We start from the raw sequence: 278,815 nt of genomic DNA on the forward strand, positions 1-278,815 counted from the left end.
TGTTATTTTCTCCTACCAACAGGGAAACTACGTGAGGACTCTATATGGGCTCTTGGATACCCCATAAGGGGAAAAGGGCAGATTTGGTTTACAACACAGTGAGCCAGTACACAGACACATTTATCAGTGAATTCTTACATTTGGTATCATGCAGCAAAGGCCGTTTGAATAGATAGGAAGAAACTGTGATGAAGTGTTTTGTGGGGACAAATCACAAAAGTCACAAAAGTGATTGTGCTGATTTTGGTAATGGGCTGCATGTGCATGATATCTGCTGGAGAGGCAAACCCCCCCCCAACCTATACTGTACATAAATTCCTGCAACAAAAGGTACTTCCTTCTTTATGGCAAGGATTTGTGCTTCCCCACTCACCGTGCTTTCTTTCACTAGTCCATTAATTCAATTCATGTATCCTTGAATCTAAACATATGTACTGAATCCTTGTGCGTATATTTCATATATTGGACTGATTTTTTTTAAAAAAAATTATATGTATATTCCATATATTAGACTTAACTTTTTTAAAAAATAAACGATGGGCAGGGCGAAATTTAAATAGGTATCCTTGCAATATATCTCTGAAAGCCGCAAGAGGGCTGCGTGCCTCCAAAGTCAGCCCCCTCCTCCCCATCCACCATCTTCGGCTTCTCTCCTAGAAGGGCCCCCCCCCTGCCCTTACTGCCTGCGCCTTTAAGAGGGAGGAGCCCCGGGGGGTCACGCGGCTAAGAGGGGAAGGCTAGGAGGAGAAGGTGGCGGAGGGCTAAAGCCCGGAAAACACCGCTCTCCTTCCTTCTTCGCCCTCCCTCCCTGCCTGCCACCCCCGCCCTTTCCTTTGTCATAATGCGCAGGGTCACGTGAGGCCGAAGGTGGCGCACTGTGAAGCATGCGCAGACCAGTAACTCGGGAGGGGGGAGGGACCGCTTGTGCCTTGCGCTGCTGTTGTGCGTGGAGCGGCCGTTCCCTCCCTCCGCAGCCCCTGCGGTCGCTGGCCGGGAAACCCCATCGAGCGGAGGAGCGGTAGCGGCGTTGTGAGGCGAAGGAGTTGGAGGCCGAGGCCGAAGACGACGACGACGAGGGAGGAGAAGGAGAAAGAAAAGGAGCGGAGGGAGACCGAGGAAGAGGAAGAAGGAAGGAAGGAGAGAAAAGGAGAAGAGAGGTGTTTTAGGAAGCCGCCGCCACCGCCATGATGGCGGCCTAGCCGGCCCAGCGCAACGCCTGACGGGAGCCGCCGTTGCTGCCGTCGCGGAGGACCATGGCGGAACGAGGCGGCCTTTGAGGAGAAAGAAGCCGCCGCCTCACACGGGAGGACGCCCTTCGCGGCCCTTTTTCTCCCTCGAGGCATCCTTCCCTCCCCGCCCGCCGCCGCCGTAGTCTCGGCACCTGCCCATCCCCCACCCGCGTAGCGCCCCCCGCCCTTCCCTCCCCTCCACCGCCATGTCCTGCGTGCACTACAAGTTCTCCTCGAAGCTCAAGTATGACACGGTCACCTTCGATGGACTCCACATCTCGCTCTGCGACCTCAAGCGCCAGATCATGGGCCGCGAGAAGCTCAAGGCCGGCGACTGCGACCTCCAGATCACTAACGCTCAGACCAAAGAAGGTAGGAAGGACGACGACGACGGGCGGCTCTCGTGCTCTGTTTTCTCGTGTCGTCGTCGTTTGGCTTTCTTCTCTTCCGCTTCTCTCGTGGGGACACGACCAGCATCCCTCACACACAGCGCGCGCACACCCACCCACCCGCGATCCAGCCCCCCCCCCCGGCACGCGAAGAGCTTACCCACATGATGCGTACACACATACACAACAACATGGGTTTAAAAGGCACGTTTACACACACAGGGAGCAGAAATAATCCCGGGGGCTGGGAATTGTGGCCTTGTGAGGGGTGGAGATGTGCTTTAGATGTATGGATGGTGATGTATGCAGCCAGTCTAAATCGGGGCAGGAGTGACAAACATCCTTGACTCAGGAAGCCCTTCCCTTATGAGGGTTACTAGGCCACATTTTCTCCAAAGGGCATGGATCTTTATCTTCACATGCTTTTGCTTTGCTTTCTGCAGAGTCAGGCCACTGGGCCTGTTTAGCTCAGTATCATTGACACCTTTGGTCTTCAACTGGTGGGTTGGGACCCACTACTGGGTCATGGTCTGATCTAAGATGTTAAGTGTCAAGTGGGTTTCCCAATGCATATTTGAATTACAGGTGGGACTCAGGCCTGACAGTATTGAAGACTGCTGCCAGAGGCTCCCTATGATGTCAGGCTGGGGAAATTCCCAGCCTTACCAAAGATGCCAAAGCTTGAACCTGGGGTTTTCCACTTTGCAGGTTTTAAAATTGCTTAAGGGTTGTTATAAAATTTTAGGATGCACACACATGTCAGACACACACTCCACAGAAAACCAACCCTTCACCCTTCAAAATTTAGAAAATATTTCCTGAGAAAATAGCACACAGAACAATCCCAGAAGCTATATTGGCTCTCCTAATATTAGAAGAGAAACCTTTCCCAATAGTTATTTCAGTTCCAAATCCTTCAAATCCCATTTTAAGGGGGTGTTTTGTGTATGAATAGGAAGTGACCTGGATTCAAGAACTAAAGTATTTACCATCTCAAAAGAATGGTCAGACTGCCCAGGTACAGTCATACCTGGAGTTGCGATCACTGCGGGTTGTGTGTTTTTGGGTTACGGACGTGCTGAACCCGGAAGTACTGGGACGAGTTACTTCCGGGTTTCGGCGCATGTGCAGAAGCGCTAAGTCGCCTCCCGCACGGATCACGTTCACAACCGAGGTTCCACTGTAATGCAATTAGTTAAAAGGTTATTAGGTATCCTGGCAGGCAGGAGAGGAGCCTCACTCTCAGTTTTTTGTTATAGACTGCCTCCTTGTTCATGATGTTTTTAGGGTGGTCTTTGGCTAAGGGGTTGGGCAATGTGTAAAGTCTTTAAAGGGGCTTGCACATCTTTGTTCTGGATCTCTCACCTCCTTACAAGGAGGTAGTGGCTTTGTTATAACAGAAAAATAAAGATCTGCCTTGCTTTCACTGGATCCTGCCTCCATCCATCTCTGACCCATTATGGACTTAGGGAACTCGGAGTCCCTTGGTGAGTTGGGCAGCAAAAACTAACCCCCAATTCTACAACAGGCTAAATACAAAGGGAAAAATACGAAGCAAATGCTCCACTGTTGAGCTAGACATTGGAAAAGTGAGGGCCCACAGTTAAGCTGTGGGCAGTATTGGGAATTTGAACCTGGAACTCCTTAGTCTTTGTCCAGGACTCTTAGCCATCCCCAGCCTGATGTTTTAGAGAACAGCTCCCATCAGCCCTAACAAGCATAGGGTCAGAAACTATGGGAGTTGTGGTCCTAAAAATCTGGAGGGCTCACACCACTTTGTACACCTTTTCCGTTACTTACCTTCCTTTCATAGATTGGTGTATGTATGGGTAGCCAGTGGTCAAGCTGTTGCCCTGTATGTGGTGAGATGAATTACTAAGGTGGTAGCATCTTTAGTCTTGTGATCTTCTAGGTCTCACCACCCCAGACCCAAGGGTATATGGCCGGTAAAGAATGCAACTACTCATGTAAGCAATTTAAAGTTACATTATATAGCACTTTTGTGCCTGCAACACTATGTTACTTCAGTAGTCCTTACAGCAGCTTGAAGCACATGCTTCCCCAACACTACCTAGTGTGCTAAAGGTAACAGTTGAATTGGGGAAACAGTTTAAAACTTGTTTCATCAGTGTTACTTAGTTTCCCATTCCAATACCAGACTGGTACACAAAATCTTTACACTGCTTCCCTGAATATGTAATAAATACCTAGAAAAATATTCTAGTTTTTATATGATAAATAAGTAGAGAGCTTGGCTTGTATCTGGTCATAGTTGAATCCATCAGAAGTTGTTGAATCCATTAACAAGGCCCCTCAGGTTTTTTTTGTTTTGACTGCAAGTGAGGCTAAGGTGGCCTGATTAGCTGGTGTCTGTCTGTAGCAGCAGTCAGCAGCAGATGTGTCAGAGGAAGTGCGTGGTAAACAGTTGTTGGCATGAGCCATTCCAAGCCACTCACTCCCAGTTTCCGGCAGCTCCAAGATTCCACATACTGTTTAAGCAGTTACATCATGGCTAATAGCCACTGGTGGCCTACTTACCTCTGAATTAGTTAAAATCTTATTATCCTTGTTGCCTGATGGTGTGGCATATGGTGTTATGTCAAAACATACATACTGAATTTGTGTATGAATAGAGCTGCTTGAGTAGATTTACGATCTCCTGATTTCACCATTGGTACAGTATAGGGACACTCTGTAAGAGCCTAGGATGAGGAGGGGTGCTTTATAACAGTTATGTCAGGAATAGGGAACTTGTGTTCTCCAGGTATTGTTGGCCTCCCAGCTCCCATGAGTTCCAGCCAGCATAGTCAGGGGTGACTGGAAATCTAGTCCTCCCACATCTGGAGGAAACAGGTTCCTTATCTTTGGCTTATGACAGCCTAGGGTGAATACACTGGATACGATTCGTTTCCTGATTGGTGGTAGGCCTGGTGGACAGTGACTTTGATAATGTCAACACTCATCTCAGTAACCTCCTTGGCATGCTAAAAAGTGGACCAAGACTGTCTTTATGTGAATCTTTAGGAAAGTACAAGTCATGTTGGCCCTGCTGAGGATATGTGCATTTTAAACATTGTGCTTGTTACCACAAATCACAGCAAACAAAGCAGACTTCAGACTGCCACAATAGCCTCTCATATGTACAAGACTTTATGGAAGAGAGAATGTTTGTCCTGCATGTATGTGCATTGTGTGTCTAAAGCAAGTCCCCAAGGTTGTCATGTGCAGGCAAAAAGCTCCAAACTAACTGCTCACTGAAAATGGCATTCACCCCACTGAGAGAGTTCACAGTAAATGTAGATTAGATGTGTCAGGACTGAATTAGGCAATTGGATTAATGTTTATTAGGCAGCAAGGTTATAGTAGTTCATCTAGTAAGGCACTCCAGACAGGTATCCTGGGGGAAATAGGCTGTGTCACATTTACCCTCATGCTCCTTGTCCCCCCCCTCCCCGCAAAGTATGTGTACCATTACACAAGTTTTGTGTTAATTCCTGGAAAATGTGCATAATTCCAGCAGAGACTGTAGAAAGACTGTTTGGGACAATAAGTTGAAAAGTGAACAATGGCAAGTTCTTGATGTGAACACAAGCCATTTATTTCCTCAAGAGAACTGTACAGTGAATTCCTTAATTAATTTTCATGTCAGCTAGTTAAATTTTTATGACAATAGCTGTTTCAGTTGCTGAACTATCTGGAGTTTTAAACAAACAACCACCAGGTCCCTGGGAAATTCAGTCGTGTATTATGCTTGCCATTTTTATGCTCTTGTCCAGGGAAAATCAGAGACATCTTCACCAAACGCACTGTTAGCTTATTGTGCCCATGCATATATGATGTGTGTTAAAACATCCACATTGGCACAATGATATTAGCAGCTCCAGACTGGTGGGGGGTAGTTAGTTGTAAGCACCCATCCTAACTATGGAGCCATTTTATAACTGGGTGCTTTTTAAAGAAATAGGGGTAAGATTTCAATGTATGGGGTTGGGTGGCTTAAATCTTTTGGGTGGAATCCAACTAACTCCCTCTCTGATTAAACCCATTGGAATTGCTGGACCTAAGATAGCTGTGTTCATTCATTTCAGTGAATCTACTCCAACTATAACTGTTATTAGACAAACCTTTTATAATAGGGGGGAGAGCCATGTAATCCAAATACTAAACTTGTGGTTTGTACATTCACACATCCTGTTCTTTGCAACCTTTCACAAGGACAAGCTAACATTTTGGTTATGTGATTTTGGCAAAAAAAGGTAGAACATTTTTCAGTATTCCCAAAAGGGTGAGTCCAATGAATTTGCCACCTCAGATCATTGTTCTATAGTAACTGCCATACCTGCTTTCTTGGGAACACTTCACAAACTAGACTACAAATTCATAGACTTAGGTTGCAGTCATATATACCCTTACCTGATAAAGTCAGTAGTGTTTACTTTTGAGTATACATGTATAGGGTTGCAGACAGAGTGTGCATTCCCAATGCAGTGTGAAGTTCCAGACCACTCTGTACATAAGTTATCTTTTGCTTTAAATACCTCCCTATGAAATCCTTGTTCTGGAGTGCACTCTTAATTGGCAGGGTCCATTTAGCATTTTAAAACTTTCCCAAAGATGCTAAATACGGTCCTGTGCTTTTAGCCAGTGTCCTAATAAATTACATTTTCATTAGTATACATTCTACAGATCTTGGGTATATTAAGGAAAGTGGTCCAAGTTCCACCAAATGCTACTTCAGTAATTGTGGGATAAGTATTAATGATCCCAAATGGTTATCATTGCTGAAAAGGCCCAGGGTTTTGTGGCCTATTTTGAGAAAATTCCACATTGGATTTCTTTTCTTTTATTCTGAACCAAGCATACATGTTTTTTCTCTCCTTTCCTAGAATATACTGATGATAATGCCCTGATTCCCAAGAACTCATCTGTTATTGTCAGAAGAATTCCTATTGGTGGAGTAAAATGTACAAGCAAAACTTATGTCATGTAAGTGTCTGGTTTTTTGTTCCAAGTACTAAAATAAACATATGGGTTCTAACTAACATGTAGAAGCTTAGTGATGCAAGAAACATAGTTTAATTTATTTCTGCTACATGAAAAACATGCATGCAAATTCATTTTGTCATATTTGACCATGCCAGCAGCATATGTAAGTTGCACATTTCTATTTCCGTCTATGGCAGTTACATTCCTATTTATTCTCCTGATGAAGTTACACTTTCTAACAGAAGTTACAGGGAGAGCAGTTTTCTACTTGCTAGTTTGTGGGGGATTTCCATCAGAATCCTCTCCCCCACCCACGCAGTCTTGAGTTCCATGTGAATGGATTAGGCGCATCCAGTTTCTAGTTGGTAATAAGTTATGTGTTTTGATATGTTTTGTGAGAGTGGGACAATAAAGTCAAAAAGGCTATTTTGCTTACTGAATAATACTTTAAAATTATACTGTGCCCTTTCTGGTAGTCCTTTGAAAATGAAGAATCGGAGTTGGAATGGACCCCTGAGGGTCATGCATGAAGTCCAACCCCTACAATTTGGCATCATAGCTATCCAACTTTAAAAACCTCCAATAGGAAGTCTAACACCTTCCAAGGGAGTCTGTTCCACTGTTAAACAGCTCTTACCATCAGAATTTTCCCCCCTAATATTTAGTGGGAATCTCCTTTTTTGTCATTTGAATCCATTGGTTAGGATCCTCCACTCTGGAGCAGCAGAAAACAAACTTCCTCCATCTTCCTTGTGGCAACTCTTCAACTATTTGAAAATGGCTATCCTGTCACCTGTTTCTTCTCCAGGCTAAACATCCCTAACTCCTTCAACAGTTGTTCATAAGGTCTGGTTTCCAGACCCTTGATCAACTAGGTCTCCCTCCTCTGCACATGTTTCAGCTGACCAACTTAAATGGTGGTGCCCAAGAATTAGCCCTACATCTATTCTTGTTTAATTTTTTACATTCTTTTACTTAGAGGCACTTGAAGTAGATTATTCCTCTCCAGTGAATAGACTTGTGTTCCTGCAGTTTGGGAATTTGGAAAATAAACTTGACTGAAATCCTGAGTGTGGGGCTGATTCTTGAAGTTCAGGTTGGCAATAGGGCCAATTCTGAACATCTCCTGGAGATAGAATATTTTATGTTTGGATTGACTTTGGGATGATAGAGGTTAAATTGTAAAAGGAGTGGCTTTTTCACATTATGATTCATTATAAAATTAATTATGATCAGACAATGTTGAGCTTAATAATGAAAACAAATTTCTATGGTATGTAGAGACAGGATGAGGAGAGAAACTCTTGGGACTGGTTTTCCATTATAGGAGTTTGGGCTTGTCTACGGATTGCTTAATGAGATCTGCATTCTACATGTGGGTAGGAGTTCCTGGACACAGGACTCATTCATATTGCCTTTTGGGGAGGAATTGGGTGGAAGCAAGCAAGAGCAGTGGATGCTGGGCAGGGCAAGATTCTGGTGGATTGTGCTTCTGAAGATCATGTTTTGAATATTTTAAGCAGATACTATTCTAGTCCTCTTGTGCATTTGTCATAGCATGGGGGAGTTCATGATATCACCTTTCAGCCATCAATAGCATAACATGTGAATGGTGTGTTTGTGTGTGGGGGGGAGAATAAGAAAGAGGGAATCATAGAATTGTAGAGTTGGAAGGATGATCTAGTCCAACCCCCTGTGATGCAAGAATATGCAACTGCCCCATACAAGGATCAAACCTGCAATCTTGGAGTTATCAGCACCACACTTTAACCAACTGAGCTGGTCTTAGGTTTGATACTTGGTAACTGGATGGCACCCTTCCACATAGCTGACATAGGTATGATGGGTTAGCACTAAAGCATAATGTACTCTGGAGTGAACATTGACTTGTTCCTTTAAAGTCAAGTGAATACAGAGCACATTTGCCCATGTTTGTAAGAGTTGCTTATGGTAAAGGTGTTGTACATTTGTAGGGTAAAATGTATCGCAAACATATCCTCAGGAACTCTTGAGAGTAATTTTTGCTGCCTGCTGAGGCCAGGTCTGGTATCTACTCCATCCCACCTGCCATGCCAACACTAAAATGTCTTGCTGCACCAATCAGGCACTTAATGCCTGTCTTCATGTATTCTTCCCACCACAATGCTCGCTTAAGCGGCCTGCTTCCTCCTCCTACAGAAAAATACTATTCCTGGTGCAAGAACCAGTTTTCTGCTTAGAGTTCCATTCCTTGGTATCTGTCCACCCACCCCTCACACACACACCATGGAACATGCTAGTTGAGTGTGCAGTACTATCCCCTCACCCCATGTGTAGTTTTAACTTAATGTGTGCCTGTGGCCTTCGCTTTGTACCACCAGAGACCATGGTTAGGATTAGTTCTTTCCCCAGTAATAAACATGACATACATCAACCTCAAAAATGAGACAACAAAATAGCAGGATTCAGAGAAATTTTTGAAATACAAAATTGCTTTTATCTTGGGTTACTTGCTGCTTACATTTAAACTGTTTTCAGTGACAAATATGTAAGGCATGTGGTATAAGGCCCTATTCAGACATTGGCTTTGGACTTGCATGCACTCACTCCTTAACAATTGTGAGGAGATCAGTAACTTTTAAGCAATGTGTGGTTCTCTGTAACATCCAGGCTGTGGTTACTTAAACAACTTTTAATGAGAAGAAGCTAGCAGTTTCAAATCCTGCCTTGTTATCACAAACCTTAGTTTAAACACAGTTCGCCAAAGTTAAGATTTAATGGGCAGTTGTGCTTTGTATAAAAGCAGGTGCTTCTGCTCACCCACAGCCATTAAAGAAGGGAAGGGGCTCACCATAGCTTATGCACATAGCAGAAAACCATGGTTTCCCATTACATCTGAATCAAGCTTAAGTGTGTTCGTTATATGATGGCTGTTGATGCAGTTGATTAATACTGTTCTATAAACAGCTCTCTGGGCCAGGTTAGCTTCCTTGTTCACAGTTTGAGGATTTGGCCTTTTGTATAACTTTGTGCAGCTTCTGTTTTTCATGAAATGGGTAAAAGTTGTTAGTCTAATAATAATAATAAATTTATTTATACCCCGCCCATCTGTCTGGGTTTACCCAGCCACTCTGAGCAGCTTCCAACAAAATATTAAAATACAGTGGTCTGTTAAGCATTAAAAGCTTCCCTAAACAGGCATACGGTTTGTATCTAAGTGGCAGTTTCCTCTGTCATTGCTGTTTTTCTGACATTCTCTATTTTCTCTTCTTAGAAGTCGAACTGATCCAGTGAGTGGAACTTCAAAAGCAGTATGTAAAAACACAATATCACACTTTTTTCCTTCTACACACTTAATGTTTTTAAAGTAATGTAGCAATAAAATACTTTTCTAAATATTAATTTACATTGATTTCTCACAGAGAACCATTTATATTGTGAATACAATGTATTTTGAATCAGTATAGCAAAATTAAGCAATGCAGATCATTTTAATGTGAATATTGACACTTGTGCAAAGTGACGCACTGTATTGCATATTGAATGCAAGATTATTTCCTGTATGACTATGTGTTGTACAGATACTGTATGATCATTTATAGATCATGTAAGATAAGGGTTTCACTGCTAAACGTGATTACCTTGTTCAACATCTGTGTGTCTCTAGTTAGTAGCTATATGTTTGTATAGGTTGTTGTGTGCCTTTTTGTTTTCTTGAAATAAAAACATTTGGAGTGTATCTTTTTTTTGCCACTATTGCATTGTATCACCTAGGCTTTGTTCTAAGTATTTCCCTTTATGGTTTTTGAAAACGTCAAAAACCACATTAGTGTTAAACTTGTTTTGTTTTTTCCTTTTAACTTGGGGTTCAGGCACATGTTAAAACATCAAGAGCAGTTTTATGCAGCTATAAATGTGCCCTGTCATACACAGTCTTTGCACACGACTTCCAGTAGCAATAAGAATTTTTTTAAAACCATCTAGAACTGGTATCCTGCACTTGCTTCTGTTTTTTTGTGAGCAAGCACATAATTTAAATTTGTCACAGTAGTCAACATACAGGAAACCTATTTTGGCATAATAACCCAGCTGCAAGTCCTGCACCTTTTTAAGAAACCTTCCCAGTTGAGGATAACTTGCCTTACTTCTTTCCTCTTCACCAGACAAATTCCCTAATGTTATTTTATATTAGATAAACTCTTAAATTGAATACTCTAGTAAATCCTTCTGTAGCATACCATTGTTTGTGTATGATAACATTGGCAGCATTTTTGTTTGATTCTGGTGTATTAATTTTAGCCGGTACTAACACATATTCTGTTCAGTATGGTTTTGCTTAATTTAAGATACTGCAAACCTAGTTCTAATTATTTTTCAGCTTGGCATATCTTAAGTGTACTTGTTTAAGTGTAGCTGGCTTTCTTTTTAGAAGAACAAAACCCAAAAAGTTATTTTGTGGATTTACTGGTCTTGGTGACCAGTGAGAATATTGATGAAATCATGGTTAACTAGAAATGTTTGGTCTTTGTGTAGCCTTTCAAAATGTTAAACCATAGGCTGCATTTGACAACTCGTCATACATGTTTTAAAACTGCTTCCCATTTATAGTGACCCAATGACTGCTGTAATACATAATATAGTGGATTTGTGTAAGCTACACTTACCTAATTCTTTTTTCATGAGCAGTCCTTTTCTTTGCTAGTATGTATATAAACACGACTATATGTTCGTAAATAAAGTTCAACATTCATTTAGAATATTGTGTTCCCTGGCATGTCTATTATACATCTGGGTAGTTCTTGTAGTTTGATCAAATGTTTTTTAAATGTGTTTTTTTAAAGCAGGCTTGCAAACAGGTCCACAGAATTTACTAGCCTACAAACTTATCCACATTGTAACTTATTTGCGTTCTAAAGTGGGGGTGATGGGTATATATATTTTTAAGCTTCCCTGTCATAAGTACCTGGAGGTGACTACTACTTCCTGGCCTAGAGGGTGGCTGTTTAAAGCTAAGGCGGAACACTTAGTTCCTTTACATAATTCATCTGCTATGCTGTCTTGCCCAGATGTCAACTGAGAATTCAAAAGAAAATTCTTTTTGGAAATAGGTCTTTCCAATTCTGTGTTGAAGTGTTCAGTGCTCTGGGAAACTTGGTCTAGATGGTGGGGAGGAGACTTAAGTGCTTCCATGTGATATATGACAAAGCGAAAAACTGTAGGCTGAAGATGAGGCTTGGCACTGGGCTGAGAGTAGTATAGAGTGCAGGTTTCTGTAGTCTAAAAAAGTCAACATGTTCTTAATTATCAAGAATTCCTCAAAGTAGTACTTCTTTGATTGTTGTCTTAGTATCCAAAAAGTATAGCATCTTTTTGGGTGGGCTTTCTGCATCTAATATAGACTGCTAATGTTCTTGACAAGGCCTCCACAAGTCAGGTTTCCTAAGAAGGCAAGGTGTCCCACACACAGATTCCCTCTCCTGTGTTGCAAATAACTTGGGATCTAGGAAGTTGTGAACTCAATCATGTACAGGGCTGGATCTAACATGATCCTTAGTGCCATGGCTCTGGGGTTTTCTTAGCTCTTTGTGGTGCTCTGAGTTCATTGTAGGGCATGGGTTTGACTGGGTGTGAAATGTGAATCAGCTGTTTGTGGCCATGCAAAGGAATGGAAATCAGGAGACTGACAGAAATCTCAACTGGAATTGATGACTTTTAAGAGCAAAGAGTTTAGCATTAAAGGAATAAGAGCAGCCAGACGACTTCCAAATACTAGGAGACCCAAAATTCACTTGCTTGTGGTATTTTCGAGTCCAGGATGCAGTGTGTTCCCTTGTCCCTATTCTCTTAACCAATGCTTTGCTTGTAATCTGTTCAGTGCTTTCCACGGGAAATATTACCTCTGTGCCCATGTTCCATAACTTGCTTCATATGGCTGCAGCTGCTTAGAGTAAATAACACTTGATGAGCTGTTAAGCTCTTCAGTTTACCTGCTCAGCCTGTTACCACACACAAAAATAACTGCCATGATACAGGTTATAAACTCATTTTCTTGAAAAGGCTGCCTTTAGAAAGCTGTGTTTGAGTATACTGCTTTAATTAAATTGCTGCATAGTTCAAGCTACAAAAAATGTTAGTAGTCAGATAGCTCTGATTGTGATTGGTGGGACGTTATGGAGGTGAGGTCATTGCAAATAACTCTGCGTTGGCTGAGGCTGGCCACCCAGCTTTAGGAATGGTGACCAGGATCCACTCTTAATGATGTCCCAAGTGTAGTGCTGGTGGGGTTGAATGGCAGCTATTCACTTGAGCAGGAGAAAGTAAAGGGGTACCCTCATAACTTTGGGCAAAGTGTGAAACCTATTGACTCGAGCATGTTCTCCCATCCTGCCAAACAGAGTCCTACAGAACTCCATAGAGGCAAGCTTAATTCTTTTTCAGGGTTAGCTTCTATCTGCCTAACCCCATGTTTCACTGTCCCCCATTTAGGCAGACATTATTGTAACGCTAGTCACAAACACCTGAAAAGTTGGGAGTTAGAAGGGAAATGTGTGTTTTATTATCTTAACATAAATCCATTTTTCTTCTTCAGCAACTTTTTGCATTACACTTGAAGACCATAAAACAATGCTAGTGTTTTACGATGTTATATTTCTGATTGCTTTCACTTCAGAGCTACCTGTAGGCACTACTTAAAATGTGTCTTAAAACTTAACGTTGAATGTTGTATCCTAGAATTAGCCTCTCAAAAATGTGGCTTTATTTACTTGGCGCCAGGCATGTAAGCGCTTGAGACCCAATCCTGGTACCTTCAAGCAAGATACCACCATGAGAAACAATACATGTTTTCATTGACATTGTTTTCTAAAGTAGTAGCTAGAGTTCTATTCCTTATGTCACAAGAAGGGCTATCTTATCTCTACTGTATTTCTGGTATTGAATGCTGCCGTATTCCAAAGTTAGTTCAAATGCAGCCTTTGCCAACCTGTTGGACTCTGGATGTTTTGGGCCACAACTCCCATCAGCCCTTGCATGCACAAGTCTTTAGGATGCTGAGGCTGATGCACACCAAAGCATCTGGAGTGCACCAGGTTAGTGAAGGCTACTGCTCTACAGTAAATGAAAGAAAGTTGATCTACACAATCTGGTTTAACACTCATGGCACCTCCAACAAAATAAAATCTTTTGCTTTAGGGGGCTTCAGTTCATTTTCTGAGCAGCATCCCAAGACTTGTCACAGCACCAAAGTCTGATTTCTTGCTATATTATGCCATTTCTCTTAAATGGACAATAGCTGTAGTTGAGCCCAGTGCTAGAAATCAAGTTCCTGAACTGATCCCTGGACTTCAAAAAATATTTGCCATTACTGATTTAGATATTACAAACGAAATTCTTTAAATGTTACCTCTTTATTTCAATAGTTTCCATGAAAATGTAATTTGAGAATCACATAAATATTTTAAGCACTTAATTCCAACACTTTCCCTGCCACAGAGCATTTAATTAGTACCCTGTTGCTATCGACATTGGCTTTTTTGAGTTAAGCATTAACAAGTTTCCAGAGGCTTGAAATCTGCCAATTTTTATTTTTTTTAATATAGGAAAATATTTGGCTATTTTGTGTGACTGCTTTGTGGAACCTACTGCAGCATGCTATTACATGTAGAATGACGATTTTTAACTATTGAAAAAGCAATTTATTTTTATTGTGAAAAAATGTAGGCTTGTTTATGTTGATCTCTGAACATAAGCCTGATGAGTTGATTCCACTGAGTGAGTGCAGCATTAGTTGCTCTCCTGTGAAACTGAATATTATGTATACCTGACTGCACAAACTGTACAGACAATGATATGTTTTGGCCAAAGGCTTCATTACTTTGAAAAAATGCCTCTCTGTAGGACTAGATCTTAATAACACAGTAGAGGCTAAATATTTTGCTTCATTTTGATTGTGGAACTTGAATGTGTGTTTAATTTTTTATGAACAGATTGATGACTCTTCTGCATCTATTTCTCTGGCCCAGCTTACAAAGGTATATATACATATATTCTTGTCAAATATAGCCAAATAAATTGTTGCTTGCTTGGTATTTTGAATGTTTTTATGCTGTGATCCTTATCTGGTTAATTTCTGTTACTGGTGCAAAGCATTTTTAGTAAAAAGTACCGAGCCTAAACATTGAAAATGTGTGTATATTTATTGATAACTATCCTGTAAAGAGTAGTTCCCAGTATGGGAAGATAGAAGGGGAGTCCCTTATCAGCCTCAACATAATGTTGCCGTTTTACTCATCTTCAAGACACAAAGAAGAAGCACCTCCGAAGCTGTTTTATCGTTTCTTTCATACGTTCCATTAATTTTGCATTGGAAAAATAGCACAAAGAAGAATTTTAATACTTTGGCTATTTATGGACTCCTAGGATTTCTCGGTGTGACAGCCAAAATAGAAGTATTTCCCTATCACATGGACACTTTACATGATAATTTTGGGATTCTGCATTCAAAGCCAGTGATAGTGCAATAATTTGCATAAAATTTGATAAAAGTTGTACACTTGTAGTGTATGCAGTGGGCAGCAGCTATGCAACTAATTTGTTTGAACACAGACTGCGTAAATGTAACTGTTTATAGGAATATACCAATGTGTATGTGTGGCATATTAGCAAATGTGACCTTCTGAAACTGTTGTATCTGCCTTGTTTTGCTATGAAACTGCTTGCATTTTCTGCTCAATAATGTGTAACTTTGTCTGGGAAAGCACTAGTGATAACGCTCATCAAGTAAATTAGCTGCTCTTTAAAATTCCTATTAAGCAGTGTTACCTAATACATTTGTGTTCCCTTTGTGAATAAAGACTGAAGTTATGTGTTTCCAAGAAAAACTTTATCTAGTAAAGTTGGGAAACTCTGAAGTGCATTTGCAAATACAAAATTTAAGTCAAGCAAGGTAGCTTTAGTTTGGTTTCCATTAGTGCTGTCCTTAAATTTGTCCTCAGTTCTGTAAGCTCATGTCAAGTTCTATTTTTATTGAGGTATGAAAAAATGTCCAAGAGGTATACAAGTTACGGAGAACTTAAGTATTTCTGAGTATTTTGTAATATAAAGTAGTTGAAAACTGTTACTTGCTTTAAAACCTCTTCAATGCACAGAGTCTTTGCATAGAGGAAATGTGTTTAACAGTTTTCTGTTTTATTCCTATTATGTATTAAATGCCATATTTGAATTTTGGTCTATTCCTACTAATGTTTTGTGCTATTGGATGTGTTCTGTAAAACTGTTTGGGTTCAAACAAATTAGCTCAGTATTTGTAAAATAGTCTTCTGTAAATGTGAACAATTTAATAGTTGTTAATCTGGAATGTTAAGAAAAAATATGTATTTTAATCAACTGTTTAATAAAATGTTGAAACTAGCTGGTTGCTTTTGTGGATGAATGTATAAAGTATGTGTGGCTGATCTGAATGTTAAGTGATTGAATATCTGAACAGTTAGTAAACCAGTCCCTTAGACCCTGCTTGTATCTGTTTATAGAGTGTAATGAACCATCCTAACAAGTACCAAGTTTCTGGAAACATTAGCTCAATAAGGGAGCCTCACATTTAGGGCTTGCACCTTAAGGGTAGTGTCATCTTGAAAGTTGTGTTTCCAAAACATTTTGTGCTGTCTTTAATTCCAGTTGGGAAAAATTATTTTGTCTGAATTTTTTTGTGCGTTGGTGCGATGCAGTTTTTTGGATACATTCAGTTGCACTCAGGCATTTTCCTTTTAAAGACATCTGAAAGGGAATAACAAGCCCATTTCCCAAGTTTTTAAAGGTGGTCTAGCTGGGCTTCTGAACCCTCAGTTTTCAGGATGACATTGTCCTTTTAAATATTTTAAGCATAAATAATGCATAGCATTATATAGCAAATTGAGGCAGTAGTGAACAGCATCACTTTACAAAAGGAAACAGCTCAATGCCTTTTATCTTGTAAGTATTACAGAAGGCATCTTTCAGAACATTTAACTCCAGACCATTTAAATTTATCACGGCAAACTGGAGCAGTTACACAAGCCATTACATAAGATACAAACTGCACCTAAGGTTTAGTTAGAATGCCCCAGCAGAGTTTTTTATCTTTTCATTTTAGGTTAGCAAGTACACAAACATCATGTAACGGCATAAGGACTCCCTGGAACATCTTCAAGACAATCTGATATTAAAGATCTGTTTTGGAGGCAACTTTCAGTTAGCTTTGTGCTGCTCTTTACAGGATTGGATGAGTGGTGTTTGTCTTTGACTGGATGGACTTAAATGTGTTTCTAATGTGTGTGTCAAATGATTACCTATTGAACAGACCGCCAATCTGGCTGAAGCCAATGCTTCCGAAGAAGATAAAATTAAAGCTATGATGTCACAGTCTGGCCACGAATATGATCCAATCAAGTAAGTCTTCAGCATGCCACAAACCAATTTTTTTAAAAAAAGCTAACTTTGGAAAAATTTACAGATTTACTATCTTCTTAATTAAAGCAAAACAGCAAAGAAACACACTTCTCTTCTTACACCTTTTTAGTTACATGAAGAAACCCCTGGGTCCGCCTCCGCCAACATACACTTGCTTTCGTTGTGGAAAAGCTGGCCATTACATAAAGAACTGCCCGACCAATGGGGTAAGGGACTGTGGAATGGAAGTTTTGATTAGTGTTAACTTGTTTATCTTTATTTTCATAGACCTCCATTAAACCTGTAGCAAGAAAATTAAAGTTTTATTCCTTGGTTTATTGTATATGGGGGAGTGTAATATCCTGTTAAGTCCTTCTTTCTCTCCACTTTCAGATTGTGTCTGTCTCTTCAATGATCCATTTGGTAGTGCCACCTTGTATTTGTATCACTGACTCCAGTAATGCAAGATCAGTGGGGTTGAGGGAGGGCTACCTGTCATGGATTATTATTGCGGGGCACTGCTCACTATGAAAAGTAGTTTCTTAATGCTAGCTTACAGTAAACACTCTAAGAGCAGTAGACAATTTTGTTCAATTCTTTCATGCTTCAAATGGGATGTGACTGACTTAAATAGCATCCTTGGTGAAGCTGCAAAGTTCATGTCATGTGCCTGAACAATGTTGTTTCAACACAAGCCAAGAAGCTTAGTTAAATTTGGGCAGGGGTTCTGTTTGGAGAAGCTGTTGAATCTTTCTCTTATAGCTTAGAGAGATCTTTTCTGTTTTTTACCCCTTCGATAGGACAAAAACTTCGAGTCTGTTCCCAGGATTAAAAAGAGCACAGGAATTCCCCGAAGTTTCATGATGGAGGTGCAGGACCCTAATACCAAGGGTGCCATGCTCACAAACACAGGGAAATATGCCATCCCAACTATTGATGCGTAAGTATACAGGTCTTTAGAACAGAAATGTTGTCTCTAACGTTCAATATTCTTAGCTAGAGCTTTGCAACTAGGGAATCTTATTTATTGTAAGCAGCATATTTGTAAAAAAAAATTAAAAGAAATGTCATAATAAGAAATAATTGTGAATGTTTGTGACAGTTCATTTATGGGATCAGACAATGTCTTCAGCATCAGACAAAAACATTGCTTTTCAAAAACACCTCCAGAAACACCTGGTTTTACCATTTTGCTGCTGCAGTAGAGGGAAAGCCTCCTGTTTATTGATTTCTCCTGGAACTATTCTCTTTGATAATTCTGGTTTGATTCTGTCCTCCAGTGTTTTGGTTTGAAATTGTAAACTGCTTGAGTTCATTGAATATAAGGCAGGATGTTGTTAGAATATAGTATTTATTTGACTAGGCCCGTGACTTGGGTCAAATCCACACCATAAACAGAACATTACTTCTATCCACAAACTGTAGCCTGTTAAGAGTGCTGGGAATTGTAGTGTTGAGTTCTTTGGGCAGAGAGGTGGGGCACAAGTGGAATAAATAATAATAAATATTAAACACATATATTTAATGCTTAACATCATGTATTGTCTCACCTTTTTAAGACCAAGATGTGTGTCTGTGTTTTCAGTGCTGCTTATGCTATAGGAAAGAAAGAGAAGCCCCCTTTCCTGCCAGAGGAGCCATCGTCTTCCTCAGAAGAAGATGACCCTATTCCAGATGAGCTTTTGTGTCTGATTTGCAAAGATATAATGACTGATGCTGTGGTCATTCCCTGCTGTGGAAACAGCTACTGTGATGAATGTGAGTTCCATGAACTGGCTTGTGTGTGTGAATGTGATGGGAGAAGAGCAAGGCTGATTGGGTTTTCCCACCTCTAGCGTTACCTGAGAAGGAGAATAGAAAGGTTGCTTTTACTTTAAAGTGACTTGCACCTGGACTGCTTCATTACTTTTTTTAAGAGGCAAGAACTGGACTGGGGTTTTTAAACCAAAATTTTTACTCTTCCTTTGACCCACAGAATTCTACTTTTTCCTTAAGTTCATTGGTGTTTTGGGTATATGATACACTCTAAGATATCAAAAGCCCATTCCACAGTAACTCAAAAGTGGCTTTTTTAGTGTAGTTGCACCTGTCCTATGGAACAACATCCCTCTTGAGATAAGACAAGAGCTGGCTATCTGCACTCTTTTGAAACAGGTGAAGACATTTTTGGTCCACAAGGCTCTGCCATGGGTGCTTATTTGGTGTGGTTTTCAATTTCATCCACTATTATTTTCTGTAGATTATAGCTGTTTTGTACATCTTGATGTACAAAAGAAGGCAATTAATAATAATATTCATAATAAAAATGCTGAAACTGTTGTCTTGCTTAAATTCTGACCTGGAATACTTTATAAAGCAAGGACATTCCTTTTCAGGCATTGGAGTTTCCCTCTGCACCTCCATGCCTCTAGAAGGAGCAGCTGCTTTTCAGGAGGCATATGGGAATGCAGTGGGTGTACAGCTTTGGGACATGCTACTAGATTTCTGTACTGATCTACTATTTTGTGGCCTTTGCAGTGTCCTTTTAGTTACAGTACATCCACATTTAGAAGTCTTCTGGAATTCGTTGTTGTTTGCAGTCTTAGTAGCTGTGCTAGTACATGTGTACCATTGAGCAGAGTGTGAAGATTTTTATAACAGTTACACGTTTCACATGGCATTGAAAAATCATTCACAGGTATCAGAACATCGCTGCTAGAATCGGAGGAACATACCTGCCCAAATTGTCATCAGACAGATGTTTCTCCTGATGCGTTAATTGCCAACAAATTTTTACGCCAGGTAACTTGAGATCTATCTGTATTCAGTTCTGCATGCCTGAGTGTACATCTCTTTTCCCCCTATACTTACTGATCCACTATGTTGGCCCGGATGAGAAGGGATGGGAGTTAAGCTGGTTTGGTCCCTCTGTGACCTGCCACCCAAGAAATTGACCCACATGCTGTGTCCCTTCCTGCGGTAAAGGTATCCACAGCAAGATCTGATTTTCTATGACCTCACCAGCCCTGATACCAAGTAGCACAGATGTTTGGATGCAATCTTAGGGAAGCTTTGATATGCTTATTCGTTTCTCTTGACTGGTGATTTTTCTTCTCTAGGCTGTAAATAACTTCAAAAACGAAACTGGCTACACAAAAAGACTCCGCAAACAGGCCCAGCCACCTAGACCGGTAGTTCAGCGGAATGTGCCTTCATTACAAAGGCCAACAGGTTCCAGGCAGCAGGATCCCCTCATAATTCCAGCCACTTCTGCTCCTCTTCATACACCTGCATCCCTCACCTTGTCATCAGCTCCTGGCCAATCAGTATCTTCAACAGCCACGTTGTCAGTCAGCCATTCTGCCACCACATCTGCTAGTGAGGTCTCTGCACCAATGTCCCTGGCAATTCATGCTGACAAGCCAGAAGGACCTTTCCGGTAGGTCGATTTGTAGAAAGAGGCCACTAGATTGACAGCTTGGCTTCGCTTTTAAACTGTCCTGGGCTCTGGTGGTGTTGTGTCTAACCATTTGTATGCCTATCTCCCTGGAAGGATTGACTGCCAGTTCTTGAGTGTGTTTGTATGTCTTAGTAACTTTTCTAAGGCTGGCAGTGAGTTTTCAAGTTACATGGGGTTCTTAGAAATCAAATCCAAAGTAAGGTATTTCAAGCCCAATGCTTGCTTTTGGCCTGTTAAAATTGAGTGTTCTTATGGGAGGGAAATAATGCTTATATGTTTTAATGAGTTACTACATTGTTTTGAATTTCATGCAATCTCCAGGGATTGATTGATATTGCTATGCTTGTATCACATTTTGCCTTTTAAGATTTTAGGTTTGAAATCTTAAAAGACAAAGTGAGCTAGGTGAAGCTGTGAGAATATCCTAGTGAATTTCAAGAATTTCTCCTTTCGGTGCTGCAAGCATCCAAGAAAGCAATAATCACTCTTCATCTGTATTATTTGATTAAATTTCAAACTACAATGTTCTCATCGGCCGTCAGCTCAATTCAGATAGTCCTCAAGAGCCATGCCATGCTATAAATTGCCAATTTGGATATCACAGCAATCTGATTAACTTTAAACAGGAAATGGAGAATGGGAGGTAGGGCAGGAGAGACCTGGTGAATCCATAGCATGTCAATTCTCCTGAAACCATGGCTTGGAAGGTTCTCCGGAGCCTATCCACACCACATGAGGCAGATTAACATCTCATTGAAAAACTTAGTCATAGCACAGTTCCTTTCTGATATTTCTGATATAAACCTCATCTGTTTAACCGCAAAACACTTTCTTCATAGAGAGGTTCTCCCAACCATTTAATTATGTGTGTTGATTTGTTTTGCCTGCCCTTCCCCTCCTTTTTAAAGTATTGTGAATATGACTACCTCCAGGGTCTGCAGAATGACTTTGTAGCACCCAGTCTCTTGTTTTCAGTCTCTTGCCTAGTAGTTCCTAACCTTGAATTTGCCTCTTTCACTGCAGTGAGGGCGATGGTATTGGACCAGCTGCTGCTATAGTTACTGCCTCAGAACACTCAAAGCCACCTTCCACACTGTCAATTAATACTGTGATGGAGGAGAAGGTAAGCTTTGTTTTGGAACTAAACTTGTTTGCACATTTTAGCAGCATCACAGTCTAATTCTGTTCCTCTTCCTTTCTGCAGGGCTATCAGGTTCCTGTGCTTGGGCAGCCAGCTTTGCCAGGACAGCTGGGCTGTCATGGGCATTCAATACCTACCATGGGTAAGTGGTACAACTTTGCTCTTGGCTATTTTTTTGCAATAGGCCTGCCATCTACATTTAATAAGCAACTTCTTCCCCTTTTCAACATAGGTCAACCGATGAGAACTAATCCTGTTCGCTCTGCAGGCAATAGGTCAGGCTGGGAGCCGTAAGTATACCTCCAAAACATATTTTTTGTATCTTAGGTAGTAAGTTTAGAACATGATAAGCATATTAAACAGCTTGATATGCATAGAGAGGCTTTTTTAAAAGTTGCTGGTTAAAGGATCTAGTTTGGTATCAAGCAACACTCTAACCTCACTCCATTTTTTAAAGTGTCAAACTGTTATCGGGATCCGGGGACACCTTTAAAGTCCTAGATTAGAAATAAATATGATTGATTTCAAAATAACTCCAGTTTATTATAAAAAATAATATTTATCGATACTGCATTCCAGAAAAATAGAGCTGTATCCAATGAAGACATTGCATGATTGAAACAACTTCTGCTTGTGCAGTGGACCTTCTCCTCCTGCTGCAGCCAACCCCCCGAATCTACTCTGGGGGTTCCCCAATACCCCATGGCAGGTTTGGGAAAAGGTGTTGGGGGCGCTTGTGAGGAGGAGAGAGAGGGAAATTCCGTTTCACAAGTGGAAGTTATTCAACTCAACACAGTTGAATACAAACTCTTATCTAGTCCAAAAGCTATTGGGGATACATTGAACCCCACAATGTCTACTCAAACTGCTCATTGAGCTATCGGTAAGCCCTAGAGGAAAAAACAGAAGAGATGCATAAATGAAATACTGAACTTTTAACAGAAGAGAAGATGAACTAGAACCCAAGCAAGGCCTAGTAGGTTTTTTCTTACAAATGATAAATCAGTGTTGAAAGCCAGCTTAGAGGAGAATTAACTGCTTAAGATAAGATTCATTCCTGTGATTTAGTGGACCCCTGCAATACTTTGTTCTGGGGCTTTGTACACACAGGAATGTGCAGAAAAAATGGACAGAAGATGTACTCCAGTGCGCTGAACACTAAAGTTATTTTACCTACCCTGTTTTAATAAGTTGCTGGGGATAGAATAGGCCCCAGTTAGCGAGTATTTTCACTTTCCCATTCATTTCAACAGGGTAAATCAGGCTCTGACAACTTATTAAATTAACAATTTTAAAAATAATTGAAAGGAGGCAGGGAGCAAAATGAGATGTTACAGGACAACTGACTCCATAATTGCTGAGGAATATGTGGAGTAGGTTTGCAAAACATTTTACAGCATATTTGCAGCAGTTGCTGGTACCAACATCAACATCATTAGCTGCCATTGGGCTAAAATAGGTAGTTTTTAGCACAGGGTGACGGCCGGGGTTTCAAATTGCCAGGCAGCAGAATTTAGATTGCTTGAAGGCACCCTCAAGTTTTTGAATTGCAAGCCATAGGCAGAGGGTAGAGAAATCCAAACCCTGACAGGTCTGTATTAGACATACTGTGCTAGGTATCCTTTTTTAACATTACAAAATGCCAGTGTACAAAAGAAATGCAGTTGTGATGGGGATGCTGGATGGCAGGCATTTAAAACAGCAGCAGTAGCAGATTAACTAATGTTCATGAAAGGCTTGGAGGAGGTAAACTGTGGTAAGTGTTGTGTGTGACAGGGAGGGCTCTTGGGAGGATCTGTTGAACCGGAAGTGCTGAGGGGGAGCAAAAGAACAGTTTAGACTGGGTAGGCTGTAAGACTGAGGATGGGCAGTTACTGCAGAGGGGTGCTATCCATTTCACGTTTCTCTCTTGAGAACAAGGGGCAAGTGTAACACTCAGTGACAACGTGTTTTTGGGTTTCTTTAGAAGTTCAAACCGAGGACGCCCGCATAGTGACCGTACACAAAGGACTCAGGCCCCAACACTGCCAGCATCAACACCAGTCTTTGTGTCCGTGCCTCCTCCTCCCCTGTATCCTCCTCCTCCCCATGCACTTCCTCTTCCACCGGGGGTACCTCCACCACAGTTTCCTCCTCAGTTTCCACCTGGTCAGCCTCCACCTGCTGGGTACACTGTCCCCCCTCCGGGATACCCCCCAGCTCCAGCAAACATATCAACACCTTGGGTACCAACACCAGTACCAACGGCTCATTCAAATGCCATCCCAACGACACAAGCACCTCCTCTCTCTAGGGAGGAGTTTTACAGAGAACAGCGGAGACTTAAAGAGGAGTAAGTATTTGGCTCTGAATGAAGTTCCGTTATATTTCATTCTTCTGTTTCCGTAGAATATCAGACTGCAAAACTATGCTAAAAATGCGTCTGCCGTAAGCAAAAATGACATATAACGTGAGATTTCAAATGTTGGTTTTCACCAATAAAAATAATCCTTCAGATCTCAAACCCAGAAAACTGTAATTCTAACAAAATGCCATGAAGCATCTCTTGGAAACCTGCGTTGCTTTTTGCTTTGTTGTAGCATGTTCACATCTCAGTTGCATGCAGAGTCCTTTTTTGAGTGGTGTGGTTCTCTTAATGCCGCCTTTAACATTGCCCAATGACCTGACATCACGATCTCTCACTTTTGACAGGGAAAAGAAAAAGTCAAAGCTTGATGAGTTTACAAATGATTTTGCTAAGGAACTGATGGAATATAAAAAAATCCAGAAGGAACGCAGGCGCTCTTATTCCCGGTAATTGTTTTTATTGTGCCTGTATAGATGAGCCGGAACAAAATCCCCCGTTCTTTTCACCTTGCAGATCCCCTATTCAGTCCCTGGCATCATATCTAGTTTTTGGGTCTTATATAGTACAGAGATGGGGAAAGATGCTACAACTCAGTGCCAATGGTACTGGGCAAGGTGGGCTAACAGTCAGACATAGCATGGCTTATTGCAGGTACAGGGAACCTCTGGCCCTTCAGATAATGCTGAAGTACATCTCCCATCAGCCCCTCAGCAAGCATAACCAGTGGCCAGGGATGATGGGTGTTGTAGTTCAGCAATATCTGGAGGGCCAACGGGTCCCCAAACCTGGCTTACTATGTTCATAGGCATTTTTCCTATGAAGACTAATGCATGATACAGATTTGCATCTGTTGCCCTACATTTCAACCTTGATGCTAACTGCAGGCAATGTTATACAACTTCTTTCCCCCAATATTCAGAGGAACAACATGCTCTGAATTTGCTAAGGCTTTGAAAGAAATATTGTTTTGGATTTTTAAGGGTTAAATAGTTCCTGGGCTATTTTGAGAATGCACACAAAATGTCCAGTAGTAGCTTTCTGTGAAAGTAAACTCTGAAATAAAGGCTAATGATTGTCTGCAGACCAAATAATTTCTGGATACTCTGTTAGCTAGTCACATAGTGCATGAAAATGTTTCCCAAAGAGGAGCTGTCACCATCAGCTGGTGAATTGCTTCTTAAATATTGGGTGTACAAAAGCAATTTGTGATAACTTATTTGGTGCAGAGTGAGGAGCTATTCTTCATTGACAATAGTGATAATAATAAAGCTGTAAAAGTCCCACTGAGCTTGAATGAGTTGTTAGGGGTGCCCAGAAGAGCTCTGTGCATTGTCTCCTTCTAGGTATCTGCAGTGACTGCTTCATAACAGATTCTGTGACAAAAAAGGGAATGCTCTTCACTGTGGTTGTTCCACATAATTTGTACAAAAGTGAAGAGGCTACAGTTACACATCTTTCCTTCCCCCTCCCCCTTTGCTTTGTTTCTTAAGGTCCAAATCGCCATACAGTGCATCTTCATACTCAAGAAGTTCCTATACGTACTCCAAGTCCCGATCTGGCTCATCCCGTTCTCGATCCTATTCTCGGTCATTCAGCCGTTCCCATTCCCGCTCCTACTCACGATCTCCTCCATACCCACGGAGGGGCAGGGGGAAGAGTCGGAACTACCGTTCCAGGTCAAGATCCCACGGATATCACCGCTCAAGATCCAGGTCACCCCCCTACAGAAGGTATCATTCTCGATCGAGGTCTCCAGTTTACAGAAGCCAGTCCCCAAACAAGCGCCCTGTTCAGCAGGCAGAAGGGGAAAGGGAATACTTCGGCCGATACCGAGAAATTCCACCTTACGACATGAAAGCATACTATGGCAGATCCGTGGATATGAGAGACCCATTTGAGAAAGAGAGATTCCGGGAGTGGGAGACCTACCGGGAGTGGTACGAGAAATACTACAAGGGCTACACAGCTGGAGCCCAGCCCAGGCCTTTGCTTAACAGGGAGAACTTCTCCCCAGAGCGCTTTGGTCCTCCTGGCCCTAGGCGAGAGAATTCCCCATACGTTCGGGGCCGTAGAGACGATTACCCGGGAGGGCTGGGCCATCGGAATCGGAATGTAGGTACTGGCTACTCTGAGAAGCTTCCAAGTAGAGAGGGCCATGGCATGAAAGAGGTGGCCAAACTGAAAGACAAGGAGGTTGAGATCCCACCAGGAGAGGGGAAGGGAAACAAACACAAGAAGCACCGCAAGAGAAGGAAGGGGGATGAGGGTGAAGGCTTCCCCAATGCTGACCTGTTGGAAGGCTCGCGGAAGCCACGGGATCCTGCCCCTGGGGAAGAGGGCAGCAAGCCTGACTCACTCTTCATGCTCCCAAGCAGGGATGATGCTACTCCTGTCCGAGATGAGCCAATGGAAGCAGATTCCGTTGCCTTCAAACCCACTTCTGACAAGGAAAGGAAAGAGAAGCCAAAGGCAAAAGCAGAGAAGACAAAGCGAAAAGCAGAAGGCCCTGCCACTACCAAGAAAGAGGTGCAAGTGAAGCCAGCTAAAGCACCCCAAGAGAAAGTGGAGGCAGATCGTGAAAAATCCCCCCGGGCAGAACCTCCTGTGAAAAAAGCCAAGGAGGAGTTGCCAAAGGCTGATCCTATTAAGTCAGTGTCCTCTCAGAAAGATGAGAAGGCACTTGGTACGCCACGCAAGGTTCATCCCCGAAGCTCAAAAGAGCATGCAGAAACTAGATCAGCCAAGGAGGAGAAGGCCAAGAAAGATCCCCCCAAGGAAGTCAAGCAAGAGAAGCAATCGAGTAAGGAGGAGAAGTCAAAGAAACCTGTGGACAAGAACAAGCCTGTGGATGCAAAGCCAGAGAAAAGGAAAAGGAAAGCCGAGGAAAAAGGAGACAAAGATCACGAAACGCCGTCGTTAAAAATGTCCAAACCTGACATTGTAGAGTCGAAACCATTGCCAAAGGGGAAAACTGAGCCAGAGGGTGAAAAAGCAGAGAGGACCCCTGAAAAGGACAAAGCTGTTTTGCCAGTTGCTCCAGCAAAAAAGATTAAGCTGAACCGAGAAACTGGCAAGAAGATTGCCAGTGTTGAAAATGTCCCCCCAGTGAAGGAGGCTCCAGCCGAGAAGTCTGAGCCACCCCCCAGCAGCAAAGGGAAACAAGAGAAGGCGAAAGGAAAGCTGAGGAGGAAAGCCGCAGCTGCCGATGGATCTGGTCTGATGCTGGTTGATTATACCAGGTACCTCCTGATTAAAACTTAAAAATTAATTTCACTTCCTGTCCATGTCATGTTGAGTACTGCCTCCTTTCTTAGGCTTTGATTTGGCCTCTCTTAAACCCAGGTGGGAGTAGAAGATACAGTGGTGCCCCGCAAGACGGAAAACCCGCTAGACGAAAGGGTTTTCCGTTTTTCAATGCGCTTTGCAGGACGAATTTCCCTATGGGCTTGCTTCGCAAGACGAAAATGTCTTGCGAGTCTTGAGATTTTTTTTCGCTCCCCCCCCCTTTTTCTAAGCCGCTAAGCCTTTAATAGCCTTTTAGCAGCTAAGCCGCTAAGCCTTTAATAGCCGCTAATAGCGCTAATCCGCTAATAGGGTTGCTTCGCAAGACGAAAAAACCGCTAGATGAAGATACTCGCGGAACGGATTCATTTCGTCTTGCGAGGCACCACTGTAAGTAGCTGACGTTGGCTGGTCTGGATCTGGATCTTTCGTCTTATGGACAAGCCGGATCAATCCCTCTGATATAGATCAGTTGCCCTCCAGTCCCAAGCAGTCCAGATTGAGTCATGGCCTTTTAATTTCCCTTCTAGCATGAGGTTTTTTATGAAGCAATTTGCCCACCTTTCCTTGATGTCTGGGCTGTGTCGGTTATTTTGTGCCTGTGGCTAGGTAAAGTGCACTTGCCATTGGCCATTGGAAATCTCACTTCAGCATTTTCCATCGAAGGGAAGGAATCATTGCCTGATGTGGCTTACTAGTGTTAATTTATCAATGCTACTCTGTGATCTGTGGGTGAGGGGGCCTTTCAGAGTTCTTCATTTGCCCTAGAGGCCCATTCTCCCCCTCCCCCCTGTCATGCCCACCTGTCACAATATCATTTGATGTCAGGTGTGCAAAGTGCCCTCATGACAGGTGGGGAAAATAGCCTAATTGGCTGTGTCAGGCAATGATTATTTTCCCTTGATGGAAAATGCTAAAATAAGACCTGCAAGGGGTCACCCAGGCTTGATGGGAAGGCTACATCTGGATTTGGATCCACTCAGGAGCTCCTGATTGAAGTTCCCAAGCAGACCTGATGTCTGCTGAAAGCAGTACAGTTTTATATTCCATGCCAAATGCAAACAGCAAAGAAACAATTGGGAGCCTCTGCAAGAACCACTTGCATTCGGCACTGTTTCATTTTGGCACTGAGTGCCCACTATGCTACTTTTGGCCAGGTTAGATCCACTCCAGTGGATCTGATCTGGCAGCACGGCTTGCATTCCTTGCTGCATTTTAATGACATTGAATGCATGGCACGCTTGCAAAAGAACAAACCCACCTGCCAAGCGTGGACTGCAGAAGGTTTGCCATAGCTGAATCCAGCCCACTGTGTCAACGAGGTTCCCTGCACCTTTTGTTGTCAAACAGAAATCTCTTGAGTCACAACAGCCCCTCTCTCTAAAGTGTAGGCTGAGAAGAATTAAGGCTTGGTTACTAAGTTTACTTTTCTGTAGTGGGAAAACGCACATGTGGCCTGGATAGGGGGGATGGGACTCTGGACCCCAATGTTCCTGAGGGAAAAAATAAACCCCAGGCCAGTTCCTTGATGCAAGGGCTGTTTTCTATGTGAAAATAAAATAGTAAAGTGGGGCTTTTGGCCCTGTAAAAAAAAAAAGAATATCCCCACAATCTAAACTTGGAATTAAATTATGCTGCTTTGATGTCTTCCTTAATTGGCTGTCTTTGGTTTTTCCTTCCTTAGCACCAGTTCTGCTGGAGGAAGCCCTGTGAGAAAGTCAGAAGATAAGCTGGACATGAAGCGAACTGTCATCAAGACCATGGAAGAGTACAACAATGACATAACAGCCCCTGCCGAAGATGTCATCATCATGATCCAAGTTCCTCAGTCCAAGTGGGATAAAGACGATTTTGACTCTGAGGAGGAAGAAGAGGAGGAGGACGTTAAATCTGTGCAAGTTCCCTCTGCAGCTGGGAAGCCCTCGAGTGTCGTCAAGAATGTCAGCACAAAGCCATCCAACTCCCTCAAATACAGTGAAAAGGATCCTGAAAGTTCACAGCCTGAGTCCAAAAACTCCAAAACAGTGTTATTGTCCAATGAGAAAGGGAAACTCAAAGAGAGGGATCACACTGCATTTGACAAAGACTCTTCTGAGAAAAGGAAGAGTGGCACTCAACAGGAGAAGGAGCGCTCCGAACGTAGTGCTGAACAAGGCAATGCAAAGAACTGCTCTTCTAACTCTTCCAAAGAGGCCAGGTCTTCAGATAAACATGAAGCTGCCCATGGGTCCTCTGGGAAGGATTTCACTCCTACCTGGGACAAAAAGTCTGACTATGACAGCAGCAGTAGCAGAGACTATTCTGGTTCTAAGCGAAGAGAGGAAAGGAGCGACCTGGCACGGAAAAAGGTCTCTCCTCCTCGCAGCCGTGATTCTGCCACCTCTGGACAAAAAAACAAGGCCAGGGATGAGCGAACGGAGCAGCCCAAAAAGGAGGCTGGGGACTCAAAGCGAGGCAGTTACAGCCCTCCGAAGGACCGGAGGCCAAATGACCACAAAGCTCCTTACGACTCCAGACGTTCTGCAGAACAACACAAGTCCCAGGAGAGAAGTTCAGGCAAGGAGAGAGAGAAACGCCCGTCCTCTGAGACTACCTGGAGCAACAAGGAGAGGGTGGCAGGTGGGAACAAGTCCTTGCACCGGCGCTGCTCACCAGAGGCAAGAGAGCCAGGGACAACGGTGCCGAATGACAAGGGCACCACCAAGCCGAAGCCACTGCCCAGCCACTCTGCCCGTCTCTCGTCTGACCCAACGAGGGAGACGGACGAGGCAGCTTTCGTCCCAGACTACAATGAGAGTGACAGCGACAGCAACGTCTCTACAAAGCAAGAGGACTCCCCTGGAAGAGCCACCCGGGAGGGGAAGGATAAGGCCCCCGAGAACAGTAAGCCCAAGGAAGGAGCGGTGGGGACAGCAGTCTTGGCCCCCCCAGGTGGCGGGAGCCAGAGCCAGAGCAGCCCCAGCATCAGCCGCAGCCAGAGCCCTTCTGAGAGCCAAGGCCGGAGCCGCAGCAGCAGTGCCAGCTCGGCCGACAGCCAGGACAGCAAGAAGAAGCGGAAGAAGAAGGACAAGAAGAAGCACAAGAAGCACAAAAAGCATAAGAAGCACAAGAAGCACGGCGGGACAGAGTCGGAGGCAGAGCGGAGCCAAAAACACAAACACAAGAAGAAGAAGTCGAAGAAGAACAAGGAGAAGGAGAAAGGAGACGACCAAAAAGCTAAGGCGGCCCCCCTCTAGGGCGGAGGGCGGGGCAGGGGGTGGACCGACCTACAGAGGGACTGAGTCGCCTGTGTGAAATTTTGTTATAATGTAAACAAATGAGAGCCTTGTAAATAATGCCATGACGGGCCCTGTGCTGCACTTACACAATTGCTGCTTGATTTGATTTTTACATCAGAGCTTTATAAAGTGAACATTTTGTACAGACTTGTGAGTTGTGACCATGTGATATGGGGGAGGGAGGTGGGTTTTTTATTTAATTTTATTTTTATTTGGGGGGGCTCTTTTAACCACCATTAAAATAGTTTGGGTGGTGTTTACTGTACTGTGAAAAAATTCACACTTAATTTTTTTTTTTTTAATTGCCTGTCAGGAAAAAGAAAAGGGCTGATATCGGTTCTAAAATATCAGCCAGAGGACTTGTGGAATGCATTACAGCCCTGTTCTGTTACTTTTGGATTACAATAAAAAAAGAATTCATTAAACTTTATAATCAATGTGTTAGATTTCCAGCACCAGCTTTAATCAGGCAAGGAAGGGAAGGTGACCCTCACCTCCCCAATGAGCTCTACCCTTCATGAGAAATTGTCTGTCTCCGACAGAACTTATTGGTTTAACACAGAGAATGTTAAACTGGAGGGTGGGTGGCTAGGAAGCTCTGTGAGCATTAATCTTTGAAAGCAGTCAAGTTCGCTCTTCCATGTAGAGAACTTGGACTAGTAAATGCATCATCCTAGGAGGCTGTGTGCTTAAAGCAGCACTCCTCAAGCCTGGGGGTGGGCTCCCTTTGGGGACCTGAACACGATGTGTGACCCCTTGCCATTGGACCCATATTGGTCCACGTTTTGATGCATAGTGAGGATGATGGTTGGGCTAAACTGGTTTAAATGGAAGCTTGGCTTTCCAACCCGGCTGATTCAAGGTTACATGACAGCCAGCAATAATTGCCTCAGGCAGGATTCCAGACTCACAGGGCCCTTTAGCTTGGTGAGTAACAACCCAAACCCTATGCTCTGCTAAGCAGCCAGAGCAGGTGGCTGGGGCTTGTTCTGTGCAGCTAGCCAGCATTGGCTCCTGCCAGCAATTTGGGAGATTCAGTTCAGCCTTTCATTGTCGGCACTGTCAGTTGTCAATTCTGTCAGACTTAAGATTTTTGGAGGGGAAATAGTTTTTTTGAAATTGGCATGTTTTATTGCCTCAAAAGGTTAAACACCAAGTAAGGGGTTCCTGTTTTTAATAAGAAAAATATATATCCTGCAGCATTAAATTGCAATGCTAGATTTCTAATGCCTCAAAATTTCAGGTAAAATCATGGAATGGTGCTGTCAGTTGAACATGCATTTTTCTCTGACGCTTTGGAGAGTGGGTGCTGCATTGCTCCTGCTCTCCTCAGTGGGCCAAAGAAAGTCCTAATATTCCTCCACTGTGTTAGAGCAAACAGACAAAAAGGTACAACCCTAACTTGGCTGTTTCACACTAATACTTGGCTGTGATTCCCTCCGTTTTCCTAGCACTACACATGGTTGCAAAGTGGTCACAGGGAGTTTCCACAAGAGGTAAACAAAAGAGGAGCTTCCTGGATCAGGCCAGTGGCCCATGCAGTCCAGCACCCTATTCTCACAGTGGCTAACCAGTTGCCTCTGTGGGAAGCCCACAAGCAAGACCTGAGTGCAGCACCTTTCCCCCAATTTCATTTTCTAGCACCTGCCATTACTGCCTCTAATAGTGGAGGTAGCACAGACCCCTTGTGACTTGTAGCCATTGATAGACTTCTTCTCTGTGAATATGTCTATATCACCTTTAAAGCCACTGAGGTTGGTGGCCATCACTAGTTCTTACAGGAGCAAATTGACATAGGTAGACACTGTTCTGTGAAAGGCTGTTCAAATATGGACTCCAGCACTCCTCCCGCAGGTGATCAAGACATAATTCACAGAGGAGAATAAGGCTATCAATGGCTACAAGGGGTGTGTGCTACCTCCACTATTGGAGGCAGTAATGATCACAGAACAGAGGTGAAACACTTCCCTTTTTTTGATACGTACGCTGTGATCCTGTTACTGCAGCCTCAGCTATCATTAACATTTCTGAAAGACTTTTCACATGTACCGCTGCCAAGTCAGGACTCCCTCATCCAACTTACAGGTGTGACTTTGGTACCGAAACACAAGGCTACCTTTCATCTCTGGAATTTCATCTCAGTTTCAGCACAGCTTTCCAACCTGCCAAGTTCATTTTCATCCTTGATTTTGTCTTTGGTGGTTCCCCTCGCAACTTTGTGTCATTTGCAGATTTGATGAGCTCCCGTATGCCTTTGCCACCACAAATTTATAAATACATTTACCAGCTCTGGACCTAGGCCAGAGCCTTGTGGCATTCCAGATGAGACAGCTCTCCAGGTGGATGTAAGCCATTAATGGGTACTCTGGTGCTGTTGTTCAACCAGCTGCAGATCCTCCTAACAATAGCAACATCCTGCCCATATTTTAACCATAGGTCAAAAATATTATCATGAGAGAATTTATCATATGCTCTTTTGCAACCAAGTTATACTGTCTACCACATTTCCATGAACTACTATGTTGGTAGCTAAGATAAAATTGATTTGGCATGTCTTGTCCTTCAGAGACCCTCACTGGTTTAGTAATAAAACTTCATTTCCCATGTTTTAGGGGCAGGTATACTTTTTTTCTCCCATATCAGTTTTGTTCTAACAGGTTATATTGGGACCTGGGTGTATGAAATTCAGGGTTCCACTCACCCTTAACATTTCAACACCGCCATGAGTAATTCATCCAAGGCTGTTGGAGAAGCCCAAAACATCAATAACGCTTCAGAACATACTGTGAGGTATCTGTTAAAGTTGGTTGCTTAAGGATATTCACTTAAATGTGGCTTCTTAAAAGTGGCATCCAATTATGCTGAGGACTACAGCCCTCTTAAACAACAATTCTCCAGTTCAGTGTTTTGGATTTGGTTCCTCCCTATCTGAGATGCTCAGCATGTTAACAGTTTTTCATTTAGCTGAGCCTTTTAATTTCCCCATTAAGGGATCTCGGCTCTGCATGCTGCCTTGATTAAGGAGAGGGAAATTGCCATTTATAGACTACCATTTATGTTGACTTTTAAAAGGGTATTTTGCGCAGTACTGGAGAACTGCATCTCTCTCAAACTGACGGTCCTTAGAATCATGGAACAATGCCTCCTCTGACCACTTCAAGGGCCACCACATTCTCAATATGGCAAGAAGAGATCCATTGGAAGCAAGAATTGGACTTCCCTGCAGGCAGAGTGTTGGGTGGGCTGGAGAGGAGCTGGCTTATTCAGACAGGCTCCCCCATATACAGGAAGGCAGGGAAGAGGCTACTTAGTAGGTGTGAGTTTACAGGTTCATCTCTTCCCCTTGCCCCAACTTTCTAATTACACAAGGTACTTGGCTATTCCTCTGTAGTTAATGATGGGAAATGGGCCTCCTTTGGGAAACCCAAACTGCTTAGGCAGTAAAAATGTATAGCACTTGATAGCTGTGGTTGCAAGCATCTCTGCTGTGACAGAGCTACACATGGACAATTGTTAACTTTACAGCTCATAAGCTCATCTGTATTATTGCAATGGGCCTATAAACACACAAAACTTCTCAAATACTCAAAATACAATGAATTTCCAGATTTCTATGCAAAAATAATTACTGCTCCAGATGTTTTAGACTACAGCTCAGTCCTGCCCTGGGCCATCTCACAACACCACAATATCCATTGTAACCAAGGAACTAAACATCAGAAAAACAGCAGCACAGAAGTCAGGACACCAGACACTGAAAGAAAGAGTCGGCCTGGGTGAACAGCGGTCAGCCTTGCCCAGCCAGGCACCCTCCAGATGGGACAGGGTTGGCTGTATATTGCCTCCTGTGAATACCACTGAGGAAGCTCCCTCACACTGAGTCAGACCGTTGGTTCATCCAGCTCATTACTGTCTGCACAGACTGGCAGCAGCTCTCTTAATGTTTCAGAGAGGGGACTTTCCCACCCGCACCTGGAGATGCCAAGGAATTGACCTGGGACCTTCTGCACATAAAGCAGGTTCTCATCATTGAGCTGAGATCCTAGTGGTTTTGAACAAAGGCCTGATTTAAACAGGAACACAGCACTGGCCCATCTAGCTCATTACTGTACACACTGACTAGTGGTGTCTGTCCAGGTTTTCAGGCAGGGACATTCCCTGCCCTATCTGCAGATGCCACCAGCGGGATCCAACCTGGGGCTGTCTGTGTGTAAAGTGGATGCTCTGCCACTCTGGCCTCCGGTTTTTCTGCAGCCAAACTCAACTTTCTTCGGATTTCCTTGTGCTCCACCACTCAAGGGCATTCACTGTGTAGCAACCAAGCTGGCAGTTTTCCAGTGCCGCCCGCCCGCCCGCCCTTCTTCTGGCCTGCTCATTTCCAGAGAGACAGAGCAGATCATCTTGGCTGGTTGCAGTGCCAGGTTCCTCTCTGTTCTTGTGGATGCTGCGTGCCACTTCCCAGGCTCCGGGGAGCCGGTGGCACCTCGCCCAGATGGCATCTCTCTCTGTCTCGAGGTAGCGGGAGCGCTGAGGAAGCTGCCCGCCACTGGCATCCTCCGCAAGGGACAAAGCTCGGGCAAGGAAAAGAGGGAGGGAAGGCACTTCATGTGCCAAGGTGCCATCTGGAGCGTCTCCTTGGCCTACATGAATGCCTCCGTGCCTGGCACCAGCCGTGGATCCCTTTGTGCTGCAGAGAGCCAGTGGGGGGTGCAGCCCGAGACTTCTCCGGCATCATTCGTTGGCCTGTCTCTCCTTGTGCCAGCAGAGCAGGTAGGAAGCCAGCCCACCCCTTTTCTCCCCCTTAATTGGGGGCACAGGCCACCCTCAGCCATTGTGCACCAACTCTGGCTCTCCCCCCCCCAAAAAAATTTAAAAATTCATTTAATCCCCAAAACAACCCTGTGAGGTAGGTTGGGCTAAGAGGGAAGGACTGGCCCAAGGATGCCCAATGAGTTTCATGGCTGAGTGGGGATATGAACCCTGGTCTCCCAGATCCTAGACCGGGGTCCCCAAATTAAGTCTGGCCCGCAGGACTCATTTATCCGGCCCACAGTGACCCCCACTGTCCGCTGCCACCACCCTCTCTTACTGGCTCTGTGCTGTGCAGCTGCCCGCTTCCGGGTTGGAGGAGCAACAGAAATAGCTTGTGCGCATGTGCAAGCATTATTTCTGGTGCAAATCTGGGTCGGAGGAGGCCCGTGCACATGTGCCCAAGCTATTTCCGGTGCTCCTCCATCCCAGAAGGGCGCCAGAAATAGCATGTGCACACGTGTATGGGCACGCGCTCCCCCGTCCTCTGGCCCGCCGTGCGATCAGTGCTGGAGACACCGGCCTGAGGGGATTTGAACCCTGGTCTCTCCCAGGCCCTAGTCCAACACTAACCCAGGCATCCTCAAACTTGGCCCGCCAGCTGTTTTGGGACTACAATTCCCATCATCCCTGAGCACTGGTCCTGTTCGCTAGGGTTGATGGGAGTTGTAGTTCCAAAACACCTGGAGGGCTGAGTTTCGGGGTGCCTGCTCTAACCGATACACCATTTTGGTGGTCAACTCTGGGCTGTCACAAGGATTTGTTACCCTTACCTGTTGGGTGGCCGCCCTAGGTGGCAAGAAAATTACCCAACACTGTGGTCTCTGACCCCAAGAGGATTCGGTGCCTTGACTGGGAATGCAGGTCTTGCACCAAGAATCACCTCCTGGCTAACCCTCCCTCTGCTGCTTTTGGGCCTCTGGTTTCTGCCTGCAATGCAGCTCCTATTGATTCTTCCCTTAGGCTATTCTGGCTATTCTCCAGCCAATCTGCTCAGCTGCTCTTGGACCCAGTTCAGTCTTGCCAGTCTGAGATTGCTCATCTCCTGTCTTGACTTGATTTGGCCCTAGGCTACAGTGCCGATCTGGGAAAGATTCCAGGACCCAATGCCGCAAGTCCATCCCAATTCAGGCTTCTGGCTCCCATTCCCACCAGCCCACTGTTTCAGAGCCATGTGTGTTCTATGATTCTGCATAGTAGTCTGGGATGGAGAGTAACATGCTTGGATCCTGATAAATTCAGCATTTAATTTCCCCCCCAGCGAGTTGCTAGTGCATATGACTGCCAAGCAGGTCCAGATGAAAATGCAGAAACTGATGAAATCTATCCAATTTGGTTTCTCTCATTTTTCCAGTCTCAAATTCAGTTCTGCATATCAGTGTGTGGTATATATATATATATATGTCATTTTGAAAATTCATCAGCTTTTTAGTGTGAATTTCTCCTAATATGCATGATAGTCTATGAAACTGCCTAATATAATGGCTTTTGTGTGTTAATTTCACTAATACAGTCATAACTTGATTGCCGAACACCCTGGAACTCGGACATTTTGGCTCCCAAACACCGCAAACCTGGAAGTGATTGTTCCGGTTTGCGAACATTCTTTTGGAACCCGAATGTCCGACAGGGCTTCCTGCAGCCAATCAGAAGCCGCGATTTGGTTTTCAAAGGTTTTGGAAGTCAAACGGATGTCTGGGATGGATTCCGTTCGACTTCCAAGGTACGACTGTATATGCATATTTATGCACACATAACCCCAGTATACACATTTATGAGTACCTTACTGGGCTGGAGAACTGCATTGCAAAATTCAGAGAAGTACAAATTTCAAAAGGTGGTTGTGTTTTGGATGACAAGCTGTTTTGGGAAGTGTAAATTGGGTAGGTTTGCCTTTAAGTGCAAATTGAAGTTAATAGCTCCCCTATCCCTAATTGCCCATCCCAAGCAGCAATACTCTTGCTTCACTTCATTATCAAGATCTTTCTTTCTTTCTTTCTTTCTTTCTTTCTTTCTTTCTTTCTTTCTAATGTTTGGGATGTTGCAATACTACTAGCTCCCTATTTCTTAAAGTTGCACAGTTCCATCTTCTGGGGGGAGTGGGAATAGATCAGGATTTAGCCTCAGTCAGTGTTTGGGGGCTCAGGCAGGGGGTGGAACCAGGTTTCTCCCAACCATCTCTTTGTTCTCGTCTTTAAGAAACGCTCTCAAGCACTGTGGATCTCCACAGCCGTCTCTAATATGCATGGCTTTAAGATTTTAAGTCATCGCTGTTGTTTTTGTAACTGGGGACTGAGGTGGTAGCGCTGTTCAGCCTTGTTGGAGATGGTTGTGAGTTGCCTCTTGTAATTAGTCATTAGGACGAGCTGCCTGTGCACCTTGAGATGCAGGACAGGGAAGCCTGGTGGTGGTTATGAGTTAGGCTTCCCCCGGTAGCCTTTGTGACAGATTCCAGCTTGAGAGAGCCACAACCCTGCAGACGGACGGCAGAGGCGTCAGATTTGCGATTAACAAAGGAGGTTATTCAAATGGAGTTGGCACTGGTCCAGGTTGCGGTTTATGAGAAATCGAAGGCGCGGGTATTAAATATTCATAGGCAGGTTCTTTGGCATTTAGCTGGCTTTCTTCTTCTTTTTCCTCGCAAACCCCCCCTCCCCTGCTCGCCTGCCCACCCCCCTCAGGAACAATTGCTTAATTGCAAAGGTTAAATGAAAGCTTCTGCAATGAATTCATTCACTGAGACGTTAAAACCCAGGCACATTTTTTGGGTTTTTTTGGGGGGTGGGGTGTTGCCATGTGACTAGTGACCTTGATCACATGACAGCCCAGACTGGTGCTAAAGGCAGCATGTGACCCTAAGAAGCTATGTGAGCTTTAAAAAAAAAAAAAAATACAAAAATATCGGGAATTCTGTCCTTCCTCCCTTCACCTGCTGTTGCAATAGTTCATTTCCTCCCCAGTTCTGAGTCCCTGGAAAGACCACCTGGGCATAGTAAATGCTGCCTGCCCAGCCCCCTCCCTCCGCCATGAGACTCCTGCCCCCCCTCCCTCTCCCTGCGTGTTACACCGCCCTGTTTGGTAAGTTAACAGATACTTTGAGCAATTAATTTGCGCAGCATTTCCCAGAGTAACTCATTAGCATGCACACTGCACAGCCGGCGTGGAGGCTGCCCGACAATGCCTGGTGCGCCAGCGCCACTGCAGAGGGTGCCTTGTTCCGTGTGCTTCGCCTGCCGGCTGCCGTTGTATCTCCAGCTCGGGGGTGGCGGCGGCGGCGGGGGAAGGGGGCTTCCTGCGAATGCCTTTTTCTGTTCATCCGCTGGTTTGAGAAATGCTCTCTGCAGCCCCAGTGCCTGAATTGGTGCAAGCAGTGGGGCTATCGCCCCGTGCTTGGCCCCTTGTTGTGCTTGGAGAGTCTGAGCCTCTCGAGAGAATTTTGGAGGGTGGCCAGCCAGGAGCCCTGGTTTGCACCCAAAGGGTGGTGGTTCATCCAAGTGGCGGCTTCTGCAGCTGGTGGTGAATTGTTCTGATTGCAGGCGGGGGGATAATTTCCCTCTCCCTCTCCCCAAAGAGGGATGTCACTTTCAAGACGCTTCAGCGTCAAAGCTTGCCAGTACCCAAAAAGCAAGCTGGCATCCCGGCACTCAGTCTTTTGTGATGTTCAGGGATGGCTCCACTTGCTCTTCTGCAGTTTTTAGCCGTTCGGAACTGATCTTGCCCTCAGATCGCAGGCTGGGCTTGCAAAGACAAGCAGTCCGAAATTTAAGAGGAGGCAGGACATCCCGCTCTCTCTCTCTCTCCAGGTCAGCAGACTGGCCCTTCATTAGGATGCAATGCCATTGTCGTTACCGTGGAGATGGTGGGAGGGGACTTGGGCGGGGGTGTCCGGCTGACTTAGCATGTGGTGTGGTTGGTAGCCATGCTCAGAGAAGGAGGATTTGAGGCAGTGAATGATTGCCCCCATCCCAACATCCCGCTTTTGTTTCATTGTCAATAGAGAAAACTGGAAAAAGAAATTTCATCGGTTATGTTCAAGAACATTGCCTTCCTCCTTGGGAACAAAGATGGTGCATACATTTGCATCTCATTTTAGAAATAGTGGTGAACCTCAGGCTTCCACCTCACAAGAGGGGATGGCTCCTACAGCTGTGTAATAAGAAAGGGGTCAGGTCAGTGTTTATAGAGGGGGTTATTCATTTTATTCTGAATGCAAAAGAGTTCCTCTTTCTGGATGAAAATGTTCCTCCCAGGTGATGCTTAGGTTAGTGGGAGGAGATGGAAAAGAGAGAGCATTGCAGTGGGAAAGCAGACTTCATTCAAAATACGTTTGGGTGAGCACCAACCACACAATTAAGTTTGGATCCCAATTTAGCACTTTGGAAAGCAACTTGCCTCAGTCCAAGGCACTTCGGAATATGCCCAGTTCAGTTCAGAACTGCCAGGGTCTCCTTTGCTTCCCTCTCTTTCGGTATTTCAATTTTAAAAATAAAATAAAATAGATAAATCCCCTTTTGGCAGAAGTGGCTGAAATTTGCAGGCTTATTAGCTGTTGCATAGGGGGTCAAACCTACCACTCTGCCAGTAAATTTGTCCTGGGGCTTTTTGTCCTGGGCACCTTTAAAGTTTTTCTTTTAAGAATGATTTATAATTTTCATTACTTTTGTAGGCAAGGTTGCCCCAGCTGAGGGCATCAATCCTGCCAAATTTCAAAATAACTGCAGTGCCCATTCCCACAATGGCAGCAATTTAAGTTTTAGTGTGAGTAAAAAATTGAACTACTCTGTCTCCTTGCTTTGTGGGCAATTGGACCGAAAATTCCAAGCACAAGAGAGGTGGCCCAGGGTAAGAAAATTGCCAAATAGCAAATAAATAGGTCCAAGGCTTTTTTTTTTTTGCTAGGCAGCTTTAAAGTTGATTTTAGGATGAGAAGATCAAGGATGGGAATTTGCTTCCAGGGTAAAATAATTCCCTCTCATTACAAGTTGGATTCGTGAGGAACATTGTAAGCTGCATTATACCAAGTCAGACTTACCCCTGGTCCATCTGACTCAGTGCTGCCTACACTGACTGACAGCTTCTCTGTAGGGTTCTAGGCCTGGACAGGGGGTTTCCTGGCCCTACTTGAAGATGCTGAGGACTTTCTGCATGCCAAGCAAGTGCTCTGCCACTAACCTACAGCCCTTCTCAACAGAGCCCTCCATCCACCCTCTCCCCACGCTGGCTCTCTATTCCTCCATCACCCTACCCTGAGCTCATGACATTATGAGAGGTGCCAGAGCTGAGCTCCTGAAAAAAGCCCTGGATTTACCACCACAAGATACAGGGATGGCCACCAATTTGAATGACCTTAAAGAGGGATTAGACAAATTCATGGAGGTGAAGGCTATCAACTTCCCAATAGTGGAGGCAGGATGCCTCTGAGTAATATCAGTTGCTGGGGGTGATGGGGTTGGTCCACTCCTCACTGGTAAACTCATTTTCTTTCTCTAATGGACTTTGCTTTAATGGTGTTTATTATATATTTTAATTATGGGTGGCTGCAATTTTACATTTGGTTACATTCCTCTTATTTTGAGGTTGGCCTACAGTTGCTTGTGAAACTCCTTGGTATTTTTTCCTGAAAGGTGGCATATACATTTTTATTATTATTATTTTTATTAAGAAGAAGAAAAGTGTGGTGCAGTGGTTAGAGTCAGATGCAACTTTGAGCCTGAAGACCAGAGTTCAAATCCCCACTTAGCCAGTCTTTGGGGCCACTCAGTCCCTCTCAGCCTAACCCTATTACAGTGGTACCTCAGGTTAAGTACTTAATTCGTTCCGGAGGTCTGTTCTTAACCTGAAACTGTTCTTAACCTGAAGCACCACTTTAGCTAATGGGGCCTCCCGCTGCCGCTGCGCCACCGGAGCACAATTTCTGTTCTCATCCTGAAGCAAAGTTCTTAACCTGAAGCACTATTTATGGGTTAGTGGAGTCTGTAACCTGAAGCGTATGTAACCTGAAGCATATGTAACCCGCGGTACCACTGTATTATGGAGAGGCAGGACCGCTTCCTTCAGAACAGCTCTAGGGGAAAATATACAAAATATACAAAAGCAGAGATTACTGCATTTATTTCCCCTAAGCCCAAAGCACCAGATCTTTCACAGAACCTCTTGAATTGTCTTTACAGAAACATAACTTAGCCAGGCAAGCGTAGCACTGGGGAAAGCTTTTGGTGAACAATTCTAGTCTCTTAAAACCAATGAAGCCAAATTTCCAAAATAGGAAGAATGTTGTTGGGGCGAAAGGGCAAGGCAACACAGAGACAGGGTTGCAAATAAAAGTAATAAAGTCGGTCTAATATAGCTAGTTATATGTTACCTGCTTTAGTGGAGTCTTGGTCTTCAGAGCATGCAGTGGCGTAGCGTGGGTTCTCAGCACCCGGGGCAAGGCAAGTAATTTGCGCCCCCTAACCCGTGGATTTTAGCACTCGAGTCTCTTCCGCACCCCCTCCAGATGTTGCGCCAGGTGCAGCAGGCCCCCCTGCACCCCCCACGCTACGCCACTGCTCCCACCACAAGTCTTCAGGACAGCCATCCGAAGGCTGGCGCGGGGAGAAGGTCTCTCCGCCCGACCGCCAGGCTTCGGAGCAGCCTTCCGAAGGCTGGTGCGGGGAGAAGGTCTCTCCGCCCCACCGCCAGGCTTCGGAGCAGCCTTCCGAAGGCTGGCGCAGGGAGAAGGTCTCTCCGCCCGACCGCCAGGCTTCGGAGCAGCCTTCCGAAGGCTGGCGCGGGGAGAAGGTCTCTCCGCCCCACCGCCAGGCTTCGGAGCAGCCTTCCGAAGGCTGGCGCGGGGAGAAGGTCTCTCCGCCCCACCGCCAGGCTTCGGAGCAGCCATCCGAAGGCTGGCGCAGGGAGAAGGTCTCTCCGCCCCACCGCCAGGCTTCGGAGGAGGCTTCCGAAGGCTGGCGGTGGGGCGGAGAAACCTCCTCCCGCCGCCAGGCTTCGGAGCAGCCTTCCGAAGGCTGGCGGTGGGGCGGAGAGCCCTCCTCCCGCCCCCAGCCTTCGGAGCAGCCTTCCGAAGCCTGGCGGCGGGAGGAGGTCTCTCCGCCCCACCGCCAGGCTTCGGAGCAGCCTTCCGAAGGCTGGCGCGGGGAGAAGGTCTCTCCGCCTCACCGCCAGGCTTCGGAGCAGCCTTCCGAAGGCTGGCGCGGGGAGGAGGTCTCTCTGCCCCACCGCCAGCCTTCGGAGGAGGTCCGAGGACAGTGGGGTTCCTGCTTCCTCCAGGAGGGCCGGCCAAACGCGCGCCCCCCCAAATGTTGCGCCCGGTGCGGCCGGCACCCCTGGCACCCCCCACGCTACGCCACTGAGAGCATGTGCAGACTTCCTTGTAGAAGAGAAGTTCTGAGAGAAAGCATCTTTGGACTCCCAGTTAAACGTTTCTGGGAAGACCAAAGCTGAAGCCTTACATATTTTGGGGGAATGTGAGATCAGTAAGAGCTGGGTCTCCATCCTAAGATGAATTGTTGTTTAGCTAATCATGAAATCGCCTCCATCTCTGATGTCAGTGGTTCCTGTGGCCAGCCACAAAACTACTAAAAGTCCAGTTCAACCTCCCTAAAGATTCTGAACTTACAATACAAAGGCCCAGCCAGTTCAGACCTGTTGAGTCATTGTACAGAGAGGCTTAGCCAAAAGATGTATATTCAGAAACAATGCAGCCTGATAGCTTTCTGTTGAAGGCTAACTGCAGGAGGTGAGAGCCCCAGAAGCTCTAGGGGGCACTGTTGAGATGCATCAGAATATTGGGGTTTGTCACAACTAAGAACAGTGGCAGAAAACTCTTGCCTTGACATGCTAAGATGGGCACCCAAGACCCTGCTCTGAATGCCCCCTCTGAGAGATGGCCAGAGAAAGGCAATCTCTGTTTCTCTGCGGCAGCCCCTTGCTTAAATAGTGCTCTCTTCTGGAAGCCCACCTAGCACCAACATTGCCTTCCTTTGGGTGCCAGACAAAGACGTTATCTATTTTTCAAGGCTTGCAGATGATAGCGAGCTAGGAAGCTGCCTTATACAGTGGTACCTCGGGTTACAGACGCTTCAGGTTACAGACTCCGCTAACCCAGAAATATTACCTCAGGTTAAGAACTTTGCTTCAGGATGAGAACAGAAATCGTGCTCCGGCGGCGCAGTGGCAGTGGGAGGCCCCATTAGCTAAAGTGGTGCTTCAGGATAAGAACAGTTTCAGGTTAAGAACGGACCTCCGGAACGAATTAAGTACTTAACCCAAGGTACCACTGCACCAAGTCAGATCTTTGGTTGAACTAGCTCAGTATTGCCTGCTCTGACTGGCAGTGGCTATCCAGGGGTTTTAGACAGGGTTCACTCTCAGACCTACCTGGAGACCTTCTGCATGCAAAGCAGATGCTCTTTCACTGAGCTATAGCCTTTCACCATGCGAGTCAGACCCTTGGGCCACCTAGTCCAGTGTTGTCTACACTGACTGTCAGCAGCTCCCCAGGGTTTGAGGCAGGGTTTCCTCCCAGTCACACCTGGATAATGAAGCTGGGACTTTCTGCATGCTCTGCCACTGAGCTTTGACCCTTCTCTGGATGACTAAATAAAGGTAAAGGTAAAGGTACCCCTGCCCGTACGGGCCAGTCTTGCCAGACTCTAGGGTTGTGCGCTCATCTCACTCTATAGGCCGGGAGCCAGCGCTGTCCGCAGACACTTCCGGGTCACGTGGCCAGTGTGACAAGCTGCATCTGGCGAGCCAGCGCAGCACACGGAACGCCGTTTACCTTCCCGCTAGTAAGCGGTCCCTATTTATCTACTTGCACCCGGGGGTGCTTTCGAACTGCTAGGTTGGCAGGCGCTGGGACCGAGCGACGGGAGCGCACCCCGCCGCGGGGATTCGAACGCCGACCTTTCAATCGGCAAGTCCTAGGCGCTGAGGCTTTTACCCACAGCGCCACCCGCGTCCCTGGATGACTGAATAGTAAAAGGTAAATGTAATGGTCTGGCTTTTTGGTGGTTATTTTTGGGTGATCGTGCCTGAACTGAGGAAGATAGTGGTTTTTTGAGTGACTACTGTGATGAACACTTTATATAATGCATAATTCATTATTTATATCTGGTCCATCTGACTGGGTTGCCCCAGCCACTCTGAATGGCTTCCAGTAAATTAGCACAGTAAAACATCAAACATTAAGAACTTCCTTATACAGGGCTGCCTTCAGTTGTCTTCTAAAAGTCAGATAGTTGTTTATTTCCTTGACATCTGATGGGAGCACAATTCTGAGCACAATTCAAAGTGTTGGTGCTGACCTTTAAAGCCCTTAACGGACTCGGTCCAGTATATCTGTAGGAGCATCTCCACCCCCATCGTTCTACCCGGACACTGAGGTCCAGCACCAAGGGCCTTATGGCGGTTCCCTCACTGTGAGAAGCCAAATTACAGGGAAACAGGCAGAGGGCCTTCTCGGTAGTGGTGCCCGCCCTGTGGAACGCCCTCCCACCAGATGTCAAAGAGAACAACTACTACCAGACTTTTAGAAGGCAGCCCTGTTTAGGGCAGCTTTTAATGTTTGATGCATTACTGTATTTTAATATTTTGTTGGAAGCCGTCCAGAGTGGCTGGGGAAACCCAGCCAGATGGGCGGGGTATAAATAATAAATTATTATTATTATTATTAACCCTCTCCCCTCCTTTGGTTTCCAGCAACTGGTATTCAGAAGCATTGCTGCCTCCCACTGTGAAGGCAGAGCATAGCCATCCTGGCTACTAGTCATTGATAGCTCTCTCCTCCGTAAATTTGTCTAACCATCACTGCCTCCTGTGAGATCGAGTCTCATAGTTCATGCGCTGTGTGTAGAAGTGCTTCCTTTTATCTGCCCTGAACCTTCACACATGACATAAACTGGGTCTCACTCTATCTAGTCCAGTTTTCTGATGCTCTTTCTGGTCCTTCAGTCTCCAGCTCCTCCAAGTCAAGTATAGTGCCCAGCAAAATTCCCAGTTCCAAAATTCATGGGAGGCGCATTCCTTGCATTGCTCTGTGCAGGAGCTGTACCCTGCTGACATGGCCTCATTGTCTGTTGAATGTCTGCTACTGAATCAGATGCCATGCAGGTGGAACAAGTAGACAAACATGCTCCTGAAATAGCTCCAAACACAGGCCTTCAGCAGGGTTTCTCATAGGGCAAAGCAGACTAACATGTTTTTAGACTACAACGTCCATCACCCCTGAGTGTTGGCCATGCTGGCTGTGAGGGCTGATGGGAGCTGGAGTCCAGCAACATCTGGAGAGCCACAGGTTAGCCACCCCTGGCGTAGCGGCAGGTAGGATCTGTACTTGGTGAGATGTCACACGCTTCCCGCCCTGCTTTTTAACACAGCACACCAGCAATCTTATCAAGGCAATTGGCCTTACATCTTGGATGCAATGAATAGTCCATTTAATTTTTTTTTTTTTAATAGTATTTATTAAAGTTTTAAGTTCACAGAAATACAAAAGAAATAACACCAAATTAAACAATAACAAAACCAACACATCACAATAAAAAACAGAAAAATAGAGACAATTAAAAACAAAAGAAAAAAAAACAAATCGAACCTTCCCATAACTTATCTTTCATTTGCTTGTTTCCCTGACCTCCCCACACCTCCCTTTTTTGTATTCTAAGTCAATTATCCATTTCAGCAAATCCTTTCCCTCTCTTCAAAATTTTTATCCTGGAAATTTATCTTGATCTTGATATAAGTTTACTTTCCCTCTTTTCACCAATTAACAGTCTATTTTTCTTAAATCTTTGATACATTTTTGCTAAAATCACCTAGATTCATTCCAACATCATTCTAACATTCATTAATTTTACAATGTTTCTGTAAATAGTCTTTAAATTTCTTCCAATCTTCCTCCACCGACTCTTCTCCCTGGTCTCGGATTCTGCCAGTCATTTCCCCCAATTCCATATAGTCCATCACCTTCATCTGCCATTCTTCCAGAGTGGGTAGATCTTGTGTCTTCCAATACTTTGCAATAAGTATTCTTGCTGCTGTTGTGGCATACATAAAGAAAGTTCTGTCCTTCTTTGACACCAATTGGCCGACCATGCCCAGGAGAAAGGCCTCTGGTTTCTTCAGAAAGGTATATTTAAATACCTTTTTCATTTCGTTGTAGATCATCTCCCAGAAAGCCTTAATCCTTGGGCATGTCCACCAAAGGTGAAAGAATGTACCTTCTGTCTCTTTACATTTCCAGCATTTATTATCGGGCAAGTTATAAATTTTCGCAAGCTTGACTGGTGTCATGTACCACCTGTATATAATTTTCATTATATTCTCTCTTAAGGCATTACATGCCGTGAACTTCATACCTGTGGTCCATAACTGTTCCCAGTCAGCCATCATAATGTTATGTCCAACATCTTGTGCCCACTTAATCATAGCAGATTTAACCGTTTCATCCTGAGTATTCCATTTCAACAGCAAATTATACATTCTTGACAAATTCTTAGTTTTGGAATCTAACAGTTCTGTTGAATAGTCCATTTAATAGAGCTGGTTTTTGCCCATGAGTCTGAGCAGGCGTCTCTGGATGGGAATGAATGGAACCTAATTAGGGAGGGGGGGATGAGGGAATCCAGGAGAGGTGCTGATCCCAAGGAAAGCCAGTGATAATGGGGAAATGAATGAGCTGCCACCATCAGTGGAGAGACGCTGTAATTATCTTGGCCTGACACGCTGCAAGCTGTCTGTGATAATGAGGCAGTGCCTCAAATCAAATTAACTGGCATTATTAAGCACATGGCGCAATGCGCCGCCGTCGCCACAGCAGCGGCCCTTTCCAAGAGCAGCATTCCAGCAGGACGGGGAAATTCCGGGTTCCAAAAGGCAGGTGTTGGAGTGGCTAGCGAGATTGTCAGACTGCTAGGTCCGGGGTTCAGATCCCTGCTCCTCCTCAAGGTTTACAGAGGGGCTCTGGGCCTCACTCTCTCTCTTTCTCAACCTAATCTACCTCACAGGGCTGTTGTAAGGATAAAGGGGGGCACTATGCATGTTACTCTGAGCAGTTCACAGCAGGAAGGATGGATTTAAAATGCAATGATGTTTTGTCCTGCAGCAAAGCGGCCACCAACCTGATCTGTCATGAGCTGAGTTGCCAACTGAGCAGAAAAATATTTTGCTCGGCGGGTTGTGTTTGTTTGCTTTTTGCGTTGCAAGCCCCACGAGGAACAGTTGAGGGAGTTGGGTATGTTTAGCCTGGAGAAGACTCTGAGGTGACAGGATAGCCATCTTCAAATAGTTGAAGGCTTGTCACATGGATGATGGAACAAGTTTGTTTTCTGCTGCTGCAGAGGGAAAGACCTGAATCAATGGATTCAAGTCATCAAAAAAATGAGATTCTGACTAAACGTTAGGAAGAACGGTCTGATGATAAGAGCTGTTTGACAGTGGAAAGGACTCCCTTGGAACGTGGTGGACTCTCCCTTGGAGGTTTTTAAGCAGAGGTTGTATGGCCATCTGTCAGGGCGGGATGATGTGCTATAAATGTGGTTTAAACGCATGGTGCGCTTTCATGCTCAGTCAGTAGCATAGGAAGGCGGGGGTGGGGCACACTGTGTGGCACAGTGGCTGGAGGGCCTGGCTTGGATAGGGCTATCTTCCAAAAAAAAAGCTCAAGAACTTTGGACAATCTCCAAACTTCAACTTGTTTTCATTCATCATCACTGACCATCATTCATCCCCATTCATAAATGTTTGAAAAGTCCAGGGATGCAGTCAGATGACCAGGGAAACAGGCAAGGCAGGAATCCCGCTCAAGTTTGCTTTTGCTTAACTGTTTTTCTCGCCACCCCCACTCTGGAGATACAATTTTGTGCAAAGGACCTAATGAATCTTAATCTGGAGAACAGGTTGACATGCCCACATTCTCACACAGTGCAATTTGTCAAGCTAACAAGACCCGCAGAGGTACCACACATGATTCATTAGACTGCTATATCTGGAGAAGAGGTGGAGCTCGGTGGTTGGTGGAGCATCTGCCCTGCATGCAGAAGCCCCCAAATTCAATTGTTGGCATCTCCTGGTAATACTGGAAAAGAGTTTCTGCCTGAAAACCTGGAGAGCTGCTGCCAGTCAGTGCAGACAACACTGAGCTAGATGGACTGTTGGCCTACAGCAGTTTCCTATGTTCCATAGGTTTATATGATTAATTATGGGATGTACATGTGTGGACTCGCAGACACCTAGGGAACCATCTGAGAACCTTCTGGTAAGCTGTTTGTATGGATCTCCAAGTAAGATCCATGATCTGTAGCTGAGATTCTGGGTGTCCCCAGACTGCCACTGTTTTTTCAGTAGGGATTCAAGCACCTACCATAATTTTAGGTTTGCACAGTTAAAGTGGATTACAGTGGTACCTCGGGTTACATGCGCTTCAGGTTACATACGCTTCAGTTACACACTCTGCTAACCCAGAAATAGTACCTCGGGTTAATAACTTTGCTTCAGGATAAGAACAGAAATCAGGCTCTGGCGGTGCGGCGACAGCAGGAGGCCCCATTAGCTAAAGTGGTGCTTCAGGTTAAGAACAGTTTCAGGTTAAGAACAGACCTCCGGAACGAATTAAGTACTTAACCCGAGGTACCACTGTATTAAAGCACTCTGTTGCCCTAGCGCAACAAATCCACTTTTAAAAAAAATAAAAACTACGGTTTCAAAAAAAAGTGATGGAGAAACGCATAGAAAATGAACAAACGGTTAACAGGAAGACATATGAACACCTCACAAGCGCCAGTCAGGATGCAGGACGACTGTTGCTCATTCTCATCCAACCATTCTGCAAACAAATAAGGATGGATGGGGAATAAACATGTCCTCTAGAGCAGTGTTTTTCAACCTTTTTTGGGCAAAGGCACACTTGTTTCATGAAAAAAATCACGAGGCACACCACCATTAGAAAATGTTAAAAAATTTAACTCTGTGCCTATATTGACTATATATAAAGTAATTCTCTTGAACAGGAATCAAATAAACACAAAGAAAGTATTTTATAATTACTTTATTATGAAATAGTAAGTAAACAGAAATATGAAAAATTATAAAATACTTTATTCAGTGCGCAACCTGGGCCTGTTTGGCTGAACACAAAGCTGATATTCTGGCTGGAATCGAAGAAAGACACACACGTAGCTCTTCGTCAACAGCTCTCAGTCTCTCTGTGTATTTAGTTTTTATAGCAATCATGCTTGAAAAGCTCATCTCACACAGATATGTAGTGGAAAATGGGAGCAATGTCAAAATAGCTTTGTTTGCCAGAAGGGGGAACTCCTTGGCAGTATCCAACCAAAAAACTGTCCAAAGGTAGATCAGCAAATCTTAGCTTGAAACCACGATTTTGTCTCAGTTCAGTTAGTTCCTCCTGCTCCTGTAAAGTCATGTCCTTTCCACCAACTGATGCTGAGCTATAAGGGTCCCTAACCCAGTCAAGGCATTCAGTGGAGACTGAAGAGAAATAAAATGACAACTTCTCCGGTCCTCCTGGTGACTCGAGTCGCGACGTCTTCTTCTCTCCGCTGCTGCGCACACTGTGCTTGGGCAGGAAGGAAGTCGGAAGATGATGTCCTACTGTGATAGGTCCAGGCTGGAGTCTGGACCAATCACAGCCCAGACATCAGAAAAGTGGAGGGTGTCCCCCTGTGGAGCGCCAATCGGCGCCCCTGCTGGCCAAGGGTGGGGTCAAAAACCCCACCCCCCATACCCAGGACACACTCTGGCGCCCGCCTAGTGGGCGAAAATTTGAATTATTATTTTTTAAAAATCTTTCGAATTTTTCAATTTTTCCCACAGCACACCAGGCAACATCTCACGGCACACTAGTGTGCCGCAGAACAGTGGTTGAAAAACACTGCTCTAGAGGAGCCCCAAGTAAGAACCAGGACAGATCTGTAGCTGCCGTGCCTCTTTCTTTCCAGAAGACAATAATGAGGAGCACTGTGTGAATTTTGGGCACCCTATCTTGAAAATGGGACGCGGGTGGCGCTGTGGGTTAAACCACAGAGCCTAGGACTTGCCGATCAGAAGGTCGGCAGTTCGAATCCCCGTGACGGGGTGAGCTCCTGTTGCTCGGTCCCTGCTCCTGCCAACCTAGCAGTTCGTCAAAGTGCAAGTAGATAAATAGGTACCGCTCTGGCGGGAAGCTAAACGGCGTTTCTGTGCGCTGCTCTGGTTCGCCAGAAGCAGCTTAGTCATGCTGGCCACATGACCCGGAAGCTGTATGCCGGCTCCCTTGGCCAATAAAGCGAGATGAGCGCCGCAACCCCAAAGTCGGTCACGACTGGACCTAATGGTCAGGGGTCCCTTTATCTTGAAAATTATATTCAATGACTTAAGAGTCTGTGCTGGGAAGGGGGAGGTGCATGAAGGAACCCCTTTTTATTTGGGGCGCCCCCAATTTGCTTCTGAGCTAATTGAGGGGATAACAGACCTGGAGAGCTCTGGAACATGTGAAGTGCACTGGGTGTTCACAGAGTGTTTCCCACCATTGCTGAATAATCACTGCTGGCTGTTACATGTTTTGGGATGGATGGGGAAATGGCAGAGATTCCCCGCTCAATTCCAGCCTGCAGTGTCTAGTCCCTGCCTGCAGGAGGAAGCAAAACACCTCCTTTTTGCTTGCACATAAGCTCCAGTCTTCCTGTGTTGTGTCTGCATGTATGGCTCTTCTGCAAAAAAATTTTTTTTTTAAAAAAAATTCATTTTCTTCTACATGTTGCTGCTTCAGGCGCTGCACTCATCTGTGCTTAGAGAGCGGCTGTCCGGGTTTACAGTGGGGCATATGGATACACCTTCACCAGTTGCATAAAAGTTCCTGGAGTTTGCCACCACAACAGCTTCACCTCCAACTGCAGCAGGAGGTGGCCATTCAACATGGAATCATAGAACTGTAGAATTTGGAAGGGGCCCAAAGGTATATCTAGTCTATGGTTACCATTTTTTTTTTCCAATGAATCTGGGGACACACTTTATTTTTTTGTTTTTGAAGCTGAGTAGCAACAGGGAGTCAGTAGTGGGGATGGTGAGGCAAAAGGCCCTGGGCCCAAGCACATATGCATATTGTATAAAGGTGCAAAGCCCTTCTTTCACACCCTGTGAAACATAAATGCGCAGAGTTTTTTAAAAAACTGAGCAACGGCGCACCTGTGACTCCTGAGCCTTCCCCGATCTCCTTCCCCCTTCCCCCTTCCCCTTTTGTTTTGACAGATGAGGGGAGGCTTCGGAGTCACTGGCGAGTGGCCGTTGCCCAGGAGGGGCCAGCCTGGTAGTGCAGTTGGCTCTGGCTGGCTTCAGAAGCTGCTCGCTGCTTGCTGCTGTGGTGCAGGAAAAATGGTGGGCGCCACGGCAGAGAGCAGCAAGCAGCTCCTGAAGCCAGCCAGAGCCAGCTGCGCTACCAGGCTGGCTCCGGGCTGCTGAGGCTGCCGCTGCCATGTTTCCCGGGGACAGATTTGCAAATCTGGGGACATTCCGGGGACGGGAATTTGTCCGGGGACAGATTTGCAAACCCGGGGACGTCTGGTAGCCCTAATCTAGTCCAACCCCCTGTGATGCAAGAATCACAATACTATGGAATTATTTGACAGGATTTGTGGAGAGTATAGATAGAGGTGTCTAAATTTTGGGGGCCCAAGAGCCACATTCCCCTTTGGGCTGTTGTCTGGGAGTCTCATTGCAGCAGTAGTTGCAGCAGCCATATTTTGTGTCATTTGCAAACGGTTCAGTCCCCAGCGTCTGCAGCTAAGAGGTTGTGGAAGAATTGTTGAGTTGGAAGGGACCATGAAGGGCCATCTAGTCTAACCCCCTGCAATGCAGGAATCTTTTGCCCAACAGGGGCTCAAACCCATGACCCTGAGATAAAGAGCCTCATGCTGAGGTATCCCAGCAGTGAGAAGACCCATGGAAACTAATAAACATGACTGACTCAGGCCCATTCATTTCAATGCGTCTACTCTGTGCAACTGCTGGCTACAATCCTCTGTCTTCAAGCAGTTCTCGGATGCTCCATAGTTTGCCATTCCTTCCGTGCACGTGCCCCCCCCCCCGCTCCGACAACCAGGTGGGTTCGTCTGAGATCGGGTAACACCTAGGAATTGCTTTCTGCAAATCCTATTGCAGAATAAGTGCATGTGGGTGTTTAAAAATCCAAAATGCAAAACGTGAAAGCTTTGGGAAGTGGGTGAGGCATGACTCTTGTTGTGCAGGACCCAACAAAGTACTCAATAAGAATTTACTTTAAAAGAAAAAGAATTAACTGTACAGCCAACTTGCAGTACAACTAGCATATGTGTCTACTCAGAAGTAAGCCTCTTTGTATTTAATGCATCGAACTTCCAGTAAGTATCATCATCATCATCTTTAATTTGTATACCGCCTTTCTATCTTACAATACTTAAGGCGGTTTACAAGCTGAAGAAACAAAAAATGTACATCTTCTAACAATCTAATGCAATACAAAAATGTGATAATAAAACAACTTTAAAATAGGCAACCTCCATCAAAAAAGTAACATTCAACAATCATTAGAATAGTATCACAGGTTGGTGAGCACAGGTTGGCAGCCTAGGCTTTGCTTTAAGCAGGATGACTCTGAATACCAGTTGCTGGGAAACGCAAAAGGGGAGAGGGCTCTTGTACCTGGGTGCTGCTTGCTGGCTTCCCACAGGCACCTGGTTGGCCCTGTGAGAATAGGATGCTGGACTAGATGGGCCCGCTGTGGCCTGATCCATCTACAGGACCCTTGCTGTAAAACCTCCAGGTCCAGAGGCAGTCTATCTAGATTCCTAGGTTCAAAGGGACATTTGGCCACAGTGAGAATACTGCATACTGAACTGGATGCACCCCCCCTTTGGCCTGAACCAGCTGACTCTCCTTATATCCATATGTTAGAGTTGTCATTGGAGGGAAATAGGGTTCTTATGCCCTTAACAGCTGTATATTCACAGGACCAACAGAATATGGCTGGCTTCCCTATGGTTAAACCACAGAGCCTAGGACTTGCCAATCAGAAGGTCGGCGGTTCGAATCCCCGTGACGGGGTGAGCTCCCGTTGCTCGGTCCCTGCTCCTGCCAACCTAGCAGTTCGAAAGCACGTCAAAGTGCAAGTAGATAAATAGGTACCACTCCGGCGGGAAGGTAAACGGCGTTTCTGTGCGCTGCTCTAGTTCGCCAAAAGCGGCTTAGTCATGCTGGCCACATGACCCGGAAGCTGTACACCGGCTCCCTCGGCCAATAAAGCGAGATGAGCACCGCAACCCCAGAGTTGGCCACGACTGGGCCTAATGGTCAGGGGTCCCTTTACCCTTTACCTTCCCTATGGTAAGCATGAATTTGCCCAGAAGTTGGGTGGGGAGCACCATGGCAGCCATTTTGTGACTGGCACACACAGTACTTCTCAAAATTTGAAATGCGCCTCCTGTTCAAAATTTGTCTTAAGCAGAGGGGGAACTGTGTCTTGTTTTGAGAAGTGATGGTGTGGAAAGTTGAAAAGAGATTGAGACAGTAACTATATTCTGTATCAAGGAATCTGACCCCTGAGGGGAATGTAGAGGGGAAAACAAGAGGAATGTGCGAAGAGGCAGCCCTTGAATGAGGCGCATAACTATTATTTTGTTCCAAGGAAAGGGATCTCGTTTCTGATAAAAGCCTATAGCTACAGATAGATTTCAGAGACTTTCCTTCCTTCCATGCTGTGTTTCCCCTCTGCTCCGCTTTCTTCCTCCCCTTTCCCACGAAGAGAGAAACGGACAAATGCCGGCTACTTTAATGTTCATTAAAACAAGATAAATTAGCCATGCATGAATAACAAGGCCAGTTTGTAAGCTCCTGCCTAGCATCGAAGTGAATGATTAAACATTAGAAATAATTTTCTGATGGTAAGACTCTGGAATGGATGTCCACAGAAGGTGGGTGGACTCTCCTTCGTTGGAGGTTTTTAAAGAGAGGTTGGGTGGCCATCTGCCAGGGGTTCTTGGTTCCTGCATTGTACGGGGCTGCACAAAATGAACATTGGGGTCCCTTCCAACTCCACAATTCTTTGAAAGTAAGAACTAGGTTTCTAGATCAGATCAAGGTCCATCCAGCCCCCTGTATCCTGTTCCCAACAGCAGAAGCTTTTGGGGGAAGTGCATGTGGAGGGCACAACACTGATCACCGTTCCCCTCGTTTGTGCTAGGCAAATGCTTCTGGGTGGTAGGCTGCCCCTGTACATGGAGGTTCTACCATCTGCCATGATGGTCAACAGGACACCCTCCCCTGGGCGGCCATTCTGGGTGCCCATCCTCCTCAAACAGCCGCCAGTGCTACACTTGGGCTCCGTGCCAACATTCCTCCGCTTGCAGATGGTGGTGCTGAGCCCAACTGGAGCACACAGGTTCTCCTCCTCCTCCTTCTACCCCCCCCCCACTGCCGGCTGGGCCGCCTTGGTCTCCATGGCAACCTGCATTCCCTTCTGCGGTGCTTCTTGCCTGTGCTCCCCAGCTCCCCCCATTTGTATTCTGCTCCTTTGTCTCCTATTACAGGTTGGCAAGTTGCCAGGCCAGGCATCCATTTCAAAAGCAGCCTTTGTTTTTATGGGCAAAATGGCTAGTCAGGAGTGGACAGGAGCAGCAGAAAGGAGGAGGCTGGACATTGGCGGGGGGGGGGGGAGAGCAGGAGCACATGCACACACACCTCACCTGCAGCCTGGGAATATCACCTAGACAAGGCAGCCGCCTGGTTAAGGGAAGCCTAGTTGATTAATCCTATGAATTTTAATTGATCAATCCAGCCTTCCCTAAGCTGGTGCCCATTCATGTTTTGGATTGTGAGCCTCATCAAGAGTTACTGTCCAAAGCCTCTGGGGGCACCAGCTTGGGGAAGGCTGAATGAATCCATCCGTTATATCTGGATAAAATCTGTGTTTTTGGAGAAACAGCTCTCGAAAGGTAGTGCATGTCACTAATTTGGAGAAATGTGTTTTTGTGTGTGGCTGTGTCCTCACAAGCACTGCAGGAAATGGGAGGGCCTGGGTATGCATGGAGAGAGTATGAAATTGAGAATAGAGCATTGCCTTCATCTCCAGCTTGTAGGCTTCCCACAAGCTTCTGGCCAGCAACTGTGAGAACAGGATGCTGAACTACTTGGGCCATTGGCCTGATCCAGCAGCCTCCTCTTAGGTCTTTATGGTGGAAGCAGGGCTACTTAACCCTATCCCTTTTGCCCACTCAATACTGGCCCTCCCAGCTGCTCCCCCCACCCGACCCTGTGCCTTTTCCCCAATTGGGGAGAAAAGCAATTTTGATTTGACTAACAGTCAATCACCGAGCCTAGGACTTGCCGATCAAAAGGCTGGCGGTTCAAATCCCCGCGACGGGGTGAGCTCCCATTGCTCGGTCCCTGCTCCTGCCAACCTAGCAGTTCGAAAGCACGTCAAAGTGCAAGTAGATAAATAGGTACCACTCCAGCGGGAAGGTAAACGGCGTTTCCATGCGCTGCTCTGGTTCGCCAGAAGCGGCTTAGTCATGCTGGCCACATGACCCGGAAGCTGTACGCCGGCTCCTTCGGCCAATAAAGCGAGATGAGCGCCACAACCCCAGAGTCGGCCACGACTGGACCTAATGGTCAGGGGTCCCTTTACCTTTTTAACAGTAGACAGGGAAAGGGTTAAACAGCCCTCTCCTCCTGCTTTCAGCCCCCCACATCACCTGGAGTTTGGCCCATAAAAGGGAAGGCTCCCATTCTCATTTCATCAGCCCTACTTGGGCTCTTCTCCTGTGCAATGGTGGTCAGGCTGGAGATGAACCAGAAACCCACAGGTTCTTCCCAGGCTTGGCTTCATTTTTTTGTTTTGCTTCAGCAGCTGTTTTGACCGCAGCTCAAAAAATAAATAGGTGCACAGCCTGACCCAGACTGACTCAACCAGAAGCATCGCTCAGAAGTAGTGGGATTGACTCCTGAGTTCACAGAACTCAACTAAGATTAGTTTAATCAAAGGACTGGCATGATATTCTGCTTCTTCTCTTTTCTGAGAGAGAGACTGACTCCAGGATCGAGGGCCAGGCTTCAATTCATTGCCCGTGCCTTCTTCAGATTTCTCTTCTTGGCCCCAGCCAAATATGGGCAGGATTTGGTGACGATGAATCACCCGCTGGACTCCAATTTGAACATTCTCTGAATGGATCAGGGGCAACACGAACCTCATGTTAAAATTACGCCCACTGTGTTGTGCATCAAGGACTCGTTGCCATACAACAAATTTAGACACAAATCAAATACGTTTCCAAAAACTATCGGTTTGCTCATGGTTTTTCCATTCTCCTCTCCTTAAGATGCTAGACAAAGGCCACAGGAAATTCACCCCATTCTCTTGATTTTCCCCTATTGAGGTTTTCTCGAAGCCTTAACTACAAATTGCAGACACAGGAAGATAAAGGAGGGGGGGCAATGCTTTGATTGTTATGCTTCAAGTGTTCTGTGAATCCTGCGAGTCTTTTGTATTTAAATGCTGCTTTTGTGCCTTGACTCAAAATAAATCAAGCTGGTGATGGCAGGAATTATGTGATCTCTCTGACTGTGGAGCATAAGAGCAAAGTTGTAACTGGAGATAGATAGGCTGAGGAATATACATTTGACTGGTGGCCTCATACTGTGGTTATTCCTTATTAGATTCTTTTATCCAGGCTGTTATTGAACTTATGCTTCACTGAAATCAATGAGCAAATATAGTAATGAATTAATTTAAGTCATATTGATTTCAAAGGGATCTAAGGTCAGATCCAGATCATGACCTGTTAACAGCTTGCAAAGGAACTCAAGGACAGCTCAGTTGTTGGGATGCCTCCAGGCTGTCACTAACTTGGAGGAGGGTTCAAAGTGCATACTGGAATTTTAGGTTTGTGCAATTAAAGGAGACTAAAGTGCTCTGTTGCCCTAGCAAAACAAATTTAAAAATGAACTTTTTGCAGTTTGGAAAGTGACAAGAAAAGTGTTGGATGAATTAATGATTAACAGGAAGCAAATCAGGACAAATGCTCATTGTCATATAAGTGTCCCATAAATGCTCAATAAAGACTGGTCATCATGTAACTTCTGCATTAGCTTTCTATAAGCAAATCAAGATGAAGGCTCAGTAAACAGGAAATCTGGAGGAGCCCTTGGTCTCAGATAAGGGAAACCCACTGCCAGCAGAAATCCCTCCTAGGCTATGAAGCTCACTGACAAACCTTGGGCAAAATAGTTTCTCTATTTCTCTCCCTGTCTCTCATAGCCCAACCTCATAACTTTCACAAGACAGCTGCAGGGCTAAAACACATTCTGAGACTGGCTGGAGCTGATGGGAGTTGTAGTCTAAAACATCTGGAGGACGACAAGGCTAATTACACTGAATGGTTGTAATTGCTCAGATCATAAATTGTATTTCTGAATAGCATGAAACACATCCACAAAGAAATTTGCTTTCCTAGAACTCCTTAAGTTGTTAGATGCAAAGCATCAGAGTGACATGAGGGAAATGCTGCTAAGATGCCATATCTCTGGCAGGCTTAGCAGAGAGTCAACTTAACATCCAGAGGTGCCATTTCCTATTCTCTTGGTGAAGGAGGAGGGAAAAGGGGAGTTGCTACCCTTGACCTAATCTTGACCAACAGGGAAGAACTGCCCAAAGGAGTGGAAGTAGCAGGAACCTCTAGGGAAAGTGACCTTGTCATCTTGGGATTTGTGATAGAAAGACATAGTCATGTGTACACCATGGAAGGCCAAGTTCACACAGCTCAAGCAACAGTTGGGGAGGATGCCATGGGTAGACATTAAAGAGGGAGGGAGGTTATAAAAAGTGAAATACTGAAGCTGCGGAGGGTGGGGTGAGACAGCTAAAAGAGCACAACTGTAGCATTAAAGGGACATGTATGGGAGATGGGAGGAAGGCCACATTACCAGGGAAGGGCCATTGCTCACGGGTAGAGCGCGTGCTTTGCATGCAGGTCTCCGGCATCGCCAGTTGGGAGAGATATTCCTTCCTGAAAACCTGGAGAGCCGCTGCACCCGGTCCGTTTAGGCCAGGGGTGGCCAACTTCCAAGACACTGCGATCTACTCAGAATTAAAAATTGCCAGTGATCTACCCCCTTTTTTCGGGTTTCAGGTCAAGGTTGTTAAGCTTTTTTTAGGAAGGAGGGAAGCCCCGCTTTTTGGAGGTGCAGGACTAAAATGTTAAGCTTTTGTTTAGGGGTGCCAAAGTTGTTGAGTTCTTTTGGGGGAGCCAGTGATCTACCACATACGTCCGGTGATCTACCCGTTGGACGTGCCTGGTGTGGGCAATATTGAGCGAGATGGACCCAAGCCTACCTCGCAGGGTCGCTGTGTGGATAAAATGGAGAGCGGGGAGGGGGAGCGCGTGCGCCACCTAGCGCTCCTTAGAGGAAAAGAGGCGGGCTATAATAAATGCAGCAACTGAGCTGATGAATAAGCCGCTTCCCTACATCCACGGAGGGGACTCTTTTGCCCCTTCTTCCACCACATTTTTTTCTAACGCTTCGTTCCACGGCGGATCCGCCGCGCCAATTCGACCTCCCCCCCTCCCTCTCCCGCCCGCTGCTAGGGCGCCATGTTGGCGGCGACGGGAGCCCCCCGGAAGTGCTTCCCGCCGGCGGGGGGAGGCGGGGCGTCCGCTTCCGGGGCGTGGCGGCAACGGGGCTGCTGGGGAGTCTCCTCCGTGAGGGAGGCTGGAAATGGCGGCGGCTGGGAGGGGGGAGAAGAAGAAGAGGCGGAGGCGGAGGCGGCCGACCCGGGTGGAGAAGCAGCAGCAGCAGCAGGAGGCAGCCGAGGCCACCCTGCCGGGGACCCCCAGGCCGGGGCGCCGGGAATAAGAGGCGGAGCAGGCGACACCCCCGCCGCCCCCCCAAAGCACATGCGGTGAGGAGGGGGCGCCGTGGTTTGGGTTGGGGGGGTGTCGTTTGCAGGACAAGGTGGAGCCGGGACAAAATTTTCCTCTCAGATGTATCTCCCCAGCACCTTAAAAAAAAAAGCCCCTCACTAAACATGGCGCGCGAGGGCCGGGCCGGGCCGCTCCCCCCCCCCAATTTTGCTGCTGCGCCAGCGCTCCGCCTTGCACGGAGCTGCCCGAGAGAGAGAGAAACGCGCGCGCCGCCGCCCCGTGCCCGCGCTTTGCGTGCGCCTTCGCCCCGGGGGAGGCTGCAAATCGGTGCATGGCGCCGGAGGGGAGGAGAGGGAAGAGAGAGTGGGGAAAAGAGAAAGAGAGAGTCTCCTCCTCTTCTGTTTACTTCAGCTGCAAATGCAAGAAAGCGTGAAAGGGGGCCCCTGCGAGGAAGCGGAAATTTCGCCCCCCCCCTCCCCGCGCCGGCCCGCAGCAGAGGATGGCGCGAGAGGAGGAGGAGTGCAGCGCAGGCAGCCGTCCACCCATCCTGCGCTCATTGCAGACAGGAGGCGGTGGGGGCCCTTATGCCAAATGAGAAATACTTGTAATGATGCTGGCATGCAGCCTGCTCGCCCCAGATTTGCCCAGATGGAAGGAAAGGATGCCTTCCCCACCCAAAAAAATAGCATCTAAGTAGAACTAAAGGGGTGCTTGGGCAGAGGAGGTGCTTTCAGTCAAGCTCCCTAGGGTGCATTCTTAGAGGAAGAGAAGGGGTGCCCCTGTTGTAATAAATAGCATAAAAGTCTGTGCCACCCTGTTGGACTGACAGTGGCTGTACCCTTAGGATGCCCTCTGTAGATCCCTGCAGGGTGAGCAGCGTTGAAGAGCCTCCATAGAGTAGAAGTTGCTGAGCTTTTACCTCTTTAGCTGCCAGCACCATTCACTTATGTTCTGAAACACCCCCCCCCCTTATTTTAATTGAATGAACACTGGTGAGGTATGAAAATGCCACCCCATCCATTTGTTGGGCACACATTTGTATACAGTAGCAGCTGCGTCTTTAGCAAAACAGCTGATACAAGTAAGTACGTCACCATGTTCTGTTGCAGGTAGAATCTAGCCGAACCGTTAATCCACCTCCTATAATTCCTTTGCTCTGAGCCCAGAGGGTGGGAAGTTACAGCATGTTTCCAACTCAGCCATAGATTCGAATCCCTTTTGGACATATTGAGAGCACTTAATGTTGTGGTTCCATGTTTGGTGCCTAGGCCTCAGTCCCACCTAGGGCAGAGTGTTGCAAGTATAGTATACCCTACATGCAGTGAATGTTCTTGTGGAGCACATCAAGCAATAGCAATTTCTGTTCCGAAGCTATATTATTAATAGAATTTCTGTTTGCTAATCTTACAAGCTGGTGCTGAGCTGTATAGTTCTAGCTGTTTTGGGACAGGGCTTTTCAATGCATTCCAGCTTTGTCTCTGGTGCTATCTGAGTCTATCCTGTTAGCTGCTTTTGCGGGCCTCACTTATCTTTCACCTGCACCTTCACATTAGTGCATCTGATTAAATGGGTCGTTGCCTACAACAGCAGTTTTAAATGTGTTGGTTTTGAAGGTGCCACAAGCTCTTTCCTTGGGTTTTCTTGCAAGCTGTTGACATGGCTGTCTTCCTGTTGGTGCCAGAAATACATGTTGTGCTCAGAACGGGACTGATGAGGGTTTTCAGCTGCTGAACTCTTGCTTCTCCTGCACCAACGTGTGTGTTCGTGTTCTCTGCTTTTCTCAACCAGCTAGTGCATATGTGTATTTTTATTCATTGCATATTCATTTCTCATTTAACTGCACAATAAAACAATCCTTTAAATCATTGGACAGACAAGTATGCCTGTATTTGTACCTCTGATTTGTTACTGCCTAGGCTTGTTTTCTTGATGGGGATATGTGTGTTCTTTTTCAGAGTGTTGGAAGCTAAAGCTACCAAAGAAGTCGAAAGAAAACTAAGCAGGTAAGTCAGAAATAAAAGAGAGAATGAACTGAAGGGTATGTAGGAATTGGGAGCTTAGACAATTGGCAGTTTGCATGATTTGTTTTAAAGAAATGTTGTGAAGCTTCCTTATAAAAAGTAATTGAGCAGAGGGGTCCTTTGTGAAGCGGCGTCCTCCACTCCTTTAAATATCTTGCCGAACGTATTTTCTTTTGCTACATTTCAACTGTTGCCAGAAGCAAGCAAGAGCAAAAAATGAATGCAGGGTTTGTTTGCTGTGTGTGTTTTTCATCCTTGCGTAGCCAAATGGATTTTTATTGGCTGGAAATCATCGCTGGCCTTGAACTCAACACAAGCCGCATCTTGTGAAATAAACATTTGTTCCTTTCTATGTGCTGTATTAAGGAGTGTGAGAAGTAGCTGCTTGCTAATAGCCAGGGAAATTTGAAACTTCCCATTACTACAGTAGTAATAGAAACTTTGGAATTAGCTTAAGAGTTTGGAGTGGGAATGGGGGGTAAATACCTGACCAAATTATTTTTCAGTACTTTTGTGCTCCTCCTTTATCTTTGCAAAGAGGTAGACCACTATTCCCATAGTGCAGCTAGGCAATTGAGAATAAGCAGTGCACTGCAAACCCAGGTCACTCAGATAGAAACTCTGCAAAGTACCTGCTCAATAGCTTTCTGTTTTCTTGCATTACGCATATATGTCAGATAGTATTCTTTTTGCACTTGTAAGGAACTGATCTTTTAGTGTGGCAGCACCTACACTTTGGAACTCCCTACCTATTGATATCAAGCAGGTGCCTTCACTGTACCCGTTTGGGCGCCTGCTTAAAGCATTTCTGCATATGTAAGCCTATCCAGTTATGTAGATCTTGATGTATTTTAGTTTTTTGTTTTTTTTTGCTTTTAATTATTTTGATATGTCTTTAATTGTTTTTACCTTTTTATTTAGGATTTAAATATTTATTGTATATTGCTTAGTAATTTTGTAAACTGCTTAAGTGGTATATGCATTTTGTTAAATAGAAACTAAAAGCACTTTTGATTAGGGATGCCTACCCAAATATGTTAAAAGTTGACCTGTGTTTTATTTAGTAATTTTAGCTTAACTACTGATTTTAATTACATTCTGATTTTTTTTAAAACAAATGCACCTATTAACTTTTTTTTAAAAAATGTATTGCATATTTCTCTTTTTTATACACTATTTACAGTTAAGCCATCTACAGATGGTTAAATAATGATGTCTAGCCCCACCCAGACCCCCCTCCCCTTGCTGCACTCTGTGTTTGATAACTTCCCTCCCCCTTAACTGGCCACAATGTGGTCTTAGCCAATAGACAGGAAGTTAATTATTTTAAATGTCTGTATACCTCATTTCAGCTCTAACAGCCTCCCGAGCATACACCCAAATGTTGAAAAATGAAAACTGTATCTTGTCAAGTTTTATACAGTTAAAAACAAGACATCCTGAAAAACCCTGACTGAGTTTGCAGAGCAGAAATCAAGGCTACTACATCTTGCCTTGGTTTTGGTTTTTTAATGTATAGTAATTGTGATAGTTCTGCACATCAGTAGAGGGTCAAGAAGAGTAGTTTATTGTTAATCTACTGAACACTGCCATTTAATTCTTAGAAACATAGGAAGCAGTCTTAGACCAAGTCAGGCCATTGGGCCCATCTAGTCTGGTATGGCTTACACCAGGCCAGCCCACCTTTCATACCAAGTGGGCCACAAATGTACTTCAACGTGGAACCCGTGGACCGCACACCGCCTTGTTGTGGGGCAGGGGTTGGTGAGTTCAAAAGCTGACCCCAGCTCTTGGTGCTGCCTTCCCAAAACCAGCTAAGTGAGACACCAGGTTTCCCAAGTTCACGAAAATAAAATAAATACTTCAACAATAAAGCCCATATACAATAACAGCATTAAAATGAACAAGAGCTATAATGAAAGCATTCAACCTTGCGTTGTCACAAGTGAGGAGTAAATAAGAAGAAATATATGTACTCCCTTTCAAGGGAGGTGTTTGTACTTCTGCTTTTGAAGAAAACCATGCTCCCAGTTGAAGCACTCATCTGCAAATGCTACCAAAAAGGGCCCTGTCTTCCCCACTCCCCAATTCCTTCTCGTCTCTATTCGCCTTGGAAGGAAGGGCCCCCTTTTCTGTCCTAGAAAAGAAAACAGTTGAGAACTCTCATTTATGCAAAGGACTTTGCTCACCCAATTCTTTTCTTTTTTAAAAATAATTTTTATTGAATGATTTTGCTCACACAATTCTTGGCGTGAAGCAGGTAGAGAAGCAAGTGTAAAAACCCTGAACTCTCCAAGGGTGCCTTTGTCATTGGGAACACAGCTGTAGTTTTCTTGGTCAAATCTGTTGCTGCAGGCGTGTTTAAAGTGAAACTGGCAGTGGAAGGATAGTGTGTTTCATTACAGGAGGATTTTTATAGGGTGGCATGGGACTCCTATCAAGCAAATGAATGGTCAGGGGCCTTACACTTCACTGGCAGAGGGTGGCTTAATTGCAGTATCATTTTTACCCCTCTAATCTGTGTGCGTGTGCAGCTAGGGTAAATTTGAAATAATGGTACTTCTTATACTGAAATCACCCAACCTGGCATCTCTGGTGCTAAATAAATAATTGCAACAGAGGAAATGCTGACTAGCATTAGAACTTAATGCCATCAAAGCATAACCTGCTGCTGCTACACCCCTGTTGGGGTTTAGAAGTGAAACTCAATAAAGGACATGAACTTTCTTTAAAGCAATCAGCACCTTGCTGCATAAAAACAATATAATGTTGCATTTGTGGTGAGGATGTTTAGAGTGCGTGACATAAGCTATCTGGCCAGAGCTTAGGAGCTCATGCAAGGCGGCTCTGTAACAAATTTTCAGAGTGTTCAGTAATGGTCTGAGTCTCCTTCCTGAGCCAATTGCTGCTGCCTACAGCACTGCTCATGCTGTGGAGTGATTCATCATAGACAGGCAGGAATCTTAATGAAACTCTGAGCAGAGTTTCTAAGCATGTGGTCAGATCTAGGGCTGGGCGATAGCTTGTTTTCAATATTGCAATATATCAGTTAAACATCTCGATATATCACAATATCTGAAATAAGGAAGGAACTGTGCAGAGGCGAACAGGACAATGACCTGGCAGCTGCTACTACTTAGGGGTCTAAAACGGATAAATGACAATATTATCAATCATCTCACACTCAGTTTCATGAGCAGGCAAGCCAAAATGCATCCCAACAGGACTTTTGGGTTTGGCTGCCAAATGGTCCTGTTCAGACAATCCAAAGTACTGCGATGAGTCATAGTGAATAGAAATAATCTGGGACTGCCACACTGCCAGCAGGCCTGCTAGGAGGCAGCAGCAGCAGTGGCATAAACAGCTTGCCATGATTGCGGTATGTGTCAGCAGTAGCAGTGACAACCTACAAGGCCTGGTGGTGGCGGCAAAATCAGTGGTGGCCTGCAAGCCCTCTTGGCAGTGCCAGGAGCTGGCGGCAGTAGCAGCCTGCGAGGCCTTGCAACAGCAGCACAAACAGTGGCACAATGTTTTGCTGGTGAGTTATCACAATGTTGAAAACCAGATATCGCCTAGCCCTTACACACATTGTGATTTGCAATATATTTCCAGCTCAAATATTATGAAACAATTATTAGGATGTGAATTTCAAAGCGGTTTGGATGATATATCGCCCAGCTCTAGTCAGATCTTGCCATTTGTTATGCCCTCTGAAGGCACACTAGCTTCAGAGAAAACTAATGATTTTCCTTCTTTAAGGATCTGAATGAACTCCCTTGGCAAAAGATGCTGTTAAGGTGGTGGCTCAACAATTGTGCTTGTGTACTCTGTTTGGGGCAAAAATACTGACTTGTTTGTTGAACCTTCAGGAAATTGTCCCCCCTCCCTTTAATTTAATAAATGTTTCTGCACCATTTAACTTGACATGGAAACCCCATTGGATATGCTTGTCTGACATAAACCCTCCACACTGTTTTCTTTCTTAAGATCATTTATACCCTACTTTTAACCCTTTTGAAATTGTAAATCACAGCAGGGATGTGGGCACACACAAATCCCAAACAGCTGTGAAACATAAAAAAAGAAGAAGAGCTGTTTTGACCTTGACTTGAGCGTGCAAAATGAAACAGACTTGTGGAACTTACTGCCCTGTGTGATCTGATGGTTTAGGAGCTGCTACTGAGAAGGCCTGATTTTACGGCTCAATCTTCCTCACTGTACAAGATGGCAGTACATATAATAGAATCTCTTCTAATGTCTGAAATGCCTGGGGTAGGTTTACAGGACAGTGGAAACTTGGCCTGCAGCAGTTAGTGCAGAGATCTGTTGGGATTGCAACCCACAGCTGATTTATTTTGGGTTGCATCCAAAGTAGCTCTGAGTAACACATTCCGTCAGTGCAAGAGTTTCAGTTTGTGCATTGGGATGTCACTCGCCCCTGCAGAATCTTTCCTGGGGTTCCCCAAAGTAGATTTGGAGAGGGTGCATGTGGGGAGAGAAGGAAAGTCCGTCTGGGCAAGTGTACACCCTTGCACTGACTGGACTGTTAGTTGTATACTGCCCCTTATTATTACATTTAGGTTCCAGCTCTCTTCCAGGGAGCTCAGAGTGAAGCACATCATTCTCCCCCTCCCCACAACATCCCTGTGATGTAGATTACGCTGAGCAATTGTGACTGACCCAAGGCCTCCCAGTGGCCTTCATGGCTGGGTGGGGATTTGTGCCTTTCTCTTCCAGGTCTTAGTCTGCTTATAGGACTGCTGCTCAAACAGTTTGTGTGCCATCCTTCTCATGAAATAATTTAAAATATTTATTGTTTATTTACAGTATTTATAGCCCCACACTTCGTAATAAAAACAGAGAAAAACAACATGCAGTAATTAAAAAATCATATAAACAGGACCAGTAAACAACCAGACAATTCTGTTATAAGGTCAACAAGCAAAATTGCAACAACATAAATTAATATTTCCAATTTATTGAAGTACAGGCCTCAAGGTCAGCCTGGCTGCCAGGTGGTGATGTGTAGGTGGATTTGGTGGCCTTCTTATCTCCCTAGCAGCCAGCACAGGCAGTGTTCCGGAACCTTCAAGGTCTTGGCCTAAGTGGATGCTATAAATGACTTCCAAGTATTTGGCGGTTCACCATTGGAAGTTGTGATGAGTCAGAAGGGGCTGTGCAAGCACTCCATTTAACCCCTTCCAGTGCTTGCATGCAGCTTGAGTCAAGAGCAGCACTGCCAACCTCCTCCTGCCATTATTATTATTATTATTATTATTATTCAGATGATGGCTTACCCCACCTTCCAACTGCTTGACCATAACTTTTGCAGAGTTTCTAGCTTCCCTTCTTCTGGGTACCTTGACTTCCAGTGCAAGTCATTTGGCCATAAGTCTCATATTCCGCTTCGCTTGCCCCCAAAGTAAGAGTGCTGTGATTGAGTTGACTGTGTATGGATAGTTTGCTCAGCTCCATTGCTGATTTGCGGGAGTCCTTGAGCCAGAGGTGATTAATGTTTGCTTAAAGGTTTTGTCGTCTTGACCTCAAAGCTTTGAACTAATCATTAGCTGCATTTCTAAGATGGGTATTCCATAAATGCACCAAGCAAAAGGCACATAATTTGGGTGAGGCCAGCTGTCTTAAGGCCTGGAATCTAGCACAGGCGGATGTCTGTTTCAGCTCTTTGATTTGCCCTTTTGTTCTTAAACCAAATGTAACTGATTCTTGGGAAGGTTGGCTTCTGCTTGACACTTTGATGTTTGTGAATGAAATTGCCTGTTGAGCCTTTGTAAACAGACTGCCTGGGTGCTTAAACATACAAAGGGTATTCGAAGGTAAAGTGCGAGCTCAGAGGTGTCCAGGGGGAAAGTTTGTACAACCTTTTTGCATCTTATGTGTAATAAACTTGTGAGATTTTGACCATATGCAGTCAAAGGCAAACTGATTGAAATTGTGCAAGTTAAAATCCGGGCAAGGCAGAGAGATGGAGATATGCCTGTAGTATATCTCACTTTCAGCAAAGCATTTGACAGACACTTTGTGATAGGCTTCTTGATAAGACAGTAAAATCACAGGCTGGGCTTTTGTTCCCTACCAAAAGCTACCCTCCCATCTTTGATTTTCTTCTGTGATTCATTCTCTAGAGGTGCAAAAGACATGCTATTTTAAATATTTAACAAAAGTTAAATACGGCTTGATTGTAAATAGAACCTCCAAGACAGGCATGTGCTTGTCCATCTCCATCCGTTTTTCAGGCAAGATCCCTAAGGGGAGAAGGGAAAGCATCCTCACACAGCTGCTCTGAACAGTGGATCTCGACAGAAAAGACTAACATTGCCTCTTGCTTAAACTCCATGGGCACAAAAGGTTCTCCTAAAGTAGGCATGTGCAAAGTCCATTTTGGGGGCCTAATTTGGCAGTATATGTCCTGGGGTAAAACCCTTAAAAAAGCTCAACAACTTTGGTTGGCCCTCACACATGTTCACTTCATCAAATCTGGTCCTCTCTGAAAAAAGTTTGGGCACCCCTGCTCTAAGAGGTGTATGACCAATATTTAAATGATCAATACAAGACAGTTAAAGACAGATATATTAAATATAAATAAAATATAATTAAAATCAACTGTTCAGCTAAAAACATTTAAACACATGTCTGGATACATGCCTGAACAAAAATATTTTTAGCAGTGTGGAAAAGAGTACACCAAAGGCACTTTTTCTGATGTCACAGTGTTTCCTGAGTATTGATACTGCCTAAGTATCAAGTGAGAGGCAGTGTGGTGTAGTTTGAATGCACGTCAAAGTAGATAAATAGGTACTGCTCTGGCGGGAAGGTAAATGGCATTTCTGTGAGCTGCTCTGGTTTGCCAGAAGCGGCTTAGTCATGCTGGCCACATGACCTGGAAACTGTACACCGGCTCCCTTGGCCAATAAAGCGAGTTGAGTGCCGCAACCCCAGAGTAGTCCGCGACTGGACCTAACAGTCAGGGGTCCCTTTACCTTTAGTATCAGGTGAGAGGTAGCGTGGTGTGGTGGTTAGAGTGCCGAACCAGGACCTAGGAGGCCAGGGTTCCAGTCCCCATTCAGCTATGACACTCAGGAATTAAAGTTTTATTATTGCTGTTCTGTTTTTGATCTTCTGCTCAGCGGACTGTGTGGTATAAAACCTAGAAAGTATTGAACCTTTTGTGGCAGTTACAGTTGGTAGCATATTGTGCAGTTTTCAAAATCCCCAGATCTCTTTCAGGTCTATCCTGAGTGTATGCATGCTCCTAGTTTATCTGAAGTTGGTAGAAGAAAAGATTGCTTTCTTAGTTTGTCTTGCATAGTACTGTGATAGACAGCACCTAATTACTTCCATATGAAGATTTATCAGCTGCAGCGCAAAAGGTGTGAATAGTGTGTGTGCATTCAGTTGTCTGGGCTTCTTTGAACTCTGGGTGTGAGCTGATCTCTGGGTGTGGTCTTGTGCAGGCAAACCTCATTATCTGTGGATTAAATCGCCTCCCTATCTGCTTATGCATGCTGCTTTATAACACCAATAGCCCCCTGGGTCCCCACAATTTGGAGTGTCAAGTCTCAAGAGGACTTGAATTGTAATGCAAGCATGATTTGCATACACACACACACACACACACATATATATATATATCACATTGTGATTGCTTGGATCTATTGACTACTTGGGTAAATGCTACACATCTGTAAAAGGTTTTCAGTGGAGCATATTATGAGGGGGACAAACATGCTTGCTTTTGGTCTAATTTACTGTCCCTGTAATTGCCTTAAATTGAGACTTTGGGGTTGGTTGGTTGCAACAAGATGCGATAATTGAGGACATGTGGCACTTAAGTGGGTCAAAACGAGGCCAATAAAACTAGGAGTAGAATTCCATTACAGCTGGAAGGGCTTCATAAAGCAACAATTGTCAAGCTGTTTGCTTAGACCCGTTGAGTCAGGCTAGCGCCATCTTGCGGAGTCTGCTGTGCCTTTTTGTTGATGCAGGGAGCAGACTGACTTGGCAGCAACTTGAATCCCCTCACAGTCCCCACCTTGCCCTACCGGGACCAAGCTATACCTAGCATGCAATCATGTGACACCTTGCCCAATTCTAGCTAATTAGTGAAAAGCAGCCTCTGGAGGCTTGCAGTCTTCTGTGGAGCACAGAGTGGGTGAAAAGGCTGCTTAACCCGTCTGGCTGCTCTCTACTTTAAATAACTCCTTCCCCAGCTATGTTCATGGAAGTAAGGGACTTAGCTCACTTAAGGGGAGAAAAGCAGTTGAAAGGATTAAGCAGCCAGCCCCCCCCCCCCCCCGCCAATGCCATGTGATTGCAGCTGCCTTTTGTCAATTAATGCAGGTGGAGTGTCCTGAGGGTGGGTCTGTTTCCTACTCAGTGATTCACCTTTGTCTTCTTCAGCACAGTCCCATGTGGAAGGAATTGGTTTGGAAGAGAGCCTCCCATGGCAATTCAGAAAGTGATTTCCTGGCCTTGCCTGTTGTTGTTTGGCTTAATGACCCTCTCTACTTCAACACAATTTTCATATTTCCCCCTTACTTTTAAGGCAGTTATTGTTACAGCGTCATCTACTTATCTTACTGTTTTAAAATCTGTCCCATTCCTTTTTCTTGATGTGTTATGGCTTTTTCAGTTGCGAGCCTCTCTGAGTGGTACAAAATTTGGTACTGATTTAGTTATTTAATTAATTTGAACAGCAGGAGCTGTAAATACATAGACAAAGTTGTTTTGTGGTTTTGGCAATGTGATGCCTTTAGCTGGGCGAGCGGGTGTCTGCCTTCTCTTCCACACCCAACCGTGTATGCTTCTTGTGAGGGCAGAACTCAAAATATTTCACCATCCTGCAGGCCTCTCTTACCTTCGCTACCTTTTCCCCAAACCCCACGGCCTCTTTTTTGTTGTTGCTAAGTTTGGGAGAAGTGGAGGGTTTGCTGTTTGTGCAGCTTAGTTGCCAGCACTTCCTTGGGCTACCCTTCCTTGGTTTGGGAGCCTGTGAGGCACTCCAGACCTTCCTTGCCTCTGAAAACCCCTTCCTTTTCTGTAGGCAGCAGTTCCTCCTTTCCCTTGTTTCTAGTTTTGCCTTGGAGTAAGTGTAACAAATCAAATATTGGAGCATAGCACTTACCAGATTAAAAAAATATATTGCGTGACTTGCACCTTGTTAAAAGCATTTCTAGTCCGAATTCAAACTGAATTAAAAAGTGCACGCCATAATTCTTTGTATGCTCGCAGAATTAAAAGGTATATCTAGGAAGATACTGCTAGGATTATTAAAGTTGGAGTGACAGACATCTTAATGCTTTTCAGTATAGTAGGCAGAACTGGACTTTTAATTCCTAGCAAATTAGTGTGGGTTTTATCCAAGTAAGTTTGACCCAGAGTAGAATGAATTGGGGTCTGTGCCCCGCAGGGAAGACATTGGTTGTGTGTCTTTGGAGGTCTAATTGCAGCCCTGTCCTTCTCAGGGAATTGGTGCAAGAGGAGGAAGAACAGTTGATGGAAGAAAGGAAAAAGAGGAAAGACGACAAGAAGAAGAAAGAAGCTGCTCAGAAAAAGGTGAGTCAGAGACTAAGGTACTTAGTGGGTAGTGATGGCTTTGAAATGGGCTTAGACAAATGCATGGAGGAGGAGGAGACTCTTGATGGGTACTAGTCATGATGGAACAGCAGGAGCATCTTATTGGCCACTTTGAGAAACAGGGTGCTTGACTGGACAGGAGCCCTTTGATCTGATCCAGCTTCAGGGCTCTTTTATGGGCCTAAAATGTATGTGTTTGTGAACCTCGCATTGCATGATTATCAGATGTTTTAGCCTTTAATGCTGGGAGTTCTTTGCACATAGGGGGAGAATCCTTCAACTTTAAAGGGATCTGACTACAGTTTTATAGGGAGGAGTGGAGACAACCTTGCTTCATATTTATGTTGAGAAAGGGTGCGTATGCTGATAATGCCCTCTAAGCTGCCAGTTTGTGCCCAGAGTTGGGAAAGCAAGTCTCTGATAATCATTAATTGGGTTGCTGTTGTTTTTTTTCAGGCCGCTGAACAAAAAAACAAAGGTGAGTTATTTTATGGTTATTGGCTTGGCGTAACTTTGATACGACTCTTTGTCTGGTGAAGAGCTTTGAGTGCGCCTTTGGTGGGCTGGAGATTCTTCCATGAGAAAGCCTACAACCTGGCTTTTTAGTGATGAAGCCTTTTCTATTTGAGACACCACCTTTTTTCTTTCCAGAGGGGTGCATAAAAGAATCCTCACACCTTTGAGCTTCCCCCAGCCCATGTCATGTTGAACACTGAACCCCTATTCTAAAGTACAGGCTGGAAGAGATGAGCAAAGAGCTTTGAAATAGGAGAGGAGGAAAGTGCATGGGAGAGAAATTCCTGCCTCATGCCTTAATTCAGGCATCCCCAAACTCGGCTCTCCGGCTGCTTTGGGTCTACAATTCCCATCATCCCTGACCACTGGTCCTAATAGCTAGGGATGATGGGAGTTGTAGTCCCAAAACATATGGAGGGCCCAGTTTGGGGATGCCTGCATTAACTCTTGTAATTCAAAGCCCTTTCCTAGTTGTTCGAGGCTGGAGAGCAAAGTCCCCCTCCCCAGACCCAGTGGTCTTCCTTAGATACCAGATATTGCTGCACATTTTAAATGCCTGCATTCTGTCTAAAAGCAAGAAATTTGGAACAACATCCAAGGATTGCACAACGGAAATCTGCTTGTGCAATGTCGCTTCTGGTTTCTTTGATTTTCCCCTCCTGCACCCCTCCATGCACTCACAAACTTGCTCTGGAGGGTCACCAAAACTCCGGAGCAGATTTTTTGGGTGTAGGTGAAGCTTCAGGGGAGGAATGGAAGGAGAAGCCCCATTGCAAAGGCAGACACCCTCTCATGCTATGTTGGCTCCCACCTTTGGTTTTGTTTTTTTGGGGGGGTTTTAAAAAACTGTATCCTGTACAGTGGTACCTCGCAAGACGAATGCCTCTCAACACGAAAAACTCGCAAGACGAAAGAGTTTTTCGTTTTTTGAGTTGCTTCGCGAGACGAATTTCCCTATGGGCTTGCTTTGCAAGACGGAAACGTCTTGGAAGTTTGTTTCCTTTTTCTTAAAACCGTTACAGTAATACAGGGTGCATTGCTTGAAGAGGTGCAGTTGCGACTTGACTTCGGGGAGCAACTCATAGCACGCGGTGTGGTAGCCTTTTTTGAGGTTTTTGAAGATTTTTTTGAAAAAATTGAAACTGTGCTTCGCAAAACGAAAAAACTCGCAAGACGAAAAAGCTCGCGGAACGAATTAATTTTGTCTTGCGAGGCACCACTGTACTTAAATTTCTCTCGTTAGGAGATATTTCCAAGATAGTACTGCAGATTGCACAAATACATTTGCTCTGCAAATCTTTTGTTGAGCAGATTGATTTTTTGGTGTCCCTTGATGTCTGGAGTCATCTAATGTTTTGTTTCAGATTGCATTAAGTGCAAAGCAGAGGAAAAGAGGGATTTGGGGGCAGTTATAAGACTTTAAAAAGGCTTCCTTTCTTTTGATTGAATTTTACTTTTCTCATGAATGAAACTGGCTAAGAGTCCTTTTGGCATTATAAGGGTGCTCGGAGTAGTATCTTCCAAAATACTAGGCATCTTAGATCAATTAGGAAACAAAAGCTTCAGTGCACTCTAAACTTAGTATACTTAAGAATGGTGCATTTTTTATTTATTTTTAAATGATATTTATTGAAGGAATTTTTTTTTTAAGTTACAAAAGAAAACAAAGTAGAAAAAGAGAAAAACAAGCCACTTCCAACCATACAAATACACAAAATAAGAGAGAGAGAAAACAAAAATTCACCACAAAAATTTAAAAACAATTAAAAACAAATCCATTATTTTCAACTCCTCAACTGTCATTACCCTCTTTCCTTGACCTCCTCCTCCTCCCCTTCCTTGTGTCTTAGTTGTTAATTGTCACAGCAAATCCTTTCCATATTTCATAATATTCTGTCATTACATTACCTTAAACTATTTTAATCTTACTATAAAAAACCTTGGAACTTAAAACTTAAATCTTATTTTTACCAACTTCTCATAACCATAATATTCTTACATAATTCTTTAAACATTTTTACTAAAGCCAAATAATTTCATTCCAACATTTTTCTAACATTCATCAATTTTATAAAACAATCCTAGTGATGAAAAAAAGAAATAAAAACAAATCCAACCTTCATCCAGCGTCCCTTCCTCCTGGTCCCGGGTTTGTCAGTCCTTATTATCCCATCGATTTGGCGCATTAACCTGGTGACCTTATATCCGAGGCCCTTAAGTCTCTTCCATGTCCCTTCCGCAGCTCTTCTTCATATTTGTAACTGTATTTTCCCTTGTCTCCTGCTCGTTTCACTCGTGGGAACTCCAGCTTAGCAATATTTTTGACCCTTCTCGACAGATCAGCCCCTTTTCCATAATCAACACTAAATTCCATGTGGTATTTAAAAACATGAAAAACCCTCCAAAATTGAGAGCCCCCACAATCCCAAACATCTCACGGCCCATTGTCAGACTTGAAAAGTCCAAAAATCCCTGCATAGGAGGGTCTATCCAACCCCCCATTTCCAAACCAAACCAAACTTTTTCTTTCCAAATCTGGCTTTTTCCAAGTTCATTTGTCAAATCCAAAAGCTCATATTCCTGTTGGGCCTGTTCTGTCAGGGCACACTCCTGATTTAATTCCTGGGTGGGCTCCACATATTTTCCCACTGCCTGTTCAAAATTTCCCACTGCCTGTTCAAAATTTCTAATCGAATCAGCCATCAAATTCGTCGTCTCATGTAGCTGTTCCAGTAGGGCATTTGTTTTATAGAAAGCACACAACAGAGCTTCTGAATACATTGTCCTGCAAGGTCAGATGTCTATTCCCACGATTGTAATCTGTAACAGCTGCCAGCTCCCAGGAGTTGGTTACAGTTTCACAGTCTCCCTCTAGGGGGAAAACTTCTATTTGATCTTTCTTTTAAAGACAAGTCTAGCAGCAGAGTTTCCTTTTTTCAGATATTTTGTCAATATTTGTTCCTTTAAGGTGCGAAAGGAAACAATGGAATCACTATGTTCCTCTTCTTTTAGCTATCTGTCAAAAGCGTTTATCTCTGGTCAATGAGCTTCATACGTCAGTCCTGACACCCCGCTCCAGGATCAGGATGGTGGAAAGTTACTTTACTTTAAACTCACTTCTGCAGGTTTAAACAGTCCAAAAAAGATCCCCCTTCTTCTGCTGCTGCCGAAGGGGGGTTCAACAATTTTAAATGATGAAAGCCAATCCTTTAGAGGCGATTTTCTGAGCTCTAGTTTACGTTGTCTTTGCTTTATTCTGTCTACAAAGAAACGGAAGGCTGACTTCCTGTTTAGACCTTCCCGTTTCAGTACCAAATTGAAGGAAAATTTTTAAGTCCAATTCCTTTCTGCTCGCAAGTCCTTATTTAAAGTCCAATTGTTCAAAGTTTAAGTACTCACGGGTGCTTATTTTAGAAGCCAAATTGTCCCAGGAAAAAGGCAGCGCTATCCGGCAACGGCTGTGCGGCTTCGCTCCATGGAAAAAGCAGTTGACTCACAGCACCGCGCCGCTTCCCCCTCTTCGCTTCGGAGCCCGTTAGTGGGTTCCTTTGCGGGTTGGGGGGGGCGCTAAGGGTGCCTGCCGAGTCCCATGGTCACAGGCTTCATCCGCCTGTGATTTTTAAAAGGGTCCCCCCTTCGCCGTAGCGGAAAAGACCCGTTTCGCGCGGAGCTAGTCCTTCCAGTTCAGAGGGAGTCCGCCATTGCCGATGGCGCCACCCCGGAAGTCCAAGAATGGTGCATTTTGAATAATAGGCTAATTTGCTTCACTTAAGGGTGTCAGACCAGCGTGTAGTACACACGTGCCCAGGGTGGATAAAAATTAATTAACTTTTTAAGAATTAAAGGTGCCTCTTTAATTTAGAAAAGCAATAATAGCCAGGTTTAAAAGAAAAATCTGATCCCATATAAGTCACAGTCTTTTTGGTGGAATTACTTCAGTAAGTGTGCATAGGATTCAGCTTTAGCCTGCAAGTAAGCGATCTTGCTTAGTTAGTCTACTTACATGTGCACAGATGGGTAAACAAAAGACTATTGTTTTCAAGTGGTTATAATTTTGCAGTGCAATGCTAATATGGGCAGTATTGCAACAAATTCTGGATTTTGCTTCTTGGCTTGTAATTAAGGTCCTGCTTAATTACAGACTGCAGTGCTTTAAATATTATAGTGCCTAGACAGTATGGATTTTGTTCAGGAAGTATGTATACATTTTGAAATTGGAAACCTGATTGAAGACTGCAATCCACAGGCAGGCACAGGAATGCTTTTGAATACCGATTGTTGGGAACCACGGGAGGGGAGAGGGCTCTAGCTCTCAAATCCTGCTTGCAGGTTTCCCACAGGCATCTGGTTGGCCACTGTGAGAACAGGATGCTGGACTAGATGGGCCCATTTGGCCTGATCTAGTGGGCTCTTGATGTTCTTAGGGGATCTTGTACTGTCCCATAGCTAGGTCTGTGGCACTCACCCTACTTTCAGCAGACCCTCAATCGGCCTTTTAACATCTTTAGGATTGCTCTGACAATTACTTAAATTAGTCTTTCTTAAGGTTTAAATAAATCTACCCTACTGGAGCCTGGTGGCATGTTTCATTTGTTTGTTCCAATTGTGATGGATGAATCAGAATTGTAGAGTTGGAAGGGACCCCAAGGATCTTCTAGTTCAGGGGTCGGCAACCTAAGGCCCATGGGCCACAAGCAGCCCACGGGGGGTCGTTTAACCGGACCCCGAGCCGCCCACTCGGCGAGTCCCTGCGCGCTGCGCTAAATCAGTGCAGCATGGCGCGGGGACTCGCTTCCTCAGTGCCGGGAATTGCGCAGACGCCGGAAATCACGTCAATGCAGATGCTGGAAATCGCGTGCGTGCATGCATGTTATCCACCCCACTGAGGGATTTCTGCTGGAGTGAACCAGCCCAGGCAAGGTAAACCTTGCTAATCCCTGCTCTACAACCTCCTGAGGAAGACGATTCCACTGTGGAATAGCTCTTACTGTCAGAAAGTTTTTTCCCTGATCTGACAGCTCTTACTGTCAGAAAGTTTTTTCCCTGATCCCCTATTTCCCTAATTGGGATCTCCTTTCTTGTCATTTGAAGCCTTTGGTTCGAGTTATGTGACAGCCCTTGAGATATTTGAAGATGGCTATCGTATCTCCTCTCAGTAAACATACCCAGCTCCTTCGACCCTTCCCCATAAGGCTTGATTTCCAGACCCTTGATCGTCTTGGTTGCCCTCCTGTGTGCACATTCCAGCTTTCTGGAATCTTCCTTAAATTAAAACTTTATTTCCTAAAAAGTAGTATAAAGTGCCCCTTTTCTTATTAAAACTAAAGTTAGTTTCCTTTCACATCAGAACTCCCAGAAAATCTTGCACACTCTTAACTGTGCTTTGGTGAGCCATTGCTGTTTTATCTGTAAAAGGGCAGGTATTTCCTGTCAAAAGTCCCCACCTTGACTCATTTCCTGTTCCTTCTCATGGCTCTAGGGGAGTCAACTGTAGCTATCCATCCTCCCCAGGGGCCTCCATTGGAACTTTTGCATTTTGCATGTCTCATCTTGGTGATATGAAATCCACATGTGCCCTTTAGCACCCCCAGACTGGCAGCTCAGTGAGGCACTCAAAAGGAAAGTACGTTGCTATGTTTGTAAGTGACAGTGAAAGCAGAGAGGTCTAAATACAGCCTGCTTTGTGCCAGAAAAAGGAGTGAAACCAACACTTGCAGGGTGGTTCTTCAGCTAGTGAAACTGTTTCCTGTCTGCACTGAAGATGTTAAAGCAACTGTAGTTTTGTTTTCATGCCTAAGTGAAGACTTGAGAGAAGAGTTCTACTCACTAACTAGCCCTGTAAAACTATACCCTTCCAGCAGTTAAGTGATGTTTATGCAGCACATTGGATGTGCTTCTTCTAATCTCTACTGTAGAGTTTTAAAAAAAAATTAAAACAGGTTTTAAAAAATTAAGACAAGGCTTATGCATCTTGAAAACATGTTCTTTGCTCATCTTCCTTGCTATTAAGTTTTGAGGCAAGTCAAGGGCTGCACAACTGCTTTAAAGTTTCTGTTTATTGCTAAGAAATTTTCCAGGGAGAATTGGAAGTGGGAAATTGAATGGGTTTCTTATGAAAGTTAACTGAAGCCATCTTTGAGCATTCAAGTGTGTGAGCCTGGGTTGCATTGGAGACAAACAAGGCAATTAAAATCACTCATCTCTATTTTTTTTTTTATAAGATATTTATTAGGTTTTTTGAAATATTACAGTAAAAATGAAAAAGAAAAGAGAAAAATACAAAATGAAAACAATTAAAAACACACATATTTCCAGTTACTTATTTTCCTTTAGCTTGTTTCCCGGACCTCCTCGTGCCTCCCTTTTTTGTATTCCACTTCAATTTATTGGTTCAGCAAATCCTTACCATTAGATTTTAACCTGTTTATAACCCTTTTTTTATATATATTCTCTTAAAGCATTACAGCTAGAAACCACTTAGTTACTATCCAACATCATTCTATCATTCATTAATTTTACAATATTTCTGTAAGTAGTCTTTAAATTTCTTCCAATCTTCTTCCACCGACTCTTCTCCCTGGTCTCGGATTCTGCCAGTCATTTCTGCCAATTCCATATAGTCCATCACCTTCATCTGCCATTCTTCCAAAGTGGGTAGCTCTTGTGTCTTCCAATACTTTGCAATGAGTATTCTTGCTGCTGTTGTAGCATACATAAAAAAAGTTCTGTCCTTCTTTGGCACCAATTGGCCGACAATGTCCAGAAGAAAGGCCTCTGGTTTCTTCAAGAAGGTATATTTAAATACCCTTTTCAGTTCATTATATATCATTTCCCAGAAAGCCTTAATCCTTGGGCACGTCCACCAAAGGTGAAAGAATGTACCTTCAGTTTCTTTACATTTCCAGCATTTATTATCGTGCAAATGATAGATTTTTGCAAGCTTGACTGGGGTCATGTACCACCTGTATATCATTTTCATAATATTCTCTCTTAAGGCATTACATGCTGTAAACTTCATACCTGTGGTCCATAACTGTTCCCAGTCAGCAAACATAATATTATGTCCAATATCTTGTGCCCATTTAATCATCACAGATTTCACCGTTTCATCCTGAGTATTCCATTTCAACAGCAAGTTATACATTCTTGACAAATTTTTAGTTTTGGGTTCTAACAGTTCTGTTTCTAATTTTGATTTTTCCACCTGGAAGCCAATTTTCTTATCCAGATTATATGCCTCCATTATCTGGTAATAATGAAGCCAATCTCTCACTTTATTTTTTAGTTTCTCGAAACTCTGCAATTTCAATTTGTCTCCTTCTTGTTCCAAAATTTCCCAATATTTCGGCCATTTGGCCTCCATATTGAGCCTTTTCAGAGCTTTCGCTTCCATCGGTGACAACCACCTTGGGGTTTTATTTTCCAATAAATCCTTCTATCTTATCCAAACATTAAACAGTGCTTTCCTGACAATATGGTTTTTAAATGCTTTATGTGCTTTGACCTTATCATACCATAAATATGCATGCCATCCAAATACGTTGTTGAAACCTTCCAAATCCAAAATGTCTGTATTTTCAAGAAGTAGCCATTCTTTCAACCAGCAAAAAGCTGCTGATTCATAATAAAGTTTAAAGTCTGGCAGGGCAAATCCACCTCTTTCCTTTGCATCAGTTAATATCTTGAATTTTATTCTGGGCTTCTTGCCCTGCCAGACAAATCTAGAAATATCTCTCTGCCACTTCTTGAAACAGTCCATCTTGTCCACAATTTGCAATGTCTGAAACAAAAACAACATTCTAGGCAATACATTCATTTTTATCGCAGCAATACGGCCCAGCAGTGAAAGCTTCAAATTTGACCAGATTTCTAAATCTTTTTTCACTTCCGTCCAACATTTTTCATAATTATCTTTAAATAAGTTCCCATTTTTGGCTGTCATATTAATCCCCAGATATTTCACTTTCTTAACCACAGTCAGACCTGTCTCATTCTGAAACCTCTCTCTTTCAATTGGTGTTAAATTTTTCTCTAAAACCTTAGTTTTTAGCTTGTTCAGTTTAAATCCTGCCACTTGACCAAATTCTTGAATTAATTCTAAAACCCTTTTAGTGCTAGATTCTGGCTCCTGTAACGTCAATACTAAGTCATCTGCAAATGCTCTCAGTTTGTACTGTTTGGCTCCGACCTGTATACCTTTAACCAACCGGTCCCTTCTAATCATATTCAGCAGAACCTCCAGGACCGATATAAAGAGCAGTGGGGAGATTGGGCACCCCTGTCGTGTCCCTTTTTCTATCTTAAATTCTTCCGTCACCACATTATTTACAATTAATTTAGCCTTTTGTTCAGAGTATATTGCACCTATACCATTTTCAAAACCTTGGCCTACCCCCATCCCCTGTAGGTTCTTCTTCAAAAAGCTCCAAGAGATATTGTCAAAAGCTTTCTCCGCATCCACAAATATCAGAACTGCTTTAGTGTTAATATTCACTTCTAGTTTTTCCAAAATGTCAATTATATTCCTCAAATTGTCAGACAAATGTCTTTCCGGGAGAAAGCCCGCTTGGTCTTTATGAATCTCTTCCATCAATACTTTTTTCAATCTCTTGGCCAAAATGTCTGCAAAAATTTTGTAATCCACATTAAGTAACGATATAGGGCGGTAGTTCTTGAGCTGAGTCTTTTCAGTCTCTGTTTTAGGTATAAGTGTAATGTACGCCTCTTTCCACGACTCTGGTGCCCTTTTCCCTTCCAAAATTTCATTGCAGACTTCCTTCAAAGGTTGCAATAGCCACTCTTTCAAAGATCTATAATATCTAGAAGTCAGCCCATCCTGTCCTGGAGATTTGCCCAATTGCATATTTTGAATGGCACCTTCCACTTCCTGTTCAGATATTTTATAGTTCAGCATTAATTTACTTTCTTGAGAGATTTTTTGTAATCCATTTGTCTTCAAAAATCGGTCTATGTCCATTTCTTTCTGTGGCCCTTGCGTGTATAATTGTTTAAAGTACCTCTGGAAACAGTTTCTAATCTCAATTGGGTTATGTATATTCTTTCCTTCCACTTCTAAATTTGTAATAGTATTTAATTTTTGTCTTTTTTTCATTTGCCAGGCCAACAATTTCCCACATTTATTAGCTGATTCAAATGTTTTTTGTCTCATTTGTTTAATTTTCCATTCTATTTCCTGATTCATCATTTTCATATATTGTACTTGGTATAATTTTATTTCTCTCAGAATCTCTTGCAACTTTGGTTTTGCTCTCAATTTCTTCTCACTTTCTTTTATTTTCTCCAAAATTTTATCTTTCTTCTCATTCTGACTTCTCTTCTTTATTGCATTCTGTTGTATCAGAAACCCTCTCATGACCGCTTTACTTGCGTCCCAGATTACTCTTTTTTCTACATTAGTGTTCATATTTATTTCAAAATAGTCTCTCAACGTTTTTTGGGCCTTTTTATATACTTCTTCATCTCTAAATAAAGTGTCATTCATCCTCCATCTGAAGGATCCGGTTGATATTTGTTTCATCTCCATCCTTACTGCATTATGGTTGGAGCAGGTTTTTGGGCAGATTTCTACTTTCTTTATCTTTGGTGCCATTCCTCTAGTTATCCATATTTGGTCAATTCTAGTCCATGTCATCTTGGCTTCAGAAAAGAAGGTTCCCTCTCTTCCCAAGGGGTTCTTTACTCTCCAGATATCCACTAAGTCTATATTGTCTGTCATCTCAAAAAATGTTTTCGGTAGTCTACCATCCTTGGTAACTACCTGTCTTTGTGCCTTATCCATGTTTGTAGATACTACTCCATTCATGTCCCCCATCAAAATCAAATTATATTCCAAATAGTCCAGTAAAGTCTCATGCAACTTTTTAAAGAATTCAGATTTCCCCTCATTCGGTGCATAAATTCCTACTATCAGGAATTTCTCTCCTTGAACTTGAATTTCAATTGCCAAGAATCTTCCTTGGTCATCTTTAAAAATTAATTTCGGTGATAGTCTCTCCTTTGCATATATCACAACTCCTCTTTTTTTAACTTTGTCAGATGAGATAAACTCTTGTCCCAATCTTTTATTAATCAGTAGTTTCCTGTGTAGCCTTGTTATATGTGTTTCTTGTAAACAAATCAAGTCCAATTGTTCCTTTTTTAGTAGATGAAAAACACTTTTTCTCTTTCGAGGGGAGTTCAAGCCATTACAATTCCAACTTAACAGTTGCAGAGCCATGATGGGGTTACTTCACTTTACCTCCAACTGCACCAAGTGTCTGTTCTTGTTCTGTAGGTAGTGTCTCTTTCTCTGGGCCGTGCAATCCAAAAGATAAGTTTGCTATGTCTAGTATGCCTTTTGGCTCTTCTCCAGATTCCACTTCTTTCTGTAAGTCTTCTTCGTGATCTTTCAAGAACCTGTCCTTGTCGTTGACTGATCTTATTTTTATCTTTCTTCCTTTGTATTTAAAGGATAGGCCTTGAGGAAATTCCCACCTGAAAAAAATTCTATTTCTTTTCAACAGGGCAACTAGGTCTCCGTAATTCAACCTTAAGTCCAAAAGATGTTTTGGAATGTCCTTAAATATCACCACACTTGAGTCGTAAATTTCCAAAGTCTTTTGATAGTGCAAATTCAAAATTTTGTGTCTCTCTTCTTTTGTTCGAAGGGTAATCAAGCAGTCCCTCGCCTTATTCCTGCTTTGTCCTCTTCCAAGTCTAAATGCATTCACTATCTTGAATTCTTCCTTCCCCAAGTCCTGTTGCCAAAAGTCTGTAAATTCCTGTGTAAGAAAGTCAGCCAGGTTATCTTTCTCCCGTTCTGGTACAGCCCTGATTCTTAAATTTCTTTGTCTCTCTTTCAATTCAGTCATAGACAATGTCAAATCGTGGTCCTCCAATTTCTTATATACTGGTGGTATCTTCTCTTGAATAGCAGTTGCAATATCTTTTGCTTCTTCAGCTATCTTTCGGGTCGAAGCAGATTCCTGTAATAATTTTTCGATAGACTCTGTATTGGTGTTCACCTTCTGTCCCAAATTATTAATACTTGTAGTGTTCAGATCAATTTTACCTGATGCTTCAGCTACTTGTTTATTAGTCTCAGCTACCTGCTTAGCTAAATTTTCCAAAGATTCATTAATTTTTCCAAGTGCATGTGCCAAAACGTCTTCGGACGACATAACTTTTGGTTTGACCTGTGGGAGTGCAGCCCCTGATGTTCCAGATGCTCCAGATGTTGAAGCCCTTCGCTGGTGCGCAGTATCTGTCCGATAGTGTCTGCCAGACCTAGTAGTTTTTTCCTGCGCCAGCTCTATCTTTCCTTTCCCATCTGCCATAACACTCTCATGAGAATTCAAGGTCGTTCCCACAGTTGAAGGTTTGTTTTAGAATGGAATTTTCCTCTAACCCAGTTGTTATTGTAACAATATCCAGCCTCCACTAGGGGGACACAGTAACAGCCAAAGTTTGCAACTTTTAAGAAAAGTCCCCCAATTCACTTAAAAACAACAGTTTCAATGCACTTGAACAGTTACTTTGAAGCCAGGAGAAGTCCAGAAACACTATATCTCTTCTGCAGGGTTAGCTGTCAAAAATCCTCTGGTTACCGATAGGCTTTCCACTGAATGGCATTCCTTATCTAGGGGCAGTCCGTTCCCAGGTTTTAAGCAGCAGATTTAAGCTTCCTTTCCCCCTTTTCTTTGCAGGTAAATACAACTCAAACCTTCCCCCCTCCTCTCCTGCAATCCGGAGGGGAGACCACATTCCAGATGTTAAGATTTAATCTTTTTTCCGGACGTCTCTCTATGTTTCCGCTTTACAGTCTCTTTGCTTTGAACTATCAACAAGAAAGGAAGGCAGACTTCCTGGTTATACCTTCCCGCTTCGGTGCCGAATTAGCTGTTTTTTCTCCTTTTAAATCCAATTTAATCCTACTCACGGGTAGTTGCTTTCGAAGTCCAATTATCCCAGGAAAAAGTCAGCGCTCTCCGATAACGGCTGTGCGGCTTCACTCCGCGGAAGAAGCAGTCGACTCTCAGCACCGCGCCGCTCACCCCGTCCCGCTCCAGAGCCCTTAAAAAGGGTCCCTTTGCAACTTGGGGGGGGGCCCTAATGGTGCCCGCCGAGTCCCCACGTTCACAGGCTTCCCCCGCCTGTGATTTTTAAAGGGTCCCCGCTTTGCCGCAGCGGTAAGACCCGATCCCGCGGAGCTGGTCCCTCCGAGAATCAGAGGGAATCCGCCATTAGCGATGGCGCTGACCCGGAAGCTAAAATCACTCATCTCTAGTAACTCATGGACATCCATTGATAATTGAACATGAAGCTCACCCCTCAAGTCTGCCTTTCCTCCATTCTTCTTCTTTCTTTCTCCTTTCTGACTACCAACATTGAGTTCCTCCTGGTGCCTGTTTCTCCATGAGATTTGTCCAGGCCAAACTTGTCTTTTTCTCCAGAGATGCTCAAGCCAGCTGTTTATTCTGTTCCTGACCCCTCCGCTCTAAGCCACTGGGGTGCTTCATCATTCCCATCATCCCAACGGTTCCATTGCCACTGGGGAAGGGGAGGGTTTTCTAGCAAGAGCAGAAGCCACTTAGTCTGTCGTGTATATAAAGCATACAGTCAAACTTGGAACTCAAACATAATCCATTCCGGAAGACCGTTCGACTTCAGAATTGTTCAGGTTCTGAGGCATGGCTTCCGATTGGTTGCAAGAGCTTCTTGCACTCAAGCGGAAGCCACGTCGGACGTTTGATTTCTGAGGAACGTTCTGGGTTTTTGGCGTTTGGGAGCCAAAACATTCAAAAATGGAGCCGTTTGAGAATCGAGGTTTGACTGTATAGCTAATGCCTTTTTAAACCCCTTATGTAAGTTCTATGTTTTATAAGTGTTTTTGAGAACAAACAGTTGTGTGTTTTGTTGAATGAATATTTGTTGTTGTTTTTAGTGGTCTCCTAAAACAATTTACTAACATCTGCTCTTCCTTCCTCTTCTCTCCCGCTCCCCCTCCCCCGTCAAACATCTTGCTTTGGGCAAGTGCAGTGCCGGAACCTGCCAAGCCCAGTGTCAATCAGCTATTACCTGCCACCTCCACTGCCGGCACAACCACAGCACCCAGCAGTGTTGGTGGCAATAATAATGCCAAGAGGGCTTTGGTCAGCAGTCAGCAGCAGCAGCAGCAGCAGCAGTCGTCGTCGTCCTTGCCTCGCTACCCACCTCGCGAAGTCCCTCCGCGGTTCCGGCACCAGGAGCAGAAGCAACTCTTGAAGCGAGGGCAGCCACTGCCGGGGATCGCTGCAACCCTGGGGGCGGCATCTAAACTGCTGAACGGCCAGTCCGAAGGGAGCCCAGTAACAAACGAGCAGCCTGCAGTGGGTGGCGAAGGGCAGAGCAGCAGCAAAAAGCAAGCAGGTGAGAAGGCAGCAAAGACTTACAGGACCGTAAACTCTCTGGCTCATTTGGCAGGGGGGCTGCACGCTTTGGAGGAAGGCCCAACCCAGCTCTTTTCCATGCTCCTTAAGACCCATTTCGCCTCCATTTCTAAATGTCACAACTCTGCAGAAACCGGATGTTCTTTTCCTGTGCTTCATGCCAAGACTGCGGCTGCAGAACCTGCCAAGGCACAACACATGCTCTCTTTGCCCTCAGCTGTGTCACCTGCCTTTCCACACTTGGGGGGAGTGGAGCGGGCAGGAGGAATAATACACTTGCTGGCGTCAGTTCTTCCTTCACACTTTTTACCAGAGGATCGCTAGAGAGTTTCTCCACTTAAGAATATAGGACTGTTCTCAATGTAGTAGGAATGTTGGTGCACCCATTGTGTGACTTAACATTTTGAAGAGGAGCATAATGGGGGCACATGCTTTCTATATGCCAGCAGTTTACTCTCAGAGTGATAAGAGGCTGGATGTTAAGAAGTCTGCACGGACAGCAAGCTGTTGCGGGCACTTGTCAGTTGATCAGAGTGACCAGAGAGGTGAATGAATCTGGAGCCCTGAGCAGGGATGAGTTGACCATTGCGAGACCACAGCAGACCAGAGAAGGCCATAATAGTCTAAGCAAGAGAGCTCCAGAGCTTGGCCAGAGTTCTTAACAAGAGGGAGGGGCCAAGATGAGCTCCATAGCCAAGGCACTCTCCCACCATTCCACTAGCTGCACTTCAGCTACCAGTGGGATGTGGTGAGACGCCCCTCCTGTAGATCTTAGTGAGTGGGGAAGGGGGAGAGGCAAGTCATTTTAGGTATTGGGGCTCATTTCACATGTGGAATATATGGACATACCTTTGCCTTCCCTTTTGCTAAGAATACTACAAGTACCCAAGCCATGTACTTTTGCAACATCTTGTGGTCCTTGTTTTCCAGAATTCTGGATAGTCTTATTGCCTCTGTTTCTTTGCTCACTGTACTGAATGTTTCTTTTTTGGTGTACCATTTCCAATGATGATGACGATGTCTTGTCTCCTCCTCCTCCTCCTAGATCTGAACCACAGCACACTAGGATCCCATTATGAGAACTCTCAGTGGGGAACAGTCTCTTCCAGTGGTGACTCCAGCACAAACTGGGATAAAGTTATTGTAGACGGCTCAGACAAGGAGGCATGGCCCTCAATCACCGGCAGTGACGTGGAGCTGGCTTCAGAATGTATGGACACTGACTCTGCTTCTGCCTCAAGTTCTGGGTCGGAGAGGAACCTCATCGCCATGGCTTCAAGGGGCCCGGGCAGTGAAGTGAATGGCCTGCGGAATGGCGGCAGCGGCCACTGTCCTCAGGCCAAGTTTGGCAACAGTAGCAACAGCAATAACGTGGGCAACGGGAGCGTTGGCAGGTCGTGGGGCGTGTCCCTCGGCTCCCTCGTGAGCTCCTGCTCGCCGATGCCCGCCGATGCTCCTAACGGCATGTCGGAAAGTAGCAACAATAGAATGAACACTTGGAGCGCGCTCAACTCATCCAATGGAGGATTAAATCCCAGCACTTTGAATTCCAACGGCCACCGCAGTGCCTGGCCTGTCTTGGAGAACAATGGGCATGCCCTGAAAGGGCCCGGAGGAAGCGGTAGCTGCAGCACAGGTTTAGGTCAGATAGCGAACAATCAGAGTATGAACTCGTCCAGCCTTGGCGGCTCCTGGGCCAGCCTCCAGGAAAACTGTGATCCCCAAGCAAATGGTACAAGGAAGGCTTCGCGGAGTGGGCAGCCTCAGAGCCTTAACCCCGAAGTGAATGGACCAAATAATAATAACACTACTAACTTTATGACCTCTAGTTTACCAAACCCTGCTGGTTCGATGCAGGTGACTGAACCGGCAAGTAGTAATACAGGGCCTGGGGCCTGGTGCGTGAGTGCCAAGAGCAGTCGGCCTCAGCCCCAGGCCTCCTCTCCAGTAATAAGCAGCACTTCCGTTTCTCACCTGAGCAATGGTGAAGCAAAAAATGGTGGAACTCCCAGTACTCTGTGGGGCACCTACAGCCCCGCTTACTCCGGAGACACCTGCTCAAACAGCCAAGCCAATAGCGACACTGTGAATGCAAACCTAATGCAGCCTGGGCTCAGCGGGACCAGCAGCACTAACTTTGAAATCAATGGGGAGAAAGGAGCAGGGGCGTGGGAGGCAGCAGGCGGGGGGGCCAGCGCCCAGAATGTGGTGTGGGGGGGTGGGATTGGAATGGGCTCTGGAGGAGGAGGCAGCGGCCGGAGGGGTCCTGCCCAAAGCACCACCTTAGCCGACGGAGAGTGGAACAAACTTCCAAGCAACCCTCACGCCTCCAAGGGCGGCAGCGGGAACAGTAAGAAGTTTACAAACATGCGGAAATCATCCGAGGAGGAGAGTGCCGCAGTCGACATCCAGAGTTTTGCAGCAATTCAGAATGTGGAGCAGAACGGCGGGTGGACAAAAAGCAGTATTGCGGATAGCGACGGCAGTACAGAGAGCCCCGAGGAAAGATCTGCCGTGGAAGGGGCGAACCGCGAAAGGAGGAAAGCTGACCAGCACGCGTTGCTCCAGAGCATAGTGAACAGGACAGATCTGGACCCCCGGGTCCTTTCCAATTCTGGTTGGGGACAGACTCCGATCAAACAAAACACTGCCTGGGACACAGAGGTTTCTTCAAGAGGGGAGAAGAAGACTGACAATGGGACAGAGGCCTGGGGGGGCTGCGTGACCCAAGCCTGCGGCTCAGGGGGCCTCACGGAGAGGTCCAGCCTGCATGGCAACAACGCTCCAGCCAGCCAGGGTTGGGGCGATCCAAAGTCTGCTACAAGGTGGGGGGACTCCAAAGTCTCCGGCACCCAGGGGGGGTGGGAAGAGGGCTCTGCTTCCACTGCACAGGCCAAGGGCAATCAATCATGGAGCGGCAAAGAGGACAGGTGCTCATCATCGCAGTGGAGTGACCCAGACAAGCTCAAGCAGGGGTGGGGAGATGGGCAGAAGGCAAGCCCCGGGTGGGCGGCCCCAGCTGTCGACGGCTGGGGGGAGAACCTGAGAAGCAATCATTGGGGCGAGGTGAAGAAATCCAGTTCCGGCAGCAGCGACAGTGACAAGTCGACCTCTGGCTGGAAAGAGCCGGGCAAGTCCGGCGCTGCGCACTGGGGGGGAGGCGGCGGCAACAACAACAACGCCAAGCCAACGAGCTGCACGGGATGGGAAGAGTCTGCCAAGCCAAGCCAAAGCCAGGGGTGGGGAGAATCTCCTAAGCCAAGCCGCTCCCAGAGCTGGGGGGGAGAGGCACCCTCCAAGCGCCCTCCTTCCCCAGACTGGAGCAAGCAACAAGAGGTGGGCTGCTGGGGGGCACCGTCTGCGGCAAGCAAGCCGCCGGCCGCAGGATGGCTGGGAGGACCAATGCCATCCGCAGCCAAGGAAGAGGAGCCCACCGGGTGGGAGGAGCCATCCCCTGAGTCCATTCGCCGCAAAATGGAGATTGACGATGGAACTTCTGCTTGGGGCGACCCGAGCAAGTACAACTACAAGAATGTGAACATGTGGAACAAGAACACACTGAACAGTGGCAGCGGCTGTTCAGACCAGCAGGCACAGGGGCTGCAGCAAGGGCTTTCTTCAAGCGCCGTGAGCAGCATGGAGACTGGTGGCGGCAGTGGCAGCAGCTCTGGTAAGGCTCCATTTTCCATGATCTGCCTGACTGAGACAACCCTCAGGCGCTACTTGGGGAGGGGGGGAGGCTACTGGAGTGTCTCTTGAAAAGCATTGTTGTTTGTTTTGCTCCAAAAAGCTAGTGGGAAGTCAAGCATATACCATCGCTTCCAGGTGTGGTTTGTCTGGAGAGAAACAAACCATCTTCCCATGTTCAGGTATCAGAAGTCAGACACCGGCTCATTTCCTGGTGGAGCAACAGGAACAGGGCAGAAGCAGAGCAAGCACTGTATTAGCTGCATTGCACAAGCATGCTGCTCATTTGCGTTTAACCATTGTTTGTTTTTAAGCTATGGTTTAAAGTTGGGTGTAAACCATGGTTTATAAAATTGTGTAGAGAAGTAGCCAGAAAATCATTCAGTAGTACATCTTAGCCTTTTCAAATCAATGAAAACTCACAGTTGTTGAAAGGTCCTGGGAGATTTGCAGTAGGTTGACTGATTTTTGTGTCTTGCCTTTCAAACAATACAAAGATACCACCACCACCACCCTTCATCTGCCTTCTTGTCAATTCCTACTTGTATTTTGTTTTAATTGCAAGGAGCAAAATAAGAATTTATATCCTTGCCTGTGAATATTTTTGGGGGGTGAACAAGTGCCACACATGGCATTTTTCTTGGTTATTGATCAACAGGTATTAATCATTAACATAGCAAATGGGGCAACCCAGTCAGATGGGCAGGGTATTATTATTATTATTATTATACTATCATCATCTTTGAAGATCAGTTTGCGTTGGTGGTAGGATAATGTGAGCTTTCCATTTGGTTATAGAACAGCTTTCCTCACAATGGAACTGAAATTATTACTAAAAACGTCACTAAATTTTCCTTAAACAATCCAAAAGTTAGCCTAGCCATGTGTTGCCTGGCTTTGGGACCAGCTAATAATGTGAACCTCTTTTGAAAGGTTGGGGAGAGCCTCTTCCTGCTCCTGTTACTGTAGACAATGGCACATCAGCTTGGGGCAAGCCTGTTGATGCTGGTACGAGCTGGGGAGAATCGGTCGGTGATGCTATGAGTGCCGGTAGCTGGGGGAACTCATCTGCTGGGCAGCAGGCTCCTCATAAACCTGGTACGTGCTTTTCTAGGTGGGCTGGAAGTGGGGAACTGCACTAGGGAAGTTGCTAGCTGTCGAGGTCTGGGGGGGGGGGTGCGGGGAACCAAGGGTGCATTTGTTTGGAGAGCTGAATTAAGAAGGGAGGCCCTACGACTTGGGTCTGGGAGATCTGCGTTCAGATCCCTCCTTCATCATTGGCTGCTGTTAGCTTGACTCTTGTTCTTTGTAAAATGTGAATAACAGCTCCCCAGGTGATAGTGCTGCATAGTGGCTACAGTGAGGGCGGGGGGGGGGCGTGTTGTATCTGATGAGTAAAGAGTGAATTTTTTTTTTCATCACTATCAGGACCTAAGTCTATGCAAGTTCCAGATGGCTGGTGTGGGGGCGACATGCCTTTGCCAGGAAGCCATCAGTCGAACTGGGAGGAAGAGGACGACGTTGAGATTGGGATGTGGAACAGCAACTCTGCCCAAGATGCCAATGCCTCTCTACACTGGCCACCATACCCTAAAAAGATGCCTTCTAAGGTAACCGCGTTTAGCTGCAGAGCAAGACAGAGAAAAGCTCCCTCTACCTCTTAAACTACCTGAAGCCTGTGCTCCATTAAAGTCCTATGTAGGTGTTGATCAGTAGCCATATATCTAATAATGAGGTTTCTATGCTGTTTGTGGTTGCTTGTAGGGAACAATGAAAAATGGAAACAAGCAAGACGAAACGTGGATCAATCCATTTGTGAAACAGTTTGTGAATCTCGGCTTCCATGTAAGTTCTGAAGTGGGGCGTGCCTGGCAGGGGGGCAAGGACTCATCCCATGGCAATTCATTCTTTTTCCAGCCCGCTTCATATTACCTGCTTTTTTCACATTTTGCTAAGATGCACTCTGTGATCTTCTGCCTGCCTGCCTGCCTGCCTGCCTGCCTGCCTGCCTGCCTGCCTTCCCCCCTTCCCCCCCTCATGAAAAGCAGAAGGGGTAGCCTGGAGTATACCAGTAAGCAGAGGCTGACTGTAATTAAGCTCCTCTTGGTTATTCCTTTAGAGAGAGTCACCAGAAGAAATGATGCAGAGCAATAAGATGGATGTATCTGGAGGTAAGTGCAGGCATGGGGTTTTGGTGGGGTGAATGAAAGGTGACTCAAGATAGAAGGGGGGGTGCAGAGTATCTCAGTGATAGAGCGCTGGCTTGGCATGCAGAAGGCTCCAGGTTCAATCCCCTATGGCAGCATCTTCTGGTAGGGCTGGGAAGGACTAGCCTCTACCAGTCCATTTAGATGGGCCAGTGATCTGTCTCTGTATAAAGACAACTTCCTATGTTCCTGTTTATTTGTGGTCTTTTAAAAATGGTGTGCATTTCTAACCCAGTTGGCTCAGGCCTTGTTAAAAAATCAGCAATCCCAGTTATAACGTGCACCTAAAGCAAATGAAGTTGAGCGTATTGTTGTCAAAAAAGACTCTGTTTCACCTGCATTGTCTTCTCAGGAATTTCCTTCACAAGGTTTGGACTGCTATTTTCATCCTGGCTGGGGCTGATGGGAGTTGCAGTCCGAAACAGGTGAAGGGTGTCAGGTTGGGGAAGGTTGCTTTAGGACAGGGGTGCCCAAACTTATTTCAAAGAGGGCCAGATTTGATGAAGTGAACATGCATGAGGGCTGGCCACAGTTGTTGAGCTTTTTTTAGGATTTTACCCCAGGACATACACTGCCTCGGGGCTCGGGGGCTGGATTAAATCGACCAGCAGGTCAGACTTTGGACATGCCTGCTTTAGGAGAACTTTTTGTGCCCATGGAGTTTAAGCAAGAGGCAATGTTAGTCTTTTCTGTTGAGATCCACTGTTCAGAGCAGCTGTGTGAGGATGCTTTCCCATCTCCCCTTAGGGATCTTGCCTGACAAACGGATGGAGATGGACAAGCACAGCCTGAATGCTGGAGAGTACAGCCGGGTGATAGGAAAAGGCCCAGGCGCCCGTCCTCAGATTTCCAAAGAGTCTTCCGTGGATCGAAATCCTTACTTTGATAAGGTGAGAGAGCCTGTCTCCTCCCAAGGGACAGTAAAAAAACAATTGCTGCTGTACTCAATAAAATGAATGCTCCTGTACTAAAAATAAATAAACTGAAGTGTTACTAAAGAGTTGCATTGCGCTCCTCACCATGTCTACTCCAAAGTAAGTCCTTCTTAATTCAGTGGGGCTTCCTCCCAGATAAATAGAATTCGGATTGCAGCTGTAGTGTGCTTCTGCTTAAGCCTTAATTTTAATTCTAGGCTGCCCATCTCCAAATGCGTGAGTGGGAGACTGACTCTGGTGCCTCTAGAACCCAGAGCAGGGGAAGATTCTGAGGAACGCTGATGTGTTTTCACTGAAAATAGTTTGCAGGGTTGGGGGACTAAATTCAGTGCATAAAATGAAAGGCCAGCACCCTCCACCAGGATCATCTAATGCTGTTGCTTTTGCTATGAGTCATAGGTCCTTAAGAGAAGAGTCTGCACTCCTGTTTTCTCAATCAGGGTGGGCATCTCAGGAAAGCATTTTCACTGCTGTTGTGCTTAATGTTTGGTTTAGTGAATTGCTTTGAGTTCACCTTCCTCCAACAATGTGACTCATAAATATTATCATTAGATATTCCACAAACTCATCCTTTTGGCTCAGGATTGCTGCTAGCCCAACAGGACTCCCCCTGCTCTGTGTCTGCCAAATGGGCTTGGGAGGGATGGGGAAAACCCTATAATAGATTGCGGGGGGGTGTTCCATTGCACTAGCAGCCATCCTTTCACTGATGGGACCCTGACTTCATCCTACGCTGAATACAACACACTATTATTTTAGCAATAATTTTAAAGTTTTTTGTTTTGTTTTGTTTTTGTAAACTGCTTAGAGGTTTTCTTACAAATCGAACAGTATATAAAATAAAAGAGTATCTGCCATCTCCTTAGAGAACCATCTGGCTCTGGACTGCAGTGGCACTAACCTCCTCTCTCCTGTTTTCTGACTCTTTTTTCCCCCACCCCGTTGATGCTGGACTTGTCTGCCTCTTCCTGTCCGTCTATCCGTCCTGCTGCTTGGCTTGCTGTCCAACCCTTGCTCCTTCAACTTGTCTGCCCAACCAGGATGGCCTTGTTGTAGCAGACGATTCCCAGAACATGCAGTTTATGTCCAATCAGAACGTGAAGTTTCCCCCTTCAAACAGTGCACTACCTAACCAGGCCCTTGGATCCCTAACAGGGCTGGGTATGCAAAACTTGAATTCTGTTAGACAGGTAAGGCTGTGAGCATCCTCTTTACATGATGTTTCAACAAAGCCATTGGGTACTTCCTCAGATTTTAGCATTCTGTCTCATCCCCCTTGATTTACAGACATTTAGAGAAGATGAATGGCAGCTTAAACCTTTTGGTCCTCTTCCAGTTATTGCACACATGGTTTTAAAAAACCTGCAACCCTCTAGATCAGTGTTTCCCAAACTTAGAATAATCATGTGCCCCTTTTTGGAAGTTTAGTCTTACCGGCAAACCCCTTCTGAGGCAAAGTTAATTTGTGGGTATTTTTCATAATAATATTTTATCTCGACTAGAGCAAATTCTTTTGGGTACCATTAGAAACCCTTTCGCTTACCACACTTTGAAAAACACTGCTCTAGATATGTATTTCTCGTAGCCTCTCCAGATCAAATATCTTTCAGGCAGGAGAATCTTCTGTCATCCTCTAGATCAGGTTTCCCAGATTCATCCTTGGTGCCATACAAAGTATGTGGGGGCTGCTGTTGTGCTTGCTGGCTTCCCTCCCCCAGGGTTAAGTCATCTGCACGGTGTTGTAAAAACAGCCATTGTCGGAGAGCACCTTCCTTCCTTTTCATTTGCCTCATTACACCATCTCCTCTTTACATGTGCCTGTTACTCTCCTCTGCTTCTCATTCATAGTTTCTTTTTAACTTCTCAACCCTCCAACTGCTGTCCGCGTATTTGCAATAGCATATGGAGAACTGAAGGCAGCACAGAATCATAGGTTCATAGGTACCCAAGGGTCACCTAGTCGCAACTCCCTGCAGTGCAGGAACCAGACCCATCTGAGGGCAGTGTGTGCCTATTTTTGCAAGTACAGGCTTAGCCTTTGTGTTCTGGTTGTTGTTGGCATGTTCACTTTAGTCCAGAAAGGGTGGTTGGGGCAAGAAGAGAAGCGGTTGTTCCACTGCAGTATGTCTTCCCTCAGGGCATCCCCCTCATTAACCAAGGATCCTGTTACTGGTGAAGGACCTGGTGGGTTCTCCTTCTGTGGCAGATAGATTTATCATACTGACTGGAGCTCCATTGTGGTGCTGTAGCTTGAGCTATATAGGTTTAAGATGGTGTTTCCTAAACTTGGGTCTCCAGCTGTTTTCAAACTATAGTTCCCATCATCTCTGACCACTGGTCTTGCCAGCTAGGAATGATGGGATTTGTAGTCAAAAAAAACAACAACTGGAGACTCAAGTTTGGGAAACACTGGTCTTAAGACATGGAAGAGCCTGATTCAGATTTCCCCTGAGCTTCGAAAGATCACTAGCTGGCTTAGGCAAATCCCAATCCCTTCACTTGAACCTACATCCCACTTCCATCGTGAGGACAGTGCGTATGTGCCCACACACCTAGGCAGTGCTCTTTTTTTCCGGGAGGACGCAGCGGTACAAAGACCCTTAAACATTTTGTGAATCTAAGATTGGCTTCATTGAGGGGCAGTACAGTGGTGCCTCGCAAGACGAAATTAATCCGTTCCGCGAGTCTCTTCGTCTTGCGGTTTTCTCGTCTTGCGAAGCACGGCTATTAGCGGCTATTAGCGGCTTAGCGGCTATTAACGGCTTAGCGGCTATAAGAAAAAGGAAACAAACTCGCAAGAACTCGCAAGACGTTTCGTCTTGCGAAGCAAGCCCATAGGGAAATTCGTCTTGTGGAACGACTCAAAAAACGGAAGACTCTTTCGTCTAGCGAGTTTTTCGTCTTGCGAGGCATTCGTCTTGTGGGGCACCACTGTATTTCAATATGAGTATGAAAATGAGAGTACTCCCTAAACATTTTTTTTTTCAGGGGAGGGAAAAAGCACTGCACTAGGCACGCTTCCCTCAGTTCCTTGCAGGAGTGCTGGGATACAGGCATTCTTTTTTGCTTCCAGGCAAAAGAGTTTCAGGGTCTACTAAGAGTCAAGAATATAAGAATGTCAAAAGAGCTCTGCAGCAGCTGGAGCCTCACAGTGGCCAACCAGATGCCCCAGTGGGAGGAAGCCCACAAAGTAGCGCTCTCTGTAGAATTCAGAGGGAGATGGAAACTCAGTCTTACTCTCTGGTTTCAGGGTGATGCTTGTTTGCTTCAACATACATCTCAGCTCCAAGCTCACCTTCTTAGAAATGCCGCCTTCCTACCAAAACAGCACTAAGCTGAACAGTTGTCCCTTTCCCTACATGTGCTGAATGCAACACTTAAGGGCAATGCAAGAAGCAGCTTCAGTAGCTGGCAGACCATAATTTCTGTCACTCCTGACCTATGCTGCCACTTTATGATTATGTACTCCTGCTCCTGTCTTTGGAGAGGGTGGGAACAGCTGCTCAGCCCTCTTTTTACGTTCTCTCTGCAGAATGGCAACCCCAGTATGTTTGGAAATCTAGCAGCACAGCCCCGGAGTATGCAGCCGTCTCCAGCACAGCCTCTTAACTCATCTCAGCCTAATCCACGTGCTCAAGTGCCTCCTCCATTGCTCTCCCCTCAGGTGAGGCTTGTGAAAGAGAAGTTGGGTGGATGGGTGTGCTAGTTTCGTAAAGACATTCCTCTCTTCAAAAATGATGGCTGCCAGGCTTGGTCTCAATAGCACCTGCCCTGGTACAAGCAAACACAAGTCACATTCTCCACCTCCCACCTCTCCTCTTCTCCCTTCCACATCCCATTAAGAGACTCCCCACCCCCAAGTTTTAAAAGAGCTAAGTAAAGGGCCTCCAAGCCAAGCAAGGCTGCCAGTATCTCTTGGGGCAGTTCTTCCTGCTTGTGGTGAGAAGGTGTTGGTTGCGTGTCTCCCTCCCTCTATCCTAGCCAACTTCCAACCTTCATGTCATTGTCATGCTTTTCTCCGCTTTGTAGGTTCCAGTATCCTTGCTGAAGTATGCACCAAACAACGGGGGCCTGAATCCACTCTTCGGCCCGCAACAGGTAGCCATGTTGAACCAACTCTCCCAGCTCAACCAGCTTTCCCAGATCTCCCAGTTACAAGTAAGTGAGACACTTCCTCCCCCAACTTTGCTTCGAAAGTGCTCATCCTCCCTGACTCTGCCCTCACTTCTTCCTGACTTTTTGCAGCGATTGCTGGCCCAGCAGAGGAAAGTGCCGAGCCAGAGAAACATGTCCTCTGCTGCGGGTGGTGGCCGCCAGGAGCAGCAGCAGCAGGTAGGGTTTGAGGAAACTTTTTGTTTTCTCTTTCATTTTTAATATTGGTTCTGCCTTCTCTTGAGCTGAATTGATCGGGAAAAATCAGGTTGAATTGGGTCTTTCTCCGCTGACCTATGCGTTATCCCCTTCTTCACAAATCTCTTGTTGCCAGTTCAGGACTGTTTGCCTGAGAACTGGAATATTTCACGGGAACGGTGGACAACCCTTTGTAAAAGCTAGGGTGCACTTAGCAACGCACCTTGGCAAAATAGGTGAATCATCTGTTGTGGAAGAACTAGCTCACTTCTTAATCTTAATCTCAGGGTTGTGGGTTCGAGCCGCACGTTGGGCAAAAGATTCCTGCACCGCAGGATGACCCCAGAGTGGCTGGGGAAACCCAGCCAGATGGGCGGGGTATAAATAATAAATTATTATTATTACAGTCCCTTCCAACTCCACGATTCTATGATTCTCCTATTTTCCTTCCTGCTGCCTTCATGCATGGTCAAAGGAGCATCTCTTTTTTCTCTCTCTCTCTGCTGGATAAAGTTATTCTAAAGGTTGTTCTAATCGGACCACTTTATTTCAAAGTACAAGTGCAAGTTCACCACCTATGTTTTGCAGCCCAGATCAAGGACTCGCTTTGTTTAAATATTGTACGTTAACAGTGACCATTTTGCAGGTTGAAAAGAAGATAGGTTTTATTTGCAAATAACAAAATTATTTTCACATCCATTGCCAGCAATACATAGACAACGTTATTTAAGATTGCATCCATATTGTGGATTCAAGTCATGTTGGTTGCGTGTGTTTTCTGAATTATCTCTGCTGCTCTGTTTGACTATTATAAGAATGATTATTATGGCCTTTTTTGTTGGATGCTAAGCCAATTCCACCTTTGAGCACAGGTTGTAAGGGCAGAATGTCTGTAGAACATATGACCCATTAGACTGAATTAGAAGTTTAGGATGCCGCTTTAGACAGAGTCAGGCCATCCAGCTCAGTACTGTGTACAACACTGACTGGCAGTAATGGCTCTCCAGGATTTCAAACGGGGGGATCTACCTGGGCGTTGAACCTGGGACCTTCTGCACACACTGAGCAGCTCAGGTGCTGATAACACCAAGGTTGCAGGTTCGATCCTTGCATATTCATGCATTGCAGGGGGTTGGACTAGATGGTCCTGAGGGTCCCTTCAAGCTCTACAGTTCCATGATTCTATAGCTGCCTGCTATATATGCCGTGGCTTCTGTTTCACAGCCGCAGTGGAGCCACTTCCTAGTTGTGCAGGCCTCAGACAGGACATCTGTCTCAAATCCATTTCCCCCCTCTATCTCTGCTTGAAGAGTCGCGCGCTCAATATGCAGCAACAGATGATGCAACAGTCTTGTCAGCTGGATCCAAACCTACTCATGAAGCAGCAGCAGCAGCAGCAGCAACAGCAGCTGCTCCCATCCCAACAGCAGCTCCATCATTCTGCCATGAAGTCTTTCGTGGAGAACGTTGTGCCCCACGCCAACCCAGAGCTGCAGAAAGGGCCGTCACAAATCAATGCATTCAGCAACTTTCCCATAGGTGAGTGTCCTCTCCAACTCGTCTTATGGCTAATCTGCATCAAGTGACCAAGGCTGTGAGCTGGGTCAGTGCTTGGTCTTAGCCTCTCTCAAAAGAGAGCCAATGGCTGCCTGGCTAAGCCTCTTGTCTCTGATTCTGCAGCCAGCATTAACAATCCTGCTAGTCGGTTACCTAGCTTTCTTTTGGTGCCTGACTTCACCAGATTAAAGACATAATCCTCAATGGAAATCCTCAATGGAGGTCCCCCTTTAGGATCCTCAAAGGAAACAGGATTCCCAGTTGCAAGTGAATGTATAATTTAACAGGTTTTCTATTCAATTCCATTCAATCAGCTGCTTTGATCGGCAGAATTCAATATTTTAGTGTGGCAGCACCTACACTGTGGAACTCCCTGCCTCTTGACATCAGGCCAGCGCCTGCTAGAAACATTTTTATTTAGACAAGCCTACCCCAAGGTTTAGAACGTTGATGTGAGCTTTAATCCGTATTTAGCCTATGGTTATTTTAACTTGTTTGAAAGTCTAAAATTTATTAATTCCTTCTTATTGATAAATGTTATGAATTGAATAAATAAAATTGTTTCCTCCCAAGATTCAGTTTGAATTCCACTCTTCAGTTTGAGGCTTAATTACTAGAGCCTTCTGAAAAGTGTCCTGTCTTGCTGTTTAAGAGCTGCTGCTTCTGTTTTGCTGAGGGACAGTCTCCCAGCTCAAAAAATCACAATGCCTCTTTTGGGACCTGAGTACAGCAGCAGAACTCTCCTTGCTTGTAGTTCTGAGCAGCTGGTTTTCATAGTGAATCCTGCCTCTTGACGCTGCTATAAAACTTAGGGAACAAGCTGTACTACCAAAATGATTAAGGTTTTAAATGATAATTTTAGGTTATATTTTAGTGATCAAGATTTAATATATTTTTTAAACTGCCGCTATATCTGAATTGTCTCTGTCATACCCAATTGCAATTCAATGTATTACTGTTGTGTTTTATGATTTTCCTGATATTGTAAGTGACCCGGAACTGGTCTGTGATGATAATAAATTCTGCCTCTTGACAGTGAAGGTAGCAGAGGCCTGTTTTATTCAGACGGCTATGCTTAGCTGAACTGGAGTCCAGGGAGTGTAACCCAATTTCTTCGATGCAGGATTGAACTCAAACTTGAATGTAAATATGGACTTGGGCAGTATTAAGGAGCCACAGTCCCGGCTGAGAAAATGGATGACTGTGGACAGTATTTCTGCTAACACATCGTTGGATCAAAATGCCAGCAAAAACGGTGAGTGGAATGCAAGGGAGGGGGAGCAAAGAGGCCCCAAACACTGTCTTCCAGGTGCAAAGAGGACCTCCTGAAGATGAGTGCTGCAGAGAGAAGGGGTGTAATTTGTGGATGTTCATTGTGAAAGGTGACAATAAAGCTTTCGTACCGTACACCTTTTATTCTGACTGAAGCAGGCTTCCTCAATCTCGGCCCTCCAGATGTTTTTGGCCTACAACTCCCATGATCCCTAGCTAGCAGGACCAGTGGTCAGGGATGATGGGAATTGTAGTCTCAAAACATCTGGAGGGCCAAGTTTAAGGAAGCCTGGACTAAAGGATGCAAATCGGTACGATACCTGAAAGGTTGCATATTTTGGGTGCTTCTTTTTCTGAAATTAAGAGTTGATGTAGCGCTCAAAAAAATTTTTTTCAAAAATCCTTCGAGGTTTATGCAAAATGTGACAAGAGTGGCAAGAGGAGAGAGGAGTGGGCTGCGAGTAGTCAGGGGAAATGGACTTGGGGCCACATGGGGGCAAAATGTCATGTAGGATGTCAAAGCTGCCTCCCTAGAATCTCTGCCTCCCGAGGGCCTTCTGGCGGTTCCCTCATGGCAAGAAGTGAGGTTACAAGGAACCAGGCAGAGGGCCTTCTCAGTAGTGGCACCTGCCCTGTGGAATGTCCTCCCATCAGATGTCAAGGAAATAAACAACTATCTGACTTTTAGAAGACATCTGAAGGCAGTCCTGTTTAGGGAAGTTTTTAATGTTTGATCTTTTCTGTTTTTTTAATATCCTGTTGGAAGCCACCCCCCAAGTGGCTGGGGTATTTATTATTATTATTATTATTATTATTATTATTATTATTAGGGTTTCCCCAGCCACCCTGGGCGGCTCCTTGCATGGTTATTTTCTCAGAAAGGCCCTTGCATGGTTTGAAGCATAATCCCACAGTCACACTGGGGTGTATTTTTTTGGTTGCCAAATAAAGTCGATGGTCTTGGGAATTTGCAGCAGTTGCCTGCCAGATTCTGCCCATGCAGGCACATCTCATTTGCCTTGGCTGCCAGCCATAGCTAATTTAGAGGAGAATGAAGACCTTACCCTGGACCAGGATGACACCAGGGTTCAAGTGGGGATGTGACCTGCTACACCTTGGCAGGGACTGGAGGACTACTTCTGACTTAACTCAGAATGATGTTCTGATCTGTGGGTGTAAAGGAAGGGGTTAATCTTGTGGTTGCTGTTGGCAGCTCAGTGGCCAAACTGATCAGCAGTCTCCTCTCTTCCAGGTGCTATTTCAAGTGGCTTTAGGTTGGAGGAAACTCCCTTTGTTCCCTACGACTTCATGAACAGCAGTAACTCACCAGCCAGCCCTCCTGGATCGATTGGGGACGGCTGGCCACGTGCCAAATCGCCTAACGGTTCTAGCAGTGTCAATTGGCCACCAGGTGGGTGACTTGCACCAGTCTGTTCCCCCAAGATTTGGGGCCTGGGGCACAGGAAACCAAGTTCTTCCCTTCTTGGGCGGGGGAAGATGGTGGAAGCAACTGGTTGAAGGGGGACTTGAGAAGTCTTTAGGGAAGGGTAGAGGAGTTCACCTACGTGCCTTCTCTGGCCGTGACAATAAATTGTGGACCTGAGAGGCAGCTGGAAATAAGAGTTGTGTGCTAGGAAGTTCTACAAGTTAAGTCTGTGATGGGGAGGAGGAGGACATGATCTTGCAGCTGTGAAGGGGACTACAAAGGTGCTCCTAAGAGGACACATTTCTCTCCAAACTTTGAAAGAACTCTGGGGAAAGCCCAAATCTTTTTCTGAGAATTATTGGAGAAGGATCAGTCCTGTTGTGAGTTGAAGTGGGTCCCCCATCCCTGCCCTTCCCCTGCAGTCTGAAATAACAGCCTCGGCCCCACCGGCACCATATACGGTGATCATCTGCTCAGCATTCACTCGGAGGCTGAATTGGGCCCAATAGTTCTTCCATGGAATAAGCTCAGCCTCCTGATACTTTTTTCAAAATGCTAGAATTTCGTCCTGGTGAGCCGTGGAAAGGTTATCCAAACATCGACCCTGAAACTGACCCGTACATCACTCCCGGCAGCGTCACAAACAATCTGTCGATTAACACTGTGCGGGAGGCCGACCACCTCAGGGACAGGAACAGCGGTATGTATCTGGGAGCAGAGGCTGGTCACTTGAGAATTCTGCACAAAAAGAGCCCCTTCAGTGGTCCAAAGGTTGTGCCAGTTTGTATTTTTCTGAGCTTTTTGTTGTTATGCCTGATTTAAGTGGCTTGGTCTTTGGCAAGTCTCTAGAGGAAGGAAATACTGCAGATCTTGAGACTCTTGCTGAGTCCTTCTCCATACCCAGCACAAGGAGCTGGCCAGGTCTTGCCTGACCTGACCTGAGCAAGAAGGGTCCCCCCAGCCCATCTCAAAGATTCTTGATGCTCTCCACCTAGGAGACCTTCTGGAAAGCCCAGGTGTGAGGCAATCGGGTCCACTTGGATTTTGCACGTCCTCCATTCTGCTGCAGTTGGGCGAAGCAAGCCTTGCATGCTGCTTCTGCAGAACTGCAGCCATGGTGGAACTCACTATCCAGTGTGCATCTTGGCAAGAGTGGGAGAAGAGGGCCGGAACACCATCGCCTTAGGGTTCTTCCTCCCCCCTGCCTTGAGTAACTTGCAGCCAGCCATGGCTTGATCCCTGAGTTGAGGTCTGTTGGTCTGAGCAGTGCTGGGGGAAGAAAGGGTTCTTGTGGGCAGGAGAGAACTGAGCTGTGCCTGGGTGACCAGAGCTGCACCCACCTCACTGGGCTCTGCATTCCAGTTTGCAGCAGGGTTCAGCCTTGGAACCTGCATTTCAATGCTGCGGCGCATATGAAGAAACCAAGGTGCCTGTCTCTCCCTTGCTGCTGGTGTCCTCCAGGGGAGTGATGAGCTGTTGACTTTTTCCTGTTAGGGTCATCCTCATCTCTGAACACCACGCTGCCTTCAACTAGTGCCTGGTCATCCATTCGTGCCTCCAACTACAATGTTTCCCTCAGCAGTACAGCACAAAGCACTTCTTCTTCAGGTGAGGTCGGGTGCGTCACACACAGGCCATGTCTGCCTCCTCTTGGATGCCGCCATGAACTCATGCTTCTCCACCAAGCCCTTATCTGCCCAGAGTCCTGTGCTGCCCGAATCAACCCACGGGGAAGATTGGGGAGGGGCACCAGGAACAGCTCTCCTTTTCCATTCTTATTTTTTTTCACATGCCTCTGGTTTCCTTTCCTCCCAGCCAGAAACAGTGACTCCAAATCGACGTGGTCTCCTGCTTCCATTAACAACACCTCTCTGGCTCACGAGCTGTGGAAGGTTCCTTTGCCACCCAAGAGCATCACCGCTCCCTCGCGCCCACCGCCAGGACTGACCGGGCAGAAGCTGCCTCTGTCCTCGTGGGAGAACTCTGCGCGACTCGGGGGCAGCTGGAGCAATTCTGATGCCAGATATACCCCTGGTGAGGGTCTGGGTTGCCTTTGGCCAGGCTGGCTTTTTGCCTGAAGGAGTGAGAAAGAGAGGGTGGGGTCTGCAGAAGGAGAAAGAACACCTTTCCTTGCTTTTGGTTCTTGAGGCTATGGGAGAGCTGCCTTGCCTCAGCTGGTAGCATTGCCTGCCAGAAGGGCAACCCAAGGTGGTGGCGAGGGGGGGCCTGGAAATTAGGACCATGGGCCATCAATCAGGAGCTGAAACAGGGCCTGAAGTTCAGACCCTCCCCGCACTCCGTCCTCTCTCAAATCTCCCTGCTTCTTGCAGCATCTCCAGCGCCAGCCTTTTGAACTGACTGGTGGCTGGGAACATGGCAGCCTGAGGGCATGACCAACAAGCCCTGTACCACAGTTATCCTTCTGTTGCAAAGTCACTGTTGCTTTAGAGTGGCTGGTTTGATTCCCACGCACGCCTCATTCGCTATGGGGTCAAATCTGGCCCTTTTGTGGGTGGGGCAGAGGACCTTAAAAAAACTCCTGGCTTTCCCATGTGGGGCCTGCAGGCACCTTTTTCCACGATGGCAGTGCCATTTTTCTCTTGCTTCCGGCAGGTTCAAGCTGGGGTGAGAGCAGCTCAGGGAGAATAACCAACTGTCTTGTCCTGAAGAACCTCACACCTCAGGTGAGTGAGGGCACAGCTTGGCCAGGAGCCTGCAGGGAGGTTTGGGCCCTGTTCCCCTTGCCCTGAGGGCTCAGGCAGGTAGAGACAGTGAGTGATTGTGTGTGCCTCTCTTCCCCCCCCCCCCATGCCCTATCCAGATTGATGGCTCCACCCTGCGGACACTGTGCATGCAGCACGGGCCGCTGATCACATTCCACCTGAACCTGCCCCACGGCAATGCATTGGTCCGCTACAGTTCAAAAGAAGAGGTGGTGAAGGCACAAAAATCTCTCCACATGTAAGTACGCCTGGGAGGAAGAGGGGAGGTGCTTTTCTGTCCTGCTGCATTGGGGGGGGCGCAGTGTGCAGAAGGCAAGGATTGGGGCCTCAGGGGAAGCCAAGAGCAGCAGCGTCTAGCTGGCACACTTCCGTGTAAGCGGGTGGTCCCTTCTGATGCCCCTCACTGGGCAGGGCGCAGACGTTTCCCATAAGAAATGTTGGTCCTTAAGATCGACTCTGTTTCAGATACACTGCTGCAGATGCATTTGCTATGAGAGATGGAGGGCAGGGTAGGATTTAAAAGCACAAAACTCTTAAAATTGCTTTGAGCACAGGGTAGTCTGAGGGCTGAAGATAGAACTGATCTCCTAGAAACACCAGAAGCTGCTTTGGGCTATGTGACACCACTGGTCCATCAAACTCTGCATTGTCCCCACACTGACTGGCAGCAGTGGCTCTCTTTTCAGGCAAGGGAGTCTTTCCCCCCCCCCAGCTTGCCCTAGAAATGACCTGGGGGGATGAACCTGGGACCTTCTGCCCTGCCCCTGAGCTACTCTGCTTCCCCTGAAAAATAAGATGCTAGTACTCATGTTTCTGAATGAAGGGCTGGTCTTAACTGGAAGCTGCCTTATACTGAGTCAGACCCTTGGTTCCATCTAGCTCTGTACGGTCTACTCTGACTAGCAGGGGTTCTCTGGGGTTTCAGGCAAGGGGGTCTTTCCCCAGCCCTACCTGCAGATGACATGGGGGGCAGTGTTTGAACCAGGGGCCTTCTGCATGCAGAGGAGGTATTCTACCACTCTCCTGCCTCAGAAGGGCCTAACTGGCGCAGGCCAGAGCCTGAATAGTGGGGACAGGGATGCATGCTGCAATCTCTGTGCGCGAGGAAGGCAGGTGGGCTGGAGTAGCGGAGGATGGGTCGGGGAAGAGAAGATGCTGCCTGCTTTCGAGGGCTTGTGCCCGCCTCAACCCATTTCTGGGCCTCTTTCCGGACAGGTGTGTCCTCGGGAACACTACGATCCTTGCTGATTTTGCCAGTGAAGAGGAGATCAGCCGCTTCTTTGCACAAGGCCAGTCTCTCTCCCCCTCCCCTGCCTGGCAGTCTCTGGGCACAAGTCAGACCCGCCTGGGGCGCCTCGATGGCTCCCACGCATTTTCCAACCGCAACGACCTAAACAGCCACTGGAATGGTGCTGGGCTTTCAGGAACGGGCAGCGGAGACCTCCACGGCACATCCCTCTGGGGGAGCCCTAACTATTCCACAAGCCTCTGGGGTTCCCTGGGCAGCAACGACACCAGGGGAGGGCTGAGCAGCCCGTCCCCCCTCAATGCTTTCCTCTCCGTTGACCACCTGGGGGCCGGAGGGGAGTCCATGTAGCCACCTCTTCTTCTTTCAGTGAACAAAACTGTGACCTCAAAGCAGCACTAAATTTGGACTCCCTCCCCCCCATCCCTCCCCGCCAACCCGCCCTCCCCACTTGCAGCCTCCAGGGGTCACCTGTGGAAACGGTTACTTCGTGCGCACATTTCCTCCCCTCTTCCCCGCCCCCTTTGTTTTAGCCCAAAACATCCCAGTTTGAATACTTGAATCGTGCAGGCCAATAATTATAATGTGAAAAAAGTTATAGATTTTACACTTCCAGGATATAGTGCTATACATAGTTTAAAGAAAAAACAAAACTACGTAGAATCAGCTTGCTTTTCATGTGTTCCATCGCTTTTTTATTTTATTTTTTTATTTTTATTTTTTGCTTTGTGGATTCATCATCATTGTCATCATCATTCTTACTATTTTTGCAACTTGCTGATGATGGAGTTTGAGCTTTCTTAGGCTTTGCACAGACTCTGTCCTTCTCCCTGCCCCACAATCGTCAAGGTGGGGGCAGCAGCAGCAGCAGCTCACGGGTGGCGCTTCCTGGAGGACAGACAGAAGGATGCTCCTTGCTTTGGACCAGGCTGTGCCCCACTATGCCTTGACGCCTGCCTGCCCACCTAGCCGCCACGTGGCGGCCCTCCAGCGCCCAACAATCGAATGATGAGACTGGTACCTAGGATGCCGAGCGGAAAAGCCTTGCACCTGTTTGTTCATGTGGAATTAAACTAAAGAATGGAGCTCTGCAGTTTCTGAAACTGCATGCACAGCTATGACTGGCAACCCGGCCTGCTTGTCTGGGCAGGGGGTCCTGCACTTTCAATAGGCGTTTGGTATTTTTGTTTTTGTTTTATTTTGGGGGGGCTCCTGTGTTGGGGTGCTGCCTTGTTTACAGAAATCTTTTATTTTCCTTTTTTTTTCTTTTTCTTTTGAGAAACAATGTTTACTCGACCATCACTTAAATATTTTTTAAAAACAAAAAAAAATTGTGGATGTTAAAAGATGCTTTCTATCTCTGGGAATAACGAGCAGTGTTTGGCCATGTTCCATTTGTGTTTTTTCTATTCCCACCTCCTAAATCTAAGAGCATGGCTCTCAGGAAAAACCAAGGTCCCTACGTAAAACTCCTTGTAGTTTCTTATAGGAAAATAACTTTTAGCACTGATTACTACTTGCTCTGTAAACCTTCTTCTGCCAAAAATTGCTTCAAATCGCTGGAGTTCGACATTCTGTGCTTTCCAATGCTGTCTTTTTAATAGTGCGGGGTGGGAGAGGGGTGCTTGGCTCTTAATCTCTAGTTTCCCCCCAATTTTTGTAAAGCCGGCCCCCTTGTTCCTTTCCTCCTCCCCCTCCCCCCCCCCTTTGGTGTGGCCCTTCTTCCTGCTCTCGTGACTGTGTTCAGTGTTTAACCTTAAAGCTGAAGTAACTATGCAGACTGTAACCAAGAACTTGGGCTTACAGAATTTTGTTGTATAAATTTTAAATGTTTTAAAAGTTCCTGCAAATACTTTTCTTGTGAAAGTGTTAAAATCATCTTCTCTTTTGCCACAAATGGTGTTATTACCTGAAGCTTGTTTAGTTGGAGGATGAAAGACTAAACAAGGATAAAAAAAAGAAAAGAAACCAATTTTTTTAACTGTGCTGAAAGACGCTCTCATTTCATTGCCTTGATTCTAACTGTTGTGTCTGAAGATGCAAAAGTCGCCAGTGGCTTTTTAACTGTTTACAAATAGAGTGTGATTGTAAAATGTACAGTTTGGGTTGTGTTCTAATTATGAAGTTTCTCCAGATATTAATAAATCATGACATTTTTTGGCTGCTTACCATGGAACGGTCTCATTCGTGATTTGTATTGTCTGTCTGTGTCTCTTCCCTCCCCCCTCCCCCCCCCGGACCCTCTGCTATTGGTGCACAGGCACATTTGCTAGATTATGCTAGGTTAACAAGGGTTTAGTATTTGTGTGTTTCCTTTTAGGGCCAGCTCCCACCTTGACAGGTCACTTGGAAATTGAGGAGCGTGTGGGGAAAAAATGCTGGGTTTTGGTTTGTTTTTTTAAACTCTGGCGTTTAATACTTCCATTACAGCGACTTGCACAAAACGAAACAGTAACTGCTCTTCCTCCTCGCCCTTTAATCCAGTTACTTGTCCAGCTTTTTCTGTCAAGGAGATTCCTGTCTCCAAATAGGAACTAACTGCTCAGACTTGTCCCAGTGTTGGATTCCAGTGCTGTGCTGTTCCTCCCAAGAGTAACTACTCGTAAAAATAAAAATAAAAATTCCAACACCAAACCAATAAGGCTAGTTTGCTTGACGGTTGAGCCTCCTCAAGCCTTTGCATTGAAAACTGACATCAGCCACCTGCCTTGATGGGCTTGCACTGTTCGCAGGGTTCAAAGCCACCTCAATCTCTGAGCTGGTCAGGTAGAAATTAAAAGGTTGGTTTTGAGCATGTTGACACGTCCTGTGTCTGACTGGAAGGATTCAGGCTGTCCAGCTTCTCTCCAGGTTGACCAGCTCCATTCCCTCGCAGTAAGAGTGAGGCCTCTGGGCTTTGTGCTGTGGAAAGGAGAGAGAGTGGGGCTCCAGGGATTGTTTTGTACTGGGAATGCCGCAGGGGGCTAATTTGGCTGAAAGGGCCCAACCCCTCTCTCCCCTTCCTGCTGATTTCTGTTATTATTTATTGAATTTATATACCACCTTACACCTTGAGGGGGGGTGTCTCAGGGTGTTTCACAGAATAAAATCAAGATCTAAAACCACAAAATACATAATAAAAATAAAAACAACAACACAATATCCCCCCTCCAAAAAAAGCACATTTTAAAAGGGCATAGGATGTAAATCAGATCAAAGGCCTGGTTAAAAAGGACCGTTTTCGCCTGGCGCCTAAAGGTGTATAATGAAGGCGCCAGGCAAGCATTCCACAGATGGGGAGCCACTACCGAGAAGGCCCATTCTCGTTTTCTAGGGTCAGTGAGCAGATGCCACAATGTAGGACACTTACTTTATGGGTGAGCAGCCAGACAACTTACTGGTTGTCGCCAAACTGACCTTGAGCAAAAGTCTCTTCTCGTAGTCTCCACCATAATCAAGTTACATGAGCAAATTTGTATCTTATACCCACTGGCCCCCTTGGAGATTCATCATAACATGCAAATAAGGTTTTTTTGTTTTGTTTTGCAATATGGAAATGAATAGTTGTGTTTTATCAGAGTTCTGTGCCAAACTACCCTGTGCGCTTCCGTGCCAAAGCGCCACCTCTCCAAACTAGAGACCCACAGCCCAGGGAAGTGTGCCTGGGCCTCACTCACCACTTGCTCCCTGGAGGGGTTGTGCAGAGCAGGGCAAGGGCTCCACTGAATAGGTTCCATGGGCCAGCTGGAGACGGAGACTTCACTGGCCTTCCCGGAGTCTATCATAGGGTCGTTCATGCTGTTGGAGCTCACGTCCCAATGGTTGTAATGAGCGCTAAAAAGATTGGAAGGAAGATGTCCAAGATGCAAAATGGGAGGAAGCCGTATCTACACATGCTAGACTGTACTGGGGCATTAGATGCAAGGAAACACACATTAAAATGTGGAACACCCAACTCTCTTCCTTGGAAGCCCATGACTTTCCCCGAGGAATGAAAGTAAGGCCAGCATTTTGCCACATCCTGCTTTAAAAGTGATATAAAGCACACCAGGATCAACTACGGTGGTGGTTCAGGGAGAAAGAGTTGTAGATTTTGTCAAAATGCCAATGCGGTCCTTCCACCAGCTTTCTGACCGCTCCAGGATTCACCAGAGCTTTTTGGAAAAGGGGAAGTAGCAGAAGTAGTTGTGCTGCAACTATTGGATGCAGCCCAGTGTCTCTGTTGATAGGAACTACTGCCATGGCATATTCTCAGGAAGGATATTCGAGGTGGCCTGCTTCTGAATAATGAATACCAGTTGTTGGAAACCACAAGAGGGGAGGGGGCTCTTGTGCTGGGGTCCTGCTTAATGGATTTCCCATTGGGGCATCTGGTTGGCCACTGTGAGAACAGGATGCTGGAAGGGATGGGCCCCTGGTGGCACCCCTTTGGCCTCATCCAGCAGCTGGGCTTATCTTTAAACCCTTCTCCACTTCTTAGCAGTAATAAAATATTGGGCTTCAGGCATCTACCCAACTCTGATCGATGGGATAGTTGAGCATGTTACTTTGACCCCGAATGGTTAAAACCTCTTCTCCTGGCCACCAAGCCAGGATCCCACCAAGCATCTACCCCCATCCAGCAGAAGGAAGATCCATGGTTAGATCAATCCTATTCCAAGATTTGAGGGAGGAGGAGGAGGACCTGGGGAGAGCAAGCCGAAGGGAGGAAATTGAAAGTCAGATGCTGCCTTGGGAAAAGCAGCCAAGAAATTAGAGCACAAGGCTGCAGTGTGGGGGCTTATCTCTGCATTTCTGCCGCCGGTTATCAAACTTTTCCTGAGTTCCTCTTTCCATGGCACTGTTAGAGGCCTTTATGTTTGGGGAGGTTTTTTCCCTTTAGCACCAAACAAACCAGCATAAGTGGAAAGTTTATGCCAGCTGCTTGGCCTCAGGCCAGCCAGGAGGTTAGCTGTGACAATTGAAGGTCAGTCCTCTGGGCTCAGCCTGTCCTTTCCTTGGGGAGTTCCCACCTCCCTGCCCAGCCTGCTCTCCACCCTGCTGGGCTGTTGCCTGCTGCTGGGGATCAAGCATGATTTGCTTGCTGGGGGGTGGGAAGTCGCTAAGCAATGGAAGCCCTTTGCATATGCTAGTCTATATGTACAGAGGGCAAATGAAGGTGGTTTGTGCAGCTCATCTTTTAAAAAACAGGAGGATGAATTTACAATTGCCAAACACAGAAGAAGTTGTCTTGATCTGGTCAGACCGCTGGCCCACCTACAGTCTCCTTCACTGACTTGAGAGCGGCTCTTTGGGGTTTCAAGCTGATATATTTAAAAAATGGGCGTTTGCTTTTACAGCCCAACTCTCCATCAAGGGATTCAGAGTCCATTATCGGTCAGAGAAGAATGGGTGGAGGTAGGAACCAGTCAAAGCAAAGTAGATCTTTATTTTCCTGTTGCAAGTGTCCCCCACCCACCCCCACCTTTGCACAAAGGCGAGGAGCATCCAGAAGAAAGGTGTGTACGGTCTCTCCCAACCCTACCTGCAGATGCCGCTGGGGAATGACCCTGGGATGTTCTGCATGCCAAGCAGGTGTCCCATCACTGAGAAACTTGAAACTAAACACTGTATGCCCCTGTGCCATTACAGCTGCAGTCCTTGAACCCCTTTTCACCAGAACCCTTCGTGCTCCACCCCTTACACCACCCACCATGGCTGCAGTGACTGTTACCTCGGCCGGCCTGCGGCCCCGATGCAGGGGGCATCCTGCGGCTGCTTGCAGTAGCCATCGGGGCCCATGCAGTCGTCCTGGCAGCTGCAGCAGGCTGTGTCCAGGATCTGCAAGTGCAGCAGTTCTTCCGAGTTGCTGAAGGCTGGGTTGTCCAGGGAGACTGCTGAGGCCAGCCAAGGCTCCGACCAGTAGTGGGCCGAGACATCGTCAAGGCGGCAGAAGCGGCGGTAGCTGGAGGGGTCAAGAGTTTATGATCCCTTATGTTGCTATGAGTCATAGAATCGTAGAGATGGGATCCCCGAGGGTCATCTAGTCCAACCCCCCCCCCCCATGTAATGGAAACCAATCTAAAATCCTAATACTGCAAATACAATTATTTTAAAAAGCAAAAACAAAACATGCTGAAGTAGCATGTTGTTGGGAAGTCCTTGGTAATTAAAAATTATATGCTGATGAGGGAAGAGGATGTTGCTGAATCTTGGGCGCCAAAGATGGAGGGAGCTGTGGCCCAGCAGGAACATGAGCTTTTGGATTTGACAAATGAACTTGGAAAAAGCCAGATTTGGAAAGATAAAGTTTGGTTTGGTTTGGAAATGGGGGGTTGGATAGACCCCCCTATGCAGGGAAGTTTGGACTTTTCAAGTCTGGCAATGGGCCGTGAGATGTTTGGGGTTGTGGGGGCTCTTAATTTTGGAGGGATTTTGAAACATGTTCTTAAATACCACATGGAGTTTAGTGTGGACTATGGAAAAGGGGCTGATTTGTCGAGAAGGGTCAAAAACATTGTTAAGCTGGAGTTCCCACGAGTGAAAGGAGCAGGAGACAAAGGAAAATACAGTTATAAATATGAAGAAGAGCCGCGGAAGGGACATGGAAGAGACTTAAGGGCCTCGGATACAAGGTTACCAGGTTAATGCGCTAGATCGATGGGATAATAAGGACTGACAAAACCCGGGACCAGGAGGAAGGGACGCTGGATGAAGATTGGATTGTTTTTATTTCTTTTTTTTACTACTAGGATTGTTTTATAAAATTGATGAATGTTAGAAAAATGTTGGAACGAAATTACTTGGCTTTAGCAAAAATGTTTAAAGAATTATGTAAGAATATTATGGTTATGAGAAGTTGGTAAAAATAAGATTTAAGTTTTAAGCTTTAAGGTTCTTTATAGTAAGATAAGATTAAAATAGATTAAGGTAATGTAATGACAGAATATTATGAAATATGGAAAGGATTTGCTGCGACAATTAACAACTAGGATACAAAAAAAAGGGAGGAGGAGGAGGTCAAAGAAAGAAGGTAATGACAGTTGAGGATTTGAGAATGATGGATTTGTTTTTGAGTGTTTGTGGTGTATTTTTGTTTTTTGAATTTGTATTGTTTGATGTGGTTTGTTTTTTCTTTGTTTTTTCTTTCTCTTTTTCTGCTTTGTTCTCTTTTGTAATTCTAAAAAATTTTCAATAAATATCATTTTTTTAAAAAAATAAAAATTATATGCTGGTGGATGGTAGGAAACCTCATAGCAATTTAGAAAAAGAAATTATTAGTAAAAGAAATTAAAACATTCAAAAAAATTAAAATGGCCGATATACGCACCATCATTCTAAAAGCCTGAGCAGGGTTGTCTAAACAAAAATGTTTCTAGCAGCAGGCACAGAAAAGAGTACAGTGGTACCTCGGGTTACATATGCTTCAGGTTACATACGCTTCAGGTTACAGACTCCGCTAACCCAGAAATATTACCTCAGGTTAAGAACTTTGCTTCAGGATAAGAACAGAAATCGTGCTCTGGCAGCACGGCAGCAATGGGAGGCCCCATTAGCTAAAGTGGTACCTCAGGTTAAGGACAGTTTCAGGTTAAGAACAGACCTCCGGAACGAATTAAGTACTTAACCCGAGGTACCACTGTACAATGAAGGTCCCTGCCTGATGTCAAGAGTCTGGGAGTTTCAGACCATAGGTGCCGCCACACTAAAATATCTATTTCTTACAAATGTGGAACAGGTATTGTGTGACACCTGTATCAGTGCCAGTTCTGCAGGTCAAAGTGGTTGAGAGGATGTTTATGGGGGCTAGGCAAGATGCCCACAGTGAGAACTTCTGCCCAATCTTTTCATTCTAGGAGTGAGATTGCACTCTGCATATGCTCAGAGCCTAGAAAGGGGATTACACTCTGCATATGCTCAGAGCCTGTAGCCAGAGATTCAAGCCTGGAGTGCTAAAGAGCTCAGGCTGAAATGAATCCCCCCGCCCCCGTCTCTCTCTCAACACAAAGCTCAGTTACACACTCTCTACCCCCTCCCACCCCACCCCCGGATTTCCCTTGGAGTTCAGCCAGAAGCTGCTGGCTGTTTGCTTTTCCCTTGAAAGCAGGCCTGGCGGGAGGAAATAGATCCCTCAGCTCAGCCTAGCAGCCCCCATCCCATTTCCCACCCACCCGCAGCCCCACACTAGATGGGAAAAGACAAGAGATCTATGGGTGAAGGGTGGTATACAAATCTAATAAATAATAATAAGGAAAGAGCAATAAGTGAACAGCCCCTGTGAGCCCAACAAGGCCCAGAGAAAGGGAAGCAGCAGAGACTCAGCACTGCAAACCGCCCCTGTGGGTGCCCTTTCTAAGAGAAGAGGCTAATGAGGAATGTCATGAACAGGGGGGAAGACATCATAGAATTGCAGAGCTGGAAGGGACCTCTAAAGGTCATCTAGCTCAACCCCCCTCCCATGCAGGAATCACAGCTAAAGTAGCCCAGACAGGCCAACCTCAGCTTAAAAACATTTGATGAAGGAAAGTCCTTCCCCTTCCAAGGTCAAGGCCAGATTAAGACCTTTAGATGCCCTAACCACCTAACAAGATTTGGGTGACCCTATATATATCCGATTCAAAATACAAAATTCAATTCAAAATATAAACAATAACAAACCATAAAATAAAATTTTATTTATTGAAATGAAAGAAAACCTACAATAAGGATGGAAAATAATGTTTATCTTTGTGTACTTTATAGCTGAAAAGTTTTCTCCTACTTTTTCTAATTGCAAAGTCGTGGATCGGATCTTCAAAACTAATCTTACCTTAACGCATCCACTTCTGTACTTAGTAGAGATAAGACATCAAGCCTGCCTTGTTGCATAGTTGTTCTTTTGGGATTTTTAATAAGTGGACCCTCTGGACCCTCTGGACTTAATTCATTCTGGCGGTCCGTACGTACCCCGAAAAGTCTGCAACATGAGGCGCTGCTTCTGCACACGCACGTGGCGCAATAGAGCGCTTCTGCGCATGCAGCGAAACCCGGAAGTATACATGTCCAGGTTTGCTGCTTTCACAACCCAAAAAAGTTACGTTACCCGAAGGTAACGTAACCCGAGGATCCACTGTACTTCAACTGAGAAAACGAATGCTCAGCTGAGCAATTTGTGACCGTTTATTGTCAAAAATCCAGCCATGGAAAATGTCTAACCCTAACCCCCTTCCCTTGATGCCCTAAGCTTGTACTTATTTTGCTCCACGTTTAAACCAGCCCTGTCCAAGGTAGCCAGTGCATGGATTAAACTGGCAGGGAAGGCAGGAAACCAATGGGAGCAGTGCCCCAGTTTCTCTCCCTTCCTTCCACCTCCATGGAGTCCAGGAAGGGAGGAGAAGGGGCAGGGTCTCACCTGCTCTTGGTCTGATCCGCTCTGGCCTCCAGCAGCAGCATGCGAACCCGGCGGATCACCAGGCCGGCAATGGCAGCTCCGACCACCACCAGGCTCAGCAAGAGGCCGCAGGCCACCCCCAGCAAGCCCTGCTGGGTCACCTTGTAATCGCAGCGCACCCCCAGGAACCAGAAGTCGCTGCCCACGGGACACCTGGGGAATGCAAGGGGGAAAGCATCAGATAGAGGCCTTGAAGGCAGAGACGTGTGTGCAGGGGCAGAGGGACCGGGCGCAAGGCCTTTGCGCTGTGACACTCACTGGCAGACAGGTGTGTGGTTGACAGCATGTGTGCAGATGCCCTCGTTCTTGCAGTAGTCGCGGTGGCATGCGGAGGTACAGACGGCACTCCCGTCTTCCCCGGTGGAGACGCACTCGTAGCCGGCTTGGCAGGCAAAGAGCACGGAGCAGAGGTCCAGGTGCCGCTCTGTAGGAACAGGCAACAGCTCAGAGGCAGAGCCCCTGCTTGGCATGCAGAAGGCCCCAGTTTCTGTCACCAGGTAGGGCTGGGAGAGACTCCGCCCAAGAACCCTGGAAAGCTGCTGCCAGTCAGCATAGACCTAGGTGGGCCCACTGGCGAAAGGCAGCTTCTGATGTGTCTATGGAAAGCAGCCACTTTGTTTAAAGTCTTGAGGACTAGAAACTTGTGGGGAGGGGGCCATTGCTCAGTGGGAGAGCCGCTGCTTTGCAGGTGCACAGGTTCTGTCCCCAGCAGCATCTCCTGGGCAACTGATGTCGGCTGGGTTGGGAAATGGGCAAAAGCTTACCCAACGTCGTGCTCTGCAGCACCCGGGCATTGCCAACCCAGAGCCCCGGCCGCAAGCGCTCCGAGAGGGATGAGCGATTCAGGGCAGCCCACAAGCCAGGAGCCGCTACCAGGAAGAGGGCATCAAATGCCACCACCACACTCCCGGGCCTGCAGAGAGAATAAGAGAATGGTAGAATTGCAGAGGTGGAAGGGTATCCCAAGGACCATCTGAGTCCCATGTAATACACAGAAGGTGGCAGAAGGGGCAGCCCCATCTGAGTCCTGAGATACACACACATACTGCCATTTCTAACACAAGAAGTTTCAGGGCCCAGTCATCACCCATAAGCAAAATTATTTTGCAGGGACAGGTTTTGGAAATGTGACTCATGAATGCACCAAATACTTTAGGAAATTGCTTGAGTTCCACGCATTTTTAAACACCTTCCCGCAACCAACCTCTCCTGGTGATCCAACTCTGCCATCAGATGGAGCTGGCCAGTAGGTTGCCTTCTTCCCTGCCCACCTCCTGCACCCTCAGAGATTCCTCAGAGTCATCAAGGCCTTCCTAATGGCTGCTGCCTTCCAAGGGGCCACCCAGGACGATTTTGAACTTTTGCATTTTCACCTGCTACACAGTGGTGTCAGTCATTTTGCCCTCCCTGAGCCCTGGGATACGGCGGACAAGAAAACCCAGAGAGAGAGGTGGGTGGATGGATGGATGGATAGATGGATGGATAGATACCGGATTGCCTTCACTTCCAGTCGCTGAAATCCCGGCAGAGAATCGAAGAGAGGTGTGACCTTAGAGAGAGAAAAGGGGAAGGGGAAGGAAGGGAAATCAATTAGTCATTGATTTATGGAGCTTCCATCTCCAACCCTTCACCAAAACAGATCCCGGGGGGGTTGCTAACATGAAATAAATCACGCATAAAATACAATTAAATTATAACACCTGCAACAAAACAGACACAATTTATTTTAAAAACCCCTCAGGCATTAAAACAATGAAGCATCATCAGTTCAAAATAATAAACTCTAGGAGGGGCTGGAGAACCTCAGGTCTGGAGATGAAATGTGGCCCTCCAGTCCTCTTCACCTGGCCCTTGGAACTATCATGAGGCCCCACCCACTTTCCCCAGGCCACACCCCTCATTGGCCCATGCTTCACACCCTCCTTGAGTGCTTCTGCCAGGGCGGAATGATTTCCTTGTACTCTAATCATGACTCTTGCTTGCCTGGATGAAGATGAGAGGGAAGGGTGCATAGAAACTAGCCGACTGTTCAAAGGCCAGATTCCCATTTGCAGCCCCGCCACCTTTTGCCTCTAGTCCTGCCTCGCCCCCATGGCCATGTGGCCCTGGGAAGGTTGACCAGCAGGGAATGTGGCCTTTAGGCTCTAGGACCTTGGGCAACCCAGTTAAAATCCCACCCAAGTCCTGGGTAAGCAGACATGGCTAACCCACCGTTTCGTTGACGCTGAGCACCAGGCCCTGGTACTCGAGTGAGTCGGGGTTCCAGAAGCTTCTGGAAAACTCCATGGCCAGGACCAGCTCACAAGGGATATGCAGGAGAGTGGCTGCAGGAAGGGAGAAGGAAAATAGGACCCACCTCAGGCCAAGGTTGTGGGTGAGGGAAGGAGGGAGAGAGGAACAGAAAGAGAGAAGAGATTCTTTAGTAGTGATTCCTGCTTTGTACCTTCCAACTGTATGAATCTACGATTCGATTACCACCTTCAGGGCCCCAAGTGATGGCAGCTGCCACAGCATGGAAGGTTGGTGAGGGTGGATCCACCTGCCCCACAAGTGTAGGGAGCACAGAGGAGAGCCAGGAGTAGGGGTCTTTGCAACAGAAAACTTGCTTCAAAGAGGCCAGTGGCCACAGCTGTAGCTGGACCAGAAGAATGGGTGTAGAAACTGAGCATTTCTTACAGGTTTTGTTTTCATTTTATGCCCATGCTTGTGGGTTTCCCACAATGGGCACTGGGTCAGCCATTGTCAGAACATGGTGCTCCGTGGGGTCCCGTTTGGCCTGACCAGGAAGTCATCTTATGTTTTTACCTTCAGACCCAGACCAGCTTAGTTCCAGCAAGGTGGTGAGGCCTCCTGTGTGTTAAATTCTACCTGGGGGTGGCTGGTCCATTAGGGCAAATGGGTACGGCTGCTGTACGCCCAGATTTCCTCGGGAAAATCCTTTGCCAGTCCCCACCTTCTGCCTTTTAACTTAACAACCAATCCAGGGGGCAGCCCTGGCTGTCCTCTTCCTCCTCCCCACTTCTGTAAAACTCATCAGGGGAGAGGAAAGGGTTGAAACTAGAATCAGTTAGCTCCAGCTATCAGTGGCCTCTCTCCCTTCAGCCTTACCAGGCCCAACAGGCACCACAGAATCATAGAAAGGTGTAGGAAGGGACCCCAGGGGCCACCTAGTCCAGGCCCCTGCAATGCAGGAATCAGAGAGAGAAAAATCCCCGTCAGATGGCCAACCAACCTCTGCTTAGAAACCTCCAATGAATGAGAGTCCACCACCTTCACAGACAGTCCTTTTCAGCCCCCACTAAACCTCAGTTTACAGGGAACTCACCTGCCACAGAATCCCCTCCTAGCTCACCAACCTTGCCCCCCAGCTCAGCTCTGCTTCCCTCCCTCGGTTTGCAGAGAGAGGTGCCCCACTGACCTTTCAGGCGGGGCAGCTGATTCTCTGCCACAAAGACCTGGTGGGCTCTAGGACGGCCTTCCCTGGGCACGGCCGGCTGCAGTTGCTTTGTGGACTTCTCTGGTGTGGCTGGCGAGAGCCAGGTGCTGGCAACGAGAGGTTCCTCCTTTGCAGTGCTCTTTGGTCCTGGAGCTGGCAAAGGCGGCTGTGTGTGCCCACTGCTCCCTGTCGGAGTGGCTGTTGTTCGGACAAGGCCCTCCAGACTAAGCGGAGAACGGGCAATCTCCCTGATGGAGCCACCTTCGGCTGTGGCGCTGGGCCTCTTCCCCCATTCCCAGCTCCTTGTCCTGCCTGGAGAGGTCCACAGCCGGTGGGTCACGGGCATGGTCCCAGTGTCTCCTATCTTGCTTGTGGGCACAGCTGTTCCAAAGCCCAAACTGGAGGAATTGGCTGCTTGGGAGTGAAGCTCTGGATTCAGCGAAGGAGCTGTGCTCACATCATCTTCCTCTGGAGTGAGCAAGGCAGCCTCAGAGCCTGCTGGGGTCTTGGTTGGGCTGGGAGTCCAGCCAGCGGGGGCACCCTTTCCTGAGAGGCTGCTGCTGCTGCTGGTGAAGGGCTCTGCTGCCTCTGTGGCTTGCCAAAGGGACCCCTCTCTTGTTGCCTGCTGGGTGGGGCGTGTTGTGGCTTTATGATGGCCCTCCCTGGCGTCGCTAGGCACCCCTGTTCTTTCTCTGTAATTGACAGAGACCTCCATTGGAGTGGGGACCATGGTGGGTGAGGTGCCCTCTTCTGCAGTCCCCTTGGGTGTCAGCTGCCTTGGCTGTGAGGATGACTGTACAGGATCGCCCCCTTTCATGGGCCAGGCACTGCCAGGCTCCGAGGGGCTCTGAGATCCAGGCTCTTCTGTGGCTGTGGAAGCCCCACTGGAGGCAGTCTCTGCAGCCGTGAGCGGGTCTGTGGAGTTCTGAAACATGGGCACGTCTGCGCTGGCATGCCCACCTGCTCTGGAAGCTCGTGGTTCTTCCATGACACCACCTGGGCCCACAGACGAGGTGAGCAATGTGGACCCAACAGGGAGGTTGCTGGCAGAAGCAGGATGGGTGGCAGAGTCCGCCAACCTCAGGGGCAAAGCTGTCCCCAAGTGGAAAGATGAGGATGAGTGGGGAACCACCTCTGTACGATGTGGGGATTCTGCAGAAGTAGGCTGAGCATCCACTACAGGCTGTGCTGCTCTCATGGCTTCTGTGGAATTGTGCACCGGGGCTGTTCCACTGGGAACAAAACTGCCTGCGCTTATGGCTTCCTGGGTCGTCTCCATCGTGTGACCCAACCCTGCCCGGGATCTCAGCAGCGTTGGGGGTGGAGCAGGGGCGGAGCCAGGATCAGAGGGTCCCACAGCACCCCAAGACTCGTGAGATCTGGTTTCTGGCTCCACACCTGGTGTGCTGCCCTCTGGCCCCTCAGCACCCACCACAGATGGGGCTGTGCTCCAGCCCTGTGGTAATATTTGTGTTGTGATGGTTGCCACATCCTCTTCCTGGGCTGCCCCAGTATCAGCCGCAACCGGCTGTGGAGTAGAAGCCAGAAGAAGGGTCCCCTGAGTCTCTGCAGTGGGTGACTGGGTCTCCTGGGGCCTCAGGCTGCCGGCTCTGGTGGGCATCTTCAGGTCATCTGTAGGTCCCACGCTGCGTGTCTCATTCCCACCTGTCGTAGCACTTGGGGGTCCCTGGCTCTCTGGCCAAGGGTGCTGAGGCTCAGCCTGGGTCTGTGTAGCAGCTTGCACTTTGGAGGCCAGAAGCAGAGAGGGGCTGGTGGACTGCCAGACCTCAGGGGCTTCCTCTCCAGCTCCAGGGCTGGAGGATTCTTCCGAAAGAGAAGAGGGCCAAGAATTTTGACCTGCAGCATCCTTTGGGGAAATGGGCCCAGGAAGCAACGCTGACTCAGATGAGAAGGTCACAGGCTTGGTTGTGATGAGGGGTGGACTCGGGTGGGGCAGCCTGCCAGCCCCCAATGTGTTCTCTTGAGTGGGGAACTGAGTGCCTCTCCCAGTGGCAGCTGCTGCTCTGCTTTCTTCCACCTCCGTTGGCCTCCTCGGTGTTTCTTCTTGGCTGGCATCAAGGACAGCAGATCCAGTCTGCAAGTCTGGGTGCGAGGCAGTGGGGACAGTAGCATCAGTGGATGAGGGACGATGCCAGGTGGTGCCAGAGGGCTCAGCGCTGCCATGGAGGAGGGTCTTCAGCGTCTTACTGGTGCTTTGCCCTACAGATAGTGAGTCCTGCAGCCCAGAGAAATCTGACCCTGTGGGGTGGAGGGAAAGCAGAGGCAGTGAGCTCCCTGGGGGGAAGTCGAGGGGCAGCACCACCTTCACTGCCACCCCTACAGGCAGAAAAGCGGAGGCATCTTCGGGATCTGAGCTGCAAATGTCAGCAAGTGCCCTTTGTTCAACCAGATGCAAGGAGGTTAAAGCAACCAGATGCAAGGAGGTACCAGGCAGTGGTGTTGCGCTGATGCTACACGCTGGCAGCCCCGGGAGGGTGAATAAGCCAAAGCCCCCAAACCTCCTGTTCCAAAAATGCATTTAAACACAGAGCTCTCTCGGTGCAACTGTAAAGCTCCCTTGTTATTTTTGCAATTGGATGCTGGATGTAGTTGTTTATGCAACCTTGCTATATTTATAGCACTGAAGTGTTTTGTTGTTGTTGTTTGTCTGGTGTTCTCTATACTGTTGTGGTGTTTTGTTGTTATTAGGAAATTATTTTTTGCACTTTGAAATGCTCTCATCTTTTCTTTGTTGTAAGCTGCTTTGAGCATGGAAAAGCAGCATACAAGGAGAATGATTTGCTTTTGATCTGGTTTTGCTGATTTGGGGGTGGAGCAGCTGCCCTGCTTCTCACCAGATTTCTGCACCATGCATAGACACCACACACACATCCGGACCGCAGTTACACAGCTCTCAATCCCAAGATGAAGTTGGGAATCAAAACCTTATGCAAGAACATGGGGTGGGGCAGAAATCTCCCCCCAGCCTCCCAGGGGCCACAGCGTAGCTATTGGGTAAGAATGGCTCTGGAGCTGCTGTCTCAGTGGCAGTATATTCGACAGAAGCCCAGCTAATAATCCAGAACAGGCACTCAAGACAACCCACCCAGATATTCTGCATCACTCTCTCCGTGTTGCCAAGGCAACGAGCTTTCTCTGGCACAGACCGCTATCTGACACGGCTGGTTCGGAGGAGGAGGCTGGCACCGTGTCTGCTGTGGAAGAGATCCACGTTTTGTACGAGGAACTCCTGGATCCTCTGCATTCATACCCACACATCCGAGACACAGGACTTGACGGGTGGGGGCAGAGCAGAAGGCAGAGACCCCAGGGAATGAGGAAGGGTGTGCATCAGCGACTGTAGGATAAGTGCCACTACTCTTTCCTGCATCCACACACACACAGCTGTGATGTCATCCATCATAGCAAACATCTGGATTCAGGCAGAGCATCATGCACCCCATAGTTATCAGTCTCTGATAGGCTTGCAATGACTACTTCTTGCCTGATTGCCAGTGGGGAAGGAAAATCCTTCCCCGGCCCCCGTCGTCCTCTAAGCAGCCAGGTTGTCCTGAGAGCACTGCATGTCACTCATACAGATGGACTGAGAGAGATAAGCCCAGGCCAGTAAGAGCCTGTGGTATATTAAGCTGGCAGCCAGACCACCGGGCCAATCTAGGCCGCCCATTACCTTGCTGATTAAGAGTTGAGTGAAACCTTGAAGCCTTTGCACTCCTGCTCTCCACCTAAGGTTGAACGATCAAAGAGGGGCATTGTATCAGCCCTGCATCTCTTGTCCTGGAAACGGGAGGCAGAATATGGCCCTCCATGACTATCTGGCCCTCACCTGCCTTGCCATCTCCTCAAGTGCCCTTGAAGTGTAATGATGTCACTTTGCTTGCCTGGGTGGAAGACAAGAGCTGTGCTTTTGTGTGGCTGGAAAGTGGAAAAGTGGAGAATGGCAGTGGAAACTGCTGTTTTGCCTCTGGCCACACTCACTTTTACCCACGACTCTGTCCACAGCTGGCATGTGGCCCCCAGAAGGTAGCTCGTAAGGCAATGTGGCCCTCAGGCTCAAATATGTTCCCCACACTTTGTCTTATAGAGGGGAAGGTATATACCTAACCACACTCTTCCAAAGGAACAGAGTCATAACTCGCTGCCCTCCTCCCATCCCAACCTAGAGATGAGCATCTAGATCCCTGTTGACCACGTAAGTGTGCTATGAATTTGTCTGGCATTGCTTTCTTCTAAACACAACCATGTGTCAAGGGCGAGAGCTTCGTTCCTCCATCGACGAAAACCCTAAGCAAAGGTAAAGGAGAGTTTGGGTCACTAGCAAGAGGTTTTTGTTGGGGTTGGTAGGCAAGCATGAGATGGACGTATTTAATCTAGGGATTGTGAAGGAAAGTTAGCCAAGGATGGGAGCCCCAACAATTCTGCTGGGATCCAACAGAGGCAGCTGCTTCCTACTGTGGTTCTGTTGCTTTTTTCCTCTTGCGTAATATTTCCATTCTACTCAGTCTAGGAATGCAGCTCTAAGAAAGATACCCAGCTCTGGCACAAAGCCAGCACCAACCCCAAAAGACCTGCCTGCAGCTAACTGCACACCCACACAGATACATCCTCGCAGCACTATAAGGTGAGACGATGTCTTTCTGGAGTGGAGATAGGAGTCGAGCAAGGGGACAGGCGGCGGCAAAGGTGCAGATACCTGTAGACAGAGCAGCACCCTGCAGATCAGACGCCTCCTGGAACATACAGTGGCGTAGCGTGGGTTGTCAGCACCCGGGGCAAGGCAAGTAATTTGCGCCCCCTAACCTGTGGATTTTAGCAGGGGGCAGAGAGCTGCGAGTGCGAGCGCCCCCCCAGATGTTGCGCTTGGTGCGGCCGGCCCCCCCTGCACCCCCCACGCTACGCCACTGGGAACACAGCAAGGGAGGAGAAAGAAGAGCCATGTGCAGAGTGCTCCTTCCTGCCCCATGAAGGAGCCACAACCAGCCCCCAAAACATGGCAGACATTAGGAAGAACATGGGGCCTCACAGCCGGGCATTATCCTTTGGGGTAAGACTTGGGAGCAGAGGTCTGGGCCCCTCCCCACTTAGCAGAAGGAATGCACATGGCCATCTAAAGGGCATGGTGCTTGCGGGTGCTTTAAAGCTATGAACTCCATTGTCCACAGCTGGAGGCTGCTGTGCTTCTGAATATCAGTTGCTGGAAACCAGAGCAGGGAAGAGCACTCTTGGGCTTGGGTCTTGCCTATGCGTTTCCCACTGGGGCATCTGGTAGGCCACTATGAGAACAGGATGCTGGACTAGATGGGCCACTGACCTGATCCAGAAGGCTCTTTTTATTTTCTTATTTTCTTTTTAAAATTTGACACCCTCTTCTACTTTCTGCCTTCCGTTGTTTGTCATTGCTGCAGCACCCCCTGTGGTGCCCTTTCAGCTCAGCACACAGTGTGGTAAAAGGTAAAGGGTAAAGGGACCCCTGACCATTAGGTCCAGTCGTGGCCGACTCTGGGGTTGCGGTGCTCATCTCGCTTTATTGGCCGAGGGAGCCGGCGTACAGCTTCCGGGTCATGTGGCCAGCGTGACTAAGCCGCTTCTGGCAAACCGGAGCAGCGCACAGAAACGCCATTTACCTTCCCGCCGGAGTGGTACCTATTTATCTACTTGCACTTTGATGTGCTTTCAAACTGCTAGGTTGGCAGGAGCAGGGACTAAGCAATGGGAGCTCACCCCGTCGCAGGGATTAGAATTCCCCTAAATCTGCCTCTGATGCTGCTGTCCTACCTTACTAGGCTGTTGTCGAGATTAAAATATGAAAAGCCCCAAGAACATTCGAATGCACTAAACAATTATAGTACTGCACATGGCCATCATACTTATGTAAGCAGTTTAGCTATTTTTAAAAAAAATTAAGTGTGGCATGTAAATCTTCCTAAATGATGAGCAATAATTTATTAATGACTGGGGGTGTGCAAAAATGTTCCCTGTTGGAAGACCAGGTGTATCTTCCATGAAGGAGGGGGGTGGGGGGCTACCCTGTGGCTCCCAGATGATGCTGAGCTCTCATCACCCCAAACCAGCACAGCCAAAAGTCTAGGATGATGATGGGAGATGGAGTCCAGACACATCTTGGGGGGGGGGGGGGCACAGACAAGCCACTTCAGTGATCAAAATTGGGGTGGGAAAATTGGTGCAGCACCAGTGACTCCCAAATTCACCCTCCCCACACCAGCCCCAGGTTCAGACCTGCCAAATCTCCACCACCCACACGGGATACCCGCTGCTGGCAGTTCCAGACAGGCAACAAGTGGGGGAGTGTGGGGGGTCCTCGGGCGAGCGAGACGCCTTGTTGGGGTGCCCCATGCCTGGGGCCACTTGGCTCCCCCAGCGGGCGGCCTTCGGCTCCAGCGTCCCCAGCGGTGCCCAGCACCTCAGCCGGCGAAGAAGGGCTGTTGCCCGATTTTGGAGGGCGCTGGCAACATCATCCAGAGAAGCGGGTCTCTGAGCGTGTGCAGAGAGCGCCCTAAGCCTTGCCCACCCCGGGCAGACAGTACCCCACGGGGCGGGGTCTTCCCCGATGCCAAGGACAGCGAGACCGATGGCCAGCCGGGCGACCTTCTGGAGCCCTCTCGAGGGAAGGAACAAAAAGAGAAGAGGTCCTTACCGGAGGAGGGGGTGATGGCGAGGCGAGGCTGAGGGGTCCTACCGGCGCCTTGCTGGTCCCCGCGGGGCCGCCGACGCTGCCGCCCGCCTTCCCGGCCGCCCCCCTCGAAGTCCACCTGCAGCGGGTCTGGCAGGGCCGCCGCCGCCGGCGCCTCCTGCCCCTCGACGGGGAGCGGCTGCCTGGGGAGGAGATCCGAGGAGGGGGGCCCCTCGGGGGCGGCCGAGGCGTCCAGGCGTCGCTCGCAGCCTCCGGAGCGCCCTGCGCGGAGAGAGACAGAGGAGGGCAGGAGAGGAGCCCGCGGTACCCCGCGGTGCCCGACGGAGCGCCCGGCCCACCCCGCGCGCCCCTCGCCCGCGCCTTACCTGCGGCGGCCAGCAGGGCCAGGAGCGCCACGAGAGAGCAGCGGAGGCGGCGGCAGCAGCGGCGGTGGAGGTCCATGCTGCGCGCCCGGTTCCCTCCGAAGCGCGCCGCCGTCGCTGCCAGGAAGCGGAGCCCCCCCCTCTCCGCCCTGCTCGCCACCTCCCGTGCGCGACACGAGCCAGCGAGCGCGCGGCGGGCACAAAAGGAGGAGGCGGAGAAGCAGCAGCAGCAGCCGCCGCCGCCCCAGACCCGGAAAGCGGAGCCCCCCGGCTTGGAGACGGGAAGTCCCCGCCTGCCCCCAACTCCGGGACGCCCGCGGTGGCACGTGGGGAGGAAAAGTTGCTCTCTGAACATCTGCAGAGTGCCCTGACTCCCCACGCCTCCCCCTCGAGGGAGGGGCGTGTGGGGCCGAGAGCAGCCGAGGGGGTCTCTTGATTGCCCTCTCCGGGGCAGCCGCTCGGGGACTTCGACTGACGCCCTGCTAGGTACTTCAATCCCAGGGACTCCCTGGCCCTCTCGGAGCCTCCATCGAGCAGGCCAGCTGCAAGGACAGTTCAGGCACTGGTGGCCAAATGTGGCACATCAGGCTTCTCTCTCTGGCCCTAGGGAACACTCCCCCTCCCCATGCTCCTTCCTCCTTGGCTGAAATGTGTCCTTGAACTCTCCAATGCCTTAGTTTGCAGAGGTGCAGGTGGGGAAACTAGCTTACGGTAAAGAGGGAAAATTAGCATTAGTTGCTCTGGCATTAGGGTGCCCATCACTGTTATGTGGTTGTCCAGAGGAGCAAGTGGAAAAGTGTGCCCACCCCAACCCCTCTCCCTTCCTTGGAAACCAAGAAGTCACCTCCACCTGGCAGAGCAGGAGCAAGAGGCCTTGGTAGCTGAGCAGTTGGCCACCACTATGTCCCATCATGCTAGCTCAAGGAAGGGTGCGGTGTGGTCCTGCCTGTTGGGGGCCCACAACTCCCACTATCCCTGGCCATTGGCCATCATGGCTGGGGCAGATAGGAGCTAAGGCTTCCTGGTGGGCCACAAAACCCTCACGCCCCTGCTCCAAACACAACAGCAGAGCAAGTCCCAACAAGGCAAAGCTCTTGAATAGGCAGGAACTGGCCACAGAATACATGGGGCTCCAGAGGGCCTTTGCAGAGAATCTAAGCCAGGGATGGGTGTGGGGACCTCTGGGCCAAAGGCTCACAGGACCCTCCCCGAGCCATAGTTTCACCCCTCACCAGCTCAGCTTAGCACATTCCTTGAGTTTTTCTGCCTGGCTGGAATGTGTCCTTGAACTCTGGACACAAAGTCTGGATGGAGGATAGAGAGGGGTGTGTGTAGAAATCAGCCTGCTGTACAAAAGGGAGAATTCACATTCATGGCTCCACCTACTTTTGCCTCTGGCAAGTGGCCCCTCGAATGCAGGCCTCAGGCTGAAAAAGGTTCCCCTTGTCTGACCTGAGCTCAAGAGCTCCTCCCACCTCTTGGCTCACCAGCCAATAGGTGTCTTTAACATAGTTTGGTCAGTAGAGCATTAGACTCTTCATCACAGGGTCATGGGTTCGAGCCCCACAATTGGGCAAAAGACTCCTGGAGTTCCCCAGATGCAAGCAGGGAGAAGGACCACACCCCTTAAGCGGAAGAGAACAGGAAATGTAGCTGTAACCCTAACCCTGAGACACGTAATACACACATGCTTGGAACCAGTGAAAATCAGAATAAAGGAGTCAGTATCAGTCTTTTTATTTTGGAGGCCAACATATATTACACAGCTTTAAATACAGCAGCCAACAGGACTATTCCTCTGAGCGTAATAGTGATTCAATACAGCACAGAGCTTCCATGACACGGTCCCCTCTTCCTGCTAACATCATCCTAGCCCTCACGACAGAACAAAGTCACCTGTGGAAGGGAGAGGGAGACACGTATAGTTTAGAAACTCAAAAAGATCACCGAGAAGTAATACACACAGTGAAATACTTCCTTATAAACTAGGGGGTTCCACTTCCTTTTGACATGGTTTTGACTGATCATAAAGAAAAGGGAGGTTGTTATAGAGCTAAAACTCAATCTCTCATTCTACCCCCACCCCTGGTCACCTTTTCAACTTCCAATGCCAGTTATTGCTTCCTCTCCACTCTGGAACAGCCTTCACTTACTCTTCTTGCACTTTGCCTTGCATTTTACTTTAGAAAAAGTGCTCCCTTTTCCGGAAAAGCTCTAGTCTAGGGGCATTCAGCTACCTAGTCATAACAGGACCTTTGCTGTGTTCCTCTGTATTTGGCAAAATGTGTTAGGCCAGCTTGCAGTAGCCTCAACTCCAAAAGGACGTCACAGGGGGATGATGTTTCCTTAGCAACAGGGTAACTTCCCACAGCTGCGTGTTGCTTATTCCATGAACATGGAAAGGCGGCTTATGGACACAGATAGAGGGCTGTGTCCTCAAGCAAGTGTAGTAACACCAGCGAGGAGAGGCAGCAGGCTCCCAAGGCCTTCCCAAGCAAAACATGAATCAAATAATCCACCCTCCCAAAGAAGTTTTAACGGGGGCTGCTCCAAGCTACCCAAGATTCTCTATCTAGCAGAGCCCGATGCCTTTGCAGTGAGAAGAGCATGAAGTCCTCCTCAAGACGTCCATCTTCTGCTTCCTTTGCATCAGATGCCCTCTGAATGAGGAGAGCATCACTCCATGCAGGTTTTCTGCCACAAGACCACTGCACACTCCTTCCAGCAGGAGTCTCTACTTACTCAGCTCAACACAAACAATTATTCGTACACGTCCTGCTTATCGGCAATGTAATCTACAATCTCTTGCGGACACATCAGCTTCTCTGCTTCCACATCAGGGATTTCAAATCCTGAAAAAGATGTGGCCTGTTTAGTCCAGAGGTGAAGGAATCTCAGTCAACAAGACAAGGGATCATGCTGTAGTTTTCCAAAGGAGGGGCAAAGGGGGTGCCATGTAGTGCAGGAAAGTTAACAGGATGATCTGTGTCCCCTGGGAGTCAGGGTGTAAACATACAAGAACAGCTCGTAAGCACATTATTGCTTATGAGATTCTCCCGGAAACTGCTTAAAGTGCTACTAAAGAGTAAGGGGAGGGAAAGGGAATTTAACAGAAGCAATTTATCCAACTACCAATGAGCATCACTATAGTTTGGGTCCCCAAACCTTTAAGAATGTAGTATAAACAGCGACAACTGGAAAACACTGGCCTGTAAGTGTTCCAACTGGAGAACAACCTCTACCAAAGGTGTCATGTAATTTGAAGAAGCACAAACTCAGGATAAAAGGCAGAAACGTGCTAAGAGGAATGCACGTTTGGCAAATCCTCACCGTGATCAACTCTCACCCGGAAACCTATGGCGCCACTGTGAAAGGATGTGTGGATCCAGAATTGGCCTCCACAGTCACCTACAGACTCACTGTTAAGACCATATTAATGGAAGACAATCTTACATGGCTACAAGTGATCACCAAAGAAGAAGCAGTTTGGGTAACGTACCAGGCCCCTTATATCAGTGAAGGGAGTTCAGCAAGCTGGGCTATGCTAAAATGCATGAGCTCCATCTTTTTCCAGTAGTCTTGTCAGAAATGCAACTGGAGATGGACCACAACCCTGTGCCCCCCCCTTTTTTTCTAGATGAAGGTAGTCCCTAGTTCAGCTACTGGCATCTGCACTTAAAAGGACCAGGGAAACAGCTGATGGGGATGTCTCTCTTTGCCGGAGGCTCTGGAGCGCTGCTGCCAGAGTAGATGATACTGGACTTGAAAGACAAATATAATCTGACCTGGTATAAATTCCTACAAGTCCAAATCACATATCAGTATGCACAGCAGTGCAAGATGGGCGAGCCTAAGCAAGGAAGTGGTGTAATGACCGATGTGCCATGGAGAACTGTGGGAAACACCAATATAGAGAGAAACTAAGTGAGTGTAAATTTATACTAAAAGGTCAAATAAGAGAGAAAAGGGAAATGTGTGCATATCTAAGGAGAATGAAAGGATTGTCACGTTAAAAGCCTAGTTGGGCAGTTTGTATAATGATGTGAGTAGCCAACATGGTGTTCTCCAGATGTTGTTAAACTACAACTCACAGCAGCCCCAGCCCAGTCAGAGATGGTGAACAGCACAGCAACATCTGGAAAGCAGCATGTTGGCTATCCCTGCTAGAATGAATGCCCAGACTGCTTTGCCAAAGGAATGCCACAGAGTTGATGTTCCCTGACACTGTGGCAGAGACATCAAAGGGCACACTAGGTGGGCTGTTGACAATGTTATGGAAGATGAAAACATCTGCATTCCAGGCCTGTCTAACTCAGATGCTCAGAGCAACTGCCCAGGAGTGTTACTTTGTTATGTATTAAATTCTGTTTTTTCTCAATTAAGACTGAGCTCCACAGCAGGCACACTCTGACCTTGTGACATTCTAACAGGCACATCTTGAGATGTATTTGCATACATCAAACACATTACCAAATTCATCTTCCATTGCCATGATGATCTCCACTTGGTCCAAGCTGTCCAGGCCCAGGTCTTTCATGAAGTGGGAAGTTACCGAGAGCTGGAAGACAAAATAGAAAACCCCAAATTATGGTATAACGGACAATGTCAATAACCATCAAAATAATGTCAAAAGTAAGAAAATAGGGGCCAAAGACTCCAGGGAGATTTGGGTTTTATTACATATAGAGGTCTTCTCTCCACTCCACCCAGAACATTGTTCTGACTTTGTTCCCATTACTGGACAATCTTAAAGTGAAATTCCCCCCACCCCTTATTGTTCATTTCCTATTTCCTCTTGGTGTCTGGATGCTCACTTGGTTCATTATGCCAGAGAGACAACTTTCTTCCTATCATCTGCTATGGCCATAACAGATGACCTGTTTGGGCTGGCACAAAGTTTTAGGAAGATAGGGAACACACCTTTGTGGTTCATTCAAAGGTGCAGTTTGCTCCAGTGCAAAATGTATGTTAATCATACACATGAAGAATCTGGGACTCAAGAAAAAGAGGGTCAAAACAGAAGCTGCAACACAGTTACTCACTTTTTCTGGATCTATCTTATCATACAGTTTCAGGACGTAAAGAACTCGATCTTTGATGTTATCCAGGGTCAAAGGAGGCATCTCAGAGTAATGACGACATAATTGAAGCAACGTTCCAGAGACCTATAGGAAAAGCCAGAGATATGTTTTTCATGATTTGGGAATATCCTCAGCACCCTCACCTGAAATACTAACTCTTTACAGGTGACACCTAAAAAGAACTGGTCATTAAAGCTCCCCAGATATTCATAGATGGAGACACTGCAGTGTGCATGTTTGATTTTGAAACACAGCTCCTGAAAATCTGAGCCTGACAGATCATTCTCAAGCCCTAAAATTTATGGCAAACTAAATGCACCTTCAAAAAAACAACTTTGGCTGAAAAGCAGAGTCTCAGAATATAATTCCTAGGGATCAGATGCCACAGGGAACTCCAAAAGCAGGGAGGGCAGTGCAAGGGGTTTTCCACTGGGCATTTGCTGCCTTGGTGTGCACATAAAATCTCCCATTTCATGGCAAAGCACCTTGTGCTTGCGAAGGAAGCCCAGCCTACAATCCAGGGCCAGTGTGGTTCAGTGCCCAGAGTGCTGGACTAGGACCAGGGAGACCTCAAAGTTCAAAATCCTCAACGCAGCCACAGAGCTTACTGGGCAACATTGGGCTGGTCTTGATCTCTCTCTCTCTCTCTCTCTCTCTCCTTCCTCACAGGGCTGTTGTGAGGATAAAACGAGATGGAAGAACCATCCTTGCCACCTTGAGCTCCTTGGAGGGGAGGCGTAGCACATACATAGATTCACTTATTTATTTCATAAAATTTACATACCGCTTGATTGTAAAAAACAACAACGGAAAGAGATTTAAACCTCAAAGTGGTAACAAATGCAAGAATAAACGAAACTGGGACTACCCCACCAAGGAAGCAGCAGCAGCAGAATCATCTCCCCATGGCAGCAGTAAAAGGCCAAGAAAGGCCACGAGGGGGAGGCACCACCCTCATGCAGCGGGGAGTCGGTGCTGCTTCAGGTTTTGACCCCGTTCTTTGTCGCTATTCTTGATCCAGCTTTAGCTGTGTTAATTAATATCGGCTATTATTTTCGGCTATTTGTTGGTTGAAAGGCGGGGTAGGAAAACGATAAAACCCTGAATCTTGCGCGATCCGCTGGGCTGGGTTCCAGACCACCCCCCGCATCGGGATCCCGGGCGGCCTGCAAAGCCCAACCCTGCGCTGCACCGGACGGGCTCCCGCCTGCGCTCTTCACCTGCGGCGTCAGCCTGGCGGGTCCCGGCGGCAGGAGGGGGGCCAAGAAAGCGAGGCGGGAGGCGGGCGGTAGCGGGAGGCTGAGACGTCCGAGCGTCGAGGAGGAGGCGGAGAAGAAGCCGCGGCTCCCGCTGCAGCACCGGCGGCGGAGGCAGGTGGAGGAGAGCAGGAGGACACGGGCCGCCATGATGACCCCGCGAGTGCGCCTGCGCCGATGCCCACAATGCCCCGCGCCAGCCCGCTCGCCCGCCGGGCTTCAAGGGTATTGAGGAGGGGAGGTTCCCGGCATGCAGCGCGCCGTGTTTGCATATGCAAAGCAAGCCCCGCCTTCCCCTCAGGCTCACGTGGTGGCTCCTCCTCTTGCCCCGTCCAGTGACTCAAATGACAAGTAACGGACCTCAGTTAATTTCAATGGGACTACTCCGAGTAAAACTGGAGTAGCGTCGATAGCCCTCCAGGCTGCCTCATTGCCCTCTTCCCTCCTGCAGCCCTAAGGTTCACTGCCAGACAGCACCTCCTTTGCATGCAGATGGTCCCAGATAGGGCTGCGGATATTCTTCTGGTGAACTACTGCCAGCCCAGGCAGACAATATGGAGCTAGATGAGCCAAGAGGTCTGACTCAATAAAAATAGATTACAATGTTGCCATTAAAACCAGCCTTTTATTCAGAACAACAGGGACTGGAATCTTTGCCCACTTTTAATCTAGGCCTTTCGGCATGTTATGTGGCTGGCATCTCCAGGAAGATCTAGGAAAGACTCCTACCTGAAACCCTGCCACCAGTTAACAAAGCCAGCCTGCAGGGCACATGGACAGGATGAAACCCTTTTGGGGAACACATGCCTGCAGAGGATGTAGCTGTGTAGTGCATGTGTGCATGTGCGCACACACACACACACACACAAGCCTCCCACCCCCACTGATCATTGTAGAGGTGTGGGAAACCTTTGGCACTCCAGAGGTTGCTGAACTACAACTCTCAACATCCCTGGTCATTGGCCATGCTTACTAGGGCTGGTAAGGGACACAGGTGGCCAATTTGGGCTTGCCGATAAAAAGGTTGGTGATTCCAATCTGCATGACAGGGTGAAATCCCGTTATCTGTCCCAGCTCCTGCCAACCTAGAAATTCGAAAGCATGCCAGTGCAGGTAGATCGATATCGCTGCAGCGGGAAGGTAAATGGTGTTTCCGTGCGCTCCGGCTTGTGGTTTAGTCAGAAAGCTGTCTATGAACAAACGCCGGTTCCCTTGGCCTGAAAGCAAGATGACCGCTACACTCCATAGTCACCTTTGACTGGACTTAACCATCCAAGGGTCCTTTACCTTTACCTTTTTTACTAGGGCTGATGGGAGTAACACCAGGAGGGCCAAAGCTTCCCCACTCTCACTGTAGAGGGAGTCGTTTTTTCATCATTACATTTAGCATTATGCTAAACCTCCCGGATTTTTTCCATTCTTTTTATGGGTAACGGTCTGGAAGCCTCATTCCTGTCAATAGAATTTTCATTCTATGACTGACAGCAGGAGGATAGAAGGGAAGGAACAGGAGGGACCAGTCAGGTGCAGTACAGCACAGCAGATCCTCTCTACTTACTTTGTACTGAGGAGGGCTGGGATCCCCTGTAGAAACAGAATTGTAGAGTTGGAAGGAACCCAAAGGTCATCTAGCCCAACCCCCGCAATGCAGGAAACTCAGCTAAAGCATCCATGACAGATGGCCATCCAACCTCTGCTTAAAAACCTCCCAGGAAGGACAGTGTACAACCTTCCAAAGGAGACCGTTCCAAACTGTCAAACAAACAGCTCTTACTGTCAGAAAGTTTTTTCCTGAAGGTTAGTTGGAATCTCCTTTCTTGGAGTTTGCAGCCATTGGTTCAAGTCCTACCTTCCAGAGCAGGAGAAAACTTGCTCCATCTTCCATGAGACAGTCCTTTAGAAATTTGAAGATGTGTGCCTGAAATCTCAAATACAGTGGTACCTTGGTAGTCAAATGGCTTGGTTTCCGAACAAATCAGCTCCCGAATGCCGCAAATCTGGAAGTGAGCGTTCTGGTTTGCGAACGTTTTTCGGAAGCTGAACGTCCGACGTGGCTTTTGTGGCTTCCAACTGAGTGCAGGAAGCTCCTGCAGCCAATCGGAAGCCATGCCTTGGTTTTCGAACTGTTTCAGGAATCGAACGGACTCCCAGAATGGATTAAATTTGAGAACCAAGATATCACTGTACTCCATCCCACTTTCATGCCAGCTATCTGTAGACCATTCTCTGCAGCCCAGGAGGATAATTATGGAGAGGGAGACATCATAATGGACAGTAAAGGATTAGCTGCTCCAACACTTGCTTTCTTCTTCCCTCCTCATTCCCTTTTCCTTTTCTGTTGTGTCTATTACTTCTTCCTTTTCTATTGGGTCTATTACCATTGTGAGGCTGGGTGAATGGACTGTCTTATCTTTCAATGATACACATACAGCACTTGGAAAATTTTAGGCAATTTATAAGTGTTTAGAAACAAACCCGTCACCTTGAAAACTTTATACATTTTTTGAAAAAGAATTTTTAATATTACATTTAAGACACTCCAGAAACTGTTTTTAACAGTTCAAAGCCTGCCCAAGAGGGTGAACAGTAAGAACAATAGATTTTGAACAATGCTGTGCCCAGGGAAGCCCTTAGGGGTATGCAGAGAAAACGTTCAAAGTGGATCGTGTCCATTATCAATTCCTGAGACCAGCCTTCTGGGATAAAACTACCATTGGCCCCAGCAGGCATAACTATACTGGCAATGCCAGAATAAACAGAATATAACTTTCTCCTAGGGCCACTTCATAACACTTTTGAAATTGGGTTATTCCTGAAAGCATTCAACTTTTCGGAGAAATGGATCCGCTAGTCCTTACATGTTCAAGTGCAGGAAATCTTGTCCAAATTAACTCATCTAACCAAGCGAGTCCCTCAAAGCTGTTGTGTAACTGTAAATGTAAACACTGCCGTCCTTTTGCCCAGCCAGCAGACAAGTGTCAGTTACAGACCACCTGGCGAGAGACCAGCTCCCTTCAGAGTTAGGGGGCAGCAGAGCCGTGCACTGCCCCCAAAATAAATCCCAGACAGCAATGGTTCCAGATGTTAGCACAGCTGCTGCAGAAGCACCCTTCACTTCACCCTCCAAGTACCTAGAGCCAAAAGCAATATCCAGATTAATGCTGCCCCATAACATAACTATTTAATATTTTTTTTAAGTAGAACTAAAATGAAAGAGCATAAAGTCAAAATAAAAACAAGAAACACAGAGGACTCACACGATTAAAAACAGATTTAACATTTTTCTACAACTTTATACAAGGCTGTTTTCTTAAAATCACAACAGTGCAGTAAAATCTGGATCCTTAAAAAGCCTGCTTAAATAGAAGTGGAAGTTACAGCATGTTTTAATGATCCTCATCATCAACCAGGAAAAAAAGCTGTTTGTGGAAGAGGTCCAGGATGTTCAAAGGGCAGAGAAGGTGGCAGGCAGAAAGTGGTCTGCACTTGAATGATAACCCATCATGACACACGCCAGCAGAGGCTTCATTAGGAACTCCTGACATGAAGAGCTGCAGAGGAAGCAGCTCCCTTCACCAGAGTCCAGGAAGCTCCAGTGCTTAAAATCAGATTTACACAGGAGGCTGGCAGGAAGGAGGCAGTGCCCTCCCAGTGACCTAGAGCTACAGAAGCATCAACAGGAATGTAGCTCCACTGGGCTGGAAAGAAAGTGGAGGAGGGGAAGCATGTGCCTTGAATACAGGACATCCCCGGTCCTTGCTGCGTCCAGTTAGCAGAGGTAGCAGGACTGGGAGAAACCTCTGCCAGAGAGCCTGGGAGCTGCTGTCAGCCAGAGTAGGAAGAAATGAGCTAAATGGGCAGTCAGATCCCCATACCCTAGTTTGGTTGCAATCTGCTCTAACTGCTGGTTTTATGGGTGGAAACAACAACAGTAAACAACAACAACTTGCCTTCCTGTGATTCCCAGGGGAAGGGATAAGGACATCAGCCTGGCACTCCTCGCTGTCTTGGGGTTGAGCACAACCACCTGGAAGGCAGGGTTCACCCATGAGTTGCTCTCCTTGGCATGCGGGTGGCTCAGAACTACAAACAGGAGGCCCTGATCCACAAGGAAGGAAAAGCAAGTAGAAATGTCAATTCAGCAAGCAACAAAAGTAGCAGCGACTGGTGGTGGAATTGAGAGGAGATCCAGGGCTCAGGAAAGTGGTACCCCCTTAACAAGATTGTGACTCTGTTTCTAACCCACCTCTAAGACTCAAGGCATGCTGCAGTCTGAAAGCTGCACGCAGCTTGCTGCAAACCTGACTGAAAGCAGAGCTTCTGTTAAAATCTCAGATCGCGAAACATTTTGGTCTGGCTCTTAGATGCCAATCCAGAAACATTTTAACCGAGGGAACAGAAGGCTACATTGATGGAGACTTTGCTGATGGCCTTACACTGCAATGGGATGTAGGAGGGAAAGCAAGCTCCTAGGAATGCAGAAGTAAAGGGATTTAGGGCCTTCAAGGTCAAAGTTGGACCTTGGTGGTGTCTAGAGCTAGGGAGCTAGTGCAACACAAAGACCAGAACACCAGGGGAGGGCACGGGAGAAGTAAGTGCAAGGGTGCAACTTGAATCCCAGATCCCCTTTTCCCCAAGATGCCTTGCTCCTTGACCCAGCCCAAACTGCAGCACTGTGTATTTCACAGAGCAGAACCTGCTTTAAGAGACATACCGAGTCAGAATAGGCTTTGTGGCAGACAGATCCTGGGTAGGAAGAACCAAGGGGCACCTTTCTCAGCAGCTGCCCAGTTGTCAAGTTCCTGCAAAAGGAGAAAGCAAATGTCACCTGCTCCTGTACAGAGTGCAGCAAAAGGGGAGGTGGTGTGTAGAATCAAACAGTGAAAATGTTCTGGAAGGCCTGTAAACACCATCTTGATAGTCAGGATAACCCCAAGACTAATTGTTAGTCACTGCAAAAATGAGGTCACGTATGTTTATCTGCTTTGAAGCCTTTGTTTTGATTCAGTTAGGAGAGGAGAGACTTCTCCCGCCGGCTGCCTGTCAGCTACTCCCTTATCCAAGGAGATGGATGCGAGCTGGGAAGAGGCCTCTAAGCCAGGGGTGTTAACTGGGCTACTGATGCCAGCTTGCGTAGCTTGCTTTGTGTATAAGTAATGCTTAACATAGTAGCACCTTGCAGACAAGTCATGATGGCTGCTTGCTGTTTCGGCATCTGCCCTGAGTCTGTAAAGGCAGCAGGTCTCTTCAGGCTGTGTTGTAAGTTTACACCTTGCTTTAATAAAGCACTAGAACTGACCATTCTGCTGTTTTTGGCATCGTTCTTTGGCGTCCTTGCACCAAACCACTTGAACAGGCCCTCCTCGGGATAAATGGCCATGAAGGCAGCCTGGGAAACAAAACCCTGCCTCTGAGAGAGGGACAAGTTACAAAGAAGGGCCTGTAGCTCAGTGGTAGTGCACCTGTTTTGCATTCAGAAAGTCTTGGGTTCAGTTTCTAGCCCCTCCAGGTAGGGCTGGAAGAAACTCCCCAGTCTGAAACCCAAGAGAGTTTCAGTCACTTCTGGATTTCGATCGTTTGGGAGCCAAACATTTGAGAACTAGGCTGTTCAAAAACCAAGGTACAACTGTATTAGTATTATTATTAGTAGTAGTAATTTACCACTCTATACCCACAGGTCTCAGGACTGTCCACAGGAAATCCACTATCAATCATGACTTTCTGGGCTTGCTAAGATTAGCATGTTAAAAATACTGTTTCCACCCCACCCCAAAATTTAAAAAATATAAGACAAACACATGCTGTTGAATTACCAAGTCTTAATTTTTAAAAAATCATTTAAAAATATTTAAAGTGTCCTTTACTAGTCTCCTCTCCCCACAAACAAATATTTCCTCCCATGTGAGTGGGGGTGGAATATACGTTTATAGAATTGCAGTGTACCTTTTTCTGGTTTCCTTATGAAATATAAGTCAAACATCAGAGTCTCATTAATTTAGGACACTTGTAAGTTTTTAGATTTAAAGAAAAACTTTGTTCTGGCACTGGTGCAAGTAAACTCCATACAGATGCTTACCAGACCACCAAGCAATCTGTGGTAGTCAAGGCAATCAAAGCCTCCTCCATCCCATCCACTTCAGCAAAAGCCAAAACAGTCTCTTCAGGAGGCATCAAAGCCTGCCTCTCTTTACTCCTAGAAACAAAAGAAACCCCCGGGGATGTTGAAACCAAGCTGAAAGAAGTAGAAGACGCCTCAAAGACAGCAAAACACCTTTTGTCTCCGTTGCTGCTCCAGGAGATCAGTGGACCCCCAACACCAACTTTCCTTTCCCACTGCTGCCGCCGCCACCTCTCACCTTCCTGTCTCAGAGAAAGAGAGGACTTCCACCTCTTGGTCTTGGAGTGACCCACAACTACTGACCAGCCTCCTATTCTTTAGTCCAAGAACAGCATTTATGTTTCCAGTTTTGACGAGGGGTTGCTTAACACAGCCATCTTCAGAAGAATAAAACAAGAACCTAGAAGAAAAGGTGACATGGTAGCTTTTGGCCCCGATTCCAAGCATGGTTGTAATCCCTCCCTTATGTCAACGACACTTACTTCAGGCAGGTATGCTGAGAACCTTAGTGTATTGGTAACATCTCTGTGCTACCGTGCAAGAAAAACAGGGTTATTTGACAAGGCAGTCCTCATAATTCCTTGCCTCTGTCTTACAGTATGTATTGTGAACTTCTGAGTTTTGGGTGTATTTATGTTCACTACAAAAAGGGTCTGCTATGTTCAGCTCTTTTAGAGAGCACTGCAAGGAAATTCTGTATTTCTGCTTCTCCCAAAGGCCACGAGGTCATTGATGGGAGGTTTCCTGTGTCTTTTTCTATGCATAACTGTGATAACACAGTAGCCTGTAGCACCGCTTGCTGAAAAGGTAAAAGGTAACTGTACTGGTCTGTAAGAAGCATTGCAAAATCCGTATTAGAGCAATACCTTTATTAAGCCAGCTGAAATGTCGCAAAATACTGTGCAAGCTTTTGAGTTCTCCAAAACTAACAACATAAAAAAGGCCCTGCTGAATCAGACCAAATACCAAAGGCCCATCTTGTCCAGCATCACAGAGGCCAACCAGATGCTTCTGGGAAGTCCACAAGGGGAACCTGAGTGCAACTGCAGCCCTCTCCTCGCTTGTGATTCCAAACAACTTGTATTCAGAGGATGCTTCCTCTGAAAGTGGAGGTAGAACATAGCCATCATGACTAGTAGCCATTCATGGCCTTATCCTACTCTCTTAAAGCTATTCTAGTTGGTAGACATAACTTCTAGGAGATCTCCATCAGGCTAGATGGCAAGCAATGCAAAGTGGGGTAGGGGGAGAGACACAAACGAGGTGCGCTTGAGAGTCTGCACACTATTTTGTGACATATCAGCCGGCCTAACAGAAGTACAATTGATGAGTTATTAATACCCAAAGAGCAGAGCATCGTGTTATAAGAGGGTCAATCTCACTTCTCTGCAGCAGCATTCAGAAATAACCACAAAGACTTAACTGTCAAGGTTCCTTCCTCAAGGCCGCAGCAGTAGAGCCGGCCTCTACTCAGAGCCCAAAAAGCGTTTTTAAAGTAACACTTAAGGTGCACAATGATTATGTTGCGGAGGAACACACATTTTGGATCTCTGAAAACAGGCACAACTCACCTGATCTCTGAAATCTCCAGTCCTCCCAATGCAACACACACAAGGCTCTGGACACCTGGAAGAGGGACAATCTGAATGACCGGAACCTGGGGAATCAGAGTAACAGGAATCAACTCTCTTCCTCCTCATCCGTGCTCCCCCTTCCAGGACAAGAAGAGCCTGGCTGCTGGAAGAGGCCAAAGAGGACACATCTAGTCCAGCATGCTGCTCTCCCAAGGGCCAACCAGATGCTCCAATGGGAAGAAGCCCAGAGCCAGTTTTTGTTTCCAGAAGTTACTCAAGGGCAACTGCAGCAAATTGTTGGTGCTATGATAGCCATCATGGGGCAGACCACACATATTCTATTTCAGCAGGAGCAAAGACCCCTTCTTTCTAACCTTTGTAAAGTGCCAGGTGTGCACAGAGCCCCAGTGGCCGGTCTCCAGATGCCTCCAGAGGGAAACGGAAGCCTCACAAGCTGTCACAACACACAGTGCTGTGAAGTCAGCGGCCTCCCACCACACGGTGCCCATGTCCACTGAGCATGAGCCAGAGCAGCTCTGTACAAAACAAGAGAGAAAGAATCAATAGGGGGAAGGTGGGTGGGAGGGAAACATTGCCAGCGCTCGCAAATCATGTGCCACAAAGAGCTTCCAGCAGCAGCAGAAGCAGTAGTGGGTTGGTGCTCCCCTACACAGATAAGCAGCTTACTGGACACGTGCAGGCACCAGACCAGTGGCTAGCTCAATAAAGGGGCCGAGGCTCAAGCTTGCCAGGAAAGCACCTGCACATCCAGGCCTTCCTCCCAATATGGACCAGATGTGGTCTCCCAGTGCTTCACTTCTAAAGGCCTTTCCCCTGTTCATGCCAGACGCCCTGACGACGTCAAGTACTTGCACATACTTGAACCCGGCTAATCCTGCCCTTCCGCTTCCTCCCCACCTCTTGAGACTGAGAGGGAGAGCACACATGGGCACCCAACCACAATACTTCTGTCCTCCGCACACACACATGCAAAAAAAAAGCAGCATTTTTGGCACTATCCTGGAAGCCTGTCCTAGGAAAGGAGAGTGTGATGGGAGGATGCAAGAGAAAGGAGAGCACCCAAGAGGGTGGGGGTCACTGTGCCACTCCTCTCACTCCACAGGCAAGTGGCTATCTGCACCACTACAATATTTTGTTACCTATTCATAACCATTTCTGAGCCGATTAATTTTTTTAACCCCTAAGCAGTGTAAGCTACGAACAATATAAATACAATCTCCATTATAATGAAAAACCCAAACAAATAAAACAGAATAAAAGCATATAAAAGGAAATAGAAACAAAAGCGTGAATCAGTCCTAGCAAGCCTGAATAACATTGTCCATGCAGGGCCCAACCTCCAGGGGGAAAAGGACACATCTGTGTCCAGAAGTAGGTAGAATCGGAACAAGGCATTTTTAAAAAAAAAAAGTGCAGACATGCTTTTACATCAATAAAGCACTTTTTAAAAAAGTGACATGGTTTTCTTCTTTAACCTTTAGTTTTGAGGTCATCTGCAAGCTCCCTTTTCTCTGGCTGTCCTCCACTGGGTCTTCTACAGCCACTTCGTTCTGCGATAAAACATCAAGGTAATAAAATGAAGAACCATATGGCTTCCAGGCAGCAGAGTTCCCACCTGCCTCTTAAGCACCAGGCACCTGGAATGCTAATAGTAGGTTGATAAGCAATGCAATAACTGTTAATTAGTCAGATAGGTACTTGATGTTTGGCTAGATTTCTTTGGTTTTATTTAATTGGGGTGTACTGAGTTGCCAAAACTGTAAGTGTAATGTTTTAATGTATCATATATTTTGATGTTAGCTGCCCTGAGCCTGGTTCCGGCCAGGGAGGGCGGGATATAAATAAAATGGATTATTATTATTATATCTGCAGAAATGTGATTTTGGACAGACAAGGGTACCTAAGCTTGGCTCAAGCACAGTTGTCCCAAATCAAGATTCCTGGAAGTAAAGGTGAAACATGAACTCTCAATATTCCAACCCCTTGTACGAGGTTGGGAACCTTTGGTGCTCCAAATTTTGTTGATCTGCAACTACCATCATGCCTAAAGGGGCTGTTGGGAGATGCAGTTCAGCAGCATGTGGAGCGACAGAAGTCTCCCACTCAAGGTAGGCTATACATCTGTACCAAGGATTTATGCATGAAAGATACTGCCTAAGGGCAGAAGCTTAAACTAGGCTGCCTTCTTTTGGACGCAAGGGTATTCCGTACCTAGTAGGCTAAAAACCAACAGTGACTTGCCCCTTGCTGGGAATGGTCTTGGAATGCTCATAAACATTCTACCTGCTCAGGGATAAGGTTTCAGCCACAGTACCCTGGCAATTGATGCAGCTTCTGTGAAAGAAAAGTTGATCTGGCTGGGAAAGGTGGGGGGACTCTCACACAGGGCTGAATGACTAGTGTTGGCAGAAACCGGCTGAGTAGGCAGGAATGTTGAGGGATGGGTAGCTAAGGGGACCCAAGTGAACTCCAGGTGGTGACCAAAGAAAGGGGGCACAGTAGGCGACAAGAACCTGAGGAATGGGCAGAGACTGAGGGATGAAGGGAGGGAGAAACAGGCAAGACATAAAAGCAAAGAAAGGCAAAGACGTAGAGAGGCTGTGGGAAACTTAGGCAGGGCCAAAGAACAGGGAGTGTCATGGAGTTCTGGAGGCAGCCAAGAGAAAGGAAAGAAAGAGGTACACAAGGGAGCGAGTTTTGATTATAACTGCAGTTCCTGGAAGGTCAAGCCTGCAGCTCTGACAGAAACGCCTCTGCTTTCTCCTTGGGAATCCCAGAGACCTCTACAATTATGACCGAAAGCAGAGAGCAGTTGGTACTACCCAGCAAGAGTGTGCGAGCACTGATTGATAATTACAGCAAAATGTGGGTGGAGTGAGTAATAATGTTCAGCTGCATTTTTAGCTGCTCTTTTGTTTTATTGAAAACTCTTAATTATATAACTTGTGCTGTAAATAAGATGCTCTGCTCTTGTTGATTATTGTTTGTACACTCTTTGGAAAGCAGCACAGAAATTGTATGAATAAACCAACCAACCATAGGCTCCTCTGCTCTTTCTTCCTGTTTGGGGGATTCCTTGTAACACTCAACAGACTCGCCAGCTGATAGCAGCCTTTCTTCAAAGCTGGCCACGTCCTCATCAGGCTTCCAGCTCTTTTCCCTTTGGCCTTGTGACCATGAGGGCATTCTTTCACCACCTCCCTCTTCTTCCTCTTGCCTGCTTCTGGGCAAGGCAGAAATACCTGCAGAGTCCCCTGGCTCAGGGCTGGCATGAGCTTGCAAAGCAGATGCGCCAGGTGTGCCTGGCAAGGCCTGGGAGGCTGGGGTTGCCCCCAGACGGGGGAAAACTGGAGTAGGCAGCTGGGACTCTGGGACACCCTCCAGGGCTAGAGAGAGGAACAACTCAGTTGATGGAAGAGCTTTCTGAGGGGAGCCCACTGGAAAGGGTGGTTCTTTCTCCAGGGAAATGGGATTCTCTCCTAGTGCTGAATCTTGCTCAGTGCCAGCCCCACTAGTGTCCTGGAGGCACTTGGCTGACTGGCCAGTGCCAAAAGTCTCTGGCGGATTTACAGCACAGGCTTTAAGTTTTTCCAGTTTAAGGAGCCCAAATTCATCTTCAGGTAGGTGGAATTCTTGGAGATCTAAGCCACAGGACAGCCATTCAAGACTGGACATCTTACTTCTCTTGCCGTGAAAAGGAAGGGACAATTTGGGGAAACCTGTCCCAAAGAGGTAAAGTGAGGTAGGATCCCGAGATTCCACAGGCAGGCTGGCCCTCCTTCTACCTGCAATCACAAAAGAGAAACAGCTTAGCCTGTCATTCACTGCAGTCATGAGGATCTTACTCTAGAAGGGCTCCTGGGATCTTTAAAGCCACTCTGCTTCAAATTAGCAGCAGGAGACCTGTTGGTTCGAAACATGCTCTCAGTTGTCCTGTGCTGAACCACCCAGATGCTCTAAGCTGTGAACTCCCCTGCATCTCAGGATTCTCCTGGAAGAAATGGACAGATGCAAAGGACCTGTGTGCTTCCAGGTACATTTTGAAAAGCCTTGTCCTCTGCCCCCATCCCCCAGCTCAATAAGGCCCCCCCAAAATGGGGAAATATCAAAGGCCACCAAGAGGCCTGTAAAATGAGCATATAGTGATCAAGCTGGAAATCCAAAAGCCCTCCCCATCCCCAATTAGTATGGGGCACAATCAATCAATCAATCAATCAATCAGGGAGCTCCTCTTGTGTGCCAGCTGCACAGCACCTCCAACTCACTTCAAAGGGACCAGTCACAAAAAACTTCCGAAGGAGATCCTGCAGGTCAGCCCACCCACCCTCATGAAAATACGCCACCTAAGGGAGCTTCCTCAACTTGCCTCATGGGGAGGGGTCTCCACTGAAGAAGCCAAGCCAGTCTACACAGCAAATGAGCAAAATATTCCCGAGGAGATATTTACTGAGGCCTTTCATGAGAGCCATTGGAGAAATTGGTGTGCACTGTGGTGCCCACAAATACTGCATTGGCGACCCTTGCTCTAAAGGGACCAAGTAGGAGCCCCCTCCCCAAGCTGCCCCTGGGTGATAAAGCTGAACGAGCACTGGATCCAGGGGGCACATACCTCGGGATGCTCCCCTCCGCTTGCATTTCACAGAGGCAACTTGGGGTGCAAAGTGAGGCAAGGGGTCTCTATCCACTTGTGCCAGATTGACCCCAGCGTTGTTCCGATTCCCAGCCTGCTCAGGAGACCCACTGTCAGGACAACATGTCTTGTCATTTTCTTCCAGGCTTCCCATGAAGCTGGAGGGAACACTGGCCTTTGAGTTCACCACCTGTGAGACATGGACAGTCTCTAACTCAGTCTCAGGGTGTGTGGAAGCAGAAACTGCAGACTCTGCCGGCCATGTTCTGCCACTCTGCTTGGATTCCGCGCTGCCACCAGCTGTAATGTAAAGCACTGTGGCTTTGTCTCTTCCGTGGTGGTTTTCCTTCCTTCCCTGAGCTTCACTTGGCACAAGAGAACTCTCAACCTTGTGAACTGTCAGCTCCACGTTCTCTGCTGGGTCCTCCGCTGTGCAGGACATGGCCTTGTGATTAGACCTCCCTCTCAGCCTTCTCTTTCTTCTGGGCTGCACTAGGCCTTCACTCTGTACTGGATCCGCACTGGAAGATGTGCTCTCACTAGAAAGAGACTGAAGAGGAGAAGCGCCAGGGCTGGCACCAGAATCGGGAAATGGGAAAGGAACAGCCTCCCTCTGCTCACCACTTTCTGTCTGCCCTTGGGAGGACGACAAGGCTGGATCTGTGCTCTTCTCCTTGCACACAATTCTCTGTCCTTTCCTACTTTTGCCCAGCTGGGTTTGAATGACGGCCGCCAAGTTCACCTCCCTCTGTTGACTGGACATTCGCCGTGTTGTCCTTACGTAATACTCAACAGGAAACAGGAGCCCCTCAACTACTGTGCAAGAGCTCAGCACATCCTTAGCAGGTGTGGCTGGAGCCCTATCCAGGAGGGGAGATCCAGTTTCTTCAATCTGATCCCCTAAACCCTTTCCACTGGGCTTGCTGGTGGGAGCGTCACCGCTGCTGAGCTCCAATTTCTGAGGTTCCTGGCATCGGCTGCCTTCTTGCTGCATTCCATCTCTATGTGTATGAGAGGGAGCCTCAATGGTCCCAGCTAAGCCTGCAAACCGGTCTGCCTCCTCCTCCATCTGTGGAGATTCATTCTGCATGTCTGCAGGTGACACAATATTCTTGACAACTGGACCTCCAGAGCTATCAAACAGGCCTTCCTCACAAAGATGCTCAGGTGAAGACTCCTGGCTTTCACGCGACAGATCATGAAGACAGGTGGTTTGCCCAGATGTTTCCTGTAAACAATCCAGATGCAGCAACACAGGAGAAACATCGCTACCTCTTTCTTCTTCAGCTGTGTTCCCTGAGGAGGCCACTGGGATGCTATGGTCCATCCATAAACTGTCACTTCTGTTGAAAACTGGTGACCTGGAGCCCTGGGAGCTCTCTGGCTGGGGTACCACATTTCTCAGAGGTGCATCCCATGTAGATTCTTCTTTCTCCTCCAAAGCCAAAGATGCTCTCTGTTGCACTTTGATTCTACTTCTTGACAAACTATTCTGGTTTTTCTTAAGAACAGGACTAAAAAGAACCCTTTTGTGGTCCTGGTTGCTACACAAAGAACTCAAGTTTCCTAGCAAGCTGTCTTCTTGGTTGAAGGCCTCAGGCTTGAAGGTGACTGAGGCAGCTTTTGCAGTGCTCTTCTTTGAACAGCCACCATCTGTGAGGGAAAAAATAACAGCACTCTCCCATCAAGGAAGAACACAGCACAGCAAAACGAAACACATTTTAATCAAAAAAGTTGAAAACTACAAAGGCAGTTTAGCATAAGACTGTTTCACTTCCTAAAGAGTGGAGAGCAGAGTTCAGGCTTGACAAATCTACTTTCCTTTTTTTAAAAAAAATTAAACCCAGAGATTCATCAAAGAGAGTCAGGTACAAAAACCACTTAGAATTAAATAATTGAGTGCTGAGGAATTTCTTCTGAGTGCTAGAACTGAGCTCACAGTCCTTGTACAGTGGTACCTCCGGTTACGGATGGGATCCATTCCAGAGGCCCGGCCATATCCCGAAAAGTCCGTAACTGGAAGCGCCCTTCTGTGCACGTGCCACATTTGCAACCCGAAGTTTGCGTATCCAGAGGGATACGTAAGAAGAGGTACGACTATATACAAAAATACCGCTTCTGGTTAAACATACATATGGTATTTTCTTCAGATTAGCAATATGTGGGAACATAGAAAGCAGTATAACTAGAGGAACAGCTGTATAATATCAGAGCTGTATAATATAAACTGGATTATACTGCATCAGACCATTGGTCAATCTGCCTACTGACTACACTCCTGGCAATGGATCTACAGGGTTTCAGGCAGAGAGTCTCTCCAAGTCCTACCTGGAGATTGAATCATGAACCTGGTGAATTCAAAGCAGATGCTTTGCCACTGAACTGCAGTTCTTCCAAATGTTTGATCTCAGCCTAGAAGCGTGTGATAAAAAGTGTCTCTGAAAATGTCTGGAGCACATCTCCCCTGCACAGTTCATCGTGGCTTATCCATGGATCTCACAAGTAGAAAGCAAAGGCTTCCAGTCCACCAGCACAATTTTTAAGATGGCTTTAGTCCCAGTTCCCCTCATTTTAGAAAATAAGCACTCACAAATACCCCCGAGTAAGGGGCTAGTTCTGAACTGGGACACCAGGCCTCATCTGTACATAGCCAAACAGAAAATGTGCAGGATTCTAAGTGAACAGAATCCAAGACCCCAACATGCAAAGTTTTGGAGCAGAAACAACAGAAGAAAACTTAATTTAAGTTTTATGGCATCTCCCTGTAATGGTCTCACTTAGTCCTCAGCCCAAGAGGCCTGCCCAAGCACAGCATTGGGTGCAATACTTACAAAAAGTGCTCTGCCTTTTGGGAAAGGTAGAGTGAGCCTATAATACAAGAGTGAGAGCCATGAAGCAATGACTTCATCAGGGCAGATAAACACCCAAAGAACCATGGATCTGCCTTTCCAGGCTTACCTGCAAGGTCCCCTTCAGCTTCCTCTTGCATAAGCAACAGGTTTTTCTCTGCAACCGTTTTCTTGACATAGTTGTTCACCTTTTCAGCTCTTTCAGCACGCTACAAAAACAAAACAAAACAAGGGTAATGGAAAGACTGGTGCTTAATCAGATGTGCTTCCATTTTCTACCAAAAATGTTATTGTTATTATTTATTAAATGTTTACATCGCTCTCCATGAGATGATCACAGGGGAGGGGTTACAACATAGAAACACAAAAATACACACTATAGTAACAAACAAAACAACACCCCCCCCCTGTTTAAAAGGCCATAGATTGCTTAATTAACCAAGGCCTGGAAGAAGAGGGATGTTTTTTGCCTGGCACCTAAAGATATGTAAGTAAGGAGTCAGGTGAGCCTCCCCAGGGAGCACATTCCACAAGCAAGGGGCCACTGCAGAAAAGACCTGCTCTTGTGTTGCTGCCCTCAGGATCTCTTGAGGAAGCACATAGAAAAGGGCCTCAGGTGATGAAACATCTTCCCCAACTGAAGAAATCAGTTGCTTAAAAGTCCTTGGCAGGCACTATTGTTTACTTACCTGTAACCTGTGGAATGTTTTGCTGTATTCTCTTTTCAATAAGGCCAACTTTTCTTTCAGCTGGAAGACAAAGATGTTACAAGGTGGTCACCACAAGTGGTTTTAAAGCAATGTTTGGGAAGGCAGCAGCTACATGAACTGCGTTGCCAAACACTCGGTCTTGCTGGAGGAAGGAGGAACACAAGAATGCACACCAAAACAATGTACTCAAAATGAAGGGTTCTGTGTAACTTAAAACCGCATCCCCAACAGTATAAACAGGCCTCCCTCAATCTAATGCCCTCCAGGTATTTTGGAGTGCAACTCCCAACAGCCCCAGCCAACACAGCTGTATGATGTTGGGGTTGATAGGGGTTATAGGCCTAACATCTGGAGGGCACAAAGTTGGGGGAGGCTGGTTTAAACAGATCCCCAAAAGGAGTACATAGGAAATTGCCCTATAGTGAGTGAGATAACTGCTCTATCCAGCTCAGTAGTGTCTCTACACTGAATGGCTATGGCTCTCCAGGGTCTCAGGTAAGGGCAGCTCAACCTGGAGATGCTGAAGGTGGAATCTGGGACCAGCTGCACGCCAAGCAGTTGCTCTACTGCTAAGTTATGGACCTATATATGGGCCAGCGGCTCTCCAGGGTTTCAGACGGGGTCTTTCTTACTCCCACCTGGAGATGCTGATGGGAACTGAACCTAGGAGTTTGTGTGTGCAAAGCAAGTGTTTATATTCCTTCCCTACAAAGTAAGATTCCATCTAGCTCAGTATTGTCAACACTGGCTCTCCAGGGTTTCAAGCAAAGGTCTTTCTGACTCCCACCTGAAGATGCCGGTGGGGACTAAAAACAGGCGCTTTTTTTGTATGCAAACTGGAGTGAGAATGTTCTTCCAAGCCATGATCTTTCTCAACCTTGGGTCTCCCAATGTTCTTGAACTACAACTCCCATTATATCTGACCCCTCGCCATGCTGGCTAGGAATGATGGGAGTGATAGCCCAGCAACATCTGGGGACCCAAGGTTGAGGAAGAATCCAGTCCACATGGTTCTAAATAAACAGCTGGTTTAAGCAAGGACATAGGAAACTGCCTTACACAAAGTCAGATTATTGGAGTCCATCTAGCCCGTACTGTCTACACTGACTGGCAGCAACTCTCCAAGGTTCCCAGCCCTATCTGGAAATCCCACTCATGGGGCCTTCTGCGTGCAAAGCACATGCTCTATACCGCAGAGTGAGGGTCTTCTCCCCTGTCCCGCCTCCTGAAATCTCAACCACAGAAAAAGAGGAGAGGGGCTGGCCTGGGCGGGCCTTCCTTCCCCAGCTGCCAGGCCAAAACCCCTCTCTTCAAGAGACCCTCCCGCCCTTTCCTCCTCTGGCCAAAGCCCCTCCCTCGCGGCCCCTGTCGCCCGGCGCCCACCTGGGCCTTCTCCTGCGCGTTGAGGGCCGGGAAGTGGCCCCGCGGAGGCTCCATATTTCCCGCTCTCTGCGCGCCACGCACCTCGCGCCAGCTGCGCCTGCGCAGTAGCTGAACCAGCGAAACGGCGTCCATGGAAACCAAAGATTCGCCTGGAGCGAGGGAATGTCTCTGCGCATGCGCCATGTCAAGAAACGGGAGCTAGCGCCATAGAGACGGAAGGTAGAGCGGCTCGTTCCCCCTCCCGCGCCGCTATCACCCACCCACTTAATATTGCGCTTTATTCTCCGCAGCTGCGACACCAGAGCGTGCCCAACAAAGGGATGTCTCTAGTCAGAGCCGAATGTTGAAATAAGACAGGGCACCATGGAGAATAAGGCAAGGGAGGGGGGAGTCGCCTTGTTTCAAACAGAAACCGGAAGTAAACGTATCACGTCACTTTCGTCTTCAATCATTGGCTGGCAGTGTTTGGAGGCCTCCGGGACGGTCTGTGCTGATAGGCTGCAAAGTCTACGGCCCGCGGGAGGGCGGAAGTGGGACGTTTGTACGGTAGCCCCGCGGGGACAATAGAGTCGGGGAGCCGCTCTGGGTGTGACGCGGGGGCTTCGCGATGGAGCTGAGCGAAATGCTCTACAACAAGTCCGAGTACATCGAGACGGTGCGTGTCGAGTCAAGGCGCTAGTCCTCTTTACCCGGGAACCAGGCCCGTGGGAGTGGGAGAAGCATCGCCGTGCCAGGGCGCTCACCTCAGAATAATGCATGAAACGTATGGAGGCAGAGCGGAGGCCACAATTCGTTCGTTTCCTCCTCCCTCCCCGCCTTTTCTCCTCGCATGCCTTGCCCTTTTTTTATTTTAAGGCTACGGGCGAGGCCGCCTTTTTTAAAGTGATATATAAGCCGCTCTGGAAGGCTGCCCCCATTTTTTTGCCTGAAAAGCAGGATGGAAAGTGTCTAAATAATATAATAGCAGCAAAGTGAGGGTTGTGATGGTGAGGTCTGGAAGGGCCTTTGGCTAGTGCCTGACAGGCATACCCAGTGGAGCCAGAAAGACCCTCTCTCTGGACCCCCAACCCCACTCAGCTTCAGAGGGTGGGGGCATGCGGTGAAGGGTCCTATGCCATGTTCACTGTACATGGGCTAAGGTGACCCTCTAGGTACCTGGCTCCTAAGCTGGCAAATGAATGAAGCAGACTTCCCTGGCCTGGTGCCCTCTGGGTGTTTTGTATTCCAAAGCATCAGGAGGGCACCTGATTGCTGAAAAGGTAATAGAAATGGCTATTTGGAAACTAACCAACACCTAGTGAAGCAGTTTCAGTACCGGCAATGTGTGTTACCATTGCCTGTTCCCAATTAATAACCAGTTACCATGAACAGGAGGAGAGCTGTTGTAATTCATTGGTCAGTCCCTGCCTTACATGCAAAACCTCCAGGTTCAATTCTCAGCTTCCTTGGGGTGGCTAAATAGAGAGCTGTTGCCAGTCAGTGCTGAGGGAGGTGGGACAATTAATCTGTCTGGGTATAAGGCAGCTTCCTATGAGTTTATATGCTATTGTTGTGTTCATACAAAGCTGCTAAGAATTTTTTTAAATGCACAGTGAAATAATAAAATAATAGCACAACAGCACTTAATTATCATATCAAATGAAACACACCCACTCACCCTTGAAGTCTGAGAAATATTTAGAGGCAGGCACCCCACATGTAACATCATGGTAGTTAATCTGGAGGCCATTGGGTTACAGATAACTATGGCCTTTTGGTGCTCCCACCCATATTGCAAAGACCGCAGGGCTCTCGCCCAAGTACCTTCTCTAAGAGCTTTGTTTTTGCTAATCATTTCTGCCTTTCTCTATCTCTTTAGGCATCTGGGAACAAAGTGAGCAGGCAGTCTGTGCTGTGTGGAAGCCAGAACATCGTGCTCAATGGCAAGGTGAGAGGCCCTTGAACTCCAGAGGCTGCCTAAGGGACAGGGTAGGAAGGGATTGTAAGTGCAGTGAACAGTTCATGGCCTACTGATAGATTCAAAGGATGGAAAATAAGACCTCTTGTTCAGGTAGGCCAGTGATTCCCAAAGTGAGTGGTATTGCTCCCTGAGGGGGGCAATGGGATTTCCTGGAGAGTACTAAGAGGCAAGGGGGCTCTTGAGGTGGGCCCCTTGAAGTGTATTGATTGCTTATTTACATTGACCAGGCTACAGCAAACTGTGAAACACCTTTCTTCCTTCATATTTCAAGTTTTACTGCTCTCATCATTTTCAAAGCCATTTCCTAAATTTATGTTTTAAATTGTTTCTATGCTTTTTTTAATTGTGAACCATCTAGGGAGACTCTTTAATGCAGCATAAAAATACTAAAATAAATAAAAGATAATCTTGACACTGGCTGCACCTGGGGGTGGTTCTTACAGCAACCAAGGAAGATGAGCCATTTAGTGTGTTGTTCACATTTACATGAATCCCATCTTATGCGCATATTTCTCAGGGTCCCATCAGAATGCCATCCTGCTTTGAGAAAGCTCCAAAACTTCAGTAATTCTCTTCTTTCCCATTCAGACAATTGTCATGAACGACTGCATCATCCGAGGGGACTTGGCCAATGTGAGAGTTGGGCGCCACTGCGTGGTCAAAAGCCGAAGTGTCATCCGTCCACCTTTCAAGAAATTCAGCAAGGGGTAGGAGTTGCTTGGGACAAGGTGGGAGGGCTTCCTTGAAACAGGGTAGTGCTGAGTTTTGAGTTCAAGGAGCTGGGTTCCTTAATAAACATACAATCATCTAGAATGATAATCCCACTGCTCAATTCCTTTTGATATCTTCCCCCCCCCCCCCTTGGAATATTATTTGGCAGAAGTGACAACTATCCATATGAGATGATTGAGAAATCATCATGTACACATCCCAGCTTCAAAAGTGTGGGGGTTAGTGAAGGTGACTCATGCTGCCTGGCTCCATTGTTTTGTTCCATTTTTAGATTAATGAATTTGAGTAGAGAAGAGTGTATACCATTTTTTAGCCTACATATCTGTAGTTGGATAGCTCCAGCAAAGCCCCAGCAACCAGCTGCTCATCAGGGCTTGCATAGTGCTGTGTTTGCTCACCCACATGGTTTGATTTCAGTCATGATGCCATGCCATTGACAGACGAGCGGCCCCTCCCAGCTGTCAAACTTGACCCATGGTTGGTGGGGGAGATTACCAGTCCCACCAGCTGAATCTACTTCCTCACTCAATATAATTGTTCAAAGAGTGCATGGGACCTTTCCTGGTGATGATGAGCCTGGGGGAGTTAAGGATCCCACATACTTGGAAGTGGAGACTTTGCTGAGAGGGTGACTGCTGTCTCAGTGGAACTGGAAGGAGACCTCTGCATTGGCCTCTAGCCAAAAGACAGCAGCCCTAGACATTGTGGGGCTGGTGTACTGCCTTTCATCTGCTTCTTGACATGGCTGCAGCCAAAACCTAAGGACAGTCAGAGCGGAAGAGCTTTGCTTGGAGGTTGCCAACTGTGAGGAATTCGGAGGGGGGATCCAGGAAATCTTTGTGTTCTTCCTTGCCAATCCCACTTGGGTGTTGGTAGCTCCTGAGCATGCTGCATGTTGTTTGTTATGGTTCTGGGGCTTCAGTGATTAGATTAGATTTTATTTTTGGTGGGGTAGGTGTTGCTGGCTATAAATATGCCCCCCCAACACACATGTATATTTCTTCTTCAGGGTTGCATTTTTCCCTCTGCACATTGGTGACCACGTTTTCATTGAAGAGGACTGCGTCGTCAATGCGGCTCAGATCGGCTCCTACGTCCACATAGGCAAAAACTGCGTCATTGTAAGTGTGTCTCCCCTTGGGCATCCTGCAATATTTATGCAGTATAACAGTCCCACTGAATTTCAGGCAGTTGCACAGGGACCAAATGAACCTAAGAAGACCCTGCTGGACCAGGTCAAAGGGGGCTCATCTAGTCAAGCATCTTGTTCTCATAGTGGCTAACCAGATGCCTGTTGGCAACCAGCCAGTTTTATTTATTTACTGCATTTATATGCCGCCTTTCCTCTAAGGAGCTCAAGGTGGACTACATCATTCTCCTCTACCCTGTTTTATCCTCACAACAACAACACTGGGGAGATAGGTTAGGCAGTCACTGGCCCAAGGTCACCTAGTGAACTGCTTAGCTGAGTGGGGATTTGAACCCTGGTATCTTCCAGGTCCTAGTCTGGCACCAACCCCTACACTACACGGCTCTCTAGGTCACCCTGAGGCTCTTGTAAACCTGGATGCCTAAGCAGATTACACCACAGTTCAAGATCCACACATGCACCCATTCAAATGGAACTTCCTGGCCATGTCCATGTTTGGCTGGGGAGGCAGGTGGAAGCTGAGACCCATTCATATGCCAGAGATTTCAGCTTGTGGAGTGGAGCATTCTGCTCCTGGTCAGCTGCTTGTTGTGGCTGCCAAACTCCAGTCCCAGCTGCTGTGTTCCCCTCTTGTCTGCAACAGTGCAGGGCACCAGCTAATGGCAGGAGGGTGGGGTCATGGCAAAGGGAAGGGCTGTGGCTTGGCAGGCCTGTCAAGAGATTTCTGCAGAGCTCGACCTGGGACAGCAGCAGGAGTTTGGTCTGTGCAGTTCTTTTTGTGTTGTGGGGAGTGGACACAACTTCAGACCGAGGGAACTGAGAAGCAGGCCCCAACTTCTGTGTGCAATGCAGATGCTCTAGCACTGAGCGTTGGGAAAGGGCCATAGCTCATTGGTGCAGCATCTGCACTGCATGCAGAAGGTCCCAGGTTCAATCCTCAGTAGCATCTCCAAGTAGGGCTGAGAGAGATCTCTGCCTGAAACCATAGAGAACCATTGCTTCCAGTCCGTGTTGACAATACTGAGCTAGAAGGACCAAGGGCCTGATTCAGTATAGGGCAGCGTCCTACGTTCTTATGAAAAAGTTACTGAGTGAAAACGTGTGCAGAGTTCTGCACTGCACAGGTTGAGCAGCATGCCAGTGACAGGGCTGATGGCCAAATCCAGTCACCCCCTGTCTTCATGCCTGGGCAACCCCAGGATATGGGTAAAAAACCCCAGCAGAGTCCACTCCTTGTAGAGACAGAGAAAAACACACACACAGGAAGCAGGATTCTTCAGTATGAGTTTTACTGAGGCTTAAATTCATACAGGAACTTACTGGATTCCCAGTAAGGCAAAATCTTTGTTCCAAAATGCATCCAGTTACAGAAGCAAAATCACACAATATATATGGAAACAAAAGTAAAGAGCAGGATGAAGGACAGAAGATAAACTGCCCAGCAGGCAGGGGTATGTATCTCCCACTGAGGCAGTGACCTTGACTAGATAAATGCAGCCGCAAGCTTGTTCTGTTGTGAACACACTGGAAAGTTCAGGAAGATTCTAGTAGATTCTACATCCATAAAACTTCCATCCCTGACAGTTAGAACCTCTCTGTGCACCTAACCCCTTCTGAACAGACTTAATGAAGCCATTCCCAATTAACAGCCATGGGGCTGTATCTAACTAACTCCTGTTCAGGGTAAATCCACTGAAATCAATGAACCTAAGTTAGTAACGTCCATGACTGGTAATGGGTCTGCTCTGAATAAGGCTAACATGGGGTACAATCCAGTGATTCATCAGTGTGTGAGAGAAACACAATTTGTCTGAGAGAAAAAGGCATCATATCTGTGTAATGTGGTTAGCGATAAAAGATACACCCAATACACCTATAACACACAATTTCCATGGCTGAGTGTAAGAACATAAAGAGTCTGCTGCTGGATCAGGCCAGTGGCCCATCTAATCCAGCATCCTGTTCTCACGGAGGCTGAGCAATTGCCTATGGTAAACCAGCACACAGAATGCAAGAGCAGCTCTCCCCTCCTGTTGTTTCCACCAACTGGTATTCAGAAACATTGCTGCTTCCAGGTGTGTAGGTACAGCATAGCCCTCATGGCTAGTAGTCACTGAGAGCCCTCTCCTCCGTGATATTGTCTAGCCCTCTTTTAAAGGGCCTTCTCGGCAGTGGCGCCCTCCCTAGGGAAAGCCCTCTCATCAGATGTCAAGGAGATAAAGAATTGCCCAACTTTTAGAAAACATCCGAAGGCAGCCCTGTTCAGGGAAGTTTTAATGTCTGACATTTTTTTATTATTTATATTTTTCTGGAAACCACCCAGAGTAGCTGAGGAAGCCCAGCCAGATGGGCGGTGTATTAATAATAATAATAATAATAATAATAATAATAATAATTTATTTATATCCCGCCCTCCCCAGCCTAAGCCGGACTCAGAGCAGCTAACAACAGTAAAATGATACAACATTATAAAATCAGTTCATTATAAAATCAGTTCAAATCAGATTAATGGCAACCATTGGGCTAGAGTTCTGTGAAGAATTGCCAAAGGAGGGGGTCAGGCTGTGCCTTGGCCAAAGTTCTGGTGGAACAGCTCTGTCTGGCAGGCCCTGCAGAAAGATGTCAAGTCCCGCAGGACCCTAGTCTCTTGTGACAGAACGTTCCACCAGATCAGAGCCGCAGCCGGAAAAGCCCTGGCTCTGGTTGAGGCCAACCTAACCTCTCTGTGGCCCGGGACCTCCGAGATCTTTTTGTTTGAAGACCGTAAGGTCCTCCGTGGGACATCCCAGGAAAGACGGTCCCGCAGGTACGAGGGTCCTAGGCCATATAGGGCTTTAAAGGTTAAAACCAGCACCTTAAACCTGATCCTGTACTCCACCGTTTAATAATAATAATAATAATAATAATAATAATAATAATAATAATAGTTATCCAAGTTGGTGGCCATCCTGTAGCAATATGGCTGTGAAGCTGTACCCACGGGACCTGTTGACAACTTGCCCAAGTGCCTGTCGAGAGATCCCAGGAGAGTGTATCAATCTAAACCCCAATTGTAGCAACCTCCTCCTTTGTCTTTCACCATCCAGCCCTAGTATTAAAAAAAGTCCTGCTTGACTCAGTGTTTGCACTTTAAATGCCACTTGGCTCCCCTGCTCTTTTGTCAACGGGCATTGCATCGGATCTCTCCTGCCTGCGCCCTCTTTGTCAAAGTGGCCTGAGCTCAAGCGCCAGCTGCTCGTGGGGGCTGCCCTGAATAAGCGCTTTGTTCCCAGAGTTGGCACCAGTTCAGAGCCCCTGGTTTGTCAGCCTTGCTGTTGCTGGGAAATGTGAAGAGGACAGCCAGGATAGCTTACCTGAACAAGATACCGCTGTGGTTTGGCATATGTGGAGATACCTGAGGAGGGGGCATGTTTCTTGGACACAAGAAGAGCCTGCTGGATCAGGCCAAAGGAAGCCCACCTAGTCCAGCATCCTGTTACCACAGTAGCCAACCAGATGCCTGTTACGGGAAACACTTAAGTAGGACCTGAGCACAAGAGCCCTCTCCTCTCTTGTGTCTCCCAACTTTGGAGGCAGAGCATAGTCATCCTGGCTAGTAGCCATTGATAGGCCGCCCCTCCATGAATTTGTCCAGTCCTCTTTTGAAGACATCCAAATTGGTGGCCATCACTGCCTCCTGTGTGAGTGAGTTCCACAGTTTAACTATGCACTGTTTTGAGGAAGTTTAACTATGGGCCATTTGGAGAAAGACTTAGTTTTATCCGTCACGAATCTTCCAATCTCCCTGAAAAGTGGGGTGGACTGTCTGTGCCTCTTTAAAGAGAGGGCACGTCCTGATCTCCCAACGGAGTCTTCCTGGTGGGAATGATTCCCCTCTCTGGCAGCCAAACCAAACAACAAACTTCAGAACGAGGTAACTCGAGAGCTCTCTGAATCTCTCCCACGTCCCCACCTGAGCAAACATTGTTAGGTTTTTATTTGCTGAGAGAACAGAGCTTCTGGCTGTCCAGGGACTGCAGTGTGTGGGACGTGACTCCCGCTTAACTGTCCCAGAACCTGCCTTTGGCACCTGACCTGAGCAACTCGGCTCCTCTCATGCCCAGGAACTGCAGCCCAGAGGCGTCTGAAGCAAAAACACACATTTGCCAAAACAGTAAAAGATCCGGTGTTAATCACTACGTTTTGCTCACCTGCTCAAGCAGGTTCTATGGGAACTTCAGCTGGAGTGGGGGAGCTGTGTCCCTGCAGATGGAGTTGGACTATACTGTAGTTCTCATTAGCCTTGACCATCTGCTGCATTGGCTGAAACTGGTGGATTTGGAGGCATGGTTTCCCCAGCCTTGAACTAGAGTGTGGTACAGAAAAACATAAGACAGGCCTGCTGAATCAGGCCAAAGGGGGCCCATCTTTTCACAGGGACTAACCAAATGCCCCAATGGAAAGCTCACAAGCAGGATCCAAGCACAAGAGCACTCTCCCGGTGCTTTCCAGCAACTGGTATTCAGAGGCATCCTGCCTCTGACAGTGGAAGTAGAACAGAGTCGGTGGCTAGCAGCCTTCAATAACCCTCTCTTCCATGAATTTGTCAAATCCTTTTTTAAAGCCATCCAAGTTGGGGACCATCATTGCCTCCTGTCAGACTAAGTCCCGTAGTTTAACCATGCAGTTACACACACACACACACACACACACACACACACGGTGCCTTTTCATATCTTTTTATTCTTTGTTGGTTGGTCTGCAGGCCACACCAAGCCCCCCTCTGCTTTCCTCCCAGCTGTTCCTGCTGGCTGTTGGCTCTCTGTGCCATGTATGGAAAGGCTTTGGACCTCCCAGATGTTGCTGAACTACCACTCCCATCAGCCCCAGCAAGCATGGCCAATGGCCTGAAATGATGTGAGTGTTAGTTCAACAACAGCTGGAAGACCAATGGTTCCCCACCCTGCAGCTGGCCAGGTGCTCTCTCGTTCTTCAGGCTTGCTGGCTGTGCACGCTCCCCTGATCAAAGCTCCCTGCACATTGTAGCAGTTTGATTCCTTACCCAAGATTAGTGCTGCAAACCACACACAGAATTGTAGAGTTGCAAGAAAGTCCTGTGGGCCACCTAGTCCAACCCCCTTCAACACAAGAATCACAGCTAAAGAATCCTTGACAGATAGCCATCCAAACTCTGTTTAAAAACCTCCAATGAAGGAGCGTCTGCAGTACTCAGAAGTAAAGTCCTGTAGTGCTGCAGTTAGTGAGATTGCCAGCTAAGACCAAACCTCCCACTTGGATGCAGTTGAGCATTGGGCTGCCTGCTGGCCCTTTAAGCCTGGAAGTCCAGGGCATGAGTGGCAGGTGGAAGGGTGGGAACCTGGGGCCTGTTCTAATTCCAAACTGACTTGTGGCACATCCTTTTTAGGGTCGCCGGTGCGTCCTCAAAGACTGCTGCAAGATCCTTGACAACACAGTCTTGCCTCCAGAAACAGTGGTCCCACCTTTTACCGTCTTTGCAGGCTGCCCAGGTAAATGGAGGGAAAAAGGGGGCGGGCGAGGCCTGCCCTATAAAGCTGTGTGTGCCTCACTCAAAGTGGGACAGTGACTACACAGCAATGGATGTTCCTTAATGCCAGGCTGGCTGCTCACACTCCCCTTCACCCCCAGGGCTCTTCTCTGGAGAACTTCCCGAGTGCACACAGGAGCTGATGATTGATGTCACCAAGAGCTACTACCAGAAGTTCCTGCCTCTCACCCAGGTCTAGCTGTCTCCACCTGGCCCTCCCATGGCCCTCTGCAGGAAGAAGAGTGGGAAGAAGCTTCGGCGTGACTGGCGTGGCTCGTGAGAGTCCTGCAAGAAGCTGCCTTGTGTAACACCATCTTCCCTTCTTGGGCATCCCCTTCATTCCTCTGCCTCACACCCTTGCCCACGATCTGGACTGTTCTGTCCCATATGGGAGGCCTTTTCCCGCTGACCACCCTAGCCCTGCCACTGACCAGCCTGGACTAACCCCACTCTGTACTCCTTCACTTGTGAGAGACTCGCATGTTATTTATTTATCCCTAGATCCAGGGTGCATTGGAACGTGAAATGGGCAGAGACAAACCTCCTGAGCGGGAGGACGGACGGCCAGCCTACAAGCGGGGGGCGGGTCTGTGTGCTTCTGCTGTCATCTCCCCCCACCCAGCACATTCCTAATTAGAGGCCAACGTGACCAGAGGCCCCTCAGCACCCTCCCCTCCAGGCAGGTGTGTATGTAGCCTCCCTCCCTGCCTGCCACCCTCCAGTGGGGAAGGCTCTGCTCCCTGCCTGGACAAGATGAGAAAGTGCTCATCTATTTGGCCCTTGAAGGCTTCCCAGCAAGCCTCCATCTCCACTTCATACGACTGTTGTGAAGGCCATCGTAGATGTGGGACATGCACTGTGACCCAGATCAGACTGTCCAGACTGTCCCTTTATCAGCTGCATATTTTTCAGGCAGCGAGAGATATGTGACTCAGAGAAAAGGGTGTCGCTGAGGAGGTGACCTGGCACTTAACCATAGCAATCCACTCTTGAACACATGCCCTCGGCAAGCAGCTGCTTTGACTCGTTTCCTCCTGCAGGGGGTGGCTTTGTAGAGGTTGTTTCAGAGCATAGGGCTTGAGTACAGGCAGGAGGTGGGTGGCCTTGTGGATTTTGCACAGGGGTGGGGGTCCCTGCACAGGGTTATGATTGCGGGTAGTATGTCTGGAAGGGCATAGGGCAGGGACAGGGCTCCTGTGGTTCTTCGGAAGCTGCTAGACTCCCAACTCCCACCTTGCCTGACCAAGCTGGCTGATGGGAGTCCAGCATCAGCTGACAGGCCACAGCTTCCTCATGGCTGGGTCATCTGCAAGAGAAGGTTGTGTCCTTCCCTTTAGGGTAGACACTGCTGGAAAACATGAAGGAACCAGCTTCCATCTGGGGATGCAAATGACTCCCACCCCTGCCATATACGCTCTGCCGATCCTTTGCTTCTTTCCAGATCAAACCCCAAGTCCATTGGTTTGGTGGCTGTGCGCATCCCTGGTTCCCACCCAGTTGCTTCCTGAATGTTGGATACAGGGCCAGCATACTTGCAGGCAGGCAGGCGGGTGGGTGTGCTTCTTCTTTTCATCTGTTCTACGACGCGTACAGCTTTGCCACCCATTAACTAGCCATGGCCTCTCCAAACACAGAAGCCTGGAGGAGCTGCTGTTAACCATCGCGTCGCTGTCCGCCTTGTTTATACTTTGCTGTCCACAAATTAAAATCCTCTCAAGTAGGTCAAGTGCTTTAAAGTGGTAATTTTCCTCCAACAAATCTTCTGGAAACAGAGCGGGATAGATGGGAATGTCCTGCTGGCATCACCATCCACTGCTTTGGCGGGGGGGGGGGGGTAGTGCTAGCTGCACCTCTCCTTGGTGAAATCTCGAACTGCTGAATAAATGGGCTGCTCAACCAGCCACCCACACTAGTCCAGCCCAGCTACCTGTAAGTGATTCCACACATAGAATTCTAGAATTTGGGAGGGACCTCAGAGGTCATCTAACCCAAATCCCTCTAGCGAAGGAGAGTCCACCAGGGGACTCTGTTTCCTCTTACTTTGTGTTTAAAATGGCCTTTCAAAGAGCTTTTGCAACAAGAGATGCCTGTGTCAGCCTGACCTCCAGAGCTGTTGGCATGGCACCAAAGGCAGTGTGGAGGCGGCTTCCATCCTCCAGGGCTGTGCTTTTCAGAGGGTGGCCTTGGGGTACAAATCTCAGTGTAGGCAGGAGGGCTTTTGCCTCCTTGATGCCTGCTGCTGCTCTCCTTGATGCCAAGTAAGGAGGGAAAGGATGAGCGCCCCCCCCCCGGGTTCTTTGTGCCAGGTCCTCCCTCCCATGACAAACAGCTGCACATGGCGGTGAACTGGTTTGAGCCTGTGCTTCCTGAAAAGAGCCCAGTTTGGACCCAGTACCTGAAACGGTACAGACCCAAGGCCCAGCAAACTTATCATGGGGCTCTACCAAATACCCTGCAGTGCAGCAAACTCCTCTTATGTTCTGGTGGACACCCGCTTTATTTAATGGCATCTGCTGTTGGACCGCTGCAAGGCCCGCCATTGGAAAAAGACCATCCTTAAGGTGGCCAGGATCAAAGCTGCTTGGGGCTTTAACCCCCCCCCCCCAGCCCAGCTAGGTCCCACAAAACCAGCTTTGCAAATGCAGCGCTGGAGGGGCTCTTAGCCAGCTGCTGGGTGGGACTGACCAGTTGGGTGACCCAAACTCGGGCAATATCAAGGGCTCCTTTCCAGCTGCCCAGTTAACCAAAGAGCTTTCTTAAAAGCCTAAAGCTGCCAGCAGTGTGCCCGAAGGCTCTCCCAGTTGCTCAATGCAATCTCTCAACAGCTCACAAATATCTCTGTGTGTTCCCCCCCTTAATCTCTCTGTGTTCTCAACTGAACATTTCCTGGACCGTGCAAGTGATAAACGGCCGGATTGGAGGGCTGGCCCTGGCGTGTCCCATCAGAAGGGCTGAGAGCACCTTTGTCGCTACCAGAAGCAGACCTCTTGCTGCATGCTTGCTATATCGGGGCCGATAAGGGCCGCTATCCTTGAAGGTGGCTATCAGGGTGAAGAAACCAGAATAAACAGTTGTGAAATGTGCAAATGTGACTTGTGCTGAGCTCTTTGCAGAAAGACTGGACCAGGCTGGAACTGAACTGCCCAAGAGTGGCTGGAGGAACATTGGAGAAGCTCAGCTCCCAATTAAAATGAAAAGTTAAAACGTGAATTCTGATTTGCAGGCGGTTGGGCTAGATGACCCCTGGGGTCCCTTCCAGCTCTACAATTCTATGATCCAGCCTTTCACTGCAGCAATGGAAGAGCCAATGCCCTTCAGTGAGCAGTCACTAAGGATGGGTCCTGGAGCAAGGCCCTCAGCTGTGCCCAGCTGTAGCCACATGACTTGTTCCGCATGCTCTCCCCCTCTCCCTTACCTGTCCCCCAAGAACCCCATGCTGGTGTCCAAGGAAATTAGTTCCACAAGAGGCTGCAGTGGCAGGTGGAGCTTGCAGACAGCAGTGGCAAACCAAAAATGGATGGCAGCAAAGAAATCATAAAATTGCAGAGTTGGGAGGCAGCCCCAGTCCAATCCCCTACAATGCAGGAGTCCAGCTAAGGAATCCCTGATAGACAGCTATCCAACCTCTGCTTAAAAACCTCCAGTGACGTGGGGTGGGATGCTTCTCTGGTCTTAAGGCAGGACCATGCTATATATTTAAAGCATATTCAATGTAAAATCTTGGTATCTGCAGTTTCTGCCTCACAGAGCTACCATTTCCAGCACCCTTAGCAAACTGTATCTGCTAGATTCTTTGGAAGAAGTAATGTACTTTAAATGTGTGTTGAATTGTAGAGTTGGAAGGGACCCGAGGGTCATCTAGTCCAACCCCCTGCAATGCAGGAACATGCTTTAAAGATATATTGTCAAAAGGCTATATTCCCTCGAGGGTAAATCTCTTGTTCTCTCCCATGCCACCCACAGCAGGCATAATCAGAGTCTGAAGGGAGTGATGAACTCTTTTCCTTCCCAACCAGCAGGCTGCCAGGGGAGGGAGCACTGCTTGCCCATGCTGTGGGGTCTGAACTGATCACTTGACAAGGGTTTCTGTCTTAGGGAGAAGTCAAGCTACCTTGCTGGAGGTGGAGGCTTTAGATTCCCCCCTCCCACAGCCAGACTACAGTACACCCCCTCCCCCCCCAAAGTGAAGAAACCAATCAAGACCGCAATCGAGGGCTGACTATGGTGTGTCCTATCGGAAGTGCTGAGGTCACCTTTGTCGCCGTCAAAAGTAGAGGTCCTGCACGCTTCCCACATCAGGGCTGATAAGGGCCGTCATCCTAGAAAGTGGCTATCAGGGTGAAGAAACCAGAACAAACAGTTGTGGCAAAGGCAACTTGTGCTGAGCTGGGCACATTCCTTGTGGAGAGACTGGACAGGGCTGGAACTGAACCAGTCTCTGCCCAAGGGGGTGTGCAGGGATGCTGGCCGCTCCTGGAGAATGTCAGCTCCACTTAAAATGGAATTCGTAAAACGTTTGTGATTTCTGCTTTGCAGGGGGTTGGACTGGATGATCCTTTGGGTCTCTTCCAACTCTACAACCCTTTGGTTCTATGAATAAAGCCAAACTGGTACCTGGGAATAATCTACTATGGGGCAGAGCCAGAAAAGAAACTGGCAAGGCTTCTTGTCACTTACAGCTGCACTACGAAACCACTCAAACCTTAATCATTTGTGATCTGCAGCCTGTTCTGCATAAGGACGCCTTCCCTCTCACAGACCTTGCGTGGCAGGGATCTATTTACTGCTCCTGAACCCAAAAGAGCTTACTGCTCAGCAGCAACAGGCCTGAGAACAAAGATGTACACACAGAGAGCAGCCACTGCGGTCGACCCACACCCATCACTGCCCCATGGCCCTCAGGAGGCCGCTCAAGCAGGAATGTGGCCCTCAGGATGGAAAAGGTCTTCACTGGCTGGCAGCAGCAGTTCTTTAGGGTTTCCAGCTGCAGCCTTGCCCAGCCCCACTTGGCACTGCTGGGGACTGAACTGGGCATTCTCTGTGTTCATTGCAGGTGCCCAGCCCCTGAGCTACAACTCTTTTCTCCTTTGTCCCTGCTGAGAAGGCGGTTCTTCCTCTCTGGCAAGAGTCACAGGGGTGATTCTTAGGGGTGCTGGAGATAGCAACCCCTATCTTCACCACCTCACTAAGCTTTCCATACACAGCAGGGGTGGGCAGCCTTTTTGGGCCAGTGGACCAGATCTTATCTTCCCCAATCCTGCGGGCCAACTTTGAAATGTGGGTGGGAACGCCTGCCTGTCAATTGTCTGATATCCCAGTGACATCAAGTTTAACCCACTGGGCAGACCAAGGTTGGCAGAGTGAACTTGCACTCACGTCCAGTTTGCGAGCTTCTGACGGGTATCTGGTTGGCCCCTATGACAACAGGATGCAGGACTAGATGGGCCACTGGCCTGATCCTGCAGGCTTGCCTTAGCTTCACCCAGCAGGACTGAATTCTCTGCTGATGAGTGGAGACTTCAACCTTGCCCTCTTCAGGGGTTTGAGCAGGATTTAACCACCCTGTCATCACCTGCTTTGGTTGCACGAACCAGTTTCCTGTGGGGAACTGGTGGTGGGTGCAGCCAATGCAGAACTGAACCCAAACACACTGCCCATTGAAGGGGTGTCAGTTGATGGACAGCTAGTTGTGGTTTTACAAAAGGGCCCTCATGGGTCAAATTAGACTGTGGCAGCCCAAGATGGCCTGTGAGCCAGAGGTCCTGTCCCCTCCCCCCATTACATAGGAACACAGACCCTGCCTTCTACTTCCAGACCCATGGCTCATCCAGTATTGTCAACCCTGACTAGCAGTGGTCCTCCAAGATTTGAGGCAGGGAGCCTAGCACAGCCCTCCCTGATTTAGTTAAGTGGTGCAGCTGCCTCTGCCAATGCCCAGCCCTTTTCTGATTCAGCAACCGTTACAGGGAAAGCACCCTTTCCTTAGTTCGGAAGACTGAACCCACTTTCTCAGTCCACCCACACCCACACTTACATCCCAGCCCCACCAAACACACAAACAGCACTTCTAAAAATACACACCTGCCTTCCTTTTCCAATGTGTCAATACCAGCAAGATAAAGGCTATAATAAAGTCCCTTTCAATTACTGTTGTTTGCAGATCTTGGGCCTTGATGTTGTTGCAAAGGCAACCCGGCCCGTCATGAGGCACCAGGTGGATTGCTGGGCAGCAGAGCACACCGGAAGCCAGCAGGAGGGATGGGCAGCAGGGAGTGGAGCACTGGCAACTCTCTGAAGTATCCTTAAAATAAGGGACCACCAATACTGCAGCATCTTGCAGGGGGTTGTACATCCTTAACATGCCTGAGTTGCAAAGAGGCCCAGCTGATTTCTTGATCATGCAACACAAGTGCTGCATTTGGAAATAAGTTCCTCTCTACACCTCCCAAGCACCATCAGTGCTATATTCTGCTTTTGGTCAACTCTCGCAGCCACGTATTGGGCAGTGCCTGTGACGTCAATGATATCATTGGAGGCAGTATGTCTGAATACCAGTGACCGGGAAGCACAAGCAAGGAAAGAGCACTGCTGCGGCACTCGTGCCCTGCTTGCAGGCTTCCCATTGGGACATCTGCTTGGCCATTGTGAGAACGGGATGTTGGACCTTTGGTTTGATCCAACAGGGTTCCACCATTGAGCTATGGCTCCATCACTAAAAGCTATGCAAGGACCTCCAGTGTCAGAGGCAGCATGGCCCTGAATACCGGTTGCTGTTGCACTCATGCCCTCCTTGTGGCTTCTCATTGGCTGTTGTGAGAGTAGGATGCAGGACTAGATGCCCCCCCCCCTTTGGCCTGATCAGTAGCCAGACTCTTCTGATGTTCTTAAGATAACTCAACTGGCTCATCCCTGCGCAATTACAGGACTTTTAAACGGGGGGGCTTTTAATTTGCTTTTCAATATTTTATACAGTTGTGCCTTGGTTCTTGAACAGAACCCGTTCTGGAAGTCCGTTTGACTCCCCAAAACATTCAAAAACCAAAGCACGACTTCCAATTGGCTGCAGGAGCTTCCGGGTTCCAAAGAACGTTTGCAAACCGGAACACTCACTTCCAGGTTTGTGGCATTCGGGAGCCAATACGTTCATGTGGCAAGGCGTTCAACAACCAAGGTATGACTATATATAGTTTTGAAAGAACTTTGAGCAGCCCAGTCCCACCTCCAGAGATGTCTCACCATTTCCCTTGCCTTCTATCACCACCACCCTGTCTCTCTCTCTCCCTTAACTTTTTATTGGGCTTTATAAATATCTCTCTCACACAAACACTTGTATTTGCATACTTGGTTGTTTGAAGAATGGATCAGGCCTTTCTTGGGAAGTCTAATGGGCTTTCCAAGGATGTTGGCTTGGATATGTGACATGGCAAGTCAACACACCCAGCTCTGCTGTGAATCGAACAAACGGCAACAAACCCACCTAAAGGTATTTGAAGCAAGCCTCCATGGCTAGTCTGGCTAGCATTTCCCCCAAGGGAGCTAGGTGGAACAGTGATGGACACTGGCCCTGAGACCAACTCCAGCTAGTAAGATCTCTGTTTACCCAAGGGTGCATGCCTTCCATAGACCGCCTTCCTTTAAAGCTCTGCAAGCCATCCCTTCAATAAAGACACAGGCAGGCGCAAGCACCGAATGAGGCCTCATCAACTTGAATGAGGCCCAGCAGAAATACAGTCTGGTTTGTTAAAGGATTTATCCCCAGGTAAAAGGCACCCTTGGGGCAAGCCAAGCATAGAATCTGAGAGTTGGAAGGAACCCAAGGGTCATCTAGTTCAACTCCTTGCAGTGTGGGAATCTCAGCTAAAGCAGCCATGAGAGATGGCCATCCAACCTCTGCTTAAAATCCTCCAAGGAAGGAGAGTCCACAGCCTCCTGAGGGAGACTGTTCCACTATCGAACAGCTCTTCCTGTCAGGAAGTTGTTCCTGATGTTTAGTCAGAATCTCCTTTCTTGTAACTTGAAGCCATTGGTTTGTCCTGTTATCCAGAGCAGGAGAAAACAAGCATGTTCCCTCATCCATGTGACAGCCCTTAAGATATTTGAAGATGGCTATCATATCTCCTCTTAGTCTCTTCTTTTCCAGGCTAAACATACCCAGCTCCTTCAAGCGCTCGTTGTAAGGCTTAGTTTCCAGACCCTTGATCATCTTGGTTGCCCTCCTCTGCACATGTTCCAGCCTGTCAACATCTTACTTAAATTGTGGAGCCCAGAATTAGATACAGTATTCGAGATGCGGTCAGAGCAAAGCAGAATAGAATACTATTACTTCCCTTGATCTGGACACTATACTTTTGTTGATGCAGCCTAGAATAGCCCCCCCCCCTTTTCTTTTCTTTTTGCTGCTGCATCACAGATCCTGGCTTGTCTTTCCCCTTTTTTCAGCCTAGGTGGGGAAATCTGCAAAGGGTTTGGGTTGCTTTGTTGTTGTTGTTTTACTACGATCATTTTCATTTTAAATACCGTAGATAGACCTCTAGTCAAACAAAAAGGGGGTTGCCACAATATATACCAACAAATGAAGCATAATGCAATCGCAAGAACAAACATTTCAAAACAGTACCCAGCTCAACATGACTGCTACCAAAAGCCAAAACACAACCACACATGGATCACAAAACACAAGAGGTAAAAGCTAAGTCTTTAAGGCCTACTTAACAGTGTCAAAAGTTCCATAGTGGTGGAGCCACTATCAAGAAGGACCTGCTCTGTGTTCCTTCTGTGGAGGAAGAAGCCTAAGCAGGAGCACTGAAGTGGATCTTTTGGCAGAGGCAGGTTGATAGGGGTGCAGGCTGCATTTAAGAATCATGGCCCCAAACTGTTTGAGGCTTTGAAAGTAACTGCCAGCACTTTAAATTGGGTCCAGAAATGAACCGGATGTCAGCAGGAAGGCTATTTCACCAAAGTGGGTGTTGCGATGCTCTGCAAACCTCCAGAGTGCCTGACCCACCAGAAGGGCTTCATCTGATCATCTCAGTGTCCTAGTGAGTCTATATAGGAGAAGGCAGCCTTTCAGATAACCTGGGCCTAAGATGTTTAGGGGCTTTGTTTACCAACAGCAAAAGCTTACATTTGCCCTGATATTATATCAGAAGCGGCGATACATGCTGGACTCGATGTACTGTGAACAAAGTCCCATTCTTTTGCAAATATTCTTGAGTCGCTGAAGCAACATTGAGGGGCGTTGCCGCTCACAATCTCTTTTGGCATACCATGCTTTCAAAATATAATTTGTATTGTTTGGTTACTGATTTACTTGCGATGCCCTCAAGCAAATATACTTCCATGTGTTCTGAATAGTAACCCCCACAATTACTTTCCTTACAATTCAAGTCAATTCAAATAAAATCTCAGCACAAGTGTTTTGGGAACTTTCTGAGGCCACAGTGCCCCATGAAGCTGGGCTGGTTCCCTTTCTTGTCGTCTAACTATTTTTAAGGACTTTTATTATTCTAACAGGACTTTGCCTCCCTGAGCAGTTGTGTTGCTTCTGAAGAGATCGTTTTATCTGTGCTGCCTGCCTGCCTCCTATTGCATTTTGCTGTATCTGACTAAATATTATATTGATACTGCACTTTGTGTTTGTCTAATTCTGATCTCACTTGCTGGTAAGGCAAACAGAGTGATGTGTTAGAAAGCGTATCTATAAACAAATGAATAAGTACTCTACAACATAACGTTGGCAAAAATAATAATCAAATAATCGTTTTTTCCCATATGTTGGCTCAGAGCTATCAAACAATGGGCATTACTCATCAAGCTCTGAAACTATTGGAATAACTAGTCATGTATAAGTTTCGAATTAGTCACACAAGTGCTGAGATAGTAACATTTATTAATCTCATTAGTCATGGCCACCATTCTTCAAGATGGCATCCGAACAACCAAGATTAGAAAAAAGTGACCCAATTCATATCCTACACACCTCAGGAATGATTTTCAGTTATTTAACAAAGTTCCCTAAAATAATGCACATGTGTGTTAGATCTGTCTTAATCTTAGGGTTGTGGGTTCGAGCCCCACGTTGGGTGAAATATTCCTGCATAGCAGGGGGTTGGACTAGATGACCTGCATGGTCCCTTCCAACTCTACAATTCTATGATTCTATGACTGACAGGCAGGCACCTCCCATGCCCAGAGTTCAAAGCCGGTGGTGCAGGAGATGGACGCCTGGGGGACTTGTAGAGGGGCTATTTTCCAACATGTCCCTTTGCTTGTTGGGTGTGCAGAACTCCTGGCAAATGGTCAGAAGAAGCTGGGACATTGCCCCAACCCAATGAGGTTAGGGATACCTGCTTGTTACAGCAGAAAGAAGCGCACAGGACCTGCCCAGAGAGAGGGAAGGCACAGGGTTCCTGTGATAAGCAAAGAGGGCATTGCAGGAAGGAACTTGAGGGTGCTCTCTCCTTCTCGTCTGTTTAATAAGGGAGTAAAGGCAGAGATCAGTCATGAAATGTTAGCATGGCCCGAGGAAGTTCTAGAACCCATATTAGGAGGTGCTTTGCTTAGTTCCTCCAAGCTATACCAGGACTTCCTTGGAGACTCTTTTCCAGGCTGAGTCACGGATGAGCGAAGGCTTTAATGCAGAGCTCCAAACTGGACAGGAAATCAACAGAGTTGTTTTTGTCTACCTCCTGCTCTCTGGGAGAGATAAGGCATTGCCAAAGGGCATAAACAGTTGGCAGGGAGAGCACGTCCTACTCCTTACCGACTGTACCTACCTGTTTTCTTACAGTGTGTACCAGCTGGTGGGCAGCACTGAATTTATTTCTTTATCTCTAAATAAGGAAGCCTCACCACCACCTGAAATCTGTCTGGCTGCCAGAATGCCCACTTCCCTACTGACCAAATAACTTATTTGTTGATAAATGCTTCATTGGACAATTCTGAAAGATGGTAACTCTCAGAATAGAATTTTTGTGGGCCTGTCTGAATATTCATGTATAGCTTTGCTTCTAATTGCATGTATCTCTGCCCTGTGACATTTGGGTGAAAGGAAAACTAGAAATATGGTAGGAAAATAAGTAAATACACAATAATGGTGGTTTCTCAATCTCTTAAGCTTTGGTGAATCCATTTCACATTGAATACCTTCTGAGGGACACCTGTGTGAGGACCACAGAGCATCTGCAGGGTGAAGATCTGGCATGGTGAGCTGGCAGCCTGTAGCCCAAACCTGACCTGGTGACACAGTGGTCCCTTTTCTCTGGACTGTGACCTCTCCTCCTGGGTCTGCATCTCCTCCTCCTTTGTTTGTGTGATATGGGATGGAGATGCCCAGAGTGCCTTTGACTATAAATCTTCTTGCCAACATTCTGGCAGCTACACTTATCTTCCCAATGCTGTGCTTACAAAAGATGCAATTGGGGTAACCTGAGATATGAAGCAGAAAAGCCAGGTGCCACCCCCTTCCCCAACCTGGCTGCCCTCCAGATGTTTTGGACTGCAACTCCCATTGCAAGCAAGCACAGCATCACCACTGATCATGAGGCATAAGAACAGAAAAGCCTGCTGGATCAGGCCAAAGGGGACCCAGCATCCTATGCTCACAGTGGCGAAACAGATGCCCCAATGGGAAGCTTGCAAGCAGGATTTGAGGACAAGATCACTCTCCCGTCCCGTGGATTCCAGCAGCTGGGATGCCTGCTAAGGCCTTAGCCTAAGGGTCCAGCATCTTGAGAGCCCAACATGAGACAGCCTTAACTCTGCTCTTAAACCAGCAGGGTTAATTTTTAAATCACAAAATGGGCTGTGGCCCAGATGCATCCGAAAACAGTCTCCTGTCCTCTGAGCTGCACACTTCAGGAGAAGCTCAACCAGGATGTGGGGTGGGGTGGGCAGCTGAAGTTCAAGGGAAGCTTGTCTCCTCAGTGTGCTCCTCAAAGGTCCCCTTGGGCCTAAATCTCCAGCTGGGAAGGCAGGGAGCAGGCCAATGAACAAGTAAACACCACCCACGGGGAAAGGCCGAGCCTGCTGCCTCTCCTCCCTCTGTTTCCACTTGCGTTGGCAAAGCTGTTTATCTCAGCAGCTCTTTTGTGATCTGCTTGGATCACCTGGGTGCCCTGCTGAGTGCCAGTGGTGGTACTGATTCTGGGACTTGACAACCACCTGCCCTCCCTGTTCTTCATCTTGGCATTTGCCTCTTCCCCTTGACCCGTGCCAAAGGGATTGAGAAGGCAAATATTTGTCCAGGAGAGAGCTGGCAGGTTTCCTGTCCAGCAAGATCCCAGCTGTTGAGAAGAACGGCGGCTGCTGTCAACAGCAATAACACACCTGGCTTGCTTTGAAGAGAGGGCTTCTCACCAGGGCCCGACACAGCACTGGGGCAGAGAGGAAGGGTCCTGCCCATGTCCTGTGGCCTCCTCAGAGGAGAAGGCAGGGATCAGGTGCACAAACAGCTTGTGGAAATAACAAAACGAGCATCTGTAACTATCTGCACACCTAGCCAGCCCCCAACTAAAAATGTTTTTAAAAGTAAGAAGGCAAAAAGGGCTCTGATGCTGACATGGGGCCTGTTTGCTGCTCTGGGTCATCATTTGGGGGCCCTGGACTCTGGCCCTGAGGTCCAGTTCTAGCTGCACCCCAAGGATGTGAAGAGGCAAGGGAGAGATGCTGATCTGAGATGACCTGAAAATACTGACCCAACATTAGTCAAATTTGCATCCAAATCACTTGTTGTAAACAGTACTTCTCAGCCTAATTTCATACAGGTGACAAGGTGGGGAGGGGGGAACAGGGTGACCTAGAGAGAGAAAAGTGGGGTTCCCTGCCCACAGTAGCTCTGGCCCTGCCCATGGCTGGATTCAACCCTGCCCATTGCCTCTACATGACCCCCAAGAGTTCCCTGAGGGGATGTAGCTCTCAGCAGCAAACAAAAGTCCCCTACCATTAGGATAAATCAACATGGCTTGTGGTCTATTGCAGCCTACTGCAGGCTAGGGTTCCCCAGGTGTTTGGGGTTTGTATCCAAGACCATAGGATGCTGGAGCAGGTGAGAGTTTGTCCAAAACATATGGAGGGGGCTGCTTGGCAAATGTGAACGCTTCTGGTCATCTCATTATTGTGAAGATGGAAACGGTTCAGAAAAAGGCAAGCAAAATGATCGAGAGGGTGGAGCAACTCCCCTATGAAGAAAGGTTGCCGCCTATGGGACTTTTTAGGTTAGAGAAAGGGGGGATTAAAAAGTGACATGATCGAAGTTTATAAAATTATGCCGGGTATGGAGGAAGTGGCTAAAGAAAAGCTGCTTTTCTCCTTCTCTCATAACATTTAGATCTCAGTAGGGAAACCCAAGGAAGCTGAATGCTGGAAGATTCAGGAAAGATGAAAGAAAGTGCAGAGTTAAACCACAGAACCATGGATTGCTGAATATTTCTTTATTCAATATAAGTTGTTTATTTTAAAGTTACTGTGACTTTTTTTGTATCGAATCAGATTGTTATTAGGTGTGTGACCTTTGCTGTCTAGAGTCATACCTCGGGTTACAGACGCTTCAGGTTGTATTTTTCAGGTTACAGACGCTCCGAAACCCGGAAGTACTGGAACAGGTTACTTCCGGGTTTCGGAGGCCGCGCATGCGCAGAAGCGCTAAATCACGCTTTGCACAGGAGCAGAAGAGCTAAATCGCAACCCGCACATGCACAGACGGGTTGCAAACGTGCATCCCGCACAGATCACGTTCGCAACCCGAGGGTCCACTGTATTTTGTTGTTTCTTCAGCTTGTAAACCGCCTTGTGTCTAGTAACAGAGAAAGGCGGAATACAAATTAAAAGTGGAATGCAATTAAACACGCTCCCATAGGAGGCAGTGATGGCCACATGGCTTCAAAGGGGAGCAATACACATTTGTGAAGAGGGCAATCAATGGCAACTAGCCACGATGGCTATGCTGTCCCACCATGGGTCATAGGAATGGAAAGTGTTCTTGGGCTCAAATCCTACTTGTGGGTTTTCCTCTGGGGCATCTGCTTGATCCCTGTGAGAATAGGATGCTGGACTAGATGGGCCAGGATCCAGCAGATGCTCATCTTACGTTCTTAATGCTGGTACAGTGTAAGAAAACCCTGCCCCATGTTTGTGATTTCTACCAGGACGATAGACTTTGCCACCCAAGTGACAGTGGCGCCTCTGGTTGGTCCCAGCTATCAAGCCAGACTTTGGCACTCGCAGCAAAGGGGACAGGGCCACACAGCTGCCAAGCGTGGACCACATCTGGGGGTGGTGGGTGGGGTGGGTGTTACAGAACCTTTGCTCCCTTCAGAAGTAGGGGAGAGGTCGTGGACCGAAGCCCAGGCAAGGAGCTCCCCCTCAGCATGAGATGTGTACACAAGGCCAGAGAGGAAAATATCAAGCCACCTCCCACTTGGCAAATAAATTTGTGTGTGGACAACGCACTTCGTCTCCCGAGGGCTCAGTGAAAGAAACATCCTTTTGTAAACCAAAACAATGCATTATCTGTCAGCAGGAAACAAATAAACCAAGCACAGGTATCGCTGGCCAAAGTACAAGTATTCTGTTCTGCAACCTTCCCATGGGATACCTCAATGAAGGAGGAGGACTCTCTGGGTTTTAAACAGAGGCTGGATTCCTGTTTTTGCAGGGGGTTGGACTTGATGACCCTTGATGTCATTCCCAGCTCTACAATTCTGCAATCCTATGGGGGGCCACCAGTGGGCCACAGACCCCAGTTATGGAACCTCTGGAATAGCTAAGGCACAGCCTCCTCTCCTGTACCTCCACCCTCCCAACCACTTTGAGGTGGGAAATCACAACCAACTAGCAAGAATACATAACAAATAGTTTAAAATATTATTGAGTGTCCTGGCTCTGCACAGCTCCACAACATCCTCTGCAGCCTAATCCTCAGAAAGGTTTTCTGATGTGTCCATGCTGGGTATGAAAAGGGTCATTTGCTTGGGGTCCAATGACATTGCATTTGTAGCTCAAAGCTTCCCTCCTTCTTCTGGAGTGAAGTTCTACTACATAAAAGACTTGTTGCTGACCTATATTCCAAAAAGAATCAAAATACTATAAAAGGCAATAAAATACTATGAAAGGCAATAAAAACAATTAAAAAGCAGCTGTAAAGACATCATAAAAATAAACAAGCAAAGCAACAGAGGGATGCACATCATGTAGGTCAGGGTCAAGTCATTTACAGAAACAAAACACCTGTTAAATGGCACAATTAAATGGTGGAGAAGTGGGTCAGTTCCTTCTCCCCAGCCAACTCCTCTGCCTTCACGTGCATCATCCTCAGAAAATTTGGTAACCCGAGGAAGAACTCCCAGACGCAATAGGTGCAGGTGGAATTGCAGGAGGAGGTGGGGAAGACTAGGAAATCTGAATCCCCAAGGCAGTCATGTGACACCTGCCAATCATTCCAACCTCCTGCAACCACCAGGTTTCCTTTTCCAGCTATCAGCTGCTGGCAGATTGGCTGTGATTCCAGCGTTGCAGGGGTTTGGACTAGATAACCCTTTGAATCTCTTCCAACTTGACAATTCTATAGTATTATGAGAGCCACTTCCCTGCCTGCTCCTTTTTCCTGTGCCCCCACCCCAACCCTGCAGAGTATATGCAAGCCTTCCCCATCCTAGGGCCATTATGCTGTGAGCTGTCATCCAAAACAGCTGGAGGCCATCAGGCTGGCCGATGCCAAGGGCTTGGCATCTCCCTCTCTGTTTGACTTCCCAGGGCCTCTTCAAAGGCTCTGGCTTTCTAATCCCAAACCCAAACAGGGTGGGTCAGCCCAAGTGAATGACAGCTTTCCCAGCAAAAGTGATTCAGCCGCATCAGAGCAACCATTGTTCTTCAGAACAACAAGAGAGGAAGGGTTGCTCCGCTCCAGTGAAGGAGGTGGTCATGGCTGAGCAGGGTTCTGGCCTGTTTGAGCCGTAAGAGTTCATTGTACCCTAGAGGGCGGATGGTGGCAGGTGCACACTGTAATGTTAAGGACCTTCCTTCTCTGTACTAAACAAAGAGATTTCAGGAAGAAGGGAAGCAGAATTTGCAACCTTTCCTTTTCCTAGCAACCTCTCTGCTGCTGTATAGCAATGAAGGCTTTGGTGGGTTGGCTCACACCATCTAATCCAAATAATTTAAAGTTTTATTTTTCCCCGGGGGGACCCTCTCCCCACACCCCCAGGAGCCCTCAAACAGGACTACAGGGCTCCTGTTCAAGGCTGGATGGAAGCCTGAATAGGAACACACTTTTTAGAGAATGGGCTTTTACTGCAACTTTGCTGATGGCAGTGATGGCTGGTCCATTGGGGCAAATGGGGCACAACTTCAGCTTTGACTCCTCCGAGCTGTGCTGCCTTCTTACGACCAGTCCAGGAGGTAGCCCTGGCTGTCAACTACCTCCTCCTTAAGGATGGGGCCAGTGGTGGGGGGGAGTAGAATTAATTGGCTCTGTCTGTCACTGACACAACCTGTTGTTGGCTGCCCCACCAGCTCTGCCTAGTAGGCACCAGGCACCACCGGCGGCAGGTCCCCACTTCTTTTCATTATTCCCTGGAGGTGCACAATGAGTTGGACCTGACTGCAGACAACCTCCCATCCAAGTCTAACACCGGCCGCTGAATTGCATCATTTTGTTGGGAGGGGGCACAGATGAATGGTTCCAGAAACCATCAGAGTGGCGCAGCTTTTAAAAGGTTTTTTTTGTGGGGAGGGGAAGCAAGGGAGGGGATGTGAAACACACTCTTCCTTTGCTAGAGGTAGTATGGCAGGGCAGGACAAAATGCACCATCCCTGTAGCTCTGGCAGGACTCTGAGGACAGCCTGACAAAGCATCACTTTTCAGTTAAGACGACTTTGCAGCTCCTGGCACTGGCATCTCTAAGCACCCCCTGTTCCTGTCCCAGTAAACCTGACCCAGTTTCTCATCCTAGGACTCTACAAATGTTTTCCTTCTGGGCACTCCAAGCCAAGGTTGTTGGCAGAAGGAAAGTTTTCCATCTGCAGATAACTCCCTTCCCAGGGAATTAATTTTTCTGCCTTGAGAGGCTGTGATGCCACACATGCCCCAGGCTTTCTTGGCCACTGCAGCTAATAAATAAATACATTTCGAAAGCATTGCAGTGTAAGACCAAGTCTGTCTGTTTCCCCTTCCACTATAGGAGGAGAAAATGTTGGCCAAAACTGGACAAAGGCTCACTCCTTGCACTGAGGGTGGGGAGGGGAGATGAAGGTGGCGTCCAAGCTTACGGTCACAGCCAAGGGGCCCAGATCAAATAAATAAATAAAAATACTTAACTGAGGTTCTGCTCCCTCCAGCATGAAGCCTGCCCCCTAACATAAATCCTGGCTATGCCCATGGACCGCACGCCGGGGGTCAAGTCCCTCCTCTACCAGAAACTCACACCAAATTAAACCACACTCACACCAGATCCTAGGAACTGTAGGTTGTTAAGGGTGCTGGGAATTGTAGCTTTGTAAGGGATGGCACTGTGGGTTAAACCACAGAGCCTAGGGCTTGCTGATCAGAAGGTCGGCAGTTCGAATTCCCGTGACGGGGTGAGCTCCCATTGCTCAGTCCCAGCTCCTGCCAACCTAGCAGTTTGAAAGCACGTCAAAGTGCAAGTAGATAAATAGATACCACTCCGGCGGGAAGGTAAACGGCATTTCCATGCGCTGCTATGGTTCACCAGAAATGGCTTAGTTATGCTGGCCACATGATCTGGAAGCTGTACGCTGGCTCCCTCGGCCAATAAAGCGAGATGAGCGCCACAACCCCAGAGTTGTCTGTGGCTGGACCTAATGGTCAGGGGTCCCTTTACCTTTACCTAAGGGGTAAGTTACAGGAGTTGGGGGTGCTTTAAATGTACCATGTGTGTGCAGCCTGTATGCAGCTTTGGGTATTATTAGTACTGTAATAAGTTCTTTGGTATGTTCAAAGTGCTTTGCCTACGAAAGCAAGCTTCACAACACCTTTGTAAGGTGGGCCAGTGACACACCCCTGTTGCAGATACAGGGGGCTAATGCCGAGAGAATACCCATTATTTGTTGCGAACAGGATTTATATCTTGCTTAGATCATCCATCACCTCTAAGTGCTTGGAAGTGATTTGCTGTGTCAAAAACTGCACCAGTCTGCTGCCATCTGTAAAAAAAACAAAAAACAACAGAACAGAGGCTTACCCTAGAAGTCTTTTGTTCGGGGAAAGGGAAACCACGCAGCGAAGTCCTGTTGCCAATGCTGAGAAGCCCCTTAGCGCGTGCTCGGCTCCCAGGGTGCGGAGCCTTCCGGGGCGCGCCCGCGAGGCAAACAATTGCCCGGGCTGGCGGGCGGCCAGCAGGCAGCCCCTCCCACCGCAGACCGGCCCGCCTGAGCCCCTCCTCCGGCTGTTCGATTGGCCGCGGGCTGCAGCCTCAGCAGATAAAGCGGCCGCCCCGTCGTAGCGGACCGACCAGAGATAAACAGCTCCACGATGTCGCTAAAGCCAGAGGCTCGGGTGCGCTTGGTGTTCTTGGGCGCAGCGGGCGTGGGTAAGACGGCGCTGATCCGCCGCTTCCTGCACGACGCCTTCGAGGCCCGCCACCGTCGCACCGTGGAGGAACTGCACGTACTGGAGTTGGACCTGGAGCCACCGGGCCCGGCGCTGCGCCTCCGCCTGGAGCTGCTGGACACGAGCGGCAGCTACAGCTTCCCGGCCATGCGCCGCCTCTGCATCCAACACGGCGACGTCTTCGCCCTCGTCTACTCGCCCCACGAGCCGGGCTCCTTCGAGGAGCTGCAGCGGCTGCGCGATGAGATCCTGGAAGCCAAGCCCGGCGCCCCGGTCCGCCTCGTGGTGGTCGCCAACAAGTCCGACTTGGGCCCGGCCGCGGGCAACAGCGACCGCCTGGCCGCCGCCACAGTGCAGCGCGAGTGGGGCGCTCGCCACGTCGAGGCGTCAGCCAAGCAGGGCTGCAACGTGGTCGGGCTCTTCCAGGAGCTGCTGGGCCAAGTCGACGTGCTCAGCGGGCGCCTCAGTCCGGCCCTCCGGCGCCGCTCCATCCCCGACCCGCTGGCCAAGGAGCCGACGGCGTCCACGCGGCGACGCCCGAGCAAGAGCCCCAACTGCGCTATTTGCTAGCCGGAGCGTCGGAGGAAGCCCAGCGGCCGCTGCGGCGCCCCTTTCATCGTAGGCAGCCGACGGGGCGGCCGAGGAAGCGAATGTCGTCGAGCACGAGTGAAGCAGGAGGAAGAAACGGAGCGCGTTTGCCTCTCCGGAGTAGCGAGCCATGCAGAGACGCCTCTCCCCGGTGGGTTGAGGCTAGGGAATCGAGTCCCAAAAGAGACACACACGTCCAACCCGGCGGGACGACAGAAGCAAGTGCCCTTGTTTTGCATCTGGTGCCCCCGCGGCGGACTGCGCACTTGCCCCCACTTGCCACTTGGGTCTCGGAGCGCAAGAGTTTCGGCTCGAGGGAAGGACACACCCCTTTGTGCCAAGCTTCCTGGCCCTCGAGGTGGCCCGTTCCAGGACATGGACTCTGCCGAGCCTGCTCTTGGCAACCGGGTGGGGGCGCTCTCTTCCAGAAGCCAGGCCTCGGACAGAGCCCAACAGGAGACTCCGGAGGCCGGACTTCTGCAGGAAACCTGGGTGCCTGGCACTCAGTTCCAGCTGGCTGTTTCCAAGGCATTGTCCACTTGCCTGTTCTTGACTTGTGTAGGGTGGAAACAGTACTTACTGCTGTACCTTAACAGCATTCCTGGCTGGGGGCTGATCCATTAGGATGGAGTTTGGGTTGGCGGGACAGAGTGCTTGCACCTGTGCTTGTTTATTTAAAGATCGTTCTGAACTTGAAGGAATGTGACTTGTTTTTAATACAGTATGTCATCCTGTTTTGGAGAATAAACTGTTACTCCCTTGTTTCATAGTGCTGTGGTGAAGCAAGTGGGTGGGCCATTAGAGTCAGGAGCTGGGGGTGGGGGGCCACAGAGAGGCCAGCTCAGGAACAGATCAGAAGGTCCCAGGTTCAGTCCTCAGTGCCTGAAACCCCAGAAAGCCAATGCTGCGAGTCATTGTAGACCAAGCACCCCCAAACTTGGCCCTCCAGCTGTTTTGGGACTACAACTCCCATGATCCCTAGCTAACAGGACCAGTGGTCAGGGATGATGGGAACTGTAGTCCCAAAACAGCTGGAGGGCTGAGTTTTGGGGTGCCTGGTGTAGACAATACTGAGCTGAAAGGACCTTTGGAGGGCAGCAGGTTTGTGAAAATTGCTGTTAGGAGGCGTGGCATGAGACTGACCTTTATTCTAGGACATTCAGCCCGAATGGCATATTAAATCTGAAACATTAGCAGACCCTCCCCCCATAGGCCCACAGTTCCCAGTTTGCAGAGAAGAGGGATTGTCAATTGTAGTTCAAGGAGCAGGGGTCTCCTAACAATCCCCAGTACCATTAACAAATCACAGCTCCCGGGATTCTTTGCCTTCTGTAATATCATCACTTTAAATGTATGCTGCCATTTGCCAGCCCAGTCACCTTCAAGGCAGGTGTGTGTCCTCGGGCAGCAACATGAGGTGCTAATACGGGGCTGCTGCAACCTCTCCTCAAGCATCCAGTAGGAGGCTAACCACATCACAGCTGTTCAAAGCTCCTTTGCTCAGGATGCTCTGGCCTTCTCACTACATGGGGGGGGGGGGTACACCTTTGGCCCTGCAGGTGATGTTGAACCACAACTCCCATGATCCTTGGGGGCATGCTTTCTAAGGCTGCTGGGAGCTGTAGTTCAACATCTGGAAGGCCACGGTTTCCCCATACCTGGTCCAGGGCAAAGAGGTGCATCTTTGGTGCCAGCACCTTACAGCTTTGCCGCCTGCAGCAGATAAGAGCTTCACTTCAGATAAGCTGGAGGGCAGCAGGAAAGCAACGGCTCCCTTCTGCTTTTCCTCCCCTGCAACTAATATTAAAGGTCATCTTCCTCATGTTTGCATCCAACACTTGCTCTGTGAAACATCCTGAGGCATGGCATCAGCATCCTATGTTAAAGGTTGGCAAGTTTTAATTCTTTTTACTGTTAAAATTGCTGTGCGCACTGAAGATACCCATTTCGCAGAAGAAACACTGATGATGCTTAGGCACAATCACTGCTAAATCTCTCCAAAACTAAGAATAATGCTGCAGAGTTGGAGACCAGAGGTCTAGCATCACAACTGTGAAGGGCTGGTGGATGTTTTTCACCTGAGAGGGAGAGCTCAGCTGTGGGGCAGTCCTAGTTAGGTTAAAAGGGAAGAGGCAGCCAATGAGTCTCCTCTCTAGGAGTTGCAGAAGTGGCTCTTCTGAACCTAAAGGAGAACTAACCCTTTCTTGCTCGGTAGTGCCCCAATCCTCTGAGCTTGTCATTTTGGGACCTGGCCCACTTCTCCCAATGTGTCCATGCAGAGAAGGCACGAAGGGGCCACAGTTTCTTACAGCAGAGCAGAAGCCATTTCAATATGTCCCCTAGGAACCTGTTCTCTATGGGGAAGGAGACTTGCAGCCCCAGGCAAGAAACATCAGGGAGTAAAGGCAGCCAAGGATTTGGGACCTGCAACTCTATTAGAGGGTGATGTGCAAAAGTGGCCAAAGAACCCTTTCAGAGTTACAAGGGTGGAGAAGGCAGTGTGGAGGACCCCGCTGAATGCTTCCAGAAAATCTTCTTTATTAAGTAATGTACAAAAAGTTTAGTTGGTGTAGACTTTAGTTTCAATATTTAAAAGTCTGGTGGCTTAGAGTCAAAGAACAAAATGCCAGACAGTTTAACTACAGCAGGAAGAGGAGGGAGAGTGCCCACAAGAGGAAGGCTCAGCAGACAGACCACGTACAAGTAACTCACATGGTGTAACCGAAACCCCCAACTCTTAAGTTGCACCAGAGGCCTCACTGGGCTGGGCTGAGAGGAGGGAGAAATGGGGGCTTTTTCTCCAGCAGAATCGGGAGAAAACAAATCCTTGGTTGTTGTTTTTTTTTAAAAAATAAAGAGTCTTCTAGGCTGGGCTGGGGGGGCATTTAGCCCCCCTGTAAGGAGCACCGCCCAACTAGAAGCCACTCCCTTGCCTGACCCCTGTGCCAGGACACAGCCAGGCAGAGGTGACCCCAGCTGGGAAGGGAAGGCAGGAATGCCGCAGCCCTTAACGGTATTGGAACTGGAAGAGACAGCAAGAGAGTCCTTCGCTGCTGCACAACCACAGCAGCCAGGTGCTAGGTAGAAGGTTTGGGGCAGGGAACGCCCTGCTTGGAGTTCATCAGCTTCTCCACCATGGTGCGGGCATAGCGGAGGCGGCTGGCCAGTTCCTTGCAGCAGCCAAACTCCTCAATCAGGCTCAGCTTGTAGGTGCGGAACTCCCGCTTCTCATTGATGTAGGTGACGGCTGCCATCAAGGGGCACAGGATGACCTTGGTGTGGTCCTGTGGGCAGAGGATGGAGAAAATACATGCAAGAGGCAAATTAGCACCAGCTGGGCTCCTTCAGCTCTGAGAGGCAGCCACAGGGGATTAGGATGGTGGCATTAATGCAATGCGAGGTAGCAGTTTGTAAAACTGCACACAAGACAAAGCTGGGAAACCAGCGGTGCCTATGATGACTATTCTGGGCTTTCGCAACTCCTGTTGGTCCCAGAATCAGCTTGGCCAAGGAGGGAGGTGGGTGGGAGTTGGAGCCCACAAAAACCTGGCTATTCCCGATATAAGGAATATCTGGATCAAGGTTTCCCATACTTGGGTCTCAAGCTGCTTTTGGACTACAACTCCCATCATCCCTAGCTAGAAGGACCAGTGGTCAAGGATGGGAATTGCAGTCCAAAAGCAGCTGGAGCCCTGCTCTAGATCCATTTAAGCCAGGGCAGGTAATTTCATGCCCAGGGCCTTCATGCAATCCTCCATTTGTGCTCAGAACTCTCCCCAAGCCACCCTCATCACTGGCCCAGCTTCAGATACGCCTGGATGGGATGCACCCTTCAACTCTTTTCATGCCTCATGCTCACCTGGATGGAGGAGGGAGGGGGTCAAAATCTAGCCTGCTGCACAAGGGTGAAGTTTGTGTTGGTTGCTCTGCCCCCTTTTGCCTCTGGCCCCACCCACCACTGACATGTGGCCCCTAGAAGGCTGCCCAGAATGGAATGCAGCCCCTGGGCTGAAAGGATTCCCTGCACTTTGCTGTAAGCAGCCAGAACAGCGTTCCACAAACACGCCGGCTTCATAATCCCAAGAGGAGTTCTGAAGCCAAAGGAACTAGAGTAGGAAGAGACTCAAATCTTGCCCCTTAGAGAGACAAAGGCGAAGAAGCCAGGGCATCCTCCTATGTGCCCTTGGAGGCATCTCACACACAGTCCCTCTCCTTTGCCTGCTCTCAGTTCCACCTTTACGCCATCAATGGCTACTAGCTATGATGGCTCTGCTCTGCTTTCACAGCTGGAGGCAGCAATGCTCCTGAATGCCAGTTGCTGGAAACCGCAGATGGAAAGAGGGCTCTTGTGCTCGGGTCATGCTTGCAGATTTCCAAGGGGGGCACCTAGTTGGCCACTGTGAGAACAGGATGCTGGACTAGATGGGCTATTGACCAGATCCATCAGGGTCCTTTTAGGTACAGTATTGGGGGGGGGGGCAGCATTAAACCTGTTAAAGGAGAGATGCCTGTGACACCCCAAGCTGAACCAGTTGACAGCATGGACAGCCAGCCAGCCATTATTATTATTAATTCAACTTCTAAGCCCATCTTTCCTCCCTAAGGAACCCATTGATTGTCCCTTTTAGAGGGGGGAGGGTAAGTTCTAGCTTCAAAACCCACCCCCAAATACATGCAGGCTGGCAGGGTGGGGAGAGGGAGCTTCCCCGCTCCTGTTAGGTCACCTGGAAGAAGTTGATCTGCACAGTGCCATTGCTCAGGTGCAGGATGATGGCACTGCGAGTGCGGAACCAGTAGCACATGTAGGGGAGGCGGGCCAGCTCGTCTCCCTCTCGGGGGGTGATGTTGGCTCCCGCCTTCAGCAAGTGCTCGCTCATGTAGTTGCGGAAGTAGCTCAGCAGCGTGATCTGCAGGAGACAAAAACAAGGGCCCACGTCAGCAAAACAGCAGCGGAACAGAGGCAGGCCTCAAAAAGCTAGGTTCCAGCAAGGCTTGATAAAAGGTTATTGGCAACAGAAGCCCAGATCTCATAACGGCATCCTCCGCCCAGCAGGATTTAAATTCAACCCTCCCTTAGGCCACACAGACACCAGAATAGTATAAAAGAAAGTCCTTCTTCACACAGCGCATAGTTAAACTATGGAACTCACTGCCACAGGAGACGGAAATGACCAACAACCTAGATGACTCTAAAGGATTAGACAAATTCAGGGAGGAGAGAGCTATTGATGGCTATAAGCTATGATGGTTATGCTGCAGATATTGCCAGCAAGAGCCAACAGCCCTCTTGTTGCCACCAGACCCCCAACCTCACATAGATGCTGCCCTTTCCCAAAATGAAAACGGTGGTTTCTTTTGCAAGGAAAAGAAATACCCTGGGGCCGAGTGATGGCCGGAAGTCCCTCACACCTTCATCTCAGATACAGAAAGGCAGCTGCTCAGTGGCAAGGGTAGGGGCACTTTGCACATGGTCAAATTTAGCCGCCACCATGAGGCTCGAGTCACTGACCTTCTTGCTGAAAGCCTCTGGGTAGGAACGTGCGTTGAAGTAAGACTCGGAGCCATTTTGCTCAATGTACTGCAGGCTGTCCCCGTCGTTGTACATAATCAGGCGGGTTGAGTCGTTGAAGAGGACCCCAACGCTGTTGTCGCACAGCTGGTAGCCTGGGGTGCGGAGAACAGAGGGGAGCACTCAAAACCTGCCTTAATTTCAAACCAAGGAGAATCTTGCCTTTCTGTGGTCTCAGCTGTCTCCCACAGAGAACCCAAGACTCTTTCCCACCCGAGTGGCCAGGGGCTCTGCCCGCAAAGCAGGTGCTTTGAATCTGTTAATCAATCGATTTGTATACCGCCCTATGCCACCAGATCTCAGAGGCCCCATGGTCATGCTTTGGCAGATGTTTTGGGCTTGAAGCAGAGCTCCGAGGTTTCCTCTTTCATACCAACTAACCACAGGCACTACAGACAAGAACATCACATCTCCACAATTTCATTGCAAGCTCCTGCCCCTTAGTGAGACCTGCCACCCTGGGCTCCTTTGGGAGGAAGGTTTGAACCCAAATGAATGAATAAACGCTGACCAACGGCTCCACCTGCCAACATCTCACTTAATTTCTGGACAGATGTTCCACCCCTGGATTTAGGGTCAAGGCTTCTTTTGGTATTCTCCCAGTTACTTTTGGTATTTTCCCCAACATTTTAATCTGAGTCATGCAAAAGTCATGCAAAAAAAAATCTGTATAGCCACAAAAACCACATTAGCATCATAAAGGGAACCAGCAACTCTTTCTTTTATCTTGCGGACTTCCCCGGTTCCTGAAATTGTGTCTCGCCCCGTCCCCTGCCCTCCATGTATCTCCCCCCCTTATTATTCTTGTTCTCATGAAAATAAAAATTTTAATGATTAAGAAGGTGTAAGGGTGGCAGCTTGGAACATGGGCGTGCCTCATTGATAGGTGAGTTTTTGGTCTGTTCCCAACAGGACCAACTTGGGATGTGTTGCCACTTGAGGCAAAACATAAAATACCCTCCCCACCTCTTCCTTTGCAACTGCCTCCCTGAGCTGAAGGTAGAGAGGGAGTAGAAGGAGGCTGGAGAGGGGTGGGCAGCACATTCTTCAGAGGTTGGTTCTGCCGCCTGAGGCAACTGCTTCACTTTGCCTCATGGCCCTGTTTCCCAAAGTGCACTCCCCACCCCCCAACAGCTGCTGTGCCCAGTCGACTACCCACCTAGGCCGTACTTATCCGAGTAGTCCACCCATTTGCTGACCCAGAAGATGGGGATGCAGGCTGGGTCCTCAGCCTCCTCTGAAAAAAAGAATTGTGGTTACCAAATGGAGGTTAAGGAAGAGGGAGTGAAGCCCGCAGGCAAGCTCAGATAAAAGACACACACACACACACACACACACACACACACACACACACACCCCACACCTTGTCTGATGGGTACTCTTTCTGCGGGATTGGACCCATTGACCAGTGTCAGCTGCTGCAGGAGATCAGCCAAGTGGCTGTCCACAGGACTCCTGGGCTCCCGCAGGGCCACCTCTTCTTCCTTCTCGGGCACCTTCTCCAGCGCAGGGCTCTCTGGTCCTGTGTAGGAAAGAGAGAGAGGCATGCTGCCTTGTTCCACTCTTGGCTCATGGAGCTCAGCTTCCCAGTTGGAGATCACACCCTGTGCAGCCTCAGCCAGACCCACACACCTTTCCCACAAGTTCGGCTTACTCCATTTTGCCTGGGTTTCGCTGGCAGAACTGGCACAGCTACAGGTGCCACATTATGCCCCTTCCGCAGGTGTAAGTATTCAATCTTTTAGTGTGGCGGCACTTGCATTATGAAGCTCCTTGCCTGCTGAGATCAAGCAGGCATCTTCGCTGTAAGATGCCTGCTAAAAACCATTCTCATTGGCCCAGATGTTTAGAAAGTTGGTGCGAGCTTTAATCCGTTTTCAGCCCGTTATTATTTTATCTTAAGTCTTAAATTATTGTTGCTAATTGTTCTTAGTGATAATCTTATTGTTATACCATTTTTTGTACACTGCTTTGAGGTTGGGGTTGTTTTTTCACAAGCAAGCAGTGTATACATTTCATGAAATAAATAAATACAGTTGTACCTTGGAAGTCAAACGGAATCCGTTGCGGAAGTCCACTCGACTTCTAAAATGTTCAAAAACCAAATTGCAGTTTCTGATTGGCTTCCTGCAGCCAATCAGAAGCCGTGGAAGCTCTCTCAAATGTTCGGGTTCCAAAAGAATGTTCGCAAACAGGAACACAATCACTTCCAGGTTTGCGGCATTCGGGAGCCGAAACATCCGAGTTCCAAGGCGTTCGGGATCCAAGGTACAACTGTACAGGCACTTTCCTTGTCTATTGGTGAGTCTTATGGAACATTCTAAGTGTTGTTGTATCACTCCTCCCCCTGCCCCCTTATTAAGTTACTACCTGGGCTGCAAGCGCAGCCAAGCCTTCCCCCGCTCACTCCCTCACCTTTGTTGACCACTGTGAGAGGCTTCCTCAAGCTGGCATCAAACCCGCTGGGGGCCAGAGAAAACCTAGGGGGTATCGTGAGGCAAGTGGTGGGCAGCCGTGATGGGATGTAGCCCGTGGTGAAGAACTCATCGGTCAGCAGCTCATCAATGGTGGGGCGGGCAGCCGGGTCGGACCGTAACATTTTCTGGATGAGGGTAGCAGCTATGGGGTTGATGTGCTGGAAAGGAGGAAGAGTAGCGTTGGGAAATGGAACGAACACAAGACACAGGCAGGCGCACCAACCCCACAACCATGAGCTCTAAACAGGGCCTGAGCTGCTAAAATGTCCTGCTTTACACAGCATGCGGCTAAACTATGAAACTCACTCCCGCAGGAAATGAGGATTGGGCAAATTCCTGGAGAAGGCTATTAATGACTACTTGCCAGGATGGCTATACTCTGCCACCACAGTTGAAGGCAGCAATGCTTCTGAATGCCAGTTGCTGGAAACCACAGCAGGGGAGAGGGCTCTTGGGATCAGATCCTGCTTGAACATTTCCCATAACGGGCATCTGGGTGGTCACTTTGAGAAGAGAATGCTGGACTAGATTCAGCCCTATTTGGCCTAAATGAGCAGGCACTTCTTATGCTCTCACCCAGAGCACAAGGCCAGGTTCTAGGTTCCATATGGGCAGGGCTTTCTTTCTGGGGTTATTCAACGGTACTCAAATCTTGTGATAAGGTAAATGGAGGGTGGAGAGAGGAAGCAAGCAACCATGGCTAAATTTGGGTGGGTGGGGACTGCAAAAAGTAGGAGGTTGAGGCGGCAGTGGGGGAAAAAGAGACCCAAGTAATTCACTACTGTGTTCTTCTTCTCTTTAGCTTATAATGAGCACTGGGGAAACTTTGGCTCATTAGAGATGTTGTTCTGTTCATTAAATGGAATTCTGCTGTGTAGACATAACCCTAAACTGCTTTGGGGGCAGCTTCAGTTCTGTGTTTTGTGCAGACTCAATTGTTTTCCCCAAATTCACCCCACCTTGAGCCCTCAAAACGACTCAGCTTAAGAAATTTGAATGAAAATCCCCCTCCCAGTTGCTGCCAACTCCACTTCCAGGAGTTAAGGGGTGCCCACTTCTGACCCCACCCCACCCAACTCCAGGCTCTCCCGTATCCAGGGAAGGCTGTACCGATGGAATGGTGTACTCGTTGTTCTTAATTCGGATGTACGTTTCTTTCAGACAGGAGGTTTCGAAGGGGGGCTTCCCAACCAGGAGAGTGTACCTGCAAGGAGAGACCATATATGGAAATCCATCAACTGTGGGTGCTGGGGGTGGAGAGGAACGCTAGAGAGCCCACTGCCCACCCAAATATTCTTTCTCTCCCTCTTTCGTGGAACAAGCCATGTTTACACCACTGAAACTCTTGTTCCTCAAAATGCACAGAGCATGACCCACCCTGCTTCTCACCCCTTCCCAGCACATCCAAGGTGGGGATGGAGGGAGCAGAACATAAGAATCTCCCCGCTTCCTTCCAGTTTGTGCAGAGGGGAACAGAGACAGGCTGTGCCTAAACCAGCCTCCCCCCACCCCAGCTGATGTTCTCAGGATGTTTGGGGCGAGTATTCCCATGTTAGGCAAAGACACCAAAGGTATTTGTCCTGGGCAGTCATCCCCACCTAGAACAAGTGATACAACCAGGCACATCCCTGAAAAGTCCCTCCCCCGTGAGAGGCACCCCTGGAAAGGAAACTGGAAGTGTTTTAGGGGGACGGGACACCACATTTTTATCCAACTTGTGGAGGGAAGAGAAAGACTGGAAGTTCTAACACCCCCTGACTTCATTACCCCAACTTCCCCTTTACTGATTTCCCACCAGCATTGATGAGGAAAACCCCTGGTGTCCATTAGATCCACTCAAGTCTTACACAGCAAAACGTACATGATGCAGCCGAGGGACCAGACATCCACTTCGAAGCTGTGTCCCTTCTTGCCCAGCACCTCTGGGGCGATGTAGTTGGGCGTCCCGCACAGGGTCTTCTTCCGCTCGCCATCATACTCCACCTTGGTGGCTAAGCCAAAGTCCCCTGGACAAACAGGAGGAATACAGAGGCTTCCTTGGTCAAGGCTACGCCAGAGGAGCCCCAAACAGAAGCATTAAGTAGCTTCCTTTTCAGAGGCAGTCAGAGATGTAAAGGCCCAAGAAAGGGCAGGGAATTTTTAACACAAACACACTTCACATTGGAAGGTTTGGGGAACACTGGCAAGGAGAACTCTCACAGGATAGGTTTTCTTTTTTGCAGTGAGCAGAGTGCTGTTTTAAGGCAGATTTGCTACTTCAAGAGGTACAGTATAAATATTTTTATGCTCCAATCCACTCCCACAACCTGGCAAGGGGAGAATTGTGAATTGCTGTCTGCTTCCTTTTAGTGCCCTTTGATGGGAGTTTGGAAGCACGAGAAGATGGATGGGGAACCTACAGCCCTCAGCCTAACTCAAAATACAGGGAGAAGGAAACAAGGTTTTCAGAAGATGTCACACCTCTTGGTACGGGGCGCATGCTCTGCACCCAAGCAGCACTTTGGGGAAAGTACCATTCCACAATACTGATGGTTCCTAACATATGGTTGTAAGCTGTTTAATTCTTTTTTTAAATATTGCTTTGAATGCCGAAACCCACCCTGAGACCTTTGGGTGATGAGTGGGTAATAAATGAGTAAGAATAAGAGTCATTCAGTTCAAACAGGTAGAAAGCGGACAGTTGTCCCATCCCAAGAAGCACTCATACAGCCTGGGAAATAATGCAATAGAAGGCAAATATACACATTTGGAGTAGGGCTGCCATACGTCCGGACATTACCGGGATTTCAAGGTGGAATTGACATCTGGGGGGTGTTAAGTTGTGGGTTGACATAGCAGACGACACAGCGATTTCTCCAAAGCAGCTCTTTATTTTGTAAGCTGGAACAGAACTAAACTGAGGAGCTCAGTCAGCCTGCTTATATAGAGCTACAGAACAATTGTAACTGTTGCAACGTTCTAAAACTATCCAATCACTGAACATCACTTTTCGATCCTTCATTTGCATACAAAACTATCCAATCACTGAACGTCACTTTTCGATCCTTCATTTGAATAACTATCTACTGTATCCCCCTCCTGGCCCAGGGTGAGAACTTCAGTACATAACAGGGGGAATTTCCAAAAGGCAGCACTTTGTCCTGGATCTTAGGGAAGTCAATTGAAAAATCACTGGGGTTTTTTGGCGTTTTTGTTAAAAAAACAACAAAAACAACTCAACAACAGGGGTGTCCTGGCTTACTTTTAAAAATATGTCAACCCTACATTTTGAAGCCAGATAAAGTCCACTAAAATTCCTAGATTACACCATCAGATTGTAAGAACCTCATCCAAGCTAAATGAACAAAAACAAAGGTGTTCTGGTGCACTAGCTGGCATCTAATTCTTTCGTGTCCAAGCTGCTTAAGCTCTCTTTCCCCTCCACATGCAGCACGATAGGAAACCTCCCTCCCCAGGCAGTGAGCCCATGGCCATATAATTCCCAGGCCCCCCACCCTGCACAAACCCCTTACCTATCTTCACCTCCATGTCATCATTAAGGAACAGGTTGCCCAACTTGAGGTCACGGTGGATGACCCGGTTACTGTGAAGGTACTGGCAGCCCTGGATGATCTGCCGCAGGTAGTAGCGAGCTTCGGGTTCCGTCAGCGCTTTCCGTCGCTTGTGCAGCTCCAGAAGAGACTTTGGAGAGGGAGGAGGAAAGAGAAATCACCTTAAGGAGATAGTCACTGGACTGACCAAGGTGGGCAGGAGCTCCTCTCCAGGAAGTCGCATTAGAAGACCGTCAGACTGCAGGTCCATTTAGATCAGCGCTTTCTATACAGAGTCAGACAAGGCCACGGCTTTCCAAGGTTTCAGGCAGGGGGCATTCCCAGCCCTACGTGGAGATGCCAAGGAAGCTCTGTCCAGTGAGTGACAGACAGCCCCCTCCCTACAAATAAGTGTGGGGCTGGAATGGAATATGATGCAGTTCACAGCAACTCTCTCGCCACCCCTGGAAAGTTTGGCCAGGGCACCAGAGTGGAGTGTGCTTTTCAAAGCACTGATTTTAGCAAGGTGTTGACATGTAGCAACTGGCCCAAGGTCACACCCAGTGCACTTGATGGCTGTGTAAGGATTTGAACCCTGCTCTCCAAGGTCCTTGTCTGACACTCTAAACACCACAACGCACCAGCTTTCTGCCGCGGGGTCTCTTCTGATGTTTTGACTGGCAGGCAAATGCAAGGATGCCAATATTACCTTCTCTGCCCACAGTCTACTTCTGTCGACCTCTGGCCCACTTGAAACCTCCTTTCCCTGCTCCATATTCCACCTCACAGCAGGGGTTCCTGCCATCTCCGGGTGGGTCCTATGTGATGTTGCTTCCCTATTTACACCAGCCTTTGGTGCCTGTCACAACAGCTGTGTGGTATACCAACCTCCCTGCTTTTAAGTCAAGGTCTGCAAACATTCCCAGCTTTTTTGTTAAGATTCCTGCATTGCAGGGAGTTGGACTAGATGACCCTCGGGATCCCTTCCAACTCTACAATTCTATGATTTTAGGATCGCCACAGCTCAGCCAACGGGCAAGAGGGGTTCACAGGTGACAGGTAGACTACAGGCAGTTTCTGGGACCTTTAAAATGTGGACCATAACTTTAACAGTTTCATCACCCCTAAGGCACCAAGGTCATCTTTCCCAGCTAAAAGCTGACAGCTAAACTCTGGTGCTTTCATGTATTGCTCAACTTCCCAGATCTCAGTGAGGCTCTTCAAAACCAGTCATCTCATTCCATAGCCAGGGATGAGAGAGTGATGAAGGGTTCAAGCCTTCCTTTATTCAGTTTATTTAATTTGTATACCACCCTTCATCCAAAGGTCACAGGGCTGTTCACAACACAGAAATACAAGATGAGGACACAAAATACATGATAAAACAAACCAATAACCCCAGATAAGTTTAACTTAGGAGGGAGATGACAGCAGCAGCTGAACTTAAGTCAAAGGCAATTGATAGAACCCTCCATTTCTGGAGTGAGGGAACCTTCCTACAAAGCAGATATGCCAAGACTTAAGGAGAAGGACCACCTAGCCTGGTTGTTGTTTGATGAGGGCTGGTTGTGGTGAGCGATTACGGGGAAGGTACTCTGCAGATGCTCAGAGACGGCTTGAATTATCCCCTAAGTGCCGAAAACAGCGACTTGGAACGACACATCCAGTCGCTTGGGAACGCGGCCAACAAAGGTGCCCACCCTACCCCACCGAGAGGCCGTCGCCTGGGGAACCGGATCCACGCCCTCCCCTTGCCAAACCGAAGCTATGGCTACGGCCTGGCAGTTCCCAGGCCTGCCTAGCCAGGGGCTCAGAGGGTCGGTTCCTTCAAGCCCACCCTCCCCAGCCCGGGGCTCTGCAGCGCCCCTCCGGCAGCCCCGTCGAACAGCGAACCCCGAGCCCGCCGCGGCCGCCGCCCTTTGCGCGCCCTCCCCCTTCCAGGGTCCTCACCCTCCGCCGGCAGAGCTCGAGAACTACAAAGACGAAGTTGGCGTCCTCGAAGAAGCCGTGGAAGCCGACCACGTGGCGGTGGTGGAGGCTGCGGTGGATGGCGATCTCCATGGACATCTTCTCCTTCTGCGGCGCCTTCAGCAGCAGCGACTTGGGCACGATCTTGCCCGCGAAGACCTCCTGGCTCTCCACGTCCGTGATCTCGTAGCATTTTGCGAAGCCGCCCTTGCCCAGGAAGCGCCCCAGCATGTACCGCCGGCGGCTCCGCGGGTCCAGCAGCACCTCCGGGATGGCCTTGCTCTCCTTCAACGCCGTGGAAGACGCCCGGCTCCCCCCGGCACCACCGCTAGGCGCCGCCGACGCCCCCGGGCGGGACCCTCTGCTGGGCACCGCCGCGCTCATCCCCGACGCCTTCCTCGGATGCTGCTCCCGAGGCTCCTTGCGCTGCGGTCCCGTTGGGCCTGAGGGTGAGGATGGCGGCGGCGTGGCTCCGTGACAGCGATGAGCAGTAGCAGCCACAGCGACCCGGCCGACGGCTTCTGCTCGGTGGCTGCACCAATTTCAAACCTAGAGCCGGAGCGTTACGGAGCCCCGAGCGCGCTCCTCATTGGCCGGCAGGATTTAAACTCCAACCCGCCTCCAGCGCCGCGGAGCACGACGGGAACCGGAGCCCGCGAGGGAGGGAGCTAGCGGGACCGGGAGGCCGTCACCGTCCCAGCCCCGCCCCGACAGCAGCGGGCAAAGCGGCGCCAGCGCAGCCGCCCAGTGCGGTTTGCGCAAAGCTGCTGGTGGTGCTGCGCGCATCCGTGGGAGTCCGACCCGTCTAACGCAGCTTTACTCCCGAGTAAACATGCGGAAGGAAGCGCTTCCAAGTTCCGTCGTAGGTCTTTGCTGGGGACCCCCGTCGGGCGCTGCGGTGCAATGCAATGGAGCGGGCCGGGCTGCAGGCGTAGGATTTTTTTGGAGAGCCTCTCCCAGGCCCCGCAGAGCGAGTCGAGGCTCTCCGCCAAGTGCTTGCTCACGTCTTCGCCTAGAATGGCGTCGCCTTCTTGGCTTTTCAGCCGTTGTTGTATTGGCGGTTGAGGTTTTGAACTTATTGCTATCGATCTCTCTGTTGTCGTGAGCCGGGCTGGAAATGTTAACATTAAAGGACAAGAGGCAAACTAACATACTAAACTGATTTCAGCGTCCATACATTTGTCCCTTGTTTATAATTTTATGGCCCTAAAGAGCGCTCTATTATAGAAATATATTTATATATAATTATATATATAATTATATATTTTTATATAGGCAGTTTTAAAATAGGTTTATACACAAAATAAATAACCCCACTTACTTCTGAGTAAGCCAAATTTAATAATGGGACTTCTGGGTGGACATGGGTAGGGTTGCCTATAAAGATGTGTAGTGGACTAGGACCCGGGAGACCTAGGTTCACATCCCCACTCTGCCATGAAGCTCACTTGGTGTCTTGAGACCTGTCTCTTAGCCTAACCTACCCAACAAGGTGGTTCTGAAGGTAACATGGGGAGAGGGAGAACTTTGTAAGCCGCCTTGAGCGTGAAGAATGTTGGGCTATCCGAATACCAGGGAGAATTTACAATTTGGTTATAATTGTTTATACTCCAATATTATTTATTTGAAAAACAATGGGAATGGAGTTAGGCGTGAACACTAAGAGAATAATAAGCCATTGTTTTGGTTACAGTTGCTTAGGTCAGGGGCAGGCGCCCTTCAGATCTGTTGTGAGACTCCCATCAGCCACAGCAGCCAATAAAAACATAAGAATAGCTTGCTGGATCAGGCCAAAGACCTCCAGCATCCTGGGGAATGCTCCAATAGGAAACCTAGAAACAGGATTCCTGATCAAGAGCTTTCTCCCCTCCAGGGGTTTCCAGCAACTGGTATTCAGAAGCACTGCTGTCTCTGAGTGTGAAGGCAGAGCATAGCCATCATGGCTAACAGCCATTGATAGCCTCATCCTCCATGAATCAGTCCAATCCTCCTTTAAAGCCACCCAAATTGGTGGCCATCACTGCCGTTGTGGCAGTGAGTTCCAGAGTTTAACTCAGTTGGTTTTTAACCAGTGTGCTGTGGTATCCTGGGGTGCCAAGAAGAAGAGGAAGAAGATTTATACCCCGCCACTCTGGGCAGCTTACAACATATCTAAAAACATAAGAAAAACATCAGTCCTTAAAACCTTCCCTAAACAGGGCTGCCTTCAGATGTTTTCTAAAAGTCAGATAGTTGTTTATTTCCTTGACATCTGAACGATGTTCAGGGGTGCTGTGGGCAACACTGGCCTCTGTCCCTCTTTCCTCTCCCCCCCCCCCATGCCCTCTTGCATTTCTGCCTCCCAAAGGCTTGCATGACTACAAGCTCCCCGGGTTAATGATGCTGCTGGGGCTGGCCAGGGGGTGCTTCCCAGGCCCCTGCAGAGCAGTGTGAAGAGGCACCTCGTAGACCAGGGGCAGCAGCTGGGGCTGCCCAGAGGACTCCCAAGGAGAAGAGAGGCGGCGAGGGGAACACTGCATAAGGGAGGGTGAGAGGCTGCTGACTGCAGGCAAGGGGTGACATGACTGGGCTCCTGAGCCCCACAGCGGTGCTGCAGAAAGAATGTAGTTGCTCAAGGGAGCCGTGGACCCAAAAGGTTGAAAGCCTCTGGTTTAACTAGATACTGCATGAAGAAGTACTTTTTCTGTCCTGACTCATCCAAAGGCCAGGGATAATCAGGACTGGAATCCAACAGCATCTGAAGGACCACCAGCTTAGCCTGAGTGACAGAGATGCATGTTTATAGGACCTGCCCTGTTATTTCCATTGCAACTTTAAAAAATGATTTTAGCACTGATTGTTTATTTTGTTCTAAGCTACCCTGGTATCTTATGGCGAAGGGTTGGTAAGAAATCCAGTTAATAGCAGTAACCCAAAACGCTGCACATTGAGCCATTGAGGTGATTCTGTAAGCAAAATGTCTGAGAAAGCCCCTGTCTCGGGGGTGGGGACACACAACACTCTAGCCTCCTTTGCTTTTACATTTAAATATATACTGTTGTTTCTTTTACAAAAAATCTTTTATTTAAAAACATTGCATTACAAAAACACTCAGAGGCAAATTATGAGCCAGCAAGACATCCTACCAGCGTACCTACAAATTGCAGCAATTGTCACTTGCTAGGATAAAACGCCACCCAAGTTGCAAGAACAGGTATGCTCAGCAATTTAACAAGTGGCTGATGTGAGTGGTCAGAGGGAAGTAGCCAGATTGACAGAGCCATGTTGACACCACCAGCCTTTGTCAGGTAATGGACCCCCATGAGCTGAAGGATCTCCTACAGGGAGAACTGGAGGGCACAGAGAACCTGTTCCAAGCATTCTTCCACCTCTGGTGGACCTGCCCTAAAGTGAAGGCGTTCTGGGAAATGATTTATAATGAATTGAAAAAGGTATTTAAGTATACCTTCACAAAGAAACCAGAGGCCTTTCTTTTGGGTAATGTCGGCCAAGGGGTGGTAAAGAAGGACTGGACATTTTTTATGTACGCAACAACAGCAGCGAGGATACTTCTTGCAAAGCACTGGAAAGCTCAAGATCTACCCACACTGGAAGAATGGCAGATGCAACTGATAGACTATATGGAATTGGCCGAGATGACCGGCAGAATCCGTGACCTGGGAGAGGAGAAGATGGAGGAGGATTGGAAGAAATTTAAGACTTATTTACAAAAATATTGTAATTTGAGGGAATGTTAAGCAGGATGCTAGATCATAAACAACTGAGCACCACTAAATTAGATGATTTAAGATAAGATAATAAGTGAGATTGAGAAAATATAAATTTTTTTGAGAATTACAAGATTATAAATACACAGATGGGATATAAGAATGTAAACAAGATGATAAATTGCTGGCAAAATGTTATAATGATGAAAGTGGGAGCGGGAGATGTGAGGAAGTCCAAAGAAAATGTGAAATTATGTTAAGACATATGTTATATTGTTTATTATATCTATTTTTATTTTAAACCCTAATAAATATTTTTTTAAAAAAAGAGAGAACCTGTTCCAAGATCCAACCCCCCGGCCCACCCCAGTTGAAATACAGCTACCAGGAACAATTTTTTTCTCACCTACCCAGGAAATACTATTGCAGGGCTTAATCTCAGCCATTACCTCTCAGGTACCTCCCCTGCTTTTCCAGGGTGATACATGACCCTATCTGCCAACAATGCCCTTTTGAATTTTACCTGGGAGAAATCATAGAATCTTAGAGTTGGAAAGGGACCCAAGGGTCATCTAGTCCAACCCCCTGCAATGCAGCAATCTCAGCTAAAGCATCCATGACAGATGAGGAGATGCCCACCCTCTCCTACCAATGGGCCTTTGTAGGAGAGGGTGGGCACCCCTCCCCGATAAACCTGGCATGAAACCTGCTCCAGAAAGCCCCCTTGCTGCAGTGGCAGCTTAGAGGGAGTTTCAGACTGCAGAGACAGGGACTTCCCCTTGATACCTATGCTGTCTCTGCTTGAAGATAAAGTAATCCTCTCTTGCATGAAGCCCTGCAAAATGCTCTATCAGTGGCATCTCCAGGCAGGGCTAAGAAACCCCAAAGAGTGACTGCCTGTCACTAGATGATAATGAGCTAAACGGCCCAGTGGTCTGATTGAGAAGGAACACCTCTGTATACTGTTCTTCTACCGAAAGGTGCTTTCTGCTCTACAGGAAATTTGCTTTGCCGAAAACACAATGATGGTGGAATCCTGGAGCGGCTTTGCTGAACTGGGTCCTCCTGCAAATGGTCCAGAGAGCATGCTGGTGTACGCTGATGCTGCCGCTCACCAATGGAGGAAATCACCCCTCCGTAACAGGGCAGCCTGGGCCCCACAGCCAGTTCTTCCATCCTCCAAGGAGATCAGTTTCCTGCCAATTGCCGCCTGCATGTCCCTGCGTGGTCCCATCATGACGGAGGGGGGTAATACGCTTGCAACGGCCTCTCTGTGGCACAGATGCGCATGGCCTGGTATGTGTGCAGCAAGAGGCAAGGGAAGCGGGACGTGAAGTACTGGACAAACCCGCGCGGGATGGCCCCCAGGGTTTCCTGGACGCTGATGGGCAGTTCGTGGTAATGGTGTTTCTGTAGGGAATAATAATAATAATAATAATAATAATAATAATAATAATAATAATAATTTATTATTTATACCCTGCCCACTCTGGGCGGCTTCCAACAAAACACTAAAATACAACAACCTATTATACATTAAAAGCTTCCCTAAACAGGGCTGCCTTCAGATGTCTTCTAAAAGTTTGGTAGTTATTTTTCTCTTTGACATCTGGTGGGAGGTCGTTCCACAGGGCAGGTGCCACTACCGAGAAGGCCCTCTGCCTGGTTCCCTGTAGCTTTGCTTCTCGCAGCGAGGGAACCACCAGAAGGCCCTCAGCACTGGACCTCAGTGTCCGAGCAGAACGATGGAGGTGGAGACGCTCCTTCAGGTATACTGGACCAAGGCCGTTTAGGCTGGCTTTAAAGGTCAGCACCAACACTTTGAATTGTGCTCAGAAACGTACTGGGAGCCCTTGTAGATCTTTCAAGTCCGGTGTTATATGGTCTCTGCAGCTGCTCCCAGTCATCAGTCTAGCTGCCGCATTCTGGATTAGTTGTAGTTTCCGGGTCACCTTCAAAGGTAGCCCCACATAGAGCGCATTGCAGTAGTCCAAGCGAGAGATAACCAGAGCATGCACCACTCTGGGCAGGTAGGGTCTCAGCCTGCATACCAGATGGAGCTGATAAACAGCTGCCCTGGACACAGAATTGACCTGTGTCTCCATGGACAACTGTGAGTCCAGAATGACTCCCAGGCTGCGCACCTGGTCCTTCAGGGGCACAGTTACCCCATTCAGGACCAGGGAGTCCTCCACACCCACCTGCCTCCTGTCCCCCAAAAACAGTACTTCTGGATTCAACCTCAATCTGTTAGCCGCCATTCATCCTCCAACCACCTCCAGACACTCACACAGGACCTTCACTGGTTCCGATTTGAAAGAGAGGTAGGGCTGGGTATCATCCGCATACTGATGAACACCCAGCCCAAGAAAGGAAGTCAAGGGCCACCCATGGCGCATCGGACAGAACCACCGTGGAAAGGAGGCAGTAGGCTGGCTGTATGTTTGCACAGGCATATCCTTTGCACAGCTTCTAGTTCCACCTCCTGTTGGCCTCCTTGCTTTCTGCCCCACCAGCAACCACCGCTCTAGGGCAGGGACACACCTGGGTAATGGGGGAAAACACAAAGGTACCTTATTCCTCATGGCCCTCAGGAGATCACGCACTGAGTTGCCTTTGTACGTACGGAACTTCCTGAGGTCTGCAGGAGGGAAATGACACAGGTGAGCACCTTCGCAGCTGCTTTTCCAGGGGAATTTGATGTTCTGCGCGGTGGGTGGAGACTTTCTCCTGCCCCCTGTGGGTCAGAACGGGGGGGGGGGGCGGGCGGGAGGAACCCTAGAAGCAGAGCCTGTACCTGTCTGCAGGGGGATGGAGATATGCGTCCGCCAGTTGTCTCTCACCACCACTTGCCCTCTGGCCTCTAGTGCACGGACAACGGGCCCATCCACCGGCTCCTTTTCAATGCGGTCGCTGACATCCTAGATGCAGAGGAGTTTGCTAAAAGCCCCCTGAGCTTTGCAAGCACGGTGAATCCAGCACTGGGAGGGTGCTGCACCTGTTGGATTTCTTCCTGGCTTGTACCCCCCCCAGCCCACCTTCTAGGACGCTCACCTGAAAGAACTGCAGCTGCTTCTCGTGGCTCCAGAAGAAGGGGTGCAGGAGGACCTGCATGGCCGACGGACGCAAACGAGGGTCACTGCTGATCATGGCTTCTATCAATTCCCGGCCGATGACATTGTCTGGGGTGGAAGGGGGCAGGCAGAAAGTGAGCTGGGCCCTTCCCATACATTCCTGGTTAAGCTTACAATACCCATGCAAGGTATCCCGGACATTATCAACGCTTTGCAGATGGGTGGGGCTGAGATTGAGAGCGACTTGCTTAAAGCCAGCTGCTGAGTCTGCAGAGCAGAGGCAAGGTTTGGATCAGGGACATCACGGTCTGTAGCTTCACCCTGATAGCTAGATCCATTATCACCTGTCCTCCAGGTGAGCTTGGCTGCAAATGAAGCCTGCAGGGCAGAGGGTAGGTCAAACTCTCTCCATGCACAAAGGAGGAGGAGTCAGGGATGCTTCTCTCTGTTAGCAGACGTGCCCCCCTGCCCACCTGCCCCACATAAGATAGTGGGTGGTGCTCCTTACCATGTGTCTCCTGTTGGAGATGTGCCAGCTGGTAGGCCCCGGTGAGGATGTTTGCCTGGCGGTGAAAGCCGTCTCCAAAGGGATGCTGCCCACTGGACACGACATAATAAAATATGCAGCCTGCCGAGAAGATGTCTACTGCACTCGTCTGCCGGAGACAAAAGGAGTCCTGTGGGAAACTGCCTCTTTCTTTGCTCCCAAAGCCAGACCCTTTGCTTCCCCACCACCACCCATCCCAGGCCAGGTTAGGTCTCCAGCAGGCCTGTGGCACCCCCAACCTCCGCAGCAGAGAACCTCGTGATCCGCACGAGCTGCTTCGCCCTGCCTGCATCGTAAACACAGGAGCCTGGGCAAGTGGACGCTACTCACGGGGTTCTCTTTTGGGTCCTCCCTCAGCACCTCGGGCGCAATCCACCCCTCGGTGCCCGGAATGCCAGAGCGGAGGCTGAAACTGCGCCGCCCCCTCTGCAGCTTCTTGCACAGGCCGAAGTCGGAGATGATGGCGCGGATCTTCCCGTGGCTGTTTGGGGCTGAGATCAGGATGTTGCAGGGCTTCAGGTCGCGGTGGACTGAGAAGACAAACAGAGTGTTGATCGAATGGAGTGGGGAGGCAGCTGGCCCTCTGGGTACAGCCCCAGGTTCAATCCCCAACAGCCTCTCTAAGTAGGTTTGGGAGAGACTCCTGCCGGAAATCCTGGAGAGCTACTGCTGCTGCCAGTCAGTGTTGACAATACTGAGTTAGGTGGACCAGGCAACTTTCTAGGTTCCTGTGCCCTTTGATGGGTCACCTAGGAACACCACCATCTGTCTTCAGGTGTGCGGGTAGGAGGGCTTGCCCTTACCTATGTTGAGGGAGTGCAAATGAGCCAACCCAGACATGGTTTGATGCAGCAGCGAGACGGGATCCAGATTTTGCCGGTTGAAAGTGGGGCTCTCCACATACTAAGAGGGGGGAAAGAAAGACGGGGCAGAATGACTTTGCTGGGGAGCCAAGGAGGGAGGTTCTGCCACCACCTGGCCAGTGGGCCCTGTGTGAATCATAAATATGTGATTAAACTTAGTCTCAGAAAGATAACCTTAAAGACACTGCCCAACTCAGAGCACAGAGATGAACCCATTCCTTACAAACCAAACAAATAACATTTTGGAGGGACTCAAATTGCAACCAGAGAACTTGAAAAAGCAAAGCAAGCCATGTACTGTACTCACGGTTTCATCAAAGTTTACTTTTCAGTATACAGACTCGGGCTTTTAAAAGGGACACCACTTTTAACTTCTGCTCCCCTGCCCCATCCCAAATATTTTTGTTGGTAGGGATACAAGTCAAAAAATATACTGTTTCTAATATGGCCAGAAAGCAGGGTTTTCCTTTGTAATGTTAGCAAAAAGGAATCTTTTTGCCCAACGTGGAGCTCAAACCCACAGCCCTGAGATAAAGAATCTCATGCTTTACCAACTGAGCTATCCAATCAGTGCAAGATGACACCTGTGTGTGTGTGGTTAAGTCCCCCAAGATACCACCACAAAAAGAGAACAGAAGGAGCCCATCCAACTGGCCTTGGGCAGTGGCAGCACCTCAGTTCTCATTACTCCAGAGGATGAACGGAGATGAAGTTCCCATCACCCTGCTGTTTCTGTAGTGGAGCTACCTTTGAAGGTGACCCAGAAACTACAACTAATCCAGAATCCAGCTAGACTGGTGACTGGGAGTGGCCACCAAGACCATATGACACCAGTCCTAAAAGACGTATTGGCTCGCAGTATGTTTCCGAGCTGACCTTGAAAGCCCTAAATGGCCTCAGTCCAGTATACCTGAAGGAGCATCTCCACCCCCATCATTCAGCCCGGAAACTGAGGTCCAGCTCCAAGGGCCTTCTAGTAGTTCCCTCACTGCGAGAAGTGATGCCACAGGGAACCAGGCAGAGGGCCTTCTCAGTAGTGGCACCCTCCCTGTGGAACGCCCTCCCATCAGATGTCAAGCAAATAAACAACTATCTGACTTTTAGAAGACATCTGAAGGCCAGCCCCGTTTAGGGAAGTTTTTATGTTTGATGTTTTATTGTGTTTTTAATGTTCTGTTGGGAGCAACCCAGAGTGGCTGGGGAGGCCCGGCCAGATGGGTGGGTGGAGCATAAGTAATAAGTTGTTGTTGTTGTTGTTGTTGTTGTTGTTGTTGTTGTTGTTGTTGTCATCACCATCACCATCACCATCTTCATCATCATCCAGGCCATGTGTGGCAAAGATGCCCAGATGGAAAGGACAGCCAGGGACCCCCGCATGTGCCCAGCAATTGGTATTGAGAAGCACGGCTGCCTCCGAGTGCTGAGGCAGAGTGTAGCCATCCTGGCTAGGAGTCATTGATAGCCCTCTCCTCCCCACACCCCTCTTCCTCCCCGCAGCTCACCTCCTGCAGCGTGGCAGAGCACAGCTCGATGGCGATGTAGTGGAACTGCCTGTCCATCTCTGTGCAGAAGTAGCGCACCACGTTGGGGTGTTCGTCCGACTCACGCAGCAGCTGCACCTCCCGATCCGCCAGGTGGATGCACTCGGGAAGCAGGCGCTTCACTGCCACTTGGCGCCCATCAAAGTGACCCCTGGCAAGGGAGAGGAAAGAAGCGGTCCATGGCTCAGCCAGCCAGGTTGGCTCAGCTGCACCCAGTCAGTTGCACCTGGACCCCAGGGCTGGAAACTCCCAGGTGCAAGGACAGCTCCCTCTCTGGATATCTCCCTGGGCTCCAGGTGCCTTGGGAGGAAGCCTTCTTGGACATTGGTCTGCGCTTGCAGGTTGGACCACCCTCCTCCTCTCCTGCCAAAGCTCTCTCTCAATAAATCTGCCAACTGTCCTAGAAGGCAACACCTTCAGAGATGCACTGCTGAGCTCTTGCTCGCTCTCTGCTTGGAGATCAGTCACAGAGCAAAAGGAAACCGTAGGGAAATGGCCAGCACCTGCATTGCATGCAGAAAGTCCCTGGGTTCAATCCCCAGGTAGGGCTGGGAGACAATCCTGTCTGAAATCCTGGAGAGCTGCTGCCAGTCCGTGTAGACAATGCTGAGCTAGATGGACCAACGCTCTGGCTCTGGACATAGGAAGCTTATAAATAGTCAGGCTATTGCTCTACATAGCCCAGTATTGTTAACACTGACTGGCAGCAGCTCTCTAGGGTTTCAGAAAGGATTGTCTCCCAGCCCTACCTGGAGCTGTTGGGGACTAAACCAAGTTCCTTCTGCATGTCTTCTCTGCCACTGAGTTGCGGACCTTCCAGGAGAAGGCAGATCCTTCTGTTCCGGGTTCACCCAGGCACCTCTTACCTGAAGACAAAGGTGCCCCCTGCCCCACGGCCCAGGACATCTTTGGGATTGAAGGAGATCTTCCCCACCTGGATGGTTTCTAGGTCAGCACCCGCTGCGAGGAGAGAGGGAGAGGGAGAGCGGCTGATGCTCAGAAGGGCAGGCAGAGGCCACTCCAGGCTCAGAATGCCAGGTGTTGCCTGAATCCCACCTGGCTGAGGGAGCTCAGTACCCCCCCCCCCGCAAAGCAAAATGAAAACCTTGGCTGCACCAGGACTTTGACCGCACCAACCTGGGCTGCTGCTTCTGACAAGAAGGCTCTGGCTCATCTCCCCATCCATCCATTCAGAAGAAGAAGAAGGGCCCAAACTCTGGTCTGGAGTTATTCCTGGTGAATCCCTGGAGGCTGTGGGGGGATGCTCCCCAGAGCTGTGACTGGCAGGGGGCCGCCCCATCCCTTGCTCCTGCTGCAGGAGCTGCAACTTCTCCTCCAGCTGCTGGTGCAACAGCTGCTGACGCTGCTGCTCTCGGTTCTGTTGCTGTTGCATTTGCTGGGTGGGAGGTAAGAATGAATAATAATAATAATAATAATAATAATAATTTATTTGTACCCCGCCCATCTGGCTGGGTTTCCCCAGCCACTCTGAGCGGTTTCCAACAAAGATTAAAAATACATCCAAATGTCACACATTAAAAACTTCCCTGAACAGGGCTGCCTTCAGATGTCTTCTAAATGTTAGGTAGTTGTTTATCTCTTTGACACCTGATGGGAGGGCATTCCACAGGGCGGGCGCCACTACCGAGAAGGTCCTCTGCCTGATTCTCTGTAGCTTTGCTTCTTACAGTGAGGGAACCGCCAGAAGGCCCTTGGCACTGGACCTCAGCGTCTGGGCAGAACAATGGGGGTGGAGACGCTCCTTCAGGAATGAAACACACCACCCATGTCTTTAGCCCCTTCCCTAGTATGGGAGTGGGAGGGCTACCTGGATCCTGGGCTGCCTGGATCCTGCCACAGAAAACACAGGTATTGGGATTTGACCTCTGAGGCAGGATTTAGCATTCCAAAGTTTCTAGTCCTCATTGCTGTGCAGACAGCAGGTTCTCTTCCCATCATGGCGCAGGTGGCAGGTTAATATCAGAACATAATAAGAGCTCTGTTGCATCAGGCCAATGGCCCATCTAGACCAGTGTCCTGTTCTCACAGGGGCCACCAAGATGCCTGCGGGAAACCCACAAACAGGATTCAAGGACAAGAGCACTCTTTCCCCCTCCTGCAACTGGTATTCAGAGCCATTACTGCCTCTGACCATGGAGGTACAGCATAGCCCTCATGCCTAGTAGCCACCGAGAGATAGCCCTCAGGACTATGGATTTGTCTCATCCTCCTTTAAAGCCACCCAAGTCGGTGGCCATCGCCACTTCCTGCAGGAGTGAGTTCCATAGTTTAACAAAGAAGCACGTTCTTCTTTGAAGTCGAGGGCTGATCTCAGGGCAGAAAAGTGGGTGGCCAGGCGGGACTAGAGAGCCAGGACTCACTGCTGTGTGTGTGTGGGGGGGGGGGACAGTACTTCCTAAAGGGGAAAAAGACCAAAGCCCACTCACCCAGAGGAGGAGGAAGAAGAGCCCCCCGCCCAGGAACACAGCAGCCACGCCAGCCGTTGCCAGCTCCAAGCGGCTGAACCCAGGGTAAATCTCTGTCTGCTCCATCTCCAAGCGGGGGTCTGTGCTGTGCCAGCCATCCTCAGTATGTGCCCTCTGGCTATGTGAGGCCAGGAACTGAAACAGGCAAATGCCATAAATAATGATAAGCAAAACATACCCCTGTATCTACATATTAGGCACACAGACACCCTTGGCAAGTCTGCCTTCTGGAGCGTCCTCTCTCGCCATTCAGACCCCCGCCCTGTCCAAGCACACACACTCCATTCTCTATCACAGAAGCAGCTTTAGCACTCTCACACACACCCCATCCTTGCTCCGCTCACATCGTCAAAGAGGGTCCTGGGAGAGGAGCTGTGGGACAGGATGACCTCTGGGCTCCTCCTCAGAGTCTGGGGGAAAGCTCTCAGCATGGTGGTGTGGACCACAGGTGGCAACTCGTGGTGCCCTGCGGGGAAATAAAAGATTCTGCTTTATTTGTGGTTCTGCAGGTAAAGGTAAAAATGTAAGGGACCCCTGGATCATTACGTCCGGTCAAAGGTGACTATGGGGTTACGGCGCTCATCTCACTTTCAGGCCGCAGACAGCTTTCCGGGTCATGTGGCCAGAATGACTAAACCGCTTCTGGCGCAATGGGACACCATGACAGAAACCAGAGCACATAGAAACACTGTTTACCTTCCCGCCACAGTGGTGCCTATTTATCTACTTGCACTGGCGTGCTTTCGAACTGCTAGGTTGGCAGGAGCTGGGACAGAGCAATGGGAGCTCACCCCGTTGTGTGGATTTGAACCGCCAACCTTCTGATCGGCAAGCCAATCTGCAATGCTTGCCCAATGGAGTCACGTTGCTGCTGCTTGAGGGGGCATCCTGGAGCCATAGCAGTGGTTCCCAAAGTGGGAGGTATCATCCCTTCCCCATTTCTTTTGTATGCAGAGCAAAATTTTAAAAAGGGGGCCAAAGCTTCATAATGGGGTGTGTGTGTGTCTATCTGTCTATCTGTCTGTCTGCTTAGGGAGGAAGGCGACCCACCGATCAGCAGCCACTGGCTGTGGGGGATGGTGATGCTGCCCTGTGGGTACTTGACGCTCGTGCTGGGCGTGATCTCGCACTCGCCAGTCTTCTGGATTGTCACGTCTTCCGTGGTGGGGCCACTGCTGCGGGCCAGTGTCAGCCCCTGAGGCTGTAGCAGGCGGGGACACACAAAAAAGTTCTGTGAGCACTCTGCTCCTCCTCCTCCACCTGCCCAGGGCCACCCAAGGGGTGAAGGGGGCACTCACAACAAGAGCTGTGCCCTTGTGCACCAAGGACATCAAGGCGTAGAAACCTGCAGCGTACTTGCCCACGTACAGTGTTGGCCTAGAAAATTGGGGAGTGGGGTGGAGAGGGTGCACATCAGTCACACCGTAGGGCAAAGCTCAACATTCTAGCAGAGAACTGCCAGCACAACCTGAGCAGTCTCGCGCTTGCTGTGGATTAAGCCTGCGGAACTCACTGCCACAGGACACCCCACCCCCCAATACCCACAGCAGCCGAGTCTTGGCGGTGAAGTCCTTGGTGGATTGGTAGTTCCAGTGGATGAAGAAATGAGTGTCTTGGGAGCGCAGGACAAGGTAGCGCAGACTCTCCACGGCAACGTTGAGGTAGGGCATCCGTTGCAAGCTGTCCTGGCGCCAGGTGTACATGCCAACCACAGGGGAGCCGTAGTCCTGCATCCACAGCACCTGCCCACTCTCCTTGCCAACCGTCACCAGCAGGCCGTCTCCGCTAGAGGCAAAGTGGGCCATTTCTGGGCAGAGGGTGAAGGTTAAGGAAAACCAGTAAGTGGCTTCCCTGAACAATGTTATCTCGCTTTCCAGAGGGGTAGTTCCTGGTGCATCTGGTAAAATGGTCTGCAGTCCGTGCACATTTATGATGTAAGAAGAAAAGGTTGTCTTTAATGGGCCACAAGACTCTATGTTGCATACCCTCCAAGTGTCCTGACTTTCCAGGGACAGCCCTGGAATTATGAAAGCAATCCCAGCTTCTGATTTGATCCAAGAATATCCCTTTTTCCCTCCTCCCAGCAATGCTGCCACTGAGCTCTGGGAGGAGGATGAACCAGAGCTTGCCCTTAGCGATGGCCGTGGCAGCTGTGAGGAAGCATCCCACTGCCTCTCCATGGCTGCTGCTGCCAGCCTCTTCCCTTGGGCAGCTTCTAGCGGTTGCTGGAGATCAGGCAAGGAGGAGGAGGAGAGGTTGCTGTCACTGAGGCCTAGCCCAGCATGATGCCCCAGCTCAGAGGGGCAGGCAGAGGGCAGGCTCACCCTGGGTGGGAAGAAAGGGGGAGCAGAATGCAAGGAGTCTTGATTTTTTTTTTATTATTAAATGCTTTGTGCATCCGCATCTAATCTCACCCCTTAAAAAAATTTATGTACTCGTGTGTCTTTCTCTTTTTGTAAATCTACCAAACAATAAAATCAAATAAAAACGGGGTTAATGGGTTTTCTTAGGATGGTGGAGGGCGTGTGAGCTGTGCCCCATTGGTGCTGTGGTGGTGGAAATGCTTGGGGGTGCAGGATAAAAAGAGGGGGTTGAGGAGGGTCACTTGTGGGGCACTTGAAGCAATGCCAACCTTCTCTTTGCAAACCCAGCTGCAAAAGAAAGTTGAGGGTGGGGTGGAGTGTGTGGGGAAGTTATGGGGGGGGAGCTGCACCCCCTAGATCCACAAAAATTCTTGAAAAGCATAGAAATTAGTCAGTTAGCTGAGGTTCTGCCTCCCCCAGCAGAAGCCTCCCTCCCTCCAATGAAAGCCTGCCACCTGCAATGTCCTCTTTTTGGGGTATACAGTGGACGCTTGGGTTATGAACGTAATCCATGCGGGATGCACATTTGCAACCCGCAGTGTCTGCAACCTGCAGCGGCACATCTGCGCATGCACGGGTTGTGATTCGGCACTTCTGCGCAAAATGCGATTTAGCACTTCTGCGCATGTGCGACTGCCGAAACCCGGAAGTAACCCATTCCAGTACTTCCGTGTTTTGGTGGTCCGCAACCAAAAAAATACAACCTGAAGCATCTGTCACCCAAGGTATGACTGTATTTACTCATGGTTTCCCCAAAAAAGCTCAAAAACTTGGGGGGAAGGGGTGATATTCTAAAAGAAGCTCAAGAACTTTGGCTACTCCCCTAACAATCCTGGCTACGCCCATGGATGGACCCACATCACCTGCCCAGCCAAGGCCCTTCTCTTTTGCCTTTCCAGTTACCCACCGTAGTCATTGTTCTGGTCCTGAAATGGGACAGAGTACTCGAGGTAGGTGGCGTTCCAGCGCAGGTGGCGGGACTTGGTGTCATACATGGTGATGATGTACTCTGCAGGCGGAAAATACCTGGTGTGGTCACAGAGCCTGCCACATCCCACCCACTTCCAGGAGCAAGGCACATTCAAGGGCTGCATGTTCTTGACCGCACCAGCATTGGGCAAATGGTGTGGATATCTGCTTCCTGTGGGATTCTGCTCAGGAGCCAAGAAGAGAGTTCCTGCTCCCTCCTGCAATAAACTATTACGTTTACAAGCCAAAAAGGGAACCCAGACTTACGAGTGCGTCCAATGTAGAGCAGTGGAGTTTGGGGGCACAGACCATCCCAAGCCTCGGTAGACAGTGTGGTTTGCTTCTTCCCAGATGCTGGATCCACAACAAACCACGTGTCCTCTTTTTTCCCTGGGGAAATTGCAGTGGGGAGAGGGATTTTTGCTTGGTACCCATTGCAGGTAAAGGGACCCCTGACCATTAAGTCCAGTCGTGGCCGACTCTGGAGTTTTGGCGCTCATCTTGCTTTACTGGCCAAGGGAGCCGGCATACAGCTTCTGGGTCATGTGGCCAGCATGACTAAGCCGCTTCTGGCGAACCAGAGCAGCGCACAGAAATGCCGTTTACCTTCCCACCGGAGTGGTACCTATTTATCTACTTGCACTTTGACATGCTTTCGAACTGCTAGGTTGGCAGGAGCAGGGACCAGCCATCCCATAAATGGGAGGGTGGCACTATCGGCATAATCCACCTCATTATATCTGAATGTGCACAGTGGTCCACACAAGCACATGCCTTATTTCTAAACTGAGAAGGGCTGGGGATCAAATCTCCTTCTCACTTAAGAAATCTATTTGTTTATTTCAGTGGTTCCTGAATTTTTCTGGGCTACTGCCCCCTTGGTTCCCTAAACTCATCCCCTATGCCTCCTACGCTGCAGTATAAAAAACATTATTCAGAATAGTGGTTTGCATGACCCACCAAGGAAGATAACAACACAATAAAATTCAAAACAGGAACCATTAATGGCACATTGATTCAAAATCCAGTTAAAACAGATTTGTTTAATTATAATTCAAGAAAACCTGATGAGTTTGATCCAGTGATGCCAGCTTTTCAAAGTGTGAAAAGTGCATCTGTCTGCCACCCCCTTGTCTCTCAGCTCCACCCCCCCAGGTAATCCCCCCCCCACTGGAATTTATTTGATAAAACTGTGTACACCACTTCATTGTAAATAAAACCTCTAGGATGATTGTTCTGATGACTTCCTACAGTCCTTCATTGGTGAGGGAAAGGAACTCCACACGTACTCAGAGGCACTCTGATTCAAAATGCAAACAGGCTCCACAATACCCTCTGCTTCACATACTTGCTCGGCCATCCAGAAACTAACTAGGATCCTAATTGTTGCGTAAGTTGACTGTTGTTGCTTTAGTTCTCTGCACACCACTTACAGATATATCTTATATATTAAGTAGTACAGAATTTTTAGTAGTTATCATCATCATCATCATTCCCTGACTCACAGCTGCCCCACACATCCCACCAGCTTATACCTGTGTAGAGAATCCCATCGGAGCTTCGGCAAGGAGAAGACTGGACCAGCTCAGGGATGGTGAAAGGCAGCTTCTGTAGCAGAGACAGATGGGCTAAAAGTAAAAAATGCAGCCCAGGGCCACCTCCCCTTACTTTGAGGGGGCCCTCCTGTGCTAGAGAGCCAGCCTGCCTCCCCTAGAGCCACCCAGCCTCCCTCTACTGCTCCCAGGCCACTCACCATAAGGCCTTCCTTGTTCTTGCCTCCCAGGACATACAAGCTGCCATCATTTGGGTCTGGAAGAAATGCTGGCCTGAGCCAGGAACACAGGCGAAAGACAACAGCTGCTCAGTTGCTGCTGCTCCTCTTCCTCTGGGCAAAAGTGCTCCCTGCCCCTCTGGGCAAGTGGCTACTTTGCTACGCTCAGAATTACAACTCAGGGGATCCACACACACCCCTCCACCGATTCACATACCACCAGCCAGCAGGCAATGCATCCCAGAGCCCTCTGCCAGCACCCCAGCCTGAACTTGGTACCCAGAGCAGAATTTGGCATCGGGAAAAGCTCAAAATTCATGCTTTTCCATTCATTCATTCATTTTAAAAATCCCAACATTTGTGCAGATTTCACAGAGCTGATTCTCACAGCTGTTGTCTGGACCCCTGGAGCAGTAACTGCTCTCTTATTTTCCCTGATGGTTTAAGTACCATTTCCAAACCTTTTACCCCACCTCTCTGTCTCTTTCTTCTGCCTCTGACACCAGGGGTGGGGAACCTCATGCCCAGGGACCAAATGTGGCCTCCCAAGCCTCTCCATTCCACTCTCCCCAGGCCACACCTCCTATCCCAAGGCCACATCCCCACCAGCCCTGCTTCCCACTCTTCCTTACCAGACTTGAACCCTGATAATGCCTTTCCCTTGCCTGGATGGAAGATAGAATGGTGTGAGTGTGTAGCAACTAACCTGGTGCCCAGAGGTGAAATCTGCATTTCTTGCCATGCCAACTCTTGCCTATGGCTCTGCCCACCACAGAAGAGCATCTGCCAGAGGGTTGCCCCAAAATGAAAATGGCTTTTGGACTGAAAAGGGTTCCTTATTCTTGTCCTACAACATCTGCATCTTGGAAAGGGGCCAGGTAGGTGGGATGTACAAACAAACTACATCTGGGTTACTCTTAGGGCATGTAAAGAGGACGCTTTTGGCTGTCACCTCTAGACAAAACTGGGAACCCATCTGGCTGGCTTGCTGAAGCCCTTGGGAGTCAGGCTGCGGATTGGGAAGACAGCTGTTCCTACCAAGGGGAAAGCACCCCAGCTCTTTTCCTGCAAGAGGCTACACTCACTCTGCCACGTAATCCGGCACCTGCAGTGGTGGATCTGGAAGGAGAAAGTGGAGGGGTGCTTACTCAGATTATTATTATTATTATTATTATTATTATTATTATTATTATGCCCAGCCCTGCAAGGTGAGAGGCATCTAGCCAGTGCCAAACTCCAACCCAGCATCCATGGGTTTCTGCTGCTACTCACCATCCTTCAGGGTCCACTTGACATCTCCTGTCTTTCTGCTCACTGCGTGGAGGTTCCCGTCAAGGGTTGATACGAAGAGCAGCGTTTCTGCAACAGTGGGTGTGCTGCCAGCAAGACACTGGGGGGTGGGGGCAGGCCAGGAAGAGATGAAGCGGGGTGAGTTTGGAACACAGAGTCACAGCAAGGTCCTTTTCCTGCCTTCTTCTGCACAGTCGCTCCAGAGGGTGGTCCTGTGCTGCCAGCTTCCACCTCTTCCTTACTATCAGGGTTACCCTAGTAGAACTCAGCAGCCCCATCTCAACAGGCACCAGACAGCACTGCAGAGCCAACTAGGTGGCTGACTTGGTGCATGGTGGTAGACTGGACCAGATGACCCTTTGGGTCCCTTCCAGCTCTTCTGTGATTCTACGACTCAGTCTAAGGCAGCTCAAGCAAAGGGCCTGTGCTCAGGAGCAGAACATGTGCTTGGCATGCAGAATCTCCCAGGTTCAGCTCCCTCACGGCATCTGCAGGAAGGGCTGGGGAAAGTCTCTCCCCGAGACCTGCTGCTGCTGCCAGTCAGTGTAGGCAGTCCTGAACTAGATGGACCAATGGTCTTCTCGAAACTTGATTTGAGTGTCTTGGTGGTCCTGCCTGCAGCCTCCAACCCTGGCAGCAGAGCCTTCCCAGGTAAAAGAGAGGACCTAGTTTTGCCAGCCAAAACGGGGAGTGGGGAGGAAAGGGGACCCTGTGGGGAGCATCGGATGGCACCCAGTGATCACATCCACCCCATATTTCTGAAGCGCTCCTATGCCACTCAGAGAGGCATGGAGCACAGTTAAGCCATGGAACCTGCTCCTGCAGATGGGCTTTAAAAGAGAATGGCATAGATGGCTTTAAAGAGGATTGGAGAAATCCATGGAGGGCTATCAATGGCTAGTAGCCAGAGTGGCTATTCTCAGCCTCCTTGGTCAGAGGCAGCAATGCTTCAGCTGCTGGAAAGCACAGGAGGGGAGAGGCCCCTTGTGCTGGGCTCCTGCTTAGGGGTTTCCCATTGGGGCATTTGATTGGCCCCTGTGAGAACAAGAGGCTGGACTAGGTGCGCCATGGGCTGATCCAGAAGGCTTACTCCCAAGATACCTGAAGAAACGAGTTCCCACGCTTTCTCGGGGAAAGGAACAATAACGCTCGAAGTGGTTTGTGTGTGTGACATTCGCCCACCCCACGACTCCGCTTCCGGGTCTGCCAGAGAAACCCCTGCAGCAGGGGACCTGCCACATTCGGGCGCATTCCTGGAGGGCAACAGCCGGCCTTGTGCCAGCTCACCTGCTGCGCCCGCCCGCCAACTCCAGCCGGGCGCACCCTTTGGGCAAACACCTTAGCAAACACGGCGGTGGAGGGGAGAGTGAGAGTCTTCCTTCTCCTCCTGCTCCTCCTCCTCCTCCTCGGGACCAGGAGGAGAAAGCCAGCCTTCTCCTCAGCCCCCCACCCTGCTGTCTGAAAGCGCCCCCATTTCCACGCCCCCCTTTTCTTTTTGTCCTCGCGAAGGACTAGCGCCTTGGCGGGGCCGGCATCATGCTCTGCTTCAGGAAAAGAAGACTTAGGGGAGCAGGAAAGAAAGCCATCTCCTCTTGTCTTCAAGGGCTCCGGGACTCAGGAGAGCGCTGAATGGTGTTATTTTTTTTTGGGGGGGGTGGATTGCTCCGCGGGCTTCCAAGCTGGCAGAGTCAGCCCACGGCGGGGAGAGGGGGGTCTGTCCCAACGCCCTACAGGGGGGAAGCCTTGGGCATCCCGACAGCATCTCCCACCAGCCCTGGGCTTAGGATCCGCTCCACTCCTGCAGTTGGGCTCGGCTGGGGCTGGTGGGCATTACATCTTAGGAGGCGACAGCCTTACCTGGGCTAGCAGGGCGCCGAGGAGGAGGAGGAGGAGGAGCAGACGCGGTCCGCGGGTGCCCCGTCGGGGCTGTTGCTCCGGAGAGTGGCGCATGACTGCTCTTGCCGCGGGTTCCGGGCATCCTCCTCCTCATTTGTTCCAGGGGCCGCGACTACAGCCGAGACCCCCGCAAGCCCGACGCCCCGGCTCCATTCCGGCAGGTTCCGCGCAGGGAGGAGCCGGACCTGCCACGCTACCGCCTTCCCGGGCGCTGCTGCCCCACCTGGCACACGCCTCCGCCCCAGATCCGGGTCCCTGCCCTGCCCTGCCGGGACCAAAAGCCAGGAGGACGGGGCTCGCTGATTTCCCCTTCCCAAGCACCCCCCCCGCCCCCCGCCAGTAGAATAGGCACTCTGCACGGGCCCAGAGGCACACAGAGGATTTCAATTCTTTATGAGGATGGTTGCTTTTGCAAACACACGTGCATGTGTGTATGAGAGAGAGAGATTCCCATTTCTGAGGGTCAGGGCTTTCTATTGCTCAGACCCAGCCAGAACCAGGAAGTGGGACATGCTGGGCAGGGTGGTAAGGAAGGCTGCTGGCACTAATGAAGAGAGCAGAAGGAAGCAAAGGCAACAACCGAGCATATACAAAGCGCAGAGTGAGCATGTGCAAAGAGCCCTTCCTTTTTTGAGTTTGGAAGTCCTGTGTTTGAGTTTTTGAGTTTGGAAAAAAGAACAGCCCTTTTCCCCAATTCCAGAACCCCTCCTCAAATGGCATTTTGAACTCCAGATCCCCCTCCCAGTGAAAGTAAGGAGAGCTGGGTTATGAGATGGCAGTGCTGCTCTCACACACCTTTTCAGATACAGCCTTGAAACCACAATCTGCCCACAGATCTCACTAGCAGGAAGTGCTGGACAAAAAACTGCGCAGGCGGAGAAGGAAACACATTGGAAGGACTGTACAAGGCCAACCAGGAACCTGTCTGTTTGGCCTTCACTCCTCAGTTGCATGAACAGCTGCCCAAGACCAGTCCAGCAGCTCCAAGATGTAATATTAAACTTCCCACCTTTGTGCCCAACACAGAGTAGCTTTTTATCCACTCAACAGGGATGCCAAGTACTCCTTCACACAGTGCAGAGTTAAAATTATGGATCTTGCTCCCACAGGAGGCAGCGAATGATGTCCACCAACTTGGAGGTCTTCAAAATAAAATTGGACAAATTTGTGGAGGAGAGGGCTATCGATGGCTACCAGCCATGGTGGCTATTGCTTTGGATCTACTCGAATACCAGTTGCTGGAAATCACAGGAGTGTTCTTGTGCTCTGGTCCTGCTAGCTGGCTTCCCATTGGGGCATCTGGTTGGCCACTGTGGGAATAGGATTCTGAGCCAGATGGGCCACTAGCCTGTTCCAGCAGGTGGTTCTTATGTTCTTAAGTATTATTTCACCTACAGTGGTACCTCGCAAGACGAATGCCTCGCAAGACAAAAAACTAGCTAGACGAAAGGGTTTTTTGTTTTTTGAGCTGCTTCGCAAACGATTTTCCCTATGGGCTTGCTTCGCAAGACGGAAACGTCTTGCAAGTTTGTTTCCTTTTTCTTAACACCGTTAATACAGTTGCGACTTGACTTCGAGGAGCAACTCATAGAACGCGGTGTGGTAGCCTTTTTTGAGGTTTTTAAAGACTTTGGTGATTTTTGAAGCTTTTCCAAAACTTTCCCGACACCGTGCTTCGCAAGACGAAAAAAATCGCAAGACGACAAAACTCGCGGAACGAATTAATTTCGTCTTGCGAGGCACCACTGTACTTAGTAATTTAGCGATACTTGCAATAAGCATTATATGTGAGGATCCCCGACAAAGATGCGTTTCTCTACCAAATATCCTCACTGCTGAAGGGGTGGGGGGTGGGCTTTCATCGCTCAAAGCCTGCCTTATATGGAGTCAGACCAATGGTCCATCTAGCTCAGTATTGTCAACACTGACTGGAAGCAGCTTTCTGAGGTTTCAGGTAGCGAGTCTTTCCCAACGCTACCTTGATATGCCATCCTCCACACCTCCACCCCCCCCCCAAATTCAATAGCACTATGTGGGACAGGTACCATGTGAAAAACCACTCAACACAACCAAAAGTGTTCATTATCAAAGTTTAATTGACAAGACTGATTGATCTTACAGAATAGAACAAGGAGAATAATTGCCGGACAAAGTTACACTTAAAAATATTTCAGCAGTGCACGTCTAAGACTTAATGTTCACCCAGCCTCATTCATGCCTTCCTGTTCCCATAACCGGCCCTGGAAATGATAAACTGCTGCTCTGCAGAGGACCTGGGATGAGGGTGAATCAGGCTGGGCTATTTGGGATAGACACACTGCCTGCCTAGCTTCTGTCCATGCAAGGAACTGGCTAAGATTCAGAGGGCAGGCACATGATGGCGCAAGAGAAATTCACCCCAGCACAGGGCAACTCTTCACACAAGGGATACTGGGGGAGATGGAAGATTTCCTGATACTGAACACCAAGATCCCAGCCCCTGAAATGCATCCATACCAGTGTTAAACAGGTCTGTGTGTACATGTGCATGCCAACCACACCCCAGCTGGCTGCTTTCACTGCTTGGGCCCTTCTTGGGCGCTCCATTTGCTTGTGAAGCTGCCCACAAGGGGTGGGCATGATGTGGGCAGGTCATACTTGTCTGTTGGAAGGTCTGGGAGACTAGGAGGGAGGAGGGCAAGTGGTGAAAGCCTGTCCTGTAAGACCAAACAGCTAGCATGTGTCTGTGCTGGGAGAAGGGCATATTGAGGTTCCCTATGGCTGCAAGTCTGAAGGAGGAGAGTTCTCCAAATATGGCACCTTGGGTGGGAGAAATGCATTGCACAACAGAACCTAGATTTTTGGCCCTGGTTAAGAAAATGGAAAGAAAATCAACAACTCAGCAAGAGCAAGATTAGCCCTGGAACACCAGCCCCGATTCCTAGGCACCAAATGCAGAGTAATTTCCTAATCACCAGCATTACATGGGATGTTTCTGCTCCATGAGATTGAGACAAATTCCTTTCCCAACCAGAGGTCATCCAGATGTTTTAAACATCTCCCATGATGGCTAGGGCTGATTGATGCTGTAGTCCAAAACATCAGGAATATACGTGGTTGGGGAAAGCAGGGGAAAACATGAGGCTATGGGTTTTTTTTCTCCTGGCAGTTTTTTTTAAAAAAAAGAACTGAAAATCTGCCTCAAAAAGGATGGGGATCATGGGAGTGGTGAACGGAGATATGCTCCCAAGGTGGTTTTTTCATTAAAAAATACCCACAGGGGAACACCCACCCACTTCTTTGTGTCTGCTGAAGCCTTCCCTAATAAGCAGTCCAAAGCAGCACCTGTAATCTAAAGTCAAGTCCTTCGATATTTCCTTCCACTAAGAAGAGACACCTCATTTTCCACTCAGAGACACTTTAAGAAGGTACACACACAAGCAAATGTTTTCCAACAGGCTCATTAAATGATCTGAATATAACCTGCATGTAAACATGGCACCAGGGAGGCTTTTAAGCAGCGATGCTTTCAAGCTGCAGAAAGACACTCCCTCACAGAAAGGGATTGCAGTTTGGAAGCAAGCAGAGGCAAAGAATGACAGGGCAGACAATGAAGGGGGGAAACAAAAACACCAGCAGCATTAGGAAGCCAGTTCTACTGAGGCTGTCCAGTTCAGCCTTCTGCATCAATGTGGCTGCCCCTCTCTTGCACAGAAACCCAATTAATATTGGCATGCTGGAGGAAACTCAAGTCCCCCTCTCCTAAGCACATGGGGTGCAACGAGTTGTCAGATTAGGTATTCTTCCGCAAGCTGGCGCTTTCCAGCGGTTTTGGACTGCAACTACCAGCACCTACAAGGGTCAGCCACACTGCTATCGAAATGTGTTCAATTGAATAGTCATAGAATCATAGAACTGTAGAGATGGAATGCACCCCAAGGGACACCTAGTTCAACCCCCTGCAAGGAAGGAATCACAGAGGGGTACAGATACACACATGGACTGAAAAAGACACAGCAGGATGTTGTGAATACGCAGCAAGATTGAGAAAGCTGCTTGTTCGTAGTCAGTACCTGAAGCAAGAGCTGCCTCCAGGATCAAAGGTGGAATCGTTCATAAAGGCTCAAGTGGGGCTGGAGCTGCATTCCAAATGCCTAAAGATCAGAATAAGAACTCAAGCCAAGCTGAAGCTCTAGCCCTCTCACTAGGGAATCTTGCCTGATAACCCCAAGGGTTGGCTCCAATGTTAACTGTACTCAGAGGAGGCCCGTTGAAAGTAATGGACATGTGGTCTTTTGATTTCAATGGGTTTGCTCTGAGTTACAGCTGATGTTGGATACAGCGTCCCAGGTGTGTTGGGGGAGGTGGAAGGAGAGAGAAGAGGAGCCTGACAGGTTAAGAGAAAGGCACTCTGCTTATACTCAGAGGTAATTGCTTATATTTTCTTTACTTCTCAATTTCCAAGGCTTTCGTCTTGGCACTAAACACAGGTTGTGGGACTAAGTTCAATGAGGGCGTGGCTCAAACAAAGCCACAATGCAGATGTTAAAAGTTCAGATGGATCTTTAGGCTTGGGCTGAGTAAGTCCCCTGGGCTCCGAAGGCATTAGCCCATGATGCAGATAAATTTTTGAAAAATGGTTGAGCCTTGAGGAAGACTGGAGACTAAGAATTTGTGGCTTGCTTCTAGAGAGAGAAAAAGACAACAGATGCTTGAACCTAGAAATCATTTACCTATTCCATGCAGATGTTTCCCCACATCCCCAATTATGCAGACATGCCCTTCACATATAAAGACTGGAAGGCAACTGAAAGCATCAGCACATCATCTTATAAAAGGACAGACCATGTCAACCACGTTATCTGCACTTATGGCCCGTTACAAATTGTGCCTTTAGCTGCACAAATAGGAAGCACTTGGAAATTTGCAAGTACATAGTCACTTTTAAACTGCATGTTCCTGGGAAAGATTTGAACCACTTTAATGTTAATTTTGGAGAGAAACCAGCCTGGCGCAAGTCCTTTGGAAACCTTCAGCTGCCCTTGTACACAAGGAAGCAAGCAACCCACTGTCAGGACTCCTATGCCATTTACTTGTATTGTTGCTCTGCCTTCTAGAGAGAAGCCATACTCCTTGAGAAGGTGGGTTGAAGCACTTGCGGGAAGGAGCTGGAGCGAACAGCCAAACAGTTTGGTATTGCACATGTCAGACTCCCTTCCACTTGTCACAATTGGCCACTACCTTCAATATAAGAACATTAAGAGGAACCAGGATGCTGGATCAGGACCAAGGGGGCCCATCAAGTCCAGCCTCATGTTCTCACGGAGGCCAATCATATACCCCAAAGGGAAGCCCACAACCAGGAATTGAGAGCAACAACACTTCCCTCACTCACAATTCCCAGAAACTGATATTCACAGGCATACTGCCACCAACTTTGGAGAGAGAACATAGCTACTGAAACCCTGAAAGTGCTCTGATGTCCCTCCTGTTCTCCTAAAGCAGGACCTCTCTAGAAAGCAGACCAAAAGAGAAAGACCAAAAGAGAGTGACCTCTTCTGCCCCTGCGCCACCTGAGCATCACTTGGTATAGTCCCCCTTGTGGGGGGAAAGGGACTCCTGCTCCTAAACAGCTGCCAACAATACAGATGTAAGGCACACACCTTCTTACAGCTTCCCACTCGTCCCCTAAAGCACAGACAACCTCAATACTAGTTGTAATTATTTGTGTGGATGCATCCCGTAAGGTCACTTTCATGGAAATGCAGGTGACATTGACACCAGATCTCTAATGTTTAGAAATGCTCACATCAAGTAGTCTTCTAATCCAGGAGGTACAGACCTGGGCCAGGGATGTTTTCAGGTGCAGCTAAAGCTCAGACTGAGGCTTACCCTCCATGCACAACAAAGGATGCTCACGATGGGCACCACAGGGATCAAAGAAAACCAGAGGCAAACGACCCTTGAATTGAACTACAGCACTAAGGAGAAGTATACCATGATAGACAGGTAGTTAAAAGACAGCGTTCCTTCAAAGGAGCCTAGGATGAGGAAATCAGAAGGGAGAAGAGCTGTAAGTGGTACAACGTCTGCCTTGCATGCAGAAGGTTCCAAGTTCAGTCCCCAATGGCACCGCCAATTAAGGCTGGAAAGACGCTTGCCTCAAACCCTGGACAGCCACAGCCAGTGTAAATACTGAACTATATAGACCAACTGTCTGATCTGGTGAATGGAGGACAAGTCCATTAGGTCTGGCCAAAGGTTGCCCATCTAGTGCAATCCTGTTCTCAAAGCAGCTGACCAAATTCCTGTGCAAACCTCCAAGCAGAAACATGAGCGCAGCGGCCCTCTGACCACTTGCGATTCCTAGCAACTGGTATGACAGCGTCTTACGTTCCCAATGCTAAAATTGCAGCCAACCTTACTCTGTAAGTATTTATGGTTACTAGTTGCCAGTAGGAGTTATGAGTTACTAGTAGAGATGTGTAAAATAATTGGGTACCCTAACACATATACTCGGGGGGGGGGGGGGGATACTGTAAAAACTTGGCATTTGAGGAAAGACTAAAAAAACTGTTATGCAATATTTTTCTACTACTAGGATGATGAATAAAAGCCTTTGAAAGTAGCACTTGAAGGATTATAGTCAATTGACTGCTGCAATACTTCTTAGATTCATGAATGAAATGCAGGATAGTTAGTACTAATAGCCTTGGGTTTAGGTTTGGTAAGAAAGAATTGCATAAATTTCAATTTCTCCAAATGCCTGTTTTTTCTCCAGGAAAACATGCCCTGACCCAACCACGGCATTAACATTTGAAGTTTTATATATCTCTATTCACACACCTGGTGATGTTTAGGAGTGGGGAAATCAATCATCAAAACCAGACTGGTCACTTCCAAAAAATTAGATGGCACAGAAGTCACAATTACTTCAAGGGTTCTTGAAATGTGCCCCCACCAGGCACAAAAAGATTTATACAATAGCTCAGCAGAAAATAAGACGGCCAACTCAACTGAACAAGGGAGGTCTATGGATGCAATTTGTCTGAATTGTTCTTAAAAAACATGAACCCCAGGGAACTTATCCTGAATGAGCTAGGCTGGAATGACAGTTCATTCTGGTTCAGTTCCTACCAGGATCAATGCAAATCATGATGTTAAGCCACACTCCAAGTTCACCTAGGCAAAGACTCAAGGAACACCTGCTTGGAAGATAGGGTACAAGGACACCTGAGGGTCCCCCAAGTGGGCCAAGGAACAGGGTGATGGCCAGCTACTCGCTCAGCTGAAAACATGGTATAAAGAGCACCAAACAGAAAAAAACCTGTATTCTAAAGCAAATTCGTGTCTTCCACAGGCCACGCAGTGGACCAGAGTTCTGGTATAATGAACAAAAAGCAAGTGACTACCACTTTGTTCAATTTTAACCACCGTTTTATGGAAAAGTTGCTAAAACATTTGACAATGCCACTAACCTCATATTAAAGGGTGTGAAGAATGTGCTCTCTTGCTGTGGATAACAGCTGCAAACCCAGCATCTCTAGAATGCACAGGAGAGCACATATGTTCACACAGACCAGCCGTGTCTCTTCTTTGAACACAGGGAGGGACCTCCCTTCTGAGCACATTGAGGCAGCTGTGTGACTGTACACACATTCAGAAGCCCCACTGATGCTGGGGTGATACTGGATGCGGTCTGGATGCAGAGCAAATGTTATACGTTAAAACAAGAGATAACAAACCCACAAGCTAGCTGCAAAGTAATTCTCGGTAACAACAGGGATAGCCAAGAAATGCTTCTTAAGGCAGTCTAGATCCCCCTAATAATGGTAGCAGAAAGGGAGAAAGAGAGAATGGCAGAACACAGAACAGAGTAAGCAACAGTCCAGCATGGCTGCAAGCCTCCTGCATTATTAAGCTTCCTTCCTCTCAGTAACAGGCATGAAAAACTCCACTAAAGAATCATTGCCAGCATCTGAAAAGGGAGTCAAGCATCTTTGGGTTAAGAGTGAGAGTTGTCCCATTTTGCTACCAGAAAAGCTACCAGGAAACTTAAGGACAAGGAAGATATGGCTTCTGAAACCCCAAGTTTGCATACCATTTAAAAGTTTTCTTTTAGTATTAAAAAGGAGAGAGAGAAACCTACTTCTCAAGCTCCCAGTCACAAGCGCATACCTCAAAACAAACCATAATGCTTGTTAATGAAGAGTTACGAAAATATCTGTCTCTTGTCCAAATCATGTAGAAAATCCTCAGCGGTGTGTCAGCGTTTTTCTCCTTGCAGAAACAGAAAACCAGAAGGGCTACTACACCTGGCACAGTTAAAGTGTATTACACACAGTGGTTTGTGAATTAAGGTTTATTGATTTCCATCATATTTGCTTTTTGTTTTTAAATATGGTTGAAGCTGGGCTGCCAAACAAAGGCTGCTGCTGCACTTTTTAAGTTAAAAATAAACTAATGGCGAGAGATCCCCACCTCTGGCGTCCTCCCAGGCCTCTTTGAGATCGTATCGATAAGAAGTTCCAGGACGACCCATGTCCAGGCCTCTCCTAGCAGTGTCCTTAGGTTCATGTCAGTCTCCAGTGCCAGAGGTGAGCGTGCCTTCAAAAATACTGCCACTTCCCCAGCACTGTGTCCTTGATGGCATCCACGTATTGAGTAGGCACCCAATAGACCCAGTAGTAAGAGGCTTCAGTAGGACCCAGCTGGAAGGCCTGGAAGATGTGGGAAAAGAAGAACAGGATGCTCAGGATTAAGGTCCCTCAAACTATGGCCACCTCATTTAACACTGGGACCAAGCCAGATTCAGCAGTTTCCTGAGGAGCAGCAGTTCTCTCTCAAAACATTGAATATAAGAAAAGCCTGCTGGATCAGGCCAATGGCCCATCTAGTTCAGCATTCTGTTCTTCTAGTAGTGAAGCAGATGCCTCTTTTGGGAAACACACAAGCAGGATTTGAGCACAAGAGCACTCTCTCCTCCTGTGGTTTTCAGCAACTGGTATCACACACTTTCTGTTTATACATATTCGGGTGTTCAAAGTATTTCATGTACATTATCCCCAAACCCTTGCAACAACCAAGCAATGTAGGCCATCACTAACACCAGCATCTCCATATTATAGACAAAGTAGTTGAGGCAGAGAGTATTGGCTTGCCTCCAGCAAGCCGGATACTACTTTGTTCACACGCAGAGACATTATGCATTTTGCCAACTGGGCTCAGACTTTTGAATATAAAAGCCAAATCACGGTTTGGTGCTTCGGGAATGAGCTCTGTGCTCACACACTGCGCCTCCCCCCTGCCCCAGGTGTTCTGCTTCAATTATTTACTCCTGCACTTGTGCAAACCAGTCAGCTGCTGCAACTAAACTGTACTACAACTCCCATCATGATCATCCTTCTTGACCGCTGGCCATGCTAGCTGATGGGAGTTGTAGTTCAGAAACATCCAGAGGGCCACAAACACACCCCTTGGTCCTCACTTAACACCAACTTCAGTTCTATTTGTGAGAGGAGGAAAGAGAAGGAGACACATAAACTCTCCTTTAACGTGGCAAATAAACCAAAGAGTTAATGAGATTGTTATGTAAGTAGAGGCCCTGTGCCCCTGTGTGTTTCTGTCCACTGAAGGGAGAAGTACTTCCTCCGTAGAAAATAGAAGAGAGGCAGACAGGAGTTCACTGAATGATGAGTCTTCTTGCAGGGTAAAAAGCAGGGAATATGATCCTCTCTATGGAGAGTGCTGCATGAAGGGTACAGAAGGAAGAAAGGCTTCTCTCTGAATTAGCCCTTATGCTGACTGCTTTTGCTCATAGGAATGTAGTCTTCTCCTGAAACCCTAGGCTTAACATCTGAAAAAGTTCAGGTGCAGTATTTGCAGAGGACCGTTCCTTACCATCATGTGATAATCCTCATGTCCTTCGATAGGTTCACTCACCACGTTCTTGATAGATCCCATGGGCAACTTTTCTGTTCTTTCTGCATTGAAATAAAACATGTCAACTTGGGCAGGATGACATTTCACACCATTCCTCCACTCTTCCTTCCAGAGCTTCTCCATCCCATCAGAATGTATGAAAAAGGAAAGGCTTTCTCAAAACTACACCAGCCTCAATACCTGATCCCAACAACCTCTCCTCTTCCAAAGACGACCTTCCCTCCACCCCGAATGCTCTTTGCATCACTCAACTCACTGGAAGGATGGATGGATGGATGAATGAATAAATAAATAAATAAATAAATGGCTTTCTTCTGGTAAGACAAAAGAAATTTATAAACCCCATATGCAGCTTAATCCTTAAAATTCTTGCTGTTTCCCTAGTTCACCCCCTAAACCATTCCTGTGGCAAGAAATCAGATAGAATTAAACAAAACAAAAGCATGGTCTGTCTGCAAGACCACACAGCAACAAAATGAGAATGCATTTCAACCTCTTATCAGCTTATTTCCTCCCTATTTGAAGCTGGTCCAAGGCCAGCATAATAGAGTGTCACATTTCACATCTTTCCTAGTCAACAGATGTGCCTTTTTGCAAAAGGAGAAGATCCCCCTGCTGAGGCACTCAGATGGTCTCTCTCTTTCCCCAATGGTAGGGCCATTTGCCAGGCAGAGATGTGAACTACCAGGTGCCTGACCCTCCCCAGGTGGGCTGCTGCAAGAACAGGTGATGGTTTAAGTGCTCCTACTGCTAAGGAGTTGGATTGGGAAAAACCAAACCCCATATAATGAAATTGGCCATTACTGCATTAGAATATTATTCAGTCATATCAGTAACCATTAAGAAGTCATAATACAGAGATTACACAACCACAGTTGTGACTGAGGCCAAAAGCACTTTGTGCCCATTAATTTCATCTGGTGAGAATTAAGCATGAGCTTAGCTGCTATTGAAACCAAATGGGACATACAACAGCTTAGTATGGGCTACACTGTGCCTGTTGCTCTGTGTGAGGGTCAAAAACATCTAAACTAGCAAGCCCCAGCTTTCAATGGAAACCAGAGTGTAGCAAAAGTATGCTGCTCCTCAACTAGCCTTGTTAAATGAAACTCAGAAATACCCATAATTTCCCACAGACTCTTTAGCCCTTTCAACTCCACGCATCATGCCTGCTCAATCCAGTTTTGCATCTAAAGAAAGCCTGGGGCTGCAAACGAGCAGGAAGTGCAGCTTACAGAGCCACTAAAATACTACACAGAGTTCAACCAGCCAGCCAGGTCAACAAAATCTCTAAGGACCCTCTGTACTGCAAGTTCTGCTTTTAATGGTCCCCCACTCTGCTCAGCCCCTGTGCAATGTTCTGATATTTATGAGACAGTGGTATATAAATAAATAAAGTGCCACTGGCGTGCGTGTGTGCAGAATGCCAGCGCTCTCAATGTTTCAGCACTTTCAGAGCCTCCCTCCACGATGGTTCTTGGGACACAAGCAGCTCAACTCCCCACCACAAAAAGACTCCTGCACAACAGACACAAGGGGCACAGGCAGAGCATTAAACACTGAAGAGCCACAAAAGCCCTCATATATTAGGTAGGTAAAACCCTTCAAGCAGGCCAAATTATTGATTGGTCAAAGATGTACAGGAAAAGCCCTCTAAGGTATCTAAATCACCAATGCCTTTTCCGCTCAAGCTTCACATGAACTGTAGCATGTTTCTACCTGTTGCTCCTAAACCATCACCCGAACAGGATGACTCTACAGGCTCAGAAATCTTGCAAGGGGTCAGCTGTGAAACACTAAACATGCCATCAGTACTCCCCCAGAGATAAGTCTTCTGGTCCCCCCAAAGTATATAATTTTGAGCACCTACCTTTAGTGCCAATCCAGAGCTGATCTTGTTCGAGTTTAAAGGTGAGCCGCACTTTTCCACCCGACTTGTTGTACATGCCCGATAAAGGAACAGTTGGCAGGCGCTCCTAAGAAGTTGAGAACAGAGGTCTTCTGTGAACAACAGGGAGATTCTGCCAGCTTTACAGCACAAAGTTAAAAAAGCCACCCTCCTGTACAGGACACAAGTGTAGGAGAGAAGGAAGAGCCCCAGAAACTACCACTGGCTCCTATGGAGCTCAACAATGACACAGCCTATTCACACACCTGGGCACCCTTGACAGAAGGCATCACATCTTCAGGTTTTCCTTTATCTAACACTTTCCTGTGTTGCTGTAACAAAGCGGAAATAAAAAATAAACATGACAAAAGCCTAGAAGATTTTCCCATCTACCTACTTGCTAACATATTGAGATTTTTAAGAATTTCAAGAAGATACACAGGCAATTAGTTACCTCTTATCTTAGCCACACAATCCAAATGCATTCAAGAAATGCATAGTATGTATTCTGTCTATCAGTAGTTATAAATTCACACACTTCCCTAAAATTCAAGGGATTACACCACAACTTGGGTGAAAACTATCACATTAGTAACTTTGCAAAGGAAAGCATGAGAAGGTCTCACAGAGATTCCCACCTCAAAACTGGCCAGTTGATAGCAGAATTAGCTATCGGCCAAAGGTGACAAAGGCCAAATTCAACAGGAGTACCTAAAGGGCAGTACCATTTGGCTACAAAATGTTATTTATTGCTAAATTACAGTCACTACACTGTTCGTTCCACTAAAGTTAAATAGAGTTCAAATGGCTCTTCAACCTTGGACTTGCAGATAGTTTTTAGGCAACTTGCTCTCTCAGTTATTGGAATACTGATCTAACCAGAAGGCTGCTGCAGGAATTATCAAGATAAGGCGCTTCAAGTTAACTTTTCACTGAAGCACATGGACCTCAAGGTCCTTCCTTTTAACTGGTCTATGGTCAAAAGGGGTACTCCCATTTTACCTGGGAGATCCATGTACACTTTCAGTCCAAACAAGCCACCTAGGCTGGAAGTTGTTACCAACCTTTTGTCTGCAAAGGGGCTCCTTTTTGGTCTCTTCTGATTTCACTTCCTGCTGAGCAGCATCTTTCGGTGTGTTTACTGCCAAGACATCATTGATAGTTGAGCCAACCACCATTATTTTTGCTCCATTGATCACTTTGATTTCCCGTAAAGTTTTATCCTCTGGTAGAAGTCCTTTGAACATGACCTTCTGCATTGCAGGTGGAAGGCCTAGCAAAGAAGGAATCAACAGGGAAGACTTTAACGCAGGAATTTCTTCCAGATATGATGGGAAGGTCACGTGGTAGAATTACCTCTCCATAAAACACAGACAGCCTCACCTGTGAGTGAGTGGATTTTCTGCTTCAGGTCAGCCCCTGTGTTATCAAGTGGGAACTTCAAGTCATACTTATTTTTGTTCCAGATAATTTTTAGCTCAACCAGCTCTTTCCCAATCTCAGAATCGCCGCCATTGCTGACAGAAGCCTGTGGGTCAGGTGGATCACTTTGAGGATCATCAGTCTCCAAAGGTTTCTCAGCAGAAAGAGGATCGCTGCCATCCCTGCAGTCTAGAGGCGGATTCTCAGCTTCTGCATCCATGCTGGTGTCATCCGAATCTGCAAAGAAAGGAAACAAATGAGAACAGCCCCCTTGAGAGAGGTGGGATCTGTATACATACACTCCTTATGCGCTGTTTAGGGACAACACTCAAAATAAAAACAAAAACCTCCACCAATCCAGATTAAGACTTCAGTCGGGGCTGAATTATGTCAGCGGCAGGTACAGAATCAGCTCAAAAAACTCCCAACAGTAACTATTTTCTCTTTGTTTAATAGCACTTATTCCAGTACTGGAGTGCCTCCCCCAATTGTACCCGCTTGGTGAGCAGAACACTACTGTCCTCACTCCTATGCCTTGCAGTGCTTCTCCCTACACCCCCCGCCTCTGCACCCGCCCCCAGTTTTGCGGGCCCAGCCCGTCTCAGGGCTGAAGCCAGGCAGACCTCGGCTACCCGCCTGGGAAACTCCCCTCGCTCGTGCCAGGGCGCCTCCCCCGAGGAAGACCCTCCGGAGCTTTCCTGGGTGGGTGGCGCTTTAGGAAAAAGTGGCTCAAGGCACGAGGCCGAGAGAGGGGAGGCAGGTGAGGGTGAACCTCTAGCCCAACCCAGCCTAGTCGCTGCCTTGAGGGGGGAGTTTGGGGCTGCCCTGGCAAGGGGAGAGGGAAGGCCGGGGGTCGCCCACCCCCAATGTGTACAGCCCAGGCCTTGCCCCCTGTTTCCCTCCGCGCGCCCCCGACCCTGGCGGACCCCGCTCTCTCTCGCGCGCGCACCGGGGGTGGCAGAGGCGGCAGCCATGATGATTGTGTACAACCCGCCCGGGGGGGTGCCGGGAAAAGCGCCGGGCGGTCCGGATTGGCCTCCGTCGGCCTCCGTAGCCCGCCCCTTCCGCCTCGAAACCTTCGCTCGCCGGTCCGGATGTTTTGGACTACAGCTCCCGCCACCTCCTTCTCCCCAGTCAGCCAGCCAACATGGCTGTTGTGGCGGCAAGGGCTGATGGGAGTTGTAGTCCAAAAGCCCGGCGGAGGGCACGAAGTTGACGGAGGCTGCTCCGTCGTAGCGTTGAAGTTCCACGTGGTTCGGTTTTGTAAGTCGCCCAAGCTGGAAAGGCGGTGGAAAAGCCTTAAAGAACGATACAAAAGGGAATGACGCTTTTTTTAAAAAAGTAAAAATAAATAAATATCTTTCTTTATTAAATAAATATTTGACACAGTTTTGACCACCTCCTTCTCGCTGCCGCCTCTGTCTGTTGTTGTTTTTTATATCCTGCTTTTACCCCACAGGGGGACTCAGGGTGGCTTCCACAAATAAAAACAACACAGATAAAATATAAAAAAGCTATATATATACATATATATATATACAATCATTTAAAAGTAATTAAACTCTGACAGAATTAAAACAATATAAAAATACGTGTATTACAATACTGTACAGCTAATAAAACAGCACTATCAAAAGCCAAGTTCTCAACACGCCTCAAAAGAGCCTCAGTGGAGCAGGAGAACACAGGACCAGCCAGCCAATAAATGGAAGCTAATCAGAATAAAATTACTAGTCCTTTTTTTTTTGCCACAAGACACTGGTTGCTTTTACAGCAACATAGTCACTTAGCACAGCCAGTCTCCAGGAACTCTGGCAGGGACTCTTTCCCACCCAGGACCTTTTGCATGGCAGGCAGTAGCTCTGCCTCTCAGCTAAGGTTGTCTTACCTAGAGAAGGGTGGCCCTTGGAGCTCTGCTGCAAGCCTGTCTCTTGTAGGGGCAGTGGCCAACTAGGTGCATCCTCCTCTGGGAAGCCCACCCCAAGCAGGATGCAAAGGAGACACCAATGGTCAGCCTTCTAGCTAATTTGCTGTGCTGCCATATACTAAAGTTTGAGATTATTGTTGCTAACTTGTCTTATTGATAATTTTATTGTTTCATATACTTTATTGTTTCTTATTTTTGTAAACTGCTTGAAGAGGTTTTTTTTTTTTTACAATCAAGCAGTGTACACATTTTATGAAATAAATAATATAAACACACACACATATATAAAGAATAAATTGATTGGAACAGCTTGATCCAGGTTCTATTAGCCAAAAAACCCCGCAAAAATAATGTGTATATAAAAAATAAATCCACCCTCTCTTCCTCCCCTTAATATAGAATAGAAAAATAAATATTCTATTAAAAATTTAAAAAATTAAAAAATAAAAAGTAAAACTGATAGTATTTGGTCCCACTTCGGCGTTGCCCCATTTCGGCGGCCGCAGCGAGGACGCTGTTTCTTTAAGTCTGGCTCCGCCCCTTGTTCCTGTCGGAAACTGAATGACCGACGGAATGTGGCCAATGGGGCGCGGAGGGCGGGGCCTTGTGTTAGACCACGTGCGCTTCTGCTGCTGCCTGTTGAGTCTACAGCTGGGAGGCCGCTGCTGCCGCCGCTGCCATGGGACTGGGCGCTGCAGCGGTGGGGGATGCCTTGCGAAGCGCAGTCCGGGGGTCCGGCGTGCGGGTGAGGTTCGCGCCCAGCCCCACAGGTGAGCTGCCCCGGAGCCACGCGGAGCTCCTCGCCTTGCTGCCGAAGCCGTGGGGACTTCCTTGGGCCGCTGCCTGACACGATTAGGATTGTGCTGCCTTCCCGGGCAGTTTGCAAAAGCGATTCTCCAAATCGGATATTGTTATCATATTTTTAAAAATACGTGTTTGCTGGTTTGCTGAAACTACAGCTGTAAAAAGTCAATAGGATGTGAAGAGAAATAAAAAGAGAACAAACCCCGCAGCTGTAACTGTGCCATCATAATCAACAACAAAGGGATAGTCTGAAACAGGTTTAAGAGAACCCATCAGGGGAAAGGCAAATAACCCATTCCATAGCGATGCATGAGTCGTTGGAGGTTTGTGTAATACACTATTGTTGGTTATAAATGGGAACCACGCTATGTCAAAATGATTATGCATAGCCATATAACAAGTATTAATAGGTATCAATTCATTTTATTACCTGCCCTTCACACTTAAGGTCCCAGGATGGGTTACAGCATTCAAACTATATTAAAAACAACTTACAGTCATTAAAAAAATAGGGTCTCCCAAGATTCTAGGCCTCTGACACTTACACACATGCTCATTGAGTTATAATTAACTACCAATGGTGGGATCTAGTAAGCTTCATGAATCATGAGTTGTGCAGGCCTAATTGAATGCCTCTTGGTTTTTATTACTGTCCTTGGAGCTGAGATGCTGCTGTTATGCCCTTGGTGTGGGATGAACAAAAACAAAGGGGGGGTTGTCAAAAGTGTCTCAGTAGAAATCAGAGTAGATCATGGAAGCCTGAAGTATGCTTAAGCTTGTGGTTGAAGGTCCCTGAACCCAGGTGAAGTTGGATGTGTGGGGATAGCACAAGAATTGCCCAGGTGCATGGATCAGACCGAAAGCCTATCTTATTCAGCCTTCCCCAACCTGGTGATCTCCATATAGCTTTCCTTGCAACTGCCATCATAACAGTGCTGGTTGCAGAAGGTGGAAATTCTATTCCATCACAGCTGCATCCAAAAAAGGCCAAGTGCATGTTTCTGGGACGCTCATAAAGGTGCCTTCCTTTGTTAATCAGAGGTAGACTGCTCTTGAACACGGAGTTCCATTTCAGCTGTCATTGTTAACATCTCTCAGCACACCTTTTCTCCCTACTTTTGCCTATTCCTCTTTTAAAAGTTAACTAAGTAAACAGTTGCCTCTTTCTCTTGGGGCTGTGATATGCATTGCACGTTCTGAACCAGCCAGCCTGAATTCTAATATTATTTTGAGAAGGAAGGTAGTTTTCAACTGCTTGCACATTTTAAACCGTTCACTTCTCTCCTGCTCATGTAATTGGAAGTGGAATGACTCTTGATGTGGAGGTTCTCTTTTCAGCTAGAACAGCAAACAGCCTCTGATTATAGCACCAGAGTTGTGCCTCATGTACCCTGTTCTTCCTTTTCTACGTGCTGTGCAGGGTTCCTGCACCTAGGTGGCCTGCGGACTGCTTTGTACAACTACATTTTTGCCAAGAAACACCAAGGGAGTTTCATCCTCAGACTGGAGGACACAGACCAAAGCCGGGTGGTCCCCGGGGCTGCTGAAGGCATAGAAGATATGCTGGAATGGGCAGGTAATTCTGCTTGCCCACACATGCATGCAGTTCAGGCTCTAACACAGGGGCCAAACAGTGTGTGGGGTTGCATCCTTTGCCAGGTTTCCTCAGGGAAGCAGTGCAAGATGATCAGATCCTCAGTAATAATAATAACAATTTTATTATTTATACCCCGCCCATCTGACTGGGTTGCATTAAACATTTAAAAACTTCCCTATGCAGGGCTACCTTCAGATGTCTTCCCAAGGTTGTATAGTTAGTTATCTTCTTGACATCTGATGGGAGGGTGTTCCACAGGGTGGGTGCCACTACTGAGAAGGCCCTCTGCCTGGCTCCTTGTAACTTCACTTCTCACAGTGAGGGCCCTCGGAGCTGGGTCTTGGTGTCCATTCTGGATGATAGGGGTGGAGATGCTTCTTCAGGTATACAGGGCTGAGGCCGTTTAGGGTTTTAAAGGTCAGCACCAGCATTTTGGATTGTGCTCAGAAATGTACTGGGAGCCAATGTAGGTCTCTTTGTTCTTGGTTTTTCTGTCTTATCCAGGGAGTGGGGAAATAGAAAATATTCCAGCCCCCTCCTCTCGCCACCCCCGCTTTTCTTTCCCAGCATCAACCACCTTGGAGAACAGGACAGCTGCCCCATCACTCTCAGCAAGTTATCTACCCTCCCTGATGCTTAACCTCATAGAAAGGGGTTCAGACTCCCCTCTCCTTGTTTCCTTGCTTACTTTCAAAAAAAAGAAGCAAAACACAATCTCCAAGTCAGCTACCTTGGCCTCAAGGAAACAAATTTATTTGCTGATGGTGAGTTATCCACCACACTTTAGACACATGTGACTTCTGTCCAGCAAGCAAAGAGTTGTACATCTGACACTCTGTGTTCAGTAATTAGATGGCTCCCTCCCACACTTGATTTGTTTTTCCACCTGCATAATGTGCATTTTCTTTGTTATAGTTTTTCTGTTTGGAAAGTTGGGATTTGCAAGATCCAAAAAGGGAGAGGGTTGATTGCTCTGGCCTTCTGTCCCTGTGGCTGCACTCTCACAGGTGCCTAACTCACCTGCCTACTTCTTGATGCTTTTGTCACTGGGGTGCCCACAAGAATGCCTGCCCTTTTATGCTACTGGCTATCTTCCTCTAACTCTTGCTACAGGCATTTCCATCAGAAAAGCCTTGTTTAAAAGGGGGAAATGTGTGTATTGACCACTGGGCTGCAGCACAGTCCAGTGAGTTGGGATTTAAGTGACCTGGGAACCGGGATTTATTTAAAATCAGGGGAGCAGATAATGAGTCACCACTTCTTCACCTGATAAAATCATCATGTGATTATGGGATGTGGGGACTTCAAGCCTCCCTGGGATTTAAATGATCTGAGTCACTGTAAGACTATCTCTGTCTGCACTTTTCTAAACTTGCACTCGAGTTCCCCCAGAGGCGTAGGAAGGGGGGTGCGGTGGGTGCAGTCTGCCCTGGGTGTCATGACTGAGGGGGGTGACAAAATGGCAGGCGAGTGGGCGGCAAACCTCGCGCCTGGCGGCAACAGCTCTTAACCATCCTCAGCAATTTCCAAGTGGTCCACAGGAGGGCAGGGTGGACCACGTTTGGGATCCCTTTGCTCTTGGTTGCTTCTGAAGAGCTGTCCCCTGCCTCCCCTTGCAGGCATCCCACCCGAGGAGAGCCCTCGCCGGGGTGGCCCAGCAGCCCCCTACCAGCAATCCCAGCGACTCAGCCTATACAGGGAAGCCGCAGAGCTGCTTCTGGAGAAGGGGGCTGCCTACCGCTGCTTTTGCACCCCCCAGCGCCTGGAGCTGCTGAAGAAAGAGGCTCTGAGGAACCGGCAGACGCCACGGTAAGGATCAGGTGGAGGTTAGACCTGGGTGTGCTCTCTGCGTGGCTGCTGACGCAACCTGGGTCCTGCTCAGCCGCAGAATTGCTACATGTCTCTCTGCCTTTGACAATTCTGCGTTCTTCCAAGGAGAGTCCTGAATGCTGGTGGGATGGGGGCTGACGTTTGGCTGATGGGCAATCAGGAGGCAGGGCTGGGTGAGTCCAAAGAATTGTCCGTGTGGGGCTCTGTGGAGTTCGGGCCTTGACCCAGCATGCTTACAATCAGGAATGGCCTTGATAGCCAGGAAATGCCAGTGTTTTCCTTATCAGGCTTATCGCTTCAGGGGCCTGTTTCTCAATCTCCAGCAGTATCTGGAACAATAGAGCAAGGACCTTTGCCTAATGCATTGCAGGGAGCTGGACTAATTCTGTGAATCTAAGAGGGAAGGAGAGAGAAGCACTAGCTGTGGCCTGACGCCTCCTCCCCAAATTTCCTTAGTATATGTTCCTTGCTCTGTTGCTACTGTGGAGAAGGGCTTGGGAGATCTTTTGCTATGGCTGCTTGTGGGCAACAATTTATCCTGCTCAGAGTGAGAACTTGGAGGGTTTGGGGGTGGGGGCAAAATGTGTTAAGTCAAAAGCCACAGAGTACAGGTTCTCTTTGTGGGAGAGACAGAGAGGGAAAGAGTCATCAGCCATAATTGAAAAGGGGATGATGGGAACTATCGCTAAGACCATCTGTTTGTCTTCTTTTTTCTTTTTCTTATGTTTATATCCCACCTTTCCTCCAAGGAGCTTAAAGTGGCATACAGGATTTTCCCTTTCCTCATATTATCCTTACAAACAACCCTGTGAGGTAGGCCAGGCTGAGAGGCAGTGACTGGCCCAGGGGCCCCCCATTGAGCTTCATAGCTGAGTGGGGATTTGAACCCCAGTCTCCCAGGTCTTAGTCCAACACACTAACCACTACACCACACTGGCTCTGTTTGAAACAAATCTGTTTTAATGATTTGCTTGTTTTTACCTAGGTATTTTGTTAAATTGGAAATACAGGGTTTTTGTAGCTGTAATTTTCCTTGTTTAGTCGTTTATTGTACCTGTTTTTGTGACTTTTTTACGTTGTTTTTCTCTTATTTTCATTGCTTTGTTCCCCACTCCGGGACTGAAAATACTGTGGGCTATAAATACTGCAAATGAATAATAAAAAAAATCAACAGGCAGGGAGTTCCTAAGTGCCAATGTGCAACCCCTGTAAAAGTACAAGTTCTGGAGACACATTTCCTGCCTCCATCAAAGGCAGGGTGGTCCGGTCAGCTGGGATTCTGGGTTTCTCAAAGCCTTGAAGTTTTGTGTTGGTTCAGTTGAATTAGAATCAGCTGCTTAGGTTATAGATGAAGCCTGCTGCTGCTGCTGCTGCTGCTGCTGTTTCTTCAGATGTGATTCCTAACCCTGCCCCTCTCCTTACAGATATGACAACAGGTGCCGCCACCTGAGCCCCAAGCAGGTGGCCGAGAAGGTGTCTCAGGGCGCTGACTCTGTCATGCGCTTCCGCCTGGAGGAGAACTCGGAACCCTTCTGCGACCTGATCCACGGCTGGAGCAAGCACGTTGTCGCCAGCATCGAAGGGGATCCGGTGATCCTGAAGAGCGATGGCTTCCCCACCTACCACCTGGCCAACGTGGTGGATGACCACGTCATGGGGATCAGCCATGTCCTGCGGGGGGCAGAGTGGCTCATCTCCACCTCCAAGCACCTCCTCCTCTACAGGGCCTTTGGCTGGGACCCACCTCAATTTGGCCACCTCCCGCTGCTCCTGAACAAAGACGGCAGCAAGCTTTCCAAGAGGCAGGGGGACATCTTTGTGGAGCAGCTTGCGCAGGATGGCTGGTTGCCCGAAGCCCTGCTGGACATCATGACAAATTGTGGCTCTGGATTTGCAGGTAATGAGGCCGTAGCCCTCAACACCCCAGCAGGCTGGCTCAGTTGGTGTGAATTCTCTGCTTGTATTTGAATCCTGCTTATAAAATTATGGGTGTCCCGCTTTTCCACCTTGTCTTGGCAAATGACTGTGTTCAGTGGAGTCTCTCCTGGAGCTGGTCCCTCTTTAGTAGGTAGTCCCTGGGCTTCCTGAGGCCTCCCGGGACATTTTCTGCTTAGCCCATCACTGGAATCCTAGAGTTGTATGCCATCGATTCCAGTGGGTCCCAAAATGGGGTACAGTTGGATTACCTGGGCAAGGGAGCTGCAGGCTGGTGCTAAAGGTGGAAATAATTATCATCAATGTTGATGAATTAATTAAATTAAAGGGGACCCCTGACCATTAGGTCCAGTCGTGACCGACTCTGGGGTTGTGGCGCTTATCTCGCTTTATTGGCCGAGGGAGCCGGCGTACAGCTTCCGGGTCATGTGGCCAGCATGACTAAGCCGCTTCTGGCGAACCAGAGCAGCGCACGGAAACGCCGTTTACCTTCCCACCAGAGCAGTACCTATTTATCTACTTGCACTTTGACGTGCTTTCGAACTGCTAGGTTGGCAGGAGCAGGGACCGAGCAACGGGAGCTCACCCCATCGCTGGGATTCGAACCGCCGACCTTCTGATCAGCAAGTCCTAGGCTCTGTGGTTTAACCCACAGCGCCCTATACATATCAATAAATTCTTGTTGGAGCATGTTTTTTCATGTATTCTTCTACACATTTCCATTCTTGTTTGAGATTTTAATTAATCTAATCAAAATCTAATCGGACCTCTTGGTTTCATTTGCAGATAACCGGATGGGCAGGACGTTGAAGGAGCTGATTGAGGAGTTCAACGTGAGCAGGATCGAAAGGCACTCGGCTCTGCTGGATCTTGAGAAGCTGTCTGAGTTCAACAGGTGGAGGAACCAGACGGGCGGGGTAGCACCAGCTTCCATGCATTTCCTGGTTGGCTGTTGATCTGCGGGCTGTTTATCCCCTGTGGGGAGGTCTGCATCTGCTGAGCATCACCTTTTGGTCCCCTTCCCTGTTCCCTTCCTTGGAGCCCAGTCCCCCTCCAGCTCAGGGGGTCTCTTCTGCCACCTCCTTGAAGTCAGGCTGCATTCAGGGAAGAAAAAGCAAGATGTCACATAGGGTGCAAACAGGCATCGCTGAGAAACTGAGGAAGTGTATCCCTAAAAGGTCATCCCACTCCTTATAGCTCAGCCGGTTAAAGCATGCTGCTGACACTGTCAAGGCTGCAGGTTCAATACCCATGTGGATATTCTAGCTGCATATTCTAGTACTGCAGGGGGATGGATTAAATACTCCTCAGGTCCTTTCCATCTCTTCAGTTGTATGATGCTATGAAGTGGCTTTGTGTGTGTGTGCACAGGATCCACCTGACCCGTCGGATTGACGATGACCTGCAACGGCAAGAGCTGGTGGCAGAGGTGCAGGCCTCTGTGGAGGAGACCTACGGGAGCCAGGTGGTAGACCGGGAGGTCCTTGAGAAGGGCTACGTGGAGCAGGTGCTGCTGCTTAGAATGGTAAGTCAGGCAAAGAGGGTGTGTGTGTCTGTGCACAAGTGTGCCTGCCTCTTTACTTTCTTGTTGTTGTTGTTTTTTAAATAAACTGCCAACATAACAAAAGGAAAGAAAACAAAGGCCCTAAATTTTAACACCGCAAAGCATCACATCCTGGGAGCACAAACGATACAGCACGTCTCTAAAGGGATAACAAAGTGTTAACTCAGACATAGATTTCCTTTACAAATAATAATGATATATAAAAATAAGAGTGTCCTCCACCTGTGAGTGTCATCATTAAGAAATAACACAGGCTTAAATGAGCCAGATGGTTTCCACTGGTGGCACTGAGTGACTGGGTGCCTCAATATTTGCATAAGAAATACTATTACAGTGGTACCTCGGGTTAAGTACTTAATTCATTCTGCAGGTCCATTCTTAACCTGAAATCGTTCTTAACCTGAGGTACCACGTTAGCTAATGGGGCCTACTGCTGCTGCCGTGCTGATGGAGCACGATTTCTGTTCTCATCCTGAAGCAAAGTTCTTAACCCGAGGTACTATTTCTGGGTTAGCGGAGTCTGTAACCTGAAGCGCCTGTAACCTGAAGCGTATGTAACCTGAGGTACCACTGTATTATTATTAATTGAGTTTATATACCACCTTATACCTGGAGATCTCAGGGCGGTTCACAGAAAAGAGCACAACATATACAGTGGTACCTCAAGTTACAAACGCCTCAGGTTACATACGCTTCAGGTTACAAACTCCACTAACCTGGAAGAGTTACCTTGAGTTGAGAACTTTGCCCCAGGATGAGAACGGAAAACGTGTGCCGGCGGCACAGCAGCAGCAAGAGGCCCCATTAGCGAAAGCACGCCTCTTGTTAAGAACAGTTTCAGGTTAAGAACAGACCTCCGGAAAGAATTAAGTTTGTAACTAGAGGTACCACTGTATAATCAGAATAAAAACAACAACCCAATAACACACACCCAGAAAAGAGCCACATTTTAGAAGGCTATAGGATGTCAAACAGATCAACCAAAGGCCTGGTTAAAAAGGAACATTTTTGCCTGGAGCCTAAAGGTGTATAATGAAGGTGCCAGGTGAACTTCATGCTATATATGTTTCCTAGCTGGAAACTCTTCGACTTTAAGGTAAGAAGGTGCCGTGGGGCAGGGAGAGATGTGGTGTTGGGGTGGGGGCTCCAGCCAGGGGAACTGATCTGCCTGTCTCTCTGAACCTCAGTGGTCCTTCCCCCCCAGGGTCACATAAGCCGCCTCAAGGACTTGGTGTCACCCAAGTATTCTTTCTTGTGGATCCGGCCCTCCGTGCCTCACGAGGAGCTGCAAACCATTTCAGCAGAGGCAGACAAAATAGGAAGGCTGGTTCTCAGGTGAGTTGCCCCGGACCTTGCCTGTTTTTTTGTTTTTTTTAACCCATTGGGATGTTGCAGCCACCTAGAGGTCTGGCCTCCTCCACCTTCCTCCTCACCTGAGTGACAGCAGGTACTTTCCATGCTGGAGTAAGCGCTTGTTTTCAGTCGGTCTCCCTCATATGGTAAATAAACAGTAGAACCTTACATTATCTCAGCTGGTAAAGTATGAAACTCTTAATCTCAGGGTTGTGGGTTTGAGCCCCACGTTGGGCAAAAGATTCCCCCACATTTGAGCCCCATATTGGGCATTGCAGGGGGTTGGACTAGATGACCCTCGTGTTCCCTTCCAAGTCTACAATTCTATGACTCTTGCCACATGAAGGGTCTTCTGCAAGTGAAACAACCTGCCCTGCAAAATGGATATGATAAATCACTTGGCAGTAGCTTTTCCAAGTGAAAACTGAGCCACAGTTTAGAAAAACGAGTTTGAAGTAATATCCTTTCTTCTTCTTCTTCTCTTCCCAAAGGTTGCTGGAACAGCCGGTGGCTGCTCTGACCCCAGAGGAGCTGGGCAAAGACCTGAGGCGGCTTCAGGAGCAGATAAGTGGGACCCAGTACAGTGGCATGATGAGACTTCTCCGCTTGGCCCTCAGTGGCCAGAAGGTAAATTTCCCCTGGCCCTGCTTCCCAAATCTCATCATCTGAATTGCTCTGCTTTGAAAGCCAATAGCTGGCTTGGCTCTGCTAATGGACCTCAGTGGTAGTTGCTGCATCTCTTTAAAATAATCGAAAGAGCCATCCTGGTAGACAGCCTATCAGTTAAATCAGTGAAATCAGTTAACACGGATGGGCCATTCCTGACAATTAATAATGAAAAAGTATGAGCAAAAACCCACAGGTCAAGCTAGAGCTAGAATAAAACCAAGAATAAGGATGGATAGCTCAGTTGGTTAGAGCATGGTGCTGACAATGCCAAAGTTGCAGGTTCCATTCAGGGACAGCTGCATATTCCTGCATTGCAGGGGATTGGATCCTCTGGGTCCCTTCCAACTCTATGATTCTGTGAGCCCTCCCCACACCCCGAGGCATGCCCTGATCAGCAAGTCTTTACTTGGCGCCTGAATGGCAACATGAAGATGCCAGCTAAACACCTAATACAGGTTGCCAGTTTTTAAAATGTTGTTCCATTTATTGGGCAGCGCTGAAATCATAGGAAGCTGCCTTCAGATGTCTTCTAAAAGTCACATACTTGTTTATTTCCTTGACATCTGGTGGGAGGGTGTTCCACAGGGCGGGCGCCACCACCAAGAAGGCCCTATGCCTGGTTCCCTGTAAGCCCACTTCTTCCAGTGAGGGAATCGCCAGAAGGCCCTCGGAGCTGGACCTCAGTATCCGGGCTGAATGATGGAGGTGGAGACGCCCCTTCAGGTATACTGGGCCGATGTTGTTTACTCAGGAGGAGTGGTGGTACTGTAGCTACAAAGGTTGTAGAGCACTCCATCAATGGAATTGTGGTATGAATATGGAAGAGGAAGTGATGTAATGGAGGCCTCTCAGACTCTAGCTTCCACAGAGCTTCAGGAGCTCCGGTTTTCAAGTAGGGAGGTGTTCCTTCCCAGTTAGCAGGGGCTCCCCCTCCCTTTCTGGAGTAACCTCCCTGTCCATTTCAGGAAGGACCCAGCGTTGCTGAGATGATGGTCTCCTTGGGGCCCAGAGAGGCCAGCGCACGGATCCAGAGAGCCCTTTGCAGCTGACCTGTTGAAGCAAAACAGCCAACCAAACTTTCAATAGAGCTTGCATGTCAAGCCTTCCACGAAGCTCAGACACCTTCCTGTGGACTGCAGAGCATCCCACAGCCACGGACTTGACCCCTTCTCTCTCTCTCTTTAAAAGTGCTCTGGGGTTGGCAGCCTGGCATTGGCACTGAGACCCTAAGGGGATTTCCGGTTCTAGTTGAGTCTGACGTGGCATTAATAAAGAAAGCAAAAACACTGGCTGGAGGTCAAAGTGTTGCTGTGATCGCTTTCCACGTGGCCTCGCAGCCATTGTCACCCCGCTGGGCATTCCTTCAGGACTGGGGAGCAGCCTCAACCTTGGAAGCCACAGGAGAGTGAGCCAAACCGAAAGTCTAGTTCCATAGAATTCAAAGGGTATTTTTATTGCATTACAATCTCAGAGATAATTAATTGCAATAGATTGGACTAGATGACCCTTGGGGACTTTCCCCACTCTACAATTCTCTGGTTCTATGAAAAGGAGCAATAAAATACAATTGAAAATCAATATGAATCTTTAATGTGACGTTTGCACCATCATCAGCCATAAATCCACAGAGATGTGTGGTCCTGCTGGGTGTTACAGCATCTCTTGTGCTCAGCCTAGTCTCTCTGCCCAGGGCTGGATTAACCATTAAGCAAAATAAGCATGTGCTTAGGGCATCAAGGGAAGGAGGACACCATAGGAATTTCCCCTTGGTGCAGCTGAACACAAACATCATTTCTACAACTATGCAAAAATAAACATTACTTTCCATCTTACTGTAGTTTTCGTTTCATTTCAAAAAGTAAAAATTTATATTACAGTTTATTATTGTTTATATTTTGAATTAGATATACGTGGGGGCACCAAAATCTTTTCATGGCATAGGGCCTCCAAAGGTCTTTGCCCCTCTGAGCACCATTTTGGGATGTCTTTCCAGAACAAGGGTAGTGCCCTCCGCAGACATCCCTATATGAGCAACCTTGAATGGCTCAGACTGCGACCCTTTGTGGTGAAGGAAGGTGACTCTTCCAAGTCAAGTGTGGCTACAGGCTGGCTTGGAAGGTAAGCAAGCAGCGGGGGGCCTGGGAAGCAGAGCTCAGTCTATCAGCTCTGCTGTGGCAGCTCTCACCAGGCCTCCTTTCCCCTCCGCTGTCTCCTGGGGAGACTGCCATTCCGGCAGACTGCCTCGGTGCAAGAGAGAGCTGGGGAGCAAGGCCCATTACATTTTGCTAAATGCCCAGCTTGCTAAAAGCAGAGACATCACCTTGCCAACAAAGGTCCGTATAGTTAAAGCTATGGTTTTCCCAGTAGTGATGTATGCAAGTGAGAGCTGGACCATAAAGAAGGCTGATCGCCAAAGAATTGATGCTTTTGAATTATGGTGCTGGAGGAGACTCTTGAGAGTCCCATGGACTGCAAGAAGATCAAACACATCCATTCTTAAGGAAATCAGCCCTGAGTGCTCACTGGAAGGACAGATCGTGAAGCTGAGGCTCCAATACTTTGGCCACCTCGTGAGAAGAGAAGACTCCCTGGAAAAGACCCTGATGTTGGGAAAGATGGAGGGCACATGGAGAAGGGGACGACAGAGGACGAGATGGTTGGATAGTGTTCTCGAAGCTACCAGCATAAGTTTGTCCAAACTGCGGGAGACAGTGGAAGACAGGAGTGCCTGGTGTGCTCTGGTCCATGGAATCACGAAGAGTCGGACACGACTAAATGACTAAACAACAGCAACAAATGCCCAGCTCTATGATGCACCTTCTGTCCCTGAGCTGGCCCAGCTGGTCATTACAGGAACAACTGTCTAGAAGTTGGTGCCTGAGTTTTGATTTTCTTCCCTCCCTCCCTGTCCCTTTCCCTTGCCTGTCCTGTCATTTCTCTTAAGATTGTAGACCTGAGGGTAGGGACTGTCAGGCCTTTTTGGCTGAAGAATAGGGCACAAAACAAACAATAGATAAGCTGACCCAGGCAGGGTCCTAAGGCCAGCCATGTTGGGGGTGGGAAGGGGAACAGTATTCTGAGTCACTCCCCCCTTTATCTTTAATAGATTTGGCCATTGTCTGATACTTCTCTATTTCAGCCCACTATTCTCTTCTGGCTGGGGTATCCCAGTTCTCTCTAGATTCCGGCGGCCCAGCTAAGTGAGTTGCTGGGCTTTGGGAAAGCAGTGCAAGGGCTTGGAGGGTGCATGCACCCCTCAGACCACCCACTGGACTACCCCACTCTAGATTAAGGTGGGTATCCTGGTGTCCCCTCCAGATGTTGTTGGACTATTCCCCCTGACCACTGGCCAGTGTTGGCTGTGAGGCTGATGGGAACTGGCCCCCATCCCCAGGTCATAGAGCAGTGGTTCTGAAAGTGAGTGTTACAACCCCCTGGGGGCAGTGGAGATACCTAGCAGCGCACCAATGTGTGTCAATGACTATCTGACTTTGAAAAGCAGGTATCACTCGATCAAGTTCCTCAGTTTTGTGGAATCACTCAAACTACAGAGTTTAATTGGGTTTTGCATTAATGTGCAATTGAGTAATTGTTAATAAAATGTGCAATCTATTAATTTTGAATTGTATTGCATTATTATCTTCCTCGGGGTGGTGATAACTACTGTTCTGACTATAGTAATGCTTTTCAGAGGGCAGAGGGTAGAAGATGAGTTTATGCGACCAAGAGGTTCAAAATATCTTAGGAACCACTGAGCTATAGGCAAACATTTACAAAAACAAAAAAATCCAAATCCTTAGAGAAGAGCCTCACTTCCATTAGGCCAACCCAAATGTTGCAAAGGAGTGGGCAAACTTTTTCCCACTTCCAGCCTGACAAGAACATTGCTGTAATATGGATTATCGTTATTTTTCTTGTGGGCCTGAGGCTTTGGTTTTTAATTGTGCTTTTCCAAGCTGATGTGAACACTAATCCATTTTGAGTCTATCATTTTAACTTCTCGAAAGTTTTACATTATTGCTGTTCATTTTTCTTATAATTTTGTTGGTTGTTTTTTTTTTTTTTTTTGGTAAACCACTTTACGCTGTTTTATTAAGCGATGTAAAAATCTATCTGCCCCCTGTCCTCTCTCCCCTTATGCTCCCCTTGCCTCCACCCTCCGCCAATGTTTTGCCCCTAGCCGAGCTGCCCAAGGCGCGGAGCCCCCGGGGAGAGGCTGCTCTGGGCGGCTTCCCGGTCCCTCGCGGCGGCTTCTGGTGCGCTTTTCCCCAGCGGGGCTCCAGTGCCAGGCCCGGGGCTGCTCCTGGCCTCCGCCTGTTGCTGCCCAGCGCCGGGCGCGGAGGCGGCGCTCCGGCTGCCTCTCTCCGCCCCGGGCGGGCGCCGAGGCGGGGTCTGGGCGCCGGAGGGTCGTCCCACCCGGGGCTGGGCGTGCCGGGCCAATTTTCTGCCCGGCCGAGGAAGAGGGAGGCAGGCCATGGCGCGGGCGGCTCCTCCGGGCGCGCTGGAGCTGCTGCTGCGTGAGTGTGGGGAGGAGAGGGAGGGCGCTCTGCACGCGCTCAGAGGCTACGGCGCCTGGCTGGGCGCCTCTCCGGGCTGAGTTCCGCGGAGCTTGGCTCCTTGGCTCCTGAGACGCGGGAGGAGGAAGAAAGGACACCCCACCCGGCCGGCCCGGCCCGGCCCTTCGCTCCCAAATCTGGCATATGAGCCTGGAGGGGGGTGTCTTGGAAAGCGCTCACCGCTGGGAGCTTTTCCTGCAAACCACCCGAAGCGTCAAACGGTGCAACTCGGAAGCGGTTTTGCGCCAGGCGGCTTAAACTGGCCCCCTTAGGCAAGACGGAGTCAAAGTGGCTGCGCGTTTTTTCAACCCAGACTGGGGGACCCAACAGTTTTGCCTTCCGATTTCTCCCCCCGTCAAAGCTGTTTTGATACTCCTTTTATTCAATGTTGCCGACTCTCTCTCTCTGTTTTTTTAATTTGAGGGCAGATCATTTGGGGATCTTCTAGTTTCGTCATGTTTGAGGTACTTCTTGCTTCCTGGACTTAATAACCTGATATTTTGCCATAATTTTTTAAAATTCGATCCCCACTCTTGACTCAGGTGGGCTTAGTCAGACTTAAATACCTCATCATTCTCCCTTCTTTTTAAAACTTTTTTTTTGTTTTGTTCAGACAAGCCTTTACAAAATGATGTTTTGTTTTAATCAGTCAGTGTCTATTGATATTCACTGATAAATTTTAACCATGTTTTTATGGCCATTTGCTGATTTTTATAACTTTATATGTTGTACTCTACCTTGCTGTGTTTTCCCCCCTTGAAAGTGTGGATTATAAATTCATAAATAAATAAATAATGTAAGATATATATATATATTTATTGGCCCATTATCCTCACTGCTTTTATTCATGGGCAATTTCTTACTGCTCTTGCTCAAAGTTAAAGACATATGAAGAGCCTTTTTGGAATCTGGCCCAAAGCCCATCTGGGCTGGCATCCTGTTCTCACAGTTACCAACAAGATGCCCATGGGAAGCTAGCAAAGCAAGCAGGCCTGGGCACAAGGGCACTTTTCCCTCCTGTGGCTTCCAGCAACTGGCATTCACATGCATTGCTGCCTCTGACTAGTTTCTGCAAATAAGAGTAACTCCTTGTTTAGTTTTGTTGTTGTTGTTGTTGTTTTTAAAATAAAAACAAGAGTACACATTCCCAGCTAATTCTGGCTTCAGGGCTGTCTGTTGTATAAATGCTTCCCTAAATCAAAGGCCTTCATTACAGAAAAAAGGATTATTTTCTCACTCTATAAAAAGCTTTCTCTGACGCAAGGGAAAAAAGCCCTGTAATTTTTTCTGTTCTGATTTGAGCCAGCAGTAATCTGATGCAATCTGACGTTTTCCTGCCAGGCATGAAAATGCATCTGATCAACGCCTGTATATTTATCAGTCAATTTGCCAATACAGTAGATAGCATTTCAAAATTATGTTGGAGAGAACTGGTGGAAAGAACATTCTCCATCCTCTTTACACCTCATCCTCTTTACACCTGGATTTCCCTTCCTAATTAAAGAGCCTGACCATTCATTTGTTAACTGCGCAATCCTATATGTGTCTACTCAGAAGTAAGTCCTGTTGAGTTCAATAGGGTTAGTCCCAGGTGAGTAGGTATAGGATTGCAGCCTAAATGCTGTATATTCTCTTATAAGTGCAATGGTTTCATTTTTCTTTAACTGCTCAATAACTTGGTTTTTGTCAACTGAACAGAATTATTAAGCACCATTCTCTCTTTTGAGGATATTGCAACAATTTCTAACTTCCCTTAAAAATCTGCAGTCTTCAAAACTCTCAGAAACAAAAAGATTTCTAAGATACACTCTGCCCCCAGTTTGTCTCTTTCTTTCATAGCAAACCTGCTCTTGTTTCTTTTTTCTAACTAAAAGGTTGGATCTTCCCTGTTGTTTCTTGGCTGCCAACAAAACTACAAAATGTAAAAACACACACACACCAAAAACTCAGTTTATTCTTTGTTTTATCAGTGGGCATATCTAAAGCTTTTAAAATCTCCATCCAATATTATCTCATCCTCTTCAAAGTATCTAATTTCTTTTAAACAAAGGCCTTCCTTTCTGTGTACCATTTACTTTACGGTTGTTATTTTCATCCTCCCACTTGAGACTTTCAACACAAATCTCCCATCAGTATCTATTTTTATTAATATTTACTGAATTCATGCCTCGCCTTTCCTCCCCAAGGAGCCCAGGCTAGCAAACAAATACACAATGTGAAAACGAAAGCAAAAATGGATGAAAACATTCTAAGAGCAGTTGCAACTTGAATACCCTAAAACAGTTACAGTTAAAAATAGTCTAAAAGCAATTGCAATCAATAACATTCTTCCATTCACTGATCTTGGAGTTTCCAGGAACAGCCACCAACAGATGTGCAGGTAAACAAGAATGTTTTCAGGTTCCTTTTGAAACTAGCAATGGAGACAGGCACACCTCACTAAGGAAGACATTTGCACAACTGGGGAGCCACCACTGAAAAGGCCCCTGTCTGGTGACTATTTCTTCCTCTCCTTCCTAGCTTATTTTCTAAATACACTGCAGCCCCCTTAGATATGGTTGCCTAGGGGAGAGGACTAGGCTGCCTCACAAGCATAAAGCTATTTCACTTTCTGCTCCCTTTCTCTTTTCTGTGTCCTTTCACTGGCAACAGAGCAGGGCTGGGGCTGGATAGCAGGCAACACCTGGTGCCGATCAGAAATTGGTGTTTTGCCCAGCTGTGCTGCACTGTTGTGACACTTCCCAACCTTGTCTTCCATGGCAGACAAAGCCACAGACCCCAGTAACCCTGAGGAAAACTGGGAATGTATCCAGAGGTTTAGCGACCTGGTCAACGCAGATGCTGACAGGTAAGGCTGCACTGGGTGAGGAGAACCTTTTGCTGGGCCACTTCCAGCTCGAGGTGGATTTGGAAGTTGGCAAAGGTTTTGTCTTGAGCATGGAGAGGTGGTCAGAGTTTAAAAGGTAAAGGGACCCCTGACCATTAGGTCCAGTCGTGGCCGACTCTGGGGTTGCGGTGCTCATCTCGATTTATTGGCTGAGGGAGCCGGCGTACAGCTTCCGGGTCATGTGGCCAGCATGACTAAGCCGCTTCTGGCGAACCAGAGCAGTGCACGGAAACGCCATTTACCTTCCAGCCGGAGTGGTACCTATTTATCTACTTGCACTTTGATGTGCTTTTGAACTGCTAGGTTGGCAGGAGCAGGGACCGAGCAACGGGAGCTCACCCTGTTGCGGGGATTTGAACCGCCGACCTTCTGGTCAGCAAGTCCTAGGCTCTTTGGTTTAACCCACAGCGCCACCTGCTTCAGAGCTTGTGTTACCCCAAAGTTCTGTTTGCTACCCTTTGCCCATGTGCAGAGGCACTACAGCAGGGCAGATTGTGGGAGATTCCCAGGCAGTGCAGGAGAGGGGAGAGCGCCTCTGTCCTCTTCTTGCAGTGTGTGGTCAGATTCTGGCTTGCAGTTGTTGCGTTGTGTGTGGGTTGCTTGTGTTTCCTTGCCCAGGAATCCGTTGAGCCTTGGGCACTGTTTGCTGAAAGCAAATGAATTCTTGAGAGCTTTTGCATCTCCTAAAACATAGCACCTGATTGAAATTTGAATGTCTGGCAATGTTCCTTGACTGGGGATGGGCTTGGAACGAACCTCAGCTCTCTTTCTGCACAATTTCTGCTCATTCCATCCTTTTCTTGCGTGGCATTTTATGTCATGCCAAGAGTGTGCTTGAGCTCCTTTGGCAGAGATGATCTATTGTTTCTTGAGGAGCAGTTTCGCTTCTTGTGGCTCAAGCACCTATCTGCTTTCTTTTGCAGTTGTTTCTGGTCAAACAGGTTCAGCTGGCTTCTATATTGCGTGAAAAGCCTGTACAACCTGTTGGCAAGGTGCCAGACTGGAGCATGTTTAGCCATCATGAACAGCAGTGATCACTCTTACAAACCATGTTCAACACTCTCAGAGAAGAAACAACGAGTGGTTTACCTCCACTCCTCAGCTACTTTCCTGTAGAGACTGAGAAAAAAAACCCCAAATAACAGGGTTCAGCAGATATTACCCTAAAATGTCATGCAGTTGGAAGTGGCAGGTGTCAGCTGCCTATGAGATATCCCTGGATCTTGTGTGGCAAAAGCAGAGAGCTGGTCTTGGGTGCAGAAGTACAGCTCTTCTCTTGCCCATCACTGAGCAAACTGCCCTCTTCCTCTTGAAAACATAGAAAACTGCCTTGTGCTAGCTCAGGATTGTGTGCATGCTGACTGGCAGCTGTGGCTCTCCAAGTTTTTCAGGCAGGGAGTATTTCCCCCCAGCCCTTCCTGGACCTTCTGCATGCCAAGCAGATGCTCTCCCATTGAGCTTTGCCCCCCCCCCCCGACAGCAATAGCCACCTGCCTCCTCTGGTTGTGAAGGTGAATTCAAGAATGATTTCAGGGACTATGGCATGACTGCTTTTCTTTTTTACCTCTCTCTCAGCATTGCTGCAGCTCTGAAGTTGCTGGAACATAAGATCCAGTCGCCGCAGGAGGCAGAGGCTCTGCATGCGCTAACCGTAAGTGTACCAGGGCCTGGAAATCCTGGGTTCAAATTCCCACTTGGACATGAAGGGTGACCTTGGGCCAGTTGCTGCCTCTCAGTCCCATAACTGGTTTGTTGTGGGGATTAAATAAGAAGAGGGAGAACTGTGTACTTGCTCTCCTTGGAGAAAAAGGTGGGATATAAATGCAATAAATAAGTGTGAGCATTGTGCAACCCAGTGTGTCCTGTGGTATCCTGGACACAGGGATATTGTGCATGCAAGGCCTTGCATTTCCTCTTTGGAGTCCAGGCTTCTTGTTCCCCCATTTGCTGTGTGGACAGAGCAGCTGCTGCTGAGCATCTGGGTTGAGAATTCTGCAGTTTGGTGGTTCTTTTTTTCCTCTTTTTGAGGGGGAGCTTCCTGCTCTTGTAGCTTGTCACATCTGCATTACACAACCTTTGTCGTCCCCCCAGCCATCCTAATCAGTCTCAGCCTGATTGAGTCCACCTTCTCCTACCTCATTTGCTCACTGAGCTATGCCTGACAACTGGCACTGCTTGCAACACCTTCCCTGCTTATTCTGAACAGCCTGTTAGCTTAGGCTTGGAATCAGTTCTCAGTGCCAGGGGTCAGTTGTGGCCAGTGTGACATTATTAAAAATGCAGCATCTGTGAGCATGTGCAGAGTATTTTTCTCCTTCCTGAAATTCCCATATCGAGATGAGCAAGGGCAGATATGGATTAACCAACCCAGAGTCTCTCTGCCAGCCTTCATCCACCTAGTGACTGACCTGTAGGTGTTTTCGACTATAGCTCCCACCACAAATGCTGGCTGCAGCTGATAGGAATTGCAGTCCAAAATGTCTGGAGAGCACCCACCCAGTGATGGCTGCCCTTTGCACTTCTATTTGACTTAGAGAAAATAGCACCTCCCCTCCCTGCAACCCTGGGTCCCCTTTTCCGCTGCCTTTACCTAGAGAAAGTTACCTGGCTCTGTTTTCTGCACCTTTTGTCGTCACCTTGAATGGCTTGGTGACCCCACTGCCTAAGGACAAGGCTGGCGTGATGGGGTCTTGGGGGCTCCCTGTGGATTTGCCCGCTCTTTTAGGATCAAGGTTTGTGTTTGCCTCTTTCTCCCTACGAGGTCTTGGAGATGTGTGTGAACAACTGCGGAGAGAATTTCCATCATGAAATGGGGAAGTTCCGATTTCTGAATGGTCTCATCAAGGTCCTTTCTCCCAAGGTAAGTGCCCAGGCAGGTGAAGCTCAGAAATTCAAAGTGTTGGTACTGACCTTTAAAGCCCTAAACGGCCTTGGCCCAGTATACCTGAAGGAGCATCTCCACCCCCATCGTTTAGCCCAGACACTGAGGTCCAGCTCCGAGGGCCTTCTGGTGGTTCCCTCACTGTGAAAAGTGAAGTTACAAGGAACCAGGCAGAGGGCCTTTTCAGTAGTGATACCCGTCCTGTGGAACATCCTCCCATCAGATGTCAAGGAAATAAACAACTATCTGACTTTTAGAAGACATCTGAAGGCAGCCCTGTTTAGGGAAGTTTTTAATGTTTGATGTTTTGTTGTGTTTTTAATATTCTATTAGGAACAGCCCAGAGTGGTTGGGGAAACCCAGCCAGATGGGCAGGGTATAAATATTAAATTATTATTATTATATAGAAAAAGAAGCCTGGAAGGGAGGGGGCCCTTGTCAGAAAAGGGGTGGCTGGGAGGTCTCTTCAGAAGGGCCTCCTCAGACAGTGGCGTAGTGTGGGTTGTCAGCACCCGGGGCAAGGCAAGTAATTTGCGCCCCCTAACCCGTGGATTTGCGCCCCCTAACCCTAACCCCCAAATGTTGCACCCGGTGCGGCCGGCCCCCCATGCACCCCCCACGCTACGCCACTGTCCTCAGAGTCCTAAAGGTCAAGATAAAGTTGGGGTTGTGTGTGGTTGTTTTTAAAAGAGGGGTCGATTCTGTACTTCCAGCAACATCTGCAGGGCCACTGGTTATCCCCCGTTCCCACTGTTAAGGGTACAGGTGCATCCTTTGAAGGCATAAAACATCTGAAATGTACAAGGATTTATTTTGCGTGGGTGGAAGTACAAGATGCCGCGGGCACAGTCTTGCTTTGTGAGGAGCCGGGGACTCCCCAAGGTGGTGGTCTTTCTTCTTCTGGTTCCAACCATCTTTACTTTGGGCTTCCCAGTATCTCGGAGAGTGGTCGACGGACAGAGTCAAATCCCGCATCGTCGAGCTGCTGTTCAGTTGGATGGTGTGGTTTCCTCAGGAAGTGAAAATCCGCGACGCTTATCAAATGTTGAAGAAACAAGGTCTCCATTTAGCTGTTTCTTCTGTCTGTGTTCTCCCCCACCTCCTTCCCATCTCAAAGTCACATGGCCTTAAACCACAAGCCTGCTGACCAAAATTCTTCTAACAACCTTTTCCCTCACGAGGTTTTTCCGTGAGAAAGCAGAACAAAGTATTTTTCTTCCTGGGACCACAAAAAAAGGGTTTTGCAGCTTTACCTCTCTTATCTCTTCTAAACTACTTACTGTGGTGGGTCTATTTATTTACAGTGGTACCTATGGTTACGTACTTAATTCGTTCCGGAGGTCCGTTCTTAACCTGAAACTGTTCTTAACCTGAAGCACCACTTTAACTAATGGGGCCTCCCGCTGCCGCCACGCTGCCGGAGCCCGATTTCTGTTCTTATCCTGAAGCAAAGTTCTAATCTGAAGCACTATTTCTGGGTTAGTGGAGTCTGTAATCTGAAGCGTATGTAACCTGAGGTACCACTGTATTGCCCTTGTATCTCCTCATTTTCTTCCAAGAAGCTCAAGTTGGCCTCCATTTTCTCCTCACTTATCATCACAACAACCATGTGAGGTGGCTAAGGCTGAGAAGTGGTGACTGCCGAAGGTCACACCTATTGAGCTTCATGGCCAGGTGGGGAGGTTTGAACCCTGGTCTCCCAGGTTTTAGTCTGCCACTTTTTTTTTGCCAATTAATTTTTATTCATTTTCAAATTTATAAAACATCATAACCAAATTTAATTTAATTTAAATACCTCCCCCCCAACTGCTTTCCCACTCTCATATATACTCCAATCCATCCCCTTTAACATACTGCTTTAACATTCATCTCTAACGATCATCCATTTTAAAAAACAAATTCTAGTCCGACACTCTTAACAGCTGCATCCAAAAGTTTTTGCAGTGGAATCTGAAGCCTTGCAGATGACAAATTGCAGGCGGTTTAAGGCCAGCTTTTGCTCCTTTGCTTTCAATTTTTAGTTTCTTGCATTTTGAATCTCTGAATTCCAGGCTCGGGCAACTAGCTTTAAATGCCTTTTCTGTTGTGATTTGTCACTTTAAATGGCCCCTAAGCATCCTTGAACTGTGAGTGTGCCAACACTGCAAAGCTTTATTTCAGGGATCGTCAAACAAGACCCCAAACTACCGGAAGACAAAATTCTGCCACCACCTTCTCCACGGCCGGCTAGCTCCATTTTTGATGCTGATGATGAGAAATCCAAGGTAACCTGCTCCTCCTTGTGGTCAAGCTGGACGCTGCACCGCCACTATTGCTCATGTTAATCATGGACTTGGGTAGTGGGTGCCGACAGGGTGACCCACGGGGGCCCCTGACAAGCCTTTTGGGGATTGAATCAAGGACTTTCTGCATGCAAAGCAGACTTTTGTCCCCTGAGCCTACAGCCCTTCCCTTGTTGTTTTTTTTAAATATCCTGGTTATAAAACTTTATTCTGAGAAATGCTGCTTTCTCCATGCAAAACCAGACCATCTGAAAGCCTTGTTGGTAAATATTCAAAGCAGCCCTTTTTAAAAAAAAGTAGGAGTCTCTCCCCCCCCCTTTCTTTTTTGCTCCTGAACAGCTTTGCTTGAGACGAAGTGTGCCATTGACTGTGCGGTGATGCTTCCGGCCTGGTCCTCACCTTCTCCCTTCCTCTCCTCAGCTTTTAACAAGGCTCCTGAAAAGCAAAAACCCAGAGGACCTTCAGGCAGCAAACAGGCTGATCAAAGGGATGATCAGAGAGGTAGGCCTTCTCTCTGCCATTTCCCCCCATTGTCTGGCAGCATCTGGTGCCAGAGGGCTCCATTCTCATGGAGAAGCCAGTGTGGTGTAATGGTTAAAGTGCTGGACTATTACCTGGAAGAGACCAGGGTTCTAATCCCCCCTCAGCCATGAAGCTCACTGGATGTGACTTTGGGCCAATTACTGCATTATTATTACCCCACTCATCTGACTGGGTTGCCTCTGGGTGGCTTCCAACAAATATAAAAACCTTCAGATGTCTTCTTAAAGTTGTATAGTTACTTAACTCCTTGACATCTGATGGGAAGGCATGCCACAAGGTGGGCGCCACTACCAAGAAGGCCCTCTGCCTGGTTCTTTGTAACTTCACTCCTTGCAGCCTCACCTACCTTACAGGGTTGTTGTGGTGATTAAATGAAGTGCAGGAGAACTGTGTATGAATAGAGGGGAGAATCCTTGAGCTCCTTGGAGGGGAAAAGATATAAAGGCAACAAATAAAGAAATGCAAGCACAGATTCTTAGGTCGTCTTCAAACTTTCTCTGGTTTGCTTTTCTAGGGCTCAGTTTATTATCAGACCTTGATATGAGAGGAACAAGCTGAGGCTGCTAATTGCTTAGGGGAAATGCCTTGTGACCTAGAATCATAGAGTCACAGAATTGTAGAGTAGGAATAAGGGTCCCAGGGGTCATCTAGCCCCACCCTCTGCAACACAGCTAAAGAATCTGAGTGTGTTTGGCCCATTGCAGGAGCAGGAGAAATCAGCCAAGGTCTCCAGGCGACTGAACGCTCTGAAGGAAGCCCACAGCAACGCAGAGGCATTGGAGGAGATGCTGAGAAGCTGGCAAGAAAGCAAGGGAGCCGGGACCCCCACGTCAACCCTGGAGCTCCTGCAGGTAAGTCCTGCTCACTCCCTTCCCCCTCCCCCCGACCCTTGGGGAGCACCTCTGAAGTCCAGGCATGGAAGGCACAGCAGCTAGTGTGCTCTGTAAGGCCTTTCTCCAGGGAGCCCCATATGCTCCAGAACCTCCCTCTGCCTGGCTATGGCTCTTGAGGACAGTGGTGGGGCCTCTGCAGTATGCATTGGTTGACTTGTTTGTCACGAGGGGAGAGAGAGGACCTCTGTTTTCAGATTCCTTCCCACAATTCTCAATGAATACCACTTGCTGGGAATCACACAAGGTGGGAAAGCACTGCCGTTGGTGCACCCAGGTCCTGTCTGCGGGCTTCCCATTGTGGCATTTTGTTGGCCTCCTTAGTGAGGAGAGGATGTTGGGCTTGATGAACCTCTGGCTGCAAGGTTTTTTCTGATGTTCTTCAGTTGCATATATACCCCTCTGGCTAGAAAACTGGACTGGGCTTAACTGAATTCTGGGTGCCTGGAATCTGCCCTGAAACACGTGGCGGAATATTATAACAACACGATGAATAAAGTGCCTCTGAGCATGCGTGGTGCGCTTTCCTCCTCCCCTCGGGCCACAGCTGGGGTGGGGTGGGGCTGGCTCAGCTGGCCTGTGAGGCTGAGCCAGCGGCACTTCCACTCTGGCTGTGTCCTTCCACAGGCCACGTTTGCCAAGTGCGAGAGGCTGAAGCCGCTGCTCTTCCGTGTGGCCAGTGAGACGGTGGAAGACGAGGAGGCTCTGGGTAAGAACAGGAACAACAAACAAGGGAAGGGAAGTGGAGGGGCTGGGCAGGGGTGTGTGTGTAGAGAGAGGGATGTTACAGAGGCCCAATAAATGCAGTTTTGTCCTGGCTGAGAAGGGAACAGCTGTCCCCTATTCTCTCTACCCTCAAATTAGGAAACTGCTGGATTTGAAATCACTTTTATTTATTTTTTGTATGTAATTTTTATTAAGTTTTCTGTTTTACAATTTAAGATACTCATTTTACATCCTTAAGATATCAGTGACTTCCCTTCTTCTCTTTCCATGGTTCATTTCACATATCATAAATCCCTGCATATTTTACAAAAACTATACCATTCAGTATTCCATTGTTGCATCCATCAAAACTTATTTACACTGTTTAATTTATCTTAATGCTGCCAATGTTTTCAGCTGTACATCATTATTTTCCATATATTCAACAAATGTTTTCCAATCTTCTTTAAACGTATGTTCTTGTTCTCTTATTCTATTTGTTAAGTCTGTGAGTTGTGCATATTCTGTCAACTTAAGTTGCCATTCTTCTTTAGTTGGGACCTCGCTCGTTTTCCATTTTGGGGTGAAATCAATTTTATTAGATGGGGTTTGTGTGTGTTTTGTTAGCCCCGAGAATTAGAATTCCAGGGTTTTAATTTGTTAACAGGGGTAACTTAATTTTTTTTTTTTAATGCTAATAATACAGAACACATGGAACAAAGCAGCCCCCACCCTACAAATAACAATTGTTTTCTTGTAATTGTTGAGTGAAGCTCGTGGTGCAAATTCTCACTCTTGTTGCTTCTGTAGGGGAGGTTCTGCAGGCAAGTGACAGGCTCACACGGGTGCTGTGCTCTTACAAGGACGTTGTGGGTACCGCTGGGGATTCTGGGACCAGCTCTGGTGGTGCTGCTGGTAGGTCAAGGTTGGCAAGGCTGTCCCTGTCTTGTAAAGGGTCTGGGGGAGGCCCTGCTTGCAGTGAACCCAAGGGGCAGATTGAGATGGGCTAGGGTGAATCATAGTAGAGTTGGAAGGGACCACATTTGTCCAGTCATCTGCAATGCAGGAACCTTTTGCCTAATGTGGGACTCAAACCCACTACCCTGAGATTAAGAGTCCCATGCCCTACTGACTGAGCTATCATACAGGTGCCTTTTTGTTCTTCAGAGTTGTTGGGTAGGGATTTAAAGAGGGGGGTGAGGAGGTGGCTTTGAGAAGGAAGGAAAAAAGGAGGGTCAGAAGGACGAGCAGAAAACCGCATCAGGTGACTACTCCGTTTTGCGAACCACAAACTACAGGATGGCCCCCTTTTTTAAAAAAGCTACCAGCTCTTTAAGTCTCTGCTTTGAAGCACCACAGTAAACGAAAACATTCTGCTCTGCAGGTCAGGATAGTCAGGGAGCACTTTGGGAAGCTTTGCTAAACCAGAGCAGCTAGCCAGCCTACAGTTTCAAAAGCCTGACACAGTTTGCTGGTTTTCTTGCTTGTTTAGTAAGGCTGAAGTTATGCTATCTTGCTCCCAAGAGAACGGATTTGTGTCAGAAGTGTTTTGCTTTGAGTGGTGGATCTCGCTTAAGTTCTTGGCTGCCTGCCTTACCCAGTAATAGACAAGTGAAATGCAGAGTTGGGGGTGGGGGAGAGGAAGGGAGTCCCACCTTTGTGTCGGGAGAACTGCTGGCAGCAATCTGAAATTGTGGGTGGAAGATCTTCCCTTTGCCCAGCATTCTCTACCAGCTGAGCCTCTTTGGGATAGTCATCTACTTGGTTTAAAAAAACAAATCTTGCTTTCATTTAAAGCCCTATACGACCTTTAAAGCCCTATACGGCCTAGGACCCTCGTACCTACGGGACTGCCTCTCCTGGTATGTCCCACAGAGCACCTTACGGTCTTCAAATAAAAACATCTTGGGAGATCCCGGGCCACAGGGAGGTTAGGCTGGCTTCAACCAGAGCCAGGGCTTTTTCGGCTGTGGTCCCAATCTGGTGGAACGCTGTCACAAGAGACTAGGGCCCTGCGGGAGTTGACATCTTTCCGCAGGGCCTGCAAGACAGAGCTGTTCCACCAGGCCTTTGGCCAAGGCACAGTCTGACCCCCTCCTTCGGTAATCCTCATAGAACTCTAGCCCAATGGTTGCCATTAATTTGATTTTGAATTGATTTTAGAATGCAATGATTTTAGAATGCATTTCAATTAAATGATTGTGATTTTATGTAAATTGTGTTACTTTTATTGTTGTTAGCTGCTCTGAGCCCGGCTTCAGCTGGGGAGGGCGGGATATAAATAAAAATTTATTATTATTATTATTATTATTATTATTATTATTATTTCAGCTGGACCTCAGCCCCTTCCAGACGCTGCGAGCAGCCTCACCCTCATCGACCTCTCTGAGCTAGCTGCTGGGTGCCAGGCTCCCTTGCAAGAGAATGCAAAGACAGAGCCTTTTCTGGAGAGGCTCCTCTCCTCCTCTTCTACCCACTCACTGGATGAGGAGCTGATGTTAGGTTGGTGTCTTGGACTGGAGTTCTCAGGGGCTGCATCTTCCCTGATGTAGAAAGCCCTGCTTCCTGTGGTTGGGAAGGGCCTGTAGGAGGAGAGTGTTTGAGGAGGGCAAGAGTTGTATTCAGTGCTAGCCCTACTTAGAGTAGACCCATTGAAATTAATGGACTTAGCCTGTGTGCAGAGTAGACCCTGGCCATGATCAGCTTGGGTTCAGAGTGGGTCTACTCTGGGTAAAATGTTATTATTAATAATATATTATGTATTATATTTATATTCCACCTTTCCTCCAACTAGCCCAAGGTGGTGTACATAGTTCTCTCCAGTGCTATTTTTCTAGAAAAAGAGGTGCCAGAACTCACCATGAATGCCTCCCTGGTTCTCTTATAATGGAACCTGAGAGGTGCTGGAACTCAGTTCTGGCTGGGGGAAAAGCCCTGGCTCTCCCACTTTCTAGTGCAGCACTAACCACTACACCACACTGGTTCTGAATATGTTTGAATGCAACTCTATGTGTTTTCCAAACCAGGACATAACAAGCTGTTGTTGACTCCATGTTTTCAACACCGCTTTATGATTTCCATTATGCTTTAGATTCTGTGGAACTGTTTCCCAACCCTAAAATAAATAATTCTGTTAGAACTGTCCTTGTTATAGTCACCCTGTTTCCTTCTGGTGGGGTCTTCCGAGCCGCCCAGGGAGAGCCAGCTATGAAAAAACCAGGCCAGGGGCCTCAAGAGCCACCCTCCTTCTCCTGGGCTGGTGGAAGAGTAGTCGGTCTGAGCTGCTTGCACCCTCGTTGGCTTCAGATCCCGCTGCACATCCTGGACCAGGGTCTTCATGGATAACCAAAGCTGGAGGAGGAGCCTTCGGGGATGTTGCTGCAGCATTAGCACCTAAGCAAGAGGCAACCAGGGCGTGGGGAGGGGAGCTGCGGAAGGAAAGGGTTAGTTCCCTGCTGGGATAGTGACATTGCCTCCACGTTCCTGTGGCTCTCTTTCCCCAGGTCTCCCCATCAGCCCGACGGCGGCGGCTCCTCCAGTCTCCAGCCAAATACCTGAAATGGCACCAGCACCTTTGCCGCCTTGCCCTGCGTCCTCCAGCGGCTCCTTGGCTAAGCTTTCAATTCCACTGAGTTCCATTACTCTGAGTAAGTGCCAGGTTGGGGGCTTTTCTTCACAGGGCAGGAGCTGAGCAGCTGCCCCCAATCTGGTGGGGCGACAGAGCCCCGTATAGGGTTTGGCTTTGCCCCTCTGTGAGGCTCTGTGGCTACCTGTTGCCAACTGCAGTTGGCATGACAGCTACAGCCATTCCTGGACCAGGAAGGCTTGGCTGCAAGTAGTTCACGCGCTGGCTACTTCCAGAGTAGATTACTGCAATGCACTCTGTGCGGGGCTTCCCTTGTGCCTGATTCAGAAGCTGCAGTTAGTGCAGACTTCTGCAGCACAATTGCTGATGGGAGTGGGGCCGTGTTAGGATTTAACGCCTGTGCTCAGATATCTGCAATGGTTACTTATTTGCTACCTGGCCAGGCTCAAGGTGTTACACCATTAGTATACAAAGCCCCCAGTAATCTGGGACCATATTATACACCCTCTCGAGTGCTTTGATCTGCGGGACTGGCTGCGTTATAGGTGCCACACAATGCCCGTTCCACATTTTTTGGAAATTGGTCTCCTAGTGTGGCAGCACCTACACATGGGAACTCCCTGCCTCTCTACTCTTTTCAGCACCTGCTAAAAACATTTTTTTTTTGGACAAGCCTGATGTTTGGGATACTGGTGTGTTTTTAGCTCTATGGATGGTTTTAATTTTTTTGAATGCTGTAATTTGTTGTTGTTTAGTCGTGTCCGACTCTTCGTGACCCCATGGACCAGAGCATGCCAGGCACTCCTGTCTTCCACTGCCTCCTGCAGTTTGGTCAAACTCATGCTGGTAGCTTTGAGAACACTGTCCAACCATCTCATCCTCTGTCATCCCCTTCTCCTCCTCAGTAGCATGTTGGACGCCTTCCGACCTGAGGGGCTCATCTACCAGCGTCATAACTTTTATATGCCTGTTGTCTTTGTCCATGGAGTTTTCTTGGCAGCGATACTGGAGTGGTTTGCCGGTTCCTGGTCCAGGTGGATCACGTTTGGTCAAAACTCTCCACTATGACCTGTCCATCTTGGGTGGCCCTGCACGGCATAGTTCATAGTTTCTTTGAGTTGTTCAAGCCCCTTTGCCACGGCAAGGCAGTGATCCATGCTGTAATAGTTTTTACTAATTACCTTACTGCCTTATTCTTTATGCAAACTGGGAGGAAAATTTGTGCAGTCAAGCAGTATATAATTGTATGAAATAAATAAATGCCCCCCCTTTCCCTGCCCCTCCCTCTGGATCCTGGCATCCTCATCCTAGCCACCAGATTGCTTAAGGACAGTGGTAGAGCATAGCTGGGATAGCTCAGTTGGTAGAGCAGGAGACTCTTAATCTCAGGGTTGTGGGTTCAAGCCCCACATTGGGCAAAAGGTTCCTGCATTGCAGGGGGTTGAACTAGATAACCCTCATGGTTCTTCCCAACTCTACAATTCTATCTGTTCTGGGTGTAGCAGCTCTCGAGTTCAGTTTCTAGTATCTCCCAAGTATGGCTGGTAGACACCTCTGCCTGAAATCCTGGAGGGTCATTGCATTGTTGCCAGTCAGTGTAGACAGTGTGGAGCTAGTTGACCCCAGTGGTCTCACTCTGTGTAAGGCAGCTTCCCATGTTGTCTGTCTTCTTGCCCCCAACAGGCACGATCCCCCCGGTCACGGTCTATGAGGAGAAGGGCCTGAAAGCCATGCTCCACTTCTCCAGGGACCCGGTTCCCGGCCAACCAGCCACCAGGGTGCTGGTTCTCTCCCTGCTGAGCACTGCCCCTCACCCAGTCCAGGACATCGTCTTCCAGGCTGCTGTGCCCAAGGTGAGAGAAACTGGCTCTTAAACTAGGCAAGAGAGCTGTGCTCCTGACCAGCAGGATTCCTCCCTCCCTGTGGATTGTTGCATTTTATTAAGGAAGTTACATAGTGCCCTTCATTTATTTACTTATAAAAATATGTGTATGCCGCAGTGCCATAAATAATTTAACAAAGTAGGTTATAGCAATAAAAACATAAAGCAATACAATACAAGCCATAACAAAAGTTAAAAAGCAGACACCATTGTGAAGGAGCTATTCTTAATTGCCTGCACAGGTATGGCAGAATATAAGAGTTTTCAGCAGGCGTTAGATGGCCCCTGCTGAATCTCCAGTGGCAGAAGTTCCCACAGGACTTGGCCGACGATGCTAAAGGTTCCATTTCTTGCTGCTGTTAGGGAAGGGCGAGGCTTTTCCCACCTGTCAGTCACCTGATGTCACAAGGATCTTAGGTTCCCATACAGACCAGGCCAGCAGAAAACGTTTCTCTTCCAGCAGGTCTTTGGCCTGACCACTGTTTTTGTCACTTTTGCCTTGCCTTCCTGCTTTGCGGTATGAGGGTGTATTTTCCTTGGGGGGTTTCAACTTGAAACAGAAAGAGGGGATAATTTATAAAATGTTGTGATTGATATGCTGCTGGGGCACTGAGCCATGGAGTTGTCCCAACGACCCCACTTGGGCTGAGCTTGTGCCTGAGGAGAGCTCATCCTTCTTCCTCTCTCTCTCTCTCCCTCTCCTCTTCCTTGCTGCTGAATGATAGTCGATGGCCATCAAGCTGCAACCAGCCACAGGCTCCGAGCTGCCGGCCTTCAACCCACTCCTTCCCCCAACAGTGATTTCTCAAGTACTGCTTCTGGCCAACCCTCACCAGGTAGGTGGCTGGATCAGGTTGGGGTTTGTGGTCTGGGCAGCAGACTGCCCAGCAGCAGCCAGGGACCAGTGGCTCCTTTCTTTGGCTGCCTGTTCAGAATGTGGGGCAGGGCTGGGGAGCATCTTTGCTCCTCCAGATGTTGTTGGAGTCCTATCACAACCATCGCCATCACCTCCGACCACTGGCCCTGCTGACTGAGACGTAGGGATGAGAATGTTAGAAGACGCGGGGGGGGGGGGGCGAGGCGAACTTCAGGAACGTTTTGAAACTGCTGAGGGTTCAGCTTCTCCTCAGACTGTCGAATGGGAATTGTGTAAAGCCCATATCCAAGATAGGATCATAGCATCTGCTTTTTGTAAGAAACAGATTTAGAAGCCTGCCGGAGGAAGTTGGGAAAAAACAGAGAGGCCCATTTTAGGTCCATTGGCAGTATCCCCTTCCCCAAATTTACCGTGCTCTAGATAGGAGTGGAACGACCTCCACTACAGCTGAATTTGCCCTGGCAGGTTTGCACCAGAGAGAGAACGGGCAAGAGTTTGGATTCCTTCTTTAAAGAGGGGCCTGCCAGAAATTGCAGAGTGTCTATGTGTCTGTCTTTCCTCTTTATATCTTTTTTTTTCCTGTCCCCAGGCTCCACTCCGACTGAGATACAGATTGTCCTTCGTCCAAAATGGGACACCTTGCATAGAAACTGGGGAGGTATCTGATTTTCCCCATGCAGAGTTATGGGGTGGGATTTAGTGAATGCTTGCCTGGTGACTTCAGAAGATCCCCCAGAGCACCATCTTCATGGTCTCAGGGCACCGGGATGAGCCTCACCAGGGCCCAGACATTCAATGCCAATTACGCTTTGGAGCAAGATACCTTCTTCTTCGCGTGTACCAATCAGTACATTTTTAAAAATGCAGCTATCTTTATATTCATTTGGACTATGTAAACAGCACTGGACACTTTTTCCTCCAATAATCTTGGAAGGGATCACTTCGTTTCTGAGGATGGTCCACCTGAAAGCTACCCTCCCACCTGTTGGCTGAGCTGCTGTGATGTCATGGAATGTGTGCAACCCGATAGTCCATAGAATATTGATAATAAAGTTTTTCTGTTTCTAAGACACGAGTCAAAGGTAAACATGGAAAAAAATCTCAACAGAATATACTGGCTAATTTCTGGCAAGAGGGTTGTTGGAAATAAAGAAATTGGGGCTGTGGAGGAAGCTGAAAAGCAGAGATGCAAGAGGGCCATGGGAATGACTAGAGGGAGCAAGATGTGACCAACAGAACACATGACGCGATGCACATGTGTGACAAATGCTTTGCTGTAGGCTGGATTTGTTTTACTTTCCAAAGAGTGGTGTCTTCCAAAGAGTTTGGCTTCCTGCATTAAAGAGGGGCCTGCCTGAAATTGCAGAGTGCCTTGTGTGGACCAGTTTGCTATTGAGAGGATGGGAGGGGAGAAGGAACCTCTGCGTCTGCGTGGAGGGCTCTCTTTCATTGAAGGTTTGAAAGCAGAGCCTGGATGGCCACCTGTCAAGGGTTCTTTGGTTGTAACTCTTGCATTGCAGGGGTTTGGACTGGATGACCCTTCCAGATCCTCCTAGCTCTACAATTCTGATTCTGTCTCTGCACCACCCATGCTCTGCTGCCGCCGGCACAGAGCGCCTTGCCCAGAAGAGCTGCTGGCTAAGATTAGTATAATTTATTACCCACCCTTCATCCTAAAGTCCCAGGTTCAGCTTATAACAATGCTGAAAACAGCTTAAGCATTCTGCCCTGTGGGCTCGATCTGTGGCCTCCCTTAATGATGCCCAATCAAAACATGTTTCCCTGGGTAGCTGCCTCTTGCCAAGAGGTCTAGAGAAAACTGGTTTGCATGCCTCTTCCTTTGAGCTAGTGGTGAGGCAGCAGCACCCTTGCTCCCCAGGGAGATGCTGCTGGTTGTGTGACTCCTTTTGCATTTAGGAGCAAGAACGCATGGAGTGTGCATGGCCTGGTTTTCCAAAGGTGTCAGTCTTCTCTGTGTCTTCTCAACCCAAGAGCAGCTGTAGTGGGCAAGCACTCTTCCTAGGGTGCCTTCAGGGGGGGTCTTGCATGGCTGCCTCTGTTTGAGTTGCCCGACTTACTTCTAACATGGTTTTCTTAATTTTTAAGTATACAACTGCAAAAAGTCAACAAACGTACTGATCAATCAAAAAACCGTAACTGTAACCGTAATTATGACTGAGTGAAGTGCAGAAGTGTAAACATTCAATTTCAGCATTCAGAAATAAATATGGAGAAATGGCTCAGAATTATTAATTAAATTTCTTTACTGCCCTTCATCTGAGGATCACAGGGCGGTTCACAATATAAAAACCACAAAAACACGTAATATTGTTTAAAAGGCCATAGACTGCTAAACACCAGGGAGGAGAGGAATGCTTTTGCCTGCAGAATGAAATCAAATCAAAAGCCATCATCATCGACAAAGAATTTATAGACCACTATTTCATTAAAATATCAAAGAGGTTCACAACAAAAATACATGAAATGAATGTAAAAAGAGGCATAAATCAATCATTATTCTGAGTGGGTTATATCCAGCTATCTTTTGCTCAGGGCAAACTCATTGAAATAAATGAACCTACCTTAGTCATGATCATTCATTTCAATGGATCTACCCAAAGCAGGGCTAGCAATGCATACAGCCCGTTATTATTTTGCCGGCCAACGTGTGCCTCTGCTGCCTAGCCTATCAGGGGCAACAACTCAGCCAGGAAAAGACTGCGTCTGTTGGCTCTCTGCCTGCCTGCCCCTTACGGAAAACGCAGTAGAACCCCCTCGAGGCGTCTCCGCCCCGGCGTCAAACAAGCTGCGCGCAGCGTGTAGGCGGAGTCTCTCTCAGCGGAGCCACGACGGCAGGAGCGGAGCCAATCCACGGGGTGGAAGGGTGGGCCCGGCGTGAAGCCGGCGGGGGCGGAGCTTCAGCCAACCCAGGCCCGTTGTCAAGATGGCGGCCCACTGGGCTGAAGAGTGACGGAGATAGACGGGGCTGTGCGCGTGCGCGCAGGTGGGCTCCGGGCGGGCAGGTGAGACAGCGGATCCGCCATGGACAGGGGCAGTCTATCCCTCAGGGCCAAGCCCTAGAGGCAGAGAACTGGGGCGGGCGAGGGGGGGGGGAAGGAAATTTGTTCTGAACGCCTCTTATTTCCTGATGAGGAAGTCGGGTGAGGGGCACATAGGGGCGCGGGGTGGGGCAGTAGCAGCACCCTCTTTTCTTTATCTCCTTCAGGAGTAAGTTACGTCTTTTCTCCCTTCACTGTCACTGACATCCACCCCTTTCTCTCTGTATAGATAAGTGTGGATTAGGAAATATTCTCTCTGTATAAATGTAATACTGTATTTAAGGACGGCAGTGGCATGGTCTTGCCCTCTCCTCCTCATCTCACATCTTTATTTCATTGCATTTCTATCCTACCTTTTTCTCCAAGGAGCTCAAGGTGGCCTACCTCTGCCCCCACAACAATCCTGTGAGGTAGGCTAGGCTCAGAGGCAGTGACTAGCCCAAGATCACCCAGTGAGCTTTGTGGCCGAGGGGGGATGCAAACCCTGGTTTCCCAGGTCCTAGTCTAAGTCTCTAACCACTATGGCATACATCTGTATTTCATTTGTATCCCAACCCTTCCTCCCAAGAAGTTTGACAGCAGCATACATGTTTTTCTTCCCCCTTTTCTGCTCACAACAACCCTGTGAGCCAGGTTTGGCTGAGAGGTGGCCGTTAGCCTGAGGTCATCCAGTGAGCTTCACAGCCCAACTAGTTATAGTCCAACACTCTAACCACTGCACCAAGCTCTCCCTCTGTCTCCCTGTGTCCTTCCAGTCCACTCTGACTGCTAGCTGACAGAGAGGCTACTCTTGCCAGAACTCTGAATTGATGACCTATTCACACCTGTGACCTGTGAAAGTCAGCCAACCTCCTAGTGTACCCTGACTGGCAGCATTTGCTCTCCAGGGCTTCTGGCAGGAGACTTTTCTCAGCGCTTCCTGGAGATGCCACCAGTGGGGATTGAAACTGGGAACCTCTGCATGTCGGGCACGTGCTCTGCCACTGAGCTGCTGCAACCCTGTCCTTGTTCACATCTGTCCATCTTGTATCCTTCCAGGCACTGCTGATTCGCTCCCACACAAGGGGAGAGCGTGGAAGACGGCATGGATTTCTCCAAGTTCCTGGCTGATGATTTTGAGGTGAAGGCCTGGGTGAACGGGGTCTTCCGAGCAGTCCAACAAGAGGCCCCGGGCAAGCTGGATGCCCACGCAAACACAGTGGTGATGAAATTGCAGCTCTTTATCCAAGAGGTCAACAATGCCGTGGAAGGTAATGGCAACTTAAGGAGGTGCAACTTAGGGTTTCAGGGCAGGAACTTAGTAGCTAAACTTAGTAGCTAAACGTTAGTTTCTGCAAGCCAGCTGTGAAGTCCAATCTCACCTTGACAGCACAGTAATATTGTATGAATTTGTCAGCATGGATATCGACTGATTAAATTATGCAACAGACTTTACATAGGTTGACTTAAAAGGAAACCTTTAATCTGAAATTTGTTCTATAGCTGTTGACAAGTTTTTCACCTTTTCAAAATGTAAAGACTGTCCCATCCCAGTGCAATTGTTTAACTTGTTTAAACAAGTTAGTTAAAATAATAAAACACTTTTACATTGCCATTTCTGGTGCAGCCACAGAATGTGGAAGCTGGTCAGTGAGATGCTTATTTTAAGAAATTTTATTGCAAAAGAATGTAGGGAAAATGGCTAGTTTCTTTAGCAGTTCTGTGGCACCTTAATAAAGAGTAATTTTTTTGGTGACACAAGCTTTCATAGGATGGAGTCTGCTTCTCAAATGTGTTTTCCCCCCTAACTTGGATCACTAGATGTCTCTGTCTTTGGGATTTGGAAATCTACATTAGGGTTTTCTTCATGAAAGGACCAAATTTTTGGCATGTAAACTCCTCTTTGGTGATTTATGTCCTCTAAAATACATGATCTAATCAAACTATTACTAACAGATACTACTTTGCTTTTGTGAGAAAACCCAAAATTCATGTTAGAATTTTAACACTTCTGTCGGAATAAAACAATGGCTTAAATGTCCCTATTTAAAATGGGGGGAGGGGGTAGATGGGAGAAAGATCTGCTGTATTCTAACTATAGACCCCCACCTAGCTTACAATTGTTCCCAACCACACTCTGCTGCTTAGCCTGAAATCCTATAAGTAAGCTCCACTGAACTCAGAGCTTGCTTTTGATTAAATGTGCATGAGTTCAACTTGCAAAACACGTTGAGCATTTCTTCCACAAAGGATTTGCTGAAATGCAGCCTTTAGCTTTAATTTGAAATAACCAACTATCTTGCAAAGATGTTTTACCATTTAAATTGCTGGTCAGAAGTAGAAAGCTTATCAAAGGAAAGGAGACAGGCGTTCCATCTTCCTTTTTTATCCTTTTACATGCTCTTTTATTTCTATTTCCCTGATTCCATAATTAACTTGGCAAGTGGATTTACTGGAGCCTGGTTTTGTGACCGTTGACCCCTATTGCAATACTCAAAGGTAGCAATTTTTCAGTTTGCTGTGTGTTTTTAGATGAGGTAGAAAACGGATGAAAAAAGGAGAGAAAAAAGCTGAGGGATTCTTTGAAGCTTCACACTGAGGCCACTCACACTGCAGAAGAGGAAAGCAGTTTGGTTGACTTTAAAGTTTAAAAATGCAAAGTCTTTTTGTTGGAGAGTAGAATGAGCTGAGTCTTTGAGAAGTTTTTACAGTGACATCCTGCATAGCAGCCACAGTAGAAGCAGATGTTGTGACTCGCAAATAATGAGCCAGCCAACCCATCCTGGTGCCTTCTAGCTTTTGGAGGCTAAAGTTCTCATCGGCCCAGTCCAGCACAGCTGTTCACCTATCAGCTCCCCAGCATCACACAGCTGTGCTAACTAATGGGAGTTACAGTGCAAAACAGCTTGAGAACTGTAGGTTAGGGAAGACTGGTCATAGACATATGTCATATGTGACATAGTGTGCTTCTTTAAGTGACTTGGTGAGAGTGCAGAAGCCTTCCCAGCCAATGGCTGAGCTTGTGTGATATCATGGAAAGACACAATGTGCTCTAACTGGTTGTGTTGAAGATGCTGACTATAACAGCAGTGGGTGAGAGAAGTGTGGCGTGCCAGTTTAGCTGGAAGAGACATGTTATTCCAGAAAGCCGATGAACAGGTCAGAAGTGAGCCTGCAAGGCTGTTCTGGATGCTCAGAAATGGGGGATCTGAGAAGTCAGAATGCCTCAGAATTTAAAGTTGCTGTTCATATCCTTGTATTTCTAGCCTTCAGTGCTGTGTTGAATTGCAGTGTCCCCACCCCTGCTTTCCCCACTTGGTGATTCCTCTTCTCTCCCCCACACCCCGTCCTCTGGGGATATAATTCATCTTTTTTTGCCCTGCTTCTAGACTCTTAATAAGGAATCTCTTCTCCTTTTTTACACCAAGCCACTGAATCATTGACAGTTGCCTTTCCCTTTCTGCAGAGACAAGTCACCAGGCGCTCCAGAGCATGCCCAGAGTTCTCCGGGAGATGGAGGCCTTGAAGCAGGAGGCAACCTTCCTGAAGGAGCAAATGGTCCTGGTGAGGGAAGATATTAAGAAGCTGGAGCAGGATACAGCCCAGTCGATGCAGGTACTTGATCCTCTGGCATGGCCAGGCGGGCTGTCCTTTTCCTGGAGTAGCTGCAGGCTGGCTGCAAGAGGTGCAAGCATGGAAGGGGTCAGCCCGGCGTGGGGAACTGGCAGCCCTCCGGCTATTGTTGCTCTTCGACTCCCATCATCAGCCCTGACCATCGGCTAAGCTGGCTGGGGCTGGTGGGAGCTGGAGTCGAAGAACATCAGGAGGGCCACAGATGTTTCCCCACACTTGCCTGAAGCCACAGGGCAGGCCAGTTCAACTCCCGAACTTGCACCTCTGCTCTGCTCATGGCAGTTGCTTGTTCTGGCTGCCATGTTGGTACGTACAGTACAGTATTGCAAAGCACTGAAAAGATAAGAAGAGCAGAGGAGCCTCTCTGAAGGGGGCCCATCTAGTTCAGCATTCTGTCCTTGCAGTGGCCAACCAGATGTCCCAAAGGGAAGCAACTCACAAGCATGACATAAATGCAACAGCATTCTCCCTGCGTGCTGTTTGCAGCAGCTGACATTCAGAAGCATTTACTGTCTCCAACAGTGGAGGTAAAATCAAAGCCATTGTGGCTAGTAGCCATTGATAGCCTTTTGCTCCTCAGTGAATTTGCTAACCCCTTTTAAAAGCCCTCAAGCTGCCTCAGGTTCAGTGGCAGCCATGCCTCTGAGGAGCAGACATTGGGAGACAACAATAGGAGAGGGCTCTTTGCCTCTAGTGTCCTGCTTGAGGGCTTCTTAAGGATGTCTGGTTGTCTCACTCTGGGGAACAGGATGCTGACCTATACAGGTTGCTTCCCACCCCCTCGTCTTTCCCGGTGGGGCTCTCCTTATATTCTTTAATGGTAGATGGAACACCCCACCCCCCAAATCCCAGAGTTGTGCTTTGTTATGCAGCCAAATTTCTACGTTTCTAGTTGGATATGTTTTTAACATTAATTAGTTATTTAGAAACAGCCCAAGAGAAATGTGTAACTCACAGGGAGTGTCTTTATCATTAAAATGAAAAACACAAAAACCAACCGACACTTGCAAAATTAAGATGCGACACAAGGCAGGTTTCTCTGTCATCTTTTGTGGCTCTTTCTGCCTCTTTTCCAGGTTTTGGTCAAACTGGATCATGTGAAATCCAGGATGCAGCTGGCCGCCGACTCTCTTCAGGAGGCAGACAAGTGGAGCACCCTCAGTGCTGACATCGAGGAGACGTTTAAAACACAGGTATGTGTATATTCTCACATGACTGCAAAGTGCATCTCACCTCTAGATGTCAGCCTTTGCCAACCTCTTGCAGTACAGATGTTTTGGACTACAGCTCCCCTCAGCCCCAGATGCAGCTGGATCAGGCCAATGGCCCATCTAGTCCAGCATCCTTTTCTTACAGTGGCCAGCCAGATGCCTGTGCGAAACCAGCAAGCAGCAAGCAGGATTTGAGCTCCTGTCCTGTGGCTTCCAGCAACTGGTATCGCGGCCTCAGACTAGAGGCAAAGAAGAGCCATTGGGGTTGATAGCCTTCAACCAGGCACTGGTCAGCTAGAGAGCAAGAGAGATCTTTGAGTTGCTGCCTGGGGAACAGTTTGGTTTTTTTAAGCCATTGAAGGAGACTGCTGGGCATTTGTCTGGGTTGTCTCTGCAGCCTGTGCACTTTTTCTGCTTCTCTGCTACTGACTTGTGTAAGATGCTGACATGGCAGAAGAATCTCATGGTTTGTTGAGTTTGGAACTCTGCTCCAATTCTGTTTCTGCTGCTGGCTGGTTATCCGCTTTGGCTTCTTCTCAGGCTGGAACTGTGCAAGGTTATTTCTTTTTAAATGGACACCATCTATTTTTGGGGTTCCACCTCCCCCCTGCCCTGAGCAAAGGGGAACAGAAGTGTGCCTTGCGGATGTGGGTGGGATGTGCAAAACATGTGCTCGCTGGGCAATTCTGATGACCAAGTGGTGGTGTTCTTTTTTGGGTCCAGGACGTGTCTGTGATTTCAGCCAAGCTGACCAGCATGCAAAGCAGCCTGGCAGTCCTGGTGGACACACCGGACTATTCGGAAAAGTGTGTGCATCTGGAAGCACTCAAAAACCGGCTGGAGGCCCTGGCCAGCCCCCAGATCGTGGCTGCCTTCAACGCTCAGTCTGTTGGTGAGTCTGTGGCCTTTGGTCCTATTATTCATTTATATACCCCCTTTCCTCCTCCAAGGAGCTCAAGGTGGTGTTCATGGCTCTCCCCGTCCTCATGTAATCCCTACAACAACCCTGTGAAGTAGGATAGGCTGAGAGGCAATGATCAGCCCAAGATCACCCAGTGAAATTCATGGCTGAGTGGGGATTCGAACCCTGGTCTCCCAGGTCCTAGTCTGATACTAGGAGAGTGGTCCAGCTAGGTCTTCTTCCCAAAGCCTAGTTATTTCTTTCCCCAGTTTTGGGAAGGAGGCGGAAGGGCTCCAGGACCCAGCCAGAGCCTTGTGCCTCCTTCTGAAAATCCAGCACCATGCTTAGCTGGCTTTGGGAAGGCAATGGGAGGGCTGGGTTGGAGGTGTCAGATTTTGACCTCGCTTCCCCATCCCATGCGACAAGGCAGTGTGGGGCCCCGGGAGTTCTGTGTCAAAGTAATCTTGGAACCCACTTGATATGAAAAGATGGACCACCCTGCACTGCTATGCCACATGTCATGCTGTCCTCTGGCCAAGGAATATGGCTGGAGTAGAGATGCTCCTTGTGCCACAAAGCTGCCCCAGGAATTGTGTAGCAGGTGGCTTGTTAGTGGGTCATAACGGATGTTCAGGTTTGATCTTTTAAATTGTTTCTTTCCTGGGAGAAATCCTTTAGACTCAAGTTCTTGTTTTAAACGGCTAATTTTCCCTGAGTATCCTAGATGGGGGCAGGCTATAAATTAAAGAACTGTAGTAATCCATTGCGGATCCTTGGCAAACTCTCCAATCGCAACTGGATCACTTGGAGCTCTTTTAGGGAGCCACCAGGAGGGGGCACCCTTGTACTGAACATGAGGCTTTTGCCTGGCCCTGTGAGAGAAAGGTTGAGCTTCTTTCCCTCCTGATCCAGCACAGCATTTCCTGCTTTTATGTTTGGCCCAGAGGTTACCTGTCCACTTGCCCACCCCCAATATACAAACCCACATATGTGTGGGAGGGAGGGGAGTGGGGCTGGGTTGTCTACGGACAGCATTTGTGAAGCGAGGATCTGCTCTAATTTGCACCTGCAAGTTTTGGGGGGACTTTAGGAAATGAAAAGAGTTGCTGCTGCTGCTGCCGCCAACAACTTGGACTTTAAAAGAGGATTAGGCAAAGGATTCTGTGCTTCCCGCTTGATCTGAGCTCTGCCTGGGCAAGAGGCTGACCTCTCTCTCTCTCCCCACCTGGCACCCAAAACTGGCTTGACTGAAACTCTTTTGCCTTTTATTAGATCAGGCCCGCCTTTTCGTCAAAGTCTTCACTGAAATCGACCGGATGCCGCAGCTGTTGGCTTACTACTACAAGTGCCACAAGGTACTCCCTTCCTCCCACTGAAACACACAAGTTGCTGTGGATCGAACCCCCATTGCCTTCCTCTGGGTGGAATGAGGAAGGTTGGCCCTTCCTTTGCTCTTGCAGACCTGAGCACCGCCTGCCCTGTTGCTTGGCCAGCCTTGGGGAGATGGCAGATCACAAAAAGGGGTGGTGACGGTGGTGGCAGGGGGTGTTTCTCTTGTACCATCGGCGCCCAGGTCCACTTATGGCATTTTGGTTGCTGACGGTTGTATCCAGCTAAGATCTGCTCAGACACCCTGAAGTCAACGCACCCTAATTTTTGTGGGTCTACTCTGACTAATGTCTTGTACAGCGTCATGGCACCTCTTGCTAATTCACATGGCATCCACCCACAAGTCCTGTTGGATTGGACCCCCATAGGTCAGCTCTGCTGGTTCTCTGCTCTGCTACTGCCCATGACACACAAAATCCTGTTTCCTTGTGGTAAGGGAAAATCAGGATGGTGCCAGTCCCCTGTGGCAATCCTGGCTTGCCCAAATTCCCGTTGCCTCTTTGCGCCTCTTTTCCCCAGGTGCTCTTTCCTGCCCTTCCGTTTTTAGTGCTAAAACTGCACAAGCAACAGTGTGGAGAAACACCAGGGGGCAGGCAAGGGTGGCACTCATTTGCCCTCCTCTCCCCCTCCCCCCGCTCTGCCCCCCCCGGCTTGTGTGCCTTCCAAGAGCCTTTCCTGCCCCTTCCTTTGTGACGCCAGATTCCCATCGCCCACTGGGTGAGAGTTATGCAACTCTCTTGGCAGTGGGAAGGCGTACATTCTGGGTGGCAGGGTGGCAAATAATCCTCTTTCTGGGCTGCCCTTCCCTGGGACACAGCCAGTTCAGCAGCCGGGCTGGGGCTGGACTGAGTAGTGTTGGTTTCATCCCTGGTTCCCAGTAACATACCAGTTTTAATTAAATGGACAAGGGAGCCAGGGCCTCTTCTGACATCGTTTTGTTCTTGGGTATGTGTGATTTGCCCAGAGTGGCAGCTGGCTCCAGGAATGCTCCCTGGTCTCCAAGCTTTTGGGGGGCCATGTGCACAGTGCTAGCCTCAAGCTTCTTAATTTGAACGGTGGTCCTTGGAGCAGTTGCTGTTTTATCAGATTTCCACTTAAGCATCCTCAGGCTGGTGTGTGGCCCTGTCTCATTCGGTCCACACAACAACCCTGTTAAGCAGCTTAGACGCAAGGCCACCCTGTAAATTGAGCCGAGGCTTGAATTCTGATCCATGTCTGGCATCCTGCTGCCCACAGCTCATCAGATGGAAGGATGAGCTTTGTTTACTTTGTGTTTATTACATTTCCATCCAGGCTTTTGTCCAAGGAGCTCAAGGGGGCATGCATACTTCTCCTCCTCCCCATTTAATCCCCACACCAACCCTGTGAGGTAGGTCAGGCTGAGAAGCAGTGACCAAATCAAGATCACTCAGTGAGCTTCACGGCCGGGTGGGGATTCAAACCCTGGTCGTCTCCCAGTCCTGACACTCTTAACCATAACGTCCGTTTTGCTCAAAGGCAATCTTGAAGTCAGTCCGCTGCTCTTGGGGTGCAGGTTATAGAATCATAAAAAGCTGCTCTCTTGTTCTTCATGTCATTCTGGAAGAACAAAACCCAATTATTGACTCCATATGGTGCCACTTACTACACATCACCAAGCAGAGGCGCCATAGAAGCAATCTCTTGTGCAAATGTGACCCTGACGTGTATCCTCATCCTCAGGTGCAGCTGGTGGCCATGTGGCAGGATCTGTGCCAGTCTCCCCTCCCCTTGGACCGGCAGCTGACGGAGCTCTACGATGGGTTGCTGGGGACGTGGCACTCTCAGCTGCAGTGGGCCACGCAGGTATGGCCATGGGGCTGGCTGGCTGAGGAGGGGCTGGGCCAGGCAGGGAGGTGGAAGAGTTGGCCACAAACCAGGGTGGCAGGGGTTGGGGGTAGGTCTGGTCCTGGAGTGCAGCTGCTTCTGAAGCTGCTCTATCTCCTCCATCTCTTTGAAATGTAGCCGAGTCGCTCAGCTGAGCAGTTGCAAAATGCGCACTTCGTTTATGGCCTGGCATATCCCCTCCAGGGTTTTCCCAACCAGCTCGTGTAGCTTGGCTGGATTTTAGTTCGAAGGAGAGTTCCCTTGCAATTTTTTAAGCATTTTCATCTTGATAACGAAGGAGGCCTTGAATACAAATGGGCTGTTGCAGCCATCGGTTTTGAGCCCGGTTCTACAAAAAGATTCCGCTGGTGTTTTTCCTGTGTTTCTGTAATTGCATTGGGCAGGTCTGGGATTTTGGTGTGTGAAGTGGATGCTGGCATCCTGGTGGCATCCTCTGTGTGTATGTTCGCTCAGATATATATTTTTAAAATGCAGGTTTCTGACGCTCGTGGCTGCGGAGCCTTGCAATGCTAAAAGGAGTCTCTGAGGAAGGTTGCTCAGTAGGGGATTCTGACTGGCGTTTCGCCACGGCTTCTCATCCTTCTCTATGACAAACAGGACCAGATGAATTACACAGTGTGGGCAGTTCTGCATATGTCTAAAATTGAGTGGGGGCAGGAGAGGGGGCACTAATTTATTTATGGTATTTATATCCCTTCTTTTTCTCCCAAGGAGCTCAAAGTGGTGTACACAGATCTCCCTCACCCCATTTTATCCTCACAACAACCCTGTGAGGTAGGTTAGACTGAGAGGCAGTGACTGGCCCAGTGAGCTTCATGGCCAAGTGGTGGGATTTGAACCCTGGTCTCCTAGGTCCCAGTCCGACACTCTAACCACTGCACCACACTGGCTCTCATGTGTATTTAAGTGCTGCTAGCACTTAATTGTAGTTGTCAGCTTCCCTGGGAGCTAAAGCAGGCTGAGAAGCAGAGTATAAATTAGGGACAATAGGAGGCTGCAGTGACCTCTCGTCATGCTTCAGATTGTTCTTCTGGAGCCTCCGTACCTCCATATTTCTCACAGGTGCGCACATTGGTTTCCATGTGATGCTTTGTTTAAACCATAGCTTTTTTTAACAAACCATGAGCTCTGTCCCACTTTGATTGGTGGAACTGGCCCTGTTACAGATGCCACATCATACCTGTTCCTCATTTGTAAGAACTCAATCTTTTAGTATGGCTGCACCTACAACTTTGGAACGCCTTGCCTAGTGACATCAGGCAGGAGCTTTCACTTCAATATTTTTGGTGCCTGCTAAAAACATTCTTGTTTAGACGAGTCTACTTGGGTGTTTTAGAAAGTTCATCTGCTTTTAGTTTACTGTTATTTTCACTTTTTATCTTAATTGACAATTTAATCGTTTTATCCTTTTCGTAAACCACTTGAGATATTTTTTTTTTAACAATTAACCAGCATATACATTTTATGAAATAAATAAATAAACGAATGGCTGAATGAATAAATGCAGTACTAGATATGGGCCATTGGCCTAATCCAGCCACCGGGCTATTCTTATCTCTGGGGAGAATAAATGCCCGTACTGGGGGAGGCTTGTGCCTGTAGCAACAAGGCAGGTGCAGTCCCTGAAGGGAACAGTTTGCGGCAGTAGCAGCACCTGTAGCGTAATACCAAGGGTCCTTGCGATATCTTGGAGGCTCAGCTAGTTTATTGTGGCTGGAGTTTCAGGAGGCTGCTGCCAACTTCATCAGATTAGGCCACTGGAGCTGACCTATCACCCATGAAGGAGAAAGCTGATGTATATCTCTTGTATGTTGGAGGCCTCTTTATAGCAAGGAGCCCAGAGGGAGTTCTCAACCCACCCCACCCCACCCCTCTCCGGGTTGTGATAATCATGGGCTGTGTCGGCACCATACACCTGAAGCACAATTTGACTACTTGAAACAGCTGTAGCTTCCCCAAAGAACTCTGGGAGCTGTAGTTTGGTAAGGTAGCCGAGAGTTGTTAGGAGGCCCCTTTCCCCCTCCTGGACCTACAGTTCCCAGTGTGGTTAATGGTTGACCCCTCTTCCCAGGGAACTCTGGGAATTGTAGCTCTGGGAGAGAGAAAGAGAAAAACTAGTGTGTGTGTTTGTGAGTGAGAGACACCGAGAAGATGCTGCTATGGATCCCAAGTCGCTTCTGAACTGGCCAGATGTGCAAATATGTAGGATAATATTTCATCCCTTTGGCTGTGGAAAGTGTTGTGCTTGTGTGCGCCACATGGAGTGCAGGGATCTGTAAAATGATTGTCCAGAGAGAGGCTGTTGGTTGGGGAACTGCATGTGTGTCACAGCTGCCATCAGCACCCTCCCATCTTTTTTAACAGCTCCTGGTGAGTCTGCCAGCCTTTGAGACCAGCTCTGGGTCAGCATGTCCTTGTAGTTGACGGACCCTCCAGGATGGGTTTCCTTTTCTAGCTTTTTGAAACAGGCAAGTTTTCACCCACATGGGTCAGCCTGCAGGATGCCTCCAGCCACAGGGGGTGTCATTCAAGGCTCCTGCTTTGCAGGTTCAGGTGCCGGGCATCTCCTGGTAGAGCTCTGAAAGAGAGGCCCCTGCCTGAAATCCTGGCGAGCTGCTGCTGCTGCCAGTCTGTGCAGACAACACTGAGCTTGATGGACCACTGGCCTGACTGTCTTAAGGAAGCTTCCACTGTTCATTCACAGACAGCTCCACCGACTGCAGCCTCCGGTCTCATCCCCCGCCTCCCCTTCCTCCTGCAGGTTTTCAAGAACCCCCACCAAGTCGTGGTTGTCTTGCTGATCCAGGTGCTCAGCGCCCTGGTCCCCTCCATCCCCGTCTGCCTCAGCACTGCCATGGAGCGCGCTGGCCCTGAAAGCAGGCTGAGCCGCCTCCTGGGGCTGTACGATGCCACGGTCTACTTTGCTCGCGGCCTGGAGGTTGCCATGTTGCCCGTCTTGAGTAAGTGCCCTCTTGAGCCATGCCTGCTTGCGTGTTGTCCCAATCCATCCCTGTGCAAGTCCTCTAAGTCCATTGCTTTCCCCCCCTCCTTTTTTATTTTGTTGTTTAAATTTTTTAATATTAAAGAAAGAATTCAAATTATAAAGAAGTAAAGTGATACAGAGTGGGAAAGTGGAAAGTTTTTCTTTCTTTCTTATAACATCTTTGTTCTCGTCCCCCCTTCCTTTTTTCCTTTCTGTGCACAGGATATATTTATATATATTCTTACTGGAATGCAATTTGTTAGCATTGCATTGATGCCATTTATCGGTTACATAACATTTGTACCAAACTTTGTTTAACTAACTTGAGCGGTGTTGACACAGTTCTTAAAGTGTTTGCTGAAGCCGAACAGTTCTGATACTACCTTGAGTAAATACATCTTCACACTTGTTGCTTTCCACAAACTCTCGTAGCATCCCAGCACCCTCCTGGAACAGGCGGCTGCTTTGTTCCCACCCAGCAGCATGGTGGTGGTGGTGGGGAAGGCAGCCTTTGAACCTCCTCTGAGCTGCCAGCCTGGGTCCACTTGCTCTTGGGTCTAGGGTGGGGGACCTCCTTCAGCCCAAGGTACTCAGTCTGTCCTGGGCAATCTTCCAGGAGGCAAATGCCGGCAGTGGGCAGGCCAGGCCTTTCTCCCTCTCAGACTTAGATGCTGCATCTGCATCATCCCAGCTCTGGCTGGCAGCAGCAGCAGCAGCCTGTCTTGGTGTCTGTGAGGAACTCACTGAAGACTTCTAGTCAAGGAAGGCTGAAAACACAGCGCCAAGAGCATGTGGATGCCTTTTATTTCCCTCTCACCTCGGGGCATCCTTCCCAAGCTGGGTGTTCAGTTTGTTTGATTTGCAGCATTTTAGGGCCCTACAAGGCAGCTGACATCACGTCACCATCATAAAATAAAATGTGTGCCATGAAAAATGCTGTTTCCTTCTGTGCCAGGACAGTGTCCTTCTGCCTGTCCTGCTTACGTAGGCCTTTTCAGGAGAGGGAAAAATTGGGATACACTGGGCTGTGCCAGGAAGGTGCCAAAGCACCCTAACCCACCCCTCCCCAGGACAAAAGAGTCAATGAAAACTGGGGGGGGGGGGAGAGTAGGGAGCTTCAGCAAGGCATGCAGTGGGAGCCAGTGTAGGACCCAGAAAGAGCTGGGGGATGGAGGGAGGGGGCCTCTTCTGGGGTCTAACAGGGGGAGGGGGCAGGGAGTGTGTGAAAATGCCTATAGTGGATTAAAGGGTGGGGTTTTTTAGGACCTGTCCTGGGACTTTTGTGGTGGGAGGAAAAGCATTGGGGATAAGTGCTGTGATGCTCTTTCCTTGAGCTTTTAGGGGAATGCAACATGGTGAAGGTGACAGAGCTGGTGGAAGCTGTCTATGGTCCCTACAAGCTCTTCCAGTTGCAGTATGGAGCCCTGGAGGAAGAGAACCTCCTCATCCAGTTGAGCGCTGTCCCCTTGGTAAGGGAGCCCTGCCTGCCTGCCTGCTGACCCCGAGGGACCCTCCAGGAGCAATGAGCTCCCAGCCCCAGCAACCAGCATGGCCAGGGGGCAGGGATGATGGCCGGCGGTCCAGCACCCTGTGGAGGGCACCACATTGGCTGACCCTCCTGTCTGTGAGGGGTGTGTGTGTGTGTGTGTGTATCCCACTTTTCTAACAACAACAAAAAGTGCAGTGCCAAGAGTCATTGAAACTGATGGGTGGGAGTTGCAGCCCACGATGCCAGGAGGGGAAGGGTGGTTTGACCAGCTGAATGCACAAATGCCCCCCTCATAAGGGAAGTGCCATCTAAAGCCCACCCTGCGATGTACAAAGTGAACGTTGGAAGATTTGGGACAGAAAAAGTGTCCTCCTTCACGCAGTGCATAGTTAAATTATGGAACTCTCACCTACAAGAGCCACCGACTTGGATGGCTCTGAAAGAGGATTAGACATTCACGGAGGACGAGAAGACTATTGATGGCTCCTAGCCACAATGGCTGTGCTCTGCCACCGCAGTTGGAGGTGGCGGTGCTTCTGAATACCAACTGCTGGAAGCCACAGAAGGAGAGAGGGCTCTTGTACTCAAGTTCTGCTTTCTGGTTTCCATAGGCATCTGGTTGGCCATTCTGAGAACAGGATGCTGGACCAAATGAGCCATAGGTCTGATCCTGCAGGTTCTTCTTAGGTTCTGAAGCAGGACGGCCTCTGAGCCCCCTCATTACTCCAGTCCAGGAGGGCTTTTGAAGAAGCTCACCCACCATTCCTGTAGGCCTGGGCTTCTGAGTCACCCCTTGCACTGACAGCTGAAGCCTCTGGCTGTTTTTGCTCCCTGAACTTTTCCTCAGGGGGTATTTGCACCGATGAGGTGCTCTGCTGCCTTTGGAGGGTGTTTATCTTGTGAAAACACCTGCCAGGCTACTTAGGTCCAGTCCTACCTATCCTGCCAGGTGAGTGATGGCAGAGATGAACCTTTTCCCCTCCAGCTCTTTTTAAATGCTGAGGGCTTTTTCATTTTTGCTGGATGCGTTGAGGAATGATGGAGGCTTCTGGGTCTGACTGGAAACATTTGCTTTGATTTCCTGTCTCTTTAGTACCAGGTGGGATGATGTTCCTTCTTGAGGGGGGTGTACCTCCCTCTCTTTCTCTTGGTATGACTTATGTCCTGTGGTTGTGCAGGAGCACGGCGAGGTCATCGACTGCGTGCAGGAGCTCAGCCACTCCGTGAACAAGCTCTTCAGGTTGGCCTTGGAGGCTGTGGACAATTGCCTCAAGCTGACGGACGGCTTAGGGGTAGGAGGCCTCCTCAAGGCCCTGCGAGCCCTTTTCAGCAAGTGAGTCCCAAGGAGCTGGATAGCAAGCCAGCTGTTATTTCCTTCCTTCCTTCCTTCCTTCCTTCCTTCCTTCCTTCCTTCCTTTGATGGACATTTGAAGCTTTCCCTGCCATTGGCAAAGGCAGCTGGATTTTGTCATTCTCTGGAAGTGTGTGCCAGTCCACCCATGCATCCCCAAATGTGGTTGTGAGCAAAGGATTCAGATTCCCAAGAACCACAGGGTTCCTGGGGGTTTGATTATTCAAATCCCCTCCCAACATAGTTCCTGGCTGCTTCCTGTGACAAGGAGAATAACAGACGCCTCCTAAACAGTGGGTTGTATTCCAGCACTGCTCATGCTTAAGAGTAGACCCATTGAACTTGATAGATGTGACTAACTGAGCTCCACTCAGGGCAGAACTTAGCTGGGTGCAATCCAATGTGTCTGTGTTATTCTGCTCACACTGGGCAATATATGAAAGCCACAGAGTTTTGCTTTTTGGAGGGATGGGAGAGTTTTAGCACAGAGAAGATGCAAGCCTGGTTATTTGGGTTGGGGGATGTAGCTTCTTGCTGCAATGACCACCCTTCTTTCCCTCTCTTGTGATGGCTGCCCTGCCTGGAGGGTTGGTGCTCAGCTCTCACCCTGTGTGGTGATGATGCCAATTTCTTAGTTGTCTTCTCAAAGCAACGTATATGCAAGTATTAAAAACACATGAAGAATTAGAAACGTACCAGTAATGTGACCCTGCCATCAAAGATCATAAACTGGCATGGTATTCAGTGCATCATGAACTTCTGGGTCTTTCTGCAGATACACCTCTGACTTCAGCAACGCCCTCCAGTCAATCAGGAAGAAGTGCCAGTTGGAGGACATCCCTTCTGATTCGCTCTTCCAAGAAGACTGGACCGCTTTCCAGAACTCAATCCGGTGAGAGTGGGGTAGCAGTTCATGAAGGGTGCTGGGAATTGTAGCTCTGATATGGGTAAACTACAGTTCCCAGGATTCTTGCAGGGCAGGGGGAGAACATATTTTAAATGTATGGTGTACCTGTAGCCGTGGTTTGACGCAAGCTGGGAGCAGATTTAAACATTAACTCTGAGCCCCCTCTCCTCTGCAGTACCAACCACCCACTAACCTCAGCTCCCCCCTAATAACCTGAATGGTTCAGACCACCCCAGCACACGCCACATGGAGAGAGCCAGGTGCATTGCAAAAAGCATTTGTGCAGTGGTGGAGGAAGGGGGGTGTGGGCAGCCCCGGGTGTCATCACTGAGGGGGTGGGGTGGCAAAATGACAAAAAAAAAAGAGTTTTAAAAAATAATAAAAATAATAAATTGGGCTCACGAAACTTTTTAGCTCAGTCAACAAAGTAACAAAATGCTGCTGACACTGGGCACCACACCGTGGGGGCCGGCACTTATCGCAGGGCCTGCAGTGTGCCCGAGCCACACGTCTCTCCTGAACACCTGCAGACTCCGCGCTGCCTGAAATGGCAGCATGGGGCTTGTGCCTGCCTACTGCCTCTCCCTCGGCCCCTTGGGAGGCAGCAAAGAGGCTTCATGCGGCGTGCCTTGCCCCCGGCTGCAGGACGCGCACGCTGCACTGGGCACCAAAGCGGCTAGCTACACTGCTGCATTTGTGGAGCTGATGGCTACAGGTTGCTCAAGGTTGTGAGCCAAGGCAGATGTTGCTGAGGAAAGGGAAAGTCGTTCCAAGCCCCATAACTGGGCAGAACTTAATAAAAAATCCATCCACTGATTCTTGGGGGCTTTTAAAAGGTTAGTGGGAGGTACAGATATAAACAGCTGCTGCCGGCCACAATGGCTAGGTTCTCTGCTCTCAGATACAGCTTGAGAAGAAAACAGTGTGTCCACTCTTTTGGCCACTTTGAGAACAGGATACAGATGGGCCATGCAGGGTCTTCTGATGTTTGCATGATGGGAATCACCTGGCCCAGCATCCTGTTCTCACAGTGGTCAACCAGATGCTCTGACGATGTCTGCTCTCTCCTGCCATTGGGCCTGGTGGCGGCTTACGAATGCTGTGATGTCACAGGTGCTTTCCTTTCCCCCAGGATCATCGCCACCTGTGGGGAGCTCTTGCGCCAGTGTGGAGACTTTGAGCAGCAGCTGGCAAACAGGTGATGTCTTCTGTGCAAAGTTTGGGTGGGCTTCAGGGGGAGCGGGGGTGCCAGTCGCCTTGTGACAGCTGCTGGTTGTCTGTTGTGCAACAGATTCTGTGCAGGATGTAAGATCTGGAGGTCTGGGTGGGCCTTGACCTGTTGGGGGTGGTGGTGTTTGGCTTGGGGAGGCGGAAGGATCTTTCCCCATGGAGGGCTTCAGCTCCATTTCCCTTCTGCCGTTTGCAGGATCCTATCTGCCGCAGGGAAGTACCTCTCGGACTCCTACAGCCCCTGCAGCCTGAGCGGCCTCCAAGACCCCAGCACAGAGAAGCAGAGCCCCCTCAAGAACCCCTGGCAGGAGCACAACTACCTGCAGCAAGAGAGCCCTGCTGAGTATGCTGCCCTGCTAGAGACCCTCTACACGCTCAAGGTGGGGCTTCCGGCTGGCTGCTGGCAGAGCTCTGTATTTAGGGGGCAGACTGGGCTCCTCCTGGCTCTGAGCTGTCCCCCACACTTGGGTGGATGGGAAGATGCAGAGAGAAAGAGAGAGAGAGAGAACGTGCCGTCTGGAACCAGGGGGTGCGCACACACCATACACTGAAAGTGCATTTGAAGCACATTCCCCCTCCCCCCCCCCCAAAAAAAAAGAATCCTGGGAACTGTAGCTTTTCAGGGCACCTATTTAGGGAACCATACTTCTGTGAGTTAAACTGTGGAACTCGCTGCCACAGGAGGCCGTGATGGCAGTGACCCAGGCGGCTTTAAAAGAGGATGGGACACATTCATGGAGGAGAGGGCTATTGATGGCTACTGGCCACGATGGCTTGGCTCTGCCTCCACAGTTAGAGGCAGCAATGCTTCTGAATACCAGTTGCTGAAGATCACAGGAGGAATGTGTGTGTGCTCTTCTGTTTGGGTGCTGCTTGCAGGTTTCCCACAAGCACCTGACTGGCCGCTATGAGAACAGGAGGCTGGGCTAGCTGGGTCATTGACCTGACCTAGCAGGGCTCTTCTTATGTGAGGAGCAAGCTACAGCTCCCAAGCGTTCTGTTTCTGGAAGGGGAGGATGTGCTTTAAATACATGCTGTGCCTGCAGCCCTGAACCCTCGAGGCTTCCTTTCCCAGGCTGCCCTGCTGCATGGTCTCTGCCTATTCCCAACTTGTCCCAGGGGAGGGGACGCAAGCAGCTCTGGTTACAGCTCCTTCCCTGCAGCAGCCTGTTTGCTTTTCCGGGGGCCTCTTTGCGGCGCTCCTGCCCCCTTGCTTATTTTCTCACGGGGGTTTGGGATCTCTTGCCGCTCAGGGCACGCCCCTGCTGAGGTCACTCGCCCTGCCACGTGCCTGCTGGGTGTCAAGAGCCCTGTGTGCCGGCTCTGCTTTCCCGGACTGCCGTGCCCTGGCTGGCCCCAGTTGACCTCTCTTTTGCTGTTCAGTTGTTTCTTTGGAAAGGGCAGGGCACTCTTCCCGCGGGGATGTGGAGAGAAGCCAGGATGGTTGCATGAACTGATGACGGGTGGTGGTGAGGGAGGGAGGGAGCATCAGGTGGCCCCCAAAAGGGCCCTTCTCAGTGCAGCTGCAAAAGAGGCTGCCTTAAGCCACATGGTGTGGGGCCTTTTGAGCAAGTCACACCTGGCCAAGCATCTCCTGCTTGGCTCCCAGCAGCTCTCCATGGTGTCAGGAAGGAGGGGAGGGGTCAGGCCCGGCCCTGTGATGGGACAGAGTGAGGCAGCCGCCTTAAGCGGCAGATGCGGAGGTGTGGTGAGCATCCAGGCGCCATGCCACCTTCCCAGTACCACCCATGCTAGCCAGCCGCCCTCAGGTGCAGTGGAAGACACTATCCTTTCTCTCATATTGGAGTCCAATTTAACTGTCAATCCAGTTGGCTTCTAAGTGCCTTGGGGGAGGGCACCATCTTGTCCTTTGCCCAAACAAGCCCCCTTCCACCCCTTCCCGCAAGCCTGAGAACCAAGAATCCTCCTGAAGATGCTTCATTGTACTATGGGCTCCAGAGCTCAGGCTCCGTAGGCAAAGCAGATGCTCAGTGTTGGCTCAAGGATGGACCACTGTAGCTCAGTGGCTAAAGGACCTGCCTTCCTTGTAGAAGGACCCTGGTCACTGGCATCTCCAGGTTGGGTTTTTTTGGGGGGGGCGGTTGACTTTCCTGAAACCCCAGAGAGCTGCTGTGTTGACGTTACTGAGCTAGATGGACCAGTGGTCCCCGGACCTCAGGGTGCACAAGACTCACACAAAAAATTGGGTGGCGTTGGTAGGGCTGAGTGTGTCCTGTGTCCTCCGGCCTTGACTCCCTGACTCCCCACCCCAGGAGAAAGGGACCAGCCACAACCTGCTGTCAGCCTCGCGCTCGGCCCTCATGCGCCTCAACCAGCAGGCCCACCAGCTGGCCTTCGACTCCGTCTTCCTTCGCATCAAGCAGCAGCTCTTGTTGGTTTCCAAGATGGAGGTGAGCAGCACCTTGCGAGGGAAACTCCAACGGGTGCCTCTAGGTTTAGGGTGGGTGGGGATTCCTGCGATGAAGTGGGGGTGGGGCAATCTTTCCAAGAATGCTGCTGCATCTCGGGGAGAACCTCCCTGCTCAGTGGGCTCCCCCTCCAGCCATCATGCCGGTGCCTCTCTTGGTGCCTGCGTGGC

The 278,815-nt window shown here is 48.0% G+C and overlaps 13 protein-coding genes and 1 long non-coding RNA gene across 23 annotated transcripts in view; 7 read left to right on the forward strand and 7 right to left on the reverse strand.

The window, feature by feature from the left end:
- Nucleotides 1-884: 884 nt before the first annotated feature.
- RBBP6 (RB binding protein 6, ubiquitin ligase) lies at nt 885-30,925 on the forward strand. 5 transcript variants are annotated; one of them, XM_080981672.1, is made up of 17 exons: nt 894-1,601; nt 6,505-6,604; nt 9,858-9,894; nt 14,569-14,613; nt 16,917-17,005; nt 17,136-17,232; nt 17,806-17,945; nt 18,591-18,763; nt 19,683-19,786; nt 20,104-20,423; nt 21,468-21,567; nt 21,649-21,727; nt 21,818-21,875; nt 23,552-23,917; nt 24,277-24,378; nt 25,423-27,171; nt 28,899-30,925. In XM_080981672.1, the coding sequence occupies exons 1-17, from the start codon at nt 1,436-1,438 to the stop codon at nt 30,448-30,450; spliced, it is 5,277 nt and encodes a 1,758-aa protein (XP_080837798.1). In that variant the 5' UTR covers nt 894-1,435; the 3' UTR covers nt 30,451-30,925. The 5 variants fall into 5 exon arrangements, with proteins under 5 accessions (XP_080837802.1, XP_080837801.1, XP_080837798.1 ...); XM_080981675.1 differs by lacking the exon at nt 28,899-30,925 and having other exon boundaries at nt 891-1,601; nt 25,423-27,208; XM_080981673.1 differs by lacking the exon at nt 24,277-24,378.
- Nucleotides 30,926-59,092: 28,167 nt separating this feature from the next.
- Nucleotides 59,093-106,323, forward strand: TNRC6A (trinucleotide repeat containing adaptor 6A). 2 transcript variants are annotated; one of them, XM_080981664.1, is made up of 24 exons: nt 59,093-59,224; nt 61,142-61,189; nt 70,690-70,780; nt 71,258-71,279; nt 84,356-84,724; nt 85,790-88,414; nt 89,365-89,529; nt 89,860-90,041; nt 90,196-90,276; nt 90,551-90,602; nt 91,386-91,528; nt 92,614-92,763; nt 95,106-95,237; nt 95,603-95,731; nt 95,819-95,905; nt 97,234-97,462; nt 98,604-98,735; nt 100,005-100,163; nt 100,738-100,878; nt 101,673-101,786; nt 101,994-102,212; nt 102,792-102,862; nt 103,000-103,139; nt 104,117-106,323. In XM_080981664.1, the coding sequence occupies exons 1-24, from the start codon at nt 59,220-59,222 to the stop codon at nt 104,496-104,498; spliced, it is 5,868 nt and encodes a 1,955-aa protein (XP_080837790.1). In that variant the 5' UTR covers nt 59,093-59,219; the 3' UTR covers nt 104,499-106,323. The 2 variants fall into 2 exon arrangements, with proteins under 2 accessions (XP_080837790.1, XP_080837791.1); XM_080981665.1 differs by lacking the exon at nt 92,614-92,763.
- LOC308463369 (uncharacterized protein) lies at nt 104,816-124,335 on the reverse strand. Its single transcript, XM_080981687.1, has 11 exons — nt 124,010-124,335; nt 123,648-123,905; nt 116,954-119,230; nt 115,747-115,859; nt 115,026-115,084; nt 114,300-114,448; nt 113,794-113,959; nt 113,497-113,688; nt 109,840-110,070; nt 107,804-107,960; nt 104,816-107,048 (listed from the first exon to the last, which is right to left on the reverse strand). Exons 1-11 carry the CDS (start codon nt 124,083-124,085, stop codon nt 106,974-106,976), a joined length of 3,753 nt encoding a protein of 1,250 aa, XP_080837813.1. The 5' UTR covers nt 124,086-124,335; the 3' UTR covers nt 104,816-106,973.
- Nucleotides 124,336-125,727: 1,392 nt separating this feature from the next.
- NDUFAB1 (NADH:ubiquinone oxidoreductase subunit AB1) lies at nt 125,728-130,527 on the reverse strand. The gene is made up of 5 exons (XM_080980144.1): nt 130,308-130,527; nt 129,049-129,171; nt 128,477-128,564; nt 126,749-126,858; nt 125,728-125,902 (listed from the first exon to the last, which is right to left on the reverse strand). Exons 1-4 carry the CDS (start codon nt 130,491-130,493, stop codon nt 126,767-126,769), a joined length of 489 nt encoding a protein of 162 aa, XP_080836270.1. The 5' UTR covers nt 130,494-130,527; the 3' UTR covers nt 125,728-125,902; nt 126,749-126,766.
- A 2,250-nt stretch (nt 130,528-132,777) lies between these two features.
- On the reverse strand, nt 132,778-147,846 carry PALB2 (partner and localizer of BRCA2). Of its 2 annotated transcripts, none has more exons than XM_080981647.1 (13): nt 147,629-147,846; nt 146,225-146,284; nt 145,645-145,744; nt 142,666-144,339; nt 141,093-141,841; nt 139,532-139,606; nt 138,410-138,571; nt 138,033-138,118; nt 136,700-136,861; nt 136,420-136,536; nt 135,058-135,145; nt 134,294-134,442; nt 132,778-133,474 (listed from the first exon to the last, which is right to left on the reverse strand). In XM_080981647.1, exons 1-13 carry the CDS (start codon nt 147,809-147,811, stop codon nt 133,240-133,242), a joined length of 3,840 nt encoding a protein of 1,279 aa, XP_080837773.1. In that variant the 5' UTR covers nt 147,812-147,846; the 3' UTR covers nt 132,778-133,239. The 2 variants fall into 2 exon arrangements, with proteins under 2 accessions (XP_080837773.1, XP_080837774.1); XM_080981648.1 differs by lacking the exon at nt 147,629-147,846 and adding an exon at nt 147,305-147,326.
- Nucleotides 147,847-148,125: 279 nt separating this feature from the next.
- Nucleotides 148,126-158,741, forward strand: DCTN5 (dynactin subunit 5). The gene is made up of 6 exons (XM_080981649.1): nt 148,126-148,283; nt 149,487-149,555; nt 150,177-150,295; nt 151,330-151,441; nt 156,875-156,977; nt 157,117-158,741. Exons 1-6 carry the CDS (start codon nt 148,236-148,238, stop codon nt 157,212-157,214), a joined length of 549 nt encoding a protein of 182 aa, XP_080837775.1. The 5' UTR covers nt 148,126-148,235; the 3' UTR covers nt 157,215-158,741.
- A 12,773-nt stretch (nt 158,742-171,514) lies between these two features.
- On the reverse strand, nt 171,515-175,341 carry LOC308463401. The gene is made up of 2 exons (XR_013979570.1): nt 175,213-175,341; nt 171,515-172,071 (listed from the first exon to the last, which is right to left on the reverse strand). It is a non-coding gene; the product is annotated as an uncharacterized lncRNA (long non-coding RNA).
- A 154-nt stretch (nt 175,342-175,495) lies between these two features.
- Nucleotides 175,496-176,930, forward strand: LOC308463396 (ras-related protein Rap-2c-like). The gene has a single exon (XM_080981748.1). It carries the CDS (start codon nt 175,503-175,505, stop codon nt 176,148-176,150), a length of 648 nt encoding a protein of 215 aa, XP_080837874.1. The 5' UTR covers nt 175,496-175,502; the 3' UTR covers nt 176,151-176,930.
- A 1,756-nt stretch (nt 176,931-178,686) lies between these two features.
- Nucleotides 178,687-190,331, reverse strand: PLK1 (polo like kinase 1). Its single transcript, XM_080981575.1, has 10 exons — nt 189,695-190,331; nt 187,727-187,895; nt 186,076-186,220; nt 185,325-185,418; nt 184,153-184,372; nt 183,101-183,259; nt 182,897-182,974; nt 181,678-181,832; nt 180,893-181,075; nt 178,687-179,452 (listed from the first exon to the last, which is right to left on the reverse strand). The coding sequence occupies exons 1-10, from the start codon at nt 190,094-190,096 to the stop codon at nt 179,246-179,248; spliced, it is 1,812 nt and encodes a 603-aa protein (XP_080837701.1). The 5' UTR covers nt 190,097-190,331; the 3' UTR covers nt 178,687-179,245.
- A 2,418-nt stretch (nt 190,332-192,749) lies between these two features.
- Nucleotides 192,750-210,451, reverse strand: ERN2 (endoplasmic reticulum to nucleus signaling 2). Of its 3 annotated transcripts, XM_080980161.1 has the most exons (23): nt 210,181-210,448; nt 208,306-208,423; nt 208,119-208,152; nt 207,016-207,088; nt 206,798-206,870; nt 205,530-205,652; nt 205,201-205,302; nt 203,476-203,737; nt 203,229-203,307; nt 202,981-203,131; nt 202,275-202,396; nt 201,892-202,065; nt 200,582-200,840; nt 200,311-200,404; nt 199,406-199,595; nt 197,844-197,943; nt 197,371-197,570; nt 197,002-197,149; nt 196,474-196,601; nt 196,217-196,340; nt 195,993-196,060; nt 193,756-194,829; nt 192,750-193,059 (listed from the first exon to the last, which is right to left on the reverse strand). In XM_080980161.1, exons 1-22 carry the CDS (start codon nt 210,271-210,273, stop codon nt 194,653-194,655), a joined length of 2,892 nt encoding a protein of 963 aa, XP_080836287.1. In that variant the 5' UTR covers nt 210,274-210,448; the 3' UTR covers nt 192,750-193,059; nt 193,756-194,652. The 3 variants fall into 3 exon arrangements, with proteins under 3 accessions (XP_080836287.1, XP_080836288.1, XP_080836289.1); XM_080980162.1 differs by lacking the exon at nt 210,181-210,448 and having other exon boundaries at nt 207,016-207,119; nt 208,306-208,428; XM_080980163.1 differs by lacking the exons at nt 192,750-193,059; nt 196,217-196,340 and having other exon boundaries at nt 194,702-194,829; nt 210,181-210,451.
- Nucleotides 210,452-218,545: 8,094 nt separating this feature from the next.
- On the reverse strand, nt 218,546-224,555 carry UBFD1 (ubiquitin family domain containing 1). Its single transcript, XM_080981888.1, has 7 exons — nt 224,400-224,555; nt 223,412-223,687; nt 223,093-223,301; nt 222,295-222,360; nt 222,011-222,116; nt 220,099-220,181; nt 218,546-218,918 (listed from the first exon to the last, which is right to left on the reverse strand). Exons 1-7 carry the CDS (start codon nt 224,422-224,424, stop codon nt 218,808-218,810), a joined length of 876 nt encoding a protein of 291 aa, XP_080838014.1. The 5' UTR covers nt 224,425-224,555; the 3' UTR covers nt 218,546-218,807.
- Nucleotides 224,556-225,996: 1,441 nt separating this feature from the next.
- On the forward strand, nt 225,997-236,707 carry EARS2 (glutamyl-tRNA synthetase 2, mitochondrial). Its single transcript, XM_080980873.1, has 9 exons — nt 225,997-226,147; nt 227,602-227,757; nt 229,398-229,587; nt 231,033-231,505; nt 232,330-232,438; nt 232,915-233,068; nt 234,312-234,442; nt 234,952-235,087; nt 236,095-236,707. Exons 1-9 carry the CDS (start codon nt 226,057-226,059, stop codon nt 236,176-236,178), a joined length of 1,524 nt encoding a protein of 507 aa, XP_080836999.1. The 5' UTR covers nt 225,997-226,056; the 3' UTR covers nt 236,179-236,707.
- A 2,828-nt stretch (nt 236,708-239,535) lies between these two features.
- GGA2 (golgi associated, gamma adaptin ear containing, ARF binding protein 2) lies at nt 239,536-257,286 on the forward strand. Its single transcript, XM_080980176.1, has 15 exons — nt 239,536-239,646; nt 242,449-242,533; nt 244,148-244,223; nt 245,334-245,432; nt 246,388-246,511; nt 247,614-247,717; nt 248,156-248,236; nt 248,983-249,129; nt 249,796-249,877; nt 250,684-250,788; nt 252,205-252,375; nt 253,377-253,520; nt 255,143-255,312; nt 256,067-256,177; nt 256,808-257,286. Exons 1-15 carry the CDS (start codon nt 239,604-239,606, stop codon nt 256,916-256,918), a joined length of 1,653 nt encoding a protein of 550 aa, XP_080836302.1. The 5' UTR covers nt 239,536-239,603; the 3' UTR covers nt 256,919-257,286.
- A 1,811-nt stretch (nt 257,287-259,097) lies between these two features.
- COG7 (component of oligomeric golgi complex 7) overlaps nt 259,098-278,815 on the forward strand; it is a 24,047-nt gene continuing 4,329 nt past the window's right edge. Inside the window, exons 1-14 of one of the 2 annotated variants that reach the window (XM_080980164.1) lie at nt 259,098-259,241; nt 260,316-260,527; nt 262,723-262,871; nt 263,966-264,082; nt 264,824-264,992; nt 266,274-266,356; nt 268,092-268,214; nt 271,018-271,216; nt 272,581-272,708; nt 273,907-274,061; nt 274,855-274,971; nt 276,119-276,184; nt 276,413-276,596; nt 278,490-278,627. In XM_080980164.1, the coding sequence (XP_080836290.1) occupies nt 260,362-260,527; nt 262,723-262,871; nt 263,966-264,082; nt 264,824-264,992; nt 266,274-266,356; nt 268,092-268,214; nt 271,018-271,216; nt 272,581-272,708; nt 273,907-274,061; nt 274,855-274,971; nt 276,119-276,184; nt 276,413-276,596; nt 278,490-278,627 (1,794 nt within the window). In that variant the 5' untranslated portion in view covers nt 259,098-259,241; nt 260,316-260,361. Of the gene's footprint in view, nt 259,242-259,327; nt 259,447-260,315; nt 260,528-262,722; nt 262,872-263,965; nt 264,083-264,823; nt 264,993-266,273; nt 266,357-268,091; nt 268,215-271,017; nt 271,217-272,580; nt 272,709-273,906; nt 274,062-274,854; nt 274,972-276,118; nt 276,185-276,412; nt 276,597-278,489; nt 278,628-278,815 lie in introns of those variants that run through there. The other variant, XM_080980165.1, reaches the window with a different exon arrangement.

This window comes from Podarcis pityusensis (genome assembly GCF_964106645.2).
Source record: "Podarcis pityusensis genome assembly, chromosome: 14".
NCBI classification, from domain to species: domain Eukaryota; kingdom Metazoa; phylum Chordata; class Lepidosauria; order Squamata; family Lacertidae; genus Podarcis; species Podarcis pityusensis.

Coding starts and splice junctions, on each gene's coding strand:
- RBBP6 (XM_080981672.1), top strand. CDS start 1,436: ATGTCCTGCGTGCACTACAAGTTCTCCTCGAAGCTCAAGTATGACACG. Junction 19,787..20,103: donor CCAACAAATTTTTACGCCAG/GTAACTTGAGAT, acceptor TTTCTTCTCTAG/GCTGTAAATAACTTCAAAAA. Junction 21,568..21,648: donor ATACTGTGATGGAGGAGAAG/GTAAGCTTTGTT, acceptor TCCTTTCTGCAG/GGCTATCAGGTTCCTGTGCT.
- TNRC6A (XM_080981664.1), top strand. Junction 84,725..85,789: donor CAGCAGCAAAAAGCAAGCAG/GTGAGAAGGCAG, acceptor TCCTCCTCCTAG/ATCTGAACCACAGCACACTA. Junction 95,238..95,602: donor CTCCATTGCTCTCCCCTCAG/GTGAGGCTTGTG, acceptor TCCGCTTTGTAG/GTTCCAGTATCCTTGCTGAA.
- LOC308463369 (XM_080981687.1), bottom strand. CDS start 124,085: ATGGACCTCCACCGCCGCTGCTGCCGCCGCCTCCGCTGCTCTCTCGTG. Junction 115,085..115,746: donor TGCTCAGCGTCAACGAAACG/GTGGGTTAGCCA, acceptor TCTCTCTCTAAG/GTCACACCTCTCTTCGATTC. Junction 114,449..115,025: donor CTGGAAGTGAAGGCAATCCG/GTATCTATCCAT, acceptor TTCTCTCTGCAG/GCCCGGGAGTGTGGTGGTGG.
- NDUFAB1 (XM_080980144.1), bottom strand. CDS start 130,493: ATGGCGGCCCGTGTCCTCCTGCTCTCCTCCACCTGCCTCCGCCGCCGG. Junction 129,172..130,307: donor CCGCCAGGCTGACGCCGCAG/GTGAAGAGCGCA, acceptor CTTTTCCTATAG/GTCTCTGGAACGTTGCTTCA. Junction 126,859..128,476: donor GGCAATGGAAGATGAATTTG/GTAATGTGTTTG, acceptor CATCTTTTTCAG/GATTTGAAATCCCTGATGTG.
- PALB2 (XM_080981647.1), bottom strand. CDS start 147,811: ATGGCGCATGCGCAGAGACATTCCCTCGCTCCAGGCGAATCTTTGGTT. Junction 141,842..142,665: donor GCGGAGGGGAGCATCCCGAG/GTATGTGCCCCC, acceptor TTGTGATTGCAG/GTAGAAGGAGGGCCAGCCTG. Junction 138,119..138,409: donor ACACCTGGCACTTTACAAAG/GTTAGAAAGAAG, acceptor CTGATTCCCCAG/GTTCCGGTCATTCAGATTGT.
- DCTN5 (XM_080981649.1), top strand. CDS start 148,236: ATGGAGCTGAGCGAAATGCTCTACAACAAGTCCGAGTACATCGAGACG. Junction 151,442..156,874: donor TAGGCAAAAACTGCGTCATT/GTAAGTGTGTCT, acceptor CATCCTTTTTAG/GGTCGCCGGTGCGTCCTCAA. Junction 156,978..157,116: donor CGTCTTTGCAGGCTGCCCAG/GTAAATGGAGGG, acceptor CTTCACCCCCAG/GGCTCTTCTCTGGAGAACTT.
- LOC308463396 (XM_080981748.1), top strand. CDS start 175,503: ATGTCGCTAAAGCCAGAGGCTCGGGTGCGCTTGGTGTTCTTGGGCGCA.
- PLK1 (XM_080981575.1), bottom strand. CDS start 190,096: ATGAGCGCGGCGGTGCCCAGCAGAGGGTCCCGCCCGGGGGCGTCGGCG. Junction 186,221..187,726: donor TGACATGGAGGTGAAGATAG/GTAAGGGGTTTG, acceptor CTGTTTGTCCAG/GGGACTTTGGCTTAGCCACC. Junction 181,833..182,896: donor CTCGGATAAGTACGGCCTAG/GTGGGTAGTCGA, acceptor TCCGCACCCCAG/GCTACCAGCTGTGCGACAAC.
- ERN2 (XM_080980161.1), bottom strand. CDS start 210,273: ATGCGCCACTCTCCGGAGCAACAGCCCCGACGGGGCACCCGCGGACCG. Junction 206,871..207,015: donor AGAACAAGGAAGGCCTTATG/GTGAGTGGCCTG, acceptor TCTCTGCTACAG/AAGCTGCCTTTCACCATCCC. Junction 203,132..203,228: donor ACAAGGGCACAGCTCTTGTT/GTGAGTGCCCCC, acceptor CGCCTGCTACAG/CCTCAGGGGCTGACACTGGC.
- UBFD1 (XM_080981888.1), bottom strand. CDS start 224,424: ATGGCTGCCGCCTCTGCCACCCCCG. Junction 222,361..223,092: donor AGCCCCTTTGCAGACAAAAG/GTTGGTAACAAC, acceptor GCTTTGTTACAG/CAACACAGGAAAGTGTTAGA. Junction 218,919..220,098: donor ATGAGGATTATCACATGATG/GTAAGGAACGGT, acceptor CACATCTTCCAG/GCCTTCCAGCTGGGTCCTAC.
- EARS2 (XM_080980873.1), top strand. CDS start 226,057: ATGGGACTGGGCGCTGCAGCGGTGGGGGATGCCTTGCGAAGCGCAGTC. Junction 227,758..229,397: donor AGATATGCTGGAATGGGCAG/GTAATTCTGCTT, acceptor CTCCCCTTGCAG/GCATCCCACCCGAGGAGAGC. Junction 234,443..234,951: donor ATAGGAAGGCTGGTTCTCAG/GTGAGTTGCCCC, acceptor CTCTTCCCAAAG/GTTGCTGGAACAGCCGGTGG.
- GGA2 (XM_080980176.1), top strand. CDS start 239,604: ATGGCGCGGGCGGCTCCTCCGGGCGCGCTGGAGCTGCTGCTGC. Junction 245,433..246,387: donor TCAAGGTCCTTTCTCCCAAG/GTAAGTGCCCAG, acceptor TGGGCTTCCCAG/TATCTCGGAGAGTGGTCGAC. Junction 249,878..250,683: donor GGAAGACGAGGAGGCTCTGG/GTAAGAACAGGA, acceptor TTGCTTCTGTAG/GGGAGGTTCTGCAGGCAAGT.